Genomic DNA, 288,358 nt, shown 5'->3' with positions numbered 1-288,358 from the left:
TTATAGCTATTTCATTGACTTTGGGCTATATTTATAGCCTAAAACACTTGACAGCATTCTTTTAAAAGGTATTTGGATCAAAAGCATTCTGCATGTTATGCTCAAGCGGGTTGGTATTATTCACTGAACATGTAGAATGTATTTTTTATCTTACAGATGCAAAAGCTCATGAGAGCTGCTAGAGAAGGTACCAAAGATGGACTTGAAAAAACAAAAGCAGCTGTGAAAAAGGGTCGTTCTTTCATTAGAACTAAGTCTTTTATTTCCCAAGGTATGTATGTGTCAGTTATGCTGTGCTAATGTTGTTTTTTTCTAGTCGTTCCTGACAAAGGACACAAATAGCCTAGCAATTTTTTGTACTAGTAGCTGAGTACTGGTTGCATCAAATCATAGAATCACAGAATGGTTTGGGTTGGAAGGGACCCTGAAGATCACCCAGTTCCAACCCCCCTGCCGTGGGCAGGGATGCCACCCACTGGGTCAGGTTGCCAAATCAGCTCTGTCAGCAAATAGTGTAACATTCAGTTCAGATCACGGTGCGGTCAGTGCATCTTGAGTAGTTTTATGTTTGGGGTGCAGGCCTCAGTGACCTAGGGAACCAGAGGACAACACAGAAGAGTCCACTTAAAAATAACAGTGTCAGAGATGCTAGTTAGATACTGGTTTATGGGGATTATAGAAATCATGTTAAGGTACTAAGTCTGTCCACTTCCCTCCATCTAATAACTCCAGAGTGTCTGTTAGTAAGAAATTCTGCTGTTATGATCCGGATTTCAGTGGAGTGATAGCTATTTAAAAAGTCTATAACAACCAAAAAGGATAACAAAAACTGTGCCTGAGAGTGGTAGCAAGGAAAGAGTCTTCTGCTTTATCAGTTTGCTGATTTCTAGCAAAAGCTGGCTTTTGGGTTGGGAACTGTCACAACAGAAGAGGCTCTAAAATAAAAAAGCTGGAGGTATTTGTGTTCTTCTAATTTAAAACAGGCATCAGTCCCATGTCATGACCCTCAGCAGCCACAGTCCACAGCTACTTTTTGCATGTGGTAGTGACTATACACAAATTTGTTCTCCAGGATAAGGCTGAGAGGTAGTCTGTTTTTCTGCTCAAGTTTCTGCCCAACTAATTAAACGGTTGTAACTTCAGAGCTCCTAAAACTACAGTTTTAAGAAGCCAAAACCACAAGACTGGAACAAGATGTTTTTAGCAAGTGAGCTAACATAAAGCTGCATCCTATCTGTAAGGACTAGTGCACATCTCATTATGGTCTCTAATAACTGGTTCTAAATTTAGGTGAGTCACAGCCATAAAATAAAAGATTATTTGCAGAAGGTTTATTGAGCAAAAATGTATCCTCACCCTCTTGCTGTTACACAGTAGAAAATCATCTTCGTTAGTGTTACAATGGGCCCAGTACTCCTCCTCACGGTTGTAGAGGTTAGGTAGAAGGTGCAGGATATCTATGGAAGATCTAATCCTCTAGCCAGTTACCAAATCAGCAGGGAGCATGTGACAAATTTGCTGATTAATCTCATTAATTCCTCTAGCCAACAAAACTGCTTCCCTTAATTCTCTTTGTGTTCTAAGCCACAGTTTCTCACACTGTTCCTTCTCTCTCCTCTGCTGGTGTCGGGCTGTTTGGCTGGCTGTGTACTGCCACCTATCACTGCACTTTGGTGGTGCTTCTCAAATGAAATTAGTGGCATTGAGAAGTCCATAGGGACTAATAGAGAATTTCTTACTCTCATTTCTTTTGAAGGCCAATGTTTTGATACGTTTGGCTACTGATTTTAGTTCAGTCAATGGAAGGTTGTATGAATTTTCTTGCACTGAATCATGTTATGTCTGTGTTTAATTTCATCCCAAAGGTTATTTGTTTAAAAACTGCCGGCCCTGTAGTTGCAGAGCTTTAACCCTAGTTGTCATGTCCTGCAATTTGGACAGCTCTGTGCTCTTAGCTGTAAAGAGGAAGGAGAAATCATGCAAAAGATGCATAGGCTATCTCCTGCTGTGTGGATTTTAGGACTTTGAGATAGCTTTTGAAATATGTTCTGTACTAGAGCACCTATCAGTGCTGGTGTTTTTGTGATTTCACAGGTAATACAGAAATGCTGAGAAAATTACTTTTGTACAGGAAGTGAAAATAAGGCTATGTTGTAAATACTGTGCTTGGGTCTCTCAATCTCTGTGTTGTCAAAGTTGACAGTTTTTTATTCATCTATTTGTAGATCATAGATCATCATGTCTGGAAGAAGAGGAGCTAAACTTATTTATTGATGTGGACTGTATGCATGCAGAAGCAATTATGACCCCTATGCCTGAAGGATTATCACAGCAGCAGGTAAAAGGCTTTTCAAAACCTGGTCTTTTACCTCTTTTTTTTGTTCCCCCTTATTTTCTGCATCAATGGCTGTCAGGTGCCTTCCTCTTCAAACATTCTGGCATATGATATAAAATAAAGGGAGATTAAATTCAGACTAGAATAAGTAGTTTTTTGAAAATTGGTGTGTGTGAAATGTATCAATAAAGAATTCAGCGAGAGGTACAAAACGTTTTGCATTATAAAATTAGGAACTACAGTAATTACTTATTTTTCTGCCTAAACATTTCAAGCTGAATGTGATGATTTTGAGTGAAAAAGAAGAGTTTAAGATTTTTTTGCTGAGTCAGAAGACGCTGGTGCTCTAGGAGTTCTCTTTTAAATGCAGAGAACATTCTGTGTACTCTCTGCATCTTAAGATTTCTCCTGATCTAAAAAAAAACTTGTCCATGGTAAAGTCAAGTCTACAGAACAGTATAGTTTGCTGTTCACCACCTCAGATTTCTATGGTCACTGTGGAAACCACGTCAGTAGACACTGAAATCAGCATAAGTTTGAATTTTTGGCTGGAAATAAATCCTGTTGGTTCATGTTACTGTATTGTTGTGACAAGTTATAATGACAGTGTGAGAGTTTTTAGTATCTTGTGGCGTAAAGTCATGAGTTGGTCAGTACCTTAAAAAAATGAGTGGCGAAGCTAATGGTATTCTTGAAAAATAAGTTAAAGAGTAGTTGAAGAGAGTGGTATGGGCTTTTGTTTTGCTTGGTGAATTCTGTTTTTCTAATATGTTTAGCACAATGCAGTGCTAGATCTTGTAACGATACAACTACCAAATGTATTACATTACTGTAACATCCCAGCATCACTGAATGCTGTATTTTCCTGCTTTCCAAATATGGGTTTGGGAGTTTCACTGTTTTCTGTAGGTAATTAAAAATGGATGTACTTTCTTCAGGAAAGATAGAGAGCTCTTAATTTGGAGTAAGCTGTTAATTGCTGTGTAGGTCATGATATATATTGTGTATCGTGAAGAGAAGCCCAGCTGAGCAGGGATGGAGTTAGGAAAGCCAAAGCTCATCTGGAGCTTGAGAGATGTGAAGGACAACAAGAAGGGTTCCTTATATGTACACTGACAGCAAAAGGAAGGCTAATAAAAATATGGGTCCCCTGCCTGATGGGACGGGGGACCCTAGTGACAAAGCAGGCTGAGAAAAGTGAGGAAGTCAGTGACACCTTTGCCTCAGCTCTTACTGGTAAGGTTTGTTCTCAGGCCTTTGAAGCCCCCAAGCCAGGGGCAGGTTGTGTTAGGGCAAAGCATTACCTGCAGTGGAAGATACAGCTAAGGTGTACTTTGGCTGGATGGACATGTCCATGAAACTGGGTGGCACATATTTAGTGGTTCTGAAGGTATGGCCTTGATCATCTAAGATGACAGTGACTCAAAAAAATTTAGTTATCACACTCATCCTCAAGAAGGAGGGTCTGGGAAACTAGAGTCTGGCTGGCCTTATCACAGTCCCTGGGAGGTTATGCAGCAAATCCTCCTAGTAGCTGTTTGTGAGTTTGGGAGGGACAGAAGGATGATTAGGAACAGTCTTCAGTAAGTCCATTAGTGCCTGACCAGCCTGTGTGCCTTTGGGGTGACTAACTTGTGGATGGGGAAAATGGAGGGTGTCATTCCACTTCTGCTTTAGCAAGGCCTTCAGCGCAATCTCCAGAAGTATCCTTGTAGCTGTATGTGTAATATAATTCCTATAGGCAGACTATAAATTGAGTGGAAAGCAGGTTGAAACCTGCTCAGAGGGGTACAATCAGTGGTACAAAGCCCAGCAAGTGGCCGGTGTTAGTGGTGTCTGTCCTGCAGGAGGTGATACAGGCCCAGTGCTGCTTAATGTCTGTATCAGTTCTCTGGGTGCCAGCTGCAGTGCTCCCATCAGCATGTCTGCAGGAGAAACCAAATTGACATAGGCAGCATGTACAATGCTGGAAGGTAAGGCTGCTGTTCAGGGTGACTTGGATGGCTGAGGAGCTGGGCTGACAGCAAGCTCCAGTGATGCCAACAGTGGCAAACGCAAGTCCTGGCTTTTGGTTCAGAGTATCCCTGTGCCACACACAGCACAGGCAGGGGACAGACTACCCAGCAGCCCTGGGGATCCCAATTGGACTGGAAAGCTCCTTCCAACCTGAGTTACCCTGCAGTGAGTTGTCTTTATGGATGTTCTTGCTTTAAACAGTAGGTGGCATGGTAGCTTTTGTTTAAAAGCAAGCTCCTGTTTGAATACTATGTCCTGCTTCGGGTCTCAATCATGTTAGCTTTCACGTCGTTTTAAGCCTGTGACTAGAATTCTTTCGATTTTTTTCTTTTCAAATTTCTTATTTTAAGTTGTTTATGTTTATATGCTATTCCTACTAGCAACAATGCTAATATAAATGTAAGACTTGCATGCAAGCCTATTGGAAGTTACATATATCATGATGACCAATAGGTGCTGTTAAGCATTTATTTTGTGTATTGTACAGCCTGAAAAAGCATAACTCAAACGTATTTATTCTTTTCAAAAGTGTGAACTGTGACTAAGAGTAGCAATGTTATCTTTTATTAGAGCAACCAATACGTTACACCCAATAAAAAACTTAAATCTTGTCTAAGCACAAATTAGACACAATGAATTTTACCACTTATTTCTTTAAGCAAGGCCTCAGATAATTTTGAAGTCTTCCTTTGAAATGCCAGCACTTGAAAGAAAATCCTTACATGACCTACACATAATTTAATAATATGAAATGCAAGTGTGAAGAATTAAAGGCAGCTGCGGAGAAGAAAGCAGGAGGCTGTGGGGATCAGAAGCAGGGGAGTTTCAAGAGAAGCAAGTCTGAGATGTGAATTTCATGGTCTTAGCCTCTCATTTCAAGGCTAGCTTAAAGTAGTAAAAGAAGCAGTTTTGCCTTTCCTTGTACTTCTGGGTAAGTGGCTTGTCCCTGCCTTCCTACCATCTTCTCCCTCAAGCAGAACATCACTTTTGAAAGTTGGATTAGGAAGTGAGTTTGGGTGAAGACAAACCCTTAAAAATAGCAAGAAATATAATCCATAGCAGTTAGAAGTTTTACTTTTAAATCAGATCAATTTCTTTGTCCTTTCTCTCATGTTATCTGCATGTGTATACAGTATGTTTCAGCTAAATCACAGAATTAGGAAGTAAAGAAGGATATGTGATGAATAGTCTGGAGTTTGTAAACATGAAATATGACAGTATTTCCTGAAGCTTACAATTCTGTTGATTGGTATAAATATAGATAAGATTTTCACTTAGGCATGTTAATATCCCCCCCAAAAAAATCCCAACTAAGATAATTCCTCATAATGAATAAATTCATACATCTAAAAATAAAAGATGTTTCAAAATTAGAGTTTGAAATTGGAAACAATCAGCAAAGATTATATAGGCTTACAATAACTGTTGTTGTCTTAAACTTACTATTACTCTAAAATTATTTTTAATGACTCTTGAAGATGTACGGTGTTTATGGTATGGCAGTGCCAGTATTTAAATTGCCTTGTGTTTCTTGCTTTTTATCAGTGTGGGATTTTTACCACGAGCATTCCCACTTCTGATAAACATGTTTTCCTTGAAATTAATCAGGTAACTTTATTTCTTCAACAGGTTGTGAGAAGATATATTTTGGGCTCTGTAGTTGATAGTGAGAAGAATTACGTGGATGCTCTGAAAAGAATTTTGGAGGTACTGCAATAACTTTTGCATTCTATGGCTTGGGAATTCGAAAATTAATCAAATTCTTAAAGAATCTGTAGCGTGACTCACAGGTTCTGCTACAGATGCTTTATGCCAAATGTTCAGAGAGATTTTGTGCGTATGTGCTGTTAAGTAATTTGTTTGGCTTTTTCTATGTATAGAAGACCCAATTTAAGGCGATTTTAACATATTTATGTATCTTTTTTTTCCCACAGCAATATGAGAAGCCCCTGTCAGAAATGGAACCAAAATTACTGAGTGAAAGAAAACTCAAAATGGTCTTTTACCGTATTAAGGAAATTCTTCAGTGCCATTCAATGTTTCAAATAGCACTGGCGAGTCGTGTATCTGAATGGGATTCTGTTGAAATGATTGGTGATGTCTTTGTTGCTTCAGTAAGCAAATGCATCGAAACGTATTATTTTTATTTTAGAATTGTTATTCAGTCTCTGTATCTTTCTGTTTAATTTGACCATTTTATATCCCGTGTTCTCCAATTCCTGCAGTAACTGTCAGAGTATATGTGTACCATCATGGTAAGGAAGCTGGCACCAACAGGTGTCTTCAGCTTGGTTAGCAGATGAGAAAGCATTGTGGCCAAAATTTTCAGGCCTTGATCAAACTTTGAGATACTTAAGTAAGCAGTTTCTTTTTCGGAGGAAATAGGTTCAAAAACTCACCATAATAAGGGTGAGATCAAAGCTCAGTTTCTCTTAAAAAGCAGGTAGTTTTATGTATGTGGGACTTTACATATTTACTGGGAATAGAAAAAAAAAAAAAAAAAGAAAAAAAGAACAAACGCAGTACTTGATGTCCTGAGTTCCTGAGTTTGAACTGAGCCTGGAGCACACACACAGAGTATTTGTAAATCCCTTAATGGACCTTCATCCAGTGAAGAACTGGACTAGCCACTGGCTTGAATTACAGGAAACAAAAAGTTGCCATGGTTGATAGAAAGATGTTATTCCCACAGCAGGTGTGTGAATGGAAAGGGAAGGCTACCTACTGGCTGGTTTGCGTACTTTGTTTTGTTGCCACCCAGCTGCTGGAAACTACCACCTTTTCATTTCAGCTGAAAGAGAGCAGGGATGTGCATTTTTGGGTGCTTTGACCCCATTTCAGTGAAAATGAAACGTTTACTAAAGAGTCTGTCTTTAAACCAGATGTGTCTTGCTTTGACCGAAGCAAATTAGGGTGTACTTACCAGGCGAGCTCTGCAGAATCTTTACTGAGGAGACAATGGGCAGACAGAGATCTTGCCCTTCATGTGGCTGTTTGCAGGTCACAAAACCTGCTTTCTTGCTAAACATCAGCTAAAGATGGGTTGTGTAGGCTTTGGGAATTCACTTGTTCATTGAATCTGGAAGACAGGCAGCAGTGCATTACCACTGTGAGAAGGTCATGGGATTCCACTAGCTGCTTTGAATCTCAGTGGAGGCTTCTTGATTACACAGAGTCCCCAGGCTTTGCCCTCGGATTGAAGCCAAGGTGAAGCTATTTCTGTAAATCTACATTTTATAATTCATAGCTGCTACATCTGTACATCTCCAAGCTGTGTTTTGCAGAAAAGTTGTTTTGGGTATCTTCGGTATTTCTGTACATCCAGCACTGAGCCAAGCAAAACCCTTTAGCTCCTAACAAAGTGAGTCAGGGCTCTAAATGATACTGTTGGGCATCCTTTGTGCTTATAGTTATGGTCTACCTTTTTATCTTTTTAGTTTTCCAAATCTATGGTATTAGATGCGTACAGTGAATACGTAAACAACTTCAGTACAGCAGTGGGGATTCTTAAGAAAACATGTGCCACCAAACCTGCCTTTCTGGATTTCTTAAAGGTGAGTTCACTCAAGCTTAAAACAGCTGCACATGTGATATGAGTAAGACACTATAAATTAAAAGGGGGAAAATAAGACTATAATACTGTATATTATGTGACTTTGATTTTATGGCTTAGGCATATAAACTCTACAGAGAATTCACTTTCACTACTTTGAGAATGATAACTTGATTCTAGATCCTGGATGTGTTTGGAAGTGCAGAGTGGTGTTTTTTGTTGCTGTTGTTCAGGTCAGTTTATTGGTGTTCACATCGCTGTACTTGGCAAAACATTGGGATTCTTTCATATCAGGTGAGCATGAAATAAGAGGACTCAGATGGTGAACTATTGTTTTGGATTTATTTTACTTCTAAACTCTTCATTCTGTTGTGCAGTCGTATAGCTGTACTTCCATTCCACAATAATTTACTATTATTTTGCAAATATATTTTTATTTTTTTTTTTTTTACAATTTGGAGATAAAATTGATTATTTTTGTGCAGAATGTTTACTGCCCTGATGAATGCAATAGTGTGCATCGTGAGCCTGGCACATGCAGTGGAACTGCTGGGAAGCCTTAGGGGTGATGCCCTACAGAGGGTATGCAAAAACTATTGCAAGGCTTTTAGGCTGTGTGTTACACTGCTAAGAGCCTGGAAGCTCAGTTTGTCCCATTTTCCTGAGAGTCTTGGATTGAGCTGGGCCTCTCAGAGCTGTCACTCTGCCAGGTCTGCCACAGTGGTCCATCAAATGCTGAAGTCGGGTGCCCTTGGCAAGATAAACTGTGAAGCTTTTAGGTTGCTAGAGGATTGGGAAGGGAGGGCCAGGGGAGCTGATTGCTAATCTATCTTCAGATCTTAAAATTAATTCAAAGCATTTTGGAAGTATGGCAGCAGCAGTACACAGGATTGTATTCTGGAAGCCCTAGGCACCACAAAGATGAAACTCTGTAAGGTTACTTCTCACACAGGTATAAGCCCATTGTTCCAGCAGTGGCATCATTTACGCTCTTGACAATCCTTGTCAGTACCAGCACTGGTGCTGCTCCCAGCTAGGGAGTCACAGTTGACTTCTTAGGACAGAGTAAATTTATGTACCACCTGTTTTTTTATTATTATTTTGTCCAACTGCAACTAACAGACTTTGTGCAAGAATTTTCTCCACCAGTGGTCAGGCAAAAAAATGGTTGTGAAAATGTAATCACTGCACACAAGTTTAATATTGTTTGTTTGGTTTTTAATATTGAATATTTCTTCTACTCTTCTTTTTTTTTTTTAAATCTTTTGTGATTCTGATCAAAATATTCAAAAAGTTGAAATATTTTAGACAAACAGGGCTTCTGAACATGCAAATGAAATTTGTATGTTCTTATCCTCCACTCCTAAAAACCAAAGTAATGGATTCTGATATTTTTCTTTCCAAGCATAAATCAGTGATCTTTTCCCTAGTTTCTTCTAATAAAGAAAATGAAAGTCTTTTTGTTTCCACAGTACTGAGATAATGTTTTCTTTAGATTTCCTCTTAAAAACGCATTGGTTTTCACACATTTATGGTCTCTTAGGCCCAATGTACAGATCAGCAATAGTAAATTACAGAGTATAAATTGACAAATCACTTGGATTTACAAATTTAAAAACTGGAACAATTATGTTCATTTTGTTGTACTTGAAGTTAAGCAGATGTTTCATTGCATTGCTTATGTTAAAAAGAAAAGAAAAAAGAAAAGATGTGGTTTATCACTGTATACATAGGTACCACATTGCTGGTGAGGCTTCATCCCAGCTGCAGTTACTTAAGGAGGAGATTTAAGTTTGGTTATGTACCAAATACATCACCATAGTGATTAATAGTGATTCTAAAAAAAAATAAATTACTACTTCTAAATGAAAAGAAGGAATATTTGTAGTAGCATTTTTATAATAAATGAAATGATACAGAATATTTACAAGACATCTTTTAATTTTGTAACTGATGGAAATACACTGAAGGGAGTAAACAATGTGACTTTCTTGCATTGCAGCAGTGCCAGGAGTCAAGCCCTGATCGGATTACACTGTATGGTTTAATGATGAAACCTATCCAGCGCTTTCCACAGTTCATTCTGCTATTGCAGGTAAAGAATATTTACCAAACAGATTTACCCAATAAGTGTTTTTGCTGCATTCTCACATGGCTTGTTTGTGGGATTGCTGGGTAGCTGTCTTCTGCTAAAAGACTATGCTGCAGTGGCAGCGACCACTGGATCCAGGGGAAATATCAAGGAAAAAAATTGCAGTGCATCATCACGTACTGATCTCTGATTGCATGGGCAGGCAATTCACTGTAATTCACAGTTCCCCTCTGTAGACCTGCTCCAGACCAATTTTCAGTGTTTCAAACTCCTTCCAGATCATGTCAAGTCTATCCCAGAGAGAGCTAAAAGTTAGCTGCATTATGCAGGTGTGACACAGGGCAGGCTTCAGGATGAAGGTCCAGGAATTAATGCAGGATAAGGTTTAGAGGAAGTTGTGGTGGGAGGTTGTGGGTAGGTAGCTGTGGCAAGAGCTTTTGAGACAGCACAAGAGATGGTTTATTGTGGCAGGAAGCCATAGCGAATTCGTGGTGATTTTTAAGTGCTGTGAGGAAGGAGCAAAAATTTCAAATTGTTCCAACGTGTGCCTACAAAAGGGAAGGGTTTTTTAGCAGCTGTTGTAACCTCCATAGAGTAAGTATGGTCTCCTACTTTAGTATGATATTGCTGTCAGTGTATTAGTGAGGAATAATAATAGTAATAAAGATAATTGAACATTATTATAATAAGAAGTATCAGAGAAGTTTAAATGATTGTTTAGACACCATATTATAATATTGCTTTTCAAATCGTTTTCTATTGTGTGCAACTTCTGCTAATCTTTTTTTGTTACATTTGGAGGTTTTACATTTATTTTCAGGTTTCTTTTCTGTACTTTCTTCCTATAAATAATGACCCCATTCAATATCTTTTTTTAATATCTATTAAGATATTCAGGAAAATAAGTGATGCACAGTCTGAATATTCATTAGATGTTCATTGGTCTTATTCTTTAGTAGTATTCAGGTAAGGAATGTAGCAGTAACTTCTGCACACAAGTCCGCAGCACATCCTATACTCTTTTGAACTTGAGTTTGGAGTTAATTCTGATTTTTGTTTTCATTTATGATTTCCCTAAAGGATATGTTGAAGAACACTAATAAAGGACATCCTGACAGATTACCTCTACAGATGGCTCTTACCGAACTTGAAACACTGGCAGAGAAGTTAAATGAAAGGAAAAGGGATGCGGATCAACGCTGTGAAATAAAACAGATAGCAAAAGCAATGAACGAACGTTATCTGAATAAGGTTAGGAAGCAGAAATGTGTGATGGAAGAGTCAGTTTATTATTAGTTTCTGGGTCTTGAACAATCTTTAGAATGGACTCTGAAGGGGCACCTGCATTTTTTTCTGTAGTGCTTGACACCATGGGGTTGTTCTGGTGGTAGGTGTGAGAAGTGAGTTACCTTCAAGACAGAATGGGTTCACTGGTTTAAACCACAGTGTGTTGGGGTGGGTAAAATGCTGAAATAGCAGCAGCAGTGCTGGTATTTTGTGGCAGTGTAGAAAATAGCAATGTTTTCTTTTTCTGTATCAAGTTTTCAAGGAAATCTTCTGCTTAAGAAGATTAATGAGAAACTTCAACTTAAATTTATCCTAGAACCAAGGAATTACTCCTGTGTAAAGGAAGGAACCAGTTTCTTACACCACAGTGCTTCCAACTGCAGAGTGGTTGAGAGTGTGCTATTGAACATGTCCAATATCTTTCCTGTCTTGAAGAACACCCCAGTCTGTTTCATTCATATATTTAGATCTTATAATAGAAATGTCTTTGAAGAACTGCGGAAGACATTCAGTTATGGGGAAGGAACAATTTTCTTTGAGTTTGTTAGTAGCTATCTGTATTGTAGATATATGTATGCTTATTTGCATCATAAATGCTTCTGTTTTTCCCAGTGCTTCAATTATTGCTTTCATGAAGTTATAGATGATTGTACTTATTCTGGCATGGAGTAATGGAGGCATGCTAAAGGAGTGCAAGGAGTGCTTTTGTCTGTGATTCATAAAAACCCTGGTAGTTTTAAGAATAGAAAGTAGTCAACCAGAACATACTTCTACTAAGCTCTTTATGAAAAAAGAAATACTGAATTTATTGTCATCCTGGCATATTATTTCCATTCTAAGTGCATTAAAGAATGGGTTCAGGTAATTTACTTTTTCTCGTTCTCATACTCCTGCTTTTTGAATTAGCTACTAATGATTATCTACAAGTGACTGAAAGAGTTAAAGACACAGAGTGTGCCCTTTAGCAGGTGGTCCAGATTTCTTTTTATCAGTTGATAGCAACTGTAAAGTCCCATGTTCTGTACCAGGAGATTTGAGATCTAGCTGCGTAGTCACTTCAAATCATTTAGCGCCTTGTGCAACTTGTGACTTAATGTTTGCTTATACAGATTTCGACAATGCCATTATACAATGCCAGGCAAGGTGAAACAGGTGGTGAAGGAAATGGATAGATAGGAAATGGGTGCGTTGCAGACCATTTTGTTTTCTCTGCCACTATGGAGATGTATTTGACCTGTAAGGAATTGGTTCATGCTTGCACGCAAGGCTGAGCCTCAGCACTTGAAGAAAATTTGCAGGAACAGTTTACATGTCCTGCACCTTTTGTGTGTGTCATGTTCTTGGCAGTCTGTGGAAATATGCCAGCTGCACTCCTTCACTGGTTTTGTAAGCCAATGTAGACAGAGAAGCTGAAAGCATTCTTCTTGCACCCACTCTGACTTGCCCCTTTGTGATGGCTGGAACCAAGTGTAATGTTTAAACGGACTATGAAAGAAGAGGTGAAGGAAGGAAGTAATGGAAACTGTGGAAGCTATGACTTTTTTTTTCATTAGAGGATCTTTATCAATATGGAAGACTTTCAGAGCAATTACATGTTCCATATGAAGAATTAAAACCCCTGCAGGACATATCCTGGGGTTATGTTACTGCTGCAGGAAATGAAAAGCAAATCAGTAAAGACACTTAATTCATTTGGCAAATTCACTTGTGAGCATTTGTAGTCATATGGCAATATTGCATTGTTGTTGTTGTTGTTCTGGATGTTAGATGAATAATGTATAATAGACGATGTTGATTGTTTTTAAAATCTAGTTACTTAGCAGTGGAAACAGATACCTCGTACGGACTAATGATATGGTTGAAACAGTTTACAATGACAAAGGAGAAATTATCAAAACCAAAGAACGGCGACTTTTCATGTTAAATGATGTGCTGATGTGTGCAACGGTAAACATACGGTAAGACTTGACTAATATTTTTTAAATTATCATTCAAGTTTAAGCTGGAAATGATGACAGTGAAAAGAGTTTTTGTTGGTGTTGTTTTTACTATGTCTAATGGTCTCTATCAGTTGTCATAATGAATGGACAGCTGGCTTTTATACACTCTTCTAAATTGCCTGCTGATATTTTGAAGTTCCAGAATAAATTTGTGTGTGTGAGCATATATACGTGTGTGTGTGCGTGTGTGTGTATATATATATATATATATATATATATATATATCTATCTCAGTTGGAAACTGCAGTTAGAAATGTGCTGTAGAATCATCAGTGTGCATTAGGGTAGAGTGGAGTGCAGATATACCACGGTAGGTTTTTTTTCTCTTCTTCCTTAAATTCGTGCTGTCACATATCTGTAACCTGACACGATATGGAAGTTAAAACAAAACTAAAGCTAATGCGTGTAGCTAGAGAAAAGAAAAAAAAAAAAAAAAAGGAACACGCTAATGAAATTCCAGCTGGGGAAGGGTTTTTATCTCTGAGACCAAATGTTGAAGGATTAAAGTTGAGGTGCTTTGAGGAAAGCATTTTTTTTAACATGCCTTCTGTTTTAGTTGGCTGTAGCAATTACTGTTACTATAGCACTGTGTATGCCAAGGTCACACTCACATTCCAATGTTGCTTGTATCATGAATTGCTTTGTGTGTTGGTACATTCTGACAGAGAAAATGTAGACTGTTAAAATCTTCCAAAAACAGCTTTTCTTAAGCATAATATGAGTTGTTACGTTAGTTCATTGGTGAAGTCTGAATGCAGCACACATTTCTGCAGTAGTGTGAATGCTTGGTCTCACATTAGTGAGCAAGAAGTACGTTTTCTGAAGAGCAGTTATTACATAGCAAAAGCTTATATCCAATTATCCCAGGAATCAATTCTGTTCTTTAGTAGCTTTTGACCACTTATTTTCATCATTGTCTTGGATTTTTTGTAGTTGGTCCTGAAGTGGCAATGTGCACTCTGTTTTCACTTGGCGTCTGAAAAGTTCATGATTTTGCCAAGTCTCTGGGTTCCTTGTTAAGTCAACAGTTCCAGTTATCACTAACAGCACTGTTGTTCCTGACATTAACTGTTTTTTTCACTGCAGAAGAAACTACTTTGTCAGGCAAAATATAGTTAGGGAATGAAGGAAATAATATGATAAATTTCATTGATTACACTAGTATACAGTCCAGAATTTTTGGTCCAAATGAGCTGTAGTTTCATTTTAGCTGTGTAGAAGTTAGGCATCTAATCTAAGCTAGGCTTCTGTTATAGCAGTGGTTTTCAAACTCAGCTTTGTGCACGCCTACCTATTGACCGCTGAAGGTGTAAACTTCTTCAGAGAACTTACATGTACAGGTAGCAGAACAGCACGTGTCAGCTCAATTTTCTTAACCACCTTTTATCAGTCTTTACAGAAATAGTCAGACATCCCAGGAGCCTGGCAGGCGTTGGTTCCAGAACAATATTCTGTAGCTGGCAAAAGATGCATTTCTGCAGTCCGTGACCCCCAGAAGGTCCTTCTTCACGTGTAGCCTAGATGTCCGGCTTAAACTGGAGACCTAACTTTTAAGTAGTGGGAGTTGGACAGGGTGGATGCTATCCCTAGCGACTGAACAGCTGTGTCCTGCCCTGTCATGTTTTCTTTCTTTTTAACTAGATCTAGAGTTCATAAATATTTGCTTAAGTTGTGGTAGTTTTGTTTTTTCTGTTCATTCTTGTCTCTCCTTTGAAACAGAAGTGTGACTGTGTGGTGAATAATTAGCTGACTAGCTGAATGTTGGTGTCCAGATACTGTTCTCACTAAACACTCCGGGCCGATTTCTCCAAAGCTTTTATTTTGCTTACTTCAGCCGTGCTTTCTGTGAAGGAAACATTCCTGTTTCCTTTCATATCTCTTTTGTGCTTGATAGTAGATGTTTGTTACATATGCTTGAATGTGTGAATAACAGAATGAAACAAAGGAAAAGGAGCCAGTGAATTCCATTTCTATTTCAAGTAAAGCTTCCTCAGCGTGCTGTTTCCTCTGAAATGCCTGTTGTGATGTACACATCCGTTAGCAGCAGTTCACATGTAGATTCCTCTTAGAAACCACAGCAATTGCAAAAAGTCTGCTGTAAAGAACATCCTGGGCTTTGGGCTTCGCAGAAACGTTGGCTTGTCAGCAATTGAGAGGTTGCATTGACCTTCCTCTTCCTGGTAGTCGTTTCAAGGTCCCGTCATCCAGGCTTTCTTGAATGCAGCAGTTACTGCTTTTTAGCACTGTTTCAAGTACTGTCCTAAAAGACAGTACAAGCAAAAAGAACTAGGAAAAAGTGGAGCCATAGTATTGTCCTATGGGCTCGTGTTTGGATGTCAAGATGCATATTGATTTTAAAAGATCCCACAATCACAGAATGGCTCGGGTTGGAAGGGACCTTGAAGATCACCAAGTTCCAACCCTCCTGCCGTGGGAAGGGACACCTCCCAGTAGATCAGGTTGCCCAGGGCCCCATCTAACCTGGCCTTGAACACCTCCAGGGATGGGGTATCCACAGGTTCTCTGGGCAACCTGTTCCAGTGCCTCACCTCCCTCTGAGTGAAGAATTTCCTCCTGATCTCTAATCTGAATTTCCCCTCTGTTAGATTAAAAACATTCCCCCTTGTCCTGTCATTATCTGATAGAGCAAAGAGTATCTCTCCATCTTTTAAGTTCTGTTTAACTACTGAAAAACTGCAATGATAGAAATGTAGGGTCTGTTGATGGCAGTCCTGTGCTGTCTGTAAACAGGATTATCTGCACCTGCATAGCTATTTTTGTACTCGAACAAAGGTCAGTCACAAAAGTCATCCTGATGCATGTATTTCTTTAAAGTTTTACACAGTACTCAGTCTGCTGAACAGCAGATTTTCTGAATTAATAAATAGAATGCCATAAAACACAGTGACTTGCCACAACAATAATCTGTGTATGTGTATCTTCCAGCTCATCCTACGAAAGCAGTGGCACTGTGACAACTGGCCAGAGGTATTTATTAAAATGGAGCGTACCACTGGGACAAGTGGAAGTCATAGAGTACGGCAGCAGTGAGGGCCAAGGAGAGAACTGCAGGTTTCCACCCCAGCACTCTGCTGAAAATGTCGTCATTAACTCTAAGCCAAGTAAGTGACAGCTGTTACAGATTTACATATTTCATTTTTTTGCTAAAATACATATGTCAATTGCAGTGGGCTACAGAATACAAAGCATTTGGTGCAAGAAGAATTCTATAACATGGACATTAACTTAATCTCTTCCTTTGGAAACTGAGAACTCAAGTGCTAAGACAATCTCTTGCCTTGCAGCGTGAATTAGTTGTGTTTGTCCTATTTCAGAGTTTTATGCATGAATGCATAAACAATTCTAGAAGTTTAAATCCTGAATGTGTATGGACATGCAGTAGATTTTTCTTGGTGTAGTAGGGCAGTTATCCAATGGTAGCTGGTTGTACAAATGTTCTTATCCCAGAGTTACAGTGAGGAATTTCTCTTTGATAAAGTTGACAAGCCACCCTGTTGCTGTGGCATCAGAGTCTGGCCACAAGTGGTTACTGAAGGGCAGAAGTTACTTCTCTGACGTCTATTGATACCGCCCTTCGAGCACGGTATCAAGTTCTTCAAGGAAGAAAACCCAAACACTTTAATATTAATTTTGATGAGTGTTTTAAAAAATATGCCAATAGAGAACTTCCTCCCAGCCTCTCTCCAAAAATGACCTAAGGCTCTGAAGTTTGCAAGTTCTTTCTGTGCTCATTAATCCATCCTACAAGCTTGCCAACTGCCCTCAAGAGATGTATGAATTTCAAGAGTTTACTCAGTAGCTAGTCTTATATTTATATATATATATATATATAAATTCTGTATTTGTAAGCATATTTAATATACCTAGATTGTGAAGCATATTAATGGATTGTAATTTAGATTGGTTTCAGTGCTAGCTCTGGGCATTATTTCACACTACGTTTATTTAATATTGCATGCTTGGCCTTGTGATTTTTTCCACAGTTGTGCTGTAAGGAGGCATAAATATTATACTTCAGAACTGAGGTGTGGCTGCAGCATTTAATACCCCCCTTATTCTTAATGACAGTGTCAGGCCTTTTTGCTCCTCCCTTTTTAAATAGCCTAAGAACATTTTTATAGGTATTTATGACTCTTTTTCAAGGACGACCTCATTCCTAGAACTCCTTTAAAACGTTAATGGTTTATTTAGACAACGAGATTAGAGCTCTTAAACTATAGATTAACAGGTGCTGTATACATGACCCCAAGAGGAGTGAGTACAAGGGACCGTGTAACTTAGAATTGGTTCCCCTCATAAGAGTATGTAGGTGGAACAGCTTATGAATATTGCTAGCGCAACTTTATGCAGCAGCTTCATAACTGATTATATCAAGCCCTTGCCTGTCAGCAAAATCACATAGGAAGTGGAGGATGAAGGGAGAAAGAAAAAACCCTTACCCAAACTATCCTGTAGAACCTACTTGATTTTTTTGGTTTTGAGGTTTCTGTTTCATGATGTGTGGTAACAATAAAAGAAAAAAAAAAAAAAAAGACTTTGTACATCATTTGTAGTCTCAAACTTTAAATTAAATTGTGCTCAACAGATAAAAGGCAAGGTGAATTTGCTGTTCACTTAGTAAGCTCTGATCACTGCATTAATTCAGTCTTCTAATAAAAAGGATTGAAAGGTAATAATTAAAAAGTTTATGAAGGATACTGGTTATACAAATGAATAAATCTTCTCTCAACTTTAATCAAGCATTTCTCTGAAATGATCCAACTAAATCAATTATAATCAGTCATGAAAAAGGATGAGCTTAGCTTTGCTATTTGCATGTAGTGCTGTGTCAGCACTAGCTGTTACTCTGAATGCAGACTTGTCCGAAATGACCTGTATAGACAAGTTTGAAGAGACGCTTAATTGTGTTCGTTTTTCTGTAGAGGTGCTCTCTTAGTTCCAGTTTTCTTAGCTGCAGAAGATTAAAGAAGCTCAGAAAATAGTCTTCTTGCAGAGAGAAGGGATTGGTTAGACAGTAGTGGTTCACTGTTGCTTAGCTGCACCTACCAAGGTACCGTATTTTATATTTGATGATGACACATCATCATTGTAGTCTTGCATTGTCAGTGAAATATTTTGGGTGTTTAACACAAATGACAAAGCATTACTGGCAAAATATTCAATCATTGCTTGGCTGAAAATACATCACTTTATAGTCATATGTTGCGTTTCCCTCTGGTTTTGAAGTATTCCATGGAACTGCTGTGGCTTCATGGAATGTGTTTTTAATCTGTTGAAGAGCAAGACAGCCTAAACATCTAATGATCGAGAGCAATTTGGGGTGCTAGAGGCAAAATCGTGGTTTCCTTGAACTAGAACCATGTGTAGGTCTGTGTTTTCACCTCTCATTTCTCTCAGTGGAAACTGGAGAAGAGCAGAATGATGATGATTCTGTGTAAAAGCAATAGGGGGGTCACCTCTTCCATTTCTGGAGAACCGAGTAAAGAAAGTTTGTATCTGCAGCACACTGGGTTAAATATTTCCCCCATTAAGGCTATTTACTTATATTACTGTTGCGATCAACAAGAATTCTGTATAGTGTCTGGTTGTGTCCTTGTGAGGATTACAAGTTGTGCCATGATGAGAAAAATGTGATTAACTTTTTTTCCCCACCAGAATCCTTGAATTCTATGACAGAAGACAACTGCCATAAGCGTAGTATCTCACTAGTAACAGCTAAATGCAAATGGCACCCTAAGCTTTCTACCACGTTGCAAGAAAAAATATTTTAAAGATGCAAATTTTACTTTGGGTGTTGCAGGAAAAGTAATAGCCGAATTTGAATTAATCCTGTATAGGTTGTAATATGCAACTGCTGAAAGGTTGAAAGGTTTTGTTAGTACCTATAAATCAAGGGTGTACTTTAGTACTGTTTTAAAGAAAAACAAATGTTGCGGGAACATTGTTTTCAGTTAGCAAAATCATAAATTTGCAGTTTTCTACTCAGTTCTGCTTTGTGTACCAGTCGTTTATCTCTGAATTTTAGAGGAGAATCCATTTAGGGGCTGTTCAGTTAAACTTTTTTTTTTCTTAAGGCTTTCTTGTCTCTTGCCAAGAGATACTGTGTGGCCTGAGGGTGTGTGTGGGGAAAGCAGAAAAAAATCTGAGTTTGTTCTGCTATGATCCTTCTGTCTTTGATGTGCTTTTCCCTTATTCCTGTTATTCTCCCCTAGCACCATAAGTAGATTATGAGATCTTTTAATTATGAACATGGAGAAAGATTGAAGTCTCAGCTGTTTGGCAGATTCCTTATATTTGTACTGTACTTAATACTGTTTTGTCATGGGGAACAATTATAACTTGTGTTTGCTTCCTGTAACAATATTTAAAGCACAAAACATTTCATATTCTCAATTTTCAGGAAAAACAGAACAACAAAAAAAAAATCGTGTTTTATGGGATCTCCTTTCTTTGAGCGAATCCAGCAGAGCCTTGTTCCCTGTATGAGTTAATCTTTGAAAGTCTGTGAGTGTAAGCCTCTGGCACCCCAACCAGATGGTTCCTGTAGAAATAGCTACCTTAACTTTGTATGCCAAAGAGGTCTGATGTGTTAATTTTCTTCAGTGGAACCATTTGCAGCAGGATGAAGTTCTTCCCCAGTAAATCCACATACTGTTTGTATCAGCTATACTGATTCTCCTCTACATCCCAATCCTTTTAATGGTGCTGGTTCATGCGAAGAAGCATAGACACATTTATGGTGTTGAAAAATTGAATTAATGGGAAAAAAATTAATGTTGTTATGAACAGGAAATTTTGATTCACTTGTGCTGGAAGAATTGTGTCATATAACGGATTTCAGTAATCGGTATTTGAAGCATGTTTAAGGTGGTTATGAGAGCACTTGATTTGTTTTTACGGTAAGATATGAAAGATGGTATAATGCTAGGTGAGGTTGCAAAGTGCAAGAAACAAGAACTGTGCTTCAGGACTCAAAAGGAACTTGGCAAAGGGATTGTGTTATGTGAGGAGAACCCTAGGTAATAAATGGTTGAAAAGCTCAGAAGAGACACTTACCTTAATTACACATCTTCAATACTTAATGTCAATTAGTGAATTCCATTCTTCCATTCAGTTTTGTTGATACTTGCATCGACTTCACCTCCTCTATCTGCACTACTGACAGTGACAGATTCAACGTTCGCATCTAGACAACTAGTTTCATTCGGTTTGGTTTTCCTTTCTTTTTCTGCTTGCTTTTGCCCCAGACAGGTATGTGCTTATTATGGTCCTGAGGGAATGAATATCAAGTTTAAGGGCTCCTGAATGTTAGTATTTGCTCTGTCTGTTTGTGGGTCAGTCTTACTGTTCTGTGCGTTGGTTTCCTCACCTATAATACGATCTCTAGTCTGGGTGGGAGGCCTTAAGCAGTCAAAGTATCTCAGGCATGTAATGCATCTTGTGGAAATCTAATGGAGACCACAGTTCACTTAAAACCACCCACAGGTAAATCAGTATCTTGGATAATCCTATTATCTCACAGAAGAATTGAAAGAGTAATCCAAGGCTATTCAAGTACCAGGTATTGCTAACCTGAATTTGTCTTTTTTTTTTTTTTTTTTTTTTTTTAATGTAAGCATCTAAAGCAATCAATACATTTGTTTTGTTATCTTTTTCACCATTATATGCTACTTTATTCTGAATGTTCCCTAGTAGTTGAAAGGATTTACCTATTGGCTATTTCCTTGTCTTCATGTTTATTACATTTTTTTTCTGTTGGCTTTTGATGAAGTTTACTGCAGTGTTGCATTGTAATAAATGATAATCATTCAATCAAAAAGGAAAAGCCAAATGAATTTATAGAAAGAGGGTGGCAGGTAAATTAAATGCTACTTATCTTCTTGTGATGAAAAAGAGGGAGGGTGAAAGAGCAGTGAGCACAAATTGTTTTTTAATCCAGTCCTAAATATGTCTCCAAAAGTTATAAAAATAGGGTCAAAGGCAAAATTGTAACTTCTCGTTAAAATGTACTGTGTTCCATTCTAGAAGAATGAGAAGAATGAGATCTTCACTTAAAAATCACCCTTCTGGAAATAGAATCACTGATTAAAAAAATATATATATATATTTCACAGCTCTTTAAAGGGATATGTAGGAACAATAGGTAAATACACTCTCCAGAGTCTGTTTCTTAGACCCCAGCATGTATTTTTATGAGTTTGCAATTTCTGCAGGCTGTTGACAGATGGTGAAATGTGGGTTCTGTGCTGAGATGAATTTCTGTTTGGTGCTGCAGTGACAGCGACCACCCTGAGTTGTCTGTTTACTGATGCTCAGGGCAGCTCAAGAACAAACAGCGTGAGCTGTAAAAGTTTTACACAGTGTTTAATGTAAGAAGACTGCACTGTAAAGGCTCAGAAGCAAAGAGAGTGGCCTAAACATGCTGCCGTCACTGAGTGAGAAGCCCGTGCCTGTCAGCAGCATCTTGGCTTTCTGCTGCTAGTGGTATTCATTAGGAGTGATATGCAGCATAGGCTATTACTTAAGCAAAGAACCATTTAATTTTAACCATATGGCTAAAAGCTGAAAGAGAAAATGAGCAAGACCCATCTGTACAATATATATCATGCAGTGATGAGTGTGGGAGATAACAGTAAAATGAAATAAATGGTTTAGCACGTTTGAGTTTATGGCAGAGTTTTAATGTTATTTTTTTGTTGTTGTTTCACAGATTTTCAGTTCATTGCAAAAATCAAACCTCAGCTTCACTAAATTGTGATTTCTCTGCTTTCCTGATCAGTCTAGGGATAAATTTTACTCCATTTCCGCTTGCTTATGGTCTTGATCTCTGTTGTTTTTGTTTGTTGTCAGGCGTAACACAACACTGAAGTGCAGACGTGATTCTTCTGCGTTTCCTTCTGCTTTGTGCAGTCGGTTCATGTAGGTCTGTGAGTGTTACCAGGGAAACAGGTAGGGGTGTTTGATGGGCTACAGTGTGTGAGCACTTGTGTTTCTGCCACTGTCTTCTTACTCAATGGAAGAACAGTTTTTCTCAAAAACAGAAATAATGCTGCTGCAAAAGCCATTACCACTGAAACTGACTTTTGCTGCTTTGTCCAATGAGAAATGTGGAGTTAGGGAAGGAAAATATGAAGGAAATAAAGCTGCTTTGTCATCACTTTCAGGCTGAACAATTATAATACATCATTTAATACTCAGTCTTGCTTACTACGGACATTACACCAACTCTAGCATTGGTGATAAGGCTTTAAAATTATGATAATGGCATGAATTGCTAGGTGACCTAACTTTCATCGCTGGGATGAATTTACACTGGGATCATCTCTGGGATGATTTACACTGACAGTGTAAATCTTTGTTTCAAAACTAGTGAAAATAATCTGTATACTAAAGTAATGTAACGTGCATAAATGTAAACTATTGTTAATATATGTGAACAAAAGACCAGAGATTTTAAATAAATCTCACTCCAAACACAGCCTGTTCAGCCAAGCAAACCCAGAGACATTATATAGTTCACTGGCTCAGCAGATACGTGTTTTCAACTGGTGGATTATGCATAGATTAAATTAGGTGTTACATTTTTATCTCACCCACTTTAGAAGAGACTCCTTCCTTTGCTTTTCATACCCTTTTTAGTGGTTGTAGGGCTTTGACATTCAGCTCACAGAAACCTTTTTGTGGCTTGGCAGAGGTCTTATTCACATCTTGACACAGAGTAGTAAAATGAGTAGAAACTATGAGCAAACGAGTATGAAAAAGGGAGGTTGAGCTCCCTCACAGTACAATTTCCACATGAGTTGCAGATATTCTAGTCTCAAATTCAGTGGAAACCACTGACAGCCTGGCCAGCGTATGGTCCCTTGCAGACCTATCTCAAGATCGTTCGTTGCAGTACTATGATCATGTAAGTACATTCAGACATGCACTTTCACTGCCTGTTCATGTCATTGTTTATCTTCTCACATCCAGTTGTGGTAGTTTCACCCTGATGGGCAGCTGAGCTTCACCACACTGCTCTCTCGCTCCTAAAAAGTATGAGAAGAGAAAATACAATGAAAAGGGCTCAAGGGCAGGGATAAGGGCAGGGAGATTGCTTGCCAATTACTGTCACTGACAAAACAGACTCAGCACAGGGAGATTCATGTAATTTATTGCCTATTGATAGCAGAGTAGAACAGTGACAAATCAAATAGCAAACCAAAACCACCTTCCCCCTATCTACGCTCTTCTGCTTCCTCCCCCCAAGCAGTGCAGGGGAACAGAGAATGGGGGCTGCGGTCAGTCCCTGACACTTTGTCTCTGCCGCTCCCTCACGATCACTCTCTGCCCCTGCTCGCCTTGGGGTCCCTCCCACGGGATGCCGTCTTTCCTGAACTGATCCTGCAGGGGCTGCCCACAGGCAGCAGCTCTTCAAGAACTGTTCCCACATGGCTCCGTACCACGGGGTCCATCCCCCAGGATCAAACTTCTCCATCACGGGTCCCCCACAGGTGGGCGGCAGCTCCCCCCAAACCCCCTGCTCCTGTGTGGGCTCCTCTCCACAGGCTGCAGCTCTGGCCCGGGGCCTGTTCCCGCGGGGACTCTCCATGGGCCGCAGCCTCCTCCAGGCCACATCCACCTGCTCCACCGGGGGCTCCTCCACGGGCTGCAGCATGGAGATCTGCTCCATGTGGGACCCATGGGCTGCAGGGGGACAGCCTGCTCCACCAGGGGCCTCTCCACAAGCTTCAGGGGAATTTCTGCTGTATGCCTGGAGCACCTCCTGCCCTCCTGCTGCACTGACTTTGGGGGCTGCAGGGCTGCTTCTCTCATTTTCACACTCCTCTCTCTGAGCTGCAGTTGCACAGCAGGTATTTTTTCCCATTTCTTCAATCTGCTCTCCCACAGGCCCACCCAGTGTCGCTCACTGGCTCAGCTCTGGGCAACAGCGGGTCCCTTTTGGAGCCAGCCAGAGCTGGCTCCGATCTGACATGGGGCATCTGCTGGGCTCTGCCCACAGAGGCCACCCCTGCAGCCCCCCTGCTTACAAAACTGCCGTGTAAGCCCAACACACCAGTTCCTCTCATATCCTTTACAGCCATGCAGTCACACTCCAGAGGCTCCTTGCAGCTTCCCTCGCTTCTTATGAGGTGGAGGCTTCTAGGTTCCTTCTGCCCTCCTGTTGGACCCTGCAGGTGGAAAGGGTGAGGAAAGAGCTGTAGCACCTCTCTGCTTTCATTCTACAGTCTCTTTGCTTCCAGGATTTTCTTTCCCCATGGAAACAGAGACAGGAACTTGAGGTGCTCTGACTTGTACCTGCAGTCAGTAGGTGGCCCAGGGAGGCACTTTGTATCTGTCCTCCTGGTGTGCTGCAGAGGAACTGGGCTGTGGGCTGAATTTCATCTATCAGTCATCCTGTTTCCCTCCCTCCTGTTCCCTACTGGTATAGCTGTTTCTGTCACTAGGAAAAATATTTATGGTGTTTCACCTCTAAAATTCCCTGCACTGTCAAGATTAGCTGAAGATTAATGTAATCCCTAAACCATGCTCACAGTGCATGAGCTACTTCTCACCCTCTTAAAAAGCTTTGCTTGTTGTTCTTGCATAATTTTACTCATGAATGGTATAGCATTATAATTGCTTGCATTTAATACCTTGTACAGTATTTGCAGTTGCAAGCTGCTGATTTTATCTGCACATTACTCAAGCTGTGTGAATAAGCAGGTTTGTGGTTGGACAGTAATTCTGTCCAAATTTTTGTGCGACCTATTTCTTTGGTGTTCAGATCTGATAGAATGAGCATGTATTGAGGCAGGTCTCAGCATTCATGCAGTTACCACTTAAGAGCTGGCAGGGAGGCAAAGCATGTTAAAAAATACTTGTCAGGATGAAGACTTGGACGATTTGTTTTCCAGTCTGTTTTATGTGTACTGGGTGGCACTGAGGACTTGGTTCATTATTCAGTGAGAATAAATACATTAAAAGAATTTTAGAAACTCAGATTATCATATTCAGTAATTTAGCTCTGAGAAATTACCTGTAGGTGCTTATATGATTAAAGTGCAATTAAGATTTCTTCCTTTGCAGAGGTTAGCCTGAGTAATGTCTCCTCATGTTTATGATAATGCTCTTCATGTTGGATGATGATGATGGTCTGTCCTGACAGTATTGGTAATTAGGTTTGCTTGCACCATGTCTGGATTTAGCAGTTCATGTTCTACTGATCTCAGGGTGTTTTATTGCTTGTCACTTAATATTCTGTACATGTTTGTGCTGCTTCTTCCCTGTACAAGGCTGTTAATAATATTAATAAACCTTATTTAGGGTTGTGCTGAAAAGCTACATTGAGTACAGCTGCTCACCCTTTTACCGATGGCTGCCAGCTAAGCTTTTGTGTCTTGAGATCATTCCTCATTTCCTATTTACTTCAACTTCCCAACCTAGAGACAAACACTACCCTGTGAATATTTATTTAGTTTGGATCTGAGAATTTTATGAAACCTAGGGTGAACTAGGTTTGAGCAACAGTCAGTGGCTTAGGTTTTTCAGGGGCATGCAACTGCTGAGATCATGAGTTTGATTTGGCATGAAAGAACAAATGGGGCTAAGACAAAAATCTGCTTTTCGTTTATGAACTTTAAATTGATCTATGGGCGTGTTTGTCTTCAGATTCCCTCCATGAAGATGGGTTTTGGTTCCCAAGCCTACTTCTTTGGTATTTTACTGGAATTTCAGTTGGCTATTAAAACACTCTCGTAAAAGAAAAAACAGAAAACAAACCCTACACGCATGCTTTCCTGAGGTGCCTATGGAAACAGGAACAATGTGTGTAAGCAAGTTGAAAGACACAGATAGGAGTGGTGCTGTGTGGGAGCTGTCAAGTACTCTGCTTACATAACAGCATGTGCAGGAAGCTAGTGGTTCAGCATCTAAAAATCAGGTCTCATCTGCTTTGTCACCGGCTTTCACGTTTGTAAAGAATTTTCAGACAGAAGGAGCTAGAGCTAAGGAGGCACTTTCCTTGTGTGCAGCTGCTGAGTTCATTTGTCGTCTTCTGTACAGGGGAAGTTTAGGAGCAGTGGGGCAATTGTCTTCACCTACCTTCCAGTGAAAGTGAAGTGTTTAATTACAAAGGTTTTTACAAAGGGAAGGGGTTTAGTATTTAGCAATGGTCATTACTACCAATCACTAAGTGAAAGACAGTATTCCGAATATTCATAATCTTTTTACCAACTCTGTTGATCAGTTCTTAAACAGATGGCTTGTGTATGTAAATGTCATATGAAAGTCTTCTTTTCTACTTGCATCAAGAAAATTAGTTTCACTAGACCATCTTAGGGGGAATGTTTTTTTCTCTGTTTTTCTTGATCCCTTACCCAGAGCAGCTATAAGGCATTTGTCCTGTGTATTTTGCATTCCAGTGTATCTGTAGGAGCAGGGTCCCAATGTAGAGGAAGAATTCCTGAATTGCAGTACTTGGACCTTATTAATGCTTTCTGGCTTTCCTTCTTTAAATCAGTTCTCAAGATCCTCAGAGAACAGAAAACTATCTTAACTTCTGATATAATTTTCTCTCTCTCTCCATTCTTTTCCGTCTTGAAGGTTGGCCATCAAGAACTGAGCAATGTGATGCTCTCAGTCCACTGTTCCTGTATGAGAAATCAGTGAAAAATTTCCAGGATAGACACGAAATCACATTTAAAACAAAACAGTGAGACAGTTCTGATAGCACTGAAATAGCTTTAAATGTATTATTGCTACATCATCATTGTTAACATGTTCAGGCTAAACTGTCTCAGACATCTGTCCAATTTATTATGAGGTGATCAAGAACTCATCTGTTATCATGATGATTTGCTTTCCAGCCCAGTGCACAAATTTCTCTGTGCTAATGTAGACTTAAATGCTGTGGAAGGGGCCTATCTTTTATTATTTGTTCCGAGAGCATGGTTCTATACGATTACCAGTTTGTTATGCCTTCCTCAGACACAGCAACTTTTAAAGTTACCTCCCACATATATAACTTCTCCCCAGATCCCGGATGATTTTTATGCTCAAGATGAGGATTGAATCTTTTCCAGAGTTCTTTCCTTCACAACACTTGATGTTTCAGTATGCTGCCTGGATACACACAGATGGCTCAGTGGGAGGAAGCAATTTGAGCGCACTCAGCCTCAAACACCAAATCACAAATGGCAAGTCAGATTTGGGATTTATCAGCCTTTCAGCGTAGTCTGCAAATCTGGCACGTTCTGCAAGGGTGCCGTTAACTTTGTGTTGCCCCTCAATAAAGCTGCAACTATAGTCAGGAAAATAGCCTTTCCATGCTTTTATTACATGACTATTTGTGAACTTCCATCCTGTATACTGCACAATCTGACTTCAGGGCTCTGCATCTATCAGTTGAAGTAACCTCTCTGAGGACCTTGAATTTCTCTGATGCATCAGTTCTCAGTTCATGTCAGTATGTTTGTTTTTTTTTTTTTTTTTTCAAAGCACATTGTATTGACGTGTTGTGTTTTTTGAACCATAAAGGGAAAAGGTCATTACTATAATCATACTCAGAGCAGATCATGTCAATATTGGTTACTCTGCAGTAAAAAAGGTACCCAGGAGTTGGACTCAATGATCCTTGTGGGTCCCTTCCAGCTCGGGATGTCCTGTGACTGTGTGTGTGTCTGTTAACCATCTTCGGCTTAATATGACACATGGTTCAGAAATCTTTTCAAGAATACTTGTAATATTGAGACTATACTGGATGAAGTTTTTATTTTATTTACATGCCATTTGGATTTACGTGATATTACTTTCAAAAATCCCCCTAACCAGTAATTAAACAGGAGTTTGGAATTGGAAAGGACCACCTAAACCATTATGCCTGTTTACCCAGTCATTGATGCTTAATATATAGGTGTCTGCATCTACTCTAGGCTTTGTAACACTTTTTTATTTCCCATTTAGCAGCATAAATCTGTCATAAATTAGTAAGTCACAGCTGAGAATCAGAACACAGCCAAAGCTTGTGGAAGAGTTGAGTACAAGTAGCACATCACCACACTAAAATCTGTCCCTGAGTAATTCTTTGAGAGTGAGAATGGGGTGTGCTCCATTTGGGATTAAAATAACCAATATGCTCTTGGTGCCTGTGAGAATTGAAAATTTAGGGGAACCGGATGGACGGTGATCACCGGGGAGCGGCTGCACTGCCGGTACCCATTAAGGCAGCTGCTGCTGTGCTGGCTGTGTGCTGGAAGAGACACAGCTGCTGGCTCTGCTCCCAGGGCAAACAGCGTGTGGCCAGAGCTCTGCTGTGCCGTGCACGGGGGGCAGAGAGGGCTCTTCGCAGGAAGGTCGGCTACTTTGAAAAGGGAAAACCTCCAATGCTGTGAGGGTTGTGAATTCAGCTCCTGTTTCCTCTTGGTCCCAAAGCGTGGCAGAGATCCTCTAAATAAAGATGGTAAGGGATTGTTTCCCCTTCTGCCCACACCCAAGACACATCTATGCGTGTATTTATGCACAACCTTCCAAATCCTAATTTTGCCTGAGCCAAACTGAGCAGACTTTAACCACACCCAGGGAGTTTCCTGCAGGCTTTGTAAATGGCTTGATGTAAATGGGCTAAAATAGTTTCTGCTACGCTTACAAGAATTACTACAGATCAGGCAAAACTAGTGAGTTTAAAGCTGTGGTTCTGAGCATAAGACTGAGAAATGAGCAGGTAGAAGTGTTTAGTATTATATTCAAATCACAGAATATCCCGAGTTGGAAGGGACCCTAAAGGATCATTGAGTCCAACTCCTTGGACTCAATATCTATATATGGGCTATACATGTATCTCAACTAATGATCAGTTGCTTTAATAAAACATTCCTGCCACCCCAGTTTTACTTTTTAGTTTTCACTTTTTTACAGCAAAAATTAAATTAAACGTTAACCTCCTTTCTTCCCTCAAAAATAAGTGGCAGGTTTTTCCCTTAAATCTGTCCTGAATACCTTTCAAAATAATGCTGAGCAAGGAGCAGGAGTTTTTTTGCATGAATTCCTGGTTGTTGGCACTAAACTTGACTGTTGCAGGGAGGCACGAATTCCTCTGGTAAGATCTTAGCAACAAAGGAGTTGATGAAAAAAAATTCCTGCTAACTTGCATGTGGCCAAGATTTCACCCTTGATCTGTAGGCGGAATGCAAAAAGCTTTGCCTCCGAAGCCATACAGAGGGTTATTGGCTACAGCACATGGCATTTTCTCCTAACACCATTCTGCATAACACGTAGGATGTGTAGAGCTGGGAAGAACCTTCTTTAGATTCCTGCTTTTTTTCCACAATGGGAAAAAAAATATGTTTTGGAACTTGATAATTCGCAAGAGTGGCTTAGAAAAGGGAAGGAAATGACTTTATCGTTTGTAAAACTTTTCAAAATACAAAAAGCCACCCCCACACAAGAGTGTATCATCTGCTTTGGAATGAAGCCAAGAGTTTATCTGTGCTCTCTGTGGAGGAAAGAAAGAGCAAACACCCACCCAAACCCGCCAGCAATCTAACGGTCAAGGAACATGTGGAGGCTGAAGTGGGCAAACCTCTGGCTATGAATTGAGAAACACATCTGATGAGCAGACTGCAGTGCTCCCCACCACCGTCGCCACCTACTTCACCCAGGAAAAAACCCTTGGTTAGACAATTCTCAGCTAAATCAACTGATAGTTAACATATTGTTAGCCACCAAGGATCCAAGCAAGCTAATCCTAATTTAAAAGACATTTTGAGTAACCCTTGCAGGACCTGATTCAGAGATGAAATTGCTGTAACTTAGAACTCAGTATTGAGGCACAAATCGAGTGGTAAATTCTGAGAAAATTATTTTCTGAAGTGTATATTGTTATGATCTCAGTTATTTTTCCCCGTTTCAGTTTGTGCCTACTAAGGACCTTCAGGGAGGAATGATGATAGCCACAGCTATTGATTTCTTCCTTGGCTGACCATTACAAATTTTTCTTAATGTGACCATTTGTCACACATGAATATCAGAGATCAGAGGATGGAAGCAGGCTGTCTTTAATTATTGATTGGTTTGGTTTTTGGCTTTCTTCTCTGTGCTAAGAACTTGGTCTTTAATGAATGAGCCTGAATTGACTTCCGTTTGGCTTTTCTAAATCATTTCATATGCCAGGTTAGTTTATTTGTTTTGACAGTCTCATTGCTTCCTTTTTAATCTTGATTTATTAAAATTGTATAAAATATGCATGATGCAAACAAAATAGACTCAGATGACAAATAGTGAAGGGGATTGAAGATTTATGCCTTACTCTTAATGCTGGAACTAGGATATCTATAGAAGCATTTGAAGCTCCAGGAAGAGGAAGGTAGAGAAGAGCTACTTCCAGGTGTGGTGGACGTATATGCTATAATGGGGAATCCAGTCAGTGTAAGTAGTTAAAGCTTGCTTTATGGCCTCAGTTGAAGCCTATGGCACAAAATCCTGCAGTATCTAAGAGCTGCCAGATTGCTTGCTTGCTGCCTGATTTGTTGCAGGTTAGTGTCCTGTCTCTGACCTGCTTTCGGTAATAAAACAAAATCTCAGGGAACTCCATCTTTATGAGGCTGCAAAGAGTGATCCTGGCTTTTAAACTTTAGAAATGGTGTAGCTGAAATTCCCTCGAGTGAAAATATCCATCCTATTACAAATGAATTCTCACAAACTTCCAGCTTTTCACAGCAAGACAGTTTTAAATTTTCTCTTGGATCAGACCCACAAGTATAAATTTTGGAAATATCTGTGGTAGGTTTTTCAGTGCAGCAGTTTGGTTTGTTTGACCGTGGGATTTATAAATGACAGGTAAATGAATGGACTTCTGCCAGAAGCTCAGCTAACTGCCAATTACTTACAATCACTCTAAATCTTGTTTTGCAGAAACTAACTTTTTGTTACAGAAATTTGGGGCAAGAATGGTTTCATTTGTGTTCTTTACAATGACAAGCATGTTATCATGGCTTCCAGCCAGATTTCACCAGACTTCTAACACTGAACAGTCCTTTTCTTTACAAGTAGCCCCACTGAAATCAACAATTTGATGTGTCTAGGAACTAGCAATTCTGGTGCTTAATAATTTATAATTACTGTAGACATCCGTTAGTAAAAGATTTTAAGCTAGCAGAAGAGGGATATAAGGAGAAAAGAGTTTACAGTTTTCAGGTATTGTTTTTATTCAAGTATCTGTACTGGAGAAAGTGAAAATACAGCTCAATGAAAGCACAGTCTGCCATTCCAGAAAAGTATTAAATTTTTGTTTTAAACAAATCATTTCTCAGCTGAAGATAATGTTAAAAACCTAAGAGGAAGCTCTTAGGACTACTTTGGGATTGTTTCTTTTTAATGAATGTAACAATCTTTTCTTACAGACTGATTTGTTTGTGAGGATAAGAAAGACTATATTGTGCCTTTAATTAGCATTCAGAACAGGCAAAGGAGGGTGGATGAAAGTCGAATCTATTCTGTGGTTGGGTAACTAGTAGTAAGTGCAGTAAGCCCTGATAAGTGCTCAAGGGCAATACTCCGAAATCCTTTCTTTTGTTCAATTTACCAAAACACCTAAAGGCAAGGGAATAACTTGCAATTTTCTGGGCATGTATAATATCTCCAGTTTATGTTTTCCTGCAGTGGAGAATTCATAGGTAAAGTAACCTGTAACATCTTCCGTAGGCCTTGTAATTTTACCCTCTAAGAGCATCTTTGTGGTCTGCAGTCCTAGGAATAATATCCATGTAATCCTTGTGAAATGAGTGTTTGGCATTACTTTTAGGCAGAAGCTGCCTATATACTGGGCATACGTAGCCAGAATTATATTTAAATCGTGTTCATGCCAGCTCAGGGTTGAAAACTGCTCAGGGTAGTTTGCTGCCCATAGACTAGCTTCCAAAATTGTGGCTTGGTAAAGGAGCCATAGTTCAGATAGCACACTGCAGGAGCTAAATAATCTGCAGGGGGGTCCTGGGAAAAATAATCCTGCCTGATTCCTGTCATTCAGCCAACGGGAAATGTGCTGGCTCTGTATGAGTCAGGGTGTGAGGTTTTGGGGGAGAGGGAGAGAGTTGTTTCTGCAAGAGCTGCGTAGCCATCCTTCTAACACGTCTGGGAGTCAAGGTGCTAGCAGGGCTTTGAAAACTTTGTGCATATGAATAGGCAGTTTATTCTACTAGTCAGAATATTTTTCTGAGTCACTGTTACTCTGCGAACAAGCATACTTATTGATGGCTAGGGAAAAATATTGCTGCTGCTAAGACTTGGTGCTGTTTTCAGGTCAGCTTCTTTCTTATTTTAGCATTATTGCAGTAATGTTTCAAGTGGTTCAGTGAAATTGCAGATTCGTGTTAGAGTTGGGATGTGGGCATATGATCCTGCATTCTCGTTCTCTCAAGGTAAAACAAGATTTGAGTTTTAAACCATCATAGTGAAAGCTACAAATATATATTTTTTTGCTTCATCACATGACAGAAAGCAATATTTATAAGGGATGTTCAAACTAATGTGTAACAACAAATTTGGTTGTCGGTGCTAAGCAAAAATTCAGTATTACATAGAGGTTTGGAGGCCAGCGAGGCTTTGATATTTGTCACAATTCTCATTCATGCTTTAAAGCTACAGATGATGCTCTTCTTTCTAATAGATGAACAAAGTGAAAAAGACAACTAATGAACTGAAAGGAAATGGCTGTGGTAACACCTGTGTATATGCAAAGCTAGCATACAATAATATATACTACTATCTGTAATTTCCAATGATGCATTTTACAATTATCTGTTGTTAAGAACACTGGAAGCACCTGGAGCAACAAAATGAAATGGCCATGATAAATAAAACAATGAAGAACCTACTTGGACCTTGATGCATTAGTTGTTTTTATGATCCAGAGGGAGCAAAGCCTATTTAGATAAGCCTAATTTTCTCAGTGTTAAGAAATAATTACATATGTTAATAGTGTTATCTTTGCCATGCTTTCATCCTTTAACTGAGAATTACCTCTTTTTATTACATATAACCTTCTGTTCTTATTCATTTTAGACAAGCTGTATATGGGACCAGGGCAACTATACCATGATCTGCAGAACCTTTTACATGACTTGAATGTAGTTGGTCAAATCAGTCAATTAATAAGCAGCCTTAAAGGAAACTATCAGGTAATAAACAAAGCTGGGTTTATTTTTCAAATAAGTTCCTGTTGTAAAGTAGCATAATTGTTTTTCCCTAGGGTCTGTGCAAGACCTTATGTAATTCTCTCTGTAAAGAAATCATGTTTAGCTCCAGTAATTCATTTGCTTTTAAATGTTTAGTGTTATAAGTAGATTACAACTGTCTTTCTAATATTGATCTACTTTGTTGTTTTGCAGTGTAGGTGGATACTACAATTGTCTGCATTTCCTCAGTAGCTGATAAGCTTATATGGAAACAGAATTAGGTTTTGATCTTAATAAATTGGATTCTTACAGTTAGACAATGTAGTAGGAGGGTGTTTTTTTGGAGAAAGCTCTTGATGCTTGTACAAGCTTATAATCCTAGCTTTCAGGATGGAATTGTGCTTAAAACTGAGTGCAAATCACAAAAATATTAATGGACGTTCAGAGGAATTCTGAAAGCAATTTGCTTTGATTTTTTTTGTTTGCATCCCGTTCATTTAGCTTTTATTCTGGCAAGCAGATACAGCACCTTAACACTGAATTTCAGAATGCATTCTCCATTCTCCACATTCTTAAGACTTAATAAATAAAGATTTTAAAACTCTTTTCATTTTAAAACTCTTATTTGACACCATAGTATATAAATGCATGTGAGTATGTATATGAAATCTGAATTTCTTAGGATATCTTACCTTCAGAATCAAGGGCATTAAATAAAACACAAAACTTTGTGAAAACGTGTACTGCAAAGGAAGCTTTAGGAAGCAGTACTTAAGTTTGGACAAAATTTCACCAGGATTTGGAGGTGAATTTCAGCTGCATTATTGGAAGTATGTGTGTATCAAATACTATGGGACTTTCACCCACTAAAATATACAAAACCTCTCTACCTGTGCTGCCCGTCAGAGCCAACTACCTTTTAAAAACTAAAAATGTGATCAATGTTTCCAGGTTGAGACATGTAAAATAATTAGGACAATTTAGATGAGGTCAGCTTCTTTATTTTTAAAAGATACTTGAATTTTCATAAAATTCTAACTATTGGCATTTCATGTGCTCTTGTGTATAAATAGCTTGTTACTACTGATGCTTTCAGTGTCACTCAGATCTGCTTGCCCTCTGTGACTGAACACTGAGGTTGCAGAGGGTGGTTGTTGCAGCATCCTACCCAAGCAGATTGCACCTACACAGAGCTTTTGTGATGGCTACATAAATATTTTTGCCTCAAAGATTTGTACAGAAGCATTGGCAGTATGTTTTATAGAGGTTTTCTTAAGAACAGAAATTTCTTTAGAACCATTTGAATTCTGGGGAGTTCTTTGTAACTATTCATTGAAATGAAGTAAAAGGGTTTTGCTGCAATTGATGCAAATTCACATTTCTTACTCTGACAAATGCTTGGGAGCATAATTTACGTATTGTCAAACTGAACAGTGTGAGAGTAAATCGTCACATAAAATATGTTAACAACCTGTCTACAGATACTTTTGAGATATTTTTACAGATATTTTTGAAACGTTTACAAATCTGGCTAAATTATCCATGACCTAAATGAGATTCATTAGTAACTAAATGAAATTCATTTAGTTCATTATCCAGAACTAAATGAGACCCAGGTGCCAGGAATTTTTTGCTGATATGTGGAGATTACCTTAGTTTACTGGAAATAGGTCAGTAAGTGGCTGTTGAACCTTACCTTTTTTTATTCTTTCAGAACTTAAACCAATCAGTAGCCCATGACTGGACCTCAGGTTTACAAAAACTGATCTTGAAAAAAGAAGATGAAATCAGAGCAGCAGATCGCTGTAGAATTCAGCTGCAGCTTCCAGGAAAACAGGACAAGTCAGTAGTAATCTAATTTGCAAAACTTTCCAAATGGGTAGGGATGTACCAGGGAGGATTTGGGAGTCGTTAGCTCTTTCTGCTCTACTCTCTGTAAGGTTAGCCTCTCACTTCTGCTGTCGTGCCACAGTGTTGGCAACTTACATGTTGCAGGACAGCCCTGTAGTTTTTCTCTTGTTCCTCAGCTTTATGTTCTTGATGCAAGATGAGAGATGGGAGTTAGAGCAATGAGTGTTAACAGGAAATAGCCTTTGTTATTTCAATTCACCAAGGAGGATTGTTCTTTTCATACCATTTCATGTGAAGGGTGGGAACAGGGGCATATGGCATATCATAGCCTGCATAGCCTCTGTTTCTATCATAGCTGTGTCTTTGTCTAAGTATTAGAAAATAATGGAATTTCTTCTTGCTCAACATTTCTAGCGTTGACTGTATCTCTTTGTGCATTTGGAATGGCCTGTTCTGTTTTTTTGTTTGTTTTGTTTTGTTAGTTTGTTTTTAATTTTTTATTATTCATTTATTTATTTGTCTTGCAGGTCTGGGCGGCCTACATTCTTTACAGCTGTATTCAATACATTTACCCCTGCCATCAAACAGTCTTGGATCAACAATTTACAAATGGCTAAACTAGCCCTTGGTAATTCTTAGTTGCTTACATTTCCTGTCAAGTTCTCAATGTACAGTGCAATTTTTTTCTTAGATTTTTTGGACAAAATTCTATCTGCAATAAAGTAGGTAATAGTGATTGTGTATCATTACAAATTAATGAGGATCTAGGCATCAGGGACACATTAGGATCTGGACATCATTGTCAAGGAATATAATTTCTACAGTATTTTAATGAAATCTATGATAATCATTTCTAATTCGAAAATCAAAATTGTAATATCAAAATCAAAATGCACTAGAGGACAGACAAGTGAGAAATTTACTTCATTGTAAATTTATTTTTTCAGATCTTACAAACCTTTCAACCATATGCCTTTCAGTTCAAATTCCTGTGTTTTAGCTCAAGAATGATTTTAGCTAGGAAATAGCAGAAAGGTGTTGGGTTCGTGTTTAGCTTTTTGAGCATGAAATAAACATTTATGCAATTTTAATAAAACATTTCCCTAGTTGGATACATGAAACAAGTTTTTATTTTGAGGATCCTTGTAATTATGATGAATAGTAGATGGCAGTAATGTCACTTAACTGGCAGAGCAGTGGTCATATTTGCAGAAGATAGATTTGCTGGAATCTGAGGAAAGGTTTGGTGGTGTTCAAGCGTTCAAAAGGGAAAAGGCAAATGTACCTTTTCCTCTTTTAATAACCTACTGACAGGATCATTGACTTATGAAAACACCATTAACAATTCACTAGCATTAGGTGTTTTTTTTTTGTTGTTGTTGTTTTTTTTTGTTTTTTTGTTTTGTTTTGTTTTGTTTTTTGCATTAATGATAGTTATGTAATCTATATCAAATTTCTGCTCATAGTTGTAAGTTGTCATTTATACCAACAGAAGTATATATGGCATGAGAAGAGCCTGGTCATTATTAATCAGTTCTAGAATTATTTACTAGTTCTGTAGAGAGGTGTAAGCGATTATTCAGTAAAAGTATCGTGAGATGTTTGTTGCTATTTTCTTTCCATTACAGCGGAGGATAACCTGTTAGGTTGGTTCTGCGTAGAAGATGATGGGAATCAAATCCAAAAGGTGAAACATCCTCTCCTTGTTAGACACATGCCAGTGATGATGGCCAAGCAACAGGAATTCAAGGTGAACAGAAGTGATATGCAAAATTACAATTGCATTTCTTCAGTGATCTCTCTTTTAAGGAATACTGTATTGTGTGTGTGTGTGTATATACATATATTCTCGTGAGTTACAGTTATTCTTGGATGTAAGACCAATAGCAATACAAGGTCCAAGAGGGTCTCAGGAATGAACAATACCTGCAGTATTTAAGACTTCAGAGAACATGGTATTTAGTTTTATATTATATGAATTTTATTTTCAGGTGTAAGCTCATCACTCAATGAAAGCAAAATTAGTAGGAGTTTTGAACTTATCTCGAGGTTTCCAAGTGTTTATTTGAAGCTCCAGAGTAAACCTCAGTTACAATTGGGGCAGAAAATTGATCTCCTGCTCAAATTTCTGATTTGAATTAATGCACAGAGAGCAAATTTTAAAATATTTTTTTTAAATTATGCTTTATGGGGTCATATATCAAATGTAGTCCTGTTCTGAAAGGTGATGCAGAAATTGTGTTAATGGCTCATTTTCCAAAGTAATCTGTTTGAAGTCATATTGACCACTGATTTTAATGATGAAAATAAGTACAGCATGTCAAAGCTAGTAGATGAAAGGAAAGGGTGCTGGATGCTGTTTTTTCCTGTGCATCAGCAGGATTTCTATTGAGTATCAGTTAGTTAGGCTTGTACAAAAAGACTGATGGAAATAAAATTGTATATGTGTGACCAGAATGACAGTGTTTAATGTTATAACATGAGTACTGCTTGAAGCCTGAATAGGTCTGCAGATTCTTGTTGCTTGGACAGTCTAAACAGGAAAGAAGTTTATCTGAGAGCTTCACTGCGAGTATGAGTATACAGGGCTGGATGTTAAGGGGCAAATTGCTAGCTGGACATGCATTTGAAATGTGTAACACTTTTAAATGGGGACATGCCTATTATCCTGTGTTTTGTTTTGTTTTTCCAAGCAGAGCTGCAGTTGCACGCAGTCTGCAGAAAGTCTCTAGTCTCCCATACAGCCATCATCATTCATATCTTACTAAAACCTCAGATTTATCATTAGTGAATACTTTCTAATGTCACCATAGGTAAATAACCAAAAGAATTGATTTTTTGTAAGGGAATGTAAAATACTTACGTTTCCATAGAGCTAGGCATTTGCAAATTCTGTAGGGCCATGCCAGCTGCCTTGAAAGCCCAGATTTAACCCCTATAATCAAGTTACAAGAGGATCTGTTTGTTTTGGAAAGAAGGGGAGGTCAGTTGCCCATACAGGTGTGTAATGGTCTTTGCTATCATCACTTCAGCAGAAGACATTGCATGGCAGAGTTTGCCTGAGCTTCAGGTCTGCTCTGCCAGTTTTACAGCTCCTAAAGAGCTGTGCAAGCCCAACTGTTACTCATGATGCTCTTAAGGCCTTGATGTTAGTGGATGAAATCATCTAAGTATTACTTGTGCTTTTCTGCAGCTTCAGCTGCAGTTTGGATTAGCTGTCTCAGCTAATCAAATCAAATCGTCCTTGTGAGAAGATAGTTGCAGCATGTGTTAAATGAGACAAGCTAAGACTGGCATAGATGCTTTTTTTTTATTTATTCTTTTTCTGATCTTTCTGTCTTACACATGTAGTATATTGCTTTGGTGAATACAAACCATCATTTTTACTACTGCTATTCACTTGGTGATGCCTGCTGACTTCATGGAGAATTGTGTAATTCTTTGCACTTCTGAAAATTCAATAAACTGGGAATTTAGAATTCTAACTTATGCCCATTCTTGTTTCCTTATTTTTTTTTCTAAATTATTCATTGTACAGAGATGATGTTGCAAGGTTCTGTTGAAGTGTGTAAGTTCATACTAACCAAATAGTCTTCAGAGCCATTAGCAATATAATCATAGTGTCATTGGTGTCTTAGACAATAACATTTGCATGAATTGTAGAGGATCTTGTCTAAAAACATAGTATCACACCTCATCAGGAACCTTTTATTCTGTACGTTATTATGAACTGCTTGAATATATTATAAAGTGTTTACATAAACTTTGTGCAGCTCTTCCATGGATATTAGATAAATCAGGGAAAACAGAAATCCGTGACTGCTCATAAAAATGACTTTTTCAGAGCCTACATATTGGTGCTTGAATGATTTTCTGAGATGGGATAGACTTGCATAGATCTTGAGTCTCGTGTAGCTTTCAGGATGTTTTTTTTTTTTCTTTTTTTCTTTTTTCTTTTTTTGTTCTTTTTTTAAGGGGCCTGGATGATAAAATCATGAGTGTGGTCATTACTTTACTGACAGTGATATGATGACATGCAGTTGGGAGTGAGTGAGAGTGCTTTGGAGCATAGCATTGTCATTCAAAATAAGTAAAACACCTGGAGAAATAATCTGGAAAAACAAAAATAATGAGGATGATAGCTACTAGGACAGGCACGTGATAGGTATGCTCAGGCAGAAATAAATAACTTCACAAGTTGAGATTGAGGAAGTGGTTGAGTAGAAAGTCTGTAAAAGGAATTTTTAATAAACAAACAATGCAAAAATTGGTTAAGAATATAATATTGTGACAAAGAGCAAATAACCAATGAGTTTACACAGGGTTCAGAAAAGGTACTCATTATGTACTCTAGATGAACTATAACAGTTCATCTAGAACAGTGTGTTCAGTTCTAGAAAGTTTTGCACTTTCAAATATTCAGAGCTGATGGGGAGATGCCAGTTCTAAAACAGCAATCACAATCAAGAATTTTATAAACTAATTAAATATAGAATAGATTTATTTTATTTTATAAATAATTGAATGATTTAAGCAGTAATGTTCATTTAGCATAAAGAAGAAGAAACTCAGGGAGGTTCATAACATATAGCAGCCTTATTTATAAAAGAGCACTGCTGAGGTGAAGGAAATACCTAGTGGCTAACATGGGAGGTAAAGACTAGCAATTACTAAAAGGGTGGTTTGGGGTTGGATGTTTGGAAAAAAATAACAAAAGTCATGAAGCATTTGAGCACATCAGTTATATGATTTGTAATCTTAATCTTTAATATCTGTAAAAGTAGATAAAGAATGGGTTAGGATTAATGCACATGCAGTTGACCCTACCCACTGGAAGCTGGTTGAGCTAGACTGACTTCTTGCCTTCTCTTCTGTGTTTGTGATATCCTTAAATGCTTTAGTTAATTACACACTAAATTAACTAGAATCAAGCATATATATATATATATTTTTTAACATGTTAACTGTTCTTTTTTCTTTGTTTGAAGATCGAATGTGCTGCTTATAATCCTGAACCATACCTCTCTGGAGAAAATGAGTCAGATTCCTGTTCCATGGAGCATGGTTTTCTTTGGGTAAGCTTAGTCTTACAAAGGGGTTTGTCTCCTCTTTCTTGAATTGTTCATTGTGACTCTTAGTAGCATATGGATCTGAAATTATTATTATTGTTGCCATCATGTTACGATGGAATTCTGTAAAGGATACATAGTAATTTTGTCCACATGATCTCACTGTACTCTGCAGGGTTTCATTTATGTGTATGTGATTTGTTAGCGTGGCACAGAATGAATTCCAAAGCGCTGAGCACAGTTAGACATGAGTTATGTGCTAATTTCTAATGAGGGCTACTTAAACCCATATGAGCTCACACTGTCCTTTTGTCTGTTTCCATATTTTAAAAATGTTTTATCCATAAATAATCTGTTTAAGTTTGTACATAGGAAATAGCTTTATTCTGACTTATTTTATTGCAACCCCAAATATGCTGATATCCCAGCAGACAAAGTGACATTTGCCAAAACTTGTTTTTAAAACAATTTCAGCAGATTTTCTTTTTAATACAATACTGAAATTTTTTAGGGGCAATATTCTGGAACCTTTGAGAGTTAAAAGTTTTTGTTAGCGGTCGTTTTCAGGATGACCTGTGTAATTTCTTTTTGTCTTCGGTCTTCGTAAACAGTCATCACAAATACCTGCCAATAAAGCCTTTTTACTACAATGTAATGTTCTTTCTTCTCGTTTGCCATGTTTTTTTCATTTCGTATAAACATAAAAATGTTCACAACATTTTTAAATGTTATAAATTAAACATAATATATAACATTTTTATAGTATTTTTAAATGTTATAAATTAAGTACACTATATAAATGTGTATTGCTGCCCAGGCAGATAATTTAGTTTTCCACACTTCCCAGCTCCCTAAAATATACCAATTAGTTTCTGTAATTGCATTATTTTCAGTATGTACATATGCATATGAGTTAAACATCCCAGGTCATAATATTTGTCTTCAAAGAAAAAAGTGTTTTTGTAAGTATATGAGGGAATTTTATGTTCTTACGTAATCTTTAAAAACATGTTTGTGCTGAATTATTTTCTTGTTCAACTAGAGATGCACTCTTTTACTTTCCAGTATTCTTTCTTGTTAATGCTGGTCTTGCTGGAGTCAGGCATCAGACTTCATCTTTTATTTTATTTTTTTTTCTCCCAATTCAGATTGGTAGTTGTACTAATCAGATGGGCCAGATTGCAATAGTCTCATTTCAGAGCTCTGGCCCTAAGGTTATTGAGTGCTTCAATGTGGAATCACGGATTCTTTGCATGGTCTACATACCAGAGGAGGAGAAACTAAAAGAACGAAATATGTCTCTAGATTCTGAAAATGTTCCTGCAAAAGCTTCTAATGTGCCTACTATTTGCCTTGGCATGGAAGAAGGAAGGTGATTCTCATTTTCAGTATACTATATATGATTAGCTTTACTACTCTAGCAAAAATGTGTGAGATGCTTTCTAGAACACGTTTTCTTTTTAATAATGTATTCATGAATACCCAATGACATCAACTCATCATTTCCACCTAAATCAAGAAAAAATACGCTCCACATGATTTTGAAATATACTTTGTACTATATAAAATGAAAATAATACCTGTATTTGATGAAAATAATACCTATATTTTGATGAAATTTTATTAATCATACATCATGTCTGAACAATATAAATACTATTTTTGTAATGTTGCAACCTAATTTTTAGGTATTGTAAATTTTTCCCCTGGTATTTTGTTACATACTCTTTCATGCATATTATATTAAGATCTAAATAAAATACAATTTTGCAGTTTTATTTTTTCTTGTTTCTCTTTGTAGCATTTCTGTTTACAAAAGTTGCCAAGGTTCAAAGAAAATTCGACTTCAACACTTCTTCACTCCTGAAAAATCAACTGTTATGAGCTTAACGTATATGTCGCAATACTTGTTTGCTGGCTTGGTAAATGGAAACATTGCAATCTACACAAAAGCAGAAGGTAATGTAGTGATATGATTTGATAACATCCTGAGGAACTTGCATGTCAGTATATTTTGGCACAAGCAGTTTTCCACTACCATATTGTTTCTCCATGTAGAAATGCTGAAGTAAGGTTACTGCAGTTACAGGGGAAAAATATATATGAAAAAAAAAAATCATATTTTCATTTATTACTTTGAAGAATACTTGGTAATTTGATACTGTTCTTTTTATTTGGTACCATAAAATACATATGAAAACTGATCAGTGCTCCGGCTTAAAACCTTAGGTATTCAGTGTCATGACTCCCTATATTTGATAACATTGTTTGCTGTATTTTACATAGCAGTATGCTAATTCCATTCTACTTCTCAATATTAACTTCAACACTTCTTCACTCCTGAAAAATCAATTGTTATGAACTGTTATCTTTATGAAAGACAAAAATTTCCTAATGGTAAAGATTTCTGTATATCTCATTTGAAATAATGAGTCAGCTTTTATTTTTCAGATGAAAGTGATTCCTCTTTGTGCATCTCATATATTTCACAGTAGGACTCATTTTTCATTGCCATTTTGGTCGTTTGTGCTCTATCTAGCTAAATAATTGTTCAAAATAATCTGAGTAAAGGAGAATCCCAGGTACCACTTCTGAACTAGAACTGGCTTCTTCAGAGCTGGCTTGGGTGGAAGTCTGTGCACTTTGAGAATTTTTCATGAACTTTCCTGCAGTACCACATACACGTACAGTTAGTTCAGCTCAAAAAGCAGTGGGGAGCAGCGACACCTGAGTTTTTAAATAGCTCTAAGTGAGATGTTAGCAGAGACACACCTAACCTTGCGAAGTGCAGAGCTGGCACTACTACCTAATATACCTTGTTATCTTGAGGTGCATAAGTGTTGTTGCTGTGCTTCTCTAATATGACAGGTGCTGTGAACAGTACAGCTGTGTTTGTGTGGCACTACACCTTAACTACTGAATCCTGCGAGCCTCTAACTGCAAAGCCAACTTCAGTGACTTAAATTTGTGGAAGAAATGATATGCCACCTGTATTGTCCAGTGTTAGATAATACAAAGAGTTTGGGAAATACCTTTTCAAGCAGCAAAGAATCTCAAAGTGTTGGGAAAGAGATTTTCTTTCACCAAGTGCCATCTTCAACTCAGTGGGTTTCCTTCTTCCTTCTTGAGCTGTCTTCTCTTATCTGAAGCCAGACATTACATTTCAGTGCCCCCCCCCCCTTTTTTTTTTTTTTTCCCACTGAATAGCAAATTTATCCTTGTTTCAGAGGCAGAGAAACCTTGACCCTAGTCTCACAGCATCATTTTTTGACGCTTCAATTTCTGTATTTGCCTGTGTGGGGTAGAAAGTGCAACTGCGATCTTCTCTGAATGCGATGGGTGTGTTTAAGATTGCTGTCACTCAACTTCTTCTGAAAAAGACCATTGAAAAACAAGAGTGGCATCCTTAGCAGTATAGGTAAGAAAGGATGCATGGGTTGCATATCTACAGAGCGAGTTAAGAATGGGGCAGACAGAATTGTGAGCTGGAGGATTGACCAGGATCATAGTGTCCCCTTCCTCTAAGACACCAGTTTTGTGCAGCTGAGTATTCAAGGAGCTTGTTACGTTCTCTTTCAGGATAGCTGAAGCTCAAATGGGAAATGTGTTTTTTTTATTTTTATTTTTTTTATTTTTTTCCTGACTCATCCTGTGGTGCCTTCCTTTGCAGTTTGGTCTATGTTTGTTATTTCAGTTCTCCATGCCTTGTGAAAGTAGTGCAAATCAGCTGCCCCCACATTAGCATTTGGATTCCTTATAGCTCACTGCTGCTGTCATGTGATCCTCCAGCCCTGAAGGGGTGTTTTTATGAGCACTGACCTATTTTACCAAACAAAGGAATCTGAGCAGGGAAATAGAAGGGACAGAGAGTGCAGCCTAATAAGAGCTTTGTGTAATTCGTCCGTGTCGCCTTCTCTTCTGCAGAGGGGGTTACCTTCCAACCATATAGGAATCAACTCTTTTTTTTTGGTCTGTCAGCATAGAGGAGATTAAGGCAAAAATTAAAAGTGAAAGTGAAATATAACCAACTGCATTACCAGACATCCTGATTAGAAGCCTGCATTCAAAGACAAATGTTTTGGGATGCACAGGTAAAATAGTTGTGCAGCCTATTGTGGTACTTCATGAATAAGAAGGAGTAAGTAATCTTCCAGGGTGAAAAATCTATCTGCCTGTTTCTATTAGAATTATGATCCTTGTTTCTTCCGTTATAGGTAGTGTTTTGTGGATCAGTTCAGTCACTGAAGCTCAATGCCTGTACATATGTAGTCATATGTACATATGTAGTCTTATGTAGACTTCTGTCATTTGGTATTCATCACCCAAATAAGTATAATTGCTCCTATTGTTTTCAGATGGCTTAATACATAAAAGCATACAGCTTGTTTAGAAATAGCAAGTACTCTACTCTGACTTTCTTCTCAAGAAAACTCTGTCCATTTGACAGCATCTGCAATGCTCTGGCTGCAGAGAAGTCTTCTCATGGAGTAATTTAAAATGGGAAGTAAAGAGCTGAGGACCACATGGCATGGTAATGGGAGAGTTGGAGGTTCACGGTGTAACTTCCTCCTTCATGGAGGGCAGTCATGTTTACTCAGACACCTCTGTGTTGGTGGGTTTTCACTTTTGGATTAAAAAGTATTTGAACCTGAATGTATTTGAAAATAAATTAAAGGCAATGGGGCACTGTTATCTTGAAATCTACTCAGTTCCAAAATGTGAGCTGGCATGGTCATCTGAGAAGATGTCACAGAAGAGCTAGGAGGTAGGTGAACTAATATTAATCCTAGAAATAGAAGCCTTAATAATTACATCTAGGCATGTGGGTTTTTTTTTTTTGTTTGTTTTGTTTTGTTTTGTTTTTTTTGTGAGTAAGAAAGCTAGTTTGAGAAACCATAAAACAGCTAGCATGTTAAATGTTTATATGGGAATGGTAGTGATGTGGATTGTAGTGTTCATCTGACACTTTGCATGTTGAGAACTTGTATACAGTGCTAGGAAGTTTGCACAGTTATCGTTCTGAAATATTGTGTATTCAGTGTTTGCCCCAGACCAAATTATTAGGAATATTTCCAGGCAAAACACTTTTAGATGAGGTTAAGGAAAAAGTATGTTGCAATGTCTGTGTAAGAAATGTAACAAAAACCTCTTTGTGCTGATTGCAGACAGACCAACAGATGTGTTTTCTGAGTGACGTAATAGCAAAAAAGGTCAGCATATGTTTGACTTCCATTCACAAAAGTATCTTAGGAAAAGGAAATCACAATCTTTATAAAAGGTAGGTGTATTGTCCCTGGTGTACTGTAGTCAGTTCCAGGTACTTCCTTTCTTCAGGACACTTATGCACGTTTCCTTCCCATGAAGTCTATAAAGAGAATGGATAGAAACAGGAAAAGGAAATAAAATCTCAGTATGATTGTGGCAAAGACTAGAACAGTTAATATATTAGTAATTTCAGAAAGGGTTTGGTTCAGATGAGAGAACAGATACACTAAAAAGACTTGCTGCTCTGATTACAGTGCCTGACTTCTGAGCATGCAATTGCAATCTGTAGCCTCTCACTTGCAGTACCTGCAGCGAGCCCTTGCATATTCAGCCCGAAAATGAAGTTCACAGCACTCTGCATGCTCAGAGGTCCTTCTGCTCTGCTCAGCACTGGTGAGGCCACACCTGGAGTACTGCATCTGGTTCTGGGCTCTCCAGTACAAGAGAGACATGAACTTACTGGAGAGAGTCCAGCAGAGAGCCATGAAGATGATGAAGGGATTGGAGCCTCTCTGCTATGAGGAGAGGCTGAGAGAGCTGGGACTCTTCAACCTGGAGAACAGAAGGTTCAGGGGGGATCTAATCAATTTACATAAATACCTGAAGGGAGCGTGCAAAGAGGATGGAGCCAGCGGTGCTCAGGAATAGCAGAAGAGTCAGCAGGCACAGATAAATATCTGAACATCAGGAAACACATTTTTACCGTGTGCGTGACTGAGCACAAGGTTGCCCAGAGGGGCTGTGGAGTCTCCTTGTTGGAGATCTTCAAAAGCTGCCAGGACATGGGCCTAGGCACCCTGCTCTGGGTGGCCCTGCTTGAGCAGGGGTTGGACCAGATGCCTCCAGTGGTCCCTGCCAACCTCAACCATTCTGTGATTCTTTGAGTAATATCCAAGCAAGCTAATAAAGAATTGAAGCAAGGCATTTCTTAATGTCATCCTCCTTCCAGGTGCTGCAGAGCTAGAGAAGTGCCAATCTCCATTTGTGATTCACAGTGGAGAGCTTGCATCTATAATTATTTTTTTAAGCTGAGGATGAATCATTCCTCTTCTCTTTAAACAGGATAGGAGAAAGAGGACATGTAGTCTTTCATATTGTATCCTAATGGCTAAGGCACTAAGCTCTCAAGTGGAGAGATCTCTGTTTTATCCAATGATGATTTAGTACATGAACTGTATTAAACTTCATTTGTTCTGTTGCCCTCTCACCTTTTTTTGAAAAGTGGCTCAGTTTTAACACAAAGAAGAGACTGGGTCTGCTGCCATTTCCATTTTGAGTGGAGCTCACCCAGGTGGCTGGAGGTCTCTCCTGGAATCCAGAAGATGCTGATTTGAATCTTTTGCCATAGCCAGAAATGACCCACACATCTAGAAGTGGAAGCCTCATATATTTTAATGAAAGCAGTGTTTGCCAGTGTTTTTGTTGTTGTTATTGTTGTTGTTTGTTTGTTTTGGTTTGTTTTTTTAGATCCTGTGTAGATGTATGCTGCTAGTTTCTGGCCCTGAGGTTTAAGGAATAACAGAAAGCTCAGGTTTGAGTATTGCAATAGAATGTTGATGTGCTGTGTAAACAAGAACTGGGGCAGTTCTGGCCATGAACAGGGCAGAGTTTTGCATTCTTTACGAAGACTTCACCAGGAAAAATGTTGGCAGCTCTGAAGTTAGTCAAGAGTTTGATGACTTACCTGTCTGAAGAGGCCTCAGGACATGGATTAGTTATTTTCAGAGGATTAATATCAAGGAAAAGGAACAAAATTAAGACGAAATATAAGAGTAGGGGGAAATAGATCAAAAAGTTAAGGGAGAGCAGGTTATTTCATTAGCAAGGTGGATGTCTTGCCAAGCTGATCAAGGCATATGTACTTTGGCAAATCCAGGAAAGGGGGAATATGTGGAATGTAAAGGGTTGATATCAAACCTCAGAGCTTGGGTCTGAAGGACAAGTATCTAAGCACAGTTGCAGTGTGTCTGAAGAGTGTGGTTCTGGTATATGATCAACACTTGAGGTAGAAAGGGATGAGAGGTATTGCTATGAAAAGTAATGAATGGTACCAAGCTGTTAGGGAAAAGCAGTGATACTGAAAAAGAAATAAATACTGTTATCTTGACTGTGTTATCACTGTTAGCAATATTTCCAAATACTTGCTACCAGAAATGTGTTGACATTGCTATCAGTCTTATTTGGATATCACATGCTGGGGCTTCCAGTGCCACCTCTGTCTGTAATTTTAGGTAGGGCTCTGTCAGCTATATAACATTTTTGCATATATATGAAAAATCAACTATATGCATGTGCAGCACAGGACACTCCTATTTACACCTGTTTTTAGAAGAGCAGACCTGGGTCCTTCGGCTTATTTCCATGTGATTAGAAATGTGCTGAACTTTTTAGTTCTGTAGCTACTATCTTACTCCTCAACTGTGTTGGTTTGTGTACCATGTGATGGAAAAATGTTTGTGCTCCACTGCACAAATTAACCAACAAGCACTGTTCCCAGGGCTGTGTTGGCAGCTCTGTCAAAATCATCAATAGTGCTGCTAAGCAAGAGAGGAAGTTACCAACAAAAAAGCGGGTTTAGTTCAGCTCTGCTGAAAGCAGAAAGGAAGGGAAAACTACTACAACCTCTGAAAAGACTTTCTGAGGAAGTAAATTGTATTTATCAGGTTAGATCAAGACTTGAGAACACTCACAAATTATAAAGGTATTAAAAATAAAATGTTTTAAAAATGAATAATGAACTTATTTTTATAATCATCTATAAAGGTAATATCAATGCATTGGGTTTTGTGGAAACAAACCACAGAATCATAAAATAGCCACTACTCAGTCTTATAAAATGAAATTTGTTTTAAAACTTTTCTTCCCTGCTTGATTAAATTTGAATGAGTTGCAGGATAACTGGTTTTATAAAACATAAAAATCAGGAGACATAGCAAAACACACTAATAGAAACAATGTCCTTTTACATAAAGGGCTTAGAAACATTTTCTGAACATAAGATATCTTACTCTGATGCAGCTAAGCAGCCTGATATGAGCATTGCAAGATACTGTTCAACTTTGGGATGTAAACTATGGCACATAACTGTTGGAAAAATATAGTTTACAAAGTGTATTATAAACAGTGGCATAAAATATATTGGTGTGTGGATACAACAGTGCTTAAAAACTGTTCTCATGTTTTAAATATTAATAAAAGATACAAATATCAGAAGTTATAACATCTTATTTCTAGAAGTCCCTATACTAAATTATGTATTTGACCCTGTATTCAGGTTTTGTAGACACATCTCATTCTTGCAAATGAATACCTTGCCTGCAGTCCATACTGATGACTCCTATTCAAGTGATGTCTGTGAAGGCTGTCATGTCTCATGTACTAGCTATTTGATATATCTGTAATAATAGTCGATGCCTGCTTTGATGTGCTCGGTTTAACCTCCGAGTCCACTAAAACTTGCAAATATGCTCATCTTTATGTATTGTTAATACTTTCAGACTTTTCTCACAGAGCAGAAGGAAAACTCCTCTCTCTTCTCCCACTGTTTCCCCTTCCTGTTTCCACAGGTGTCAGGCTCCGATCATGTATTTGCTCAGAGTGCAACAACTGATTTTTCTACATGCAGACCAGCCTCTGGTTATGGGATAATTGTACTGCATATTGTATCTCATGTAGTAACTATATGCTTACCTTGTAGGTTAAAGAAGAATTTATTGTCTGTAGCTTTTTAGCAGTCTAAAGATAAGGATGACCAGGAAATCTTAAAATTAAAACAATGATTATTTAGAGAACAGAGACAAGAACAAATTCTGTTCATTGACAGAACAGAATTTTAAGCCACATTTCTGTGGACACTCTGAAGGGCATTCTCCAGCCAGGTCTCTGTGAGCTGCATTATATACATCTCCATTGCTTATTTTTCTTTTGATCAGTTCCTGCTTTTCATGAAACAATTTGCAAGAAGTCACACTGGGCTCCTTGGTCTGGCTTTGTCCTGGTGTATGCCTTGACTTTTTACCAACAAAAGTTTTACTTCAGCTACTACTTTCCCACCTTTTTTTTTCTTCTTTTCCTTACAAGGAAACCAATATATTAATTGAGTACCTAACCAAGTATTTATAACTTCAAATGAAGCCTCTCCATTTCTTTTGCAAGGGCCGTGCATAGTTTTGAATAGATAGTGCCACTTACTGAGCATGCTTACATAACTGTGTCTTGAATTTGCATCCATTTACACAGGTGGAGATAGTATTTCACTTAGATTTTAGAAGCAATGAACTTTGGATCAGACAGATAACATGAAAAAGCGGACATCAAACATGAAATCTGTGCAGGCTGTATCGAACAGGACCTGGTGAGATCTGGAAGGACAGGCAGAGAGAGCAGTATGTGTTCTCAAAACTGTGATTTTGATGGTCTTGAATCTATTTGTGAACTAGATTCAGACCTGTTAAGTAATTTGGTTGGGGGTTGGGTGGGGAATAGCAGTGCAAATAATCTTGGTCAGCAGAATGAAGCCCTGACCTTGCTTTTAGCCAGGAGTCTGCGGTTAAAGCATTCACAGAAGTGTGTTGGATTACCAAGCTTAATCCCTTGCCTTGCTTGAGAGGATTTGTACCCATGGTTCCAACTCTCAAGAGATTTCAACAGCCGTCACAAAATAAGGAGAAAGAAGCAATGCTTAATTTCTCCTCCTGGTGTCATCCCACTTTGTATAATTAATTAAGCGTTCATTGAGGCAGGGATAAGAATACAGCTTACCCATCATTTAAATCCTGTCCTCATTACCAGGCTAGAGTCTTCCCACTTGCCCTCTTTTTTTTTTTTTTTTTTTTTAAACCTTTTCTGTCTCAGACGTTGGCTGATCTGGAGGACAGTGATTGCAAAAAGAAATAAAAAAGTACTGCAGAATAGCTTTATCTCATATTTAGGTTATCTTTGTAGGGTGATACTGAGCTCCAGATTTTTCCTGGGGTGATGTCAAGTTGGATTGCTGTTTCTTTGCATAAAGTCATGGAAACACAAAAGACATCAGGTCTCTGTTTCACCTTTTTCCAGTCCCCTGAAATCTTAAAAGTAACTGGGTTGATAAAGTGTTTTGCTAAAAGTACCAACAGAAAATGTTTTTGAGAAGTGGGTTTTGATACTCATAATTGTTAAATCAAATATTCATAACATTGCTATTTGTCAGTGACACTGAACTCCACCTCCTTACCCTGTAGTATGTTGTTTTTTTTCTTTCAGAGTTGACATCCATGTGACAGCAGCACTGATTTTCATTTTTATTCAAAAACTGCTACAAATGCTAGATGATGATTTTAAATGAGACTCGATCAAAATTAATGAGGTGGCTTAATGCTAAGCCACCTGAGGAGTTGCACAGAACTTGAGGATGCTCACGATCCTCAACGAAATAAAAATGTTTGAAAAGGAATTTAAACAAAATTTAAATCCCAGAGTCCACAGTTGGGATGCTGAAAATCCCCACTCGTTTGTCCCTTTAGAGTCAACTATGTGTTAGATATAGATTAATGTATATATTGAATGTGTTTAAGAAAAAGAGCTATTGAGTTCATTGAGCAGTTTTGTCTGTACATTAATTGTTCAGTGTGGGCCGTATAACTACAGGGGAAAAAAAATAAAAAGATAACTTGTTGTTTGGCATATCCTTCAGAAGAGACAGTAGTAGAATTATGCTGGGTTTATCCCCAAAAAGGAAAGCTGAGGGTGCTATGTACTAGATGCTGTTACAGCTTCTGCAGTCAGTGTAACAGGCAATGAAAGCCAGGATATGCACACACGTACAGCTCTTTTCTGTGAAGTTCTGTGTGCACTGAACTGCACACAGTGGTTAGAGCATCCACAGGGTATGGGCAGCCTCCAGGTAAGAATTTAATTTGAGGATTGTGTGGTTGCTAGCAAATGCAAACTTTTCCAGAAGTTTCTTTATTGCTAATGGTACACATGAGTCACGAAGAGCACAGTGACTTTGCATTGCTGGGAGAGTGTGCAGGCTAATAATTGGAAACATTCTTACTTGCAAGCTGAAATCATGAAAACGATTTTGACAGTCTGAAACTAAATGCCATTTTTGCAAAGATGCTTTCAGAGCAGAGCCACATCCTGGGAATGACTCAGTGAAGACTGCATAATGCAGATGGCAGAAGCAATTAGAAGCACTCCAAAAGCAGAGGCTTATCATTGTTGCTGTTGTTATTGTACAAGCAGGTAATGCCTAAGCAGATAACGAAAGGTGGACTCATTACAGGAGGAAAAAAAAAAAAAAAAGTGCTCAAGTGCTTGACTAAAGATGTGCTTACCTTGGTCTCATAAATCAAAATTCAAGTGGCTACTGAGTTGAAACCAGTGTAAGTAAAGGAAACAACATTTTTGCAGCTTATGCAGGAAGAAGGCTTTCAAATGAAGAAATGGGGCCTTTTGGATGCATTTTATCTCAACGTTAAAGCAGATACATTATCAGATTGTGATAGTAATACTAAGTAATGGACAGAAAGGTCGTATTCGAGAATATTCAGTGAGTTCTTACAATAGACATAAACTCATAGAAGTATTAAAATGGTAAGGTCAAAATATATGGATAAAAGACAGCTACAAATACTTCAACAGTATAGCTAGCTGTTACATTTTTTAGACAAATGATCTGCTAATCCTCGTTTTGAAGATATGTCAAGTGTAAGTGACCACAGCAGTAAGCGGTGGCATGCAGCTTTTATTAAAAGGTCTCTGAAAAAACGATGCTGCAACATGTACTGCGTATTGTAATTTGGATCTGCTAAATGTGGTCCACAGAAAACACTGTGGGTTATAGCTGGGGATGTTGTGGTTTAACCCAGCAGACAGCTGAACACCATGCGGCTGTTTGTTCACTCCCTCCAGCCCACAGTGGGGTGGGGGAGAAAACTGAAAAATGCAGTGTTGAGATGAGGACAATATAATAAAAAATATAATTAAAAATAATAAAAATAATGTAACATATAATAATAAAATAATATAAAATAATAAATATAAATAATAATAAATAATAAATAGTAATAATAACAATGAATAGTAATAATAAATAAAATAATAATGAATAAAAATGATATGAAAAATAAAAATAATAATAGAATGATAATAAAAATACATAATGATATAATAAAAAATAAAAACAATTAAAAAACGTCTATCCCTGCCAAAACCAGAATAGGGGAATAACAATAAAAGTGAAGATACAGCACAGAATTCAGTTTTAATTAAAAACAACAACCACCATCAACAAAAAACATCCAAATGAAAAAACACCTTCTTACACAAAGCATCTAGTAACAGAAAATCCATTCCCCATCAATATGTTGCTAGAGAGTTATTGGAACTCATTAAAACCTACCACAAAAACCTAACTTCTTGAAATAAGAATCTGTCCTAGTTGGAATTTGGTTTCAGCTGAAACAGCTCACTTGTGAGCTCCTTCTGAGTGGGAGAAAACTGTGTCAGTTGTGGCTTTCTGACTGTACTTCTGGAAAGAAAAGTGTTTATACGAGCAATTAATCCAGATGAAATTTGTTCATTTAACAAATACACAAGCATTGTTTTTTCCTCTTAAAACATTAAGGTAAGGGGATTATTCTTACAAACTTACCTTCAAAGTTAAAATTAAACAGGTGCAAAACAGAGTGCAGCTTTGCAAAGTTTTGCATAGTAGGCTCTATGGTATCACTGTTCCAATTCTTCGTGTATTTACAATTTTTCATGTTAAAGCCTCTGGATTAGTTTGCAGCTCCTTTTGAGGGTGCTGTTTGGTCATTATCAATAAACTAAAACAGCGTTTCCAAAAGTATTTTATAATAATGATTGCAATATGTTGTACAGTCCTTTTTATTCTTTTTTCTTAAAGATGGGATGTGGAACACTGAACCTCAGAAGACAGTTAAGCTGGGGGTTCTGCCTGTCAGAAGTCTGCTTGTGATGGAAGATACCATTTGGGCTGCATGTGGTGGACAAATTTTTATAATCAGCACTGTGACGCATTCCATAGAGGTAAGTGCTTTTGAAATTAATTATTATTCACATGCTATGCTGCAATGTATAAGTGGTAAAATTCAAACATTAAAATCTCTTTAAGAAACGTGAAGATTTAGGAAGCGTTTTGTAAACTGTGGTTTCATTTATTGTGTTAAATCCCACCCCCTACAGCCTGAAATTCTACCGCAATGTTTTTTGCTGATGTTTGATTAGATCAAGGTATGCTGCTTCTTCCCCCCATGTTTCTACATAAAGTGCTTATAGGGTATTTGGGGGAAGAGGTTTGTTTCAAAATGAGATCGAAAGGAAAAGAAAGCAGCAACAAAAGCAGCCTGTAGGAATTGCCCATTCATTCCAGAAGAAGGTTTTGATGCAAAGAGACTGCCTCTGCATAGTTAGATGTGACTTCTACTTTCTGAGGATTTCTTAGCATATTTCGGATCACTTCTGTTTCTCAGTGGTCTACAGAAATGTGCTTTGTGTAAGAACATTTTCAAATGAATAATCATGCAAACGTCAGCTTTTCTGGAAGGACAGAAGAATGTTAAGGATTCAAACTCATATTTACAACCGCATTTTCCAAAAAGCATGAAGCCTTCCATTCTGTTAAAATTGCAGCGCTCCACCAAAAGAATGTCTCAGCGCCTAAAGTTTAAGAGTTGATGAAATGTGAGCGATTAAAGCCTCTCCTTCAACCTACGGTACAATTATACTGAGTGCCATGATGTTTACAGCCATGAAATTCTTTCAGGCTGGAATTTGTGATGAGATCACAGCCTCCTTCTGTGTGTGCTTTGTTGCTGCCTTTTTTTTTTTTCATTGATGATCCTGTTTTCTCCCAACAATTGTCTGTTTGGAACAATTGATTCTGTGAGTCATTGTCATGGGTTTGCAGGGAGAGCGAGTGTCCTAATTTCCTGTTTTTATCTGTGATTTCTGGGTGACTTGCTTCATCGAAGTAAATGCTAGAATCATATATTTTGCTTCTATGTTTTCCTTTCATTTTTCTTTTATCCTTGTTTTGTTCTTGGTTTGGATGTTATGAGGAAGAAAAGATTTTGAAATGGTGGTTTTGAAATAGGTTCTTGTGGATGGACTTCCAATTACCTTAATTGTGGGGTAGCCTCTGGGACACCTGGAGTTACTGACATAGACTTGTGTGATGAATTCTTACTCTGCTCTGCACTGGTGTGATCTCACCTTGAGAACTGCATGCAGTTTAGGGCACCAAAGAAAAGGATATAAAACTATTAGCATCCAAAGGAGGGCAACAAAGATGGTGAAGAGTCTAGAGGGCAAGATGTACAAGGAGCAGCTGAGGTCCCTCGGTTTGTTCAGCTCAGAGCAGAGCAGGCTGAGGGGAGGCCTCATGGCACCTGCAGCTCCCTCATGAAGGGAGCGGAGGGGCAGGCGCTGAGCTCTGCTCTCTGGGGACAGCGACAGGACCCAAGGGAACGGCATGGAGCTGGGACAGGGGAGGGTCAGGCTGGCGGTTAGGAAAAGGTTCTTCACTGAGAGGGTGGCCAGGCACTGGGACAGGCTCCCCAGGGAAGTGGTCACAGCACCGAAACTGACAAAATTCAAGAAGCATTTGGACAATGCTCTCAGACGTAGGGTTTGATTTTGGATGGTCCTGTGTAGAGTCAGTAGTTGGACTCAATGATCCTTGGTGGGCCCCTTCCAGCTTGGGATATTCTTTGATTCTGTGATCTTTCTGATGTCTCTGATTCTCACAAGTTATACGTGGCAGCAGTAGTAGATCACAGTCAGATTGTTCCTGAGATTGGTTTTATACAGCCAGATCACTGTAAATAATTTTGGCAGTTCTGGCCTGATTCAGTCACCAAGTTCTTCCCAGGTCAGGTTGCGTGCCTGCAGGTGGGATTATGGTGTGCTATTTTGGCACAGAACAAATCCAGACAAGCTTGGAGGATTAAAGAACATATTAAGTTTACACTCCTAAAATACAGCGTGGCATTGTCAATTACAGTAGTGAAAACAGAAGTTCAGAGAGAGACAAATAAGATTCTATCAATCTCTCTCAGACACAGTAGTTCCATTTTTTAGCTTTTACTTCAGGTTTTCCTACAAAAACATCACTGGAGGTTTCTTTCAATTTCCCAATGCTTTGTAAACTAACCCATCCGTTGTTTTCAGAGCCTACATTGTTATAGATCCACTGACTTCTATAGCTATAATTAACACACAAGCAATGAATGGTGCAGCAAGCAACATAAAGAAATGCTGCAACTGGAAATGGTGTGTCTGGGTTGAATAATGTTTTTGCAGCACAGATCATTGTATTCAAGACTGTGATGAATTTTTGCATGACTAGCTGATGGTCATGTTTATTTCACAGAAATACTCATACCATAGCATGTTTTCTTCCTCACAGAAGTGCAAACAAATGTTGATTTTTCTGTTGCTTTTTATTGATCCTAAGATATACACAGTTACTGATCCTGTGTTAATCATCTCACCAGACAAAACAGCTCAGTGCTTTTTATTGCTGTCCTCACTTACCTGACTTGTTCTGATAACTTCCTGGTTTTATATTTCTGAAAGTTACCTGCTATGGTGCCCATACCATGTTTATTGGCAGTATTGGTTTAATACACAAGGAAGTTTAGGCACTCTCTGTAGGATATATTTTAACAATATCAGAAACAAAATATATCTGAGCTACCTCTTCCGTACTGTGCAGAGCAGAAGTGTTTCTGTATGGAGGGAAATCAGCAAAGAAATGGTGTATTCTTCCTCTGTGTCCTCTCTTGAGAGGAGATTCAGTTAGTAGTAAAGATTTGACTCTAGAATTTTGGCATCAAGTTCAGTAATATTCATTTTTGCTCTGTCAACAGGAATGCAGGTGTCACACAAGGCTCAACTGTTATTCTTCCCTTTGTGCAAATCCTTTATTTCTCCATATTCCTCAAGTTACTGCTGCTTTTTTCTTGATTGCTTTCTATTATTGTGCATACATTTTATATGCTCTGGGTCATTATAAACTATTTATAAAGGTACCTGACAAGTTTTGAAGACCTTACTCACGCAAGCCCAAGAGCATATTCAAGATCATTTCATAAATGCCTTCCTTGTAAGGCACTCCCAGCTTCATAAGCATTTAATTTAACTGCCTGTGCATTTGCTAAGTGCAAAGTACATTATCCTCTGAACACAATCTCATTGCACACCTCCCTGCTTTTTTAAGACTCTGATTTAAACTTTTTTAAAAAAAAAATGTTACCCAATGAGCAGATTTGGCATCCAATGTATTGATTATGGGTGTTACACACTTTTCCTGCTTTTTTTTTAAAAAAAAAAAAAAAAAAACACCCTTGGATAAGACTTGCAATTCACTTGTTTTAATGATACATTACTGTAGTAGTTGTAGTGTTACAGGAAATCATTTTCATCGGCGCAGTGCCCCACACTGGCACAATGCCTCAAGCTACTTGGCAAAGGACATGTGAGAAATGCATCAATTGTTGTTATGTATTAATTTTATTTTCTGATACTCTTTCTGTGAAGAAGAAACTTGTCCTCAGCCTTGACCCTTGATCTGGCATTTGCATTGCTGTTTAGTATCAGCCTTGATCCTACAGAGTTCTCTGTGCATGTAGAGCCTTAAGCTCTGCAAAGGCAGTCCGTTTAAAAACAACAACAAAAAAGCCAGAGAATGTAACGGAATAAAGTCGAGAATTGAATGGCATTCCATCCTGTTCTGTTTCGTCTTGTTTTTAAAACTTGGCTAACTATTTACAAGCTGCTCTAGTTTTAACAATGTATAAGTAGAATAAACCAAAATATTTAGCTGAATAAACTAAACAAATGAAAATCCCTATACCTGAGTGTGTGTTGCCCAACTACTGTGTCTTCTTTAAAGAAGTAAAAACAATTTCTTTCACCTTGTGGACAATGATACCCATTATGCATCTCTCATTAACCTTGAACTAATGTGGTTCAGTTCTTGGCACAGCTGTATGGTACAAGTGGGCAACCCCTCAAAAGAAACATTTCAGCTATGCCCCGTGCTGTTGAAACAATAGTTAGCTATGTCAGCCTCCACTGCAGGACAGACTCGCTGTGGCATCCAGTGTGTTCTGAAGCTCTGATGTTGCCATAGAGTTAGGAGAAGACTGCCTGAGGGGGGAAAAAAAACCGACTGAATAGAAGTCAGAGACTAATGTATTTATGAAAAGTGAAAAAGTAAAATCGAGTTCGATTATTTTAATAACAAAGGGAATGAGACATTTTTGTCCTCGCATATCTGGATTTCCTGTAATGTGTAAAAAAAGAACTTGAGGAAAAAGGACGGCTCTTGGATTTCAGATAGATGTGTAATTGAAACAGATGTCAACATTATCCTCTATACAAAAACTTGTGCTTTGTAAAAGAATATACAGGTTTGGGTATGTTCCTGCTCCATCTCAGAAGGCCCTTTGAATGAGAAGAATAGTTCTTTTTATATGCTTCTTGTGGTGTTGACAATATTACAGTTTTCCTTTAAATGTGTCTGTTTCAACAGACAGCTGTACCAACTGCAGGGCAGACAAAGTGGGAGTATAATGAGTTAGCTGGTAAAAATGGAATGTGACAAAAATGCCTGTGCAAGTTGTTTACAGTTGCACTCACAGAATTGTCCTCTGTGGTCAGAAAACCAGAGGAAATTAATTTTTACAATCAGCTTCAGTTTTCTTCGTATTTCAAGCTATTCAAATTGCTAAAATTCACTTCAGTGGCCTTGGATCTGTCCCTGAGAAGTTTTTAAGTCAATTGGTTACCGTCAAGGCTGAGAGAACTGGAGTTGTTGAGTCTAGAGAAGAGAAGGCTCCAGGGTAACCTTATAGCAGCCTACTAGTACCTAAGGGGGGCCTACAAGAAACCTGAAGAGAGACTCTTTGTCATGCAGTGATAGGACAAGAGGTAATGGCTTTAAACTAAAAGGGGAGATTCAGGTTGGATGTTAGGAAGAAATTCTTTACTCTGAGGGTAGTGAGACACTGGCATAGGTTGCCCAGAGAAGTTGTGGATGCCCCATCCATGGAAGTGCCAAGGCCAGTCAGGATGGGGCTTTGAGCAGCCTCATCTAGTGGGAGGTGTTCCTGCCCATGTCAGGGGGGTCATAACTAGGTGATCTTTAAGGTCCCTTTCCACCCAAACAATTCTGTGATCAGTGTATGTATGAGTCTATAAACAAAAGTGCATAGAATATCCCAAGTTGTAAGGGGCCTACAAGGATCACTGAGTCCAACTCTTGACTCCACACAGGACCACCCAAAATTCATACTCTGATCTCCAAACACTTGGTGAACTCTTGTAGGTTTGGTGTCGTGACCACTGCCCTGGGGAGCCTGTCCCAGTGCCCAACCACCCTCTTGGTGCAGAATCTTTTCCTCACCCCCAGCCTGACCCTCCCCTGTCCCAGCTCCATGCCGTTCCCTCGGGTCCTGTCATTGTCCCCAGAGAGCAGAGCTCAGCGCCTGCCCCTCCGCTCCCCTCGTGAGGGAGCTGCAGGCCGCCATGAGGCCTCCCCTCAGCCTGCTCTGCTCTGGGCTGAACAAACCAAGGAACCTCAACTGCTCCTCATAAGTCTTGCCCTCTAGACTCTTCACCATCTTTGTTGCCCTTCTTTTGACACTCTCTAATAGTTTTATGTCCTTTCTATACTGTGGTGCCCCAAACTGCACATAGTACTCAAGGTGAGTCCACACCAACACAGAACAGAGCAGGACAGTCACTTCCCTCAACTGGCTGGCAGTACTGTGCCTGATGCACCCCAGGGTATGGAGGTCTTTCTGGCTGCCAGGACACGGTGATGGCTCATATTCAACTTGCCATCAACCAGAATCCCTAGATCCCTTTCCATGGGGCTGCTCTTGAGCCTCTCATCACCCATTATGTATAGCCAGAGTTGCCTGTGTCCAGGTGCAGAAGCTGGCACTTGTGCCTATTAAATTTCATATGGTTGGTGATTGCCCAACCCTCTGATTTGTCAAGATCTTTAAGCAAGGCCTCTCCATCCTCAAAGGAGTCAACAGCTCCTCCTAATTTAGTGTCATCTGCAAACTTTGTGAGCATTTGGCTGTTGTGTCCAGATCATTTTTGAAAACATTAAAGAGAACTGACCCTTAAATGGAACCCTGTAGGATCACACTAGTGACTGGCTTCAAGCCTGGTGTAACCAAACTTACTACAACTCTTTGAGCCTGACCTGTCAGCCAATTGTTTACCCATCACATTATGTTTTTGTCTAGCTGTAAGCTCAGCATTTTGTCCAGAAGGATACTGTGAGAGACAGTACTGAAAGCTTTGCTGAAATACAAAAAGATTACCTCTGCTGGCTTCCCTTGGTCAACTAGATGGGTAAAACTATTTTTACAAAGGGCTGTCTGCAATAAAACATTTACATGCATTATGATATATCATGAAATCTAGTCATAAGATCTGTTTCTGGCTTCAGAAAATGTTGTTCATGGGTAACTTCCGTTGAATCAATTGCATGATCACAGAATGGTTTGGATTGGAAGGGACCTTAAAGATCACCTAGATCCGACCCCCCTGCCATGGGTTGGGCACCTGCCACTAGATCAGGGTGCTCAAAGCTATGTTATGTGATTAAAAAAAAATAAAAAATGAGTGGAGATTGAGGAAAGCGATGAATATAAATGTACCTGTCAGAGGTGCTTACCTTGCATTCTGCAGTGTTGTTATTAGAAGAGTCAAAAAGTAATGTAACAATGCTCTCTAAATCTGAACTACTGCCTAACAGCTGGAGAGAAACTTCTCTATTCATTTTTTTTAAAATTAACATTTAAAGAATAGCATAAACAAATTCAAAAATAAATAAATAATTCCCATTATTTTTAAGCAGCCAATTTCTCAGTGGAAAGTACTAATTTATGGATTTTATTTGTACTGGTAAGTAATAAAATTAAAAAGGGCCTCTAAGTAAAATATCAGAAGTTAGGCTTTGTGAAAGCTTGAAGTTCTATTCTTCATCTGTGGTCTTCATCTATTCATTGAATTTAGATGAAGAAATTGAACTATATAACCCAAATACATTCAAAACATAATCATCTTAAATTTGTAATTTAGATTTGCATGCAAAATGACCAAGATATAACTTTTAATTATAACACAGAGAAAACTGAAGTATGCTTTCATATGGAGTAACAAGGTACTTTTGCATTTTATCTGCAAATATAATATGTACTGTGAATATTAATGAAGATATTTACTTACATATCCTTCAGGTAGGGATTTGTATACAAGGAACAATTTACCATTTATTTAATCACAGAAGTTTTGTTTATCAGACTAGCTCTCTGTATTTGATATAGCTAGTGCAATATTAAAAGGCTCTGTTTAACTTTATAGACAGTTTACTGACAAGACAAAAAAAAAGAAACAAAAAATCTTTACTTCTTGTAAACGATTAAAGATGTTCACTACAACTTTATTTAATGTGTTATACTTTCATGTGTTATACAAACATGTAAAGAGGTGTCAGCCTTCTTGGAGCCACGTAGAAGTCATAACTGTGAAATCACCAGATCAAGGAAAAAATTCAGGCACTAGATCCTGAAAGTCTGGCATTACTACTTTCTTCAGAAGGAGCATTTTAATCTTTCTAACAAGAAGCATCAGTATTTTGAAGGTCAGGGGTACAAAATAGCTAATACTTCTAAATATTATCTTCTTCTACTACTACTAAATTCAGAAATGTCTGAATCAAAAAGATACTTTCTTGGGTATGGTGATTGTGTGATGATACAGTTCTCAGTCCTTGGGGAAGCAAGAAGGGCAGTCAGTAGAACTGCTACTCTGGGTTTCTGTAGAGCTACTTCTGGTCTATTTAGGGACCTGGTTGATGGGATCTCTTGGTAGGCAGTTCTAGAAGATAAATCCAGGACAGCTGGATGTTCTTCAAGAATGAAATCTTGAAGGCACGGGAGCAGGCCATCCCTATGTACTGAAAGACAAGCTAACAGGGAAGATGAACAGCTTGGCTGAACAGAGAACTTCTGGAATTCAGGAATAAAAACAGAGTTTACGACCTTTGGAACAAGGGGCAGGCAGCTCAGGTGGACTACAGCAATGTGAGGTTATGCAGGGAGGAAATTAGAAGGGCCAAAGCCCAGATAGAGTTTAACTTCACCACTGCAGTAAAAAACAGTAAAAAAAAAAATGTTTTTTGAGTGCATAAACAAGAAAAGGAGGACTAAGGAGAATCTGCATCCGTTATTGGATCTGAGGGGAATCATAGTGACAAGATAAGAGGAAAAACCCAAGATACTTAATGACTTTTTTGTCTCAGTCTTTATTACTTCAACTAATTCTTCTCAGGGTATCCAACTTGCTGAGCTAGAAGACAGAGGCATGGAGCAGAATGAAGCCTTTAAAATCCAAAGGGAAATAGTTAGCAACCTACTACACCGCTTGAATATCCATCTAAGTTATGGTGAAGTTACTCTATCTGTAGTTAGAACTTTGGTTCAAAAGCTGAGAATCTTTCCATACCAATGATGATGTATTTTCAAAAAAAAAAAAAAAAAGTAACAGGAAAAATTAATAGATCTTATGCAGAAGATTATATTTATCTTGTTTTTCTTACAGAGCCATTTTGAAGCTCATCAAGAGGAAGGCATGGTAATCTCTCACATGGCTGTTGCTGGAGTGGGAGTCTGGATTGCCTTCACATCTGGATCTACGCTTCGGCTGTTCCACACGGAGACACTGAAACACCTCCAGGATATTAACATTGCCACGCCTGTTCACAACATGTTGCCAGGTAGTTGAATCACACCATATGATAAAACATTTTTGTTTTGTCTCTGTCAGTGTTATTTTCCAGAGTGTTATAGATAAGGCCAGAATCAGAACATCAGTCTCAGGCTTTGATAACTGTCTTGTGACTATTTACTTTAGTCAATCGCAGTCTGTTGCCTTCCCAAAAGAATCATGTGTGCATTGAGCTTGTTGAGTAGCAATTTTCCTCCTTAAAGGCTATAAATTATATAGATAAGCAGGCAGAGTATTCTGTTTTGTCCTTTCTTTTTTTTTTTTTTGTGACTACAAAACATGAGGGCAGTGCAGTCTACCAAGAAAATGTGTTTGCTTTGCAAAATTTAGTATTTGCTTCTGGAACTTGATATCAAAGTACACGATGGAGTCAATTAGCCTAGGATCCAAACCACCAAGGCAATTACTTAATTTTAGTTACATCAGTATTCCCAGTGAAGTCAGCTGAACCACTCACATTCTTCCATTTAAGAGTTTGTTCCATGTTTTGCTGTTTGGAGCTGTAGTTTGCTGAATTAAAAGGTTAGTGTTATAGGCAAAAGTGGAACCTGTTGGTGTTGGGTTGACATTTAGCAGATCTTTAAGTGTTCTAAGACAGAAGCTTTTTAATCATCCCAAAATCATCATTGTCATAGGCAGTTGCATTGGCCTGTATCGAATTTGCACTGGCCTGTATCGAAGTGAGTGGCTCTCTAATAACTAGGGAAGTACTTACGTGAGATAAACCTGTTTCTGGCACTTTTATTTCAATTGCCATGCACACGTGTTATTACAGACTGATGTAGGCTAATATGAATATGGACTGTGTAGTGCTGGAGGGCAAATGCTTTGGGATGTCTTTTGGCTTACTCTGTACTAAGCAGATGCACATCATGTAGGGGATGTTAGAATGTTAGGAGAAGACAGAGACAGAAGAATGATACTGGCATGGCTGACCATGAGTTGTCCGTGAGGGGACAAACATTCCTTCTGTATGTCCCTGTTTATAGACTGTAATGGACTAACCTACTGCAATTTGTATTGGAATGTGTGTGCCAGCTTCATTGCTTTGCTTTTAGTAGACGTCAGTTCTTCCAGCACTGACATTATATTTATATTCTTAGGAGAATGAGGTATAAATCTTGCATCAAAATGTTTTAGTTCTTCAGTCTTAGTCTTACCATGTTTTCTTTAAGAGCATGTTAGCTTTGCAATAAAGCTGTGTTTTAAATTGTGTCCATTTACAGTGTTCTAGCCTGGGTGTTTTTCACATGTGTTGTTTGACTGTAGCACCAACAATGAACAACAGCAAATGTCCTGCCTTTAAATAGTTTTAAATAGGTTGCATAATTTAATTCATCAGCCTTATGCAAAGAAATCAAGATTAGATTTTTAAAAAGATAACTTCCAAGATGTTCTCTTGTTTATAGGGGGGATAAAAAGGAAGTAGGGCCTCCCTTACACATCTTTTCTGCATATAAAAATCTTCAAACAAATTTAGCTTTAATGTTCATTGCCATGGTAATAAAACTGCTGATGTAACATGATTTTTTTTCTTTTTCTGTAAAAGAGTTTTAGCTAATTATATCTCCTTGGTGTCATTCTTACTCATTTTAGATTCTTGGTGTTTTTTCTTTTCCTTTTCTGTCTCTTCACAAAATGTGCTTCGGTGAATGGAAATGGAAATTTATTTCAGGAGTAGAACATTATTACAGCAAGTGTTCCAAGGGAAGACTCCATTCTATAAATGAAATGAATTTCAATTATTTAGCAGCAGCTCTTGGGCCTTTTTATATGATACCAATAATACTGCAACAACAAAGGCTAAAAGATGGAGGAGTAGGAGGTTTACATAATAAACAGCAGTAAAAACTTTTGGAACAAGAAGAAGACAAAGAATAAATCAAACTCTGTATAGTATATGCTGAGATTAAAAAAGAAGAAAAAAACTGAAACAGGAGGAGGAGTGAAGCTGCTTCGTAGTTAGAATTGTGCATTGTGCCTTTTCTGAGAATTTTTAGGGACTGAAAAGTTAGGAACTAACGTTTGGAAGGGTAAGTGTGCTACAGGACATCATTTAGTTTTAAAAGAAACAACTCTTAGTTTTCTGTAATCCAACAGGAGTTCTTTAATATGCAAAAAGAACAGATGAATAAAAATTCAATTTGTATTAAAATGAGACAGAAGAAATTGATGTAAAAATATTTCTAAGGTTCTTAAGAAAAAAGGAGAGTGCAAGATCGTGAAATAACTTCCAAGAACCTGGCCTACATTTGCCAAGTTTGTAGTAGGAGCAATGATATGTAATATTTGCCTAATAGGCTACCTGAAGAAGTTATCTGCATCTTCATTTAAAGCAATGTAAATGAGAGGAGCATAACTACGTTAACTTAATGAAATTATAATTTTTCTGTTATTACACAGTAAAAGTAAAAGAAAAATTTACCGTCACTGTTTTAAGAATGGTCACTGTGAATTACAAGGCTATTTTTAAAGGATAGCTGTAGCAGTCAATTAAGACAGAGGAGTAGGAGGTTCTCGTAACCTCAGTATGCAGTTCTCATAACAGTAGATTTCCCCATTTTGGGGAGAAGACAGCTTTAAACATGACTGCTTTCTCTCCTTGTTTTAAAGGACGTGCCTCTTTTACTTTGAAAAAGATAACTCAGCAGCCAACTGGGTAGGACAGAATAATGAAGTGTATGTGAAATGTAACAGGAAATTATTGTCATTACAATTCGGCCAAGTTGAGTAATGTAGAAAAGCAAACAGACACACACAACATGAACCAAAAGTAATTTTTTTTTCTAAATCAACTGTTTTATCATGGTTCATTTGTGGGGATTTCTTACACCTTTTGTTTACAAAGGTCTGGTTAAGGAAAGACAGCTTGACTGGGAAAATGCTCCCAAGTCAATAGATCAGATTATGATAATGTTCATGTCATACATGTCAGCTAAATGGCTTAAAAAAGACCACAGTGAATCTGCTGAGACATCTGAGCAGGTATTAAACAACTACTGTATCCCAGAACATCCTCTATCAACCATGTCCATAGTAGTCCATATACACCAAGGGATATAAGTAACAACCCTGGTATGAGCTCAAGACAGTGCCTTTCTGGAGTTATAGGAAGCTTGCATGTAGGAACACAGGACTGAAAAGTAAATCTGGGTTGCTGAGGCAGCTATGTTTACTACATAATGCTCCACAGACCCTTTACTTCATACATCATCAAAAATACAAGCCATAAAATACTTCCTAATAGTATGTAACAAGCTTATGTTCTATTAAAACAGCAGCAACAACAACAACAAAAACACACCAGAAAGCACAAATTCATTGTGAAAAACAAACAAACAAAAAACCACAAGATAATTGTTGAGTTGGAGAAGATCATCATCATTATAGGTCACACAACAGTACAGTACAGTGAGGTTGATTTTAAGTGGCACAAGCTGTCTGTTAGCTGGAGAGGAGACATGCTGAGTAAAAGAAACAAATCTATTAACATTTGAAGTCAAATAGAAACACCTTGCTAATGAAATCTGCTTCATCTAGTAGAGCAAGTTTATGCTTAGTATTTATGATCAGTGGTTGAAATCTCAGCAAAGGCAACTTTTCACCCACCTTCCTCACTGTTCACATAGCCTGGTTATTAAATCAATCAATCAATTGTACAGAACATGGGTATGCAGTCCATTTGTTATTAGTAGTCTTGTTTTTCACCCTTGTATAAAATATTTCATTATTCAAAAGTGTCCTCCAGCATGTCTTTTAAAGAGATGGCTGTGACCTTGATAGATGTAATTTCATTGCTCATGGGGATGATGAAGGGTTACCTGTTTAACAAAGAGGTGAATTCTGTTGATGTTGCTGTGTTCTGTATATATCCATATATCCTCTCATGACACATGTTTGTTTCCTGGAAACAGATGGAAAGGGCAAAGAGAAAAATATATCATTTCCTCTCTGCAGAAAACTATACTTTGAGGCTTATAGCTTTATTTTGACCCCATCCCGCCAGGTGCCACACCATAAAACGTGGTTGCTTTATGATTTTACTGCTGAGAAATGTTTAAATGATGGGTGAAAATTTGAGGTCAGCCCATTAGATTTGTGCAGTGTGCTTTTTAGACAATTTTTTTATATAACAGGAAGAGCAAGTTCATGTAAGAGGATAATGCACCATTATGTCCTTGCAAATACCTAGAGCTGAATTCAGATCTCTGTGGAAACCCATGAGGATTTATGTGGTTGTTGAGACTGGGTCAGAAGTTGAGACCTGAGAAAGATTGAACACAGAGCAGAAACATAATAAAACTATTTGTCTGTGTGTTAACTTAATTGTTGGCTTCAGCTCTTGGTAAAGTCAAGATCTTGGTAAGATTATTTCATGAGTTTAACAATTGCATCATTGCACTGGGACGGAGTGAAATAAAAGTTTTCATATAAAGATAACAATACTTGGTTTTGGCATTGCTGTTTATGATTTTCCCGTGTTAACCTGTTGATTTCTGTGCTTACTGCTTAAAAGTTCCTGGAGAATTGGTTTTATATTTTTTTCTCTCAATTTGAAATCTATCAAAGTAAGTCACAAAATAACATTGAAAGATATGAGTTAATCCTTGGGTAACAGTTAAAGTGGTATTTAAAATTAATATCTATTTTAATAGTTTGTTTATATATATATATATATATTTTTTTTTTTTTTGCTGCTATTATGTGCTATTTCAAAGGATTTTTTCAGATGCAGATGTTTCCTGCTCTTCCCAGATTTCAAAGCACATGTTACTCCTTTTGACCTCACTAGAGATGTTTCATGCTTGAGGCTGTGCTCGGTGTTTAAGATTCCAGGTTGCTGGCTGTAATTTGCTCTTTTCACCTATGGAAACAGTAATGCACATTACCGGTTCTCACTGGTAACAATTACTCATTGGAAGTTGCTTCAGGGCTGGTGTATAAAATCATGCATATTGTTTTATATTTTAAACAGTCAAAAAAGCATTAAAGATCGATTGTTAAAAATGTGAGCATCTTGCTTCTGCAAGGGGTCTGACAGGCAAAAGCACACCTGGTGATTTTTACAATTTAAAAATAAAATATAATTGTACTTAATTATTTCTGTCTGTACTTTGTAAAACAAGCTGTAGGCAAAATGCAGTGAGGTTAAGCTAACCTGCAGTTACCTTGCAGTTGCTGTGACACAGGTTGTGGGAGATCTTTGAATATTATATGTAACTTGAGCAGGTTTGAGCTTTAGAGCTTTTGAGCTTTTTTTTTTACAAAACTCGAGGCTTGATTTTTGACAAATCCAATATATGGAGGGTATTTTTTGACCTGTTATAAAGGTAAATGCAAAATTTACATTAGCAAATGATTGAGGACAGCCGAATGGTTATCACCTCTTACATGGACAGCTTTGAAAACAGCACAAGCAGTCTTTTGTTTTTATTGTGGGTCTTTCAGTGTTTTTCTCTCACTCTCAGGGCTGCCATCTGTGTCATCACTCTAGGCTTTGAAGTGGTTTTCGATACTGTGTGGTTGCCTTACTGCCCCTCACCCTCTGACTTGAGAGGTAGAAATCTGTCTCCCCATAGGGCTCTCCATCGAACCAGTGGTGAAGGAATGTTTCTATGTACTTTGTTTTGGAAACTAAATTAATCTCATTCATTAAAAAAAAGGGGGCTTCAAAAGGCTTGTAATTTGTCTATAGACATAACCCGTTTATGCTTACCTACCTGAAGAGGGATGATGCCATCATACCGCATAAATACCTACAGTTTATGGAAAAATACAGGTGTCTCTGCTCTAGTCTGTTATCAGTAAGCAAAAATTACATTAATCTCCCTTACACTGAATCTGGTTTGCCTGTGATGTTACTTGCTGAGGGATCTCCCTGTCCTCACCTCAACCCACGAGCTTTTTTCATCGTATTTTCTTCCCCTGTTCCTTTGAGGATGGAGAGAGAGAGAGTGGTGTGGTGGAGCTGAGCTACTTACCGGTGGGAAGCTGGTCTCTGAAAACCTGCATGAGTAGATGGAGCCTCTTCAACTTCTTCATGCTTGCTACACCTGCCGAGGGTGACCTAATTGCCTGTAGGGTATTTTAGAATGTGTTTTCTAAGCCGAGGTTCCAGATCTGGCCCTGCAGCTGACGCGTGCCTTTGACAACACACCATTGCTGGATAAATATTTTGGTTTTGTAAAGTTCTGTCAGGAAAGACTTGGACTGTGGTCCACCTGCTGCTTTCCAGATGAGTGTTTTAACCTTTGGGCTGCAGTCAAGCTGCTTTTCCCTGCTTTCCTACCAGGTCTGTAATTCGTATGTTCTTGGCTGTAAATTGGGTCAGCTTCAAGGGAAGAGATGGAAAATGCATCAATTTGTGATACACCATAATTAAGGTACTTTTCCAAAGTGTGGAACATGTAGGTTCATCACAGTTATATCAGATGTAGTATCCAAGTTCCTTGCTTACTGATGAAGGTGATTAACAACTTGAGAGCTATCATAGAGATGGGAATGACTGCTTCCCTAGCATGTAAAGTTAATTGTAAATCCAAAAATGTGTAAGCTTTGAACCTTGATGACTTTAGCAGAGTTTGAATACTCCTCAGAGTAAACTTGGGTCATGCCAGAAGTTTGGGCTGGCAGTATTTCCATTTATGTAACTTGTCAAGATCATTTTGAAAATCCATCTACACTGAATCAAACATATTTAGTACTCACTATAAGCAAGAAATGACCTTGTTTTCATAAGAAAAAAATCAATCCACAAGGACTTGTCCAGCCAAATTTTCATAATCTTCAAGGATGGAGGTTCCACAGCCTTTTTGAGTGGCCTGTTCTAGTGTTCGGCCATCTTCATGGTGAAGGAGCTTCTCCCTACATTTAATATCAATATTCCATGTCCCAGATTTGGTCCGTGGTGTCTTTTCCTGTCAGTGTGCACATCTAAATGTCTGACTCTGTCTTCTGTGTACTGTCCCATTAGACAGGTGTTGTTTTTAATCCCTTCATGCTCATTATTTGCTTCAGTTTCCTTATCATCTTGGTGGCTTTCTGTTGGACTTACGCCAGTATGCCCATGTCACTCTTGTATGGGGGAACCCAAATGTGGATAGAGTACTTCTGATAATATTTCACAAAATAAAAGCTAGGAGAAAAAAGTAATTGTGAACAGGTTTGAGTCTCAAGTATGGCGTGTTGTAGTAGTAATACATTATTGAACATTGGGAAGTGGAATGCCTTTCAGTTTTTGTTTGTTTTGGTTTTGTTTGTTTATTTGTTTGTTTTGTTCTAATTGAGAATACACACAGTATATTTTCAAAACCATACTTGGGCCCCTCACTACAAGAAGGGCATCAAGGCCTTGGAGCATGTCCAGAGCAGGGCTGTGAAGCTGGTGAAGGGCCTGGAACACAAGTCCTGTGAGGAGCGGCTGGGGGAGCTGGGGTTGTTTAGTCTGGGGAAGAGGAGGCTCAGGGGAGGCTCATTGCTCTCTACAACTGCCTGAAAGGAAGGTGTGGGGAGCTGGGAGTCGGCCTCTTCTCACAGATGATAGTACTACAGAGTCCTACGGTGATAGGAGTAGAGGGAATGTCCTCAAGTTGCGCCAGGGGAGGTTCAGGTTGGAAATGAGGAGACATTTCTTCTCAGAAAGAGCAGTCAGACATTGGAACAGGTTGCCCAGGGAGGTGGTGGAGTCACCGTCCCTGGGGGTGTTCAAAGAAAGGTTGGACGTGGTGCTTAGGGACATGGGTTAGTGGGTGACATTGGTAGTAGGGTGATGGTTGGACCAGATGATCTTGAAAGTCCTTTCCAACCCTAATGATTCTGTGATTCTGTCTACTTTTAGATACTGTGCTTTAGAGATTTAGGACAGACTATATAAGAAGTTCAATTGTATTTAAATTGCCACGTAGCAACAAAAGTTTAATACCTCAACCCAGCAAAATGTGTGCCTTTTTGATGAGTGCTTTGCTGAATGAGACTGTACAGCTGATTGTGTGTTTGAGGTTACTTTGATCTAGGCAAAGATCATCACCCTGAAATAATGCAGTGCTTCCTACACCTCACAGGGCAGCAGCGTGTTTCTGTGACCAGCCTTCTGGTGTGCCATGGGTTATTACTCGTTGGAACAAATCTGGGTATAATAGTAGCATTGCCAGTGCCACGCCTGCAGGGGATTCCCAAAGTAACTGGTGAGTGAAATTTCTCAAATGGATTGAGTAGAATAGTGTTATACTGAACGTTTATTTTTTCTTTTTATTTTTTTTTTCTGTCAGTAGTTCAAATTACATGTATTGTTCAAATACTTATCAGAGCTTTGTGATGAAATTGTATTTGTCACTCTTCCTCAGCTTCACCATATATACAGATATTCTAGATTTCTCTCAGTTGTTTGAGTCAGGACAACTGTTTTTATTTAGGGAATACGAATGTGATAGGCATTAATCCTGTCAGAGTACAGTAAAAATACAAGAAGAAGAAGAGAGTGCATGCAAACAATCTTTCTTCCAGATTTGGGGAAAGCATTAAGTTTAGAGACATAGGTACTGAAAATGTAGTATGTTGTTCGATTATTCGGTAAATTGGTTTTGTACCCTTTTATTCCAAAACTGGAGACTTGGTATATGTGAGAACATTTTGGTTTTTGGACAATGATCAGTATTTTTGCATTGAGAGATGCTTTCGTGAGTTAGTTTCACATTGCCCTGTTTGAAATATATCTGAATGCTGCTGTATCACTTTGCAAGTATTTAAGCTGCTAGCAGAACCAACATTTGTTTAAGTATGTTGTATTCCAATTAAACACCCCTTTGCCATTCTGCATTTTGGTTTCAGAATTCTGCCAGAGCTGCTGAGCTGTGGAGGGAAGCTGGCAGATTTTATGAAGCAAGCTATTTGTAACTTCCTTCAGAGGAAGAAAAAAAAAAAAAAAAAAAAGCTTATGTAACTTTTCAAAATGAAAACGTAATCCTCTGTGTTCAGCAAGATACGCAGCAATAATCCAGTATGACAACAGATGAATGTTTCTTAAAAGATAGGGAAGCAATATTAGAAATATAAAGAAAAAAAAAAAAAAGCATAGTTGTCAAGTCAAAAAAGCATCTCATTTTATTCTCTCATTTTCTCTTTTGATGTGTTTTATGTCATCTGCATATTCTTGCATTTATTTTGGGTCAAGACTTGTCAGATTTCACAGGTCCAGGCATTACATTTTTGCAGTCTTCGGATACAGTATTTGGAATTTGAACCAAAAATGTCTGACTTTTTCCAGTTGTGCTTCCAGTAGTGATAATTCATCTTAATATCATTGCACTTGCTGTAAAAGCAGATTTTTACATTTTTTAGTTTACATTTTTTTAGTACTTTGTAAAAGCAAAGTACTAGGGAGTTAGGGATGGACAGAGTGATCTGTAGAGTTGTTTTTTACCTTGATGGCCTAATTCTTTTTTATATTTTAGCTGATTTTGTATAATGTGTGTGTATATATATATGTATAAACCGTAAAAGCCACATACACTGATGTTGGTTGAGCTTCTGAATTTAACACTATGCAATTTCTTTTTCATACATTCTAATGATTTGCACAGTGTAAATTCTCTTTGTACTACCAGCATCCCACTGTTTAAATACCTTAAAAAAATAATTGAAATTGTTCAGCCATTTCCTTATGAATCTGCCATGGTAACTAGAAAAGCATTCAGAGGGATGAGCTTTAGTTCCTGCTTTATAGCGTGGAGAGCTCTGTTACAACAAAACAGATGTTCGTATGCTATTCTAGAAAGGTACAGAGTTGCAGTAGATTAATTGAAAACCACATATTTTCTTTGTGGATTACTGGAGAAAACTCACAATGTTATATTTGTGTCAATGCCAAAAAAAAAAAAAGAAAAAAAAAAGAAGTTAGTAGAAAGTTTCTGTACTCGCAATGTTGTGAACGCAGCACAAGTCAATTTGAATTCATACTGTCACATTTCAGCTGGTTTATTAACACAGTCCTAAAACACCCTTATAGCACAACAGATGATTTTTTCTTTCTACATTTTTTCTGTAAATTGTGTACATACAAGGCAACAGACAAGCTACAGACAGACTGGAAGCATATAATAGAATTTTAAGAGTTATGCATTCCTGAGCAAATTTAATGAACTACTTACAGCAGAGTGCTATGTGTTCTATTAATTTATTTATATTTAATCCTTTAATTGTCTTTTTCTTTTGGCTCCAGGAAGAGGAATGGTGTCATATCATGCACACAATGGGCCAGTCAAGTTTCTTGTAATGGCTACGTCTATAAACAAGAAAAACAAAAACAAGTTGAGGAACAGCCTGCCTCCTGGCTCAGAATCTAAAGACGACGACCAAAAGAATGTTCTGCACAATGACAGACCAGGCTCTTCCCTGAGTAACAACCCTGATACTTCAGTTTGGCTGGGAGGTTCAGCAGGATCCATTGCACAAAAAAGTGACTTGTCTTCATCTTCAGGATCCCTTACTTTGTCTCATGGATCAAGTTCCCTAGAGCATAGACCAGAGGACAGTAACATTTATGAGCTTTTGAAGGATCAAAATTTCTCACTTAAAAGTAAAAGACAGAAATCCAAGAAAATGAAAGCAATTTCAGTGTTAGTCATTTCTGGTGGCCAAGGACACAGAAGAGTGAACAAGAAGACCAAGCAGCAACGACAAGATGAATTAGTATCTTCAGTGATGGTCTGGCAGATCCCACTATTAAATATCTGAGCGAACAAAATCTAAAATACTTCCTACTATGAAACAAAGTCTGGTATTTTTTACAGCAAATGCCAGCCTAGGACCCAAACCAATAGACCTTATATACATGAGAGCAGTTTCAGTAGGGCTGGATCACAGATACAAGGCAGAGTCTTCACATATTTAGAACATCCTACAGTGTTAAAGAGTATTGGAAAAAAATTAGCTGTTGATTCTGTCTTTGATACTTAGAACCGAAAGGATTTGTTAGACAATTTTAAAGACTTTAGAACCCTTATTTATATTTGCATTTATAAATATCATTATGTTCTATAGCACTTAGGGAAGGCAAGGAACATGTACTCTGTCGCATGCCGTATTCGGTTATGTAAATCAGTGGTTGTTCCCTTTTCCAAAGTGACATATTGCATGGACTGTAGATTTTAACAAAATAGCAAATATTTTTAAACAATAAATATTCTAATGCAAGCTAATATTAATTTGGTAACTACCATCATAGTTTTTAACATTATTCCATATGCCAGAGTTTGGTCTGAACAAAAGCAGTTATTGTAATTGACACTTGTTTATTTCAACATAAAAAAATAGATATTTTTTATTTCTAATGCTCAGTATTATTAAAAAAAAAGTTGCAGTATAAAAAGTGCATTAATTTTCTCAGTAGGTGCACTGTGTCTGTCACATAGAGAAAGTTCTAAGGATGTTATGGCATAGGGCAAATAGAAAATACAGATGTAGAACAGCTGTGCATTGTAGTGCTGGTAACACATTCCCTCCTGGCAGCTTGGTATCAAAGCTAGACATGTACTGTGCCGTTTTTAATTAGGTGTGCCTAACGAGTATATAAATAATGAGAAACACACTAACATTGCAGTACGTATAGGAAGCGCACGTAATCATTGTGGGCATTTGCCCTGCATCTGTTGATTTTTGCTACATCCTCAGGCAAACACCTATCAAATAGTGTCACTGCACAACTGCAGACAGCTGAGATATGGTCCTATCTTTTCACCCAGAGATTCAGCCAAACACGGTTTTGTAAGTGGATATTGTGGAAACAGTGTTCACCGTTTCTTTGCGTTCATTCACTCAGTGAGGAAAGGTGTTGCTTTGGTGCTGTTAGAGGGCTGAAATCTAAACAGAGACCTAATTAATCATCTTTTCTTCATGAATCAAAATATTTCCAAAGGGAATGTTGAATTTGGGGATTACTACTGACATTGCTTTTTGCACTAGTCTCTGTGCATGTGAAATACAAGACAAAGCCTTCCGCTCAGAAAGACATTGCAAAAAATGGTGACGAGACACGTCATTCAATCCAAATGCATTTAATGTGTGTTGAGTGAAGGAACTGGGAACATCCTTTTCCCTTGTCAATAGACTGAAAGACACAGAGAAATTAGGACTCTCAAGTTTCATTTGGATATGTTGAGAACTCAAATACTGTCCATTGGTTCAATAAAATATAAATTAAATGTGTCCAAAGCAGAAAGTCTGCCAGATGTTTGCATTGACTAAAGTCAAGTGCAAGTTTTGGCTGCTTCAGCACTCTTCTTATCCCAGTAAGGGGATGGATTTCCCTAAAATTATTATTTCTGTTACTTTTAATACAGACTCCTTGATTCCACCACGTTTTGTTTCAGTCTGCATAGTTTTAATCAGCGTTAGCCATAATTAGTGTTTCCTTGCACGTTATATTTCAACGTAAACAGTACCAGAGACTGGATAAGTTTGTTCAATATAAGATAGTTTTGTTTTGTTTTTGTTTTTCTTAAATAGCAGCAGCATTTTAAGCGTTACTGAAATTTCTTTTGCTATTTTTCACCAAATCTGTATCTCTCTAAATTCTCAGTCTGCTCTAAAGAGCAAACCTGTGTCAAGCTGACTCCGAAGTCAGTGGGTGTGCTGACTCACCAAGCCTGATGGAGCACCGCAGTACGAGACCATCGTGTCTTCCTGCCACGTGACACACAGAGGGAATGCTGCTGCGGAGAACCTTTGCCTGTTGGCTGGCACTAAAATAGACATTTCAAAAATCAGATATGCACGCACATTTCAGAGGTTTGGCCCACATCCTACATCCTGATGAGAATGGGCTTCTTAGCCATAATAACATGGACTTGGATAAGTCATGAAGGAAATCTCTTACGGATTGGATTGTAGGTTTAGGTCCTTCCTTACTGTTTTATGCTTTTACACTGTGTCTTTCACCATCTACATCTCACCACTTCGGCTGGGTGTTGTCAGCATTGGTATGGGCTTAGTGTTGGCATGAGTCCTTGTGCAAAACAATTTAGCGTGCCTCTAAGCCATCAGCCAATAACATTTTCCCCAAGTTTTCCTCCTCTTCCTGACCTAGTGCCTGGTCTTGCCTGGCCTGAGAGATCAAGGCCGGTAGCGTTTTCTACACTCTTCCATAGCTATGGCCCTGGGAGTTGCTCTTTGCCCACTGTGTGGAAGTACTAAATTGTACAGTTTCATGTATGTATATTGAAAAAAACATGTTAAAAGATTCTTCTGTGTATAAAGCATATATAACCTAGCGTCCCTTTGCTACGCTACAGCAAAAAGACTAAAGGTGTGATTCTACGTGCCCCTTGGGTGTGGGCTTCCATGTCCGTGCTTTTGGGACTGGAATCATTATTATGCCCACTCTCTCGTGGTTCGTTATCAGTTCGTTATATGGTGAGCTGAGTCCCCCACACATTCAACTGGAAATCCATGCGTGGCACTGTTACAGAATCTGCTGGCAATGATGCATGAGAGTTTTAAAGTGTTAAATGATGTTCATCCTATCTTCCAGCTGAAATGTTGCTTTCTTCAGATAACAGAACAGTAGAAACAGATCCAAATCTGCTCTTCTGAAAGTCCATCAACGTTTTGCCACTGACCTCAGTAAGACCAGCACCGGGTCCCACATTTACATTACACTGTTTTGAAAACGAACGAATCTGTTTGTCTTACTGAGTGGTATAGAGAAAGAGAAGCTGTATGTCTTTTGTTAGAGACACACACTGTCATGAACTGGATTTTCAGTAATGAACTGAGCACAACGTGCAATGCTTATCTTCTGATACACAGCGTACGTAGCAAGGTATTACCTTACTGTGAAAGCAGAGAGGAACCAAAGTTTATTTTACAGCAGGCAAATAACCTTCATAGCCGTTGCAGACTGCTGCTGGGTAGGTTGGATCTTGCTTTCTGATACTGCTTTTCTAGATTAATAGAAGTTATGGAAAACATTAGGGAAAAAGGGGAGCAAGTGTAACCACTACGATATACTCTGTATATGTTTTCTAACACATAGTAGGGTCTTTTATAACATGAGCCATAAAACGTATGTATTTATGTTCAAAGTATAAACTGAAAAAATGTTTAATAAAAAATGTGATAAAAATTAACTTCACAAGTACATTTCTCGGGTCGTCATTTTAACAGGAAGGCTGGAATCCATGACATGCATTAATGAGAAATATATATATATAAATGAAGTCATGAAAGGGAAAATAGGATATGTAATGAGGACAACAGATATATTTTTGAATTTTTATAGTTTCTAGGTTTTAAGCACCATCGAGTGCAATTTCTGCAAGTGATGCAGACTCTCATAATAAGTTTGACCCCTGTATGAATGGACATGAATAGAACTCAAGCAGTAAAATTTCTTCTGTGCTGCCTAGAGGGAGTATGAGTCAGCATTAGGGCAGTGCATATGGTATAGAAAAATGAGATGCATTAATGCTCCAAGTGAGTATGGCAGAGCAAAAGCATTAAAAGAGGAAATTAATTTTCAGTTGGTAACTGGCAATTCACCCTAATTAATCTGCCCTAAAGGATGCATACAGAATCCCCTGATTGTGTTTAAATTCAGAGGCTTGTATTCATCAGGCTCGGCAATAGCCTTTGTGTACCTGCGCTGTTATAACTAAACAAGAAGAGAGTTATTGAAGTAAAACGAATAGCTATTAAAGCCTGCTTTTTTGTTCTTGTTTTTAATACCACATCTATTTTATTTATTGTTCTGGAAAACACCAACTTTTCATTCCCTCTTCTGAAGATCATTGGTATTTTTGTAAGTTTCCTTGCCACTCCTATTCTTGCATTAGCAAAGATACAAAATGAAATTAAATTCCGTGAGTGCAGGATATTGTAAATTCACACACTTCAGGCTGGATTCTGTCCCAACAGGAATTTACAACTCATTTATGGGTGGGATGAGGGTGTTTAAAAAGTGCATGCTGCCCCTTTGAGACACGTACAAGAATATGGGGGAAGATACGAAGTGTGGTGCAGTGCTTAAACTTCATTGTTCCTCTCTCATGTCCAATTTGATTTTTGAAGTGCATAAAGACGAATTACTTTTCATGAAATGCATTTGGGGGTGAGAAAAATCTGCAGTTTGAAAGCTGCAATCAAGGGAGGGCTCTGTAAGAGTTGATCTGTACTTCAATGAGTGACACCATGGGACTGATTCAGTATTTCTGGTTGCTTTGTATATCTTCACAGCAGTAATTCTTCATGTAATAACAGTCCTGTTAAGAAGGTAGATTGATATCTGCAGCTCGGAGTAAGCTGAGTTGAAAAGTGGCTGACTTGAAGCCTCATAATGAGTCTGTACAAGAAAACAGATTAAAGACATTACTGCTGCCTAAACCCATGATTAGCCCTTTAAGCTGTGCCTCCTGCTTGCAGGCATCCTGCGCATGCAGCTCTTGAGCTGTCTGTGCCAGTGAACTGGGCAGGACGGGGACCACAGCCTGAGCACCACTGGCCTCTGGTCATGTCCGTCACGGCAGGCTCTTGGGGGTTAAGGCTTCTTCCATCAGGCAGCACTGACACAGCTAGTTGGGTGGTTTGGGGCCGATTAACTGCATCAATCTCTTTGGTCTCTTGGTACTGGTGAAGCTTAACATATATCCCTGTAGCCTGCTTCATATGGGATGGAGCCTAGCAGCCCGAATCTTGAGACCCTAAGTCTATTACACACGGGGAATAGAAATAGGTGCACTTAGAGGTTGATTCTTCCCACTGCTCTTAAATGTTTATTTTATGCCTTTATGATGGGAGCATAGATATCAGCGTGGACTTTACGCCTACCATGCAGATAGCAGTGGTTGGTACATGGAGACTCATGTGGTGGATCATACGCTTGTGCATGGTGCCAGAGCTCAGAATTCAGCTTACTTCCATTGCCGTTCAGACTGAGGATCTTTATGTGGAACCTACATCCTATTTTTCTTGCAAATGCAGCATGTGCTCTGCTAGATCTCTCTGCTATTTGATTTGAGAAATCTGGATCAAGATCTTCAGAATTAGCTGATTTGCTGCTTCCCCATACTTGTGCTTACTTGATCGTAGCCTTTTCCTGAGAGGCATGCGCAGTAACCAAACTGCCAGAAACACTCATCGCCCCTAAGGCAAAAGAAAATGAAAATAGCAACACTGAAACAGTTCTGAAAGGATCTGAAATTCTCCCAGGCAAAGGAAGATTTACTGTGCAAGCCCATTTAAATGCAACAATGTGGACATATGACCAAAGCACTTCAAGTGCTTTGGCCAAGCTCCATAAACTGCTCCATAAAAGGCGGTTAGTCATTCACAGCACGACCTTCCAAGGTGTTCAAAGGGATTTTTTTTCCTCCAGCAAAACAGGCCTTGACAGCAGAACTGCACATTCTGCTGTTGTGCGTATTGTTATACGCCAGGGATAATCACAGTGATCATTAAAGTGTGTCCCGACCCGGAGGATGAGCCAGAACACTTAAGAGGAAGATGGCACACCTTGGAGGAGATGAAATCTTTGTAAGTAATTGGCTGCTCTGAATGCTTTTTGAAGGTGCTCTTTTGAAAGGGATTTCTTTTGTGGAGAGCTGGGGAGCACAGACTGCGTACTTCAACGGGAAGGATCCTAGTTCAGCCAAGATCTGTACGTGCAACAACCTTTCTACAACACTGCTACAAGCAGCCCATGCTGCTCCTAATCCGGATCAGACACAAGTGACACCATCAGTTAATGTCAGCTGCTTCTGTGCTGCTGGAGACGAGAGCACCTCAATTGTCCCTTGCATGCATCCCGAGGTTTCATCAGGTGGAGTCCTCGTGACGGCCCCTTCCCTGCACGAACCCAGCCGTCCAGGCAAGCAGCTGATTACAGCCTCCACCTCTACCTGAAGACATTTCGTGGGTGGATCAGAATTTGGGGAGAAATGTGCTGATTGTGAGGTGTTTTGCTCACACGCCATAGTGGCAGCCATGGAGCTACATTGGAGAGAGGTGGCGTGACAGTCCTGGGCTGGTTGTGGCTGAGAAGAAACACTGCCTGGATAATCTCCTCCTACTGTAAAGAGCAAGGGTAGGCTTTAATTCTCTTTTTCAAATCCTTTGTTTTTTATTATCTTTTTACTGAACTGGGAGATTATGTGCTTGTTTTCCCAACTGCTCATCTATTTAAGTGCTGAATGTTCCCCATCTTTTAACCCTATCAAATGCTTTCAGCCTAATTAAAAGCTGTTCTACCTGTTCAGAGCATTGTTTCAGGTGACAAAACTCTCAGTAAGACAGTCTGCTTTGTTCTGCCTTTTTTTTTTTTTCTTCCTTTTTTTTTTTTTTTCCTTAAATTAAAAACAATATTGATCTGTCTCTGCTTTTTGCTCTTTAAAAACAAAACCTAAAGAAATCTTTATGATCTATTTTTCCTTATGGTTATTACCACTCTGTCTCCCACAAGCTGATTACCTTTCCAATAAGGGTATCTTGCCCTTTTTCTCATCCTTTTTCTTTACATTCTCCTATTTGGGTGTATTACATACAAGTAATAATAATAATACACAAAGGTAGATCAGTTTGAGTCATCAAACCTACTGTTCTCTCAATACTATATAGCCTGTGCAACATGCCTGCAGCATGTATACTTTTTGTATTCCAGATATACAAGATTTATTTTAGTCATCTTTGGCTGCTCAGCAGAAATATAACGAGCTGTTGCCCTGTGCCAGCAATAGCAACCAAACCAATGCTTGAGGCCTCCGTGTTATAGTACCAAGAAGCATTTCACAGAGGAGTCTTCAGCTGTCAAACACAGGGTGAGCAAAAAGAGTCGTGTTTTCTTTTCTGTTTGTTTGGCTTGCTTACATTTTGGCTTCTGGCTATGAACCGAATCTCTGGATACTGCAGGGACCGCTGATCCCAGCTACTGCCACTACCTGTCGGACACCTGCTCCTGTATGTGCAGGTGCAATGCTGCTGGGTTTTACCCACGCCAGTTCCAGAATTTGGGTGTTGCTACATTTATTTGTTCAAGAGGCTCTTGGAAAAAGCTAGCCTGCATGGGCTATACTCTGAGCCCTATATGTAGGAAGGTTTAAAGCCTCTTGTTCCATAGGATATGCACTCAGTATTTTACCCAGGTGAAATAATGATTTTGTTAAATGATTCCTAACCTCCTTAAATGAGAATGTCAGGAGCTTCATTGGCTAGAAATCAAAGCCCCTGAAAATGAAATGATAAATTTTGTATGTGAACTGCTTGCTAATTTTACCAAAGAAGAGTGCTTTTGCCCATCTACCAGGGTAGCCCAGTGCTGCACAATGGGGTTGGGAATCACAGCAGTGCAGCTGCTATTGCAGACAGTGGGAAAATGAGAAATGTGCCGAGGAAGGTACCTCAGAAAGGGCAGAGCTCTGACTGGCTCTGTGCACATGTACATCTGTCCAGATCTGGATGCTACCAGAAACCTTAGCTAGTTGCTTGCTGCCCAGTTACATCTTCTGAGGCAGCGCATTGCTAACACCCAGCTCTTCCCTTTCTGCCTTCTCTCACCTCTTTGTCTTCACCACTCTCCAGGTGTTGCTCCAGGCTAATCGGCCCTTGCACAACATAGGTTTCTCCTCAAGTCCTGCTGGCCAGCAGCAGCAATAACAAGCTGTCAGCACCCCTGAATTTTTGCTGTGTTGGCTGGGCTCCAGAAATGCATGACAGGTACCAAATGATGCACCAGAAGAGCTGTGTGATACCTGGTTGCCTTTAGGACAGAGCCTTCTCTACCCTGGGACAATGATTCACCTTGTAATCCAGGTGTTTAAAATTAACTGTCTACTACTACACCAGTATGACTTTACAGCTAATGGAGAGAAACAGGCAACACCAAAGGATGATTCACCTCATCCTAAAATACAATGTCTTAGCTAGGTGAGAAATATTGCCTCGCAGACATGTTTATTGCTGTACGTTAATTATAAATGGAACCTCAGTGAATTCAAGTTGCGAGGAAATGAGAGAACCAGAACCAGTGGGTGGACATTAGACTGATGTTCAGGAAGTTTGGGAATTGCAGACAAGGGCAAGTATGACCAATAAATACACGTAAATACACTACTTCCTAGCCACTGATTCTCAATTGTCTCTCAAAACCATACATCAGACACTTCTTTGTAAACCCAGCCTGGAGTGTGATGTGACAGTAAAACCTAAAGAGGAGCTAAACATATTCAGCAGTGCTTAAAATCACCACATAGACAGAAAGCGTGAGTCAGAATGATCTCGGATATGATACTGTTGGCACAGTCACACAGCTCTCATTAATGTAAACAGAAGTCAGGCATCTCAGGGAGAGATAATAGTCCACATAGGAGCAGAACATCAGGGATTCCGAAAGTAATTTCCCAGACCTGTATTAGTTGTCTAGTTTCAGTGTCATCTTGAAATGTACAGTATGTAAAGTAACACAAAATAGCAGGAAGATTAGTTCCTGATGCAGGAGAGGTGAGTTATTTCCAGCAGGCTTTAATGGATCTCCTTGTATCACATGGACACTTCTTCCAGCTAGCCAGGAACAGGACCGTGAACAGAAACCAACGCTCCAGTAACGTAATTGATCCAAATGAGGGAATAGCAGGAAATTCACAATTTTGCTGAAGACACGTGTTGCAGTCACCCCTACAACACTGTGTTGTTGTGGCCCCAGAAAGCATGCTGGCCTCTCTCAGCAGAGATGAGACATGACCTCAGCTTGAAAACTAGCATTCCAGCTAAGCACTCCACTTAAGTAAGCGTGTAACATGAGTGGAGCCAATGATTTCAAGTGGTTACACTTATCCAGCAATGTAGGTAAGTGCTGTAGTGTATTAGGGACTAATTCAACACATAATGCGGTAAGACTTTGAGCAAACCAGAAGGCTTCAGAAGTAGGGCAATAGGACAAAATGGCTGAGATGACACCCAGCCATGCTTAACCACTGTTACTGTGAAGCTGGAAGAACGTACAGCTGCAGTGGTCACACCACCACCAGATGAAATGAGTCAGGTTTGCTGTGAGTGAGGAGAAGGGAGAGGCTTTGCCCGTCTGCTTGGAGTGTCCCTGAGGGCCAGGAGATGGGCTGGTGCTGAAGAACCAGCCTGACAGGACACTGGAGCGAGTGGAAAGAAGGGGAAAAAGAGAAAAGCTACAGAAGAATGATATTTTAAGGATGTGTTGCAGGAAAACTATACATTGTGATGGATATGTGGAATATCTGTGCACAGGTCATGGTTTGTAAAGGTTTGGAAAATACGGTATCGGTGTTTGGGAGGTCTTGGTGGAAGCCTGGCTGGAGCTTGCAGTGGGGTATGAGGGATGGAGGGCTGCCTTCACCAGGAGCAGACCCATAAAGTAAAGGTTGGACGTGGTGCTTAGGGACATGGTTTAGTGGGTGACATTGGTAGTAAGGGGATGATTGGACCAGATGATCTGGGAGGTCTTTGCCAACCTGAATGGTTCTGTGATTCTGCGTAACAATACAGCCAAGGAGCTGCCTGCTGTGGGGACACCTCTCCCTGAAGAGGGACCAGCCGGGGGGCTGCGGCCACAGGGAGCCCCCCCAGTTACCTCAGACCGCGCAGAGGCGAGGCCCCGGCTCCTCCCAGGGGGGAGCCTCCCCTCAGCGCTCCCTCTCCTGCCCGCCCGGCTCAGCAACAGGTCTGTGCCGGGGGCGGAGAAGGGGGCTGTGTGTGTGCGTGTGTGTTTTTGGGGGGGGGGGACCCCGCTTCTCCCCGCGGCGTGCCAGGCCCCCAGGCGGCGTGCCAGGCGAACAAAGGGGCCGAGCGCGGAGCGGGCTCCCGCGTTCAGCCATTTGCAGCGCCCCGCCGCTCCCCACCCCCTTCCTCCCCCTTCCCCGCCGGCGCAGGCTCCGGCTCGCCTCGGAGCCGCCACCACCAGCACCAGCACCGCCAGCACCAGCACCGCCAGCACCACGCCGGGCCCGAGGTGGGGCCGGGCCGGCTGCGGGCTGTGGGCTGCGGGGCGGGGCGGGAGGCGGGCGGGCAGCCCTGCGGGAGCCCTGCCGGGAGCGCCGTGCTGCTCGCCGCCCGTCTCCGCGCTGCCGCAAGGTAAGCCCGGGGCCGGCGGGGAGACGGGAGGAGGAGGAGGAGGAGGAGGAGAAGGGCTCGGAGCCCCGGAGAGGCGCTGGGGAAGGGGCCGGGGAGCAGCCCCCCGGGGGTATTGAGGCGGCGGAGGGCAGAGCCGCCAGGCTGCGGCACGGCGGCGTCCTGGCGCCCCGTCGGGTCCCATCGGCAGCCCCCGGGCACCTCCCGAGCCTCCTGCCCCACAGCACACCTACGCCTTTGCTTTCTATATACGGTCTTTTCTTCCTCCTAACTCCCGCCGACCCATTGCAAATCCCCGTGAGCCAGCCTCCCGGCACTGCTGTGTGGCAGCACGTTTTTTCCCCTATATATATATATATATTTATGCCACTTTCCCCGGGCTTACAGAGAGCACACGGATGGGGCGAGCCCCAGGTGTGCACACACCACAGGGCTTGGCACTGTGGACTGTGGCGATACCCCAGGAAAAGTCCTACAGCGTTTTGTTCCCCTGAAATCTGGAGCTTTTTCTGCCTGGTCCTGCAAAAAGAGGCCTCCCCCCCGAGCCCAAACTTACCCACAGCACAGCACATGACGGGTATTAAATCCTACAGCTGATGTTTTTTCACTCATCGAGGAGAAAAGCCCTCTAGAAATAATATTCTGTAAAGCTTTTTTTTTTTTTTTTCTTCCACAGCAATTAAAGTGAACAATTGAAACTAGAACAAAAAGCTGGGAAATGTAGGACAATAAAAATTAGGAAAGCAATAAACTAGAACAATCCTTTTACACAAGCTGAAAAGCTAAAGAGCTCCTCCATCTTTCACAGATTTAACCGTCTGCCTCCCAAGAAGGAATTAGATGAAATGTTTATAGAAAATACTAATTAATCTGTCGCTCGTGTAGGCAAAACAACATTTTTCCGAAAAATATTGCTCCAGCTCATCACCTCTGCTGCCTGTTCTGTGTGCGCCTCTTCCTGGGGCCCATCACCCACCATCCATTCCCTCTTTAATTAGGACATCTGATGCATGACAGTGGGATCCGCCAGCCACCCCATACTAATGGTGCTGTCTGATCAGGACCTGTCAAGGTGCCAAGGACCAGTCCCTGGTCTGCTCCAGCTCCTCCTGCTCCTCAGGGTCTCACTCCTGGCAGAAGTGGCACTTTTAGGGTTCAACTTTTCAATTTAGGAAGTCTGAAATCTTTAACAGCTTCCTTTCATCTACAAACTCTTTGCTCTCATCGCTTTTCCGTGTAACAAATAGTCCAAATAGGTAGGCAAAATGATGTCTGGAAACATCAATAAATATTAGATCACCGTTGTTTGGCAGGCACATTCAATGAAAGCCATTAAGTGGCTTTACTGTAGTAAAGCGGGATTATAGTATTTAGGGCTGGCCTAGGTTACTTGAGAGACAGGGATGTGGTTAGATGACTGGATCCAGATCCTACTTACTGGGGGTTTCAGCATCCTGTAGTATCCTGTTGCAAGAGGATATTAGGGGCAGCTGGCTGCTAAAGATGGGTATAATAAAACATGAAATTGTGCCGTTTCTTTCGGAGTAGAATTAAACTTTTTGGGGGGTTGTCTTGGTTTTGATCTTGTAAGATCCTGTATGGATTTTGCAGGGATTTTGCTGTTGATGCTTGCTGAGATTCTGCAGCATTGCAGTTAGAAGGCCATTTCTTTCCCATCAGCAGAAGCTGAGAAGTCATTTTCTACTAGTTTAGGTCCTTGGAAATACCTATTTTAAAAATGAGCACATTTTCACTGTGTTTGATCTCATTAGTGTTCTGGGGACAGTAGTTGAGTCTGCTGTTTTACTTTTTAATGGATTATCATCATCTGTTCTTTCTGTTTTGTTCTTGGTCTCGGTGTCGTTTTGGTAGAGAACAGATGTGATTTACTGCCTGTTATTGACAAAGAATTACTTTACAGCAGTTCAGGATTTGGCAGTCAGTTTAACCTGATCCATGACTGAGCATTCATTGAACGAGAAGAGACCTTGCTCCTTCCCTAGCCTGGACCATATATTCCTGCCCTCTGCCTTGTGCCAGCGCCAGTGAGCACGTGACAATACAGTAAATGGGTAGAGATTTTGCCTTCCTCCTGCAATTACTTAGGCAAACAGTTTATACGTACATTTTCACGTTAGTATTATGAGTGGGGCTAGTCCTGTGACTAACATTTAAATCTGCATTTAAATCCCTGCAGGACTGGGACCATAAACGCTGCTGTGCAGTGTTTTTTTTTCTTATTAAGCAGTGTTGGCAATCCTGTAGCCTATTCTCTGTCCTCCTTGGATGCAAACAGGCAGTTTTGGCTTTGGAAGAATAACAAGATTGGGTCAGCATGGTATAAGTTAATACAACTGTGTGGTAATAGAAAAAGTGTTGGCTGGATGCTTTGTTCTACGAAGCACATTTGGTACTTTCCAGTTTCTTATACCTCATCAGTGAGGACAGCAGGAATTCACGATCAGTTTAGTCAGTTTATTTTATGCAAAACAAGCTGAAAAAACCTCCAGTAGTTCTACAGATCTTGCAGCGTGCGTCAGAAGGAGAAGAAAGATGTGTCACGTAAATGCTTTTCAGGTGCAGTGTTTCACGAGCTGCCATTGCCGTGCCTCTGGCTAAAACAGCCCAGTTGACAGCCTTGCTTAATTCACTTGGGAACGGGCCAGAAACCACAACCTTTCCATACAGCTCCACAGAAGTTGGACAAGCAGCTTCCATGCTGTTATGTTGTCTGTCACAACACGATTTGCATTAATTAATAGCATTGAAATTCTTTTGCATACACGCCTCACAGATTAGCAAGAGCTGTTTGCTGTTTCTCTGGACGCTGATTCCCCCAGGAGTATTTAAGGATGAGAGTAAGCTTTGCCTGTGGATCCCTAACTGCCGAAAGGCTCCCGGACTCTTGAATCATTTCAGCCTATCAATGTGTTAACAGATCTGCAATGTTTTTGGTTTTTATTTTTATTTTTTCCCTTGGAAACAGTTCTGCTTTTCTCTCTCCCTCTCGTAAGCAGACTGGAAGAACAGAGCCTGAGCACTGGAGATAAGCTGTGATTTCTGCCACTCGTTTTTTAAAGTGTTAGATGCTAAGAACCTAAACCCAGCCCTTTGCTATGGGAATGGCATGCTAACAATAAATGTTCTGCTTCAGTCAATCAAAGACAAATCTCGTCATGGGAGAGCTTTCCTCTTATCCTGTAGTTTTCTTTCATCTCCTTCACTGCAGCTCCCTCAGAGGCCTCAGTTCAAAAAGAAAAAAAAAAAAAAGCTACTGTACACATTAGTACGTACAGTGGTACAGTGTGGGAAATCCTGATGCTTGTGAAGTTAATGTGTCTGTAGCAGGGATGGGATTTAGAGTGAAGTGAGACCCTGCTCTTAACAAAAAGCACCGTGAAGCAGAGATAAAGTGGGCAGTACTGAGACAACATGTTTCTTGTTTAATAACAAGTGATAATAGAGTGCTGAAGGCTTTTGGTTTCCACAGCAAATGCCGAAGCGGTAAAGTAAATGTCACTTGAGTGTTTTGTTTTGTCAACTTTGGAGTCAGTTGCTTCCCTGTGTCGCAAGATGTTTTACCCTGTGGTACAGGAAGAGGAAGGCAAAGACTGCTCGTGTATGTTCAGATGGTGACATTCACTGGTGCTCCTTCTCCTTGCTCAGGATGAGGTAGGTGGTTCCTCTGCTCTCCTACTGCTGTGGCAGAGAACCAGAAGGCCTTTAGGATGGGCAGCAGAGGTGCAAATATCTATCAGACTGTTGATATGTTAGCCCAATGCCAAGACAACATTGTTACAGCCTTACAGGGAGGGAAATAAGTACTTTTATTACACGCCCAGTATCAGGCAGCTTTTCAGAGTACAGTCGCTGAATCCTTAATATCTGCTTTGAGAAGATATCATTGATACGTATCTAAAATCTCTGCCTAGTCAGCGACAGCAAAACTTTAGACATAGGAGCCAGTGATCAAAACCTCAAAATGGCCACGAACCAGAAATCAGGACCCCAAAGCCTGTGCTTCTTCTCACACCTCCCAAATCCTAGCCATAAAACAAAATACTTCCCCTCACATCCTGATCCAATGGTCTTGGTTCTTACTACACATCCTGACTGTCTTCAGCTCTGCCCAAATTGCTGCTTTACAAATGCAAGAGTAGCACCATGGCTGCTGCATCTGATGCAAGCCTAACCACATTCATCAATGAGCCTTCATCCTATAGCGCACGGAAGAGACACGTTTGAATCACAAGTTACTCAGGCATACTACAGCCTTTACTTTTCCTCTATGTAAGGAACTCAAAAAGCAGACAGGACAATCCTGAGATAGCTGTGATCATCATTGTCCTTCATCACGCTGCTGCCAGTCTGCGTGTCTCTTCAGAAAGAGCATAGATCATTTGGGAAAAACAGAGAGCTAGCAAGTCAGCAGGTATAAAAGTACAGAAGATGAAAAAGCACAGTCTAAAATAAAGCATAGCATGTGTATTTATCCACAGTGATCCATCTGACACCTGATTTTCCAGCAAGGTCATTAGCTGAAACAGAAGCTGTATAGCTGTGAGACGGATGATTTGAACAGAAGAATGCTTTGACCTAATTCAACCAGAAGTTATTGGCTGGGTACAGGAGTAAAATTCTTTGGCCTGTGCTTGCAGGAATAAAATTAGATAACCAGGCAGTCGTTTGAAACCTTTAAATTCAGGCGTCTTAAATGTTAGTTATTTACTGTGCTAAATGAAGAAAATATATTTATCATGAGAAATACTGAGTCGCTCGCAGTAAATTGTAAATGTCAAAGTTGAGTATAGTCAGAGAAACCAGTGCATCCAGAAAGCTTTTACCTCAACACCCAGCCTCAGCTTTTGGAGTTCACATTAAAAAGAATGTTATACATCAAATGCAGAAAGTGTCAGGCTGTGGAAATAAAAGTATTTTACTAGGAACCTATTTTATTTCTGTGTCAGAGTGGCCTGCAACTGTTCCCTGCTAGTAACGTTCGCAGCATGCATTTCACGGACTTTTTATTCTTCACTTGTTCAGTTCTGACGACGATGTGGGGTCGCCTCATACTTTGCTAAGCCCTCAGTTACATCACTGCTGCTAAAAACATCCCCAGTGCCTGGTGGAGTCGCTGCTGACAGCTTGCAGGTATTTCTGACAGGAGAGTCGTGCCGCAGAAGTACCTCTCGCATGTGTTTCTGCTTCCAGATCAGCAAAGCCTGAAGCCTAGCAGGAGCTGGGAAGGACTGTACCCCGGGCAGCCTAACTGAGCCCTGCCCTGCAGGATGCAATGGGAAGAAATAGGGAAAGTTCCCATTCATCAGGGAACAGATCCCCACGCTCTTTTTTCTCTCCCTCAGTAACATTTTGGTTGTTTCTGTGGACAGTACTGCAGCTTTAGTCTGAAGAAGTGTAACCCTCCTCTCATAGTCCATAGCCTGATGGTTTGGGCAGCCCCCCAGTTGGCATTTGGGGGGTTTAAGCTTGTTAGAGAAAGGAAGGAACAGCAGCAAGATTCCTCTGGGGCTAGGTTGGTTCTCTACCCACTGTAGAGAAAGGGGAAGTAGCAGCAAGTGTCAGTATTGGTATCTTTTAAAACACTAAAGGTTTATTTTGGAAACGATTCTGGGCTAAGGCACCTAAAGCAAGAATTAACACCTCCTGGTCATCTGTGTCAAGCATTTCATTGCCATAATCTTTGTTATTTCTCTGCTGGCTAGCCCCCCGTAGCTCTCATATGCTGGTTCTTGAGGATCCCACTCAACGGGCATGCAGCTGTGCCTACACACGGCGTGCAAACGTGTCCGTGTGCCCCAGATTCCAGCACGGGAGCTGGCTGCAGACAGATCAGTACACAGCGCAGTGCAGACACACTAAATCCATTCGCCTCTGCCTCCATGGGAGAACTGGGAGGTGCATCCCACCCACAGATCGGTGCTGTGTGGAAATATGGCCCCAGGCCTGCACCGTCTACCTCTACCTTGGCCTGGTTTCCGCGAAACAATAAATGAAAAATGTCAGACTCCCATGAGTCACCTAAAAATTCACAGTTATAGGTCCAACAGCACATTCTACCAGCAGCACTGCGATGGCAGACGGGAGCCTCTGCAGGCTATTTCCTTGCTTCCTTTCAGATTAGGGAGTCTGGGCTCTGTGCTGTCGTGCTGGGCTCTCATTGCTATCTGATCTGGCTGTCCTAGGTATATCTCTGCTGCATTGCCTCCTGCCATCTGTAACTGCCCTCAAAGTCACCCTTTGCGGAGACAAAGACGTCTCTCCATCTTTGAATCTGGTCCAAGGTCTGCGTAGAGATAATGTCTAGAGAAATCTGAAACTATTTGGTAAATCTAACTAGATGGCCTGTAATTTTTGGCTGTGGCTCGAGTGATTGTAAGCCTTCAGTTGGAAAAAGTACCTGGGTAAAAATAGCAAAGAAACAATGTGTGTTCTCCAGAAATGAGAAGGATGCCTTTCGCTGTGTGTCTGAAGGCTGTCTGCTTTTCAAAGCATCACTTAGATATTTTGCCAAGAAATCAATGAGCCTGTTCAGTCTGGAAAAAGAAGTAGTTTTATTATTCCCTTCTCTAGAAGTTTTCCTTTTACTTTCTTTTCCTAGGCATAAGTCTCAGACAAATGGGATTTTGTTGGATTTCCTTTGAAGTATACTGTTACTTCTCAAGTTCTTTCTTCCTCAAGCACAATGGTGACAGACTTTGACAGATTTCTGGTGCTTTCAGCTCTGTAATCTGTAAGTCCACTCTGTAATGAACTTAAAAACAAAACCCAGTTTTATCTTAAGCAAGGAACTTCATTTTGCCCATATATATGGACCTATTTTCTGTATTAAAGAGCACCACATAGCAGGTGTGTTGCAAAAATGTGGCAGGTTCTTTGAGATCAAATGTTCTGCTGTTATGCCCACCAAAACCCAAATCTTCTTTTATTTTACGAAATGTATTTGTAGAAATCTTCAATCTTTACCTGACTTGGCTTTTTGATGGATATTCTCCCCCTCCTTTATTATATCATCATTACCAAAGTGACTTTGAATGTTTGCAGTTATTTATTTGTTCACAACACTGTTCAATGATGAGAAGCCATCAACGTTAGGGCAGTGAACCACACCAACACCCTGGGTGGGCCTTTAATCATCACAAGCTGATGCCTTGCTTGATGCCAGCACTCCTGGTGTGTGGCAATGTCCAGAATTTAAGTTGGAAAGGATCGCGAGATCAACTGGTTTGATCCTGTCAAACTTCATCCTCCCAAAGAGCCTTCCAGTGAGTCTCCTGGTTGGAGATCACCTAGAGATAAAGAAGCTAGGTCTTCCCTTCCTCATCTGTGTCAGAGGTGAATCTCATCAGAATAAGGGTTGGATCGAACACCCATCATCCCGTCTCCCTCACGGGCCACAGTCCAGTATTAAAAGAAGTGTGCAGCAGGGTAAAAATGTGGTTTTCCTCCTGGGATACTAATTTATTTTTGAATATTAATACTCTGACCATTTTCCAGCTCAGTATCCTCCTAAACTGGATAGATACAGTTGTAGTGTTTAGTGTGTATTCAGTCGTCTTCAGCAGATTTCCCTTCCATAAGCTTGTTCCTCCCTCTCCCCATTGATCCACACAAACTTTCAGCATTCACAATATGCTGTGGTAGTCTCTTGTTGTGTTTTTATTTATTTTTCCCAGTGGTGAAAACATTTTGCTTTGTTTAAGCTTCCACCCCCTGGCTTGTTCAGGCCCCTCTCCACGAGCCATCAGCCTGCAGACCGTTCATGTGTCTACACTTGTTCACAGTCATCAAGTCACAAAATAAACATACCAAGCCCCGGAGAAGTGTCTGCACGGCGTTTCTCAGGCTTGCACTACCAGTTCTCCAAGCTGCTAGCACAAGCCACCTTCTCCAAAGGCTCGGAAGTGTGGCTGCCAGCTGGTGCCGAAGCTCCTATCACCTTTTTGCTTGGGGGTTGGCTCGAGTCTGGCGTAAGCTGTGGGGAGCCAGAGCAAGCCCCTGTCTGGCTGCAGAGCCTCAGTCTCTCCCTGAAATGTTTTTTGATAGCTCTTAAGTCGTTTGATACTCCCAGATTTTTCATTGCTGCTTCCAAAACGTACAGCATGCACGTGTCCATCCATCCATGCATGCATGCACGTGCCATGCATGATCACACACCCCATAAACCTACCGATGCTGTAGATGAGGAGATAACCTTTACCCTACTGTTGCTCCTTACTTCCCAGTTCAAGGACTGCCTTCATCCTTTTAGCTGTAGCACCACACTGGGTGTTACAGCTCAACCCAGTCATTGGCCATGCAATTCTCCACAAAAGAAGTTTTGTTGCAGTCAGTGTGGTGTTGCCATGCCGTTACCTCCTGATCTGTAGCGCGCTAGTGGCAGACACCAGCCCTGGAGTTTTCCCCATGGGTATTGCAGTCATTCAAAGCCTCATTTTTAACCCTTCTGTTTTTGTTAGGCTTTCTTTCTTCCAGGAGATGTTAGAGGTAGCTTGCACTTAACCTTTGCTAACTGTTGCTTTTGTGGGAGTGTTGTTTCCTTCTCCGTGTGAGAACTCCTGAGAGACACTGCGCCTTCCGAATTACTTCTGAAGAGTCCAACCTGGAAGGAACTCAAACAGATATTTCCCTTTCTAGCGAGTGTTATTCTCTGCAGATATCACTGATAGGAAGCCTTTTCTCTGGTTGTGATGACTCTTCAAAACTTCTGTTTATTTTTAGTTTTGATTTGCTAGCCAGAATATCTGTTCCATCAAGATTTTGATAACGTTTTTATTATGACCGATTTCCTCTCCCCCCGACCCTGCCCGATACGCTCACATCCTTTTATTCCTCTGAGCTCCTGATGAGGAACTGCTGCCCACATGTTTCTTGTGTGGTCTGTAATCATAAGCTGCACTTCTTAAATGGTTGTTTTTCATCCTGGTGGTATGAAAATGTTGCAGTTAAGAGATAAAAGCACTCATACCTCCACTGCATGGTGTGAGAAAATCACAGCACCTTACGAGGTCACAAGGAAGCTGTGCAGGCAGCTCCAGTGATACATCCAGGTAGGCACTGGCAGTGCGTTGTAACCTCAGTTTTGAGCACTGCTAATTTTAACAAAGGAAAAGAAAAAAAAATCTACAATTTTCTTGGGGTTGGCCTTTGAAAGACAATCTTTTTTTTTTTCTTAACAAGTAGGAGGTTAGTCAAGATCTAGAGTTTAAATCTATAACAGGATGCAGGGTTTCAGGTGCTGCAAGCAGCTGCTTTCAGAGAATTGGCACCTCTATTTTCCAGATGTCTTCTCCAGTAAGGAAGAGAGCATTTTTGTCCTGAATTTCACAGAGCTGCTCACTGAGCAGGAGTGCAACAGACCATTTTTGTAAGTAAGCAAGCCTCTTCACACTTGACTCAGCCCTCCAGAAGATTTTGCCTTCTCCCAGACTGAGATGGGTATCTTCAGTCTGCATGATAGTACTGGCCAGCTCTACTTTTAACAGCCTTCTTTACCTTTTTTTGTTTGTTTGTTTAATAAATACAAGGGATGTTTCTCTCTTTTGATGATCTTGCCTCTTTGGACTCCTTAATCGTCTCCATCAGATGACTCCTCTCTCCTGAGGGAATTCTCCGCTGGAGCGAAATTTGGCAGAACAAGTTTTTACAAAAGCATTTCCTGGACTAAGGTGGAGCAGCGTGGCACTCTGTCAGTTCTATGCTCTCGCGGGAAGGATCGCCTGCTAATGTAAATTAGAGCTGCTTACGATAGGGAAAGCACGGCTTTAATTTACCCCAAGATTGAGTCAGAGCAGCTTCCACTTGTGAACTGGAGAGCACTAACCCAATTCCTCCCACGTGTGCATATTCCCCAGAGCCAGTGGGTCTTGCTAGAGGACAGGGTTTAGGTCAGAGGTTATTGGCACTGCACTCATAAAAAGAAATAAATAGGGAGGGAACAATGCAAAACAAGCATTTAATTGGTTTGTATCAGAAGAACTGCCAAATGAATGCCGTGCCAGGAAACTCTACCTGCAGGTCTTCCTTACAGTTCCTCTCAGAAAAAGCTTCGCCTTATCTGTTCTCTTCCTAGGGCAACGTCTCACAGCATCTGAGGCTGGGGGCACGCATCCAGGACATTGCGAGCGTGTCACTGCCAAGCCCGTAAATGCAATTCGTGTTTGTTGGCAGTACCTCTGGCCATTAACATGACATCATCCCCAGACCAAACCCATGATAATGAAAACAGCTCCGGCTCATGCAATTTAGCTTCTGGCTTAAAAGTCCCTGGTATAAAAGGTGACATCAGTCCGTGGATGCTATGCACTCTTGCTTCGTATTCCAGCACTTATCCTGTTTGTGAGTGTTGAAGAAGTAGTAAAGCCAGGTTTGTTTTAAGCCAAACTATATCATTCTAACTACAAGCTCTGATCTTTTCAAATCAGCCAAGTTACCAAGTGTCTTCTGTGGTTCTGTAATTATTGAACGCTCTGTGTCAGCAACACAATTCTGATTGCTGTAGATAGGGAGAAAAATAAGAAGGATTTCAGTATTGTATTTCCATCTGTCCCTTCCAGCTTCTTCCTGTTTTACAATAAATCCATGACCTTTTGGCTGAGGACTGGTTGCGTTGTTCAGTAATGGAAAGGTTCCACAGCTTCTGCGCGTTGTTTTTCTCAGCTTTATCTTTGTGTAATCCCTGCAGCTAGACAAAGGTGCTGAGACTAGAAGAGCAGCCATTGGTCTGTAATTTACAAAGTCCTCCAAACCCTCCCTTAGCTTTCCCAGCTCTTCGGCTTCCCCGTGGAGTTCTTTGTTAACTAAATTGCGTGTGATACTTTGATTCCAATCCTCTTTATGCTCAGCATGAATTTCAGCATATTCGTGGTACTTAGCTGTAAATATAACAGAAGGTGTTTTTTTTTTCTTCAGAATTCTGCTGCTGCCATTACCAAGCCGTACTATCAGCCCTCCCTCTTCACTGTGACTGCTCGAGGGGATGGCAAGGCAGGTGTTTGGTAGGACCCTGGTGGGTGTTTTCAGTGGCATGTCAGAGTTCTCGGCCCAGCAGATATCTGTGTATGGGATAAGGGTTGATTACAGTGCTTGAGGAGGACCTCATCCTTTTTCTTTTCATTACTTGAGAAAGTTTAAAAGCTCGCTTTCCCTGGATGCCATTCTTAAAAACTTCAAATAATATTATTGGTGATTTTCCTCGGAGACATGATGCAGGAAATACATTTCATCATACATAGATAATACTGGTGTTACAGATAACTATTTTTGACTTCTCACTTTTATTCATGCTTTGCTTTGGGGAGCATTTTCTTTCAGTCCTCCTTTATTGTTTCATTTGCAAAATCAAGTAGTAGACGGAGAACTTGAAGCTGCCTAAAGCCACTCATTCCTTCTTGTAGAGGGGGAATGTAAAGCCCAAGGAGATTTTGGGAGAAGTGGCCGAAGAAATGAGCTGTCTGGATCTATAAAAGATCATAACGTTGACAGCAGTGGGAGAAAGCATATTAACAACCCTTAAATGTTAACGATTGAGGAGGTCAGGCTGTCCTGAACTGTAGGAAAGTACAGGCAGAATATCAGGGTGCTCAGCCCCCAGAGGAGCAGAGCAGACACAAAATGTTTCACGTACTTACTTATGTGACATTGATGTTATACTGGTAGCAATTTTCTAAATATAACAGTACATCAGAGCTTGATATTCTAGGTGATTTTCAAACCATCTCCATTTGACCTTTGTCATTTCACAAGTGTCACTTACAGTAGCTGCTCTCCACCAAAGCTGAAGGCCTGGGTCAGAAAATAGATTAATCTTAATATCTAAAGTATAATAAACTGAAATAAGTGGTTAGGTAGTGAATTCGATACTGTGGAGACTCACTGAAAAATAAAATCACTTTGAGAGGGATGCTGACCAGTTTTAAGTTATTAATGAAGCAATTTGTCTCACTCACCAAGCGCATGCAGAGGGCACTGCATTTCTACTCATCCAAATAAAGCTGCAGAAAATAAGCCAGTAAAGCCCAACATATAGAGTTAGGGGCTGGACCTTGGAAACTTGCTGCTGAGGCTATATCCAAAGTTCATAAAACTTCTTACAAAGTTCCTAAGTGCCAAATTTTAAAATAGTTAAACGAGAAATAAAAAGTTAGTGAAATCTGATCTTTAGTAAGGAGTTTTCAAACAGTACTGAGGTCTTGTTGCGGTCTCAAAGGCTCAAATGTCCAGAAATCAGACCTCAAAATTGATTTGTCATCTAATTTAATGTACTCAAATGTAATAGAAAGTCCTTTGCAAGGCAAGTGCACTGAACAGAAACCTCTAAGAGAAGTCTGATGAGAGAAGTCTGACTTCATTTAACTGAAGTTTGCTTGTACAAGTTTGGGTTTCTAAATTTTACGTCCATCTCAGGGATTTATGGACAATTCCATCTACCAATTATATTTTCAAGAAAAAAGCTTCAGGAGTTAGACTCTTCTAACACAAATTTAAGAAGATAAATATCTCACCTCTACTGAAAGGAAATCACAAGCTATATCTTACGCAGGATGAAGTGTTCCTTCAGTACTCCAAAAATATGCCAGCAGGGATTGTAATGGAAATTACTGACCTTAAAAATAGAATCAGACCTGCAGGTCCTCATTATGTGAAGATAAGTACATTTGGACCATTTTTTATATGTGATTCATAAAAACTTAAACCACACCTAGGAAATTTATAAAGAAGTAAGTCAAAAAGCATTTTGTTCTGAAAACTACATTTGTGAAATGAAGATAAAGCTCAGCAGTGATTGTGCTGACAGGGACTAACCTACTTACAGCTGTGTCCTGTAGCTTGACATTTTCCCAGAAAAAAAACAAACCCTTCATGTTCGAATTATCTACTGTGATTTTTGCTCTCTTCTGCTTTATATTAGCGGAAATCTTAAACCTTGAATCAGTTCCTATGAAGTTTGATTTACATCGTCATTCTAGCTACATATGCTGTTATATCCATGTCAGATTGCTTTTGTCATAACAAAAAAAAATCCTTTGGTAAGTTTTGTAAATGATTAGAGTTCTATTAGTATAATTTTGGTAACTTCAGGATACTATTGATGTACCATTAATGGAAACATGACTTTAGCATTCCTGAACTTCGGAGTGAACTGAGAATATGTTTTAAAGCTGACTGATTTTTTATACTTTCTTTTTCAACAGTGGGATTGCATATAAGGAGCAGTGAGATGAAGAAACCTCTGTGATGTTCATGCCAAGGAGACTTTGGCTCATGGGGAATCTCCTTCTAGAACAGACTGCAACCACTCTCTTCCCCTGAAATAGCTGCACATGGTGAACAAGCTATGATAGTACTCCTAACTCTCTGACTTCAAAGGACATTTCTTTCTCATTGCCCAGCGCAGTGTGGGACCGGTTGTCACAAAAGGACGCTGCGCGTAAAAACTTCATAAAAATTTTCATATAATAACAGGAAAACCAGAACAGCTTTTCAGGCTGTCGAGGTGCGATACCAACACCGGGAAGAGGTTTAGGCTCTCACCGACAGCATCTGACAGGGGAGAAGGCAGCTGGTGCAGGCTGGGCCACGGAGGCTCAGTGCTCTGCGCTGTTCCCCGCAGGTGATGGGTGTAGCGGTGTGGCCAAGAGCCATCCCCTGCGGCACCACGCAGGGCCGGAGCAGCTAGCCTGGCTGTGGTGGAGGGTGGCTCCATGGAGGGCAGCGGCGCAGTGGAGGAGGAGGAGAGCGGGGCCGGGCCCGGCACCCCACCGCTTACCTTGGCCTCTCCTTGCGGCTTCAGCTCCTCCCTGTGCTTCAGCGCTGCCACCACCGAGTGTGGGGCCCCATCGCCAGCCTCCACTGGTGGCCGCGTGGTGGAGAGCCAGTGGGAGATCAACAGCGCAGCCTCCGAGTCGGAGGAGGAGGAGGCCAACAACGCACAGGGGACACCATCGGGCACGCAGCCCATAGGGCGGCCGGTGGAGGAGCCCGACCTGGTGATCGAGGTGTCGGGGCAACGCATCCGGGCTCACAAGTCGGTGCTGGCAGCCAAGAGCGACTATTTCCGCGCCCGTGCCTCGCGGGACATCCTGCGGGTGAAGGGGGTGAGCTATGGGGCGCTGCGGCTCCTCATTGACTATGTCTACACCGCCCGCATGGGCGAGGTGCGCCACGACAACCTGGCCGAGGTGGTGAGCGGGGCCCGCGTCCTCCAGATGCCCTGCGCCCTGCACTGCGCCGCCGAGGCCATGCGTGCCCAGCTCTGCCTCGACAACTGCTACCAGCTGCTGTGCCTGGCCAAGAAGCAGCGGCTGGCGGAGCTGCGGGAGGCCGCCTACCGCTTCATGAGCGACCACTACCTGGAGGTGCTGCGGGAGCCGGGCGTCTACGGCCGCCTCAGCGGTGCCGAAAGGGACCTCATTCTGCAGCGGCGGCTGGAGGCAGGCCGGCGCTGCCTCTTGGTGGCCGAGGTCAGCGACGCCTTTGAGCGGCCAGGCGGCGGCAGCCGGCCCCAGAGCCGCGAGAGCAGCCGCCCGCAGAGCCCCTCCTCCGTGGTGTCGCTGGAGGACAGCGGCTCCCTCATCCACTGCTACCATGAGGCCAGCCGCGAGTGGAGGGTGCTGACGCGCCTGCCCGAGGAGGCCAACGCCAAGGGCTGCGCCATGTGCGTCCTCCACAACTACCTCTTCCTGGCGGGGGGCATAGCGGCGGGGCCGGCGGGCAGCGAGCCCCGGGCCCGCCTCTCCGACAAGGTCTTCTGCTACAACCCCCTCACCGACACCTGGAGCCAGGTGCGCCCGCTGGCGCAGCCCCGCTCACAGCTCAAGCTGCTGGCTCTGGACGGCTACCTCTATGCTGTGGGGGGCGAGTGCCTCTTCACCGTGGAGAAGTACGACCCGCGGGCTGACCGCTGGAGCCCCGTGGCACCTCTGCCCAAGGGTGCCTTCGCCGTGGCTCACGAGGCCACCACCTGCAACGGGGAGATCTACGTCTCGGGGGGGTCCCTCTTCTACCGCCTGCTCAAGTATGACCCCAAGCGTGACGAGTGGCAGGAGTGCCCTTACAACAGCAGCCGCCGGCGCTCTGCTGACATGGTGGCCTTCAAGAACTTCATCTACCGCTTCGACGTCAGCAGCGGCCGCGGTGGAGAGCAGGGCCCGGGTGGGGGCACCAGCGGCGGCGTGGAAGTTTTCCGGTACAACACGGTGGCCAAACGCTGGAGCCAGTGTGCCAGCCTGCGGCCTAGCGGTGGCCCCGTCCAGCCCTTCCGCTGCGCCGCCTTGGGCAACACCATCTACTGCGTCAACCGGACCGGCACCCTCCGCTTCTGCTTAGCCCAGGATGGCGAGGTGGAGGCGGATGGCGGGCTCAAGGGCACCTTCGACGGAGAGCTTCTCAAAGCTCCCTTTGACGCCAAGGGCGTCCTCCTACCCTTCGTGCTTACCCTGCCGGAGAAGCTGGAGAAAGCAGGGGACCCGGAGGGCTCTCTCCCACTGTGAGGCGGCCAGCCTGGCTCTGGGCTGCCAAGCAGGGAGCTGGATTGCAGCTTCTGGGGGACCCATAAACTCCCTTCCACAGAGGGGACCCCCTCCAGCATGTCTGCAGAGAGAAGGGGCTCCCCTTTCCTCCTCTCCCCTCCCAAGGTGTTGGTCTGGAGCCACTTGGTTGTTACTCGGTTGTACATGTAACTCTTTCACGTTTGCTCTGCTTTGCGCGAAAAGCTGAGCAAACAAAAGGAAAAGCTGCTATAAAGGATAATCTCTGGATTACATTTGTGCCAATTCCTGATGTCAGAAAAGTTCTGTACACCTGGATTCCTAAAAATTCCTGACGACAGTGTCATAATAAGATGTTAGTGTTGGCTGTGTGTGTGCACATAGTTGTAATCGGGGCTGGAGCCTTCTGCCATTTGTTTTCTTTCCTCCCCTGGATGATACCAAGGGACAAACACTGCTGGCAGCATAGCTTAGCTGTATTCGTTTTTGTGTTAAACCAACTGTTTCCTGTGTTAGGGAAGTACAGGAAGATTGTCTCAATCGCAGCCTTTCGTTGGTGGTGCAATAGATTGTTTGCGGAAGACATGGCACTGTGTGGTCCCAGGAATTTCAACCACAGATATTTAACAGATACCAGACTGAAAGGTTTTAAGCGACACAAATGTGTGCCACATGTTCATATTGTGAACATACAAAGATAAAAAAAATAAGGGGGCAAGCTACCTTTTTAAAATGTGGCATGTTATAGCAGAGATGAAATGTCGATATGTTCTTTATTTGAAAAAGGCAATGGTTTCTATATAAAAATACATTGTTTTATTACTTTTTTATCAGAGATTTTAAATTATAACAAAAGTGGACTAAAGCTGTTCGGACTGTAACAGATTGACATGAGCATGTATACCACTAGAGCTGGGGGAAATATTTTGTACTTCAACTGCTCTTTAATTAACTGCAGGTCGAGGAAAATTAACCTAAACCAAATGTAAATGCTTTGAAACCGTCTGTAGACAGCTTAAATGTTTCGCTCTGTGTTCAGTACCCTGTGACAAGAGGCTTTTCCAACTGGGTGCAAGACCATCAAAGGGGGACACGGAAAACAGGAATGTCCTACACATGTTGATTTTGTTGTGCACTGGCATGGTGTTATCTCCCTGTCTTTTGATTGAGAGACTGCTTTATTTATTCTGATTGATTGCTGTAATCGATAAGCCCTTGTCGACTGCAGAACATGCTGATGGCACACGCTGTCATAGGATTACGCTGGTTGTGGAGCAGCATCCTAATGAGACACAGCCCGAGAGGGGTTCCTCCTGCCTGTGGAAAGTCGGAGCGTACCGTTTTTATCATGTTACTCGGAACTGGAAAAGTGTAACCTGTCTACACAGACAAACTATCTTGAAAAGGGCACTTGCATTTATTTTATACACTTTATATATATAAAGCAAATCGATAGGAAGACAAAGCAAATGTTTTAGCTTTACAGTAAACCACTGAGAAACCTTTTCTGAAAAACAGAACCAATGTTTTTCCTATTAGTGATTCCGCCTGGAATTGGCATGGACTATGGAAGGGAATTGTTTATATTCAAAGTTCTAGTAGAGATGCATATTTTAGAGAGACATAGGGACCTTACATCAAAGAGCAGCAGATCTTTTTATGTTTTATTAAGATGTTTCCATTACCAGAACATTAGCATTCTTCTATGTTATTGCTAGTTCCAAAGGAAGGCAGCAGGCTCTGTCCTAAGAGACACCTTCACAGAGGGCAATAGTGAAGCTCATAGATACTTCTTTCTTCCCCTTCCCTTCTCTCCCCTTCCCTTTCTTTTTTCCTTTTTTTTTTTTTTTTTTCCACAGCTGTCCTGCACAGAGGTTTTAACACAGCTGATCCAATTAGCCATCCTTTAGCAAACAGTGATTCGGTCCTAAAAGTTCTTAGCCAAGCGAGCCCATTCCCTAGTGAGCTAATTTAGGCATCACCCAGGTGGGAGCTGCAGGCCTGCTGTGTGATGTTTCTCCTGGCCTTAGTACAGGTTGGTGCAGTGGAATTTAATGCCACAGATGGCATATTCATCAGCCATTCACAAAGAAACTGTTTTTTTGTGTTTTTTTTTTTTTTTTTTTTTTTTCTTTTTTTCACTGAATGATGGACTTAATTGTCAGACAAGAATCCTTGGAAATATTGACTCAATGAAATTACAGCATTGTAGCTTGAAAAGGAAAGAAAAATGATGTATTTGCCTTCACCATCATTTTTTATGTTAGCTGTAGGAAGTATTTCAAGCTGGGTAGTGAAACACTTAGATGGGTTCTTAAAGGCATAAGCACTAGGCCAGATTTTGAATTAGTGGAGTCACCAGAAACACACAAGGAAATGTCAGTTTTATCTAACAGTACAATAAAATTTCCTAGTTAAAAATAATTTGTAGTATAGTTTTTATGCTACAGCATAGTGAGGAAGCAAGACAGCTTTTTCACTCCTATTAACTAATCATTAAGTAAGCATTTTCATTCCTGTTAATGCATGAAAATGCTGCTAAATGACTTTTGGGAGGTCTCCATGATTTGAGCTGCAAAAATATGCCACAGACTCTCAGGAAGGAATGAAATGTGTCCTTCCAAAATTTCTTGCTATATTCCGTGAAGAAATACTTCGGGGAATGATCTTTGCAGTATGAAGCATTCTACAAACCTGCCGTGGTTTGTATTTTTGCTAGTTACATCTTTAGCAGAGGTTGCATCAAGTGCCTACCCACTTCTGCTTGTTTACGCAGCGTGAGAGCAGAGCCTGGCCTCCATCAGGAGCTGTCCATTGAGGCTGTTTCCTCTGCGCCCTCTTTGCACGCTCACAGCCTGGGGACTGACAGCAGCACTGTGTTTGTGGCCACGTTTCCTACTTTCTGGCCTCCGTTTCCTTCCTGGTAAGCCTGAGGCAGGTTTGCTGTGAGTTTGTTTGCTTTTATTTTCCTGCCACTTGCATCTTCAGCGCAGCCAAAAAAAAATAGTACATGTGTACTAAAACCAGAATTTAGGCAGACTTCAGGCACTGAAGACCAAAATTATCATCCCAGAACTCTCCAGTTTAACTTAAACTGAGCAATCCGTCCCTTTGGCTTGCAGAGGTGCCGAGCACGCTCCTCTCCATGCATCCACCACTGCTTGTGTATGAGCAGCTGCGCACCTACCTAGCTGCTGCCTCAACTCCTTGGAAATGAGGTGATGTGATACCCAGGAGCCACCGTTGTAATATGTTTGCTTGTATGGTCCAAACTGAAGTGCTAGGCCACCCTCAAACTGTGTTTGCATATCTTTCGCTTTTAAACCAGTTGTTTTACGTAATTGCCTGAAGGCTACTGCATTTGCATGGGAACATGGAGACAGCGTTTGCTTTCTTAGCCTGCAGTGATTTCATCCACATCTCTAGAGGAGTGCAGGACCTCATGGAGTTCATCTCAGATCTGCAAATATTTACATATTTTGTATTATGCATTAATAGGCTAAAAATCTCGGAAATTATCCAGGTTGGTGAATTCAGCCCTCCATCCTCACTGAATGGTCCGAGACTAGGTGGAGAGACATATTCCTCTCTGCTATTCTCCATTAATCTCACAGACGCCTTCTTTACCTTTACCTTTACCAGGACATGTAGATTTTTTTTTTTTTTGTGCTTCTTCCTCCCTAGGGCACTCCTGTTTTCAAGGTCATCTGCCAAAAGATTTAGTCTTGAATTCCCTGGAGGGAATGCAGGCCTCCCACTTCATGTGTGCATAATCTCAAACCCGGATGACATTATTCTTCCAATACTAGAATATTGGACCGCATCCTATAGCTCTTTTCCAGGGACAAATCGCATACAAATCCTTCAGAAGCATGCACAGGCTCCTGCAGCCTGAGCTGTGGGTATTATGTCTGTATTTTGGTTTGCCATTCTGAAATGAGGGGCTGGATGCCCCGTACCAGCAGACCAAACAGGTAGTTTGGGTTCCTCTCCAGGGTGATGCTGTGGCAAAGAGGCATTGAGCTGCCTGACATGGAAATTCCTAGGGCTTTCGTCGCGTCTAAAACCAAATCCCTGCTTGAATAAAGAGACAAGCCGCCTTAGCAAATGCTAATAACAGATGGAAATGTACTATTTCCATCTATTAACTGGTTCTGTAAAAAGAATGTTAATTGCAGCAAAGCCATTTGTACAAATTCTGTTTACACTTGGAAAGCAAGTCAAAGGAATAATTGGCAAAAGAATGGCCCTATTTGATCAAAACAGGCACTGTTAAGCAACATGGGAAGGATGCTAATCATACCCTACTAAGGAACGAAATTGTGCAGTAGCGGATGTAAATTCTATCCCGAAAAAAAAAAAAAAAATAAAATCTTTGTAAATCAGTACCTGGTAAAATTTAAAGTGATAAAAGAATAAATTATTCATATGAAAGCTGGAACTCTCCTGTGCTGTTTGGTTGCCTCTCAGTGCTGTATCCCGAGTTTTGCTATTCATGAGTGGCCTGTTGCTCTTCTTGCTTTGTGGTAGCCATCCCATTGACTGCTCCACAGATGGGATACCCTTTATTACCACAAAGCTTAACCGTGGTACTGGGGTGATTTGCTTTGTGTCCGACTGACATGTAGTGCTTTCTACTTGAATGAACCCAGAAGATTTAGAATTATCTTTCTCTGAGCTTTTATTTTTTTTTTTTCAGTGGCATTACTCTTGGGAAACCTAAGAAAGCACAAGAAGGGAAATGGTAGTACCATTGAGCAGTTGTAGTAACAAGCATTTAATGATTTATTTCTGTGTGGGTCTGCCATTATTTGGCACCTCAGACTCACCCTGGGCTGAACAAGAGCGTCTCTGTGTAGCTGTTACCAGCATGATCCTAAGCACCACTGCAGCAAAGTGTGTTTTTATTTAAGTATATTTCTGGCTCAACTCCTACCCTGAGATAATTTAATGGAAGTTTGTAATAGTTCCGTAATTTGGTAGATTAATGGGACTATGCTGAATTTACATTACAGCTCCTAAAAGCAGAGATTGACACCCAAATTCAGTAAAATGGTGCGCTCAGAATATATAATGGCAGACTTTTCATTTGTTTTGGCCTAATGAATGCTGTTTTAAGAGCTGCTGGAATAAACCCATGAGTACGAGGAAGCAGCAGGCCATTTTGGAGGCTCTCTGAGCTCCATAAATTACTCAGTGGGAGGAAATGGGAGTGTGGGGCAGAGGGAGAGAGAGGGAGAAAAGATTTGGGAGACAAAACCACCTACTATATATTCAGTAGAAACAAATAAATAGCAGGGAAGGAAACCAGAGTGGTACTTGAGGCAGTGATGACTACATGACCAATCTTTTTCAACTGTTTGTTAAACAACCTGGGTTTTTACCTTTTCCATTATTATTAGTCTTTATCATTTTGCACCTGCAGTACATCTCAAACAACCACAGTGTTTAATAAGCTACTTTTTTTGCAGGAGTCTTGTGCTTTGCTTTTAAGTCTTAGTGGCTAAGCCTTTGATGAATTTGTGAAACTATAAAATAGCAATGCTGATGCTGCCACTTAAAACGGATTAACTAATGCAAATGCTTTAGACACTGCTCACTATTCAGGTGAATTACATGTGTAACTGATGTATTAACAGTTCATTTTTGAAGTATATATAGGTAAGGTCACTGTAAAGCTTTTTATGTACTCCAACTTGTGCTGTAATTAAATAAATCCATACAAAAAGCTGATGCTCCCCCTTAGGGATTTCTGGGTAACTGGTGTTTCTTTGTCATCCATCCGATCAGAAAACAATATTGTATTTGTTCTTATTGTAAACCCAACAAAATTATGTGGGTTATCACAAAGGAAAGAACTTCAGGAAATGTTTCTAAGGCTATGCAAAACAAATTATTTTCATTTTGCCATATCCTGAATATTGCGAATGTGAAATATTCTGGGGTAAAAGCACTTTCTTAAGTTCAAGTTTGCATAAGCTCGAGTGCCGTTAATTTCTATTTCCTTTTCTGTTCTTTTTTTTTTTCCCTGCCAGGATGTTAAACTGTATTATTTATTTATGAACACTATATGTAGGTTTTCGCAGTGTGCTCTCCTGTGTTGTGTCACACATCAGGGTTTTTCCTAGAGCAGATTTACAGCAGTGTAAGTAAAAGCAGAAACAAACACAACCTGAATTCAGCATGTTGCCTCCTACGTGTTTTCTCATCAAATAGCTTGCTGAAATGAAGTCATACAACCTGTTTGAAAACTCCAAGATTCATAGGGAGTCTAGGTGGAGTTTGACCTGGTGTCATTCCCATCATTTCCTTAGCCACCCCTCCATGCCAGCTCCACCTATTGCAGCTTTCTTCCACTTTCTTCATAACAGCCAAATTTTGCTATGGTTAAACCAGGTAAGCCAGGAATTATAACCATTTTTATTTTATTTTATTTTTTTTTTTTAGGTTGCCAGAAAACTTGTTTCATTCAGCCCCAGAGTTTAGTCTGATGTAATTTACTAAGGACCTATATTGTAAAAGAGAAGCTGCTGGTAGATTACGACTCAGGCAATCACTAATTTGAAAATGTCTTTTGTTTGTTTGTTAGTTTGTTTGTTTTAAACCTTCATTGTAACATATATTCATTAACTTGTCATTTTTTATTTTTCTGTGTGCTGTGAACTAGACATTAGGAAGCGTGGTGCCAATGAAATTATATCTTAAGTACTACTCTTCAGTTCATTAAACATTTGGCACCTGCATTCCTCGGGATGGTTAGCTCATGTGCTCTAGCTTTGGTTGTATTCACAGACTGGTAAATGATGTGGTGGGATCCAACAACTTGTGTCACATCACAGGATTAATTTTCCAGTTCTGAGTCACTGAAACCACCAGTTGTGGCACAAATAATTTGAGGTTCAAAGCCATCCTGATTTGGGTGCAGAGCATCCCCTGTTACCATCTGTGTCCAAGTACGATGCATGTTTTTAGCATGACTTGTGTCCATCTATTGTATTTCAAAAATAACAAAGTATGCTTCAAAAATCACAAAACCCTTGTATGAAAACATTCAGAGATGTGCAGTGTTGTATTCACCTGAAGGCAGAGTGGACTTGCTGAAAAGACAAATTGCTTCTGGTCCTAGGCTACGCAAGCGGTAGAGACACGTATACCTGGGAAGTCCTGTGACATACCAAGTAATTATCAAGACATACAAAACAACATCATCAAACGTGAGTTTACAACCTATGGACACTCTGGGTGGGGATAAAGGTAACTAAAAGTAGTGCCTGTTCCTACTGGGAAAATGCCTAGAAATAACCCGTGGTCCTGGTGCGGGGTTGTGTTGTCCAGGCACCTGTAAAGAGAAGAGAAAGAAGTCACAGCCTGCATATAACTGAGTGGCTAAAAGTAGGTCAGGCAGCATTTATTACTCAGATACGACAGTACCTGCAGGTTTGTTTTCGAAATGAGCATGAATAACATCTGCACCTCATAAATATCACCGGGAGCGACTCGGTGAGTGAGCTCTGCTGCCGAGGGAAGGGAGCAAGGCATGACACAACAGTGACACCTGCTTGACAGCTTACTCAGGCAGCAAAGAAGAACAGAAAGGAGCTGATGGAGAGCGAAGAGTATCTGGATGAAAGCTGAGCTGACAAGAAGCCCCCGGAAAGGAGGGAGGAAGTGATATATGCCTGTCAGCCTAACTGCTGGTCCCTCCATCACTGTGCTCTCTGATGGTGCACATGATGGTTCTCCATGAGCAAGGGAGCAGCTCACACATGGGGAGCTTTAAAGGTGATGTCTTCCTCCCTCCTCTGCGTTTTTTTTTTTCTCTTTTTTTTTTTTTTTTTTTATACTTTCTGTTTCATGTTTCTTTCTTCCACCACTTTTTTTCCTCTACTTTTCCCCTCTTTTTTTCCCCCTTCTTTTTGCAGGTTGCTTGCATTTCTGTCTCTGCTTGCATATCCCAATAGGCTATATGGGGGTCTGTGACTGCGGAAAAATTACCTATTGGAAGCCAGTGGAACTCCTTTTCTTCTTCTCAGGAAGAACTTTCCTTCCTTAGCTTGCATTTTTCCCCCTTATTAAAGCTCTACATTTCTAGTTCAGGTGGAGAAGGCTTAATCCACCTGCTCCTGGGCAGAATGGTACAATAAAGCCAAGCTGCTTGCTTCTGAAGGAAAGCGAGTTGTAAGCAATTAAATTAGTCACAGTGCAGACTTAAGGCAGGAGTTTGACTCCTTTTGTTAAGCTCGGCTATTCTTTATTCACTGCAGACTGCAGTTACCGTTGGTTTAGCAGAGAAAAAGTAACTGCAGGATTAAAGTATTAAGCAAGCAGGAGGTCTCCGAGGAGCACAAACTGGTGCAGAATTAAGTTCATTCCCACACCTTCTAGAAACCGTTGTCTCAGTGGTCAGGGCCTAATTTACTGACAACTTGTTTGTGCATTGCAAGAGTAAGTTTACCCCCTCTCTCTCCACGTTTTTTTTTTTTCCCTTCGCAGTTCTTTGCACATGTGAAAAATCATTGCAGAGTTTACAGGTAAAAAATATGCAGTGATTTCTACCCATTTTGCAGGAGTAAGTGAATCTGTCATCTGCAGCGATGGATCATACTTCTCTTCCATATTTTTCTAATTAAATAAGATGCTGGATCTTGATTAGAATCAGAAATAAAAGCTGAGATTGAGAGTTTATTAACTTTACGGAAATGAAATAAGACAATCAGTTTTTTGCCAATGCTGCCTGACTCTTTTTAGATCACAAAGAAATTCTAGGCAGGCAGAGAGTCTTCCTAAAAATATGATTTAAACAATTAGGAAAATCTCTCAGAATTATGCATGTCCATGAGAGATGTCCTGGATGGGAGCAGTGCTGTGCAGGAACTTCTACAGACTAATTAGAAAGGTTTCACTTCTTTCTTTTAACATTTTTTTCCTTTTCTAGTTCTGTGCTCCTGCATATCTTTTGGAAAAAAAAAAAAAAAAAGACTCCAACTTCACAGTCAACTTAAATATGCTTTGTGATTTGATAGCATGCCTTGGAGGCACAGTACTCTATCACTCTCTACTAAAATAAAAATGAAGTGTCAAAATACAAATCGAGAAAAATGAGAGAAGCACCTGAATTCTTTCATATCTCTTTGTTAAGCACTACCTCAATTAACTATGTGTTATTTTAATGCAGATTTTGGCTATGTCCAACTCTGGTTTGCAGGTGTGATGGTTATGCATGTTAATTATCATATGTAATGTCTGGCTGAAAAGCCAGATGAGATTACGCTGTCTCTTACTCAGCTGGCCTTGATGTACTGAAGCCTGGGAGCACAGCCTGACATTCAGCTCAACCTGTGTGCTGGCATTGTTGGGTTCAGCTTCTCAAGCAGGCTGTCAGTGTGTAGGCATGTATCAGTGTAGTTATCAGTATATATGCCTAGAACATGCTTTTATCCCAGTCTAGAAAGAGGTATCGTGGGCAGGAAGGAGCAGAGGTTGCTCACCTGATACTTCCTTTTGTAAGCCATGACTGGAAGGGCACAGGGAACAGAAGTCCTTCTGGCTCCCTCTGCTTTCCTGACCAGACTGCCTGGCTTGATGCCAGCTGAAAGGAGTGAAGCTGTGTATTCCCTCTCCCAAGAACAAGAGAGGAACAGCAGCTCCGTTGTTCCTCGTTTGCAGATCTCCGGGGAGAGCAGAGTTCCAGGCTTCCTCTAACTCAAATTACAAGGTAGCCTCTGATTCCTGAGAGCCAAAAGAAGAGCTCAGATTACATGTGGTAAAAGAGAAGTTCTAAAGGAAGTTATTTTTGAAGGGGCAATGAAAAATCTGTATTTTCACTGGCTGCTTTTGATGTTGCTACTGTGTGTGAACCAGCTGGAATATCCTGTAGGTTTCCTCATCAGTCTCAGGGCTTCTCCTACACAGTTTAAATGTCAAGAGGTTGAGGCAATGTGCAATTCTATTTATTTATTTGAAGTTCACCAGCTCTCTGAAGCCACTAAAGAGGCAAATAGGCTCAGACAGTTGGTACAGGGACTACCTGCATGGTTGTGCCATTGCCAATGGCAATGGAGAAGGAAGGGAGTGCGAGGACTGAAAGGAGGCTTGATAGGAGCATTCTCGGCAAGAAGAAATCGTAGGTACAGATTACCTGGGAAACAGTTCCCTATTAAAGTTTTTTTTTTTTTTTTTTTTTTTTTTTTTTTTTTTTGAAAAAGGCAGAAATCTGTATGAGCAATGACTGAGCAAAGGAGTTGGAGTTACAGTTTATTTCTATAGCTCTTACAATAGGAAATATGTGCAATGGGTTTTATTTCTGGTTCTGCCATGAACTTTCATTTATTGCTGAGGACAAATTTTTCAAGCTTCAGTTTTCCCTGAAAAGTGTGGGGGGGAGGAAAAAGGTGATTCATCCCATCAAGTGTTGGAAATAAATTCATTTTTTGCTTGAGTAAAGCACTATGGGAATATTGGGTACCACCGCAGAGCACATTACTTCATTGTCCCCCCCCCCCTTTTTTTTTTTTACTATGTTTGCTCCATATGAACAGAATATGTTCTTCCTGTGGATCTGAACAAAATAAAAATAGTAGAGTGCAACTGTTCCTGCTTTGGTCCCTATTTGTGACCTTTTACAACATCCTTTGTCTCTGAAGCCAGGACCCCACTGAGCTCTGAAAAGACAATGGGATGCCTGTCTCTGTTCGTGTTTAGATGGCTGTGGTGGAGGAACCAGGTGAGTTAATACATGGGAATAGATGGTTTGGGAATGGTAATACTGCTCCTATTCCTCTACCTTCACCTCTTGTGTATGTGTAGGAGGACACGTAGTCTGGAGAGAAGCGGAAAGAAAGTGAGGTTCTTTCTCTCAGTCTTCTCTCTTCCTCTTTTCTAAAGAGAAGTTCAATATTTCATAGTCTACATATAACTAAAGTTACCAATGTTCAAATCTTAACTTCTTTTTTTTATTATTATTAAGAAAAAACAAAACAACAACAACAACAACAACAACAACAAAAAGCAAAAACACTTTATGTTTTTAACATTTTGGGGCTAATTGTCTTTGTCTTAACTGCAACAGCCAAAACCACTGAGCAGTTCATTAGAGTCCATCATGTGAATTCAGACAGGTGGGACATCCATTTTCATTCTCTTCCAGATGAACTCCTATAATGGTAAAATATTGATGAAGGTTTGAAATGCTTCTTTTTATGGACTGTAGAGAATTCAGAATTCTGTCAGTAAAAATAAATAATAATAAAAAATAAATAAATACCCTAATATTTGGGTGAAAGAAACAACCAAATGCATTTCCTGGAAAGGTCTGCATTTTTATTAGATTTCATAGATCTTGTTAAGGGCTCCAAATCTGAATACTGAAAGTCAGCAGGCCTGTGCTAATTTGTGCTTCCCAAGAATCTGCTTGCTGGGTGACCTTTGCCAGCGTCTTTCCAGGTGCAGATGCAAGGACCTGATGCTGTAAGGATACCTAAAATGCAGTAGCTATCCCTATGCCTGGATTTTAAGAGCTTTTGTTGGGGTAGTTCACTGCATGGTCAGTTCCTGATTCTGCTGGCCAGCTGGTAATTGCCACAGCACTTCTGGCTTAAAATTTCAAAACAAAATATGGAGCAACCCTGGCCAGTTCCCCTCAGCAACACGGGCAACTCTGTCCTCATCCAAGCTGGTTGTCAGGGTGCTTTTTCAAGGGACAACCTGGTAACTTACAGTGCTGCTTCCTGCAGTTCTGCTATAGGTAGCTTCCCCTTCCTTCCTAACTTGGAAACTTTGAGGTCTCTAAGCTGGAAATCCTCTGCAGATGCTGAATTTATCAAGCAGCAAGTAACAGTTACTTCTGGGTGCTAAAGCGCCCTGTGTAGCCTGTGATGTTCACTATTGCAAGCTGGCTGGGAGGAGGGGAAAACCCATGAAAAGGGGTTGTAGAAAGAATCATTATTACCTTTTTCCCCTTATGTCCACTTTCTAGTGTTCTCCTGGGCTGATGGCACAGATAAAAATTAAAGCCAAGTATATTTAAGCTTAGCTATATTCTTTTGACTGTAAAAAGGTATTTTCCTGCAGGATGGGGCTACCAGAGACATGGAAAAGAGCTTGCTGATCCAAGCATGCAATTGTGGACATTACATACTTCAGGCTGATTATGGTTTCAGTAGAAATTCCATTTAAGAAAACACAGAGTGCAGGTAATTGGAAACAGCATCTGGCACAAGGATCTTCCAAAATTTTTCACTGGGCTTTGACTTTGTAAATAGAAAAGGCCTGTGGTTCTGCAGTAAAACTGTGGTTCTCCCAGTAAATTTCATAAAGGAAACAGAGACACTATTGTTTCCTCTCTCCCCATGTAGTTTTCTTTCCCTTTGTTTCTCTCTTTGATCTCAGAAAACTACAGGACAGCTCTTTTAATTAGGGGGCAGTAGGCAGAGATTTGTCTGCAGGGCAGTGTTTGTGTTGACAAACAGAGCTAAGCCCAAAGGTTCTGGTTTTCACCACATTTTTATTCTGTTTGGAAAAGCAGGACGCTTTTCACATGACCTTTTAAAGTTTATAGTTTTCTTTAAAGGATGCCTGCTTGTTTCTCTTTCTCTCTCTCTCTCTCTCATCTATATATACACTATACACAAAAGACACTTTTATTTCTCTTGTATTCCCTTGTGTTTTTATGGGCACAGCACTGATGGCAATAGCTCACACTGTTACACACAAGAGCCATAGATTTCACATCTATGCCTGTTGTTAGGTAACAGGGATCTCATCAATTTCCTCAGACTGTGTTGCTTCTCACTTTACACAGTTCTTCCCTTTTCTCCTTCTACCCAGCTCCTCTTGCTACTATTTATAAAGTGCCAGATGTTAGCACAGTTGTAAGCTACCACATTTTCAGAAGAAATAATTTGTAATGTTTTATTTTACCGTAGTCACATGGACAACTTCCCAACTAAAGACAGGATTATTTGATTCACCCTGCAAAACACAACTTGTCAAAACTCTCTGTGGCTAAACTCCTACTCGCTCAGCATCTCCTAGGTGACTGTGACTACACATACTCCAACATATTTTAAAAAAAAATATCCCGTGGTTACAATTACTGGTTGAATTATGAGGATGATAGTGTGGTTTGCTATCTAGCACAAAGAACTCCAAGAGACTGCTGGGACTACACTTCCTAACCCATCTCAAGAAGACACATGGGAGGCAGAATTTGAAGTGCTGGTTGCAACAGTTTAATTTAGCTTGTGTGTCTGACCAGTGCAAATATCTATGAGAAAAAAAAAAAACAAAAACAAAAACAAAAAAAACATATATATTCAGAAGTATCCTGTGACAAAGAAATACTATTTTGAGTCTGTTGATGCATATTCCTATGACTGTTAAAAAATCAAGTTCTTCCAGAAGTAAATTACTCATTATGGAAGGAACAAAACTATTGCCTTACTACTAGTAGTTGGCATATAAATCTAAATGGAGCGAGCACTAGTAAAGCAAAAGACAGCTGAGACATGCATAAACATATGAACCCGTGGGTTTGATGACAAATAGTGAAGTGACACTGTCAGTGCAGGAGTGCTGCACATGCAGGAGGGATAATGATCTGTCACGGTAGATGAGACATGACTGCAGCATAAGCATTGAGGGAAGATAAGAAATGTGCTCAGACAGAAGGCCTGTTCCTACACCCAGCCTTCAGTTTCCTTTACCAGCACGGCTAACTGCTACTCTGCTACCTAACTCCTAGCACAAACAAAGCAGAGGCTAGAGAGTGACAGATGAAAGCTTTGGAGAGTGTCTGGGAGCGGTGCTCAGCTCCTGCTCAGATGCCTCCCCTGGGTCACATATTTGCCGTTGCTTATTGCACTTCCCTAAAATCACTTGCTGCATCAGAAGAAGATGCACCATTTGTATTTTGTGGCTTCAGATTGGGATGAGGAGGAACAATTGAAATGCTTGCAAAAATTTCTTGTGATGGGATATGAAGGACTTTGGAAGTGGGGATTTTGAAGGGACTGAGAAAGAAAAGGCAAGGTGGTGGGCTACAAAAGTAGGCACAAAATGGCTAAGAACTGAACTTCAAAGAAATGTGCTGAACAGTTGTGAGAAGAAAACAAATGTGTGGTAGGGACCTGCTGGCACAACATTCAAGGTGGAAACTGATTGTGTGGCACCTTTATGGATGGTTTCACTAATGTTTTATTTTTAACCATTTCAAATATCTGAGGTATATATACATATATTTATTTGGATCCCCTGGCAAAACAGAGGTGTGTGACCTGTTTCAAGCTTATTCTAAATTCAGAAGCATTGGTGGCAGGTGGAAGTTGTTCGGGAGGAGGGTGTCAAACCTGTACTGTGTATGCCTCCAGTCTATCCAAAGTACTTAAATCCAGAGCTGAAGTGAATTACCAGACACCGCTCTGTGGCCACAGGCTCTGCTGCCACCAGGGCAATCTCTCCATCAGCCTGCCATGAGCCAGGGCAGGAGCTGCAGCCTGCTCTTGTGTCCCTCTTGTTCCTTATGGCTTCTTCTGAGTGCTTTGGGGTGCTGCTCCCAGCAGCTCCTGTGGCAGCAGCAGAGGGCAGGGAGTGCTGAGGGAAGAGGAAATAGGTTGTGGTGGTGGTGATGTTGGCTGTGGGAGCTTGTTTGGGTGGTTGACAAAAGCAGTACTCATGGTCCTTGTTATGGTTCTGGTCATGCCAACATCCTATTTGCAGGATGATGGTGGTGTCCTTCCTGGAAGAACTCTGATGCTACCTACATGTGTTGCTGAGGGGTGTGAAGGTTGGGTTTTACCTTGGGTGGGCTGGTGCTTCACTTAGATGGATGGCGGATGTGCTGTGGGATCTCAGGAGCTCTGTGGTCTTCAAACTGGAGACAGCTGATTGCAGGAATGGCCTGCTGTGGATGGAGTAAATTAAACTGGCAGAAGGTCGTTCTGCTTGTGTTATCAATTCCAGTCTGGGGAAAAGTTCAGTGCTATAATTAAGAAGAGAATGTTTTCTGCCAGGAAAAGCTGCGTTTCACTCAGGGAAGCTTCATGGTAGAGCTAACTGGGAAAGCAGGTATGGGCAAAATATTACAGCTTAAGGCACCAAAAAGCTTGGAAGTGTCAATACTCCAGATTATTTTTAAGAAATCCTGAAGGAGTCGCTGAGCATTTGACAGGAATGCATGTCCCTTTTCTCCCAGTGACTACTCTCCAAACTAGGCTATATATAGTTATATCCCTGTTACGGCCTATCGGATAGTTCATTATCCAAAGCCATATGCTGCCACTTGCAGAGAAAAGAGTGAGACAGTCATCTAGAAAACCTCTGGGACTGCTCTCTGTACAAAGGCCTTGTGATGATAGGAATTCTCATTTCCCCATGTAGAGAAAAGGGATGAAACTGTTATTCCCTCACTTATATTACAGCTCTGACCACTTGTCTCTGACCCACAAGGCTCCCTCTCTGCATTTTGTGCAAAACATGATCCAAAAAGTAGGTTCTGGGTAAATGAGACCTTACAAGTGTGACAGGAGTATTTGGTGGACTTGGATGGCACATGGTGATCATGTACATTTAGATCTGTGCAATAGTGTTGTTAGGTTTTTGATGGTGCTCAAGGGGGCATTTAGGTTCTCAGGGCACTGATGAATTAGATCCACAATGACAGGTGTGCTACAGAGCAGGCAGTATCTTCCGATGAACACGAAATGTGGGTTTTTCTGAAATCCTGTCTCTCTTTGGAAGAGAAGTGCTCCAGCTTACTGGGATTGACAGTGGGGTTTCACCCCTTGTGTTAGCTGCCTAAAATCACTATTTGCAAATGCGAGACTGGCTCTGTTCTTTTAAAATCTGTGGCAGTTGTGCTCCATGCCCTTCTTTAGCAGTTTCATCACTGAGACCAGTCCTAGCACCTTCTGTATTCACCTCAAACCTGCAGGCTGAAGGCAGTTTCACCCCTCTTCAGGACAGCACCATGATGCTGAGAAATTCAGGACAAGAGAGAGGCGACACGAAAAGGTGCTTGATGTTGCATCCTGCTACAGACAGGTCCAGACTTCTGGTCCCTGCTCTCGGTGTTGTTCAGTGGTTTATGCAGCACAGTTTTAATGCAAAAGGCATGAGTATCCTGGGGTCAGGGATGAAAACCATCTTCCCTTGCCTGGCTGTGGGCCATCAGCACTGCAGGCAGGGATGTCTCTTGCTGTCTCTGATCTCCTGGCACTTGCATTCCTCCCATTAAAGAGCCCAGTTGCTGCTGTGCATCTGTCTTGCTTAACAAGTGAAGTCAAAAGGAACCAATGCAGCATGATGCGCACGCAGGAGAGGAGGATTAGACTTATATTTAACTTTGCTATGCTAGTTTTACTTCAGTTTTAATTCACCCCAGCTTCTCCACTGGCTACCGTGGAGTTCCTCTGACATCTCATATGGGCTCAGCAGTGTGGCGAATCGAGCACATCATTGGGAGCTCAGCACAAGCATTATAGAAGCAGCTGTACTTATTATTTGTTCACACAGATCTCAGCCCTCTCCTCTACTGAGTCCTTTCACAGCACTTTCTCTTGCTGTGTCAGTTTTGTGGTAAATGATATTGCTAATCTTTCAGGCTGGGCCTCTGAATACAAAATGCTTCCTCTTTGCTGACAACTTGCCTGCGAGGGATTTTGTGCTGCAGACCTTGGAAAAAAATAGAAAAAACAGAAGAGATAAGTGTTCATGTCCCCCTTTTGTCTGTGTGTGAAAGTGAGTGTGTGGAGTTCTGCCTGGGCAGTTGCACAAAAAGGCCTTTCTCTTTGCTCGCCCTTGAAGCTGAGTTTCCTCACTGTTCCCACTGTTCTTCTCGCTGGATAACATTCAAGGGACAAATTAGGGTAACCAAAAGTCCTCTGCTGTTCAAAGGGGTCGTTGCAACTTACATAAAATACATGGACTTCTTAAAACCATACCCAATTCCTCAAAGGGATTATTGTTCTGTCACATCATCTTTTTAATTTTTTTCCTGCATTTGAATAGCTTTAATAACTTTAAAGAGTACTGAATAGTAACATATACAAGAATGATTTTTCTTCCTAAATAGGTATAAAATATCATTAAACCTTGACTAGAATAACCTTTGTATCGGCAAGCTATTGTGCTTATGCTTAGGAGTACTAAAATAGTCATATTGGCGAAATGCTGTACCCAGCTGAGTCAATGGAAAGTGCAAATAATTATTTATATATATATTTTTAAAGTAAGGGGATCAGCTTTCACCCAGGGGTTCATTGGGGTTATTTTTTGGGGAAACTAAGCATATGCTCTAGGTGTCCTTTCCTGAGCCAGGGGGATTGGACCAGATGACCTCCAGAGTTTCCCTGCATCCTTAACCGTTCTGTGGTTCTGCCAGGGACACATTGGTGTCATGTTTGCAAACAAACACTGAAAGATAAATACTCCAGGGAGAAAATCTCCTTTCGTGATCAGTAAATATACTTGAATTTCATCTTTTCTGGAGGACTTTGCTTTAACAGGTTAGGCCTAAATAAAATGCCTTGGCTTTACCTTTCATCTCTTTCAGAATGGCTTTGAAAACATGTAGGAAATTGCAGGATAGATTTGGTCAAGCTGACTGCAATTCTGTCAAGAGGAGGGAGCACAAAGAACTTAAACAAAGTAAATGTAAGTATTCCAAGGTGTACCAAGAGAGGACATAAAGTCTCTTAACCAGGGAGCAGCAAATCTAGGATATTAAGAAAAATGATGTGAATATGTTGGTAGATGCAGATGTTGCTTTTGCTGTCCCAGGTTATGACTGAAGTTATGCAGTTTTGGGGGAGATACATCTGAGCTTGCCTTGTACATGAAGTTCCAGGTGAGCAGCAAATAACTCATATGCTCTGAGACTTACAAAAACAAATATTCCACAGCATGAGCTCAGGCTGCTGATCTGATTATACTATTCCCCTGAAGATCTTCAGACTCTGAGTTTTCTTCCTGGAGTTCACCAGAACAATGTTAATCTCCTGGACATAATGAAGGGACATTTTTCTTGCATCCCATTCCCAGACTGTTTAGGCAATGTAGGGTTTATATTTTTTAAGTTGTTGATGTAATATAATGTTTCATGTCAACTTTCTGGACAAGGTCCTGGACACCTTATGTCTGCCTGTTTTAACCATTTGGTCTGTCTCATATTTGTCCCTGTCTTGTAGTAATAAGCATACCAGTTTCCTCCTGTTTCCTTTTCAGATTTTACCTTCTGCATCATCCACACAGAGGGTGTCTGTGGCTTTTTTCCATATGTCGTTGCTGGCAATAAAAATGAGGTTCATGACAGCAAGGAGGAGTCTGCTCTTCACAGCTGTTTTATCACAGAGAATGTAACAGAATGCATTTTCTTTCTGATCTTCTTTTCTGGAGATGGAATCGTGCAGTGAAAAGATATTGTAAAAAGCAAGAGGTCTGAAATCAGATCCAAAAGCCTGTGGACTGTCCCTAAGCAGAGACAAAGCGAGATATTTCCCTCAAAGCTTAAGCAAAAGTAATGAATGGCACAAAATGCTGCTCTTGCAGATGAGAAATTGAATGTGAAATGCCATAAGAAAAATCTGAACAGCAGCATTATTTGTAAAATGGAGATTAATTTAACTCCTCTGCTTGGCAGGGGTGAGGCCAGCTGAAATACTGCACCTACTTTCAGGCATTGTCATTAGCTGGAAATGTGGACCCACCAGAGAGAATCTAGAGGGCAGAAAAATGAGTAAGAGGATTAAGAAATGAGGGAAGTTTCAGAGCACAGGGTATGTTTAGTCTAGAAAATGAAACTTTTAGTCAGGAAAACGAAAAGTTTTCCATTATGTACAAGGTTGCTATTGAAGAAGATAAAGATCAGTTGTTCTCATTGTTTCATTTGGAGGTGCAAAAAGAAATCAGATTTATTTCTGCTTACTCTGCAGCTAAAAAGACTCAGGCTGGATACCGTGGAAAGTATGCTGAAGTATCCTATCAGGATACCTAAGGGTGCATAACATCCTCATTTCTTTATTAGTTCGTTACTATTAATCTCAGTGGCTAAAAGGTGTTTTGGATCCACTAACTCATCATGTCGTAAGTTTTTGAAGTAACTTCAGGCCACACAAGTCTGCAGAGTAGTTCCTGGATAACTTGAACAAAGAAGCCATATTCCTAATGATATGTGCTTCTAATTATCTGGAGAGCATTGTCCAAGTGGCTCACCCTTTCACAGTTAATTCTCATGCTGAGATTTGGAGAAAGCTAGACATGTTATAATCAAGGAAAAAAGAAAAGTTACTTGGAAAATCAAAAACTCCTACGGGAGTTAATAATGCAAACATGGGAAATAATTAATTGATTAAATGGTTAGTGAAAATAATGTCTGAAGATGCTGTGGGGAGAAGAAACAGTTGCAGGCATGTGGCAAAGTGACCTCAGCAAAGCTAGGCATGCAGGTGATGAAGGAAAATCTTCCTGACAGAGATCTCTGAAAGAGATGGATGAAAATGGGAGAGTGGGCAGATTAAAGTAGTGGCAGATGACGTGTAGGAGGCAGCAAAGAAAAGCTGAAAAATACATGGGATGAAGTAATAGTTTTCCTTCCCACTTCTTTAAATTACTGGATAGGAGGTGGGATCCTGGTTTGAAAGAACTGTAAAGAAAACAGTTCTTCAGTCTGGAGGTGCCCTACACAGCTCTGAGGAAGACTTAGTGTCATCAGAAACTACTGCCTCTTTCCATGCATGCCTATTCAGGTGAACTTTCCAATTTTAAACACCACAAATACTCAGTGATATCCGGACCTCATATTCCTTCTCCTGTACCAACCCGTATGGACATAGAAAAGAGGAAAGTCTGGTCTGTTTTGGTTTCTTTGCTCCTGTTGCATCCTGAATTTGCATTGTAATTATTCCATTCCTTCATATTAATTTTGTCAGTTCTGTTACTGAATATGTTTCTCCCTTGCTTACAGGCTTCCAAGTTTATTGGTGACCTTGCCTAAATGTGCACAGGCTACTTGATCATTGTACTACTTCTGAGGTGCGTATCTCTTATCCTAGCCTCACTTGAAATACTAATATTGCTTACAGGTTTTTCATTCTCAGCAAGTGCTACATTTTTTAAATCCACCAGTGTCTGGGCTTACCGTATATATATATATATATATATACACACACTCACTAGCTGTATACACACACACAAATAAAATAAACAGGGTTATGTCTGTCATGGCTGTTCCCTAAAATAGCATGGCCACGTCTGCACTATAAAACTCTCTGCGCTACCAGAAAATGAGGACCACATCCAAACCTGCATGGGCAATGCTTCCTTGCTCATGCTGAAAACCACTTGTACTCAGGAACTGTTTGGGAAAGTAATGTGTCCTAGTCCAAATGGGTGCCAAGGAGCACTCTAACATTGTAAGAGTACTGATGACTGAGTTACCATGCCTGGGAATCTCCTGTTTGCTTCACAAGTAGCCACTGATTTCTGCCTTCAGAAGTTGCTCTTGGGGAAGGCTGGCTCTCCAGGGTCTGGTCCAGACAGACGTAAACAGGATAGCAATTCAGCCAGCCTTGGTCTGGCTGCTGTTCATTTTGGCACAAGCAAGTAGAAGATGTCTGGCCTGCCCAGGTTGTCTTCACCTAAAATGGCTGGTGGCCCCTACCACACATGTTGCTGTGCAGATCTGATATGAAAAATGCATTTTCTCACAAGCTGCTTAATGTCAGAAGCTTGATTTTTCATCAGAACAGAAACAGACAATAGAACATACAAAATTTTGTGTGGGGCAGTTTATGGTATTGTCAAATCATCCTGTGAAAACCTTTTACTTGAAAAATTAGCTTAAGGGTCAAGGTTTATGTTCACTCCTGTATGAGGTTTACTGTGTTAATAATCCCCCACCCCACATTTTCCTAATTTCCAAAAAAAAAAACCTTTGAAGTTTTTGCAGTTAACACTTTCTGACTTTGTAACCCTAGGCTTAAAAGTTTAAGTTAAAAGCTGAAATTCTGTCACTTCAGTGGGAGACTCACAAAAGAGAATCAGATGTTTTCAGATAGACTGTTGTAAAGTTGGCTTGCAAATCTGCTGAACCTGAGGAGAGAAAACCATGTGACTTCAATTAGAACAAAGGCTACTGCATGTGCTTTTAAATAAAAAATTAAGGAAGTGTGTCTCCTCTGAGAAGTAGGTACAAGGGCCCTTTTGCCCACCTGTAAGACCTCTGCAACTTTGATATCTGTGTCTGAACTACTTGCCCTAGACCAACCAATTTTCAACATTTATGTCCAAAGGGGATGAATTGCTTTTGTGAAGTGCCTTTCTGCACTGGCAGTAAAGGTAGCCCATGGTATTGAGTTCAGGTAGGGATTACCTTTATAGTAGTAGTAGGCTATTTTCACATTGTAGGGAAAGGAACTAGCAAGGTGGCAAATCACCACCTGGGATCACCTGTGAATGGACTAAATGAACAACAGTTGTGGGCTAAAGTGAATATGAATCCAAATAATGTCCTGGATCAGTGGTAATGGCACTGGCTGTGCATTTTTGCTTCTTGTCCCCTTCTCTTGTTTTATGTCAAGATCAACATTTTCCACAGGAGTTGATCTATGAAGAAAAGGCTATGCAGGGAAGCTGATGCATTTCTGCAAGAGGCTAGGTGCCTGTAGCTGAAAGGCCTCCAAGGACTATTGCTTGTGGGGAACACATTTTCCCAAGGAATGCTGGCATTGCTGTTGTCAGGACCAACAGGTAGGAATTACATGATACTCCTTGTATTGTGTAATTTTGTTGATGTCCCCCCATGTGGGTGTGTAAAACCTTAGTCCTATGTGGTCAGAAACAGATATATAAACTTTTCTGTATTTTGTTGGCAAAATACAGAAAACTTTTTTTTTTTTTTTTTTTTTTTTTTTTAAGGACTTTGGTTTTTGTAGGTGCTAGTCTCCTTATGAATCGAGTTCCCAACTCAGCTCGAGCTCGGTTTGCAGTCCTGCTATTTCAAACTGCTTTTTGCCTTATTTCTCTGGAAATTCAGCTGCTCAGTGTGGACCCGACGGTGCGAGCTCAGTTCTTGCCTTACGGCACCATCTAGTGGGCATCAGCTTGCACTGAGCAGCAACAAAACCGACTTTATTTCTGTTGCTTTGGGAAACAGAAAACATTAAAGGAGCTGATATGAAGATCCTTACGGAGCTTAATAATCGCAAGCAAAATCATTCTGTTCATTCATCTCCTGCTGATGTTTTGTCATTTGGTTTCTGCCTCTCTTTCTATAGACGTTATTTTGCTTTCTGTGCCAAAGCATTTTCATGACATAGTGGAAGCACATCTCAATCCTACAAAAACAAAACAACAAAAAACAACCAAAATGAAACAAACAAAAATGTCCATTCATTCTGTACTCCTGTATTTCTTTGGTTGTTTTACAGGAATGGCTGCAATATTTCACTGAGTACTCCACAATCCTTGGTAAACGATTCCAGGATGTCAGTATTACTCTGTAAAGTAATCCATACACTAAGAGGCTTATTGGGTAACCTTGAAAATAGGAGGCATTCCAGCACTATTAAAAGGTCTGTCGGAGCCAAACATTTTAAACCTGTATTTTATCTTGAGAGAACTGCTTATATGCCTGATTGTTAAGACAGTAACCACGTTCAGATAGCACTGTAGGCACTGTTATGAACCGTTCATTGTATATTAGGAAAAGAAAATAAAGTGGCTTGAGAAATGGAAAAGGTTTTAGGACTATTGCAAAGTTACTTTTACAAAAGACTTTTTTTTTTTTTTTTTTTTTTTTTTTCCTAGTACATCTGTCAAATGAGTTCAGATAGCCAAATTTGGGTTTCTATTGCACTTTAGCTCAGTGTAACCCGAGGGAGTAAGATGGATAGCTAGACAGAACATATGGCCCTAGCTGTATAAAAAATTGCTTTAAAAAAAAAAATAGAAAGGAAAAGAAAGAAGGAAATAGCTAAACTATCTGGTAAGGATAAAGTTGTTTTCTCTGGCAAATGTATTTTACAGAACTAGCTATTTTCAAGAGAGTGTCTGTAAGTGTCTGTGGCTCCCAGTCTTTCAATTTAAAATAAACCCTGCTGAAAGCAATTTCTGAAGAGTTTCTGTGCTTTTTATACATTCAGAGGGAATCACAAGGGGTGGAGACTGAGTATTCCTGAATTTGTTTAACAGGGTGATTTCACAAAAAGTTATTTTGCAAATGGTGGTTTGATTATTTTCATTAAACTGTATAGCAGGGTTATTTAAACACACTGCATGAAATCCCTAAGGAAGAGATATTGCAAGACAAATGAGTGTCTGACTTAAATAAAAAGAGCATTGTTGGGAAAGAAACCTTTTTTTAAACTTTGACTGTTGAACCATGATCTTGCTATTCTCTTCACTTTTTCCTTTGTGCATTTTTTTTTCTAATTTAGTGGGGGGAAAAAAAGGACAAGTGGTTTAGTGTCTGGAAGTCTTTCCATGCATTAAAAATCTGACTCTTCAGTTTACTGCTTATAAAAGAGAAAGGAGAAACGTCTCCTTATATAAAGGAGAAACATGTGAGTGTGTGTGTGTGTGTAAGAGTGATTGACCGATGACATATCCTTTTTTCTTATTGACACCATATCCATTTATCCATCAGTTTTCAGCCTCTTTTTAGCTTTTTTTTTTTTTTTTTTTTTTTTTTCCTTTTCTCCTTCTACACCAGACATCCCTTTTGCAGAATACTTACATTTCTCTCTTTTGATAGACTGTCATTTTACACTGTCTCAGGAGTCATGTAGAGATTGGGCCAGAACTTTGTGCAAATCCTATGCTCATTGGCGTGAAGTTCTCTCTCTCCCTCTCTCTCTCTCTCTCTCTCTCTCTCTCATATTCTGTGTTTCTCAGTTTGTAAGGGCTAAAAAAGTTTCTGAAATAAATGATCCTGGAAAAAATGACTTTCAGAATAAATGATCTGAAACGCAGTGCTGGAGTTACAGCAGCTGGAATGGTCCCATAAGAGCTATTACACTGTCCAAAAATTGTCCTAGTTCAGCTCCCGAGGAAAGGCGTGAAGGGCTGACAGAGGTGAATGATGATAATGTTTTCAGGGAATAGATCTTACTTGAGAGACAGCCTTTGTACTGCAGATATATTCCATTCTTAGACTAAACAGAAAATATTTTTTTCACTATAGGGTAATTTCTGAGTTTCAGAAAAAGTATTCAAATTGAGACAGTACTGATACTCATGATAAATAGAATTCCTTCAAATGCCCAAGTGGAGGCTCAAGTCCTCGCCTTAATCTTTGTATTCTCTCTCTTATTTGATTGCTGTGTGAATATTCAAATTTTAGAGAAGCTGGGCATGGTGTCAAAAACAGCCATTTGGAGAAGGGAGATTTAGTCTCTTTTTAATTCCATGCAACAGTTAATGTCAAAGAGGAGGAGTGGCAGCAGAGGAGACAGAGATGCGCCCAAACAGCATGGGGCTGAGGGGTAGATGCATGGCAGGGTGCTAAGCCTTGAGACTCGTGGCCAAGTGCCATAGATTTCTCCTCTCACAGCTCAGAGAGGAGACAGCTCGGTTGTCTCAGAAGATACCTTTGCATAAAGGTCTTTTGCTTCTGTCATTCCGACCTTGAACTCAGGCCTGGTGAGCCAGTAGCAGTAACAGCTACAAGGCTGTTGGGAGCAGCTACGCAACCAGCCACCTGGCTGGTATGTGCCTGGTTTCTCACCTCATCCTCCAGCTAGGCAATGCAGGTGGGGCCCTACATCCAGGACTAATCTGCCGTCTTGTGCTTTCCCAGCATGAAAGGGGAGCCAGTGAAGAGTATAACCCAGGTATTTATAAACAATGGAAATATATCTTCAGCATGGCCTGAAACACTTCCTTGGACCTGAGAAGTCTTTTCTAATAATTCCATATCCCTGGAGGTAAAGGTAAGTCAATTCGGTACAGATGTTTTGCAACAGAAAAAAAAACATCTGAAATTTCCCAAGCCAGGTCCTTGAGTGGGCCCATGTCCTGGCTGACCCAGCCTTGGCCTGTCTCTGTCCCAGGGAGTTGCCCAGTGCCCAGAGCTGGAGCTGCACTGGTGCCCCCAGCTGCCATGGAGATGGGGCTTGGTGCCAGGCCCTGCCTGGCTGCCCCAGGGAGCCACATTTCCTGGCAGATAATCATAAATAACAGAATGGTTGAGGTGGGAAAGGATCTCTGGACCACCCTTACCGGAAATAAACTTTTCTTTGTGTATAAACAGGCTGTCATTCATTTCAGTTTGTGTTCATTGCCTCTTGTTCTATCACCAGACACCACCGGAAAGAGCCTGGCTCCATCTTCTTTACACCTTCCCTTCAGGTATTTATACATATTCATATGATCCCCCTGAGATTTCTTTTCTGCAGGCTGAACAGTCCCAGCTCCCTCAGCCTCTCCTCATTTGTCAATTCCTTAATCATCTTCATGGCATTTCACTGGAAATGTTTATGTATGCAAACTTTAATAATGTACATAACAATTAATCCAAGGTTGGCAAATGAAATATTAATCAGTAGTCTTGTAAATGGAGGGAAAGATTATCAAGTCATGAAACTACCTTGAGTGTTTAAAGAAATCTGAGATGATTCTGAATATTATGAAATGTAAACACCTTATATAAGACAGTTACTATTAAAATTCTTTCCTGGAGGGAGTTGTTGATCTTTGGTGTTGATCTTTAACTGTAATGTATCTACCTAGAAAGACGTCATTGTACTTGGCTCCTCTTCTGATATCTTTTATGTGCACTCTGATTTGTCTTACCTTCTTACTTAGTTGTTGTTTCCTAGTCATTTCTTTCAACAGATTACATTCACCAAAAATATTTATTAGCTTCTGGAATACAAACCAATTCTTTGATGTTTTCCTCTTTAAGATTCCTCGGTGCATATTTTACAAATGTTATCTTAACTTAAGAATGACCAAAATTCAGAGGTACATCTACTTTCCTCTCCCTGACTGTAGCAAATAGCAGGTACTTAGGAAGAATTCAAAGACCAAGGCAAACAGATGTGTTGTGCTGCTTGCCAGAAAATTGTTCTTCCTCTTTTTTCCAATTGCAGGTTAAGGGATCCTTGAGAGGATCATGGTACCTCTGCAGCTATGTGTTCAGGAGGGCTGGATGTAGAGGGCTATTTTCAGGACCAGCATCAGCCCACTGTGTTCCAGGTGTCACTGAGGTCCCTCAACAGGACATGTGACTGCCTGTAGATTGAGGGATGGCACAACCAGTTATGCTGGTAAGCCCTGTGTAACCCTGATGATTCTGTGTCTTGGTGAGTGGTGAAAGACAGTAGCATTTTCCTGGTCATCCTCTCATCTCCTTGTCTGGCATCAATAACAGAAGACCTCCTTTTTCTCTTGCTTATTGAAGATTATTAAGGAGGGAGGGAGTTGGGGGTGTGTGGGGGGAAGAGCAAAAAGTGATAATGAGCAAGGCCTACTGTGAGGCAGAAGTCCAAATATTGAAACAGCTGCTCTATATTACTGGGGCTTTAATGGACTATCTCCATGTGTTTCGCATTATGCATAATTATTTTCCAGGGCATGCGACACACTAGGAAATTTCTGCCATACTTCCATTGGAAAAGGTGTGATACTGCACACGTCCTTTCTATTAGAAAGGACATATATGTGCAGTGATTTGCTCTCTTTTCAGTGCCATATTTTTTAAAAAACAGGAATGGAGGCATTATTTCTGTACCAGATTTATTGTGTGTGAGTTTAAAACACAGTAGATCAGAGATCCACAAAAACCCTGGCCTCACTTGTTGCCCATTTAAACTCATGAAGTCCAGAAGACAGTTCTTACTTTCCCTTCCACATACCTTTGTTTGTTGGCTCCTTTCATGATTCCTCTGAAGAAATGACCTTCCAAGCTGTCAGCCAGACTTTCAGCCAGAAGCTGTCACAGTCATTGTTACACTCTTTACACATTTACTCTCACTGCATTAAGATTAAACAGGAAACAAATATCTACAAAGCACAGTATACTGTCTTTCTGTATGCACACAGCTAAAGTTCAAGTTTGGGCTTTTGTATCGCAGTACAGGAATGCAATGCAGTCTTGCTCAGTTAGTATCCCCCAGGAAGCTTCTGAAAAGATCATAACCCTAAGGTGTACTTTTGACATGGTTCCTCTTTCTACAAGTTTCTTCTTTCTTCAGATTTTTTTTTTTCTTTTAATGTGCTACTGCAAACTATTTTTTCCATTGCTTAAAGTTTATCATGACCTATGTCTTTCCCTCATCTCCAATTGATTTTCCAAAGGTCAACATATAATGCAAACTTTTTTGTTATTTCATTGCCTACTTCTAATATTGTCTAATCAATCACTCTATTTCCTCCCTTGTCTGGAAAATGACAATTATAAACATCCTAAAGCAAACCTTTTTCTTCTTCTTCAGTCCTTTCCAACATTTCACAGAATACCTGACTACTGCGTGCTAGTGGGCTGCACCAGCATCATAGTCAGAAACAGATATTCTGTCCAGCAGTTGCAGTGGGAAGGTGAAGTGGTGTTCACACCCTCAGAAAATACCTAGCTGCTGATCAGTACTATGTCTGGTACTCCTTTATCTGCCTCTATCCCTATATTCTCTATTTCACAGAATCACAGAATGATTGAGGCTGGAAGGAACCCCTGCAGGTCATCTGGCTTAACTAAAAGCCCTGCTTAAGCAGGGACATCCAGAGCAGGTTGCCAAGGACCATGTCCAGGTGGCTTATGAAGATCTTTAATGAAGATCTTTAATAACACCACAACCTCTCTGGGCAACCTGTGCCAGTGCTCCATCACCTGCACAGCACAGAAGTGTTGCCTGATGTCCAGATGGAACCTCCTGTGTTCCAGTTTCTGCCCATTGCCTCTTGTCGTAGTGCTGGGCACTACTGAAGAGAGCCCGGCTCTGTCTTCATTGTATCCTCCCTTCAGATATTTATATATATTGATGAGATCCTCACTGAGCCTCCTCTTCTCTAGGCTAAAAAGTCCCAGCTCTCTCAGCCTTTCCTCATAGGAGAGGTGTTCCAATCTCTTGATCATCTCTGTGGCCCTGTGTTGGACTCTTTCCAGTATGTCCATGTCTGTCTTGTACTTGGGGGGTCCAGAACAGGAAACAGTACTCCAGGTGTGGCCTCACCAGTGCTAATAGAGTGGGTTTTATTCTGTAAACACTTTGGTGAATACTTTCTATTATTGAGGCATTCCCAACCCCTAATAAGTGGCCCTAGTATAGGTGCATGAGGACCTTCACAGGAAAAAAAATACTGTTTTTTGTTTTATTTTTTTCCTTTAAAAAAAATTAACTGAGAAGCCAACAAATACTACTGGATGGAAGGCAATACTAGGTAAAATTCCAATTCAAGAAAAAAAGTACAACTTTTTGACAGCAAGTGTGATTAAATGTTGGAGCAATGTACAAGGAACAGGGAAGAATTAATCTCTGTACATATCCAAATGAAGACAGATTTCCTTTTATAGAAAATGTGCTTCAGCCCATTTTATTAATTTCATGATGTCACTGTACCAAAGTAGCAAACATAACTGAATAGACCGTGAGGTATAAATAAGATGGCCATGATGATTCTTCTGGTCTCAAACTTTATCTTTCCACTGAAGAGTTCCCATGCAGTGGAAACTGAACAGCTAATTTGTGTCCCTTTCTCAGGGAGAAGGCAAGTATCTGTCACTCCCTGAGGTGTCCTAAGCAATCCCAGTGGTTGCTGCCATGTTATGATGTTGCTGTTGTTGTTGTCTTCTTGTAAATGCCCAGACATCTTGACGACTGCACTCAGCTTGAGATATTTTCCTCTCCTCCTCTGCTGTAGTATTTGTGTCACTTGGGGAACGCTGCCAGTGGATTGGATCAGGTACAAGCATAACCAGGCAGGCCACTGAGGCAGGGAAGGAGAACAGCTGTCCTGAGCATTCAAAGCTTTACATTCTCTGCAGCTCTGGTGTGATCAGGGCCTCAAGATATTTATTAAGCTGGAAGAAGGCCCTTTTTGGTCTTGCAGATCACAGAATCTGCTTACCTATTATTTAGATACTTTACAGTAGAATCCAGAGTGGTACCTAATGCTGCCTTATTGCAATAGAAATTCAAGAACAAAATAGGTTTTATGCTGCCTGTGGAGAATAAAATATACTGCCATCTCTGTAATACTATTAAGCTATTTGTACATCTGAAGTCTACAATAATGCACAACTGATTTGATTCAGATATCGGTAAGGTAGGAGCCAAAATATATATACATCTATCTGTAAAAGTTCTTTAGTCAGCAATGTAAATATTGCCTTGTAATAAAAATATAGTTGCAGAAGAATACTCAGCAAGCCTAGGACACAAAACAAGACATTGTTTAGATGACCTATGGAGAAAACTAAACATAATAAAATATGAATAACTTGTATAAATTGCATTTGAAAGTGAGGAGTGTTAGTGTGGGAAAACTGACTTACCTTTACTTGGGTAAAAACACTCTTTGAAGTCAAATAATTCTTTAACTTGAGGATGAAGGATGCTGGTGTCAACTACACTGGTTGACTGATTTATTGACAACTGAATGCTAGAGTGTGAGAAGAGTAAATTAACAACTAAATGGCATGGGCAAAGAATTCAGCAAAACCTCCCATCAGGAACACTTTTAGCTGTGTAATGACTGAGGAGTGGTAATAGTAATGGTGAGAGCTGGTAAGTGCCAAATGTATCTTAGTTTGAAGCACTAGCAGGACTGCAGCACTGCTCTTGAAGACCCAGAGATGAAACTGCAGGGTGGTTGGAGAAGGATCAATGAGACTCATTGGCACTTCTTCAAAGCAGGGGCTTCTTCCCTTGTTGTCACTAAAAATGCCAAATTCTCTCTTTAAAAATATTGTAAATTGGGAGCCTTACTTGGACCAACAATCTCAGAGTACTTATTGTTGTACCTATTTGTGTTGAACTCAATCCTTTCATTTATAACTTCCAGAACTCATATAACTTACAAATTCCTTCAGAGAATTCCAGCAGTAGCAAAGAACGGGAATTACAGGGTACAGCTGCTATCATTCCTAAATAAAATTGTTCCCAGGCTGCATTTCCAATAGTTCTTGCCTGTTTACAGTGAAATCCTGTTCAGATTTCCACTGTATCATTCCTTTAAGCAGCTGTGCATGTGAGCAATTTAGTCCTGGAACCAAATAATATCATGTTTTCTAATGAGAATTACCTGCTGCCAGGCATATACTGAAGGCTTACAGCTCTAGAAGGCATTTACATGCATATGTAAGTCAGATAGTGTATCATGTGTGGCAGAGGCCACACACTGCATAGCTACATGCTTTCGGTGACACTAACTGATGGACATGTCACACAAAGTTCAGTAACTCTAAATAGCAGGATATGCCTGAACGCGATACCATTAGATGTGTTCACACGTGCTCTCACATTGGACTCGTCATGCAGGTGACCTGCCGTGTGATCTGTTACGTACTTGGTTCCTTCTCCCATTTTCCCTGTGAAGCAGGAGCAGATAATTTCCATGTTATCTGCGTGAAGGTATGTGGAATGGGAAAATGTTTTTTCTCAGTAAGGTGATGTGACCTTGTCAAATGGGATGAGGAGGAAAAGAGGAGGGCCAAGCAGAGACAAAAAACCTGTCTGACTAACAATGACAAAGTCATTGACCAGTAACAAACCTGGTTTGTGGCACTCCTTAGAGAAGGGTAGTGGGGTGGAGAACATTTATTCCAGCAACACGATCTGATGGAGGAGCTCCTAAAATCAGGATGATGAGAAAAGGTGGTCAATAAACAAACATAGAGACACAGACCTGACAAACAGTGATGGAGACTGTGAGAAGAAACAAAACTTGCCAGTCACACTGACTAAAGGGCTATCCCAGAAAGGCTAACCTGGATTTGCAACTGATAAGATTGTAAACTGGGGAAATATGGGGAATTGTGGGGGGATCCTGAGTGCTGGATGGGAGGGTAGGATCTGGTAGAACTGTGCAAACTGATGAAGGAGTGTTTAGGGGGAAGGGAATGGGGGGGCAACAAAAGAGGAAAGAGACAGATACAGGTGTTAAAGGGGCCTGTTGTGTATAAGCATGCTTGTCTGACTGTGCCCTGTGCCTTATCATGGCTGTCTGTCGTATTTTCTTTATACCCCTTTTAAAATGTCTCTCTGTGCAACCTCACTCTCCATCCTGTGTGTGTGAGTGACCCCCAGCTACTGGGGGGACCAGTGTGAGTGAATTTGGTGCCAGCTGCTGGAGCCAGCAAGGCCCCAGAGCCAGTGACTGGAACCAGTGGGGGTATTTAACCTCCATCCACTAGGCTACAAATGGTGTGTGTCCCCAAACCAGCTACTGGGGGAAACAACTGGGTGCCTGGGGGCAGGGCTGTGGGTGACAGCCTGTGTGCCTGGTGCCAAGTATCTTTATCTTCCCCAAAATGAGTGTGTGTGGGATGTGCATGTGTCATTTGCTGGCAAACTCTAGGATGGACTCAACAGGCCCTGGGTCCAGGCAGGGGTATCAGGTGGGTGGAGGACACTCAGATTAGTTGATAAAGGTTGGGGTTGCTACAGCAGATACCTGGAGAACATTTCACTAGGTGTTGTGTGATACTAGAATAAAGGTACCAGGGTAAGACATAATCACTATCTTATCTCTGTACCTGGTTGAAAAATAGGTTGTAATGGTAAATGGAGAAAGAGCTGCTTACATACTGCTAGTGGGGTCTCCCACGGTTAGTTAGCTTGTCTACCTAACCGCAGTCAGCAAATTGTAGTCAGTGCTGCTGTTTTCATTAAGCTTTATCATAAACTTTCCAAAAGATGTGAATAAATAAATAAATAAATTGCAATTTCTGAAGTAACTTCAAGTCACTGGCAAGAGACTAACTTGCTCAGCTTACCCTAAAATTTTGCAAAACATATTTAGGTAAGCAATCCGACTGTGTGAAACCCTGATTTTGGTTAAAATATTCCTGTCAGCCCGTTACCAGCTTTCAAGTATTTCATGCTGTCCAAAGCAGTGGAAAATATATTTTTGTTGCCAATTCCAGTAACTCACAAAATAAGAAGTTGAAACATTTTGCTGCATGAGGCAACCCTATATTTTCAGTTTGTGTTTGACCTAACCCTCTGTCAACTCTTTATAGAGGCATTAAATCAAGAAGGATATGATTCAGAGCTTTCCTGAGTCAGTAAAACCTTACCGCTGACTCTGATGTGCTCCAGAGTAGGTCCTTGGACAGCAGAGTGACACATTACAGCTTAAATATCTTTCAAAAGGTTGACTCACTGCAACTCATGGGCATGCTTGCCTTAAGTATAAATAAGGATACTTGTCAAGAGGCTCACTTTATCTTATTTTGCAGGGAGAAAATAATGCAACGTTTTGTATATTCAGGTATTTTAGCATTTGTTTGAGGGATCATACTGGCAGTGTCTGATGTTCTGGATGCAGTTAGCCTAGCTCTGTAGAATTGCCTATAGAAAATCCTCATCTGGCTGCTTAAAACTGCCTCTAGCAAGTGCTTTTTGCAGCTGTTGCTGTCCTCTCTCCTAGGAGCTGCACAGCCTTCCCTTGGTTGCAAGTGTCCCCTCCTTCTTCTAACATCCTCACTCTCCCATGGACTCATCTTGACACAGCCTGTCCTCGTTTCTGGGAGGGTTAGTTTGAGCTTTCAGCAGTGTGCAGCTGCATGTAGCCAGCCTTAAAATACATGTGAGTTGGGCACTCATGAAAAAAAAAAAAGGCTCTACTAAAGGAAAAGGAATTGCATCAAGAAAAATGAAAAGAAGCAGAAGGAAGGAGGTAGAGAAAGAATTATGCAAGCTTCTTAGGAGCTGGGATGGGGTTGTCCTCTGCCCACCTGTGAGAGGCAGTCAGGTGTGTTTTCCCCTGGGTATCTGTGCTCAGCTGTAGGAACACATTTACAGGGCTGTCAGCAGTCATGTGCAGCTGTTACTGCTCTCTTGTTAGCTAACCTTGATAAACAAGAGCATCGACCCCCAACATTTTGTGAATTAAATCATTTAGATTCACAAGACAATTTTAGGGTACTGCATATATTCTGCCCTTTTGAATAGTGAACATTATATTTGCCATATACCTGGACCTCATACTGGATAATTTTGAGCTTCTGACTGAAGGTGGTAACTGAGGAAAGAGCCTGATTTCTTTTTTATATGGCTGGATTTTTGTCTGTTGTTTTGTCTTTCATTCATAATGCCAAGGGAGATGCTAAGACCTGGGTAACTATGAAGAAAAATCCAAGAAACGATTGCTAGTGTACAAGATCTATTCTTATGACGAGGCTTTAAAAACCTCACCACAGGGCTTTGTAAATAATTAGGACTGCTGCTGAAATGAGGAATTTCATTTCTAGTTTCCAAGCTCTTAGTTCATATGAAACTATAAATATACTAAAAGCATTTGAAGAAATCAAGAGCTAAAATATTAACAAAGCCAGACTTCAGAAGCTGCCTTACAAAGATGAATAACATTTTCTTGGAAATGGAGAAAGGCAAAAGCACAAGGCCACCATTAAGGCACCCTTGAAGGCAACAAGCATACATTTTTTAATACCATTACATTTCATTTCAATGCTGTTTTGATGTTTCCCCTAGTAGCTACAAAGCTAATGCTGCTTTTTTTTTTTTTTTTTTTTTTTTTTTTCCTAAACTCCATTTCAGATCTTGGACTCCCCCTTAATGGGAATAGCTAAACCATTACTTAAGCTTGTATACATTTAAACATCCCACATCAAGGGATTGGTATAAGGTTGAGGGGTAATTCCAAAAGGCCACATTCACTAAAAGATTTTAGCACATGCTCAGTTTTAAGTGCTTGAATAATCCTTTTGATACCCTGCTTAATCTTGGCTTTAAAAAAGTACCTCTTGGGAAAGAATTTCTGTTTGGGAAGTGCGGGGATCAGGGAAAATGCCTTCAGCATCAGGGAGGAAGACTGTGTGAGGACATAATGTAAATTGTTTTATGATTAAAATGCTGAATAATTTTTGAATGGTAGGTGTTTTGCCACCTAAATTTCATTTCCACTAAATAATACAATATTGCATTTTCCCCTTCCCCTTCCTGTTTTGTGAATGTCTATAATGAAAAGGATAATTCATTTTCTGACTTACCTGGAGACAACCTGGGGCCAGCACCCCTGCATGACTGGGTCCTGCCCCTGGCCTGTTCCCCACAGCCCTTAGGTTGCACTTTCTCATTTTTGACATCCAACCACACCCTGAGGAAACAACTTAAAATAGAAGAGAGCTCAAGTGCAAAGGCAGACAGAGCAGGCTGTACATTTCTCTGTTTCTGTATAGATAATAAATATAGAACAAGAAATTAAAAGCAGGGAGTGTAATGAGAACTTTAAAGTTTTCCTGCAAACCAACCTCTTCCTTCCCAAAGGAAAATGGGAGAGAGGGAGCTATGTAAGTGAAGTAGGTTTGCTCTGGTTTATTACACACTAATCACTTTGACAGCTGCTTCTGAAGTAACATCTACGCTCAGTGCATATGCACTCATTCCACTGCGTCTGTCTCTGCAGTTCTAATTCTGTCAGACTGAGTTATAATTTAAGATCGATGGGAGGAAGGCAGAAGTCTGTGTCAAGCAAATGGTAGTCTCTGATGATAAGAAAGTAGGAAAAATCCTTAACCAGACCTATTTAAGCACCTCGGATGAATATTGTAGATGTGATTAGAATCAGCTGGTTAAAGGTTTTTCCACATCCTTTTCTGCTTCCCTGACATGTATGCATTAGAAAAAAAGTGTGACCTAGAAGTGCACTGTTCATGTACTAAAGTTTCTTATAGCAAGCACTGAAAGATCTTAATTGCCACTTAGTGACTTTGGTCTTGATCCCCTTCTTGTATATGTGAATTGAAAATGGATCTTGTTGTTTTCAATATTTTGGACATTAATTAATTGCTTACTTATTAGGTGTTGCTGACTTACTATTTATGTCATTATGAGCCCAATCATGAGGTGTGATTACGTGTGCCATATATTCCCAGACGTGTTATCCTTATTTCCATACATAATAAGAGGATGTGATTGTTTCTTTATGTTTGTCACAAAGACTTGTCAGAGTTCCCTTCCCTTCCCTTCCCTTCCCTTCCCTTCCCTTCCCTTCCCTTCCCTTCCCTTCCCTTCCCTTCCCTTCCCTTCCCTTCCCTTCCCTTCCCTTCCCTTCCCTTCCCTTCCCTTCCCTTCCCTTCCCTTCCCTTCCCTTCCCTTCCCTTCCCTTCCCTTCCCTTCCCTTCCCTTCCCTTCCCTTCCCTTCCCTTCCCTTCCCTTCCCTCATTCTATATGCAGTCATGTCACCAGACAAAACCCTACAGGGTTGCTCACCACCTGAGCAGGGCACCACCACTGAGCCCATGCTCACCAGCTCTGCAGAGCAATGCTGCTCCTCTACCTCTTCTGGATGTGTCTGAGCACCACCATGGTGCTGTGTGATGATAGCATCCATGCTTCTGCCTTGAAGCTGCCAGATGTAAATCTACGAACCCTACAGGCATTGAACCTCCATTTTAGTTGGTAGTAATCAGGGACCATCAATCTCTCAGAATTGTGAGCTTTGGGTATGTTTTTTTTCTCTGCTTGTATATGCCTCTGATTATTAATTTCTCCTATTTTACCCACAAGAAGCAGAGAAAACTCTCTTGGGTTGACTGGTGACATTACGGAGATGGAAACAGTGAGTAGCAATTGGGCTTTCTTTAAGCCCATGTTAATAGGTTTTTTATATATTTGCTATGTTTTAACATATTGCAGCCGTGTTCTTAAAAATCCAGGGAGTTCTTAAGGAGGCAACAGGGAGGCTCATTTTACAGCCTGAGGCACCAAGGGAATCTCATATCTCTAATACGATTCTGGAGTTTATGGCTCCTCACAGGTCTTCTAAGTTACTAATTATTTTAAAAATTCAACCATTTCTAAACAAAATGTTTAAACTGTTTCCTCACATTAAACAGATTTCCATGTGCTTGGTGTTGCTGGGAAAAGAAACCCCACTTTTAATGAAACTGCTTTATTTAGAAGTAAGGTCTATCTTTTATAAAAATACAGCTCAAAACTGCATATGGGATAGGGCTTTTCTTCCACCCTTATATCATACCCTTATTGCCTATTAGGCTGACTTCAGTTTTGGGAGAATCACTTGGTTAGTGCTAAATATAGCATTGCATCTGCCCTTAAATGGGAGTGAAGGGGCAGTAGCCTTCAGACAGGGGAATTATTTTTATTTTCCTCAGCCAGAGTTTGCTAAGCCGGGAAAGGCTGGTCTTTCTCTCTGCTTTGCAATATTTCCATATCCTTGGTAAGTCCCTTCTTCATCTAGCTTGTTCTTGTTCAGAACAAGTGGGGATTATGGGGAAAGTGTTGGGTGCTTTTCTGTGCAAAATGAATTATTATTCCCCTTCCTTGGGGAGAACCAGCATTAAGAGGGATACAGATTAATTGATGAAAAGACAAACAAAAAGGAAAGTGTTTTATTTTGTGCATGGTCAGTTTGATTTTATTGCATATTACATTTCCTCTTTTTTTTTTTTTTATTTTTTTATTTTTTTCTGCTTTTACAGAACTAAATTATCCCAATCTCCAGTTCTATTGGCCAATGTGCTTTCACAGTTGCATGTATATTGACAGTGCCACATTTTTTTTTTTTTTTTTGTGGGTTTATGCTGTATGAAGAGATAAAGCATGATATTTGTGAAGTCTGTGAACAAATAATTAAGCATAGAATACATTTTATAGTAGCTGGCAAAACTATTTGGTGTGCTGAAGAACAGAATGTAGCTGGGACAGAAAGTTCCACTTTTTGTCTATCCTACTTTTCAATACATCTTCAGAAGACACTTTTCTGGTGTCTGTATTGCTTTAGGCTACGTGATGTGTTCTGTGCCACATGAAGATTCCAGCTAAATACCACTGATAGAGTCCTGTTCATGCTCTTGAATCTTTGCCTGTGGGTTGATAATACCTGCAAGCCAATGAAAATATCATAATGAGAGATAATAAAGCTTGGGATGATGGGAAGTGACTGACTTTCACCATCTCACTGTCTCATACTCCTTGCTGTCCATGTAGTACACTAGCCAAGTGAAGGGGAATCTTAAAACTTTATTGGAACTTGTTGCAACTCTTGTATTTGGAGTGTTAGGATGGCAAAATGTCAGGTCAAATTCAGCCTCATTTAATTCCCAGTGAAATAATATTACGAATTGATAAGAAAGTACCTACATCAGTGGGTTAAATGGATGGTTCTCTTTAAATGGTCGTTCTCTCTAGGTTATATGTTGATTAGATGATGAGGATGGGATCTCAACTCCCTTCCATTGTGAGAGTTGTGGAAAAGCCAAAATTATGTATTTTTTTTAGACTAACAAGCATGCAAGAACTGGTACTCCTCTGCACTGCAGTGACTTCACTGGAGGGAAGGGTACGCAGGGGGACAGAGCCTTGTCTCTGCCTCCTATCTACATGCTGCAGAGAATAGCTGGGGGTTAACTCCATCAGTGGTTACAGCTGTGACCATCAGCATGCACCATATATGCCAAATCATCTCCACACTAACTTAGAAGGTGAAACAAACCATTCAGAGACTATTACAAGGTCAAGGTTCACGTTCTAAGTAATCGTATATGTGTTATATATACCTGTAATATACCTCTATGTCTTTGCAAGCAGGTTTATTTTGTGAGTTGTTAAATGTTTGCTTATTCAAAACATATTAATTTATTAACAAAAAATAGATGTGATGTGAAAGTGTTGCTTTGTTGGACATTCAGTTGTCTAGAAATCAGTGAGAGAATTCTTTTTTTAGGTTTAATGAGGCAAGTAATGTCTAGTTCTGGAGATGACTTGAACCTGTTGCTGTTGTCCACAAGATTTTTGTTTAAAACCAGTTTTTAGGCTAACACTATTCCCAGACAAAGGAGGTGTGATCAGTAAAATATGATGCAATGATGTAGATAAAGATAAGACAAGGAAAGAAAAGACAAGGAGTCTTAGAACTTGATGACTAATGTCTGGAATTCCATATGGTTTAAGCATTGGAAATTTCATATGCTTTTTTAATTTCAAAAGCATTTGTATTCTGTTGTCAAAAAAAAGAAAAAAAAAACAACAAAAAAACCTGAATTTTTATTATGGAGAAACAAAATAACTTCAATGTGAAAGACAAGTGTTTGGAAATGACAGTAGATATTTTTCTTTTTATTTCATCCTTTTTCATACACAGAGCTTAATTTCCTGTATAAGATCTAAAAACACACATACAGAGATAAAAGACTGAACAGAAATATTAGCATTTTAGAAGTTTATTACTGAAATGAGGAAGATGTTACCAGACTCTTTACATACTATTCTGTTTTAGACTGCAGTGTCTAGGAGCCACATAATGATTCATGCAGGCTTTACAAGATTTCCACCAAAGTGAATTTCCTGGGGGAAAATGTTCTTATGTATCTGTTGTAATTTCTACAGGATTGATATAACCATCTGGAAAGGACCATATGTTTTCTGAGGTAGAGTGATAATTCTTTAAAAAAGGTCATTAGAAGCAACTGATGACTGGGAGGTGTTTTTTATTTTATTTTTATTTTTTAATCTTCCGTTGTGACATATAGGTAGTATGGAATTAAATATATTTTATCACATAAATATCATGGACTTTAATGTATGATGGGCATATAAGTTGAAAAAACAGAGCTTCCAAAAAAACTTTGAGTGATGTGGAGAACAGCAAGCAGAACCACAGACAGGTAGAAGGACCAGCTCCTATGTCATGGGGAAAATCAGGACAAACTCTTGATTCAGTGCAAAAGTTCAAAGACATTTAAGAAAGATGAGATGCAGAGGAAGCTCAAGAATGAGGATATGCATTTAGGAGCAGGATGTACTGATCTTTCAGCCAGAATGAGGAAGATAGGCTACGTGAGGGCAGAAGAAACATTTTTGGCACTTGCAGATGGACAAGGACAGAGATCAGCAAAGAAAGTGCAAGTTGCATGGTATAACATTGGCAGGTCAGGCAGAGAAAGTACATGCTGTATAGTGCATCCCTCATGACAGGAGCCTCCTGAGTGTATGAATGCAAGTTTTCTATCTATGGTGAACACAACCATGTTCTCTTTCCCATGGCATTTGTCAATCCCATCCATCAATTTACTTGGTGGTGTGCCTGCTCTCTGAGGCTAGGTGAATGATCATGCTAGAATTTACTGCCTGTCCTTTAAATCTTAAATTAACTCACTTATCAAACTAACAATGTCTCTATATCAGACCCTTGGCTTCCAGCTCAAGAATGTGGCCCCCTGTCACATGGTCCTAGATTATTGCTTTCTATTCAGGTTAGTATTACTATGGCTTGAAACTATGCATATCCTGGCCTGGGAACTCTGCCCTCTACTCGTAAGTTTTACACTTTTATTCATGCACATAAATTGTCATATACATGCTACTAAACGTGAAGAAACGTATATTTGTGTAAACTAGTCTAATTCACTAAAAATTCACTAAATTTAGCGAATTTCTTTAGTGAATTTTTAAGTGAATTTAGTGAATTTTTTAGTGAATTTCTAATTCACTAAAATTGTGTTTTATATCATTAATCTTTAAGGGCATTTTAGTTGGCCTAATATTTTTGTTTGCATTTAATAGTCCTCTGAGTGGTTTATACAGCACACAGATTAGTGCAGTTTAGGTCCTGCTGATGTCAGGATCACCATTTACAATCACAGAAATATATAGGAATTAAAAATAAAAATGTAGGAGTACAACTGTGCTATGTTCCACCAAAAGACTGAAGGTGAGAAACTAAATTTGTGAGGAACATCCTAAAAAATCCTTGGCCTGTAACTCTAGATCTTTTTATTGAAATAAAAATCCAGGGAAGTTAATAGGATCTGCATGGATGGATTCAAAGGTTTTTTTTTTTTTTTTGTGACACAGAGACCATATATTTCAGTTCACTCTTGCAGTCACATACTAGTAGAACTTGGTGACCAAAACTTGATATTTGCTTTTTAATTCATTAGAATTATTCAAACAATTAAATTGTCTTTCTTCTGATTATGATCTTTTCTGTAATGTTTTTATGGAATTTTTAATTTCTCAATGGGAAATTGATTTTTTTCTTTTCCCCTGATGCCTCTATAGAGCATTGCCTCCATCTTGCTATTGGGTCAGTTCCACCAATTGACATGCCAGCATAAGTATGTATCCAGCCACTGCCAGTAATAAAATCTTGATTTACCTAAGTCAGTAACTTCGGTGGGGCTAAGCTGTCATCTGCATATCCTGTTACCTAACTCTGTTACTGACAAGTTGAATAAATATTGTGATATGTTTCAAACATCTCACATAAATGTATATTAACAGAAAACTGGAAAACCAGTCAACATCTTGTTCCTAGGAAGACAATAGACACTTCTCTTATCCCAAACTCAAGATACCCTATGGTATTCGTAGACTCTGCTAAAGCTGTTTTTACAGTGGGTCTGTGATTTTTCTTTTCCAATACTCATTGTTGCAGCTCTGTTAAGTATTAAATACATACTCTGCAAGCATCATTGTAATTAACTGTTGATTATTACATTTGGAACTGTTGCCAGGCAGCTCCCCTCTGTGTTAACAGAAGGCAAAATGAGTCTGGCTGCTAACAAGCTCAGTTAATTGCTTGCATGGAGGCTGGGAGCAAAGGGCTATGCCTGTTTCTATTCTATAGCTGTTTGGGTAAATGCGAGGAACATCTGAACCCAAATTTTAAGAAACCGTGGGTGCTGATTAATAGAAGAAGATACACTAGTTAAAATGTAAGTTTTACATTCAGTGGAAGAGGCTGAACTGTAAATGGCTAAGATATTTTATCAGAAATGAAAATAACCCGGACTGTGATCCATCCAGACACAGGCATTACTCTGCAACCTTTATACATCAGATCTTAGGGGCAGTTATATACACGGCAACGCATAAATTGCATCTTGATAAATTCATAGAATTGTTTAACTGGGCCACACGTAAACATGAGTAGCTCTTAACAGCTGAGTCAGCTGAATCCATGGGTTTGCCATTTGCACCTTCATTTAAGTGAAAGGGCTTATTAAAAATAGAACAGAAGGAACATTATACCATTAACTGTATGGTTAACATACAAACTTAGGGGAAAGTCAAAAGTAATGTACACAATAGTCACACAGTTAGACTGCAGGAAGAAAATAAGTATTAGATCTCTGCAGGCATCATGTCATGTATAGATACCAAAATTAGGAGAAGTCAGAGCTGTGTCTGTGTAACCGTTTACGTAGCCAAGAAAATGTGTTGCTCATATAAGGAGTTAAATAGGATCATGTCAGCTCAGCATTGCACACCTCTGCAAGGTATTGAACCATGATATACTAATTTGGATGATGTTAACTTTCTTATTTCTCTAGAAATGTGGTAATATATTTCTTTAATGCCTTTTTCTAATGTTGTCAACCTGCTTTATTTTTGTCTTGCAGTGCCTGGTAATTTGCCTAAAGTTCTCATTCCTGCACTCGTGACTTGAAGCTCTCATATCTCTTTAAAAAGGATTGAAAAGGTAACTAACTATAGGCTGTGAAGAAGGTGCAGCTGTCAGGTGGTAAATTATAAAACCTCACCTCCAAATCTTATGGCTTTTTTTTTTTTTTTTTTTTTTTTTTCCCTAAGATGTTTCTGCAATTAACTATACCTCCTAAATATACCTGAATATACCTGCAGAGAGATTTTTCTTGGAAAAGTAAGACTAGCTGGTGTGAGAATGTCATGACATGGGGGCATGAGACTCAGGTAGAATATTCAGCTAGAACACCTGAAACAAACTATCAGACACAGCTGGAATTTATAATTGTATATGCTGGAAATAGGGTATTTGCAGATAATTTACCATATTTTAACTTTCAATTTCTTAGACTTAAAAGCGTGTTTGTTTGCTTTTAATTAATTAGGGCGTGATTTTGAAGGGTTCAGGCAAAATTGCCAAATAAACACATAAAAAGGAGGGATTTACTAAACTTATAATCACAGTTTTTCAATGAATCATCTTATGTGCTTCTTCCTAAAAGCATGATACAATATATAAGAAATCTAGCATTCATTTTTCAAGAATAAATTGCTGCAACAAAATGTACAAAATGATTACTCCTGCATGTACAGTCTGGCTAGTAGTAGAATTAGGAGAAATATTTAAAAGTCACATTAATTTTAAATGCAAAATTATTGATGATATCCATGATTTCTAACAATTTTATATTTGCTTTCATATTCTTAGATGGAGATTTTGCAAATGATTTTTCAAAACCTGAGATAATTTCTGTTACCTGACAGAAAATATCACTGCTTTCAGCATAAGTAATAAACATTTAAAATACTACTTGCAGCAGTATTTTACTGAACTAAATTGATTGCATGTACTTTTTATGTAGTAAAAAGATAAATAAAACAAACAAAAAAAATGCTTGAAATTTGAAAGTTGACAATCAAGTGGTGACTGAGTTTCTTTAATTTTGAATTAGATCTCATTTTACCAGAAACATGTTTTCCTGAAATAGTTATTCCTCTAGTTTTAAACTGTGTACTACTCATTTTTCTCCCTAAAGCATGTGTATCTATCCAGGTATACAATAGGAAATAGAACACAGATTTGAATTGGTCAGTATCAGAACCTTTGAAATTGATTAAGGGGGGTTCACATTGTATTACAATGAGTTTATAGGATTTCTGTTCAAATTCTATTGAGCTTTCATTTTATATGTCATAAAGCCGCCTACTTCTGGGGCTTTTTATGACAAATGCAGACATTTGGTGTGGTTCTGAGGCTTTCACTCAGGCCAGTTCCTCTCAGCAGGGCACATGGCCAGGCAGGGAAGTGCTGTGGGGAACTGGGGCAGGGGCTGAGGCCTGGGGGCTGACATCCAGGGCCATGGAGAAGGCCTTGGGAGGGCTAAGCAGGGTCAATCAGGTCCATTACTGCCCCTGGGCCTTGGAACCCTCTTAATGTGTCCTTTGGGTGAACTAGTGGTGCTTTACTTTTGAGGTGGGTCCCAGGCTCCCCTCTGTCTGTGCCCCAGCAGAGTTGCCTGGCAAAAACCCACATAACAGCTGGGGCATTTCCCTTATGTTTCAGGAAGAAATCAGATGTTTTGTGAATCTGCCTAACTAAAAACTTTAGGATTTGGTGCAAGCTGCTTTATAGACTTTATGAATGGAAATCGCTTCTGTTGTCACCAAAGTGGAGCCATCTCTTGGGGAAAGTGTTGGCTGTTCATTTGCCTATTGGAGTCACTCACAGCCATTTAGGCCAAGTGGCCCCATATCCAAACGATTATGCAAACAGGACTGACGGAAGCAGATCGTAGTTACACAAGCTGGCATCTACTCAGGACATGGCTGGTAGCATTCCCAATTTTTGTGAAAAGTTATCATCATATTCCTAATGAGTGTAAAGGGATGTGGACACCTCTGCCTTCTAACACTGTAGTAGGGAATTTGCTTCTCTCTGACAGTGGGAGAAATTATGAATGAGGACAACCAGATTGATTGGAGGTCTAGAAAAATCATGAGAAACAATTGAAAAACCTAGCTTTGTTTAGTTTAAATAAGAAAGCTGAAAGATGTTAAAAAAAAAATCTTCAAACCTTCAACAGGCTGCTACAAAAGTGAGTGGATATAGTCTATTTTGTGTTGTCATGGTGAACTGGACTAGAAACAGTGAGTGCAAATTGCAGCAAGGACAAAGCAAAACGTTTGAAGAGCAGAGAGATGAAATATCTAGAAAATACCCCTCAAACTGTCAAATTTCTGTCCCTGGAAACTTCTAAAGAGGTGTTAAATGACAACGTGAAGGGAAAAATGATCCAACAATTTACCTTCTAGCTCTATCATCTGTAATTCCTTGACTTACTGTGTGGCTAATAAGATACAGTCTGAGATGTGCATATATATAATTGGTTTCTCTATTTGTCACAAAGTGATGAAATTTTATACATTTGTTCCTGTACACACGTATATGTATGTATGTGAAAATATCAAACCTAAATGTCTGAAACTTATGGATAAATGTGATTTCCCTGCAGGAACTGCTGATTGTAACGAACTGAAGCATGTCATCACTAGCAGTGCCATTTTACCAGAGAAGGCACAAACACTTTGATCAGTCCTATCGCAATATTCAGACAAGATATGTACTTGAGGAATATGCAGCAAGAAAGTGAGTACTGTGTATTTCACATATGTAGCATAGAGATGCTTCTATTTTGGATAAATAGTTCTTAGAATCAAGATATTTACATCCTCCTCTCCCCAGTTTGTGGCATACTCAGAATGGTAGCCTTCCAAGTCCTTCCACAGGGATGCTACTTATCAGTATTCTTCTACCAGCACAGCTAGACTTTCTAGCTATGCAGCAACTAATCTACACAGATCCTTGGATCTGAGATGGATCTGAGAATCCATTCTGTTTACTACCTCCAACTTGGAATTTCCTTTTTTTAGGCTCTGACTGAAGCTCAATCTGACTTAAGAAAAATTGCCATGAAATTAATTGGAAATCACAGCAGCACAATACCCCTTATTCCATATGGCATGAGGATATTCCTTCTCCTAAATTTGGCTATTCCTACTCATGAATTTAGCTATTTCTAATTATGGTGGCTTTTTTTTTTTTTTTTTTTTTCTCTCTCCTTTTTCCCCTCCAAAACAAAACAACAAAACATTTTCAATTCCTGTTATGTGAAATCTCAGAGTTTTAGTAACAAGATACAGGTTCTTTTTTATCTTGAAGCCTGGAATATTGAATCTTGGTTGCTTAAAAATCACTGTGCTCCCTCCTCAGTAATTAAGATGCCTAGCTAACTGTACAGCTTGTCCAGATTCCCTTCTGAAAGAAGGGAGTTTGAGGAAGGTTATATGAAGTGTAGAGAGGCAGGAATATTTAGAAATAGACAGTATTATAAGGATTCTGCCTTGTTTCTTAGATGACCTGGTCCCTCATGATTCACTGTACAGTGAATAGCACTTGAAAGATTGGAGACTAAGTATAAATTTAATAGAACTGAATGAAGTAAAATGCCTAACGATCCCCAACGACAAACGATAGGCATTAGGCCTCTGAAGGACAAGTGAGAATCAGAGCTACTAGGGCACTAGCATAAACTAGCATTCTTACTGAACAGTGCTCAGTCATGGAATTCAGCTCATTTAAAATAATTTCTTTGACTTTAGTGAGTTCATGTTTTACCAGATTTGCTGGGTTATAACAGTGTCTTTTATATTTGAAGGGCTGCTTCTAGACAGGCTGCTTATTATGAATCATCTGGCTTGGGAAAAACAACATGTAGACTCTGTGCCAGGAGGGCACGCACCTTGGCTCATGAAACAATGCAAGAATCCAGGAAAAGGTAAAGCTTTGACCTGTGTAGTGGTTCTGGTCCCATTTAGGATCTCTCTTTTGCCAGGGCTCTTTTCAAAGTCGGCAAGACTGCAGTCTTCTCTGTCACTGTTCTTCACTAATCTATTTTGGCTGGAATACTAAATGACTGAGTGTCACTTTCAGTCTTATATTTCAGCCCAGAGTTGTTCCCTCTAATCCCCAGCCTGACCCTTGAAAACAGCTTTAATACCAAAAGAAATTAGTATCTGCCTAGGATCCCAAACATTTTCAAACAGATCTACTACACTATTACTGCATTTCTGGATTGGGTCAATTTAAACATTGAGTTCTTTCCATAATACCAAGAGGACTTATCACCATGTCTCAATTACAGACTTGATATGAAGTCTTAGAGTAAATGTGCTGACAGCAATATTAGAGTTAGTGAATTTGACTGTTTCTGCTCTGCCATGCTTTACAGTGACTTTAACAAAGACAGAGAATATGTGTTGCAAGAATAAATTCTACCATCTTTATAGAAAATATGTCAAGGGAATCATACAGATACATAGGGTTCTAGTACTTTGACTGTTTTGAAGGATATACCCTGGAAGTGGAATGTTCCAGGAAAATCAAACTCATTCGCGTAATATATTATTTTAAAAATTGTCTTAAATTTTATCAATATAAAATTATACATGGCAGAATAAGGCTGGTGTTCAAAGTACATTGAAATGGCAAAAATAAATACTTAAAAAAATGCCAGAGAAATCACAGCTTGATCGCTGAAGTTCATGTAAGTCTTCTCATTTGCTTTGCTACATGTCGGGTTATAATTTAAGAGTCTATAATGACAGTCGTATTAGAAATTTCTGGTAGTCAGCTCCTTACTTTCTTGCTGTTGCCAAGGCAGAGTACCATAGGTTGCTTATAGAGTCATCCAGAATGAAGGAGCCTGAGCTAGTTCCTCCTAAAAATGTTGAGTAACTTTTTATAAGAATTCAGAAAAATCTGTAGTCATTGCTTCCTCACAGTTTCCTGAAGTGGCTCACGAAGCCTTTTACAACCCAGAGATTGCTCAAAAGGTTGTCTTGGCCTACCAGTTTTTGCATCACTTTCCATTCACTCCTGTCCCAGGACAGCTTTTGCTAACTCCTTAGTCTGTATCTTTCAGGTGAGGTCAACTGATGCAGCCCATGGAGCTAGCAGTGTTTCCCATGTGCTAGAGCCAAAGGCATATCAAAACCAAGGCCCAACACATATCACAGTGTGACATAGGCACATAACATGCCTTCACTCCACTGCCTTGTTGCATGGGGAGGAAAGTTAGGGGCCAGAAGGAAGCCAACTAGGTTCTTGATCTCGATTACCAAAGGACAAAGACTATGGGGTGCCAAGTCAGTGTGACCATGCTAGTTTCCAAGAGCTATGGGGCTATGGCACCATATACACGGGGGGGAAGACTGTGAAGGAAAATTCATGTTTATCTGATATGCTTATTAGGATAGGCAGATAGACTCCAAGAATAATTCCTAAACTAGATTTTATATTCTGATGATATTGTTTCAGAACCCTCAGCTGCCTAATGTGTATGAGTGATAATCTTAAAGCTTCATGTTGATTACTCTTATCTGATATTTTTTCATGTTCTACAGGACTCATGAACAAAAGTCTCATGCTAGTGAAGAGAAAAGGATCCGGTTTGCCAGTGAGTTGTCAGCTTTGGAAAAAGAGATTCACACAGCCAGGCACCGTGCTAGGGAACAACTGGATAGACTTGCTATACAAAGGATGGTACGGTACTCAAGTTTTTTTGTTCCTCTGCGAGCACAATTATAAGATATACTAAAATGACTGTGTTTCAAATGTTGTTAGGGATTTAGCATCTTTTAATCTTGTGGATTTAAAATTAAATCTTCTATCCCCTTTGAGTCTGGTGCTAAATGCTTCCTTTCTACATATGCTTTTGTTGTTTTGCCTTTTTTAATAGGTAGAAGAAAATATGGCTATGGAAAGACATGCTGTTGAGGAAAAAATAAGTCGAGCTCCTGAAATCCTAGTGCGCCTGAGGTCTCACACTGTCTGGGAGAAGATGTCTGTGAGTCTTTGCTTCACTGTACAAGGATTTCCTACCCCTGTTGTACAATGGTAAGAGACTGGCCTTATCCAGGCCTCTAAAAATGTTGTTAATCTTTTTCCATTTGGAAGCTATGGCATAACTGATAAGTGTTGCATACATAATGGCTATGTTAAAACCCCTTTTTAATCCTCATATATGTGCTGGATTGTAGCACTCGATACCACAGTGGAAGGAGTGGGAGGAAAGCTTGATGAATGACCCTGTGCACTATGAGAAGCAGAGCTGAGTATTTCAGAAAGCAGTCTGTGGAAGGCATTCCAGTCTTTTTGGACATTCATTTTCCTGAAAATGAAGTAGCAAAAATCCCAATACACAAAGCTCACAGGCTACTTGCTAAGCCTGGGTAAACTTGCACAGCACCATTGCTGTCATAGACAATTGTTTTCACAGACTGTTTGTGTGTTCACTTTGTGTCAGCCCCTGTTGAGGTGGAAAGTCACGTAATAGCCATGAAGCTGTGTAAGCACCATCCTATATATATATGGGATGTCCACAGTGCAGACTGTGAATAACTAACCTGAGGCACTATTCTGTTGCTGTTTCCTTTTTTGAGCTGAAGTGCTTTATTGTGATCAAAGTTTATTTCCCATCTTATGTCATGGCTAGTGGACTGGAAAGTTCAAAGTCACGTCCTGCCTTCTCTCTACTACCAGCTTTTCTGGTTTGGGTGCATATCTCTTTCCACTGCAGTGGTGACTCTCCTTCACTTTCATGGCCCAATGTATATCTATCCATACATACTGGAAAGTACACAGGTAGAGAAAATTTATAAATATGTAACTCAGATGGTAATAAATTATACCTCTGAGTAAAAATCAACTGAATTATTACAGTGAATAGAAGCTGCTTATTAGTTCATTTTTTTTTCTTGATTGTCAGGTATAAAAATGAGGAATTGATTACACCTGCAAGTGATCCAGCAAAGTACAGAGTTGAAAGCAAATATGGAGTACACGTGTTGCATATAAATAGGTAGGTTATTCTGATGAATTCAACAGGTTTTTGTACTCTACACAAAATATTTTATATCAACTACAATAAAACAACCATACAAATGCTGCAAGAGAGTTGTTAAATTCAACACACTTCTCTGTTGTTCTCACACTTAAGCTATAGAAGGTTCACTAAGTAGGTGGATATTAGATCAGGAAAATGAAATGAAAATGAAAAATTAGGTGTTTCTATTATTTAGCTCCAGCAATATACAAGAAGACAGTAAGATAGAAGTAAGTAGCTGACATAAGTAGTTCCTTTTTCATTAGAATTTTATTTTCTTTTTCAAAGTGGAAAGTTGTCTGTGTATTTTATGATCTTGTCATGATGAAACTATTTAAGGTAATCAGAAATTTAGCTGTTCATGGCAAAGATACCCAATCATCAATTTTTGTTTTATTACATGGTAGGTTCAGTTTCCTTTTGATCTAGATTTGTTTTTTCTCCAAAAATTAACGAAGTTTTTAGTTAAAGAAAAGAAAATATATCATTTAATTGATTTTATTTTTCACAATTATGTTAATCTTGCAGTATAGAAAATACCTGTGTTGCAGTATAGAAAATGCCAGCTTCCTAAAACTAATACTAGATTTTCTTAAACGCTGAAATATCACTTGTTACCTATGACTAGATTTAAAAAAATAAACTATAAACATCCAAATTAAAATGAGGACATAACAGTGGTATTCAAAAAGAAAAATTAACATCTAGAGAAGAGATGCACAAAAAAGATGTTTTTAGTTTCTCCAGAACATGAGTATCAGCTGTATTCACATAGCTAGAATCTTTGTGGCTAACACTTGTCTAGCCAAACATTCCTCTTCTACCTTGTCTTCACGTGTCAGTAGTGGAAGCAGCCCTGAGCACAACCCTGTAGCATTAGTACAGAAAAGAAAGAGTAGCATTCTGTCTGCTTTTGGGAAGCACTACATGGCTTTGTTATCCTGAAATGAAGTCCGTCTTGACTAGCATCCCATTTGCTAGCATTACACTGGAACAGGCTGCCCATAGAGGTTGTGGAGTCTCCTTCTCTGGAGGTATTTGAGGCCCGTCTGGACGCCTACCTGGGAAGCCTGCTGTAGGGAACCCACTTTGGCAGGGGGGTTGGACCCAATGATCTCTTGAGGTCCCTTCCAACCCCTACAATTCTGGTTCTGTGATTCACCTTTCCATAGCTCAGGATGGGAGAAGCGTATTCCTGTACAGAAGTTCTCAGCCAGAAACACTCTGTTATTGCTTCCTAAGGGATACTTCTCAGAGACTAGTAGTACTTACAGGTACCTCTGAGATAAGTACTGAGTACTTATGAGTACTTACAGGTACCTCAAAGTCTTCAACTTCCAGGACATGAGTAACTTGCTGACTGCTCTTTGTATCTGTGAGATATCTCAGCACAGCTGTTTTTATCCCACTAGCATTACTTTTGTAATACTCTTCTTCCTTGCAGCAGGGAAAAAGGAAAATGATGTATGGATGTGAGTGACTGAGGAGATGGATGAAATTTAGGTTATTTCTTGCCAATCAATGATTGTTCTTGTGTTTATCTTCCTTGGTTAGTGTTCTAAAGTGGCTGCTTGGTGAGTCTTGGTGCTTGATACATAACATAGTTCCCTTTTGTGACATTCTGGGAGTAAATGGCTTTTTGAAGAAATGAGGATTAGTGTGGATGGTGCTTTCTGAGCATCAGTAATCATCAGGCTGAAGGGTGCTATTGTCTTATAACATCTTGGAGCTTTTTTCTTTCTTTTGCTGGTTATCAGTCATGTAGATGCCATTCACAATCAGCTTTGGGATTATTCAGACATACCTTAGAGTCATTTATTGGCACCCACTCTGGTTCCCACATACACTTACCATCATCCACTGTTTACTAGGTGCAGGTCTGTATGTATTCGTACATGGTCCCTTATGTTCAACCAAGCTGGCCTCTTCAGATACTGTTGCTGTGTTTCTCTTTCATTCTATCTGGTAGTGTGGTCTTTTTGCCTGCTAGTTGCTTCTCTCTGACAGGTCTCCCTCCTCCACTTGGAGAATTGGACATTGGAGAATTATAGACCCAGAGCTATGATAAATTTACCATAGATTTATACAGTTTATTAAATTAAAACAAACAAACAAAAATATAAGCTTGAATATAGATCTTTTTTACTAACCTATTTTATTTCAAAATTTGACCATCAACTGTATTGTGCTTCCCAAAAGATGGAAAATCAGCTTGCAGGACATGGAAGAATGGTTTGATAGTGTTTTACATTACTAGTATCAGTGGTATTAGTATTAGGCAATGAAATGATATGTATTTGCTTAATACATATATATTATTAATGTTTTAAGGATAAACGTATATCAATTAACTCTGGATCCTCCATAAATATCTCTATGCATGCATATTTGAAGTATTATTTTTTTCCTAGAAGTAGAACAGTTAGGGTTTTCTACCTATCCACTTCTGTGCTCTTCTCAGCTGTTCATACCAAAGTGCTGAGCTGCATGTCATCTGATCCACAGCCACTCAGAACGGCCTTGGAATTTCTTGGCTACCTTTTTAGTGCTTCAGTGAAGCTTAGGGAGTGAACTTTTCCTTCTGATGCAAGTGTGATATTTATTCCTATGAGTATTCCTTGATCCCAGTGGAAAAATTCTTGAGGCACCAAAACTAGAACGTCATTTTGTCATCTTAAAGTAGTAACTGGACACAATTTCATCCATCCCGTTTGCTGTCTTCCAGGGCCAATAAGCCTATACAGTAACCAGATCATTTTCGTTTCACTGTCTCATATTTTTATGATGCTTTGTGCTCAATTTACCACATTTTCTGCATTAATTCAGTGCTATCAATATTGTATAGTGCCACTCTCTTGCTCCTTTTAGGCTCCCTCATCTGGGAGCCTGGGCTCAAGATCTCCATTGTGCAGTAAAAAAGAAGAGGATTTGAAGCTTTTATTATGATTTTTGCACATCTCACAGTTATAGGAGCCTGCACTGAGGTAGTGGTTCATTTCATCTTTCATCTCACTTCTGATAGGTGATTTGGAGGAGACTAAAAGGAATTCTCTCAGGGAAAGCTACTGGTAGCTGAAGCGATTGATACATGCTTGAAAATGTGTGGGTTTGGTCAATACGTTTTCTTTATCCCACCTAATTTAAACTAGAAATAGGCACATAATCCAAGAAAAGATTGCTGTATTGGAGGTAGTCGAGTATGCCTTGTTTCTCTATAGCATGGCTGAAAAATGTTTTATATGTTAGTGTATATTGCAGTACTTGAAATCCTAACATGCTGAACTTCTTAGTTGGTGCTACTTCTTTAGCCATGGGTTTGTTTTTTTGTTTCTGTTTGTTTGCTTGTTTGTTTTTCTATGATGCATAGGCAAGTTCTTTCACTGGTATGACAGTTAAGTTGTTCCTTAACTGAATCGTTAGGCTTTATGCAACTATGAAGGGCTATATTATGTTTCCTGATATGTTGACTGGGGCATAGAGGGGGCAGCAGTATGCTCCAGTTGTTCCTGACTCCCTGCAATGAGCAGGCAGGTGAGCTGGTGGGAGTTGGATGGTAGAATAAGCAGAGAAGGAAGCTTGATTTTTCCAGAGCTCTGTCAGTGAGATGTGGCTGCACACTGCCACTTGTATGAGGCTCAAAGATTGGCAGTGTTTTATCTTTTATTAGGGCCCTCTCCCTTTCCTGTTTCAGTAAGTCATTGCTTAAATGTTCTAATTGCGGCAAGAAAGGGTTTGTGGCTGCATCAGCAAAAATGTATGGCAAAGCCAGCAGAGTGCAGTGTAATACCTGCTGCCAGAAGGCAGAGCTAGCCCCCTAATCAGGCGCTCAGCTCCTAAGCACTGTCAGCATTGCTTAAAAAAAAAAAAAAAAAAAAAAAAAAGCTTAAAATGGAATGAGCCTTCTTTTCTAACTATTGTAATTTAACAAATGACACAATACAGTAAGTACAGTGCTATTTTAGTTTGATTAGGAACAAAAGGCTAAAAATGATTTAAAATGGAAATACAGAGAGTGAGGGCTGCCCTTTCTCCTGCTGTGGGTTGAAGCAGGATGGTGTGCAGGCACTGCGGCAAAGGCAGTCCTCCAGTTCAGGAGGCAAAGCCTGGGAGCTGTGTAGGGTTGATTGTGTGGTGATAAACTGCAGGTCCCAGGGCTTTGCAGATATGCAGTGCCAGTGTGTGCATAGTCAGCATGTATGGTGTCCTTCTCTTCTTTCCTTGTTGAAACGCAGACAACATCCCCCACATTAAAAGGTCTATGATGTTCTGGCTTATCAGTCACTGTCCCCTATCATCTGCAATAACTGGGAGCCACTGAGATGGGCTTGAGGAAGATGCAGCCCCAAAACAGAGCTCCCCTATTCAATAAAAAAAAAAAAAGCCAACTAAACAAAAAGAACAAGTCAGGTTCAGTCTGACTGGAGAATTGGTCTATGAGATGGTGTTCCAGCAGAGTATTTCCACATTTTGGTGTCATTTAAACGTAACACTGAAAATTTTGTCATTTGAATTCAAAGGAGGCAATTTTAACTCTGTGTAATTTACTACGTTGTGCTTCCTGTTCTTGACATGCACCAAATTGTGTTCTAATTCAGGAAAAATGTTATTTCACTCTTAACTCCTGTGTTTAAATCTACACAAGGCAGATGGATGAATACATGCATTTTAAACAGATGTATCTGCCTGGGGAATATTCCCCGCACAAACATTAGCACTTCAGAACCTCATGTGGATTCAGGGCAATTTAATTTTCACAAGAAGTATTAGTACCTTGGGACAGATACAGCTCTGCTCTCACACTTCATGCTATCTAAATGTACTCTATGCATATTTTATCTGACCTTTGTAAAGGTTGGAAAACACGTTCTCCATCAAGATGCAAGAATAACAGTTGGAGACACCACACCTTTCCTCCTGGGTACTTCAAATATGATTTCTAAGTTGTCTTGACTCAATGGACTTTGTCATGCTGTTAGGAAACTTTATTTATCTATTTTCAGCATAAAGGGAAGCAAACAGTTACTAGGATAATCCTCAATCGAAGTATTATCTGGCACAAAAAAAAAAAAAATAGGACTTGAAGTAACTTGTCGTCCTGTTCAAATTTTTTTTTTCAGAGTGTGTATTAAACCAATGTGCTGTGTAGCTCTTACCCACTAATACCATACATTTCCAATACCAGGTTTGAAGGCAGACCACTGAGTATTAGGCTGTCTAAGATGATTTGATTTATCCCCTGGTGAGCTAGGCTAGAGATCATAGGAAGGAACTATAAAATGCTTTCAAAGCAGTGACCTCCAGAAAATAGGTAGAATTGTTAGGAACTCTTAAGTAGAAGAAAGTGCCTGGACTTAGGAGATATTTTTATGTTCGTAATAACTATAAGGACCTTGTTTTTCATCATAAACCAAAAATGTTGTTAAAAAAAACAAAACAAAACAAAACAAAAACACATGTGGTCAGTCAGTAGATCAGTAATTTCTTTTTTCTTTTGTACCCTCTGATAAAATTAATTCTTATTCCATCACAAATCCAGACAACCTCTGTCAAATAGTTGCTTTCAGGCATTGAGCTGGTTGGGCTAAAAAAAATCCTTTTGTGAATCTCCTGTCTGGAGACTTTAATGATTATTTTTTGTTTCCTCTACTTTGGAGACCCTCACAATCAGGGAAATCATGAGAGGCATTTTGCTGTTCCTTATGAGAGGGCAAGACTATGGGGAGGGGACTGAGAGTAGTACAGCTATATATCCATTTGAAAAGTTAATCAGATATTTGGCATTTTGCTTCCTCATTTTAGGGAGAGAGCTTTGCAATTCTTACACCTCTACGTTTCTGATGTTTTGAGTGGTCAAGCAGACTGTGGCCTCACATTTTTTCAGAATATGCTTCTAGAGTTTCTGGGTTATTTTTATGCCATCTGGTGCTAAATAATAAATCATGTTTCAGATCCCGAATCCTGTGTAATTCTTAAGGCAATTATTTCCTATTGACTGTTTTAGCTGCTGTTTTGCTAGAAAATTAAGCCAACACTGAGAGCAAAAGATAACTATTTTAAAGTGATAGTTAATCAGGATTAACCTCAGTTCGGACACACTGTTATTTTATCCTTGTGCCAATGCTCTGTAACAACAAAATGTTAAAGAGCAATTAAGTTGTATTTGATGCAGCAGAGCAGCCTGAAGTAATGCTTTGTTTATGTAAGGAAGCAGCCCAGTACGGCAATGGTTGGGCAGTCATCCACCACTCACATATAGTTTGGGGGCTGTAAGCTGCCAAACTTGTGTACAGTCAGGGATGGATCAACACTGCACCCACAGCCTGGCTCCCCCAGCACACATGCTGCTGAAGGAAACTGTGCACTGTGCTCCTGGAGGGTATGGCTTCTCCAGGAGAAACCTGGGCACCTAGGCTGGAGGAAGACCTTGTGCACCTCCATAGTCTCCAGGTAGGTTGGTGAATGGGCTGGCCAGTGGGCAGGAGGACAGGAATCCTTTATAGGACATGCATCTGGGGGCATGCAGTGTATGCTATACCTCCCTCCAGTGACTAGGAATTGCTGTCCTAGACTTTGCCTGCCATGGTAACCTAAAAACATCCTCTGACACAGTGGCCCCCTGGCATGGGATGCACTATATCCATGCTGCTCATCTTATCTTTCAGGACAGGGCAGCTACATCCAGAATGTTTTCTGGGAAATGACTCTTGCTGTCTCCTGAGCTGTGCCCAGGAATCTTTTTGGGGAGCTGTCACACACCAGAGCATGCCTAGAGCTGTTCTAGCACATCAGCACCAGAGTAATCAAAATAAAATTTCAGGGGACAATCCCTAACACTGTTTAATATATATTTTATTATATACACAGTATAGTGTGTAATATATACTATATATACCTCCTTTAAAGTAGGGATGTAGTGCCGAGTAACTACAGAGAACCTTATTGTTCCACTACAGTCAATTCTGTAATGCCTCTTTAAAAACAATTTTGAGATGCCACATTTGATGTTAGCTTGTTTCATTATAGCAAGGAACTGTATTTGGCTATGAAAAGTGTATGAATTATATAAATTTCAATATAGAGACATTACAACATGACTTAGGAAAAAATCCTGTACAACTGTTTTACCTTGCTTTTGGCATATTATAGCACAAACAATAATGCGAAACTGGGATAGGAAAAAACTGTTCTTTAAGTTAGTGTTACCAACTCTAACAGTTTTCAAGCAAGTCCAGAAATTAGTTAAGCTTTGTGTAGATTTGTGAACAGGTATTGTCATTTTTAAAATCCTTCCTGAAAACCCCAAGATATTGAATAGTACTTAGCTTAGTATTGCAGTTTTTCTATAGTGTTTTTCAGACTTTGCCTATATAGACTGTAGTGGAGCACTCACAGGCTTCATATTCTACACCAGGCTTTCTGGTTAAGTGGGTTAATCTTAAGAGTTCTCTGGCTTTTATAATTAATTGTATGATAGACTTGGTATTTTGCTGCTTTATTTTGTGAAAATTGTGGCCGGAGATTTACCTCTAGGAGGAGCTGTTACTCCTGTATGTTTAGGGAGATAACTCAATTTAAGAGAGCTTTTATCAAGTTGTGTTTTAGGCATCACAGTACAGATAGTATCATTTTTGTGATATGACACTGTCCAGAATATATGCAAGAGCTGAAAAACAGGTGTCTGATGTGACTGTCACAAGTGCTACATGGCCCAAATTGGCATCCTGTTATACAATTTACATCTAATATTCTTTCTTCTTTCGCACCTGGGATACATGACCTCTTAGAAGACAAGTACAACCATAATTTCATCCCTTTCATCTGGCAGTTACCACGAAGATACAAATTTCTTCTTTTCAGAGGAAACTAAGTATATGCAGACATCAACAGAAATTCCTGAGAGTGTCTTTATTAAATGCACTGGAACTACACAGAAACAGGATTTAATTGTATGTATTTCAGCATTCTGATTAACTGATGGCTAGACCTAATAGAAATTCCAAGAAATAGAAAAAAAATCAATAACCTTGTTTGACACAGACATAGTTTTTAGTACTTGGCTAAAGAAAAAAAGTTCAAGAAAAGGTATCAAATAGGGCCAGACAAAACACTTAGTTTATTTAAAGCAAAAATATTGGAGTATTTCATATTAGAGTGTTTAGTATGTTTCTGAAAATAAAGGAGAAGTAAATTCTGAATTTTTTTTTGAATTGAAATGTTCATTGTGAAATATCCAAATGAAATATTCCAACTTTTTCACAATTATTTTTTTCCTCCAGACTAAGTTCTTTCTTTTTTTTTTTTTTTTTTTTTTTTTTTTTTTTTTTTTTTTGGGGGGGGGAGGGGGAAGGGGTCTATATCACTCTACTTAAATCTGTGTTTTATATCACTCTACCTAAATCTACCTAAATCTATATCACTCTACCTAAATCTGTATTTAGAACAGTCTGAAGTATTTTTAATGTTTCTAGCCAATAGGGAGTTATATTTATATTTATTAGACACAGCACATAAGTTTATTTAACTTTAGTTTCATGTAATTGCACCAAAAATATAAGGACATAAGGAATTAGTTTCCTTTCCTTTACCTCAATTTTATGTCACATTCATGGATGTAATACTTCTCCCGACTTCCTGACTGAACCAATTTTAAATAAGTAAAGAATTGGGACACCAAGGTATGGACTCGTATCTTAACTAGCCATATATCTGCTGACATAAATTATCCTTCAAGAAAAGATAGAGTAAATAAGACATTCCATTACTGGGCCTTACGTTACGTGAATTAACTATTTTATTTTATTTTTATTTTTATTTTTATTTTTATTTTTATTTTTATTTTTATTTTTATTTTTATTTTTATTTTATTTTATTTTAATTTTGTTTTATTTTTATTTTTATTTTATTTTATTTTATTTTTATTTTTGTTTTATTTTTATTTTATTTTATTTTATTGTCCTTACATAATAAATATATTTTCTCACTAAAAATAAATCAAACCAAAATTTTTGTGCCCATAAAGAATTTAGGTCATATTCCATAGTTTTTCCAGCATTACGCTTGTATTGCCTAAAAAGAAGTATAAGAGAGGCAAAAAATGCCAGTATCTACGTGCTAGGGCTAGCCACAGAGGGACAAATTTTCTGCAAGCATCATGTCTTTTTCTTCCATGTCTCTTTCTTAAAATATGTAGCAAAAGAGCAAGACAGATTAAGAAGGTTACACAGAGAAAGGAAAGAGCCAGACTGTCATATTCCAGCTATCTCCTTTTGATCATTCTCTAAAGGTTGTTTTCAGTTTGCTTAAGTTAATGCAGCCTGCACACTAATCTGTGATAAAATTATAGCAAAACCAGTACCAGCTTTCTGATTGTCTTTCATCAACTTCTTGTACAGTGTGATATAAGCAAAGAGCTTTATACACTTTACCAAGGGCTGACACAGCTTGATTTGTAATATTGATCATTAGGAGCATTTGTATTTGCATAGTCATTTATTTTCTGATTTTCCCTTTTCAGAGCCGATTTTGATGATTCTGCTACTTATTCTGCAGTTGCAACAAATGTCCATGGGCAGGCATCAACTAATTGTGCTGTAGTTGTACGAAGTAAGTCCTACTTCATGATTAAAATAAGAAATAAATATGTTCTCGTCAATGAACCTTTATTGTCTGTATTTTACAGGGTTCCGAGAGGGTGAAGAGCCTCACCCAGCTGGGATAATGCCCTTCCACTGTAAGCAAATATATTTTTTTGCTTTGATAGTTTGTATACCCTTATTGTTAATGAAAGCCAGAATAATGTTTTACAGATGAGAAGATAAAATATAATTTGTTTCTTCTGATTTTGTTCTCTAAGCACTCAGTAGCAATCTGAGCCGTCCAGATGCTTTTTCTTTCCCATTTGCATCTCTAGATCAGCGTATAGTATACTAGAGAGTTCATCAGATTTAACTTCAGATTTAACAGTAATCAGCTTGTGATATCAAAAAGTTACTTAAGAATGTTTTTATTTTCTCATGCATAGTGCCCCTGTCGTATGATGTTTGCTTCACACACTTTGACGTCCAGTTTTTGGAGAAATTTGGAGTCACCTTTGCAACTGAAGGTGAAACACTGACCCTTAAGTGTTCTGTGTTGGTCACCCCAGAGCTGAAAAGACTACGGCCCTGTGCTGAGTGGTATAGAGATGGTAAGTTAGTACATTGAATAGAAGCTATCTGGAAAATGCCGGAGAAAACACTGACCAGGCTTGGAACATGAGATTCTCAGAACGAATTTCAGAATAGAGCAGATAAATATCTCTAGTTAGAATTTACAGGCTTGATCTCTCTTTAAATTACATTACTTGGTCCACATTTACAGCAAAGGAGGTAATCTCATATTAACTAATAACACAGTGGTTAGAACATTTACTGAGTAGGTGGAGAACCAAAGTCAATTCCTAGGTTTGAGCATAATCTATAATTGAATGCTGTGACCACTGAACTGGAGGGTACTTACAAAGCAGTAAATTAGTGTTTGAAGCACTGAGGTGTAGGTGTGGTTCTCTTCTTCCATCTTGCTCCACTATTGTGAATTTTACGTTAACACATATTTAATTTATAGTTCAGAAATACTTAGAGGAATCAGGCCTGAAATACAGGCTTTTGCTCTGCTGTGTAAGTACCACGTTTGTAGGCCTTTGTCTCTTTTGTCAGTGAAAAATGATGCTATGCTAAGTAAAGAAGTCTTTAATGGAAGTACTGAAAAAAAAAAAAGCATCCCTGAAGCACATTGCAGTGTTTGGTTAATAGTATACTAACCCTGTATGAGTAGTATTAGTTCTCCACCCTCACCCCCCCCCACCCCCCCAAAAAAAAAACAAAAAAAAACTAGAAACAAAAAAACACCTACTTAAATTTTAGCAGACATTAGGCTATCATAGATATTCAGCTTACAACTTTTCACCAACTACAGTTTCAGTGTAGGATCCTAAAGTACATATTCTGAGGATTCAAGTGAATGCTGAAACATTGAAACCTTTCCCCAAAGGAACCACATATGGGAACAGCAGACTCCCAGTGCTGGTATTTGGACTGTTCATAGACAAGGTGGTAAAATTCTATAGCTAACAAAATGTGGTGCATAAACAAAGAAATGTTAATAACATTGATAAGGAAGTGAAGAAAAATTGAGATTAGGAAAATCAAAAAAGAGACTATTTTATTGCTGATAGTTATACCTTTTGTTTCATGCACATCATTATTTTACATAAATTTGATATTCAGTGAAAATATGAAATAATAAAAATGGCTGTTTTGTTTGGTGAATAACTTAAAATACAAGGCTCATCCTTGAACCCAGATTCTCTTCCCACTGAAGTGTACAGGGGTTTGTAAGTTGCTATCAATAGACTCTGAGGAGAGCCATTATTTTCAATGGTACTTTAACTTTGTCTCCTACTGGGCCCAGATTCTCAAGGTGCCAAGTCTCTGAACTTTTGTTTTGGGAACTACAGCCATGAGGAGCTACTAATTTTCAAGTGTTGCACCATGTTGTTCAAATTTTCATCCACTATGAAATGTTCTTGCACTATGGATAGTTGAACAACAATTTATCCGTTCAGATTAATTATGATGCCAAGATAATTCCTTCCTGATATATAACAAAGTCATGCTCTATTTTTCCCCTTATTTGCCATAGGGTTACATTCCAAATGAAAACCTGAGATAAAAACACGGTCTCTTTGAAGGCAATGGGGTTTTGCTAGTGAGTCAGATAGACTTTCATCCCATTATTCTATTTACGTTACAGGGAAATACGATGATATGAACAAGCTTAAGATTGTCTTTCCTTGTGATCCTACATGGATCACAATATTTTGAAGATGTATCAACTGGCAGAACTTGTTTCCAAATACAGCAGGAATTCTTGAGCTATGAACCTTTGCTGTGTGCTACAATTACCTGTATTGAGTCTCTTGAGAGCTGTAGGCAATGCATAAATATAAATGACGAGAAGGTTAATAATTTGTTCAGCATTATGTGCTTTCAATGTTCTTTTTTTTTTTTTTTTTTTTTCCTTTGGAGAGGTAATATTTAATTCTACTCTTGTATTAAGACAATCTGTATTTTTCCTAAGATTTTTCAGTTTTTATTAATCAAATAATAACAACTAAAGCCCTGGCATAGATCTGTATAGATCTGTAATTTTAGTAATTATACACAAGAGAAATACGTTTTTATCCAGTATTAATAAGCTTCACATGAGTGAAGCTTATTGAGGTTGTCTACTAGACTCCTAGGGGCATATAAGTCAACTGAATCAAATCCTCTAAAGTGTTTTGGGATTTGACAAACATGAGTATGATGTCTACAATTCATGGCCCACTTATAACAGTTTAAGATACTGAAAGAACTAAATCAAAATAATAGTTAAGGGATATATATCCAATCTTGATGTGAGTTCAGCTGGTAACTGGAGCTTTCTGTTATTGGTCTCTAGTGTAATATAAACATTATAAAGCTATACACACCAGCATTCTGCAGTTATTTATACTGTAATCTAGAATTTATAAATAAATAAATAAATAATTCAGAGGAAAAATTCACAGAGTGCAGAATTGAGTGTATATTTCAGCAGACCAAAATACATGATAAAGAGAAACTTCAATTTATAGTAATTCCCCACTCTATATCTGATTTTTCAGCAGAATGTTCTTCAGCAGAATAATGTTTTAGAAAAAATATCTCATGTACTGAAGTCAGCAAGTGAAGGTTGAGTCACACTGACTCTGAGTGTTAGTCTCTTCCAGGTTAGTTCCTTGGTAAGTTCTGATAGGAATGACAGAGCACAGCATGTGAGTAGACTGGGGATTTGATCACAACAGTGACGCCCTCATATTGTAAAATTATTGTGATCACAAGTACATAAATACCTGCCCTATTAAAACTTGTGAATATCTTTACTTCTTGGCTTCTCTTGTCATCCATCCAGACTGCATTAACAAATAGTCCTCTTACTTGAGGGGTTTGGTGCTTCTTTGACCTTGTGTGAAGGAAAGAAGTTTTTCTGCTCTTAGAAAACATAACTGCCTCCATAGTTTCTGGTTTAAGGTGCACATAAACAGTGGGAATGGATGATTCTGGCATTGATAGACAATATGACAGGTTTTTCTGCCATTTCTATATATTCAATTTAGAGTGTCTATGATTCCACTCAAGCTTGGAACCTAAATAAGTGACCTGCTATTCAAAGGTACTGGTTGTTCAACTTCATTTTTTCTTCAGGATTTTCCACAGAAATCACACTTAGTTAAAGTTTCTAGGTGGAGACATTTTCTGATTTCATCTAAAGTACTTCATGTCTCTCTCCACAAAGTGTCAGTACCATTGTGACATGACAGAAAGGGGACATACAAGGATCTCATGATAAAGGATCTCCTGTGAACAAATGTGACTGAATTTACTTTGTACTCTTTTCACTAAACACCTGTATGCTTAGGTGATCATGTAATTTACTGCTGTAAGTTTTAGTAGTGTCTGAATGTGTTTCATTTTTTATACCTTCTTATGCAATTCAGCTGGTAGCTGAGAAACCTGATTCCTTTACAATCATTCAAGAGCCTGTTCCAAAGTATATTTAAGCAATAGAGTAATAAACATTTATAGGTATTCAGCTTCTTTAAATATAATTCTGCTGTATCAATTAGAATAAATTAGTATGCAATAGGTCTCAGGGAGTTAAGAATTAAAAATAATCCAATCAATTATTAAAAAGGTGATATGAAGAAAGTCCCTTGGCTAGCATAAAATATCCTGCTCATTCTTTTGCTCAGGTTTCACTAGGCAATCAGATTAATTTGCATTAATCATGTGTCACCACCTCTCACCTGTGAGAAATTCAAATTTAATTTCATTCACTGCTCAACAGGCATGCCTTGAGGACTTAAATTTAGTCTATATTTATTGCGGTCCAGATTAAACTGAAATCTCGTCTCTTAAACTTGAGAAATAAATTGAGTAATCTGACATTTGACCTGAACAGGTAGCAAAACTTATTAATAATGAAATGAAGTTCCACCCTGCATTCATTACAAGGTATGACAGATTTTCATATAATTGTTTCAAAATGTGGATAATATTTTTCTCCGTCAGCATATGCAAAGTGACAGTGATGGAAATTCTGCTGTTGGCATTACACAGGGTATTCTGAGACTTCATATTCTCTAAAATTCACTGAGGCAATGAGTTTAGAGAGACCCGGCTTGGGTTTTCATAGTATCAAAGCGCTGTCACTCTGAATAAAGCTACCATAAAGCTGGTGTAGTGGGTACCTCTGATTAGCACAGAGCTGCACAGCTGCACTAGGATATATGCAGTTCTGGCCAGCGTGGTGATGTGTCTGATGGGTCTTCTGTTCCAGATGTGCTGATAAAGGACTCCAAGTGGACAAAGCTGTATTTTGGAGAAGGCCAGGCAGCTCTGTCCTTTACTCATCTGAACAAGGATGATGAAGGTTTATACACCCTGCGTATGATTACAAAAGGTGGAGTGAATGAATGCAGTGCATACCTGTTTGTCAGAGGTAAGGTTTTCATTCCTTTCTTGTGAGAAATTAAAAAAAGAGCAGTAGAAAGAGCTATTTTATTAAAAAGTCACATGTAAGGAATGAAGCAGAAAAGAAAGTTGGCATTGTGGTATTCCATAGTCGTTAGATGTATACTGTAGTCTGTGCTAGAAACAGCATAGTCACTTTACATGAGTGGGTAGCTTCATAAGAACATATTTCTGAGGTTATTTTCCTTCCTGGGGAACCAGGTAAATCATTCTTATGAAGAAAGCACCTGTTCCTTTGTTTTTCTCCTTTTCTGATAGGGACTAAACATCTTCACATGGCACCATTACTCACTGTTTTATTTATTTATAGAGATTGCCAAGTGGGAATGAGTCTTGCTGGGCATTCTCACACTCTGTGCCACTGGGCCTTAGGAGAAGGCACAGGACGAAGGAACATAAATATTCCCACCAATGTACCAATCACAGTCAGCTCAATAATCAGAGAAAAGAAGCAAAGTAAGAAATTAGCTCATTGAAGAAATACAGTTTTCACAAGAGACATAGCTGAAAGGAAGATAAATGTATTAAAATAGAATAAAGGTCATAATTTGCCCTTGCATTTGCATGTACAACTCTCAGTGAAGGGAGAATGAGCTCCCACGTGTACCTCCGGGCAAAACTTGGTTTTTCTTTTAAGTTCTTTTATTGAAGGATGAAAATAACTCTAGCTGAGCAATGCTTTCACTCTCTTAAATACATTGGACAACATGTTCAGCAGTGGCAAGCTGGAGCAACCCCACTGAAGCCATTAGAGCTGTACTAATTTTAAACCTACAGAGATCTGGGATGTTTTTGGAAATGTATTGTAAAATGCTTGTCTTGCAGAAGAGTTTTCCAGACAGTTTGCATGGAGCAATGAATGTTTTTTTGAATGGTTAAGATACATCTTCCACACAGGACTCGCACATGGGCTTCATCAGCTTTGCAATATATCCTAAGCAAGCCACCCTGATCTCACTGGAAACAATTTGCTAAAGATTTCTAGTTCCCAATTACCTTCAAGGAAATGAACTACTCAAGTGAAAAATGCTCACTAATGTATACTAACTTTCCTAGAAGATTATTGCATACTGGTGGGTCAATTTTAGGTATCTCTATGGTCCATTTTGTACTTTGTCTAATGCATTCACATGCACAGAACCCAGGACTTGAGCTATGTCCTCCAGAGTCTGTAGTGTCCTCTGTTGGTCTTTCTCTCATCTTTTTTTAATGTAGGTTGTGATCTGATGCTACAAAGTCATTGTAATGTGTAGAGTCAGGACCATAGAAAATAAATATTTTAAGGGATTACAGGCCACCTCAAAACTGATTGTCTTTGCATTATGGCAAATGATTTTCCCAGTCCTTAGGTTTCCTCCTCTGAGATACCTCAAATTTATCTGCAAGAAATGTGCATAAAGAACAGCAAAGTCTGGGGTAGCCTTGCAGGAGGTAGATTGTTATAGGGTCTCAGTGGTTCTTTGCTAATATTTTAGGAAAATCTGGGAAAACATCAAATTAAGGTTCAAATTAAACTTGCAGCTTTTGCTTTATTTCAGAAAAAAAAAAAATCCATACAAGGATAAATTTGCCCTTTATACAGTATGTTTTTGTATTATAGAAAACATTTTTTGAAGGGAGAGAACCTGTTAGGAGGCTCCACTAGGAGTCATGGGTCTATACCAATCAATACCTCATAAATGAAACCACAAAAAAGTATCTTAATGAAAGTACATTCATTACTTCTAAGACTTTAAATAAAAAGTAGCCTTAGAAATGTACCAGGAGTTTGAAAACTTTTCATTTCCTAAGAGATTTATTTTTCTCAGCTACATAGCTGTTACTGAGTACCTTGGTCTGGTCAGTAACCCACTGAGTTACAGCTTTCAGTGGGAAAGATCAAAAACATGTGGGGCAGTAGGGCTTTTAATTTCTGTGAGAAGTAATGGGGGCTTAATGCTTAAACTGTTTCCATACCTTAAAAATATCCCTGAAAACTTTTAACCATGTGGAGAGATATACATGAGTCCGATTCATTAGTGCAGTGAATTAGTGTATAATGAAATCTTCGGGCTCCCATTCACGTAAAAGGCTAGTGGAGCAAACTGAAAATATTCCATTTAGTCTTTGTTGTAGATTTCAGAGGAGTCACAGTCAAAACTGATTTATTTTTATTTGTAATCCAGATGCTGATGCGTTGATTGCGGGAGCACCCGGGGCACCGATGGATGTGAAGTGCCATGATGCTAACAGAGACTATGTTATTGTTACCTGGAAGCCACCAAATACGACCTCCCAGAGCCCAGTCATTGGATATTTTGTTGACAAGTATGTAAACATTGGTATTTATTTAATTTTATTGCCCAAAGCATGCATATACTTAACTACAAAAATTCCATCATATGTCCTGGACCACTTAGGTTCTTTAGCTATATTTTCACAGACCCCAGGCGCTGTAGGTTGCCTGCTTTGTTAAATAACTGTACTGTTTTCTGGCACACTTTTAGTTCTAGTAATCTAGTTCTTTCTCAGGCAATTCCGAGTACAGTCTGGGAGTTAGTAAGGACCAGGGGCCATTTCCAGTAATCATTTGCAAGCAGCCATACTTTATCAGACCATTAAAATGTTCAATACTATGGATGTGGCCAAGTCAGAGAATGAGCCCTGGCATCATTTAATCTATAGAAGCCAGAATCCATAGATACCTTGAATTAGATTTAGTCTCTTTAATCTGTATACTGTAAACACTGGAATCTAGGATTTATTATATAATTGTATTTTTCTTTCATCCATAACTGTGGTATAGCAGGGGCTCAAGGCACAGGCTTTTGGGAGCTGGTAGTTTAAATCAGAATGGCAGTTCTCTCCCTCTTCTAGTCTGCTTTGCACTTTGCTAAGGTTTCAGCTCAGTGCAGGCAGCCCAGGATCAGGGTCCCAAGTGTTGTTTTGCATCTCTTCCACTGAAGTGTAGGCTTGCCCCTTGCAGCCAGAGCAGAACAGCTGATCTTTAGTATTTGAAACTGACAGTCAGCAAAAACATTACTGAAGTGATTTCACAGTGTATAATGCTCTGCACTCAAAAGCAACATTTGTAGCTCATTGCTATTTGCTACCCCGTAATTTGGTCTAGTTCAGAGACAACTGTCTGGGAATTGCTGGAAAATGTTGGTTTATGAATAGCAGTCAGCATGAGGAAATTAACTTAAGCCCTAGGGACTCTACCAGTTATATCCAATTTGTGCAGTGCATAGATCACAGGAGAATTTCACCTATTTTGTATATAATCTAGCCAGCTGTTCTTTTGACATTTTACTTGGATTGCTGCAGCACCAAGTAGCCTTTGATCACAACCCTATTTTTCCCAGTACTGTTAGGGCAAAAGGCAGTCTTCTCCATGAAAGTTTACAGTAATAGGAGACAAAACATATGTGTACACACAAAGGAGTCAGTATGAGGACATCATTGTGCTTCATGATGACTCGGTGGTCGAACCATTGTCAGAGGAAAAGGCACGATGCTTCCTTAAAAATATGACATGAAAGAGATGGAAAAAAATAGATGAAAGCTCCAATTTCAGCATCTTCTGGAGAGATGCGTATTAAAAATAAAAGTGAATAACTTTTGTCATATGACAAGTTGGAGAACTAAGTGGAAGGAAGGCAGAGAGAGTTGACAAGGACAAAAAAAAAAAACATGCATGAAAAATAACCTTTGCAACTGTATTATGAATAAATATGAACAAGGTGAGAATTGGTTGTCTGATCAGAGGAAAGAGTGTATAAAGAGTGTTTCATTGATGAGTGACATAGTTTAGTCCTTCAACTTAATGAGGGTGGTTTCTGTGATGCTGACTCATCACAGAATATGTAGGATGGCGTATTTTTATTGTGGGATGACACTGATAAAAGCTGTCTTCTGCTACTCCAAGATGTGAAGTAGGCTTGGAAAACTGGGTCCAGTGCAACGATGCTCCTGTAAAAATCTGCAAGTACCCTGTGACTGGTCTTTACGAGGGACGGTCCTACATATTCCGTGTGAGAGCAGTGAACAACGCTGGCATTAGCAGGCCTTCTCGAGTCTCTGAACCGGTTGCAGCTCTTGACCCTGTTGACCTGGAAAGAACGCAAAGTAGGTTCTGTGAGGCTGGAACAGATGATGAATACATGATCTTACATTTTTTTCAGATTCTATTTGCTTAGTTAACCTAAGCAGCAGTGCTTATTTCTTCCTTTCAATGAATATCTCACTAATTTCAATGGGAGGGTGCGGGGTGGGGTGGAGGGTGTATAGCTGGAATGGCAAGGTCCTCATGGACAATCTTTCAGGACCTGGAGATTCCATCTCAGTTATAGCTGTTTTTACTTAGCTTTAAATACAAACAATATAAATTACTACAAGGAACAATGTTTTCAAGCTTTCAGTATGCCCTGGAAGCTTGTAACATTTGCAATGTGAGACAGGCACTAAGGTCCCATAAACTTCTATGTTTGCTGGCAGAAACATTCGAAAAAGTAATTGAAATGTCTATCTTAGAAAAAAAAAAAATCACCATCCTACAGATGGTTGCACTTATCTGAATTATCTGCATCTTTATTTATTTATTTATTTATTTTCTTTCTCCTCAGTTAAGTGCCATTAGTGGCACAAAGCTCCCCTGCTACAGGTTGGGGGTATCTGGTATTGTAACTTTTCTGGCAGATGGAAAAAGTCAATCTAATAAACAAACTCCTTCTGAGGTCTTGTGCTAAAGGCCACTGCAGTCTGCAAAGGAGCCTTGTGAGAGCTCCTCCATGAGTGCAGTAAGCTGTCTTGCTCTGGGGAGTACTTTTATTCCATATACTGTATACTTGTGCACTTTCTGTTTTGTGTGTTGCTTTTATACATAAGGGAATTAAACACATTATGAAGACTGCCCCAATGTTACTTGTAAAACCTGAGCTGAATATGCTGTTTCCATTGGCTTTATGGCCAATGCCTATGGCAAAAGTCAATATACAATATACAATTGTTTGCCGATCTGCCAGACAATTGAATAAATCTATTGTGGCTGTGATCCTTACTTTTTAGCACATCTTTAAATAGTACTGTCTTGTTTGGTTTTCCTATGGAAGTTAAAGAAGCAATGTATGACTCTGAGCTGATTGCATCTGTGGAAAGATTTAAAGCAGTTTTATAGAAATAGAGGCATACAGGGTTTTTGATAGATGATGAACAGTAATTTGAAAAAAAAATGTAAATATAGTAATCTGGTTCAAGAAACTAACTGAATGCTTTGCTTAACAGCTATTCATGTGGATGAAGGTAGAAAGATTGTAATCAGTAAAGATGACCTTGAAGGTATGTTGTATTTCTATTATTTCAGTCCATTTGCTTGTATCCCAGGATTTCAGCAATTTATTTTGAAACATAGCTTTAAAAGACATCCTCCTACTGAGTAAACTCTTTATAGTAACATATATAGTCAGATATTTTGGCTTGCAAGCCTGAGAGAACACAAGTGGAAGATAAAGGTCTGAAAGGATAGACAGTACCATATTAGTTTCATTATGTTCTGACAGTCTCCTCACCTTTTAGCTTTGGCCAGTGCTAGGCTCAGTTTGAACAGCTGAACATATCTGATCACCCAAATTTTCTTTTCAACTAGCCTTCTGGGAGCTAAATATAGTTTTTCTTTACACTGAATTTGGTGATCTGAGCAAGTTGTTTCTGCTTTCTCTCTCTCTCTCTCTCACACACACACACCACACCACACCACAACAAAACAACACAAAAACACCTTATGCAAATCTATCCCAATTCTTTAATTAATCTCTCTCTCCCTGAATAGAGAGGTTGTTAAGGCTATAGATTAAACATTGTTTTTCCTCAGAAGAACTGGAAAGATCATTTCCAAATTTTGAGTAAAGCCCGAATGTCTTCCATCTTTGTTTCTATATGTGATGATTTTTTTTTTTTTGGGGGGGTTGCATAATGATTTTCTTTTCACTTAACCTGTCAAAAATGTTAACTATAATGGCATAGTATATTAACAAAATATGTATTTATACTGTCTTCAACAAAGTAAGCTTATAAAGCTGTAACTCCAATAATAACATAATATAGGAAAATCCACTGGAGAACAGGTGCAATTGAATGGTGAATTAGTTGTTAAATAGTTTCTCCAGTGCATGGGTGGGACAGATGAAATTTCTCCATTTTGATTATGGTATCCTAATTAACTGTTAGGGATGTTATAGTATCAGAATCACAACATAGGCTCAGAACAAGTTTGTCTAACTTGTCTGGCTTCAAAGGGTATGTTCCTCTTCTCAGGATTGCCTGAGAATGATCAGGAGGTTAAACAGCCAATCTGGTGTGAGTATAAATAGTGACATTGGGATTCATGTTTTATTTATTCATATTTAATAGAAGAATATGAATCTCCACATACTATTGCCTGTATAGATCATTATTTTCATCCACAAGATTGGATACCACTTTTGAAAAAGTGATCTCATAGATCAGAAATGTATTTCCTTTTTAGTGCCAGGTGACATTTCATTCTGAGCAAGTGGGCTGTACTATCATGTCATATCATTAGAAACTATGTTCGCTTCAAGTTTTTCAATAATGAGATGTTTATAAAATGTTAAAACATTGCTTCCATCATTTAGAGATTATTTGTAGAATCCTTTTTGTCTTTTTTGATGTCAAATTCTGACCATTTAGAGGACATAAGCTCCCTATTAACATGAGGAAGTGACAAAATTTGCCTTGAAAGAATGAAACTTTTTGCTTTCTCCATTGTAAACAAACAAACAAACAAAAAATTGAAGGTATCTGCTGAATTGCTATTTCTGAACTATTACCAAGAATAAGCTTCTTCAGAGCTGTGTAGCTCTACCTGAAGCTGTTTCTCACTGTCCCGAGCCATTCCTATGTAGTGCTGCTTTACACCATTGTAATCCCACTGGTAGGGAAACTGGCTTCTTCTCATGCTTCTGTGGGTGACTGTGGATATGAACAGCCGTGCTGACTGCCTCCAGACTGGCATGCAGGTCCTGCCTCACCTTGTTGGTAGCACTGTAGGGCAAGTAAGGAGTGGGGGGAGGTTGATTAGGCCACTCCAATTGGTGGAGTCACCAAAGGGCTGGTGACATTTGTCTGCCTCCTATCCATGTTTTTTAGAAGTGCTTTAGACTGTGCTAGCTGTCTACATTATATTATCATATAATCACATCACATTATATTGTTAATAGATTCTGTTTCCTTTTCTGCTGTTCTTCTCCTTACTGTACTTCCCTTGCAGGTATCTTCTAGCCTAAGTTTTTGTAATGCCACATTGGAATTCTGTCTTTGATCAAAAAATATATCTTATTTGCATATAGTGGAGAGTTTTTTTCAAAGGCTTTCTACCCAGCAGATAAAAGTAATTCAAACGTGATCAAAGGAAAAAATGTGTGACAAATGCACAGCTTTTCAGGGGCATATTTAACTTTAACTGAAAAAGTAAATAACTAACTTTTAATGCTGATACTTCATTCCTCAAAATGGAGCTGAAGTGAGCAAGTGGACTGCATGGATGATGTCCTAGCTGAGCACTGTGCTGCAGAGTGGGCTGTAGCGTAAAAGCTGACCCTGAGGTTAATCTGCTGTTTAACACTCGCTACATTTATTACTCTTCCAGGCGATATTCAGATTCCAGGCCCTCCCACCAATGTACATGCTTCAGAAATCAGCAAAACATATGTTGTACTCAGCTGGGATCCACCTGTTCCCCGTGGCAGGGAGCCATTGACGTACTTCATTGAGAAGGTACATTGTACTGCACAAAGGCATTCAGCTATGAGGGGTTTCATTGCCACATGCAATTATATTCAACTCATTTTTAGAACTGCAGAATGAGCAATAAAACTAACACTTTCTGAGGTCTCACAGGATCTGGTAATGAGATGTTAGATAGGCATGGACAATCAAATGTCATATTACATGATTTAATGAATATTGAAATTCAAGGTCCAGGGAAAAGGATACCCCTGTGCAATTTGCTTGCTGCTGGCTAAAATGAGAGCAAACTATGTGTGTAAGGTAGCAGTTTAATGGAAAATAAATAAATAAATAAATAAATAAAAAGTCTTTGATTTCACATCCCTACAGGCAAGACTTCCAGTTTGCTGTTTACCTGTATTACAAGGAATGTTATGGTAGTCCTGCAGTAGAGCAAGGAATAAGCAGTGACTCATAGCTTGATTCTCAGTGTTCTTTTTGCAGGCTTACTGCACCCTGTGCTATAACCTCATATTTCCAGTTTATTCCCTAAAAGGCTAGTAGAGAGGCAGATGTCTGTCTCAGGTTCACTGCTCCCCGGTAGTCTTCCTGGCAGCCTTCTTCATCCCCTAGACTTGATAGGGAACTTGGATGATGACAGTAGGAGAGGCTTGTTCTTCTCCCATCTAGGCTACTAAGATTTAGATAAATCTGTCCCTGTGCCAGGTGCGTAAATTAAATATGTTGAATTGCAGCCAGAGGTCGTAATCTTTCCGCCTTGCTCCAAAGTTTGCCCATCACTTCAGTAAGTAAAATGGGCCTCATACCTGACCTCTAAAACTCTTACATGCCAAGCTATACTTAGTTTTTATGAATGATGAATCTAGCATATGCCCTCTCTTAATGATCCATGGACAGTGAAACCGTCCATAAAACTGCCACACATTCAGTTTCCATGTTGAATATTGTGTCAGCAGATCCTTACTACACTTTTTTTTTCTTCTCACAACTGTTCAACACATTCCTTTGAAGTTCATTTCTTAGCTAACCATTTTGTGCACATCACCCCACTTTTTGCAGCTCACCATCTTGCCTTTTTCTTCTCAGTCACATCAAAATCCCCAATTCCAAAACCCCTCATATCCTATCTCTACTGTATTCAGCATCCATTACCTGCTGGGTGTTGAAATATTAAGGGTAAAGTGAAGTCCACTCACCAGTTAGATTTTCCACTAGGCACATTTATGATTTCTCCCACTCTGTCTTTCATATTCAGGAAAACTAATGGTAAGAAATTATTCCATTTAAATAAGTATCTTATTTTCTCTCTATGCCACACAATATCATATCATTGTTTCTTTGTATTTATTCCTACTTGTATACATCTGCTCTTATCTATAAATTTCATGCCAACTAAATTAAGCATTTTGAACCAGCTCTTTGTCTTGTATTTATGCATCAACCAAAAGGGAAGTTTTGGTCACTGACTCTAGAAAAAAAAAAAAAAAAAAGACAATAAAAGTAACATGCCCTTCATCAGGAGCATGCTTTCAATCACAATCTGACAGCAAGTACAAGATTTATTCTAACTTTATCTGCCTATAATTTAGAATTGTACATCTGAGCTAGTTACCTACACTTTCCTACGGAGATGAAACAGAAACTGGAACTTTCTGTAATGATTCAGCTATCCTGTGTTAGAAGACTACTGTTGGATGAAATGTGGCCTGAAAATACCTACTTGTTTTCAGAATCAGATTTCATCAAAATGAAAAGCTCAGATGTAAATGTCTACTGAGGATACTTATATGTAGCTGAATTTCAGTCTATGTATGAATTAGAAAATTTATGTATCTGCATGTTTTACAGGAATAGCTTTACATAGCTTCAGAAACACCATACTGAAATGGCAATGAGGAACAAATGAATCTTAATTAAATGCCAAACTTACTGAGGGAAACTGAGAATGAGGAGTAAAAAGCTATTATTAGGAAAAAAAGGTTCATTATACTAATTAATACCTGACTCTAAAATCCTTTGACATATAAATAGCTTATATATATGAATAACCCGATCAGTTCATAGGTGAATTTTTTGGGGGTTGTTTTATTTTTTTTTATTTTTTTTATTATTTTTTGCTTTTCACAGTCATTTGTTAATTTAGGAAATCATGATTTGTAATTAATATATTTCAAAAAGAAGTCTCAGTGTTGAGGAACAAAAAGAGTTTTTAAAGGCCTCAAGAAACATAAATTGAAACTGAGTTCTCCATGCTGAATAGCAATGTTACTTTAAAGCATTCTTTAACAGATAAATCAAATCAAACTACAGAGTAAAATGTGATATTGATTCATGTCTCTGTGAAACTGAAATGCAAAAATTAATGTTTTTTATACTAGAAAGTAAAATATATGGCAAAATGATGTTTTCATATATTCCATCTTCTGTTTAATGAAGAAAATGAAAGTTACATTTCCTTTTTGCTATTGAGAACAGTAGGTGAGTTCAGTATCTATGGAAAAGATCTTGATATATGGGCTCCAGCTGTTTACCTTTTCATTATTTATCTATAGTAGGCCTCATTATATACAGGGTAGTTTCACAGGTGCCATGAAACATTGCTCCTTCTGTAAGAAGTTTACAGTCTATCAGACTTTGTTCATGGACTCTCTGTTCCAAAACTTATGAAAATTTAATTTTTATGCACCTTTCTGTGTCAGAAGGTAATTTTATTTAAGCTATTTAGTGGGCACTTGAGTTTTACTAAAATCTCTGAAATACACCATGACTAATTTTTGTTTTGGGCCAACAGATTATCCAGGGGATCTAATGGACAACATAATTTTCCCAGAGTGCTGATTTGCTGGCTCTCTTCTATGTACAGTTATGATGCTAATTAGCTCAGCTACTATACCAAAAGCAGTACAACAGAGAATATTCAAAAGTAATTATTTCATTTGATGAATGCTTTAGAGACACAATTTTACATAACAGAGTACATAAAGATATGTCAGTGAGTAAAGTACATGTAACATGCCCCTCCCTACCTTTTTGCTAAATCTGGATTAGGACTTGCTTTATACTGAATCTTTGAGTATTCAAGTAAATTTTGCAGGACATGAGAGTAACTCTTGGAACCAGTCATGGGTAACAGTCATGGTCCTAGCTGAAGGTTAGCTATATGTACAAGAATACATATACCAAAGTCTAGGCAAACAGGGAGACAGTGAAGCCCTCAGACCTTTATTGTAGAGAATTTGAATGCATGAGCTATGAAAATTTGCATATGCTAAAGTGAGGCATTTGAGAATGATCCTTCTCCTTTAGCTCATGAGTAAATTCATGACAGTATGCAATATAGCGATATGTTCACTTTTTGACAGTTTCCAGAAGTGATTTTCAGCTTTTTTTTTTTTTTTTTTTTTTTTTTTTCTTCTGTAGTCCATGGTTGGCAGTGGAAGCTGGCAAAGAGTCAATGCACAGGTTGCTGTAAAATCTCCTCGCTATGCAGTGTTTGACCTTGCAGAAGGAAAACCATATGTCTTTCGAGTTGTGTCAGCAAACAAGCATGGCATCAGTGATCCATCTGAAATCACAGAACCTATTCAACCACAAGATACTGTTGGTAAGGCATTAATCATAAGGCATTAATATTAAATACAATTGATATTGTACAAAATGTAAATAGACAACTCTCATTATAATTAGATTAGTATAATTACAATAATAGTAATCAAATTCATTTTGAATTTCAAAAATACCAAGATGTTAAATTTTAGAAACATTCAAAAATTTTCATAATGATCATAAGTCTCCATTCTAAGATCAGTAATTGTTAAAAAGTTAAATTAATTTTAGTTAGTCATTCCTCAGAGTGCTCTACTAATATGACATGTCAAAAAATAAGATAATATGTGTTAATTGCTAACTTACGTAATTGTATTGTCTGGCTCAGGTAATTATATAGTACCTAATTCCCCACACTTTTAGCTAGTTAAGGTAGCCTTTCCTTTCTTCCTTAGTATTCTAAGTTGAAAGTTACTGTTGGTGCAGAATTCCTGTGGCATGCAGATGAGTAGATTTCAGTGATGGGGGAAGATACATCTTCATATTCAGTGGTAAAATTCTAAATGAAAATGAAGTGTTTATTTCAGGGCCACATTCAAGTATGCAAATGAAAATGTAGGGAATGATTATTCAATGTGTATCTCAAATATTTGGTGTACTTTTGCAATTTAGCAAAGGTCACAGACAACAGCCCCACATATTGACATCTATCATCTTCAGAGCATGTCTTAGTGCACTTGCTAGAAATGTAAGAAATGAATACAGTATCTGATATACCCATAGTGCACTAAATATTGCTAGATGTAAACTTCTTAATATTTATCATAATTAAAAAAAAAATGTAGCACATTGCCTTTAGCTTTTGATCTGTAACAATGCAAAATGAAACAAAATTATGTTTTGCTTTTATGTATTCTTGATTTGATGTTTCATTATTGCGTATAAATTATTTAAACTGTTCAACATTCCCCAAGGTAGGGAAGAAAAATACTGTATTTATTTAACTTAGTACAGAAAATAGACTATCTCTTAGGGGTTAACACAAAAAAACATTTTGAATAAATAGTAGTCATACTTGAAAGCAGAAAGAGAAGGTTGTATTTTAAAGAGAAACTGTAGGAGTACTTTCAGAGATGGAGTTAACCACCTGAGCTAAAATGCATCAGACACACATGGCTTCATTTAGTAGCTGGCACACAGTGCCATTTGACATTCCTGAGGGTAGCTGAGACAACTTCATGGGGCTGCCAAACATAACACATGAGTTATGGGTGGCTCTCTCTTTTGAGAAGAAAATAGAGGGCAGAAAGGTTATGCTAGGCCATCCAAAATGACACTTAGTACTAGACAATTGACTTGAGTGGTAAAAGTGGATGTGATTTGAGATTGACATCCGGATTTAAGTATCTCCATGTAGGCATCTTCAGGTGCTTGGGATGTCTCTCCTTTCACTGTGGTGAGTGGAGCCTGGAGGATAAATTGGCTGACCAGCTACGGGGTATTTACATCAGGATGAGATGAATCCTTTCAAGCGCTCTGCCAACCACTGATCTGAGGCTCAGTTTAATTGCCCAAGCAGACATCTTTTGAAATGGTTTCAGCCTGCCATTTCAGAGGGGTGCAGGTGTTCAGTATCTCCTGAGTCATATTGCCAACTCCATGAAGAAGGCTCAGATGCTCTAAAATGGTAGTAAATGAATTTAAGTAACTGAATTAAGCCCTAGAACTTTGACTATAATGCCTGCTTAAGAACATGTGCTTGTAGACACACATAAACTCCTAAACGTAGGTACCTTTATCTCAAGCTGAACCCACTTCCCACTTGATATTACAGCCTTACTGCTGTACTGTGTATTTATACATTATAATATTATGTAAGTATTCTTTTGGGACTGAAAAACTAAGAGTTCCAATGGATAGCAACCAAGATGGCCAGGGTCCCAGAGGTTGTGACCTGCAGAGAGGTCAAGGTAGCTGGGTTTGTTTAGAGTGGTCACTTAAAAAGATGGTGGTACCACACTGATCTCAGCAGTGCCAGATGATGAAATACAAGGCAACAGCCATAAACTGTAGTTTAGAAGATTAAGGTTTGAAAGTACTTTCCTGGTGAAAAAGGTGCAATAGCGCAGTGCTGGAACAGGTTATGCAGGAAAGCTGTGAAATCTCCATTGTCGTAAGTTTGTGAGACTCAGACAAAGCCATGACTTATCTGGCTTAGTGCTGGTGATAGTTTCACCTGGTGACAGGGTGGGCTAGATGACCCCCTAAGATCCCTTCTAACCAACATTCCAATGCTTCTGTGAAATCCATCTTGCTAACTTTAGCTAACCACTTAGCATTCAAACATACACTTAAAGTTGTCCTGAAAAGTTGGCCTTTTCTGAATTGCCATCATCATTAGTTGGCTGACAGGTGGTATTTCCTAACTCTCATGATATTTGTACCTTTACAGTTTAAGTGCATTTTTTACTGATGCAGTAGTGCTACAGGAACTATATATAAACTTCATATTTGAGAAAGAATATTTAGAGAGCATTTTCATACCTGTATGCCTTTATCCACACTGATATTTGAAAATATGTTCCATTATAATTCACGCTTCAAAAAAATCTGTATAAAATCAGACTTGTAGGAAGCCTAGCAGCTTAGACTAAGTTTACTGTAAGTAAACAAATGGAAAATAAATACATTTATAAGCACTCATACAGAAGTATCCAGACAAGTGACTTAGCAAAACAAATACACTAGAATATAATTAATGTAGAAATGTTGACATGGTAGGATAAATCATAGTTAAAGTGGTTAAGCATAGTAACAGTATACAGCATTGTATATACTTAACTTATTTTTATTTTGATGTGTTCCATAACAGTACATGTCTTTCTCTTTTTCTTAGTTGTCCCATCTGCACCTGGTCGGGTAGTAGCCACAAGGAATACCAAAACATCAGTTGTAGTTCAATGGGATAAACCAAAACATGAAGAGGATTTGTATGGCTACTATATTGACTATTCTGTGGTGGGATCAAATCACTGGGAACCTAGTAACCATAAACCTATTAAATATAACAGGTATTGACAATACTTCTGTATTTTGGGGAGGTTTGAAAACTGTAGTTAATTTTAATCCAGTTTATGTGTTAAGCAATGGTGTTATGATGGGAGGTGGATGTTGAATGAATGTGATGAAAAATAGTCTGCAGTTTCTTGGAGCTAGACTTTTCAGATTGCTGGGCAGACTTCCCCCTGGGGTGAACAAACCTGATGCACTTGAGAAAGCATGAGAGAAGGAGAGGGGACTGCTGTGGTTTAACCCAGCAGACAGCTAAGCATCTTCCCCCCCTGTGTGGGATGGGGGAGAGAATCATGAGGAAAAAAAAAATAAAAGCTCGTGGGTTGGGATACATAAAGTTTAATGGGACAGAAAAGGAAGAGAAATTATAATGATGATGATAATAATAATAATAGAACGTGCAAAGCAAGTGATGAATAATGCAGTTGCTCAGCACCTGCTGACCAATGTCCAGCCTGTCCCAAAGCAATGGCAGCCTCTCTGGCCAACACTCCCAGCTTTTATTGCTCACCATGATGCTACATGGTGTGAGACATCCCTTTGGTAAGCCTTGGCCAGCAGTCCTGGCTGTTTCCCCTCCAAGCTCCTTGTGCACCCTCAGCCCCCTCGCTGGCAGGGCAGCATGAGAAGCAGAAAAGTCCTTGGCCAAAGGGATTGGGACAGCATAAAAATAAGAAAAAACATTTAATTTATTCATAGGTAAACACATCCTACAATAGGATAGTTCTGACTATTCCAATGTGACAGTGATCGCCCAGAACCTCAGAATATAACTGAAAGCTATTTTGGGTAGTTGATATGAAAAGAAAGTGAAAAAAGAATAGATTGGAGTTTGTCAAGCCAAAGTTCAGATGAAACGTACTATAGTTTACATGATGCTACCCAGTAGATCAGCACTATCCATTTAATATGAGTTCTATGAATTTTGTTCCAGTGCCCCATCCAATTATATTGCACTAACTCATATAATTGTATTACAGTTTTCCTGCTGGAAAAAATTTCCTTTGTGAAGCATTCATGAAGTCGAGCTTATTGTTGCCAAGATCTCATGTTATAGCAGACTATATCTTATCAGAACCATGTTAATATGCGATGCATTTCTTTTTTTGTTTTTAACCCAGGTTTGTTGTTCATGGTTTAGAAACTGGTGAACAGTACATCTTCCGTGTGAAAGCTGTGAATGCTGTAGGATTCAGTGAAAACTCACAGGAGTCAGAGGCTATAAAAGTACAGGCAGCCCTCAGTAAGTATGATTCTATGCAACTCAGTCTCATGTTTCTTTGATGAGTGACCTATTTTCAGCAACCAGCACCTTTGGTCTTATTTTGCAGCCTTGGAGCACATCTCCTCAGTGAAGTTTATGCTCTGGCATGTAACTGTTCCACAAAGAAAAGATGATGTAAAAAAAAAAAAAAGCTATTCATAAAGTCTATTAGAAGTATTGGGTCAGATTCACTCTAATGCTCAGGCTGCCTTTGGCTCCTCAGCTGTAAGAAATAAACTTGATTAAGACAGTAGATTCTGGGTGACTTGGAGCGGTGAAAATCAATTTAGTATGGAATTTGCTCCATTTGGAAGAGTTTTAGGAGACTTTATTACTGTGTGGCTGGACCAAACAGAAAATTGCATTGGGCTGCTCTAGATCAGAGAACAGTCTACCTGCACTTGTACCCTGCAAACAAAATTTCAGTGTATGAACAATCCACTATTCTACCTTCAGTGGGAATGATATGTTCTGAGGGAAAGGCTGAAAAATACTTAGAACACAGATCTGGGCTTCTATTGTCCAATTTTCATTTCTGCAGTTTCAGTTTCTTACTGAATAACTTAACGTGGAACAACACACCCTCTGAATAGCCTCCATATCTTAGAGAAGATAACCAACAAGCATCCTTGTCAGAAATACCTCTAAAAGTTTTATAATTCAGAAGAGCTCTTAGAGAGTGCCTTAATAACTCCGATTGAGATGTTACTGACAAACCTACTCTTCAATTTTTTTTAGGACGAAGTGTGTCTCATATGGGTAGGTGGGACACAAACACTTTTATTTCTGTCACTCAGTCATAAATGCATTCACACCTTTTGATTTGTCACTGTGTGTTTTGAAAATGAGAGTTGCATGGGGTATGTCACCAAACACAAAGCACATGGATCTTATAAACACTTATGGGATGTGAATGGCTTTAATCTGTTTCAGTAGCCTTAACAGGAATTTAGCACAACTATTTATAAGTGACTTACATTTGCATGGAAAGAATATTTCTGCAGTATTGTTTTAAGGATGTTTATGGACTTTGCTGTGTTCCTTCTTAGTTGCAAAGAAGTGCTAATAATTGCAAAGGCCATGTTGTATGGCCTCTGAGAATCACCACATTTGAAAAAAGAAGAACAAAAAGATTATTTCTGCTGATTACTATCTGTTCTCATGCTGATCCCTAGTACAGCTACAGGACCAGGGTCTGTGTTAAGGTCTTTATTAACATACCCTTTATATTCTTTATGAGGAAAGTCACATTGTCTCAAGTTATACTGGCAATTTAAGTGAAAAGATCAGATGAGCTTTAAGTGCAGGACCTTAGGTTGTACTGACTGTAGCACAACAGGGCAAGAAAGGCATGTCTTCTGGCAAACTGTCATACACAGATGGCAAATACAAAATGGCGTTTGCTAGAAAGGGTGTTTGTGAGTTCAATAGGTCTAAAAACCAGCTCAGGAATAACTTCTCTTCATAGGAAGCTGCCTACATGGAATTTATGCTTCTGCTACAGGTAGGAGTAGACTCAAGAAAAAAATGTCTTTTCTGTCTAAGATAGGTTAAGCCAATGAAAGCCTAAATATTTTCTATTCCTTAAAAGGCAGATAGAACTCTTAGTCTATAGTAGGCTTGTAGTACGGGGATAGGAGGGAAAAAACATGAAGGCCATAGACAGTCATATGACTTCACTTCATTTAAACTCATAGGCATTTTTTATTGATTAATTCTTAATGTATTCCAAAATTTGATTAGTTTATTTGCTTCTTAGCAGGAAGATGTCTTCTGAGCCATTTCAATCTTCCAGCATAAAATCTGGTCTGGAGACGCTTTTGCTGGCATTACCATTTCCAGTACCAAAGGTCTTCACTAGTTCCTTCTTACTGTCTCCTGAGAGGACAGCACATTAGGCAGATGTTTCATACAGGAGCTTCCACATTTATGCCTGGAGACAAAATTAATGTTTGTTAGCAACTTTACAACTACACTGCAGTGTTTTAGACTGTCCTAACTCTCAGGATGCTTATTTCCTTATAGCTTGCCCATCATATCCTCATGGTATTACGCTTCTGAACTGTGATGGTCATTCAATGACCCTTGGCTGGAAAGCACCGAAGTACAGTGGAGGTTCCCCAATCCTTGGTTATTATATGGATAAACGGGAAGCTAACCATCAAAACTGGCATGAAGTCAATTCTTCCCTTATTACCCGGACAATTTATACGGTTGGTACTTTTTAATCCTTAACTTTCTGGACTTGTACTATTTCTTCACTTTTGGCAGAGTTCTGCTTTCTTACAGATAAATTATTTAAAGTTTATTTACTGCAATACAAACAGGCCCTCCCACAGTGTATTTTGGAGTGCAAAAAGCCTAAAAACTGGGCTGGAGATATCATAAATCTGTGACATCTGTTGCTATGAAATTCAAAGACCAGTATTTCCATCTAGATGAGGAAACTGTTGAAGAAATAGTTGTGAAGCACATTTCTTACAAAGGACAAGATAAGCTATGGAATGCTTAATTAACTGTATTCATTAATGAATACTATGTGTATCACCACTGTAATAACTTGCAGAGAAAAGATGGAAGAAAAATTTATCAGGACAGATTACCATGTTGTCTGTAGAACTAGAGATGTGAAAATGAAATGGAGATGGGCTGGAATGTAATGGGCTCTGCTCTTTCTCTCAACTTTTGCTTGCAAATGGAAAGAGTGTATATTGATAAACTTACCGTTATGTCTACTATCCTCCTTTCCAGAGTACTAGATCAATAATTTTAGTTTTGAAATAAATTATTTCTGGTAGCTCTTATGTGCCGAATGTTTTTTAACAGAGGAAATTTCCGATGTTAACCTGCAAGAAGAAAGATTAATAAGATAGGATATAGGAAGTAATTAATATCAATATGATACTGATTATCAATATGATAATATGATGCTTGTTAAGTTAAACAATCAGATTTTATTATTTTTTTCCAAAAAATGCTTCTTAAAATTATCTTTGCAAGCCATTAACTTTTCCATAAATGCCAGGGCAGAAGCAGGTCTTTAGCAGAAATTTGATGCTAAAGTAGAAAATGCTTCAGGTGAGCTCAGGAGGAATATTTCATGCATAGAAGGCAGTTGGCAATACTCAGGTGTATGAGTGCTTTTGACTGAGTTTATAACTAGCATCTCTGACATAGCAGATGGAGCATGGATCGTGAGAAACAAAAAAAGAATGGATAGGATAGGCTCAAAAGGGCAATGCTACGCAATGCTTTCCAAATATTTTCACTGTTTAATGCATTTGTAAACAAATGAGTAATGTAAATTAAGGGAAACCATTCAGAGTTTAATTAATATGATATGTAAATCTCAGTCCTGCTAGTAGCTGTATTTGTGCCTGAAGGTGCATCTTCATACATTATTTTGATGGACTGGAATCTGAAATACTGAAGGGAAATAAAAGGAAGATAGTTTTTAGTAGCACAGCATATTTATGATACTGCAAGCAGAGAAAACCCTCAGATACACAGTACAGCACCAGGAAATCACTAAAGTGTAATCTTCTCTGATTAAATAATTCTGTGGGAACCCACAGACATTCTTTCTGTAATAATCTGGGTTTTCAAAACCATATTTACAAGCTGAGTTGTTGTTGTCTCTTGTAATTTATACTATATAGCTCTCTATTGTCAGGAAATTCTATCTAAATTGTATCACTGCCTGGCTTTTCCTAGCTTATTTTGTTTGCTTTGGTCTTGCCTCACATAACTATCCCATCATATGTTTGTTCCCATAAAAAATATCACACTAAAATCCTTTCTCTTTTATTTTCCCTGAGAATACAGACATAGTTTATTTATTCATGAAAATTTAAACCAGTCCAGTTTCACTACTACTAGATGTACTGACCACAGATGCATCTTTCTCTTGAGATACATGATTAAGTAAAACTCTGGGAAAATTACCCAGAGGACTGAATCGGAGAGGACTTGCTTATTGTGGTCTGGTAAAGGAAGGAGGTGCTCAGGGTGGCAAAAATCTCATGCCTTATAGCTTGCATAGCTTGACCTCAAAATCTGAGATGGTGATGTGGTGATAGACTCATTGGGAAAGTCCAGGTTCATTTACTAGGGACGTTGGCAGAGACATAACATGGATTCCATACCTACTTCCTCATCTTGTAATGGGAGGTAATGTAAAGAAAAAGACACATAAGCCTGAAAAAAAACGGCAAGAGAGACTCCCAGTGTTATACCAGCACACTGCTGAACTAAATGGATTGGCTTTTCCTTTAGTTTCCTGTTTTCTTCTCTTTCCTGGTCAGTCCACTATAACCTCTATAGACCAAAACACCATTTGAACTCTTCCTGAAGTGAATGGCTTATGAACAATCATTCATAAGTAGTGAAAGAAGGTATTTCATCTTAGAACACTCTTCCCTAATTACCTGCAGCTGGCCATTGTGGGTCTCCCTGGACCTTTGTTCTAATCTTTTACAACCTCTCATGCCCACACATTGAGTGCTGTTGGGGCAGAAATATGGATGATGGGGCAGAAATATGGAAGTACAGCCTAGACTGCTATAGCATGTTTGGTTTAAGAGTAAAACTCTCTAGATTAGAGCCTGTCAGTACTCCAAGCACAGCAGTAAATCCCGATAATGAATTATACAATGGCAAAATGTTTATTTTTAAGTGTTTCATTTATTTAAACACAGTAAAACATAGCTTTTGATAATATCGATTTGTTTTCTCCAAAAAGGTAGAAGATTTGACAGAAGATGCCTTCTATGAATTCAAAATTGCTGCTGCAAATATAGTTGGAATAGGTCAACCTTCAGACCCTAGTGAGCATTTTAAGTGTAAAGCTTGGACTATGCCAGAACCTGGTAAGTTAATTAGTTTCTCATGGATTTAAATTTAATATAAAGACCTTAAAACACGGACATTGTAATGCTCCAGCCAAACTGCTGGATGTCTTTTGGTTCATTCTTGCCATACTTACCTGTTGAATTTACCACTGCTTCTAAGATCTCCTGTTAAAAGCTGCCTCCATATCTCCACTGATGACATTGGATGTTCTGAGAAGTGGGTGATCCTTACTTAGCTTGCTGAGCATCACCTTCTTTCACTGCCCATATCAGAACAGAAAGTCTTCAGCCTTTACTGTGTGTTTTAATTTCTGTCAGGTTTTTATCCCCAGACCTATAAGGTCCATCTTACCCTCTTCACCAGTACAACATATTTTGTTTTTGTGTTATACCCAGGATAATAACTTCAGTATATTAAGACTATTTCAGGAGCTTCATACCCCCAAACTATGTTTTTGTTCATAAATAAGACACAGCAGGGGCCTATTTCATGGCCTATAGGCAAGTAGCACAACATACCTCACAACTCACAACTAAATTCTCACAGCCTCAGCTACTGTGCTCCCTTATTTATGTGATTACCTCAGATTGTACCCAGGTGTTACCTGACAGATTGTTATTAGCTAAGTGTTAGAACAAATGTGCTAACAACCGCATAGTAGGAACAATTCTGTGCTGGTACTCAAAACTGTGTTTAGGTTGCTTGTAGTTTAACAGTACAGATATAGCTCAAATCTGGTGATTGCAATGCTAACTCCTTAAAACAAAAAAACAAACAACAACAACAAAAAAAGGAAATATTGTGAATTCAAGACCACTAGCAGATAAAAAGTTGATCTTTAGGTATTTCATGAGCATATACATTTGTTCCTAAATTTTAGACATCTAGGGAATTGATTTCCCTCAGTAGTGCTTGAGTTATGTTAATAATCTGTGAAAGGGTTTTTGGGGGCCACTATGCTTATTTCATAACACTCTCACTAGTGCTGAACATCACTTTTGCTGAAACTAGTTCTGATGTCTGGTACTGATTTCCCAAAAAAAAGGATGTCACAATATATATAGTGATATATGCCCATAATGAAACACAGGCACCTACTGCTTTTACGTATTTCTACCTTCTTTTCCCCAAAATGCTGTAAAACACAGCTGTGTTGTTAAAATGTATCCTATTTATGACACTGAGGTACAGAATACAATTAAGGATCCATTCTAATACCCATTTAAGTAGTCAGGATCTGTCTGACACCTATACACATCTGCTTCATGCCTAAATGTTCATGCAGTTTTTTTCTCTATAAAACAGAAACAAATGCCTCAAATTATTTTAGTAAAACTACTAGAATTTTTAGTTATTTCAAAAAGGCATAATTAGCTTAAGAAGGTGAGAAAATTTCATTTTCCCTTTCTATTATATGTAAAATGTATTTCTTGCCTAGAACCAGAAACAAGAAATAATTCAGTGAGATAATAGAATCATTTACTATGGAAGAGCCTCAGATGTCATCCAGTTTGACTCCTTGCCCCCATGCAGGATCAGCTATACTTATCTAGCTGTTGACAGAGGCTTGCTTAATCCATCCTTAAAGACTTCCACCCACGAAGGAAGTCCAGGATCTCTGGGCAGGATCTATTTCTAATCTTACTGTGCTTACAATTCAAAAGTTTTTCTGATATTCCTGAATCTTTCTTCTTGCAATTTAATCCTTTTTATTCCTCATCCAGTCCATGGAGGATGTGAAGAAGATACTGTGCCTTTCCTTTTTGCAACAGACTTCCTGTGTTTAAAACTTTATCAGACCCCCAGTTTTCCCCTTCAGTTAACAAAAAACAGTTTGTGCAGTGTTTCCCAAAGGGTAATGTATTCCCCATCTCTAATAAATGTGTTGGTTCATGTCTTTCTTGAATGGCAGCACACAAACTGGAGACCTTATTTCAAATAAAGATTTATCAGTACTGAGCAGAGAAAGAGTAATTCCACACATGCTAAAATGACTTCCTGTTTATAAATTCCTATTTGTCTTTTAAAAAAATCTTGCACTGTTATACTAAGTTTAGGGTTTACTTCTTTTTAATATCCAGATTCTTTTCTGCAAAACCACATGTCAGAGAGTTGTTCTCCATGTTTTCTAACTAAATTCTTCTCTGGGTTTGTAAATCTTACCTTCTGGATTTAATGATATGACAAAGCTGTCAATAACAAAATGTTTAATCTTTTGACTTTAACTCTCATTGTGTTAATTACATTTTCTTATCATTCTGTAATATTTAGTATAAATACATCATCAGAGGAACAATTATTTTCCTTAAACAAAGGATCTGTGATTTATAGTGTTTTGAAAATGTCAGTGAAATTGCCTAGTGTAAACCAATGAAGATTATCCTTCATCCTTCATTTTAAATGATATATAAAGAAGTAAAATAAAAGGTACTTTTAGAAAATGAAGAGAATGAAATTTTCATTTTCATAATGAACAATCTGACCTTTGTGCTCCTTAGCTGATTACATTGTTCTCATTATGAAACAGCTGAGCAGAGTATTGCATCCTTCCTGCTTAAAACACACCACAAGGAAACAACCCTCTTGTCTCCCCAAATCCAAACCTGTTAAAATATTTCCCAAGCCTTTTTTAAACAGTGGCTTAGCAACAGCAAAAAGAAATATTTGAGATTTAAGACTGGAAGAAAGAGGCTGATCCTTTTCCCTGGCTGACTAAAGATATCGAAGACTAATGTAATGTGACTGCAATATACTCCCAGTGTCAACAAAATATTCTTCCACATTTTGATATGGAAGAGAGGCTTCCTTCGAATGACCAAAACTCCTTGCAAGACTTCCAGTGTGAGTGATGGATTCCTTGCCCAGAGCCCATTATTATTTCATCATTCTACAGAACTTTAGTCTTAGGTGTATCTGTGAGCCTCTGTGAGCTAGCGATGATATCTAATGAATTATTTTACATGACTTTTAAAAAAAAAAAAAAAAAAAAAGGAACATCTGTGGTCTCAGACTCCTCAGAATAGAACATACTTCATTACACTTTTTCTTCTGCTGTCTAGATTTCTAGCAGATGCATCTGCTAGTGGAAATTTAAGTATCTTTGGCTATAGGTTGGCATTTAGGTTGGGATTTTCCCAGAGCCCTGAGAGAAGACTTTAGGTTCCCTGAAAATTGCAGTCTTTCCGTGAGAAATCTAACGTTTAACCTCATAAGACCTGCAGCAGGTACTCATATGTTTGTTTGTTTGTTTGTTTTTTTGAAATGTGTTTATCCACTATGGAGAAACTCCTGCTGTTTTTGCTGTAATGTGCTGCATTTCTACCTTTAGAAATCTCATATTAATTCCTCACAAATTAACATCATATAAGCTGCAATTGCAATCATGTTTATTTGTAAAGTTTTTCTACTTTGTTTTACATGATGAGACATTTACTACGGAAAAGTATTATCTTTATTTAGGCCTAACTGACAACACCGGCATATCCTTAAGTCTCAGGTACTTTCATCTTTCCTCACTCTAAATTTAAATTACCAGCAGGCAAGCTCCCATCTACAGTCTTCAGCTGAATAGCAGTATTGTGTCACAGGTGATGTCAGTATGGTAGTAAATGGATATGATTATGCCTTTATAGCCTACAGCTATAAATAAATAACAAGACTGTGGTAAAAAAAAAAAAAAAAAAAAAAAAAGTAATACTTTAATACTTCAGGTTAAACTGAATGGAACCAAAACAGTAAAACAGTTAAGGGATGAGAGAAAAATATCGTAGTGAGAACATTAATTGATAGCTTCAAAAGTAAGAATGCTCACTTGTTCCTACAGCATCATAATGCTTTTGATGTAAATAAGTCTCCTAGCAGATACTCTTTTCAAAAGTTCTTCTTGGCTAACATTATTCAGCTCACAATTAAAAATGCTTTTCTGCCAGGGCACATAAAGTCTGATCCCAAGTCCACTGTACTGGTGGGTTCTGGACCACTATGAAGGATCATGTTTCCTGTATACCAAGAAAAAAAAAATCCTGATGCTAAATTATGAACCTGAGTCTAAGCTCAGTGAAGCAACTTTGATTCGGGACTAGATAATTAAATAATACACAAGAAACCTCTGTTCCTTGTTGGAAAGTTTTAAACTTCATGGATTTTCCAGATGAATTACTTTCCCTTAGAATGGAGTTACTGAGATCCAGCTAAGAATGCATGCTTTCAAATACTAATGTCACTCATCGTATAAAGCAGCTATTACTGTGTGCCTCAATATCACATATACAAAGTCTATTCTATGGGAGGAGATATTTGAAAGCAAACATAGTAAAAACAAAACTAAAATTGTATATTTCCATCTCTACTTTTTAAAAGTTTATTATATTGAAGTGAAATTCCAATATTTGAAATATTTTAGGCCCTGCCTATGATCTCACAGTTTGTGAAGTGAGAAACACATCACTGGTTCTTCTGTGGAAAGCTCCTGTGTATGAAGGCAAAAGCCCCATTACTGGGTATTTAGTGGACTATAAGGAAGTAGATAAAGAGGACTGGATCACTGCTAATGAAAAACCTACTGCACAGCGCTATTTTAAGGTAACATTTACATTGTAGTTAGTGTTAATTCAAAACTGAGTTTTAAGAACACATGGTTCAGTACAACAAAGATATATATGTATATACGCTTCTGCTAACATCTTCATATAGTTAAACAAAAGAGTTTAGACTGTTTTATTATATTGACCAACATCTTTATCCTGTTCAAGGTCACAGATTTACATGAGGGTCATACCTATGTGTTCAAAGTTCGTGCAGTGAATGATGCTGGGGTAGGCAAGTCGTCTGAGGTATCTGAACCAGTGCTTGTTGAGGCAAAGCCAGGTAATGAACTGTTTTATCTCCTCTACTTCTAAAATACTGAAATACTTAGAGGTGGATTTGATAAATCTGATTTGATATTTTAGTGCAGATAAGTAGTTTGAGAGTTCAGGAGCTCTTAGCCTTAAAACTTGAAAAACTTCTGTGGGTACAGAGATGCTGCCAAGCCTTGTTTTATTTACTGCAGGAAATATTTTGATAATTAGTTATTTTAGTTTTTCTTTTCATAAACAGAGGTGCTACTTGCTCTGGATGAAAAGAAGGATAACATTACATGTCTATTTAAACTTCAAGACTGATAATAAAATTATTTTGTTTACATATTCTCATATTCAGTTTCATTTTATAGCTTTGTTTCTCAGTAAGCCTTTAATATTTTAGCATGCTTTTTTTTGTGTGTTTGCAGAGTAAGAATGTTGGTAGAATGTGATGTTGAATCAGAATATGACAAACATTCTTCTATATATGCAAGTAAAACAATATACATTAGTGGAGAAGGACAGAATCTGCATAGGCTTTCATCATTTCTGAATTACAACCCTAAAAAGAAATGTACCTTTGACATTTGATTTGATTCCCATTTTGCAGGAACGAAAGAAATCTTTTCAGGTGTGGATGATGAGGGTAATATTTACCTGGCTTTTGAGTGCAAAGAAGCTACAGACGCATCTCATTTTGCATGGGGTAAATCATATGAGGAGATTGAAGATTCTGATAAATATAAGATTGAAACAGAAGGAGATCAGTAAGTCATGCAAGTTTGTATCAAAGTACCAGAAGCCTGTACTGTTAAAAATCTCAATAACCTGAGAAAACCCACTAATTATATCCTTCATTATTGATTATTTTAGTTCTAAGCTGTACTTCAAGAATCCCGATAAATCAGACTTGGGAACTTATTCTATCTCAGTTAGTGATACTGATGGAGTTTCATCCAGCTTTGTTATGGATGATGAAGGTAAGGTTCTTACTATCTCAAATGATTCTTCATTTTATCACCTTGACTGAACTGAAAATTGTCCAAGAAAGAATTGTCCAAACAATCAAACCATACATTCTCTCCTGTGCATAAGGGAAAAACAAAAGACAACTTAACTGACTTCATGTGATTAGTTATTTTTCTGATTATCACAATAATGAAAATTGGGATAAGTTAAGGCAATAAAAAAAAAATCCAATTAGATTTGTTTTCTTTATGCTGGGACTATAGTCCCAGCACATGCAAACAGCATGCTGTTTGCAAAGATCTGTTTCACTTTCACTAGAAAATGTTTCTTTTTTCATTGTTTTGTGAACCTCTTCATCTTGTGTGTCACTTATGCTGTGCTTTGACTTTCTAGCCTTTTACACCTTATAATTGGTTCTTCATGAGCAGCCTAACAAGGAGTCTTATCTAATATGACAGAAGCAGAATTTGAGGCTTTACATATGATATAATAAACCTACTCTATATCACTGGAGTTACAATGAATTTGCTTCAGTCTGACTTTGGTTTACTAAGGAGGGGTACTGAGATGGAAGGTGAAGGGGAGAACTTTGCTGTTTTTTCACAAAAATGACTGTTGCTTTCCCAGTTCACAGGCTGTAGTTGTTATGCCCAGTTCCCAAACTAAGCATGATTATCCTTCCACTTACATTCTTTCTGACGTTCAAGAAGAAGCAATGAGACTGTGTGCAAGTCTGACAGTAGACAGGACTTCTGTCACAGTGTAAAATGCATCAATCCCATTCAAAGTACGTGTTGAGAATAAACTATTGTGCAGCTACCAAAAGAATAGTTCTCCAGGACATGGACCATTTGTGTATATTCTTAGAATTACCAATATCTGCTGTGGCTAGGGAAGGTAAACTTGCAATATTTTTGATTAATGTTTTTGCTATTGATGATCAGGCCTGCATTTGATTATGAGAACTTCCCTTTGGTTTAGTTTTGAAGTATCACTCCAATAACCATTTATAGGCCTTGTTGCCTTCAGTTTATATTTCCAGGTTTTTCTATTCAAGATAAGATGTTTCATGACCCACTTTTAGCATGTCTTCTCTGGTCATATCTGTCACTCAAAATTACACTTGTATTTGTACTGTGTCCCTGAATGAGTGTCAGTTTTTGTCTTAGCACTGAAAACCATTATATCACAGCCAACTTCTTTAAATGCTATGAATTCTCCTGTAATTTTGCTAAATCCTCAACTATGTCACAAATGCTAATTTCTATCGGTCTTTACATTATCTGGAAATATGGAATTGACAGTGATGTTCATATTCCAGATCTATACTAGCAATGAATATGATAAATAGGGTTAGTATGAAAACCTAAGAATATGATTTCTAGACTCACACAGCCTTCATGAGGATTTAATGTATTAAGTAGAACTTTCTGCACCTTTTTCAGACAAATCTGCACTCAATGTTGTTTCCTGCCACAGTAAAACAAGATTTTCAGGTACTTTGTCAGAAAGGAGGTCAGCATATAAAAGAACCTTATGCACTGGTTAGAATCTATTGTCTCCCATCCTTAGTTTCAGTCCCACGGGAAGTTTAAAATAGGTTTCATCCCCGGTTTAGATTTTCTCACATAAGAGAGTATGCTTGAAATGGGAACATTCACTAAATCCATGCATCAGAAATTACATTTCTTAAATCTTATTTTTAAGACATTGTCTTCTAAAGAAAGTTGAGTATTTCACATATAAGACGTAAGGAGATTAATTATATAAGTTGAAAATAGTGATGTAAGTTCTTATCTACCTTCTTTGATATTCGTATTCCGACTATTTTTTCAGAATAAATGAAAACACGCATGTTTTTCTTAATTTCAGAGTTGGAACGTTTGATGGCAATAAGCAATGAAATAAAAAATCCAAGTAAGTTGAAAATCTGAATTTATTCTATATTTCTAGAAGAAATATAATTATGTGGTTATGACCAGAGTTCCCAAAAGGTTCTTCCTGAGACAATGGAAGCTTTATTTCTCACGGAATAACTTGCTTTCCTTGTCGTTCCATTCATTTAGAAGAATGGAAAGTTTGCATTTAGTTTGCATTGAATAAATATTGTCATTACTTATAAGTCTTTCAGAGTTTAACTTTACTTTGACAATGTTATAGTCTGCTACTAGCAGATTCCTTAAATATCGTGCAAACAATAAATTATAAACCCTGTTCTTTCTTTGAGAACGTAATTTAAAAATGAACATTAAATGTATTTTCCCTGCATAAACTTTACTCCATATTTAGCATTCCAAAAATAATGGGGAGGTACTAATGTTTTACTACAATTGTCCCTTTCCTAAGAAGGGTTCATGCATTATTGATTTTTTTTTTTTTTTTTTTTTTTTTTTTTTTTTTTTTTTTTTCCCCTGCAGCAATACCTCTGAAATCAGAATTAGCTTATGAGGTTCTTGAGAAAGGTGAAGTTCGTTTCTGGATTCAAGCTGAGAGTTTATCACCAGATTCTACCTTCAGATTTGTTATTAATGATAAAGAAGTTGAAAATAGTGATGTAAGTGCATATTGAGTATTATATATTTGTGAATTTGCTTAATAACAGTTTATGCACTGAGTTGTTTTTTTTTTCTATTTTTATAGCTGCTTAAAATTACTTAGTATGAGTCTGATAATACTTGAAAGCAGTGTCAATCTTTAGCCCTAATCTTTTTCACAATGTAGAATTCATGTTGCAGAGTGATCTTATTCTAGATGACCAACAGTCAAAGAGACCCTTAATAAATGCATCTGATTAAAAGTAGCATTGAAATACTTTAGGAGAAGAATTCAAGTCAGAAAAGCTGCTTGCTTCAAGTACAGATTTTGACTGCAAAACAGCAAGATGCTGTTCCCTGAGGCACTCTGAGGCCACTGCTAGTAGTTCTATATATAATGTGCGAGGCACTTGACAATGCAACAATAATCATGGATACAAAAGTTTTACATGGTGTCGGTTGCCTTTATTTTTATTATTATTTTTAATTTTGGCCTTGACAGTAAATAGGCACTGAATGGCTACATGAAAACGAAAGAACAGATGGAATGCATCTTCTTGTATTCTTGTGGTCTAGCAAGACCATTCATGCTAAGGGACACTAAAAGACTGGGTTGAGAAGAAAGCAAGGGCATATCCTTGCCAAGCTGGAGTAAGGTTCATATAAAGGGCATAAAGTACAGTACTAGAAATATCTTTTCCTGTGAGGAATCCACCTACAGTGCAGCTGTTTGAAAGTTTCAGTTTATTCCTGAGGTTGCAAAGCCTGTTTTTGGCTGGAGAAGCTTGTCAGCATTCTTACACCATAGAAAAGCAAGGAGCATTTCCTTTAATTACATATTGACAGGTGGAAGAGGAAGTGTTCCTCAGCAAAATACTTCTCTTCTCTGCATTTCTTAATTTAAGAAGTAATAAACTCTAGCACTGAAAGCCTGAATATTAGTGACTAGGATGTATTGAAATTGCAATATTCTGTCCTGGCAGTCTCGGTGGAACAGAATAAGCTATTTTTAGTTCACATATGTTTTGAAAGTGTTGACATCAGAGAGAGAGAGTGCCTTGAAGTGGATCTGCATTATTTCACCTCTTTAATTAGTAACCCACAGGTGACATTTACTTTTGGAGATTGATGATATTTTTGTGGAAAGTCACATAAAAGCCTGGTATTTATTGTGCCAATAAAATCATTGAACTTCATCTTGCTGCATAATGGCAATAGTTAGAAGCCTAATTACACTCTAAAACCTGCTTGGAGACTGGACTACAGTCACTGAACATGTTCAATAGACCATTATGCTGGTGAATAGTAGCCTGTTTCTTGACACTGGCTAAAGTGATAAATGTTTCCTTCTAGGTGCTACAAAGGGAACAGTTTCTGTAATATTTTGAAATAATCTGAGAATGGAATGAACTGAACCCCACTTACTCAGCTGTAATTTTAATATTTTAATGATTTTTCTTTACTCAAAAGCAAGAAATACAAACGTTTTAGGAAGTGTGTTAAAGAATCAGATTGAAACATACAGCTTGCTTTTCTTGTTCTGCTTCTGGAAAATCTCAATTTAACCTTCTCTCTGAGAACTCATTAAATTAATGCAAGTGTTGTCCTTGACTTCTGTGGGCAAGAAATTAAAAGTGAGAATTTGAATTTGTGCTGTTTGACAATTTGCCGCAACTATACCCTCTCTTTTAAATCTACCTGGCCTATCTTCTCCACTCATATATATAATCTCTTATATAAGTAATTATACTTATTTTTGGTTATATTAATTTTTTGGAACTGTTCGCTTTTCACAAATTCCTATACAAGAGAATAAATAATTTCTGAAGCTTACACATTTCCTTCTTTTCTAATTGATTGCCATGTCTTCCTAACACCTTTCTGAATTTCAGGTGCCCGTTATTTCCATAGGAATTGCACTGAAGTCTTTTCATTCCCAAAGCCTCAGTATTCCTTATTCTGATTTTCTAGGAGAGGGCAGGCACCACCGCTATTCAATTCAAAACAGGGTCAAGGTCATCTGGTCCTACTGTCTTCATCCATTTTAAGATATATTTTGTCATTTCACAATTCCATAATACATGTTCTTTTAATGATCTTTTAGTTTTAAGATGAAGGGGAATGAAAAGACATTTCATTAAAGGATTTATGTCTCATTTTTAGTGCCTATGTATTTTTTTTTCTCTGTTACATTGAACCATGGCTTTATATTTTCATTTATTTACAGCATTTACAATATTTTTCATGTTTTCAGTTCTGTCTTCTCCTCGGTACTTTTGACTCTTTCTTTTTCAGGTGTTCTGTTTTATCATACAGTTTATAATGTGCATTGGATGCATTTTTTTGTTGTTGTTGTTGTTGACATTATTATAAACTTGACAGAACTTTACAAATTCATACCCTAATTTACACTTGTACTGTTGGTACATTTGAAAGCACCAGTAATGAATGCTAACAACCTTGAATATGTCAATGCTATTCTTAGATAGGCACCTCAGGTAGCTGCAAGCGTGGCAGATTTCCCTACCCTTATAACTGTCCTTCAGTTGACTACTTTTGCAGGTTTTCGCCAGCTGGTAGTTTTGGTGTACTGAACATTAAGTGAGTATACATTGCATAAAGTCCTGCATCTGTGTGGGAGCTATTCTACCAGGCTTGCTGTCCATATAACAGTGAATCTGTTCTTGAAGCTGGCTGGGAGGCGTCCCTCAAAGGTGAAGAAATATATGTGGGGTCATTCTTTCTAATTTTAGACAAGTACTTAAAGTTCCTTCCACTTAAGGAATTGGTCCCAGAGAGTTCAACAAGTGTTATTTTTACCCCATCTCCCCCCGCCCCCCCTTTTTTTTTTCCTTTCCTTTTTCTTATTCTTTCCTAAACACACAGATAAAGCTCGTGGCTTTATCTGTTTCAGGTTTTGGACTCCAAGAAGAAGGTTAATAAAAATATTCTGTTTATAAGGCCTCCTGTCTCCTTATAACAACTACAGGCTCTATAATAACTTACTGCATCACTTAAAAGTGATACTTTTGTCCCCTCATGAATGGAACGGTTGTCATGTAACATCCTTAGCTGTTTAGTTACCCAAACACATTGACCAAGTAACTTGTGTAATTATTTTTTGCTTTACTTCAGGAATTTTTTAGTTGAGATTCAAACAATGTCACTGTTAGTGGGACACATGGTCCTCATAGTTTACTAACTGAATGAAAGAGATATTATTTAGGATAATGTGGTTGTATCTAAAATAGTACCTGCAAATTCTAAACACATTTTGCACTTATTGTCCAATATTTGCTTATAATTTTCTATTTTCTCGAAGGTTCCTGCTTATAATTTATCTTTCTGGAATAATTATTAGAAAGCAAACACAAAAAGGACACAAACAGTGAAAAGCATATTTATTTTAGAAGTCAAGTCAATATTTGGTATTTTGGGTATTCTCCAAGGACTTTAGTAGGTAGCTAGATTTTTTGACAGAATCTTAATTCTCTTTTGTTGGACTTTGTTAATCTTCTTAGTTCCCAGAATCTCTGTTGGGTTTGAATGGGGAAGCCACAAGTTACTGTTCTCTGTCATGGTCTTACACTTTAGTGTTCCCCAAAAATAATAGGTAGTAGAAGATGAGCAAATCATTATATCCTTCCTAAATATATTTTTTTAGTGAGGAAAAAAATCCTGTATCAAGCTGCCACTTATGTCTTAGAGGTATTTAGTAGTTATGATGGTTTGAATTTGTTATGATGGATTTATTTACAAGGTACATGTTTGAAGATCTGTGTCTACAAACTTAACACTTGCAGCTGTCTTTATACTCTGCTAGGAACAGTGTTTCAAACTAGCAAAACCCTTTGTTGAGCTGGAAGCTGTACTGCAACTAAAGGCTGGATGTGGAACCTCTTCTTCCGATGTGCATAGTACAATAAACTATTATTTTTAAATCTAAAACACCTGTATTATGATGATTTGAGTATTCCAAATGCACACTTACTGCCACCTCTGGGACCTTGTTGTACAATAGCAAAGGAAATCACAGCCCTCTTCCTATAGTTTATGATTAAAAAGAATGAAAACATGAAAAAGATCAAGTGTGGAGTTGGGGGATCCAAAATATGCATACTTTGATAGTGATTCATAAGTAATTAACACTATACTAAAGTTATTGCTTATTTATTTCAGAGGCATAAAATAAATTGCGACCGTCCAAATGGTATTATAGAAATGGTGATGGACCGATTTACAATTGACAATGAAGGTACCTACACAGTACAGATTCAAGATGGAAAGGCCAAGAACCAGTCTTCATTGGTTCTCATTGGAGATGGTAAGTTCATTAAACATGGAAAATTTCAGTGAGACAGGTGAAGAAATAAACTTCAATTATTTCTTGACTACTTTTGTGACTAACTGATCTTTTGTTTACCTCTTCTGAAATTTAGCATTTAAGGCAGTATTGGCTGAATCTGAGCTCCAACGAAAGGAATTTCTCAGGAAGCAAGGTAAGAGAACAGATTAGTGATTTTTGGCCCATTTTGCAGTGCACAATGCATTCCTGGTGAATACTAGGTGCTTCTAACTTCCATTGACTTCATTAGAAGATAAGTATATCATGCAGTTGGAGGGGGTATTGAACCCTTGCTGGATGTGGATATTATTTTCTAACATTGTTGTATAATACTTGCAAATTTTGACAGAACTTTAATTAAGTAGAGAAATAAAGTGGGAATCCTTACAAGAGGTTATATTTGCTGAATATTCATGAGAAGTATGCTTACTGTGGGCTTCAAACCAGCAAAACACTTCAGCATGTTTAGTTTTAAACAAACAAGTTGTCCATTCATTATAATTGACAGAAGAACTGACAGCAAAACGTCAGTAAAGGAAGATTAAAATCTTGAGCCTGTGGTTTCTGTCCAGGCAAAATTTTAGGTACTAAATGTACATACATTTGTTTTATAGTCTAAGATAAAAATAGATTTAGGGAAGAAATTATACTGTATATATACTCACAATCAATGATTTAAGTGAAAGTCTAGGAGTTTGCTACCTCCCATCTGTGGGTATTGCAATCTGATCCTCCAGACATTAAAACATACTCAAAAATTTACTGATATGAGTAACCACAATAACTTCAAAGAGTATGTATATCAGTAAATTTACTGAAGGACATGCATAATTGACTTCAGAACATAAATAGGGAAGAGGGATATTTCCTGTTCTGCTGGAATGATTAATATATATTTTTAACTTCAATTAATTTGGACAAAAACTGTCAGGCATGGGTTTTTTGCTTTGAAATTGTAATTTGGTGAGCATTTGAATACAGTATTTTATTCTTAAGTTCCACATGCATTAAACACATCATATTGTTTGTAACTATTCTATTTCTTTCCTATGCTTGCTTAGAAATTGGGCATAAACTTATTTAATAAACATACTTGTTTTTCTCACTGTTTTACATTTTGGAATACTACATGATTTACCCTACAAACTAACAGATAAGTGCCTCAGGTTTCTAATCTATACTTTAGACACCTGTGTTAATACAATTAATACTTACTGCACGATTTTCCTTCTTGTTCATGGGTAGTTCAGGAGTGCTCTCTGATAATTCTGGTGTAGGGATGTGAGAATGTAATTATTAGCCTTTTTGTTTCTTTCACAAAGGATAACTCTGTTATCCTTTCCTTCATTTTATAACATATGCTTTAAGGCTATTTTCTTTCTTAGGTCCTCACTTCTCAGAGTTTTTGTATTGGGAAGTTACAGAAGAATGTGAAGTTCTACTTGCTTGCAAGGTGAGGAAATATACTTAAAATATTTTTAGAATGTGTTGCTTAGTAGCTGAGGTAGGAAAATATGTGGAAAGATTTTGATGTTTTTACAATGGAAAAATTCCTACTGAAATATTTTTATTTGGAAGAATTTTAAATCAAACTTCCTGACTTGTTCTTCAGCAGTAGTTCTCATTTAAACAAACAAACAAAAAGCAAGATTAAATCCTTAATTTAGAACAGGAGTAGTCTTAAAAATTAAAAAAGGAAAAACAATTTTTGGAAATATGTAGATAATCTAATCTTTTATAATAACTGTGAGTCATAAAAATTATTTAAATAAAATAATCAGCCCTAAGTGGTCCTTCTTCCTTCCTCAACAAGTAGCCACAGTTCAAACTCTTTCCCTACAGTTTTCTGATTTGGAGCTTCCTCTAACAAATTGTCCATTATTTAATCAACTGTAACCAAACATGCAATAAAAGTTTTTAGAATTGAAGTTATAGAACAGGATTTTTATTATATTTAGCTAATGACTTTGGAATCATAACTAATGCATATGTGCATAGAATTCAGAGTAAATTCTGCTATTAAGGTCTTTATATGCCATTCTGAACTGATATATTTTCATTTTTGTTGCTCTTTTCTAGAATGACTAATTAGAGGTCTCAATAACAAAGTTAATTGAATTTAACAAGCATTGAACTCTTCTTCATTGCCTTTTCCTATTGTACAGACTTAACTGTATTCATTTTCTTCATTCTTTTGAATAAGTTTTTGACTTTTAATTAGATTAACTTGAATCATTCATTATGAGTAATATGAGTAATATACATGCACTTTTTTCTTCCTTTTTTTTTTTTTTTTCCCCTCTGCTCACTAATTAGGAGGCCTTTAACCTCAATTTATTCCCAGCAGAACTGACCTAGGGGGTGAAGCTGCCATTCTGCGTGCCCCCATTTTAGTGCTCAAGACTCATTAGCTAACATGGTACCTTTGCTGATACTGAGCTGCGTAGTTGCTGCATTTTATAATCTCATAGTGCATTTGCCTCAGGCATGAACTCTGCTTATCCTTTCATTAATTAAGTGTTGCTGAACCAGTTATACTAGTGTTAATTCTCTACAAATTAATCTGAAATTATCCTCTTGTCTTTGACAGTAGAGCCTATTTATACCACAGAAATTGTGAAAGGCTGATTATATGCTTTTTACCAGTGTACTTTTCATTTGTTTGGTCAGAACATTTTGTGTAAATACAATATAGGGTGTGGGCAGTCTGCAAATTCATCCTTTTAACTATGCCTTTGACCTTATAATGTTCGTTATTGTTAGTGTGTGACTGGCTGTTACATTCAGACCATTGTTGTTTATGGCCGTTTAACTGGTATTTATACATAGGAAGAAGTTGAACAATAACACCTGGATTTGTCTGACTAATTTCAGGTACTTGACATTCCAGTCAGAGGTGTGGCTGACCTGGGCTGTATCTTCAGTAATAAAATTATCCAAGGAGCAATTGTTGCCTTCCTAGGCCATATCATTTCCTTCAGAGTGGCTCATATTCACACTGCTTAGTTGGCTTCTTGTAGAGAAGACTGGGCTTGCTTAGATCCGGGTCTCTTCTAACGTCTTTGTAGTGCCCTTGTGTAAAAATAATTTTTGTGGGTGTCCTTATCTCTTGAAAGAGCCTGGGATAATGTGAAGGATGTGATGTGACATGCAAGAGAGGACTTTTGAACAGGAATTTCTCAAAGACTATGGCATGAAATAGAAGACTTTAAGAACTGGTAGCTTGTATAAGACATAACTGATGGTGTGATCCAGATTTATAACAGTAATCATATGGTTCTACATATGAAAAACATGTCAAATATGTAAGGTATGGTTCTACATACAATGGTTTGCACTGGAAGGGACCTTAAAGGTCATCTACTTCCAACCCCCATGCCATGGGCAGGGACACCTCCCACCAGACCATGTTGCTCAAAGCCCCACCTAACCTGGCCTTGAACACCTCCAGGGATGGGACATCCACAGCTTATCTGGGCAACCTGTTCCAGTGCTTCACCACCCTCACAGTAAAAAAATTATTTTCCTTTTATCTAATCTAAATCTACCCTCTTTTTGTTTAAAGACATTACTCTGTGTCCTATTGCTACACTCCCTTACAAAGAGTCCCTCCCCAGCTTTACCTTTAGTCACCTTTAGGTACTGGAAGGCCATTCCCAGAGCCTTCTCTTTTCCAGGCTGAACAACTCCAACTCTTCCAGCCTGTCCTCACAGGAGAGGTGCTCCAGCCTTCTGTGGCCCTCCTCTGGACTTGTTCTAATAGGTCCATATCCTTCCTGTGCTGTCAATTAATAATGAACAAAGATTGTGCTATGTAACAGAACACAAAATGTAGCATTCAGGTACCACTTCCATTCTATGGGATTTGACCTGATTGACTTTTGTTTGACTTAATCATTAATTCCATAATAGCTGAAGTTGATGAACTGTATTGATGAACTTTTTAGACCCTCAATGAGAGGGGGACATATTTGTCCATCTCAATAACAATTTGCTGGTGTTTTCTTTTCATTGCATGTTTATTTTTCTTTACATGCCAGCATCTACCATCATTTTTCTTCAAGTAGTTCTAAATTTCAGAACATTCAGAAGCTACCCACTCTTGCATCGCCTTGACCTTTATTTGTACTGTATTTGTTAAAAGCAAGATTTTTGGTGTGCAGTTAAACAGTAAAAAAGGTAACTTTTCATAGTAAATGTCAACATGAAATAACTTCGGCGCTGCAAACTGCATGTGTCTGAATCTCAGTCTATTTATTGTCAGATTGAGTGCTAACAGTCTTTGATGAAAAATTGTTGAAAAGCATTAAAGGCTTGTTCCTTCAGGCTTTGTTCAAATAAAATTGCCACTCATGTCATATGACTGTAGGAACAGCCGCTTTGTAGTTACTGGTAAATGTAAAATGCTGCTCTTTTTTTTTTTTTTTTTTTTTTTTCAGGCGAGACATTGCTTTGGGCCAGGTTGTGATCCCAAATACTCTGTCAGAGATACATAGCAACCACGCTAGTTATTAAACAGCAATATATATGATTAATGTGAACAGGATTTAGAGAGCTTCCAGGAATCAGTACAGGAGAAAGGTGGTGGTGGTGGTGGTGAAATTCCTCCTATTTGTCTGGTCATCTCTACAGAGAGCTTTCATAGAGCAGTTCATCTATAGAATAAGACTCCTCTAATGTGAAAGGGTTAGAAATTGGTGCATGTATTTCCCTCCTAGCAATCCACTTGAAAACTATTGCAGAACTCAGAAATAAATTAACCTCTGGGCTGCCCAATATCCATTTGTTCAGTTCTTTAAGGATTTTTTTTTTTTTTAAGCGACTGCCTGGGGATTAAACATCTTGCCAGCTCTTTCCTTCTACCAAAGCCATGTTGATGGGGATTCAGGATAGACACAGAAATACGATTGTATTTCTGTGATTTCTGGAAGGGTATAAGGTTAGTGATGTCAAACAAACCATAGTGCTTCTGAAAGGAAGAAAAATAAAACCCTTCGAGACCATTCATCCAGCAATATTTTAAGTGTCACTATTAGACAATTTATATTTCAAAATTATAGCAATACTTGAGGTATAGCTGTAGTTTATTTATGCATTGCTCAGACTAGCTGCTACTATTACAGCAAAATTTGGTCTTTTAAGAACCTTCTCTGTATCTGAAACACTTTTTAAAGCTCCTTTGTATTGAAAGAGACTTCAATTTATAGGATTCCTCAAGTCTTCGTATTTCCTGTAGGATACAGTGTAATGTAAAAAAAGAATTTCTAGTGCAGCTCACAATTCTGAAGTCTTTTTGAAGGGAAGTAAAATGCTTTCAGAATAGTAATTTCAGTTGCTTTTTGTGGTTTGGCCCTGAAAGGCATTGCTTAGGTAGCCAGGATGAATCTGCAAATTGGCTGAATGTTCTCCAAGATAGGGCCTAGAATGTGTTGCAGGTCTCTGGAGACACATGGCAAACATAAAACGATAAAAGAGAGTTCAGCATCTGTAATTTCAAAGATACTTCTCACAGGTATCTCTAGACAAACTACAACCTTATAACAAGGATGCAAAATCCTTTAAGGAAGGACGTAGACAGGATTGCCTTTAAGGATTTGACAGTGCTCTTAAGCACTGAGCTGCCTACTTCTGACCAGTTCTGTGCTGCAAATACTAAGAATTTGCTGAATCAGAATTGTTTTTTTCTGCTTAGCTATTTGATGTACATTATATATATATATATAAAAAAAAAAAGGCTTCTTATGCTGAAAGTAGTATGTAACTATGTATGTATGTATGTAACAGTATGTATGCTGAAAGTGTATGTAACTACATACACTATAATGTATTTCATCAAGATAAAGCCATGCTTATGTGCATTTTTTATTGTACAGGTTGCAAACACAAAGAAGGAGACTGTTTTCAAGTGGTATAAGGATGGTTCTGGGATTGATGTCGATGAGATGCCTGATCTGCAGAAGGGAGAATGTCACCTAAGTATTCCCAGGGTACAGTATCACCTTCTGATTAGAAATGACAGTGATGTGTTAGAGATTTGCCAGGCAGATCACTAAAACAGCTATCATGATTTCTACGAACCATTTTAAAGAAAAGGTGTATTTGCTACCTTTCAATTAGCTAGTGAGTTGTTACTGCTAGAAAAAGAGTATATGTTTTTGTTATCAGCTCAGCCAGGTTATGCTTAAGTTGCTTCAGCATCCTTTGTTGAACTCTTTTTTTTTTTCTTATTGAAAATAAGAAAACTTCTTCTCAGTTTTTCAATTTGTTCAAGCACCTCATATTTGACAGTTGCCTCAGTGTTATTTACTAAAATAAATAGGTTTGAGGTATATCGCTTCTTAAGGTTTACGTTTATGTAAACAAAATAGCCTAACTTGTGTCTGAAGCTTTACCTTGAAAAGTTACTTTCTTTCTCAAGTGCCCAAACCTCCCCTTGATCAAGTCTTTCTGCTTTCAGAATAATATGCATTCCATTTAATTAGTTTATTTAATTCAATTATTGTCTTCATATTCTTATTATTTACTCACTTCGTTTCACTTGCAATAGGCTACTGAATTTCTAGTCACTTCATTTTTCTTGAGTAGACTTTTCTGGGGGAGAGTAGTTTCAGCTTGTCTTGAATTGCTGTCATTACTTATCATTTAAATATATGACACTTTTTCCATTATTTACTTGTTTGTGGGCTTGTATAAACCTAAGATTAAATTAAACAACCTCTAACCTGAATGTAAGTATTTAGATATTTCCCTTCATGTTTTTAAATAAAATAAAATAAGATCACCCAAACAGAAACTACTGCCTTTAAAGCAGTATCACTGTGATAGATTTTAGAGTGTAAGCCCTCAATGCATTATTTACTTAGCGTACATATAATCTGACTACAGCTGCTGCTTGAATGAAAACCACTTAGTTGATACTTGGACAGTTAAAGGATATAGATCAATTGTCATGCTCTACACATAATGACTCCAAAAAGTAATAGTTTCAGTTGAAGAAAAATTGCATTTCTAAAATTTGGGTGGGTTGAAGTTACCCTCTATTACATCTTACTAAGCTACTTATAATTTCTAGCGACCAGAATCAATCCTATTTGTCTCTATGGAACAAGAGAAAAGAGAGAAAGGAAAAAAAAAGTTTCTCGAGACAATTTAACTGAAATCAGATTATATTTTAGTCTTAAGGACCAACTATAGCTTCATAAAAAAGCATATACAAGCCATTTATAGTTTAGAAAGATTATTTATCCAGAACACAGTACAATGTGTATTGTTTAACTTGTGAATGTGTGCAATGGTTAAGCAAATATATTCTTGTTCAATAAACATCCTGTGCTTTCCTTGTAGTTGTCTCGCAAAGATGAAGGTGTTTATAAAGCAACACTATCAGATGATAGAGGTCATGATGTATCTACTCTTGAATTATCAGGAAAAGGTAACATTACATTTACGACATTGAAGTAATTCTCTGCACATTCTCTGAAGAGGTGTTCAAGATCTATCTTTGCAAATGGCAAGTCAGAAAGCATATTTGGGGTCCTTTATCAGGTCTTTTCATATGTTATAGGGGCCTGATCTGCAGATGATCAGTTTAGTAGGGGTGACATTGGGCTTTGTAATGGTTACTCTTTAATACCTTCACAGGCAAGAAGTAAGTTTTAATCAGACACTCCCCTTTATGTGGGATTATTTATTTATTTATTTATTTATGTATTTTTGTAAAGAGCTCTTTCCCTCTGTAAGCTTTGGTAAGTTTTAATGTCTACAAAAAAACTAACAGCACCAGGACCTTCGAAGTACCAAATATGTTGAAGTGGGAGTCTCAGTGACTGTTATTTCAATTGTAAAATAGTAAAGCTGTAATTTTGAATGTGTGAAAGAACAGACCCACTTGTAAATGTAGAGAAATAAAAATCATACACAACTGAATTTGCAACTCATCAGAGTAGGATTTTCAAGTAACATTTATCTTGATCACTGGAATGAACAGAAGATACTGTAGTTCTCCATCTTACGACTGGGGTCCCTTCCTACTTCTGCAGTTACAGAAAAACTAGCCTGTGCTGGAAATGTAGACAATGAAATGCCTGTTTTGATAAAACACCATGTCTAACTTGTGGAACCAGGAGGCTTTGCAAATGTTAACCAGCAAAACCACAGGAACTACAGTATTAAACCAACCAGTGGATCCCCTAAATGTTTGATTTGACCCTGATAAACAGAGAAGTTTAGTAAGAACTGTGCTCTTGAAACTGCATATTCTATGAGGCAAGTTAGTTTGAGCTCAGTGTTCATTGTAATTCAAATGAAAATAAATGCAAACAAAGGTAAGAGGATTTGGTTGAAAATGCACTGATGATAGGCATCTACACAAGGTTTTATGTGTTACCAGATGTTCTCTGCCTTTTTCATTCTACGCAGTGACACTGAATGTCACTTGTGTGCTTGTTACTTGTGCTACAGAAAGTGCTCTAGTCTTCTGCCCGTTTGACTGAGGTTCTCCCCTTCCACAAACCCAACAAGCTTTTGAAAGATGATGGAGCTGTTATGATACCTGTTTTTTTCCTGCTGCCGAGAAGTTTACATTTGCCAAATGCCATCTTACAGGGAGCAGGTGAAAACTGTTTTCTCCAGAAATGCAGTAATTTTTCTTTCTCCTGAACTCTTCTTCATATGTGAACTATCAAGCTTTTATGACCTTCTGTTGTTTCTGGCATGAAGGATACAAAGAGAAAAAAATGACAGCATATCTGACTCCGCATACAGCGGAGATACTCATTAACACAGCACAGAATTCATTTAATGTATGCAGACAGTCTCCAATTTGTCCTGTACACCTGTTGCAATTTTAATGGTTTTCTTTGCCTAAGGATGTGAAGATTTCCTATATCATTTTAATTAAACTAAACATAACAAAGCTATATTCTGATTGAGTTTTGATTGTATGCTTTCTTTTTATTTTTTTTTTCTCCTCAGTGTATGATGATATAATTCTGGCATTGAGCAGAGTCAGTGGTAAGTAAAGTCTCTCTTGGATTTTCATGTCGTTTTTTATTTATTTATTTATTTTTATATTAAAGTCAGCTGAGCCTGAGGCAGACAATTTTTATTGTAAGTGGAAAATCTATGGGAGTCATGATGCTTATATCTTTATGGGCACATTATTAAGGTTCTGAACAGGCATTCAACCTTGCTAATTGACACTATTAAAAGGGAACAAAGAATTGTTCCACCTGGCTTATTTGGTTTAGATACTGTGACGATGATATAGCAGTCATTTTCTTCATACTTCCCATTAGTAAATGAGCCTTATGATACAGAGAGAACTAGATTCTGATCCTATTTTCAGTAAGAAACTGGGAATAATTCCAGTGAAAGAACGGGGGATGTACAAGAATAAAATTTTTATGCAAATAAAATCACAATACTATTATTTCATGGCAATTACATAAGTAGCTTATTACTTCACAAAGCAGTCATAATGCTTGTATATGATAATAAAACCATAAACTCATGCTAAACTTTTACCTGATATAAATCAGCAGATCTTTGAGAAGCATGAATCACTGTCTTTTTGTTGTACTCAAGAACAGTGGATCAGATCTTGAATTTCCCTTTGTCCTGGTGTTGTAAACAGTCCATTTGACTGTTTTCTGTTTATTCCATTATCCTGTTTGATTTGCATGTATTCTATTTTATGTAGGTAAGACAGCTTCTCCACTGAAGATACTCTGCACTGAAGAAGGAATAAGGCTTCAGTGTTTCTTGAAGTACTACAATGAAGAAATGAAAATCAGCTGGTCTCATAGGTAGGTGAGAATATTTTTTCAAGTTCATGTGTACATTCAGATTTGTTTGAGAAAAATATAGTCTTAAAGATTTACTATATACTATGCTGTGGCATTCATTTAGGAAGTGGAACGCTTTAGTGAATTTCTTTCCAGCATCTTATGTTCCCTTTTCACATAGTACATATGGTAAAAGAAATATTAATAGACTTGTCCAATACCTGGTTTTAATGTCCAGAAAAGAAGAATAAACAGTATTTCAATTTCTTATTCAACTCCAGACTGTTTGTCTTCCATTGTATCTAGTTGGTTCAAAGATAGTAAAATATTGGAGCATAGTTTTCTGCTCAGAGTTGCCCTTTTCTATAAATGAATGAAATTTCTCCTCCAGGAGTAGGTGAATACCAAACATCTGCTCTCACCAGCCTGTACCAAGAAAGCAAATCCAAAACCAAACAACAACCCTCTCCCCCCTCCAAAAAAAAAAAAAAAAGGAAACAGCAAACAACACAACAATTTTCAATATATAGTCTTACATAAGCCCAAATATTTTAATTCTATTCATTTTCTTTGAAAATATATCCAGTGACACAGGGAGGAGGGGCAAGAAGTACTGAATATTGTGAGAATAGCCCTCAGAGCTGAGAATCATTTCTGTAACTAGAAATGAGTTGGAAATTTCCAGATACTTTTCCAATATCTTCTGTTACATTAAGGTAACAAAGGTAACATTCTGTTACCTTTGGAGGTACTCTTTATATATCTGTGTATTTACAGTTCAGTATTTAAAGTATTAAAGTATTTAAAGTATGTTCAAATACTTTGCTATGTTAGGCCTTCATTTTTTTGAAACTGCAGGTAGGGCTTTGAATGATTTTAAAACTCTTCAAGTTTTTTCAACTTTCACATTCCTTGATGACCTCCAAAGATGACACACAGTGAAGTGTTCTGACCAGGACAGGAAGAGGCTGGTTTGGCTGCACATTGTCTTAGTCAATTAGGAATGTAAGAAACGTGTCAGTGATCATCAGGTTCAGGGAGCTCAAGCAGACTTCCACAAGGGTACTCAGCTGTACTCATAATTCAAGTTTTGTATTCAGCAGGTTCTGCTCTTTCTTTCAGTAAATGTGATACTTGTATGAAGAAAAGGTGAAGAAAAATATCTTTTTGCCTTTGCCTTCTACCGTATCTGCTTAGTTTTAAAGGTGATGTTCCATTCCACCATCCACTTCCTAGCAATGCAAAACTATAGAATGTTCCATGGCAAATAAGGAAACAATCAGCATACGTATTTGTATTTGCTGTCTCTCTCCCTCCCCCACATACTAATATTCCAGATTTTATGGTAAACCTTACATGTCATCATCATGAAGATCATTAAACACAAATTTTGAACAAATAAAATAACATTTCAATTATTTCATTAAATGCTATGATTAGAAGCTAGAGTTGTTATTAAAAACTAAAACAAAAACAAAGACTGAAACCAACCAACCAACCAGCATCCTCCAGACTCACCAAACCTTCTCGCTTTTTCAAATGGAATTTTAAAGAATTACTCCTGGAGAAAAGAAAGGTTATATCACTCCTTTATTTATTTATTTATTTATTTATTTATTTATTTATTTATAGTGTTGTCTGCATATCCTAAAACACACCAATCAAATTTACAGCTAACTTTGAATTGTCCACTATCCTGCTTTGCAGGAAATGTAAATCCTAAAGCCAGTATGCATTATCCACTCATGGCATGGTGGGGAATGTAGTATTTTGTAATAAATAGCAGTTTGCATCTATCTATCTATCTATCTATCTATCTATCTATTCTGGTACATTGAACTCAATGAAGTTCTCTTACAGTAAGGGAAATAGTAAAAATTCCTTTTCCTCATCGAACAAGCTATGAAGCCACATCAGCCCTGTCTATGCAAATAAATTAACTCATCAAAAAGAAGCAACTGCTTACTTTCATCTCAAACATATGTATATATATATATGCTCATATGTACATATTTATAATATAAATATATACCTAAAGATGCTTGGGAGGAAGATACTAGAGAAAAAATTGTTTAGTTTATGAGGGAAAGAAGAAACTTCTTTGCAAACCATTCAAAATAGCGTGGTTTGCATGCTCTCCCTAAATAGCTTCATCTATTTCCATTATTCAGGACAGACCAGAAGAACCACTAATCTGAATCAACAGAGCATTTCTTATATTCTTAATTTAGGAAGTAATGATAAGTTAATTGAATGTTACTATGTGTTTTTTTTTTGTTGTTTTTTTTTTTGGTAGTGGTGGTGTTTTTTTTTTTTTTTAAAGACATATTTATTAATTATCTGCAGTTAGAACATTTGCTGCTTTCCTTGTTCTTAACAACAAATGAACAAACAAACAAAGGTATATTTTGACTTGATGTGAGACTAATAAATTATATGCAAGTCTTCCGTGGATTTCTTAATTAGTTTTTGAAGTTAGTGGAAGGTAAAGATTTTTTGTTCCTGTTCTATTTCATACCCATGCTAGAAAGAAAAGAATCTCCTATGAAATTGCTCTCATTAGTTGCATTTTATTTGTAATTTAGAAATAGTGTGTTATCCTCTGAAATTTTTCATAGATGGTCTCCTACAGAGAATATACATGAAAATAATGTTCAAACCCATTTCTATTCATTCAAGGGAATCTAAGATTTCTTCTGGTGAAAAGATGAAGATTGGAGGTGGAGAGAATATTGCCTGGCTGCAGATAACTGAACCCACTGAAAAGGATAAAGGGAACTATACCTTTGAAATCTTCGGTGACAAGGAATCCTTCAAACGAACACTTGATCTGTCTGGGCAAGGTATAAATATAAGACCATAATCTTTGGATTAAATCCACTTCATGGATTAAATAGAATTAATCAGGAGTAAACAGAGGAATGCAGTAAAAATTGAAAACTTTTGGTCAAAACCAGATGCAATTTAGTTGCGTAACTGGTATAATCTTTTTAGTCTCTTATCTGTTTTTACCACTAGCACCGTTGGGTTCCAGAGGTTTGGTTTTCCATTTTGGTACTGTATAACAATGTTTTTAAAACAGCTTTAGTATGGGTATGTGTTTAAATGTTTATACTGAGCCCCATATGCAAGTGATCATGTACAGTAACTCTCTCAACTGTTTTGTTACAGCTTTTGATGATGCTTATGCAGAATTCCAGAGACTCAAGTAAGTGCTACAATTTTTGCATTTTAATGCTGTAGCAACAATCTTAATTTACTGAAAATGTATTTATTAATAATGTTATTAATAACGTTATGTATGTCTCTTCCTCTCCTCAACAATTTCAGGGCAGCTGCTTTTGCTGAGAAGAGTAAGTTTATTTTACATTTTATCAAAGATGTTCTGCAATCTAGTCTAGTATTCTCTTTAAGGCATCTATCATTATAAGTTGGCATAGCTTTCAGAGTTCTGAAGTTGCAGAAACCTCCTGTTACTGAGGAATAGTGCAATAATAGTAATAATTTATGGGTTTGCACTTGATGTGCATTTTACGCATTTTGCAATGCTCCTCTGTCTGTTTTTGTCTGCAGAGTTTAGGTGAGGTGTGAGTTTCTGGGTGTCACACAAGGAGGTGTTGACTCTGAAAGCAAATAATATATTGGGATCTACCTACTGAGCAAAAAATAACATGCTAATGAATGTGGAGTACAATGGAGAGACAAAGTGGGGAAGCTTGTTACTGTTAGGGGCTGCATGAATTCTGTACATTGATATCAAGTTCCGTGATAATGAAAAGATGTTTCTACTCAGAAACAAAGTGGCAAAATAGACTTTTTTCTAATCTTAGATACCACCAAGTTGCTAAAAGCATCCTCTTTGTTTTGGTGCTCAAAGCTCCAGCTGTCAAGCTTAGAAGCATCTTCAAGGATGTAAAGTGTATCAGTTTAGAACTCCATAGCACAACCTTTGCTAAAAATCTGAGAGGATTATAAAATACATTAATAGGAAATAACACAAAATATTGCAAAAATTGTATTATTTTACATTTCATTAATCAAGCATTACAGATGTTTTTTTGGTTCTTAAGATAAGCCCAAACTAAAGCTGTAATTGATAGGTCACCAAGTTATAAAATTATGAAGAAATAAGTAATTTTGAGTTGTAAAGGTCACATAATCCACATATTTTTTCTTTAACTCCTAGATCGTGGTAAAGTCATTGGTGGCTTGCCTGATGTTGTTACTATAATGGATGGGAAGGTAAGGACTGTTTTCGTCAATTAGCCAAGTTGACTGATGAGATATTTGCTTTAATGGTGGAAAGGGGAGGGATTCGGATGATTTTGCAGAAGCTGAGAGAAAAAGGAGGAGAATTTAAACAACCTAATGGTGGTTATTTGATTGAGGAACATGCAAGTCATAAGTGAGAATGTGCACCATAAACTGTCTATACAGTCAGGGGAGGCACAGCCTGGTTCAGTTCTCAGGCTGGCAAGGTCAGCCTCCTGGTGCTGGTCTTTTGTGATGATTGTGTAGAGACTCTGAGTTAACTGAATACTCCAGTCTGGGCTGGATTTCAGCTCTGTGTACTGATCAGAACAGTTCAAGGGCCCACTCCATCCCTGCAGTAGAACCTGGAGGAGGAGACAGCCACTGTCTGAGACCCAATGTAAAACGAAGAAAACCTAGGTCCCATTCTCCAGCAGGCCAGTCATAGAGTCTTTGTGGTAAGAGCAAAGCAGGGTAAAGAACCTACCTGGCCCAATGGATTAAACTCTTTCCTCTGTATAAATGTTGGCAGATAGTCCCACTTCAATGTATAATTACAAGAGAACGGGGGGAAAGGACAAAAATCTGCAGCATTGTGCATGGTGCAGAGGAGGTACTTGGAAATGATTATCCAGCACTTCTCATGGCACAAGAACTAGGGTGTGCCTAATTAAATGGTCACTGCAATCGAAGGGAAGTAGTTTTTCAAGTGTTTCATAATTAATTTTTTCCTTAGTACCTTAGGCCAAAATAGCTTTGGGTCCAAAAAGAAAACAGGCAATGTCATGAAGAGAAGTCTAGCAGGGGCTATTAAACACATTTGTCTCAATACAGCTAACGCTTATAACTAGTTTCCACCAAATTGTGGAAAGTAGGAAGGGAGCAGGATCACAGTATTCATTCTCATTTTTCTATGCTTTCTTAAGTAGTTGCTTTTGACTTCTAAAAGAGCTAGATGGAGTTTTATTCTAACTGATGGTAGTAGTTTAGCTTGTGAGCCAATGTGACTCATACCATCTGCCGGCTATCGAGAACATATTGATCAGGGTGTTTATGTCTCTTGTGTGATGTGCATCTTCAGAGGCTACGGCTGTGTTGTTCTATGTGGAAATTGTCCTTATGCCAGAGAAAGTGGTTGGAGGCTCCAGTGAGCCTTGCACTGGATACTGAAAGCTACCCAGCTTTGGACAAAACTGACATGATTTCCTTCTTGGCCCATTCCTTTCTTTGTCTCTATTGAGTATTCACATGAGGTGCCTTCTTACTGTAGTAGACAAAAGCACTTCACAGTAAGAAAGCTAATCTGTTAGGAGGTTAGGTATAAGCCACTTCATGACCAACATCTTCAAACAGACAGGAAAAAACCTGGCAATGACATCCCACCCCAACTGCATGTACATGCTAGCTGCAGTTTCTTCATACAAAATCATGCCCTAAAAAGCATGACCTGAAATCAAGGGAAAGCCACATAGCAAGTTTCCAGAAGTAGAAGGGTTCAAAGGAGGCCTAACCATGTGAGGATTAAATAACTGAGTGAATGAAGGGAAAACCTCTGATTCCTGAAATCAAGCAAAACAAAATGGTTCAGAAGGAAGTGAAATTTTAAAATCATCTCTAAATTAAATATGAACAGCTACCATGCAAGATTCATGTAAGTACAAGAGAGAAGTAGTAGCACACGTGCATGCATGCATACACACACACAGAATAGAGAAGTTTCCCCATACAATGGAATGGTCTTTCTGTGCAAATGTATGAACACAAGACAAAGCTTTACCGGCGCTTCTTAAGAGGGTATAAATGATTTTAGGTCACATCTATAATTTAGTAAATTAGAACAGGCCCAAATGATTTAAAAGGACTGTGGAAAATATCTGGTCTCTGGCAAGCTTTTAATATTAACATATTAAGACTTGATTAATGAATTAATTATTAATTGTTCTTAAATGAGGTCACTTTTGAAGGCAATAGTTGTGAAATGCTGCCTGAGTTACAGAAAGGACAGTAAGATTTAAACTTGCTGTTTGCCATCAGATTTAGTTTGATTTCCCAACATTTTATTTTCATCTTTGCATCATTACTCCTTTAAATATTTTATAGAAGAGCTAGTTCCCATAGTCATTAGTTAGCTTTAGATCCTACATGAAGGGTAGGATCATGTACCCCTTCATATAAGGGGTACTCGCACACTTAGGTTGTCACCAGGTTGCACCCAGAGCATGTAAATCTTCCCTCAATGGTCCTCTCTGAGTTTGGAGGCAAATAGTATGCAGAATTGCTTCTACTTGGGAATGTATAGTACTTTTGATCACTTAAAATTTCTGCCTTTTTTTTTTTTCTTTTTCCCCACTGAGTTATATCATAAATAAGAATTCAAGAAAAATAATGCACAGAAACATGCACATGTGAGCACAGATGGGCTTTCTCTCCTCCCTCTAGATTAGAATTCTGTGGAACCTGAAGGGTAATACTGAAGGGAGGGAATATAAAGAAGCATTCTGGTACATTTTTTTACATTTATTTTTTAACACATACGGGAAATTATCATGCTGATTTAAATTACATAGGCCAGAGTTTTGGGCGGAACGAGATTCAAGCAAAAGTGAACAAAGCAGATAGTTATCAACGCATGTTCTCAAATGATTATTAAGCCTCTTGCATCATCATTTTACCTAAATACATAAGATTTATATACATATAGATACAGTGATAAAAGTAAGATTAGCAGTAACTCCGTATAAATTCGGAAGAATGATCATCAGAATTTTGTAGGCTTCTTCAGTCTTTGTTCAGTCCTTGGAAAATACGTGAACTGCCAGGATGACCTACTAGGTCTTTTCAGCTATTCTATTAATACACTGTACATGCATGCAACACTTTTACAACCTTTATGAATTATTTAGTCTTCATAAAATATTTCCATTTTAGGAGTCAGCAGCATTTGGAATCAACGACCAATGATTCATGTTATGTACTACTATTTAAGTGATTTATTTATTTTTTTTATCATCTCAAGAAATAACCTCAGGAGGCCTAGGTCAAAAAAGATTTGCTCAGTTCTCCTTGGTGTGTACAAGGAACCTTCAAGGATGTTTTTAAACCTATCATTGCCTGAACATCATGTCAAACTAATGGGTTGCCAGGAGTTTCCTGCAGGCAGGACTGCATTGACAGTCCAACTTACCATCTTCAGGCTCTGTTACCCTGGGGCTATTACTGCTTCACAATCACTGGTAAGATGGTAGAAAGACTGAAAGAAAGAAAGAAAAAATAAACAAACAAACTAGGAACTCTACTTTTCAGTCCCCAGGAGCATGATAACTGTCTTTAATTAACTAGGAATAAGAAGTGCCTGAAAGCAATACTGAGAATACTGTTAATCAAATATGCCAAATCCTTAATAATATTTCTTTCCTTTCTTTCTTTCTATTTTTTTTTTCCTCCCTCAGACTCTGAATCTGACCTGTACTGTGTTTGGAAACCCTGACCCAGAAGTGGTTTGGTTCAAGAATGACAAGGCCCTTGAACTTAATGAGCACTATGTGGTTTCACTGGAACAAGGAAAATATGCCAGTTTAACAATCAAGGGAGTGACCTCAGAAGACTCAGGCAAATTTAGCATTCATGTCAAGAACAAATATGGTGGGGAAACAGTGGATGTCACTGTAAGTGTGTACAGACATGGTGAAAAAGTGCCTGAAGTTAAACCCGGCCAGCTTGCAAAACCTAGACCAATACCACCATCAGAAGGTAGTTCTTAGAACCTGAGGGCAAGACAAAATCCAATAAATAATGCACATAACTACATTTGACAACCAAAATAGTATACACGAGCTGTAGCTGAGGTATTCCCACACATAACTAATTGGTATTCTCCAAAGGCAAACAGCTTTTAGGAGTTTTGCTTTAGGGAGGTAGTTGTGCTACAGGGGTGTGCAATGTGCAATGATCTTATTATAAATACATATAATAGGGTGGGACTAGCAAGTAACAAAAAGCCAAATGCCTGCCAGAAGCTTCCATGTGCATATAAGTTGCATAAACCTACAGTAAAACTCCATTTCCACTCCCCCAGCCCCTACTTGTCTGAAAAGTAAACAAACCACCCCCTCCCCCCAAAAAAAAGAGAGAGAAAAACAATCCAGCACTCTCTTGAAAACATTGAGAACAAATATCCCATCAATAAATATAGTGAACTGCAGTTAGACACATGTTCAGAAATGATTCCTGCTTTGCCTCACACACAGTCCCCTTGGCTTTGAAGTCTCTGATTACGTAAGTTTAGTGGATAGTCCCTATTTAGTAATGATATTGTTATTTTATAGTGTGAATTTATCTTTAGTGGAGTTTAATAGAGTTTTACAGATGTTCACTGTTTATGCCTTGAAGCATAGGTTACATGTTTGTATTTTGTTTTTCTTGCATTGTGCTAATAAAACTTTCGAAGTCACCTTTGCTACTCATTGCTCCAAATCATAGCTAACTAGTTTTGTTTACTCTTTCATTGTTTAATTATTGCTTATTGCACAATTTCACAGCTGATAGCATGCAGACAATCGACTTTCAATAAAGAATGCAAATTATGGTTAATCACAGTCACTGGGTGGCACTTACAATATTAATTTCACTCTTTACAATACAGGTCAAGATGCAAGATCAAATTGTCAAAAGACATGTATACAACTCAGTCACTTAGGATAATCATGTCTTTGATTCTCCTCTATACAAAATGAACAAAACTCTTCCATTGGTGGAGTAATGTTCTGCTAGGCAAAGCTTTAAATATGTGCTCTTGAAATCTTCAAATAGAATGGGCTTCAGTGAGATTGCTTGCATATCTTTCATACACAGCAGATGACTACAGCACTGTTTTTTGTTTTTAGAACAGGTTCTCTATTAAGTACAAGTGTGTTTATCTGCTTAGATGTACCTTTGTAATTTGCTAAACAGCTTCCAGCAAATTCCCCAGTGGCACTGGAGAGCCTGGATGAAAGTGTTTGGTGCAAATATCAGGTCTGTAAATTTTATTTGGGGTCATGCCTGAATGCCAGAGCTTAGGTCTGAAAATATGGAAATAATTGTCTCGGGTTTGTTTGTTTAATTTTTGTTTGTTTACTCCAGCAGACAAGCTGAAAACCAAAACCAAACCAAACCAAACCAAAACAAAAAACCCACAAACAATTCCATAGTAAATTTAACTTCAGGGATTATTTTTTTCCCCCACTTTTTTTCTCATCTGAGTGACATAGAAATTCAATTTTTTGTCTGGCAAAGAAATACTTCACTTGATTCAAATATATTTTATTGTTGAAGCAGATTGAACAGCAGAGGAAATGAGAAGCCAATTTTCAAACTGTCAGAGCTAGTAGGTTGGAGCACTCATATGGAAGACACAAGAGGAACATTTAGTCATTCTCCTGCCACCTTGTCTCAATCCATGGGGATTTGAACTTCTCTCTCTGACCATCAAGGGTGGTGCTTGGATCCCCACTCTTCACTGTATTTGGAAGTGCTGCTTCTCCCACTTATTCATCCTTTTTCACTTTGTATAACTAGGTAAACAGGAATTACATTAAACATTGATATATGTCTATTTTCGGTGAAAAAAACAAAAAACACTGTGCTTATGGAACCAACATGTCCAGTTGCACAATCATGGTTTGGGTTGGAAAGGACCTTAAAGATCATCTAATTCCAACTCCCCTGCCATGGCCAGGGACACCTTCCACTTGACCAGCATTTATTCGGACAAGTATCTGACAGGGTTAAACACTCAAGAGCATGGCATTACTGAAAGGTATTTTAATTAAGAGATCTTAGAACACAAAGCAAAATGATGATTTATCTTCCAAATATCTATCAAAACAAGAAAATATTTTTTGTATGAATCTGCTCTCATAAGAACTTCAGCAAATATTCCAATAAAATAATTTCAAATTCGTTTTCTTTTCTAGTCTAATTTAGTAGTTAAGGCCTTTAAGGTTTTCAAAATCTTTCTGTGGCAGGCTCACAAAGCATCAGAGTCAGTCTCCGTAGCATACAAAGTGAGTATCAGCAAGAATTTAATATTATTTTTATCTCCTTCTACAGTACACAGGTTAATTTTAGCTGAGACTATCAAATTATTGCATGTTATGGCAGATTTTCAGAGGTATCCTTGGACACAGGAGACAAGGTTAGCCTCATCTCAGTTATACCTTTAGCTGGCCTTCCTAGTTAAGCAAGCCTCACTTATTTCCCTTCAGGCAAAAAGAAATAATTTATTATGACACTTAATCCTCTGCTGAAGTACAGGAATTATCATTCACAGGAACAGTGTATTCAAAAGGCTAAGGACTTATAAACTGTGCAACATTTTCCAGTGTTCAGTGTAGCTTTGATTTTCTTGTACACATTTAAAAACCTTGTTATCGGTGCTAGGAAATTAATCAGGTTAACTCTGTTAAAAAAGGGACTATCTTTTCAGAGTGACTGTGCATCTAGATGCCCAGTGGAGCTATACAACCAGATGGATATACGAGGGACAAAGAGGATGCTCTAGTAATTTAGCATTAGCATTTACACACACCGTCACAGACTTGGTGTCAGCATTAGTTTAGTTAATAAAAACTTTGAAATGGGAAGAGAAGCAAGTAAAATTTGCTGGGAAGGGTCTGATGTCAATGGGCCTACCCTCACCTAGGCCAGTGGAGATCTCATTTTTACTCAGTGTGAATCTATCCTGTTATTTTTACAAATTCAGGGGCCCATTACAGTGAAATAGCTATTTGTTACCCTTAAGAAGAAATGCTTCTGTTAGAATGATTTTCTGTCACACTGGTGAGTTTTGTGTTGTCTGAGTTTCATGTTGCACTCTTCTAGGCAGTGCTAGCGTGGAGCATCGCAGGCTTGTCACGGGAGGCAGATAAGATGTCAGCCAGTTGTCTTGATGGGCCCAAAGCCATGGCTGTGTCTGTCATGTTGGCATTCTTCTACAAGGCTGGCAAGGCTGCCTTTTCTCTAAGCACCTGCTTCCTTTGAATCAGCTTTGATATGTTACTGTTTATTTGCTTGAAAACAAATTCTGTGCAAATTCCTCCCAAGGCCAATTTACAGGTACTTTTTATGAGAAAAAAGTTTTTGGTTTTTTTTTTTTTTTTTTTTAATATGACAGTATTTGCCTCCAGTGTAAATCTTTCCCCAGCCCATAATGTTCACTTGCATCCCACAGTTCAAAAACTTATGCATACTACATTAATCTGCTCTTGTATGGAGACAGAGGTTCAATGATAATAGCACCCTAAGTGCTGTTAACGCACACACAGTTTCTAAAGGAAACTTTTGAAATATAATAAAGCACTTTTTTTTTCAGTTTAGTAGAAATGAGAATCAAACCTCTAGATGGCACCAGAAGAACAAGATAAAAATGAACAGGTCTTAAAAAATTCTGCCAGCTATAGCATATCCATCTTTTTGATGCAAACACATTACTTAGGGAATGGGAGATTATTAAAAGCATTACACTTATGCCAGTGACAAGGACAGGTCCAGCAAATGACTATTTCCCGGAAACAGCAGGTGATTCTGCAAGCAATAATGCTCCCTCTTAATCTGCACATGATACACATTAAGAGGGTAAGCACACCTCTGTAAAATGCAAGATATTGCAGTATTACAGCAAGTTTCTTCTTAAGATGTGAAAATTATAGCATATCAACTGTATTGACATGGGGAGATATGAATTCAAGCTCTAAAGGTAAACCTCTTGGACAAAACACCCTCCCCTGTTTCTAATATTGTGAGACCCTTGCCCTACAATTTTATTCAGTCTTTATAGAGGGATGATTCCGTTTGAAATTAACAGGAGAACTGGGAGCAGACAGTGCAGGATCTGGCGCCTAGCACTGCCACTGCAAGATTCAGTGATGTTAGGACCTGTAAGAAACTACTAGTAGCCTTCCATAATAATATTTCATCCCTCATTGGAATGTGCAGTAACTCAGTACTGGCTTTGTCCTTGGATATTAGCTCAAGGTTTATCAGATTGTTACATTTTAAAAATAGTGCACTTCACCTCACCTCATTTCCTTTACGAACATTTGAACTTTGTGTGGGTGCATTAAAGGCCTGTTAAATTGTAATAAACTTGTCTAATTTTTTAAGTTAATGTAACTTCACTTTCTGTTATTGTTGCTCCTATCTTCCATTAATATCGTACATCTGAACACCTGGTAGAAAAAAGACATTTAGACAGCCCACTGCAGTCAGTAGTAATATGGTTAATAGATGCAACTGAAACATTTCCCATGGTATCCTAAACTATCCAGCGGGGTTGTCCCATGCAGATTTCACCTAGCACCAGTGTCCCCCAACAGGGAATTTGCTCTCCACCCAGCCAAGAGCCTCTGTGGGAAGCCATTATCTATCCGATGACGGTGGTGCACTCAGCATGTAGAAGAGAGGCAGATGGAAAGAGCTACAGCTTCTGTTAAACACAGGGCCAATGTCACTCTTTAACACGTTAAGTCATGGTAAAAATGATGACCAAAATTTTAGTCTGCTGACTTAGTGACTTCTGATGGACCATTTTGAATGAAATGCACTTAAAAGCCAGTCCAACAATCATAAATCAACCCAAAGCTAGCCCTCCTGATTGCAAGATAATGTGTGAAAAAGAACCCCACATAGTCGTGTGCCACTTTTGCTGTCTGGGAAAAAATGACTTCCATATATGAAAATGGCAATCAGCCTCCTGCATGGTGCTTAATGGGAGGTAAAACACAAGACAACTCCCTGGCTGGGAGTTATGAGGCCACATGCAGATGTCTCCATCTGAGCTAATCACTGAAACTCCCTTCTTAGAAAATGGAGAGAAACAAGTACTAGTAGGGCACAAGTCATGCCATTCTAAAGTAGGTGTCTCAAATAATTGAGATGAATCATGTCTATTATTTCCACTGGCTGCAAAGGGAGATTACTATAACCAGCTTGGATGGGAGACATCTACATGGCTGATGTTTGAATTTAGGTGTGATAAATTCTGCACCATATTTCTCTAATTGAATTGGCTCTTTAGTCGAAAAATCTATTTACAGAGATGCTTCATAATAGCTGGAATTTTTGCCATGTGTTTACAGGCTGGCTTCCTCCAGAGGACTCTTGTATCTTGCAGTCTTTGCTCCCTTCTCTGATTTTCATGTTATTTTGAAATCTCTGGGCAAGTCTTTGCAGACTTCCAGCTGCCACTCGGTCCCAATTCATAGTCAGCTCTCATGATTTGGCCTTTATCAAGACATTGTGTCAGGCCTTCTATTCTTTTAAATATGTGAGTCTTTGACCCAGGTTCAGAGTGACTGTGCTCTTGCTGTTAGTGTGGGACTTGTTTCTGCCCTTGTTCCTCTCAGTGCCATCACTCTGTAGCAACACCTCAATCAGCAGAGGCTGTCAGCCCTTCATGGTCAATTAGAGCCCTTCTGCTAAGCCCGTAAGATGTGCCTCGCACAGTTTCTCTGTCAAGCTGGCCAGGCACATCCTCTGGCTGGAGAAGCATGATTCCATGGGGCTCATGTGCCAAACTTCTTTCCCTGTGCCGAAGGCAGCTAAGCAACTGGCCAAAGCTCTGAATCCTCCTGGTCCTGGCTTTGACCTGGTATGCTCTTGTCTTGTGTTTGTCTCTAGTTAGTTTCCCGTTATCTTTCTTTTAAACTCTTACTCTCTGGACTTCATGGTTACTGTATATGATCTGCATTCCTCTGTAATTCAGTCTGCTGTCTTCTGATACTGCTTTAATGGCAGCATCTGATTCAGTAAATAAAACAGCGCCAAGCTGATTATCTAGTTCTTAGGCCAACTCCTGTGCACATTAACTTCTTCTAGCATCCTCCTCAAAGTCTGACTTCATCAGAACTGCCCAACAGGGATAGTCCTTACCCACCCTAAGTCCAAAACTTTGCTAAGGTCAGTCTGAACAAATAGCAGTACTAGTTAAATAAGCTCAGTGCTGATGTCTTAGTACTGGTTAATTTACTGGCATAGTTTCTAACTGAAGTGTCCAAGTACCAGCAGCTGTATTAAAATTTTGGGTGATAGCATCGAGTCTTAGTGTCCTGTTAGTAAGTATGTAATTGAGCCAATGTGGTCTGATGTTCTCAACCACTTTCAGCAAGAAAGCCCACCTTAATGAAATGTTTGGTTCAGTCGCCTTTGTGTTTCTGTACTGCCCTGAACCCAGCATTTCTGGATGCTGAACCTTTCCTGTTCATGATGTATTTTTATCATCATCTACTGGTTGTTGTACACTAATTTTGGCATAACCGGAGGGAAAAAAAAGGTTATGATAAATTGGCATATTAGTACCTGAACTCCTCTGTAATGCTGTACGCAGCACTTTGCAGGCCTAGATCCTAAAAGATTCCTAATTTTTGTATAATTTGGATAGACCTCCAACTTACATTCAGTGAACACTGGTAGCAGCTTTTGTTGCTAAAGGTTATGTTCTGACCTTTCAGGAGCAGGCTGGGCTCTCAAGAGACATTTCTCCTTATCTTGATGCTTACCTGAGCTGCTCCTGTCTGGTTGGCATTTATGGCTGGTAAACAGTCTCCCAGGTTCCCTCAGACAGGCCTTCATTCTCCAAGCATGACATGTGGAGCCTTTTTAGGTTGCCATCAGGTTTTAAACCTGCTTTTGTGTTCTCTTTAAATACAATCCTGTTTTACATGCACAGCTCCCCTTTTAATTGTTTCAGGTGGGTAAATTCCCATGGGTCTTACTCCTTTCAGGCTGAATTGTCTGAAGTGTGTGCTCCATCCTGTTGTGACTACCTCAAGTGTCCCATCGCACATCAGAGAGTGTATCTTGCAGACCTTGGTGTCCTGTAACATCAAGTCACCTGCACTGGAGCCCATTTAATTAACCAAGATTTCTATTGTCAGTACCTTCTCCTTACCTCACAGGACTAAATGCTCAGAAACATAATTTAAATCAGTTTGAGAGCTCAGCTGCCTCTCCTCCATGGTGTTTCCTGGTGGGTTGCGGTTGGCACTCACGTCCATCCTGTGCCAAAATGTGAACTGATAGGACAGTTCCATTCTGAGGAGCACAGCTAGCAATTCCTCTTCCATCTGAGCACTGTCCCTTTGGGCCTGACAGGCTTTAATTGAAAATGCCATGGGCCAATGACTTTGTAGCAACTGTGCTCCCAAGTCTACTCCTGAGGCCTCAGGCTGTAATTACAGATACTCCACAGGCATTATAGGATTGGCAGCTTATTCATATTCATCTCTCTTCTTTCAGACGATCTTATATCCTGATGGTCTGCTTCTTACATTATGGCTTCTTACATATTCCTAAGCTTCACGAATGCCTGATACAAATGTGCAAAATGTAGAAAAAAATGTTAGCTTCACCTGTACTTTTCTAGACATTTCCTGAAGGCTCTCAGTTCCTCATGATCTATTCAGAGATGTAGTAGAGCTGGTAAGTGCTGACAGTGGGAAGAACATTTGCTCTCAACACCTTCTTTGGAATTACTTTATACTAGGAGTCTTTTTTTTTTTTTTTTTTTTTTTTTTTTTTTTTTTTTTCAGCATAGTGTATCAAAATGATTAAGGGCAGCAAAAAACCCTGGCACAAGGGCGTTGTTTTGTGTTTATTCCCTTTATGCTCGCTGTGTCCAGATAACTGAAAAAAGGGAAAACAAGGAATAGAAAGACTACATGGCTTCACTGACAATTAAAAAATTGGGTACTTGTGGGAGGGATTTGATTCCTCTTACATGTTTAACTTGAATTTGCCTACATCACGCTAGCAACACCTAAGCTTTGAAAGCTTTTACAATACATTGCCAAGCTTCAGTTGACTATTCAATTTATTTACTGCTACTCAGGAAAACAAAATTACTGGTCTGCTGTGGACTGAAAACTAACTTATTTTCTCATTTTCTGTTTTTTTTTTTTTTTTTTTTTTTTTTTTTTTTCTTCCCCTGGAATAATTCCCCAATTATTGTGCTATATGCAAAATATATATACAATATATATATATATATATTTACAATATATACAATATTTAATGCACAGAACTCTTGCCCTTCTCCTTGATTATTTAAGGAGATGGAAATATGGGGTAGTAGAGGGAGTGGCTGCATTCATGTCCTAAACATCTCTGTGCTATTAACATTCAGGGCATGCTATTGTGTATAAACAGCTGTCAAAGAGAAAATTCACATGCTGAATATTTTTATTTCAAAGTCCTAATCAAAAAAATACTGGAAATGAAAACTAAGTCTAAAACAGCATTGAATAAATTCCAAGTCTGTCCTATGAAATATGCTTGAAATATGAGTTTTATAGTGTTTTTAGAAAATCTGCAAAAGCTAAGACTACTAGTAGCATTCTTATTCTTTGAACATTCCCAATCCACTCAAGTATTTTGGATCAACAGAAAAACAGATCTCTGCAGTGTTTGCAACTGAAGTAGTGCAACACTGGGTTTGTGCCAAAGAAACTAAAATTCAGTAAAACCACAGACAATCAGGATATCAGTTATTTGGTCTATATTCATTGCTTGAACTGAGAGAAAAGAAAAAAAAAAAAAAAAAAAAAGACAAATCTGTTTTTTAAAGTATTCGTGTACAATAATCAATGGTGTTATGACAATATATGCAAAGGCAAATTAAAAAATCCCCCAAACCCTGATATTTTTATTGTGAGTTCTTTAACTTTGTTAATTTAAAATGCATTCCTTCTTAAAGCACTTTCATGCAAATTTTATTTTTTATTTCCCACTAAAGATATGATTTTATTAAGGACAGTCAGCTAGAAAACATGTGGAAGCACACAAACACAAAAGCATACAGTATGTTCAGACTTTGTACTAACTGATAATAGTATTGTTACTCATTGTTTAAACACTGCCAGCCCAATCCTATCTGCAGTGCAAGAAAATGCACTCTAAAAGCCAAGTTTAACAATCCTAACACTTTTTGAAGTGGTTTTAAGTAGCAACACTGTGCAAGAGAACATTTCTTTTTCTCTGGTTTACTTATGTGAATAAACTGAATCATATCTATTTCTCTTTGAAATCAACATTCCCATGAACTGAAGATGGCATGTAAGAAATCTCTCAAGTGATTCTTTTTTAAAAATTCTGTTTACATTTGCTTTTATGTGTGACTCACTATTATGTTTTTTTTTTTTTGTTGTTGTTTGTTTGTTTGTTTGTTTTGTAGTTCTTTATGACAAGTCTCTGCCTCAAGTTGTTTTTATTTTACCATTATTTTATTTTAGGCATATATATATATATGTATGTATATATATGTATATATATTTGTAAATGTAGCTGTTATTAGCTGTTTCTGTGACAGAATTCAAGAGGAATTATGTTAAGTTTATTACTTATACACATACATGCATATATGTTACATACTATAAAAAATCTACAAAATTATGTCTGCAAATTGTTCATTACCCATTTTATGAAAATTAAAGCCCTCAAAACTCTTTATTTTCTACCTCCTAGACATTTGGACATGATCTTGAAATCTGGCTTGAGGTAATTGAATAGAGAGAAGTGGGAAAGAGGGTTTGCAGAAGAAATGTGCCTCTTGCTGTCCTCCTGAAAACCTGGCTAAATTTGGCCATGCTAGTAAATTGTAATTAGCACATGTGTAGAGATTTTCTAGAGGTAAAAGTATGTGATGGCTCTGTGTGCACAGGTCAGGCTCCAGCTGACAGGCAGCTTGCCCTTTCCCTGAGATGACTCCTCTGGGATGCTGGAGGCAACTCTAACTGGATGCTACAGTGAGGAGCAGCTCTTTCTTCCTCCTGCTTTCCCGTGGGATTCAGACAGGGTGGAAAAGGGAGCTGGCTGCTGCCAGTGAGGGGCAGAAGAAGGGAGATGGCTGTGGGAAGGCTGGCACTGGCTTGAGCTCAGGGAGGAGAGGGGAAGAGGGCCCATGGCAAGGCAAATGACTGGTAGAATGAGGGAATGGGGCAGCTTCAGGGAGAGAGGAGAGCTTTGAAACCATGATGGGGAATGCTAACTAGAGGGGAGGGAGGCTGCAGTGAAGGGAAGGGCAATCAGGCTGAGATATGTGTGTGGAAGAGGCAATTGTGGAGCAGAAAGCAGATGGATAGGAAGGTGCAAAAGCAGCAAGGACTGGAGCTTATCCAGCACAGAAGCAGGGACTGGGTGACATGTATTTCTCTGCAGAGCCTGAGATCATAGAGATCTCTGTGTATCTGAAATTAGTACATTTGATAAAAACTGCTGTTGACTCCCCAGTACTATCACCAGTGGCAGCTTCTAGGGGTGCAGAGTACAGTGGGTGAGTGGGGTAAGAAGTCTGAAATTTAGGTGAATTGAAAGATCTAAGCAGTAAAAGTCTTATAAGAAGAGAGATGTGAGAATGGTGAGAGCCTGGCAGAAAGATGCTGCTGTGACTGGAGAAGACCATGTCAGACCACAAGCCAGTGATAAGGAAAAGAACTAACTCTGAGGTCCTATAGCAAGACTTGCAATAAAACCAGCCAGAGTATGCAGGGAAGAAAAAAAGAAATGAAACAAACAAGCTTACAAGCTGAGGAGATTGATAATGGATATACTCGTGGCTATATCATGGTGTTTGCAATGGGATGTTCTCTTCTTCCTAAGGAAATGCTGATAGGGAATTGTTTATTTTGAGGAGTTTCTTCTTCTCACCAGCTGTCCAAATACTAACAACAGAACTACCAACAAAAGAAAGTTCATGTCTGGGCTACACAACCTGATTAAATGTTCTTTTCTGGTTGACTGGCAATAGGATGGATCTCAGATAGGGCAGAGAAGGAATTGAACATCTATTTTCTCTGCAGTGATTTCATCTGTCAAGCTGCATACAGCTTTCTGCTTTGGTTTTATAAAGACAATACCTTTAAGAGAAAACATAATAAGCGATACAGTGGCTGCTAGTTTCACTGGTGTGTTCCAGGTTCTCTGTACCCAGCTCCAGTGATGCATTGTGACCATAGCATTAATGTTATGACTCTCTTGTATGTAATGTTTCTCTTGCTCTTATGGCATGGTACAAAACAACTGCCAAGAACCTAGCATATATTTTTCTTATCTGTAGAAGCACTTTGTTTTCAAGGTATAGTTGCTGCATTGCATTTGCAGGAATCCAATTTTATATATTTTATCAGCAAACTTCTGATTTTTAAGCGCCTGTTAGATTTCTTTATTTTCCTGAATAATAATAAACTGCCACAATGATGAACCTAAACCTAATTTGGAAGAGAAATTGGAAGCTCCTTCAGTAAGTCTAATTTTCCTTTTTATTTTATTTTGGTGGCTAATCCCAGATGGTGGGGCATGAGTATCACTTTTTTTTTTTTTTTTTTTTTTTTTTTCCTTTTTCCCAAGGATTTGATTGAGTGTGTTAACTCTTCTGCAGTATGAATCATATTTGAGAGGCTTGACAACAACTGCTGCAACATTTGTATTCAAGCCAAAATGGGAACTTCCTAGCTATCATTTACTGAAAGAATATTTTAAAGTGAAATGCTTAAAATTGTCAGAGAAAACCAAAATTAAGTGGACAGGATAACAGAGAAAAGGTAGTATGCTTCAAGCATAAGAAATCTCATGAAAGTGGGCAAGCAAGATTTCTTGAAAAATTGAAGTTGTGAGCTGGAGTAAGATTAACAAGTGGGAATGTAGGATATTCTGACAACACAATTGTAAACAACCTGGTAGATATTTCATAGATGGTACCAGCTGTTACAAAATAAAGAAGAAATTAAAAGAAAAAAAACTGTCCTGTATTCATTCCTCCTCCTCCAGTGCCCTGACACAGAAGACTGCATTAGGAGTCCTTGCTGGACTTTTCTCCAAAGGTATTCTTCCCTCTCCATTTTCTATGTTCTTCACAGGAGCCACTGAACATAACTCTGGAAACAAATAGATGATTCTGTGTCTTGTATGATGAAAAAGCACATTCGTATTCATGAAAGCTTCTCACATTCACAGAAGCATGTGAAAAAAGTGCTTTGTGAAAATTAGCAGTACTAAAGTCCAGTCCTCATTCTTTTGCTTGCAGTATGACTGATAAACATTCAAAATCAGATATTAGGAGGAAATAACTCTACTTGCAGCTAGCAGAATTCACATTGGAGAAAGTTGCTCACTTTCAACAGTGAGGATCAGTCAACATATGGGGCATAGATTTTAATAGCAACGGAGACAGAGGGTCTCTCTGAATAGCTCCACATTAGTTAAATCACAAGTTATTTAATAATTTCCTGTCAATTTAAGGTTTTTTGTTTGTTTGTTTGTCCCCCTCCCCCCCCCTTTTTTTTTCCAGGCAGTTATTTTCTTCCTGCCTTAAAAATCTATACAGCAATTGCAGTAGTCCCAGATGATCTTAAGGTATTAAGTGAAACCCTAATTCTTTTCTTCAGCTCGTGGATTTAGGGACAAGTACTGAACAAAAGAATCAGTGACACCGTCATCATGAAAGATATATAACTCAATAGCAGTGAGAAGTAACCGAAAAGGGAAGTTTGACTTGATGTTCCTGTGAGAGATTTCCCCTACAGGGGAGGAGAAGTGAAGCTTTTCTATGTCAAAGATATATAATGAGATACAGCTGTATTTGCATCAAGAGATGGGGATCATTAACAATCATGAGTTGGGTGCAACTCCTCATATATCTTCAGGCTAAAATTCTGAGTCACAGGCTTGCCATATTATTAAAATAAATGGGGTCATACAAAGTGACATGTTCTTGGGCACAGGGAAGGTTTGGCCCCCAAGGACTTCACTCACCCGTGCTAATTCTGCTAATCAATCAACTGGTTGTTCACATTTAATCCTGGCACTAAAACATTCTTGCAGGAGAATCTTAATTTGTGAGCTCTTTGTGTTCTCTTGTGAGTCAAGAAGTTAAACTAATTTGATATTGTGCTCCCCTGATAATGAAAAAGGCTGATGAGAGTAAGAGAGAGTTTACAATAGTGTGTCTTATTAAATCATTTTGCATTTCAGTAGCCTAATGATTTACCTTTCAAGTGGTGTTCGTGATACAGGGCAGATTAAAAAACTGTTCAAAAATCATACTAAAAATATAAGTTCATTATTTTTATTATAATATTCACATTTCTCGGAAAGTTCACACCTGAATGGTGCTAGAAGCTGTACAAATATAAACCAGACCAATCAATGAGATGCAGTGTTGTCAACGGGTGCAATTTCTACTGTACCGCCTCATAATTTAGACTCCAGGTCCCAAGATGCTATGATAATCTGAGTTTTAATTTGAAATATAGGTATGAATTTTAACCTTGTTGTGGTGCAGAAAAGCTTGAGAACATGAACTAGAAAATGTTAGAAAAATGAGAAGGCAGCAAATAGAAGACTATGTAATCTTCAGAAAAAAAAAAATAAATGCATTTTTCAACTCCCAGGAGAATTGGTTTCATTCTGTCTGTTCTAACCACATTGAGCGTCCTCCCCTAAGCAAAAGCATCAAGGATCCAGGAGAGGACTGGTGCCACCAGAGCATGTTGCAGAACTGGCTGTTATGGAGCCTCTTTCCTTGGAGGTCACATGAGGTGGGGAAAGCTCTCCTCAGACTACATAAAATGCATTTGTTACAAAGCAACCTGCTCCCCATCACCATTTTACTTGTAATCCTTTCTTCATGACATGACAACAAGCTTATCAATTTATTAGACTTAAACCACTCTTTGTCGGCAATTGAACTGCCTGATGAGAGATGGATGCTGGAAATAGTGGTACACCAAATGAGTTGTTCTAACGAGCCATGTGTAGCCCCACAGGCTGTGGGCTGTGAGCATTCCTGGTTTACAACATCACCATGAACTTGAAGGCATTTGGCTGATAGCTAATGATATATAAACACAATGAAATTAATTTTACCTTCACCTGAAATTAAAGTTGTGTGAGGATCAAGACTTATCAGAAAAGAACCTGCTTAAAACCTAAACCCAAAGCTTAACTTATGGATGGGTTTGATTTCCAGGTAAAACAATGTGCAAAAAGTCTTCTTGGTCATATTTATGTTGCAGCATACTCACTGCAATATAAAATAATATGATGTACAGCTTTAATGACAGACTGTTATCTTTAGCCATAAAGTCATAAATGAGCATCTTTATCCAATGAAATGTTCTGCCCTTTTCAATGTTGCAACATTTTCTTGTTCTCATCTAAAGCAAATTTTATATGTTTATGCTTATTAACATAACTGTCTCTGCTCCTTAAAAGAAAAATGCACGCCCTTATTTTTCACACTTTTAAAATAAATAACTTCTATGATTCTTTCTGTAAAAAGGTTAGTCTGAACCCAATTCACATTAAAGCAGGAGTTAAAGACCTTTAGTATTTACAGTGTAGAGGGGAAAATTAAGGTCTAGGAGATACCTAGTACCTGATGGGCTCATTAAAAGGAGCATAATTCAACCATCTTACCTCCCATTCTTTGGTAAAATAAACAGTTTGCTAATATTTAAAATGACTACCTACACTTTATGAAACAAATGTCACTTTAGATTACGGGTGAAGGCAAAGATGAGGAAGAGGAGCTGATTTCGTTTTAGAATACTAGTTGAAACACTCTCATGATGCCAAAAAGACACAATAAAGTTTCCTGATTATGCTGAAAAGGAGGCCGTGCACATGAGTGCATAAGTACAAGTTAATGAATATTCGGCCATGTGTAGTCTCTATGCACTGCTGCAGTGTTCATGAATCAGGGTGGCAGCATCTCTGCAGACTGCTGAGTCCTGGAAATGTTAATGAAGCAGTACACAGAAGTCATAACTGTTGCCACTGTCAAGTGGCCATGGAAATGATTATCTGGTAAGATGTTGGAGGCAGAGCTTCTATCGCCTAAATTCTCATGGAATTCATCTGATTTACTAACTTCTCACTGCATCAAGACTTTTAGTTTGTCATGGCAACCTAGAAGCGGATCGAAGTGTAGGATGCCATTAGGCAGCACTCATAATGCAAGCATAAGTTAAATGACTCTAAAGTTAATGATCCAGATTCTTCACTGCAGCCATGAGGCACACCACATAACTTGGGGGAGATGCACAGATGCAGTAAATTACTTTGGATACCATTACCATGATCCTGGGCCAGCTGTGTATCAGACCAGACTGGTGGCATAAGTTACAATACTCAAACTGCTGCTGTGAGTGGTCCTGAATGGCCATTATGGCAGCTCTGCAATGCCAGTACAGTGTTGAGTCCCTGCAAGGATGCTTTTCCCTCCCCTCCCCTCCCCTCCCCTCCCCTCCCCTCCCCTTCCCTTCCCGTAGAGTTGAAGGCAACATGGGAGCTGCTATGTTTTTTTCTGCCCCACTAGAGGATTGCTGCACTCTGAATAATCTTTCCATCGCTGCTGCCCTCTATTAATTCAGTAAAATGCTGTAAATCATCTTGAGCACAGGGTAAAAGCTAAGGCAATCTACTTTCCCTTGATTTGCACAGGTTTCTGTTTTACGTCCTATTTTATCATAATAGCATGGACACTAATTTTGCTTTAATTGTAAAGCCTAGATCCAAGGAAATGCTTTTAGTAGTATCAAAAGGCTATTAATCTGTGTAAGAGACAGTAACTGAAAAGTGATGTTATTGACAAAATGTAACAGCATCTTCTCTATAGTTTTCACAGTGTGATCACATTAATGCATGTTAAAGCTGCCTGCCTGCCTGCTCTGCTGCCTGCTTTTTGGTGATAAGTGTTATCTATTATATTGCAGGGGCTTTTGGTCAGAGCCTGGTATATTTTTCAGTTTTCTGAATTTATTTCAAGATCTTAATTTCAGGTTTTATCACCTGCTGATAATTGTTACAGACAAACTAACAGAAATTAATCTAGTTGAAGAACAGGGAGCAACATCTGCAGCCAGGGATGCCAACAAACAGAAGTTTGGAGGTAACAGCTGAATCATGTGAAAGTAGGACAGACCTAGCAGGGAACAGCCACTGTTCATCTGTGCAAGAACATCCATCCAGTTTTAGTCACAGCTGTAAAATTAGTTGGGTTTGGTGAACTGCCACTCCCTAGAGATAATGTTCAGCCTACAAAGCAAACAAACAAACAAAACAAAACAAACAAACAAACAAACAAACATACCATGCAGAAAGCAGCCTAGAGGGATGTCCAGAACAGTAGGTTTGTGTTGAATTAGCACCTCAGCATGACCAGGCAGCACTGGACTTCCATTTGGGATTTACAGCCTGGAAACTTCCTAGACTGTTTCTTCCCCAACTCACTCCCCAAAAAAGAAAGAAGAAATAACTGCTTTCTTTCAGAGTACCGATTTTTGTAGGAGGAGAGGCCTGTACATGCTTTGTAGGTCAAAGACCAAGGTTTACCTCCCTGCAAACACTAGCTCAGGATGCAGGAGGAAGAGGCAGATCCAGACAGATAAAACTAGTTCCAGGGGCATCTCAGCCACATCACACCTGTAATTTTAATGCTCTGCACTAGGTATTTAGCAAATGTAAATGGTGAAGATTTATTTATTTATTTATTTATTTATTTATTTATTTATTTATTTACTTTTTGTGGATCTAGCTGTCCTGTATCAAGGTGCCCAAAGGTTAGGCACGGCACTGCCTAGCACTTTGATACCTGAATTCACATGGGTCCTTATAATTTGTTGATGTTGCTGTGTGAATGGGGCATGTTTGGGGAGCTACATTTAAAAAAATCTATTTAATGAATTTGTCAAATTGTCAGTTTGTTAAATTTGAAAAAGCATGCTAAGAGCAAGAGCTTAATTTTCTTGAATTTACTTATATACACAAACTTTATTTTTTATTTAAACCAAACAACAACACAAGGAAGGCAGCAGTGGCAGATGCTAATAGACCTTTCATGCTTTTACCGATTACATATTGCAATAGAACAAAGATATTGATTCCATGACATTTTTTTTAAATATTATCTGAAGTTTTCACAATAACCATGACTGATTATTTAGACAACTAGAGAAAAATCACTCATATGATGAGTAATCATTGGCAATGACTTCCTTTCCTTGGATAATTATTCTGTTGGAGATTATTTCACAAACTAAAATTTTCTAAAGCTGTTTTTTTGGGGGGGGTTGTGTGGGAGGGAGAAGCCAACACTTTTTAGAAGGGCTCCACATATTAGAACTGCTGTTTGCTGGGGCAGACTGCTGATCACTGCCTTTAATCTTCTGACCATTATCAGAACATCTAATTTCTATTCTGCTTTAGGGTTATGCTAAATTAGCGATTTAAAACAGTTGCTGTGATGTTGACAGTTTTAATTTGTTCCGTCTTATATTCTAGAAGGCCTATTGTCTGTTCAAAGTAGATTCTGTGGTTCTGAAAGAGACAGTTTCTGTATTTTCTGAATGCAATGCAATTTGTACTCATATTGCAGCTTCAGACATCTCCTTGGGGCAAGTCTAATTGAAGTTGCCTGATTTCTGTTACCAATCACAGCTATTTCAAACTGCATTTCTTTTCATCTCTAATGCTTTAAGCTCCTGCAGTATTAGCAGGCCCACTCAGGTGTAACATTTTCTCTGAATCTGTCTGCTTGACCACAGCCCTCTGGTTTGCTTCAGTCTCCCGGCTAACATTTAAAAGTGCCTGATGAGCTCTGAGACCTTCTGATACTTATGTGAACTTGTTTATCCTTTCTTAAAATGGTTGCATGGAAATTAAACTGTAAATCTGGCTCTGACTCATCTTTCAATAAGTTGTACCTTAGATACCAGCAGTCAGCTTCAGCGCAACTCCCAACAGTCTGGGGCAGGAGTCAGCATGAATATGAGGATCAAAATCCATCCCTTTGCCTTTCTGTACACATTTAAAGGCCTAGTATTTCAACGGTACTGAAGCAAATTATGTTACTGGATCACCACACAGAACTGTATGTGTTTTTTTATTGGCAAGAAAAAAGTTTTGTTGTTGTTGTTGTTGTCAGTACACAATGGGTTATGAAGAGCTAAGCATAAGCTTGCATGCACTTGTGTTGTAATTAATAGAATTTATATAAGAGAGGGTGAAGTTGGAAATTTCCCTGAGAATACATTCTCTGTGGTAAAAATACACAGATGTAACAAGCACTGCTTTAGGTTTTAGGAGAAGCATGTGAGGGCTTTACTTACTCTTTTGATTTCAGAAAGATGGCAAATGCTTGACATTTGTGGATCTCTTCTGTCTCAAAGCCATAAACAGAACTCTGTTAAGTGTAATTATCTCATCATTAATTATTTCCTTTTTTGTTTTTGTTTTTGACCTTAGTGTAAATTGCATTTTAAATATCTTTGATTTGTTGAATATTGTGCCTCATGTTAGTCTCAGTTTGTAGGGATATATCAAAACACTTTTTTTTTTTTTTTTCTTTCTTTCTAAGCAAATAACTAATCATGCAGAGCTTTCTTCTCAGCAGTTCATGAACTAGCTTTTTCCATTTGGTTTTCCATCCACACAGTTGTTTTTTTTTTTTTTTCTCTCTCCATCTATTCTTTCAACATCTAAGCTTTTTTTTTTTTTTTTTTTTTTTTTTTTTTTTTTTAAAAACAAATGTTTGAACTCAGATGTGCCTCTTAATTAATAGCTATCAGGAAGAAAGCCAATGAAGACAAAGAAGCAAGAAGCACTAACAGGTGAACCAGGACCTGTTTTGTTTGAGTGTCTTCCCTCCCCTCAATGCCTGCTTTTTCCCCACTAGGAAGGGCATTTAACGGAGCATGGAGGCAGGTAATTTGGCTCTTGGGACAAAGAGGGGAGGATGGAGTTTAAGACAGGAGATGATCAGGGTGTTCAGCAGGAGAGTTTTTTCTTGCAGCATCTTAGCATGGTGCTATGTTCTAGCTGTGAAATAATACAAGGGCAAAATAATGCTTACCTGAGACTCCAGGCTTTCAGTGGAGTAGACAGGAGATTTACAGATTCTCTCTGCCATGTAACCTCCATATGGTGAAATATTGGCCTGGCTATAGAATAAATAAGGAGTCAATTGCATGTTTCCTTCCAAGTGTACAAGATATGTTTTATCATCTTTAATTTGGAGATGGGGAAATAGGGCACCAAAAATTAAGTGATTTACTGGTGGGAATAAAGACAACCAAAGCTAGGAACAGCAGCAGAATTAAAGCTTGTCCAGTTTTACCTCTGTTTACATTTTGTCATGAGGCTACATACAGACTTTAAAAATTAATCTCATTTGTGAAATAACTTAAGACACTAATCAGACCTTCACTAGCTTAGTGTACTGCAAAACCTTCACAGATATTTTCAGATGGCACAGTAGTAGCTAGGCAATTGATTGTGAATTAATTCTGATGCTGCTTTGAAAAAATCTAGAGCCAGATCCAGAGCTAACACAGACCAATACATTTCCATCGAAATCACACTTCTTGACCAAGTTCAGCATTGCAATATTTCTCTTAGCAATAATACACACAAAGTGGAGTTGTGGTGGTTTTACCGTGCTGGGCAGCTAAACCCCACAACCGCTCTCTCACTCCCCCTCCTTTAGATGAGGAGGGGGAGAAGTAAAGCAAAGAACAACTCACGGGTTGAGATAAGGATAATTTAATTAAAGGGAAATAATTATAATAATTAAATAAAGACTACCATGAACTAAACAATTTAACTAAGGGGAAGTAAAAGGGAAAAGGGGAAAAAGGGAGGAAAACAAACAAACAAAATAAATGAAAGCTATATGGAAGTGCAGAGGAAAGAAATTACTCTCTACTTCCCACAAATGAGCGATGATTGACCACGTCCTTGAAGCAAGGCCTCAACGCACGCAGCCGGTGTTCGAGAGGAGGACCGACGTCTTCTCAACGAGAGCCCACCCCTCCCCTCTTCTTCCTGTTTCCACCTTTTATTGCTGAGTGTGACACCACATGGTATGGAATATCCCTTTGGTTGGTTTAGGTCAGCTGCCCTAGTGATGTTTCTCTCCTCACTTTTTGCCCACCCCCTAGGAGGGTTAGAGAAAGGCCCAATGCTGTGCCACTGCTGCTCAGCAGTAGACACAACACTGGTGTGATAACACTGCTGTTCCAGCTACAAGTACAGAGTACGGCACTGTATGGGCTGCTGCCGGGAAAGTTAACATTCCAGCCAGACCCAGTACAGGAGTATTTCAGAAATTACAAAATGGAAATTATGGACAAAACTACCATGCAAAGAATCATCATTATCGTAAATCCCTAATAACATATTATATGCACATGGGTCCCATTGTAGAATAGTAAGCATTTTTTATTTCAAAAGTCTTTTTTAATGTGCAGCACTTTCATCCCATATGTAACTTTATCAAATTTTCCAATTAAATAAAAAGGTGTAAGGAAAATCTTATTTTTATACAAAATCCAGACATATAATACTAAAAAGACACAGATTGAGAAAAGCCCTGATTTTTGTTGTTTGTATATATAAATGTGTGCAAGAAAACCTTTCCCCCACAGGGTTGGTAACCTCTGAATGAATTATGATGGGAAAGTGAATTCCTCAGTGTTCCTCAGTGGAACATCAACATTCAGGCTAAGGTCTTGAGGATATAGTTGGATCCCTGTAAATCTTTGCCAATAATGTTCTATCTATCACATTGTTGTCTAAAATAATGATGCTTCATTTTCAAGTTAAATCATAGTGCAATAGAAATGCATGGAACTAGTGGAGTCTACTGAACCATGACATGAAAAATTATCATCATTCTGCATAAGTCTCCAGAGACTTGAGGTCATCCATGAAGCTTTTGTTAAACTTTTTTCTCTTGAACTTGTCATGTTATCAACTGAAAAAATAGGTGTACCAACAGACTTCTAGCAACATTAGAACCTAGTAAATCCAGCAAGATCTGAGAGAGAAATCTTGTATACTTATTTCATTGATATAAAAGTTTTCAGCGTGCTCAGCCTTCTAATTTAAATAACCTAGCAAAGAAGAATAATTTCCAAAAAATGTTTTATACTTTCAACACATGGTGGCTATATCATTCATCAAATCTCAGCCACTGGAAAGAGTGGATTTTTTTTCTTACATTCAGCAGATCCTGATAAACTGTATCTAGGAAGGTTATTTGCCATTAATATATAGTTTACATACAACACATCTTTTTCAATCCACTGAAACTATTCACTATATATGTATTCATTACTGTGTGGTAATCAGTGTGGCTTTCTTGGATCAGCACACCAAATCAAGAGGTATATTAATTTGTTTGCTTTTAAGAGGGATTGCAGTGGAGATGCTATAGTCAGAGGTACTAATTATAATATAATATGTTAGAGTTTACAGCAGCTGTTGACATTTTAAATCCATAGTCCAAATTTATTAATTGATCTCAACAGCAGAACATCATATTAAGCTTGCTGTTGACTCCTACGTACATTTCATTGAAAAATGATATTGCTTCACCTTATGTATCAGAATCAGTTTGCAGAAAGCTTTTCTGCTGCAGAGATATCTATACTAAATTTGTATCACAGATTAAAAGAGAAGGAAATGTTTAAAGTGACATTAAAATTGAGCAGTAAATCTTTCACTTTAAAAAAAGAGGGGAAAAAGATATCTCATTTCTCATTTCTCATCAAAGGTAGACAACTAATTAGTCTCACTCCAATTAATACTTGTGTTATACAGAAGATGATTGATTCTGTCTAGATTTTTGTCCTTTGAACATATGGCAACAAGGAACATTGAAAGTTTTCATCTTTCATTTTTGTGCTGGTACCTTAAAGTGTGAATATATGGGTTATGCTCAGACAGTGGTGTATTATTTTGGCTGCAGAAATAAGTACATGATATTTAATCACTTTATTTCCATGCTTTTCCTGCTAAACAACAGGTCTTGGCCATGCAGAAAGAATATCGACCACATATACAGTCTACAGATGGCTTTTGAAAGCATATCCAGACTGGTGATTCCAGTGTGGAGAAGAAGACATAACAATAATGTGCACACATCAAATACAGGTTTAATGTAAGATGCAGACTAGACCTTTTGCAAGATAGTTGTTTAAAATAACACACACACAACTAGCCTTTCTTAATTTCCTGCAGCCTGTCCCATTAGGCTGCCCTCTCCCCCAGCTCCTGCTCTCTTCCCATTCTAACAAGCCTCCTGCCCAAATCCCCACTCTGATGCACAGGCAGATCCTGACGTAGGCTTGACCAAGGAAGCTACAACCTCTTTCCTCAAATAACTTACGTGTGTTCTGCAGAAACTGCTTGCACACAGGCATGCACAGCAATGCAAGGTTGCCTGCAGTTGTATGAAAGCAAACCCACAGTGAAACATATGGAGCAAAATTGCTTGCAGAATATGGTTTGCAGTATGATGGAGTAAGGGCAATGGGTCAAGCTCTGGGAGCCCAGGTCCTACCAATGGAAGGAGGGGTGCTGGAGAAGCAGCTGTGGAGAAAAGTTGCAGCTTGTGGTTTTTAGAACATAGATCAGTTGCTAGTCTCTCCTTTCAAATGTTAACACCCTTTCAGCCTTCGCAACCCACACATTTGAGGGATGGTGATCTAGGAAAAGAGTTTGCTAAACTGTGTGATAATTTACCTTGGGAAAAGTTAAATATGATTAGCTTGAACAGGTGCATATTTTAAACTCTGTTGTCTTCATTGTGGGCTAGATTTTGTCAAGCCCACCGTGGAGCCTTTGCCAGCAATAAAGTGCAGATTTCTGACAAGAAGGATACACAACCAAGTTTGCTAAGTGAATGAATGCTGATCTTAATCTACCATCCTCTCTTATTTTCAGTTGATTTCTATAAGCTCTCTGCCTATGGCTGTCTACATTTTGTGAGTGTCCTCTATGCCATTTCTTTCTCTCTTAAAAAAAAAAAAAAAAAAAAAAAAAAGAGGGAGAGTAGAGTTTTCTGAAGAACCGTGTAGAAATCAATTGCAAATTCATACACACAGATATCCTACAAGGTGAGGGGAAGCAGGCAAAGACAGATCTCCCAGTGTGACTGAACACTAGTCCACTGCAGATTTCTACAAGCACTGGGCCACCTACCTCGGTGGCTTTCTTCATTTCTGTGATTCAGAAGTGTTCCCTGGAACAAGTCACAGCAGTGCTCTTCACTGACTGCTACTCTGCTGGCCTACTATGAAGGGAGAGGACTGATGAGAAGTGGATTTACCACAGCCAGAGTACTTTCTCATTTTGTATGCTTTCCTTTTCCACATGTACATGACATGTAGAAGGAGCACAGAGGCAGGCTGGTACTTAAATGTAGCTTCTCTTTGAGACAACAAATCTGTTGTCCCCTGTTCAGTGGCATCTTTACAAAATCTAACCTCAGCCTTCTCTGTAGAATGAATTAGGCCCATGATATGTGAAAGTGCTCAGAAAGGCAAGAGAAATCCACTCATCCTGAGAAGCAATAAACAACATAATTTGAACAGTATGTAATTGAACGATGCTACTACTGTAAGCATTTTCTGGCCTTAGCTTGTAAATTAAATCAATTCCTGATAAATAAATACAAGAAAATCCAATATCATTACTTTACTTGCTCATATACCTTGATAGAGGAATATTTTTCTGTAACAAAGCACATTTTCTGCACTGCTGAACTACATTCATCTGAACAGGATCTGCCTGTTAGATTTATACATTTACTTGAGTGGGTGGCTTGCCTGCTTGAAAAAGGGAGTTTTGTGAATCATTAAAACAAGATAATCTCATAACCACAAACCACTGTCTAGGATTTTTATGGAACAATATGCATGTTAACAGAAGAGTCACTAATTTTCAAACATGATCATCAGTAAGTATTCAGGTTTTTGCTTCATCAGTGGTTTATGGACCACTTATAGTGTTTTTGTGATTCACCTGAATCTGACAGGAGAGTACTTCAGTGACAGTAAGAGTGAACTGGATAGAAAACCAATATCCTTTCATTTTTCCAGTATTTCCAAAGTACTTTTGTAAACCGCATCTTGAATGGCTCCAACTGTGAACAGTTTGTTGCACTGTGATGAGGCACTTTGCTTCCCTGGAATGAAAAGGAGCTTCAGGAGCCAGATCCTCAGCTGGTGTGAATATATGAATAGTGCTGAAGTAAATACACTGCCATTTAGGCTGCCTCCTGATGTTCCCTTTCATTCCCAGAGAGTGATGCGTGTCATCACACTCACACAAACCTTGCTTGGCTGACGTTACTCAAGATGCTATTTGCAAAGGAGGAGGGCTTTGCTCCCTGTAAGGTGAAAGGGGCAGTGGTTCTCTATCCAGTTTGTTCTCTCCACAACTGAAAAACTGTTCAGAAGCAACTGGCCCAAGCAAATCACTACAACATACTTTTACTTCCAAAGCAGAAAGCAATAAGCAGTTATTCAAAGGTACATCAGTAAAGTGAGGAGAATGGAACTCCAGCCATTTACTCTGGTTGAAAGTCTGCCATAGCTTTTAAGAGTATGTTTTTTATATCTGACCAGTTCTTCATTTTCCACACACTGACTTCTATTGCAAATAAGTTATTTTCCTGGTGCCCACCAATGAAGGTCAGGGATCACCATGTACCATACATAACAAACACCGTACAGTGATTCTGTTATACTGAATCTAGGGACTGGAGTAGAGATAGCATTACATAAGGAGCTGGAAGGAGGAAAAAAGAGGGGTCACTGAATTATATGCAGCAAAAAAATACTGAAAGAGACCCCAAGGGAGCTCCTCAAAAAAAAAACAACCAACCAACCAACCAAACAAAAAACTAGACTAAGAAGATAATAACATAATGAGAAATGAAATAATGAAAGATGAGGAGAAGAAATGTGTTTACAGGTTTCTTTAGCAATAACTCTAGGAAGGCAAACATCTTTGTTGTTTTGTTGGTTTTTTTTTTTGGTGTGTGTGGTCAGCAGTACCAGTATCTCTAGCAAGAATGTTTTAAGTAAGGTAATGAGAATGTCCAGCAACGTTTTGCAAAATTAAAATTAAAAGACTACTAGGATCCAATCTAGTTTAAGAAAACTTTCCTCTATTTTTTAAACACTCTTGCAAATATGTATTTCTTTTAATTATGACTAACTCTGATTTAGTAAGTAGTCATACTACAAGTATCATTTTACTGTGATGTGTTAATCATAAACTTTTTTCATTGCTTTTAAAGGCATTAAATGACTTGTACATAAAACAAAACACAACAAAACAGAACACCACCAATTTCTTTACTTTGACTATAAAGTCAAGCTGATGACCACTCTCTGAAGGAAGAAGGTGTCTTGTGTCCTTGAAAGTAATGTATACATCAACACCTGAGGCTAGATGAAAGGAACACCATGAAGTATTCCACTACCTTTGAGAATCTAGGATCTCTTGGCTAATCTCTCCCATCTCCTATAGGTCTTCTGAGTATGAATTTGCACATAAAGCATGAGGATGTATCAAAATTGTTGAAGAAGCCTATATGTAAGCTTGGACTGGGCAATGGCACAGGTTGTCCAGAGAGGTTGTGGAGTCTCCATGCTTAGAGATATTCAAAAGCCATCTGGACAAGGTCCTGGACAACTGGCTTCTAGGTGACTTTGCATGTGCACAGGAAGACCTCCACTATCCCCTTCAAATCTCAGTCATTCTGTGTGATTCTCTATGTGCACATTACATATTCAATTACTAGAAACGTGTAAGTGTGTGACAGAAGTCACACCACCTCAGTATCTTCTTGCTGCTATGGTTTGAGAAAAGTTCAAAAGACTGAAGTGCCAAAAGACATGACATGCATTTCTATCACAGCTACAAATTCCACAGCTACAGAAATAAGTATATACAATTAATTACTTTTGCCTGGCTGAAGGACAAATTAAAAGAATATCCTATATTATGAAGAGTCTTGGGTTACAGCTGGCGATCACACATAAATGTGGTAAAAATAAAACTGGCTTTTTCACTTCATTTTTTCTTTCAGTCTTTGAATCATCTAGCTAATAACACATTCAAAAACTATTAAAAGTTTAATGGAATTTACCATAAGTTACATGCAGACTTCTTTATTCCTAAAGGATGATTACAATCATTTGAATTCTTCACTTCATTAAAGATGTCTAAAATAAAGCCAAAGAAAGTGTGTGAACATTCTTCGATTTCTCAATTCAGATGTGAATACAACTTTGATTCTTCAGGAAAAAAAATGTTTAGTGAAGGAGAACTTGCTTTTAAAATAAAACTGATTCCTCTTTTCTTTACTAGATTATGCATTTTTGTTGGTTGAATGGATATGGATAGGGTAATTCATTGCTGGGGATTACTTCTTCAAACTGATTTGGTAGGTTTTCTGCATCTTTATAAATTGCTCAGAGACTACCACTTAATTAGAAGAGGTAAAGTAAACGTACAAGCAGCTTGGTTCCATCTCAACTGTTAATATGGGGGTTGGATTCTGGTACAAAGACTGATAAATTTAGTTCCACAGTAAAAGTAGATGGTGGTAAACCAGAGTTTAATTATGACAATATCAAGTGTAATTTTGTTGATTTGTAATGGTATAGGAAATACGTATGTTGACAATAAAACAAGTTATAGCAATGTCTAACTTTTGTGAATCTTTTTACAAAATCTTTGCAATATGCTATGTCATAAAAAGCAATACTTTTGTACTGTAATATACTTACATAGTAATATAAAGGAATCAAATGACTGAAACAGGAGCTATGTGCAAATATGACGCAGGATAATAGTCCTTACCCTAAAAAATCAGTTCAGAGTCTGCAGAGGAACAAGAAAAGATGTGTAGAAGAAGGCAGTGAGAAGTGTGCTAACCCTGCATGCCAACAGATACCACGTGGTCTATGTTCTTGTTGCCATTGTAGCAAAGGAAAACTTTAAAGAGTACTTGAATGAAGAAAATAAAGCAATGAGGAAGACTTCAGCATCTTTTTCTGTATTGATTCTAACTAGTCATTACAAGCTAAACTCTTGGTACTGTACTTTCCATTCTCCTAGGGCTGTGATCTCTTATCATGGCTAAACACTGTGTTTTCCTCAGGATTTGATGCCATTGGACCAAAATCACAATTGCCAGGCGTATCCAGAGTACTGATTTTCTTGGGGTTTTAATTTCTGAAATAGGGATCTTTCCGATGTATCTATGTGTTTATACACTTGTACATAGAGCACATTCTTGTTTCTGGAGCTTATCCTTCACAGAATCAGGCAGATTTGCTTAAAAGTCCCAAGCCCCAAATTTCTGACTTGTACAAATCTGTTGTTCTTGAACATCCCTGTGTATGACTATTGATATTCTTGTGACCCAAATGGGTTCCATTAACTCCTTTTCCTCAGTCTCATTGTTGTGCTGTGTAGGTTCTGATTTAATCTTCATAGCACTTTGGTTTTATGATCCAGTTACCCTACAGCCTGGGGCCAGTGCTCACTGTGGCTGCTGCGTGGGTGTCTGTCATCAAACAAATCTGTTCATGATCTATCTGTAGTACAACCACAAAACAAGAAGACTGCCAAAAGGATTATAGGAAAACTACTCTTTAATTTTGATGGCAGAAATGATGTGCCGGTCCAGACATAAGAAATACACCACCTGTTTATTTTATCCAATACCTAGAAATGACCTCTGGCATACGGTCTGAGCCTTCCAGAATGCCCTTTCCTAAATGTGCCTTCTCTTTCAGTCATAAACTCATAGAGCACCACTCCCTCTCTTTTTTCTGTTTCTCCATTTATGATCATTCATGTCTCTACCAGAAGAGCATGTTTCTACAGTTCCTTCCCCAAATCTGTGATTTTAAAGACTGCACTCATATTTAGTTTCTATGGAATGTCTAAATTGCAGGATTAAGTAGAGATAAAACAAACTGCTTGGAATCAACTTGGCAGCATAACACATAGCTAAATGAAGGCTAATTTACTCAAATGAGAAATGGAGTATGTTAGTACACAGATGCTGTATGTGCAATGAATGATATCTAAGCTTCATTCTACCACATCTTATCTACTTTTAATCTTTTCATCAGTTGCTTTGTTTATCTTGCATACCTTTGTTTTACACAGGTAGATAGTTCAAAAGTTTGTAAATTCTCACAGTCTGGTTAGTCTAAACAGGTATGATGAAATGCACAGGACGTGCGTTAATATTGGCCACTTAAATTTGCAGGGAATGCCTGTTAAAACAAATCATTTTTTTACGTTAGGGTTTAATGACTGTGTTGGGTCTGTCTGAGCTTGAGTCACCTTTTCCCTGCAGCAGCCCATACAGTGCTGTGCTCTGCACTCGTAGCTGGAACAGCACTGATATCACTCAAGTGTTGTGTCTATTGCTGCATAGTGCTGTCATGGCATCAAGACTCCTTCCAAGCCCCCAAGAGCCAGCAGGCTGGGGGTGGGCAAGTGATGTGGAGGGGACATTGCCAGGGCAGCTGACCTAAACCAACCAAAGGGATATTCCATAACACCTGATGTCACACTCAGCAATAAAAAGGGATCTCGTGGGGAAGGGGGCTGTTCCTCCTGAACAACCACTACGCGTTTTGAGGCCCTGCTTCCCAGGACGTGGCTGAACATCACTTGTTGATGGGAAGTAGAAAATAATTTTTTCCCTCTCTCTGTGCTTCCAAGTGGACTTATTGTTTCTTTTGTTTCTTTTTTCTCTCCATTCCCTTTCCCTTTAATTAAACCTTTCTCATCTCAAACCTCGAGTTCTCCGTGTTGTATTTTCTCCTCCTTTCTCTTTGAGGAGAGGGGGAATGAGAGAGTGGTTGTGGTGGAGCTCGGCTGCCCACCTGAGTAAAATCACCACAATCACTTCCCCTTGCAGAAGATTAAACAGGTAAACCAAGTCACTATTGTTATAAATGAAGTCTCAACTCAATCTGAATTTTGTAATATTTATACTTATAAAAGATATAAAAGCTATAAAAGGTATAAAAGGCAAGTAACAGCGCTGGGTGTGCGGGGAGTCTATGCTCCACCAACACGCACACATGAACATCAGACATTCTAAATATATAGAACATTGCTTTACATACTAATCGCGAGTATGCCTATACATACATACAATCAGGAAAGGTAACAATCCTTTAAATTCCATGACTTACTAAACTCGAGTACACTTATGCATATGTATGATCAGAAAAGGTAACAAGCAATCCTCTAAGTTCCATGACTTAACAGTCTCCATTTTCCATTCCTTTTCTTGACTACAAACAAGTCTCCATTTTCCATTCCCTTTGAACAATATGTCTCGCTTTAAGTTCTCAAGCATCTCGGTCTTCAGGCCTTATGTATCCCATTCTTCCTGGGTCGAAGAAAAGCACATCCATCTCCTTTTCAAGGCCAATAGGCCTGGGTCAAAAGGCACATCCAGGTCAGCAGGGGGTGTAACAGCAAAAGCCCTCGATGGCTGTAGCAGCAGAGAGGCCCATGGTGTAGCAGTTGGATCAGTAAAGGAGCCCGCAGCTCCCTCACCATCTGGCAAACCACACGTTTGTGATTGTGGCTCCACAGGGCTCTTCAAGGCCTCAGAGATTGCTCGCCAGGTGCTGAGCAATTCCACTGCAACCTTGTCACTTTTAGTTGCAGAGTCCCACACCTTCACCTCGGTTTGGTCCCATACTTCAGGCTCATAAACTGTCCAATTGTTAATAAGGAGAATAAGCTGTAAGGTTACCAGGACAGTCCTTGTTCCTAAGGACTTATGATTCCCCATAATGTGCAACTGCTTACCAGCGAGGGGCAGTTGTGTGCACAGGTCCGCTTCTCTCAGCTCAAGCTTCTCTCCAGCTCCAGTGTGCCTATTTCCAGCGACTTTCTGTACGAGCTTCTCTGAGCAGTTTGCTGAGTTTGGCCGAACCTATCTTCATGAGGCAATCAAAGTGCCTGTTCCCGTCCTGGTCTCCATTCTGCCAGCCTGTTCCTTTTCATTCCTTCTTTCTGCTTCTTTATTGATGACATAACTTCATCACATGGTGTTACTTTTTTTTTTTTTTTTTTTTTTTTAATCTTGAGGGCAGGCTCCCCTCTTATACCCTTCTCCCCACAGCAGTTCTTTTCAAAACAACTTTTCATTGGTCAAACAACTTTGCAAATAACAGCAACAGTAAACACCCAGAAACTTCCATGCCTTAATGGCTGGAGAACAAGAAACTGGAGACTGCATGGAGTCTCCTGAATCACCCTTCTTTGTTCCGTCTAAACTCTTTTACATACCTGATGGCCTCATCGTTAAGAGTCTAATGTTATCTCAACCATGGGGCTTTCCAACGCCCATGGCCACACTCCGAAATCTCCCCCTTCTTTATTAATATCAACCATTTTTTCGACATGAATTACCACTCCATATATAACACTATACATCACAGAAGCAAAAAGAAATACATAGTATTGTCACAAAGCTTTCAAATATATGAAAATGTTTTATGTTTCAAATTGTCTGCTCTTAGCAATGTCATAAATAGTGTTATTTTTGTGGTAAGATGTCCTGTTCTTATAGAAGCCTTTTGGATAAAGACATGCATCTGTCTTTTTAGGTTTCCTAAGAATGTTGGGCAGTTTTGATTATCAAAAATTTATTCTCAGTTGAGATTGTAGCACTTTTAGTTGATGATCATTACTTCGGTTATATATTACGTTCTTAATGGACTATACTGCTTGTGTGCTTTTGCTTTGTGATAAAGCCCTCTGAAATACTTTCTTTGACATTAATTACAGAACGAGCTGAGTAAGTTTGGATTCTTATGATAAAATATTCAGAAGACAATGGGAACTTGGCCCTAAGTGTTGCAGATTTTACTCCACATTTTCAGATGATCGGATGTTCTTATTCCTAATGGAGTGTTCATTATTTGTTATTGCCACTTTCTCAAGTTGCCTGTCTGTTTTACTGAATGTGTTTCTGAACCAGCAGCTATCAATAAGGCTTGAAATAAATGTTTCTGTGCAAGGAGTCTTAGCATTTCTGGAGACAATAAGTCTTGGGACCTTTGAGACCTTTCTGGTTTTGCAGTAATATTTCTGTCCCTTAGGAACACTGTGTAAAATTGAGGACTTGATTATTTCACTTCTGCAAATCAATGAAACACAGTCAAAGAACAGTAACAACAATGACTTCCCTGGAAATGCACTGCAAAACAAAGAAGGCTAATTGCTATTTTTTCCATTCATGTAGACTATATTTCAATTAATCTCTTCAGAGAATCCTTGAATATTAGTGAAGCTTCAATGTACACTCATTTTTGAACTCAAAGTAAAGTTCATCTTTAATTCCAGACCCACTGGCAATTGCCAGTAAGAACTTCTAAGCTTGGCCCATGCCTGCAGTTAAAGGACCTGAAAGGAATCTTTGCAGAATCAGGTGCTTGGTGATCTTTTGCAAAACAAGCTCACCTCTGACTTGAACCACCACTATTTTTACACAGCTAACTTGTGAAACTACCTGGCTGCTTCTGATATGTTGTTTTAGCTTGCCCAGCTTAACTCTGTTGAGCATACACATGCACATTACAGAGGACCAGTGGGAGGGGAGGAGGAAAGGGGAGAAGGATGCAGCACTAAATCACATATTTCCATACATTTGCATTTTGATGCACGTTTTTTCATATGTTAATGGACCTTAATGAGCAAAAGGTTACCACGTCAGTCGGGAATCTTCCTTCAGCTGTTTTTTTCCTTTGTGTTTTCTAGCTTTCATCCCTTATCTCCCTTGCTTCTGCTAGCTCAAGGCTACCAGTCTCCCTGTTTTCTTCAAGGTTTCCTCGTTTTCTTCAGTTTAAGCACATAAGCACTACAGCACTAAGTGACAAGCAGATGATCTTTTTCCTGGCTTCCTTCCCATGACTGTCTGCTTAGCTGAAAGCAGAAGGAAGACTGACCCTGAGAATGCTATTGCGGGAAGAAGCCATTTGCTTATAGATCAAATATAAACACAATTTAAGATGTAACTTGGGGATGCTGTTTCAAGTACACTGGGAACACTGAGTACTCCACCACTGTGCCTACTTTTAGGGGAAGCTAGATATGTACCACCAATCCTTTCCCATATGCTAATGCGCAGTCTGCTGCCAAAAGGCAACATCAGCTGGAATTGTTACATTTTCTAGAGTTAATTTTCTATGCTGAAAACAAACAAAATTAACTCACCCTAAAATGCGAGTCTTTCCTAAAAGTATAACTGATACTAGCATCCAAACACTCTGATTCCAGTGGCTACACAAATTCAAATAGCTGATCAAGGGTGCCTTTATTGCACCTCTTGGAGACTGGAGGTTTCAAGTATTCTAGTTGTGTGTCAGAAGTCTCTCAGTTTGTGGTGTGTTGGCCCTGGCTGGCAGCCAAGGACCCGCCATTTTTCTCTTCCCTCTCTGTGGGACAGGGGATAAAATAGCAGGGAAAAAACAAAAACAAAAAACAGAATGAGAAAACACATGAATCAAGATAATGACAGGGAGATTATTTACCAATTACTCTTGAGAACAAAACAGACTTCATTTGGAGAAATTAACTTTTTTTTTTTTTTTTTTTTTTTTTTTTTTTTTTTTTTGGCCAGTTAGTAGAAATATTTACTTACTACTTGTGGTGGTTTTACCCTGCTTGATGACTTAGGCTTCATCTGCCAAAGTTGTCACTCAGGACTGCTGAAGCAGGATTTCTGGATGCCAGCATCAGCTTAGCTCAAGTCATTGCTGTACTTGCCCACTTCTTGTGAAGTTGACCTGTTGTTTGTTCTGAAATGTCTTCATACAACACACAGCTTTGATCTCCCTGAGGCATGCACCTGATATCCCCTTTCTTTGCATGTTATATATGGAGTGGCACTTTGTGTCAGAAAAATGGTTGATATTAATAAAGAAGGGGGAGATTTGGGAATGTGGCAATGGGAATCGGAAAGCCTCGTGGTTGGTGATAACATCAGACTCTTAACGATGAGGTCATCAAGAATATAAAAAGTTTAGAGGAAATAAAGAAGGGTGATTGAGGCGACGCCCTGCCATCTGGGGTTGCTTGTTTTCCCCTCTGTTAAGGCACGGAAGTTGCTGGGGGGGCTGCTGGTTAGTACTGTTAACATTTATTGTTTAATGTTATAAGATAATAGTATTATTAGTATGGTTTCAAGGGTTAATGAAACGTGGGAAAAGCAATCATGTTTTGTTGCTTTTGGGAACCTTGTGGTGGGCAGAGCATGTGCAGAAGAAGAGGGAGACATTCAAAGCCGCTCCTGCAGTCTGGAACAAAAGGTTGCCAATGGTAATGGGGAAACTGTGAGCCTTTCACCCACAACGACCACCACAAAGAAAATTATAATATGAAGCGGGGATAGGATATACGTATGTATAGGCATACTGGGGTTTCTTGTAAATATGTAACAGCAATGTCCTATATATATTTAGAAAGTTCGATGGTTGGGTGTGCATGTTGGTAGAGCATAGACTCCCAGCGCACCCAGCGCTGTTTACTTGCCTTTTATAAATATTCTTTTATGTTACTAAATTCAGAGTGAGTTGAGACTTCATTTATAACAGCATTACCTACCAGGTGTATCCCGGTCTCTGGGCGAAGACAATCCCATGAGTGGGTTTACCTTTTCCCAAGGCAGGAACAAACCACACTGCCTTCCCCGGCTTCTTCCCTACACACATCAAGGAGATTTAACTCAGAACAGAATCACAGAATCACAGAATTTTCTAGGTTGGAAGAGACCTCAAGGTCATCGAGTCCAACCTCCAACCTAACGCTAACAGCCCTCCACTAAACCATATCCCTAAGCTGTACATCTAAGCGTCTTTTGAAGACTTCCAGGGATGGTGACTCCACCACTTCCCTGGGCAGCCTGTTCCAATGCCTCACAACCCTTTCTGTAAAGAAGTTCTTCCTAACATCTAACCTAAAACTCCCCTGGCTCAACTTAAGCCCATTCCCCCTCGTCCTGTCACCAGGCACGTGGGAGAACAGGCCAACCCCCACCTCTCTACAGCCTCCTTTAAGGTATCTGTAAAGAGCAATAAGGTCACCCCTGAGCCTCCTCTTCTCCAGGCTGAACAAGCCCAGCTCCCTCAGCCGCTCCTCGTAGGACTTGTTCTCCAGGCCCCTCACCAGCTTCGTCGCCCTTCTCTGCACCCGCTCAAGCACCTCGATGTCCTTCTTGTAGCGAGGGGCCCAAAACTGAACACAGTACTCGAGGTGCGGCCTCACCAGAGCTGAGTACAGGGGGACGATCACCTCCCTAGCCCTGCTGGTCACGCTGTTCCTAATACAAGCCAGGATGCCGTTGGCCTTCTTGGCCACCTGAGCACACTGCTGGCTCATATTCAGCCGACTGTCCACCATCACTCCCAGGTCCTTCTCTGCCTGGCAGCTTTCCAACCATTCCTCTCCCAGCCTGTAGCTCTGCTTGGGGTTATTGCGCCCCAGGTGCAGGACCCGGCACTTGGCCTTGTTAAACTTCATGCAGTTGACCTCAGCCCATCGGTCCAGCCTATCCAGATCCTCCTGCAGAGCTTTCCTACCCTCAAGCAGATCGACACACGCACCTAACTTGGTGTCATCTGCGAACTTACTGAGGGTGCACTCGATGCCCTCGTCCAGATCATCGATGAAGATATTAAAGAGGACCGGCCCCAGCACCGAGCCCTGGGGGACGCCACTAGTGACTGGCCTCCAACTGGACTTGGCTCCATTCACCACGACTCTTTGGGCCCGGCTATCCAGCCAGTTTCTAACCCAACGAAGCGTGCGCCAGTCCAAGCCAAGAGCAGCCAGTTTCTTGAGGAGAATGCTGTGGGAGACGGTGTCAAAAGCCTTGCTGAAGTCAAGGTAGACCACATCCACAGCCTTTCCCTCATCCACCCAGCGCGTCACTCTGTCATAGAAGGAGATCAGGTTCGTCAGGCATGACCTGCCTTTCATAAAGCCATGCTGACTGGGCCTGATCGCCTGCTTCCCCTTCAAGTGCTGCATGATGACTCTCAGGAGGATCTGCTCCATGAGCTTTCCTGGCACTGAGGTCAAACTGACAGGCCTGTAGTTTCCTGGGTCTGCCCTCCGGCCCTTCTTGTAGATGGGCGTCACGTTTGCTAGCCGCCAGTCGATTGGGACCTCCCCCGATAGCCAGGACTGTTGATAAATGATGGACAGTGGCTTGGCCAGCTCCTCTGCCAGTTCCCTCAGTACCCTTGGGTGGATCCCATCCGGCCCCATCGACTTGTGCACATCTAAGTGCCGTAGTAGGTCACCAACCAGTTCTTCATGGATAATGAGGGCCACATCCTGCTCCCCATCCCCTTCCACCAGCTCAGGGTACTGGGTATCCAGAGAACATCCGGTATTGCCGCTAAAGACTGAGGCAAAGAAGGCATTGAGCACCTCCGCCTTTTCCTCATCTCTTGTAACTAAGTTTCCCCCCGCATCCAGTAAAGGATGAAGATTCTCCTTAGTCCTCCTTTTTGTGTTGATGTATTTATAGAAACGTTTTTTGTTATCTTTAACGGCAGTAGCCAGATTGAGCTCCAGATGAGCTTTGGCCTTCCTAATTTTGTCCCTGCACAGCCTCGCTACTTCTTTAAAGTCCTCCTTAGTGGCCTGCCCACTTTTCCAAAGCTTATAAACCCTCTTTTTCCTCCTAAGATCAAGCCACAATTCTCTGTTGAGCCAGGCCGGTCTTCTTCCACGCCAGCTCGTCTTTGGGCACGTGGGAACAGACCGTTCCTGCGCCATTAAGACTTCCCTCTTGAAGAGCGCCCAGCCTTCCTGGACCCCTCTGCCCTTCAGAACCGCCTCCCAAGGGACTCCACCAACCAATGTCCTGAGCAGCTCAAAGTCAGCCCTCCGAAAGTCCAATACAGCGGTTTTACTGGTCCCCTTCCTGGCCTCGCCAAGAATAGTGAACTCCACCATTGCGTGGTCACTCTGCCCTAGACAGCTCCCGACGATCACGTCCTCCACCAGTCCTTCTCTGTTTGTGAAGAGAAGGTCTAGCGGGGCACCTCCCCTGGTAGGCTCACTAACCAGCTGCGTCAGGAAGCTATCTTCCACGCTCTCCAGAAACCTCCTAGACTGCTTTCTCAGGGCTGTGTTGTGCTTCCAGGATATGTCAGGGAAGTTGAAGTCCCCCACGAGTACAAGAGCTGATGATTTTGCAACCTCTGTCAGCTGCCTGTAGAATTCCTCATCCGTCTCCTCATCCTGGTTCGGCGGTCTATAGCAGACCCCGACCAGGACACTAGCCTTGTTGTCCCTGCCGATCCTAACCCAAAGGGACTCGACCTTGTCATTCCCAACCTCGAGTTCTACAGCCTCGAAAGACTCTCTAATATAGAGAGCCACACCACCACCCCTTCTATGCTGCCTGTCCCTTCTATAGAGCTTATAGCCAGGCATTGCAGCACTCCAGTCATGAGACTGGTCCCACCACGTCTCCGTGATGGCAACCAAGTCGTAGCCTGCCTGCCGCACGATGGCTTCCAGCTCCTCCTGTTTGTTACCCATGCTGCATGCATTGGTGTAGATGCACTTCAGCTGGGCCATTGCCTTATCCTCCGGCCTTGCCATTGTTCCCCCTGGCACAGCCCCAACAATCCTAGCCTCAGCCCCATCCCCCTTCCTACCTAGTTTAAAGCCCTCTCAATGAGCCCTGCCAGTTCCTGGCCCAGGATCCTTTTTCCCCTAAAAGATAGGGACCCGTCTGCGGCCATCAGGCCAGGTGCTGAGTAAAGTGCCCCATGATCAAAAAACCCAAGATTTCTGCGTTGGCACCAGCCCCGGAGCCACGTGTTTAACAGGTGGGCTTTCCGTGTCCTCTCTGAACTCCTCCCTGCCACCATAGGGATGGACGAAAACACCACCTGCACTCCCGCTCCATCCACTAACCGACCCAGCCCCCTAAAGTCCCTTTTGATAGCCTTGAGGCTTCTCTCTTCGATGTTATCACTGCCCGCCTGGACTATCAAAAGGGGGTAATAGTCAGAGGGGCGTACCAGGTTAGGAAGCTTCCTGGCAACGTCCCTGACCCTGGCCCCAGGGAGACAGCAGACTTCCCTACGGGTAGGGTCCGGCCGACAAATAGGGCCCTCTGTTCCCCTAAGAATCGAGTCACCAACAACAATAACCCTCCTGTCTTTTTTGGTGGAGGCAGTCCTGAGGCGCGGAGTCGACCTCCTCGCTCCAGGCATCCTCCTGGGAACATTTGCTACCTCTTCCTCACACACCGGCCTCTCAATCTCTAGGGCCTCAAACCTGTTGTGTAAGGGCACCTGGGAAGGTGGGGCCGGAAGGGGAGAGCATCGCCTGCGATGTCGAGCAGGGACCTGTTTCCATTCCTCCTCAGCTCCCAGATCCCCTCCCTCTGCCCGACGGGGACAGGGCAGGGGGTCCGCCCCCATTTGGGGAGTCTCACCTCGGCACCTCCCCTTGAGGCCCTGCAGGGAGTTACTCCAGAAGTCTATCTCCCGCTCACACTCCCTGATGGCCCTCAACCTCTCCACCTCCTCCTTGAGCTCCGCCACCATGCGGACCAGGTCATCTACCTGCTCGCACCTCACGCACGCAGTTTCTCTGCCTCCCGCCGATGGCAGCAACAGGCTCAGACACTCCTTGCATCCGGTGACCTGAACTGCGGCATTTTTTAACGGGTAGTCGGTCTGCGTGTGCACCGACTTTCTGGAGAGCGCGCCGTGCCTGGTGGCCACCATTATCGCCTAGTTACGGCTGTTGTTAACGAGGTGTTGTTTGTGTGTAGGGGGAGCGCTCTGCCCTTCCTGCACGCCCTGCCTGCGCGAACTGCCGCGCTAACTGCCGCGCCACTCCCTCTGACGCGCCACGCCCTGTTTGCCCGCCCTGGTCGCCGCGCTCCTGGTCGCTCGCGCTCCCTAGGGGCTGCTTTTGAAGGGCTGGGGAGGGGGCGCTGCTGGCTCCGCCTTCGCCTCGTCAGCCTCCCTCACGAGGGCTGCCGGGTCCTGGCGGCTCCCTCTAGTAGGCTCGATGCCGGACAAAATTAGCCCTGCCTGGCCCGATCCCCCGCTCCGCTGCAGAACGCGTCTGCCCCGGAGCCGATCGCCTCGGCAAATGGCAGTGAAATGGCGGTGGGTCCCGATTTAAATAGCCCGCCGCTGACGCTGCTGGCTCCGCCTTCGCCTCGTCAGCCTCCCTCACGAGGGCTGCCGGGTCCTGGCGGCTCCCTCTAGTAGGCTCGATGCCGGACAAAATTAGCCCTGCCTGGCCCGATCCCCCGCTCCGCTGCAGAACGCGTCTGCCCCGGAGCCGATCGCCTCGGCAAATGGCAGTGAAATGGCGGTGGGTCCCGATTTAAATAGCCCGCCGCTGACGCTGCTGGCTCCGCCTTCGCCTCGTCAGCCTCCCTCACGAGGGCTGCCGGGTCCTGGCGGCTCCCTCTAGTAGGCTCGATGCCGGACAAAATTAGCCCTGCCTGGCCCGATCCCCCGCTCCGCTGCAGAACGCGTCTGCCCCGGAGCCGATCGCCTCGGCAAATGGCAGTGAAATGGCGGTGGGTCCCGATTTAAATAGCCCGCCGCTGACGCTGCTGGCTCCGCCTTCGCCTCGTCAGCCTCCCTCACGAGGGCTGCCGGGTCCTGGCGGCTCCCTCTAGTAGGCTCGATGCCGGACAAAATTAGCCCTGCCTGGCCCGATCCCCCGCTCCGCTGCAGAACGCGTCTGCCCCGGAGCCGATCGCCTCGGCAAAAAAACTCCTCCCACATTGTGTAGGGGTTTTGTTTCAGTAGGACCAGGATGATTTCCAGATCCTCTAGTATTAACTAGCCAAGTGGCTTCTGGTAAATTCTGGTGAAGTCCCAGTGTTTCCATGTCCCAGTGCCCAGTCTTTAACCTTTGTACCATAGTACCATTAGTTTAACATTTAACCATTGTACCTCTCAACTTTTCCAGAGACCTGTGGACGATAGGGGATGTGATGGAGATATGATAATACCCATTCAGTGCTGTGCTTCTTGGCCCAGGAGGTTACAAGATTATTTTGGAAGTGACTCCCATTGTCAGATTCAATTCTTTCTGGTGTACTGTGATGCCACAGCACTTACCTTTCCAGACCCAAGATTGTGTTTTGACAGTGGCATGGTTTACTGGGTATGTTTCTAGCCACCCAGTAGTTGGTTCTACCATGGTGATTATCTGGCACTTGCCTTGGTGGGTTTGTGGGAGTGGTCCAGTGTAGTCAATTTGCCAGGCCTCAGCATATCAAAATCCTGTGGTGGGGTCATTGGCGCTGGCTAGAACCGTCTGTGTCTGGCATGGGGCAGCCCTGGCCTCTCCATCGTGCTATGGACACACAATACACAGTTAAATTAAAACTAGTGTAAAATAATCCTGTTTGCATTTCATTTGAGAATATTGGGATACTGGGTACAGGATGAATGAACTTCTGCTCCAGTTTTAAAAACAAAAATGCATGAATGTTGCATAATGATGTTTGGCAGTCATCTTGAAACCATCATAGTACAACTATGGGTGAAAGTACATAGGGGTGCAGTGAGATTGGAGCTGTTCTTCAGAATGAATGCATCAAAAGGCATCAGTGTTTTCCACGCTTGAAATCAGTGCTTTAAAAGCATGATTAACTGGAACAAGAAAAAAATTAAACAAGGGGAAAATCAGATATGATGGACAACCCTGATTAAATAAAAAGCGTGAAAACTTATGTCTCTTACCCATTGTGTCTTTTCTTGTCAGATTGAGTCCTTTAGTTGTCTCTCCAGTCTAGTTATTATCAGTGGGTTTCTTAAAAAGAATCACAATCAGTGTCCTGTGGATTTTTAAGGAAATATTCTTTCCATTACTTCAGAGTCTTGGTTGTTGCACCCTGCTGCTGTCAGGCCCCTCCTCCTGTCAGTATTCAGTCAGTCTGCATGAATGTGTCAGGTTCTGCAAAAAATAGAGTGGGTAGCAATTCAAGTGAGTTTTGTATTATTGTGTCAATGGCTCAAAAGAAAAGCTGAAAGACTTAATGGAATATTAAGGTTTGGTAGAATAAAAATGACAGCTTGACATGTTCATGGAATCAGTTAAGATTGGAAGGGACCTCTGGAGATCATCTGGTCCAACTACCTTGCTCAAGCAGGGTCAGCTAGAGCAGGTAATCCAGGACCATATCCAGTTAGGTTCTGAGTATCAGTCCACATCGCTGTTTACTTGTCTATACCATACTTTGGAAGCTTGTCTATGACAATATTATAGGAGATAGCATCAATAGCTTTCCTAAAGTCAAGGTAAACAACACTCACTGCTCTCCTCCATCAAGCTAATCACCTCATTGTTAAAGACTATTAGGTTGGCTACACATGATTTCCTGTTTGCAAGTCCTTGCTTACTACTCCTAATCACCTACTTGTCCTTATCGTGGCTGAAATGGTTTCCAGGAGCAGCTCTACCCTAATCTTCCAAGAGACAGAGGTGAAGCTGACTGACCTGTGGTTCACAAGATCTTTCTTCTTTTCCTTCTTGAAGACAGGAGTGACATTTGCTCTCTTCCAGTCTTCAGGAACCATAGTTGTCCAAAGATAATCGAGAGTGGCCTTGCAATGGCAACAGCCATCTCCCTCAGCACTAGTGGGTGCAACCTGTCAGACCCCATGGACTCAACATTTCTGCAGTCTATTTGTCCAGGTGGGCCTTCTCCTTCCCCACAATCACATAGCATCTTTACAGTCTTCCTTGGTCAGCTGTCTCTTCTTCCCTGTCCTTTATGCACCCTTTTTACATCAGAATTTAGTCAGGAGCATCTTGTTCATCTATGCAAGTCTCCTGCTGCCTCTGCTTGATTTTCTCTTTGTTGGGATGGACCATTCTTGAGCTTGTAGAAAAGTGATCCTTGAATATCAACTGATATTAGATACATTTGAGGAATAATCTTCCTCAAACTGATGCAGAAAAAGGTTATCAGTTTTATATATTTAGAATGTTTTGTATTAACATGAGTTAAAATGGTTTAGTCTGGTATAGACAACCCTGATTAAATAAAAAGTGTCAAAGTGACATGGTTGACATCGTACCTTGGGAAGAAATCCTGAAGCACAAAGGAGTCCAGGAAGGCTGGACACTCCTTAAGAAGGTGATCTTAAAGGTGTAGGAGCAAGCTGTTCCCATGTGATGAAAGATGAGCTGGTGGGGAAGGAGTCTGGCCTGGCTAAACAGAGAGCTGTGACTAGAGATCAAGGTAAAAAAGGGCATTTATGACCTTTGGAAGAGGCAGGCCACTCAGTACTACAAAGATGTTGCAAGGCTATACAGGGAGCAAATCAGAAGTGCCAAAGTCCAACTGGAAGTTAATCTGGCTACTGCTATTAAAGACAGTAAAATGTACTTCCGTAAATGTATTAGCAACAAAAGGAGGAAGAGATGGTAAAATTTTGTAACAACAAAAATATATTATCATTTATTTTCAAGAGATTAATAGGGATAGATATTACATGTGAGAATATTAAAAGTACTATTTAAGGAGATGTCTTTAGCTAATTAAGTAAAATACTCATTTATTAATATTTGAACTTCAGAAAAAATGGATAGCTGTGACTGTGATTTTGGGAGTTAAAAGAATTTAAGCTGTGAACTGGCTTCTGGACATTAATCCTCAGAAAAATGATTGGGATTTAGAGCTTACTGAAGAATTTTAGTGCCTAAAATATAATTATAGACACATAGTAAGAACTGCTTTTGGATGGATTATGTATATTTATGTTGAAAATTGTGGTATCAAATATGATATCCAATGACATACTAGTTAAGAAGTTTGACCTATAAAACGAACAAGAAATGTATTAGATGAATTAAAGCTAGTCTACTGCAACTGTCTAAATTTACTTGTTATTTGTTCCAAGTTACAGAAGAGTCTCCTTGGACTACCATTTCAGTTTGTATTTATATAGCAATTTTCATGATGACGATAGTGAAGCAATTTAACAGAAAATATTATCAATGGCATGACTATTGATGGAAGAATAAGTAATGAGAACTGCATGTTCTCATACAGGAATATAAATTGTCAAGTTAAGTGTTCAAATGCCAACAAAAGACACTTCAATGCTGAAAAATATGTTATTTTAGGTAAAATGCAGATGGTCTAAAGGAGGTGAATATAAATCTTGGAAAACAGGGCGAGGGGGAATGGGCTTAAGTTGAGCCAGGGGAGTTTTAGGTTAGATGTTAGGAAGAACTTCTTCACTGAAAGGGTTGTGAGGCACTGGAACAGGCTGCCCAGGGAAGTGGTGGAGTCACCATCCCTGGAAGTCTTCAAAAGACGCTTAGATGTAGAGCTTAGGGATATGGTTTAGTGGAGGGCTGTTAGCGTTAGGTTGGAGGTTGGACTCGATGACCTTGAGGTCTCTTCCAACCTAGAAAATTCTGTGATTCTGTGATTCTGTGAAATAGCCAGCTCCTCATGTTCTCCACAGTATAATGTTGGGTTCAAGAAGAGCTAATGTGGTCCTTTTCTAAGGAGTAGGTAAGGAGTAGAAATAGAGTCATGAGTTTGCCTCTGGCTGCAGCACTGCTAAGGCTGAAATGACAATCTGCCTCTGTAATATAAGGGGGATGCATGGAGACCATTTGAAGGAGAATACTCAAAATGAACTATCAATTGGAAAACAATGTGGAACTTAAGGCACTCAGCCTATTGTACTTATTGGAAAGCAGGCAGAAAGATCACTTCACACAAATGACTTTGATGTTTGGAAACTTTCTAACTTTCCTAGAAAAATCAAAACAGGACTCAATGTCTGAAAGTAAAATTTAGACACAATTTTGGGTCTTCAGGTAAGATTAATTTTATCTGTGGTGTGGGTAATTAATCAATGGGGAGATGATGGAATCACTATTTTTCAGAGAAATATAACAAGTTTGGATAGTTAAAAATAATGATAAATAAAAGATTATATATATATATATATATATATATATATATATTCATTTTATGAGAGCATTCATATTTCCCAAAGAATTTCAATTCAGCATTAGGGCAAACTGGATAAGAAAATATTGTTTCTAATATTTTCTTTTGAAGGAAGGCTTTCCTCTAGGCACAAGCAAGCAGGTATTTTGTTTATATGTTTTATTTGATTTTGTTTTCCTCTCTCTCACCTCAGAAGTAACAAAGACAGTGTAAGGCAGTGCCCTGAGGTGGATTGGGTTGCCTGTCTGGGGAATAAACCAATCATTCGTATTCAGAAAAATACAGCCTGAGCAACTGTCATTGTTGGAATCGGGAAGAAATATTCTTGCCATTCAGATTCACAGAGCTGTAGAGTTCCTCCTTTTTTATTCTCCTTGGCAACATGAAGCAAAGAGCACCTGCAGGATTACCAAGATGTATGCCATTTATTTAGTTCTCTTCTATTTTGGGGTCCTGAAGTTCTGCTGCTGTACCCTAAGGTTCCCTGCCTCCCTACTTGTGCTATATAGCAGTTCCAGCTTCTGAGGATGAAAGGCTTCAACATAAAGCATCTTTTTTTTTTTTTTTTCTTTTCTTTTCTACTAATAAGAGTGTTGCTGGATGAAAATAAATGGCCTGTGATATCCAGGAAATCAAGCTAGATGATCTGAAGATCCCTGAAGCCTCAAATTCTATGAAGTGATGGAAGTAGTACATAAAAGTACAATAAGGCCCATTTCTTTAAAAGGCGTATGAACCACAGGATCCAAACTCTTCTCCTACCCTCCCACTTCTCTCCAAAGCCCTAACAATTAGAGGGCAGTGTAAGCAAAACTTCTATTTAAGTCATCATCATCTATTTGCATATGTATTCACAAGGCTAAAACATTAGTGGATAGCTTATTAAGCTTAACCATCAACCCATGTCTGATCAATGGCTTTTCAAATGGCATTGAAATAAAGGAGTTTGCAGAAGAAAATGCTATCAGTGATCTCAGTAACAATTTTTCCTGCATCAGTAGGATGCAATTGTTTAGAAAGTTCCCTGTTTGGGTGTTCATCTGTGAACAGGGAGATCACTATAAGGCATCAACATCTATAAGTTTAGAAACTGAGGTTTCTAATTAAATGTTAACTTTGTTTGCCTTGGGCTTGGAAAAGAGATAAGAAGCTGCTTCATGCCGATAAACAAATATGCATGCAACACAATGGGACCATGAGATCACTAACTTTGCTTTGCAATATGTGAAATTATTACTTTTTCACTTCATTTAAATAAGAATCATAATACCTAATAGAATGTCTGTTTACACAGGTCTAGGGTGTGCTTGAGGTTACAGTGACGAAAATGAAAAACAAACTTTGTAAGGTAGTCTGCTTGTTTCTTGGTAAGTAGTGACAGATAATCATTACCATACTATCAGTGGGTGACCTGTAAATTAACTGTAAATCCCTGTCTTTCATGAGCACTAGAGATGATGTACATGTATAGGTAATGTAAAGATCTTAGCTGAGAAGTCTCTCCTCCCAAAAGATTGCTCCCTCCTCACCAGTACTGCCCTTGCATCTGAATCTCTCTGTTTACTGCAGTTCTGTGCAGGTTTTCTAAGGATATGTCAGTCTTCAAGACTTATTTACAAAGGTGCTAACTCAGATTTGTATTTCCTTTACAGAAGAATTCAAATTGGAAACTTCTGTGTAAGTGGCTGCTCCGTTAGTTTGTGTTTTCTGTTGGGTTTGGAATGGATTTTTGAGAACTAAAGCTTGCAGTCCCCAGGTGAAATTATATAAGTGCAAACATTCAGTGTCTTTTTCATTGAGAAGAGTGGTTCAGCAATGGAAAAGAAAACAAGAACAAAAATCAAACACTGAATAAAGAAGCATCACTTTGTTCTTTTATTTATGTTGCTTTAGGCAGTCACGAATGCTTTTTCAACTTAGTTTGATCCAAGAAACTATTTCACTTGAATGGTTTTGCACATTACAAAAGCCGTAAAGAAAAAAAGAAAATGTAAGTAGAGGAAATTATTTTGTATCCTGTCCTTCTCTGAACATATATACAACCCCTTTTGGGAAAGGAGAGGAGTTTTAAAGCATAGGCACCTAGAAAGTGAATTTATCTGTAAGGCTGGTAATTGGACTTAAGAAAAAAGAATCACTTCTTTTCATTTGTTTCCTTTCTTTTTCCAGCCAAAGGTTATGGTGTCAAGCCATGATGAAAGCATGTATAAAAGAAAGTGTGGCACATACAGGACAAACATATGATCAGGCCCAGTTGGCATGGGTTTATGAAAGACAAGTCCTGACCTTGCCTCTCAAATACTAGATCTGCTTCTAAGACAAGATGATGTGCTTACTATGAAGGAAAGGCTGTTAATGCTGTCTACCTAGGCTTTAGTAAAACTTGTGACACTGTTTCCCACAGCATTTCTGCAGAAATGACTGCTTATGGCTTGGACAGGTGTACACTTCACTGCATAAAAATTGGCTAGGTGTCAGAGCCTAAAGAGCTGTGGTGAATGGAGATAAATCCAGTTGGTGGCCAGTCAGAAGTGGTAACCCCAGGGGCAGATGTAGATGTCTACAATAGACATCTAACCAAAGCTGAATTGTGGCCTACAAGTCCGACATCTTTTTCCCACATTGACTAGTTAATGAGATAAAGCCAAGGAAAATTTCTGCATGCTGAAAGCAGATTGTATGAGTTGTCAGAGCAGGCATGTGTTTGACTTGAATTAGCTCGATCATTCTCAAATCACTTCTCAAATTATTTATTGGCATGGTTCAGGGGTTAACATGGGCCATGGGCCATTCTCGGTAGAGAACTTGCAGTCAGCTATCTTATATCGGACAATAGGATGATTTTGTAGAATGGATGAAAGCTGTTATGCCTAGACAGGCCTCTATACTTACAGTACTTCTGTACTAGTAAAATCAGGGTTTAAGTGTGGTCTATGAATTGAGCTCTGTTGTCTACAAACACTACTCATATTCAGGAAAATTTCCAAGATCCAATATTCATCTTAGAATCATAGAATCACATAATGGTTGGGTTGGAAGGGACCTTAAAAATCATCTAATCTTCTAAGATTAATTCTGATTCAGAGAAAGAGACTGATAGGCAATTAGCAACTGTTTAGAAGGTCCAAATTACAATATCCAAATTACAGCAGACTCCTGTAAGCATATTAAATTGGATTGTTGATCTTTACACTACCTTCCTCTAGAATAGACTCAAGGCACTTCATTGCCTCTCTGTCGGCCTTTTTGTTGCTCAGTTCAGCTGATATGAGGTCAGGTTTCTGTTTTATCCTATAAATATATTCACAGGGGATTTTTAATGGATTCCTCCATATTTCAGTTCCTTGTTGTAGACATACATCTGGTGCTAAGACAACTGTAGAATATTTGTATCTAAAAATAATTCAACTTAGTTTACAGATAAATGTGGATTTCCTACAGAGATGATCAGAGATGATCCTTTATTGTCCCAGGACTTTTCTTGTCAAATATCAAGGGTTTATTGCAAGCCACAGGTATTAAATTTATTCTAATATGTTTAAATAATGGCAACAGAGTATTCATTTTGCTCACTGTACTAAAAAATTGCTGAACTGCTTTCACCCAAGTCATACAAAAATGCCTCAGGCAAAAAGCAGAGGTAGAAAATGCCATAATGAAGGTTAAAAATTCAGTAAATTTTAGTGCAAGTATAAACAAATAATTTTCAAACATAAAATCATACAGTCTTAGCTGTTGAGTTTGCAACATAAAGCTTTTTCAGTAATAGGTAAATTTACCACAGAGATTTTCTTTTGTTGCACTTGAAGCTAATCTTAACCCAGATGGGTCCTAAACAATAGGGGCTTATATCTGTTTCATGCCACTGAAAACACAGTAAGAGAAAGGTGAATTTATAAATAGCAGGATGACTAGAAGCAATCATTGTGATGTAGCTGAAAAAAATAAATGTGATCATGGGTGCTGTCAGTTGATGTGTTTTTCCAGGAAAGATAAAGTATTGTTAGCTAAGATAATGGTAAAATCTGTTTGTTCTGGTTATATGTATTTAGTAAGGATGGTCCAAGGATTCTGAGATGGTAAAAGGGATGCAAAAATATTTCATAAGGAGGTAAAAGAGCAAATGTGTGTGTGTTTAGACAATATTGATATAGGAACAAAGAGGTGTTAAAGGGCTATGAATAAATTTATGCTATAAATTGGAGAGTCTTGTCATCACAGGACTGAGATTCTGGGAAGCTCCATTACAAATAGTATGGGAAATCTGAGTTAGCTCAAAGGTGGATTTTGGTCAATTTATCAGTGGGGTTATCTCTGATAGTAGGAGACTAGATTTTATCTAGAAGATCTCTTCCAGTCCTGTGGATTTTTAACCCGGCGTAACTTCAGTACTCAGGGGAAATATTCCTTGCAGACTGCCAATATGTACAAACTAGGAAACAAAAACACGCTGTAGAAAGTGTTCTATTTTCTTTCAGGTATTTCCTGTAGCAACCCCTTTCATCACAGCCAACATGTTGACTGCAATAGCAATATTGAATGCAATAGCAAAAGCATCAATTAATTGAAAGTGTTCTTAAACAACTGGACTTTTTTCCTCCAGCCTCCTAAGAGGCTGCAGCAATCCAGCTCAGTCAGTATCATTAGGGTTTCAACATCTTTGAAAGAAGGTTGAAAGGACTTATGAGGAATTTACCAGACAACTCTTCTTACACGTGCTGGCTTCTAACTATAGGCTTTCTAACATGAGAAAGGTTATTGCAGCAAATGTTAAATTAGAAATCACAGCTCATAAATAGTATATATACATATTAAAGAAATTGATAGCTATGGGAACCATGCTATTATCAGTGGTGCCCAGTGCCAGGGCAAGAGAGAATGGGCACAATCTGGAACACAAGAAGTTCTGACTAATTCTCAAGAAGAACTTCATTACTGTGTAGGGGTGGAACACTGACACGGATTGCCCAGAGAGTCTGTGGAGTCTCCCTCCTTAGAGATCTTCAAAAGACAATTGGACATGTTCCTGGGCAACCTTCTCTGGGTGGCCCTGCTTGAGCAGAGGAGTTGGATCAGATGCCTCCAGAGGTCCCTTACCTTAAACATTCTGTGATTCATGGAAACTGGGAAATGCAAAATATTCAGAACTGAGGGATGTCCTTAGTGAATTTTTCCTTTCCCCTACATGTATACTCAGAGGAATGTGAGTGAGCAGTTTAAACCCTGTGAGGATGAAAATAGGAAGTTGTGGAACAGGGAGGAATGGATGTAGAAAAGTTCAGAAAGAGCAAAATTGCCAGAAGGGTAGAGATAATCAGCTGCATAAGAATTTATAAGGCTTGGTGCTTTTCTCCCTGTGTCTCCACTTCCTGCAGCCTCCAGGTGCATTGCCTGGTGTGTTAATTGTGAGTACTCAAGAGAAGAACCTGTTTTTCAGCATGTTTCATGGGGATGTCAGGTGTCTTTTCACTGAGAGCTAATTTAAACATCCACAAATGCTTCCCTACAAGCCAACAGTATAAAATATCGTATACGTATTGTATACATATACATATACAATACGGTATACATCTCCTAGAATACTTGGCTATTTCTATTAAATTAAATAGTGCCAGACTCTTGAACTAAATTTCTTTCACCACTAAATTGTTGGAACAATACTTGGCACAGTTTTGGCCTGGACCATCTGGTACTGTCCCAGTCAGCTGGGTATGCCATAGACTTAGCACAGGCCAGAGGCTATGCCCAGTAAATAATCTGGATATGGCCATTTTGTTTTAAGGAAATTTGCCAGCATACAAATTGCCTGACTGTGTGGCCTGGCAACACTTACTTTACAAACATAGTTGTAATCCCAGAGGTCCTGGCCAGGCTGGCAGTGTTGCCATGAGGGTGGCTGATACCTATCCCTGTGCAGAAATGGTAGAACAGCAAGCTCCTAATGCTTTCAGGAGCACCAGCCTTTGGCGTAGTCCCCAGTGGGTCCAGCAGGGTTGTCCTTGGTGGCTTACTTGGTTTTGCATGCTGCTCACTACAAAAGAGAGAGAGATGCACAGCACAGAGCCAGTGGTAAAGTCATGTTCCTCCTCTTCCACCTGCAGGTACTGCAGATGACTCCTGATGGCCTCTGTGCTTGGGAATCCCAAAGAGAGCCACCTAGCTGACTTCCATCCTCATTTGATGGAGAGCCAGGGAGTGGCTTGAAAACAGGTGGGAGAAGGTTGAGAAAGTACCATCCTATCCTCTCCAAAGCTGTGAGCATCCTCTCTCAAGATGAGGCAAAATGAGGCAAATGAGGCAAAATGTTAATGGAGAGTGCAGAGTACAGAAAAAGGCAGAGAGAAGCTGGCAAACCCTCTGTTGTACACAGGGAAAAGATACAATGGAGCAGGCATCAGACATGGTCAGGTGCAGTAGAAGCTGCAAGTCAAAAAGGACTCTAGCATGCATACGGTACTTGCAGCACAATTTGTTCTCTACTTGTGGCTTCCAGGAGTTTCATTGCTAGAGGGATTTGTTTTGTGCAGCAAACTCAGAGCAGACATTTAAACTTTTACATTAAATAAAATATTAAATATTATATTATATTATATTATATTATATTATATTATATTATATTGTATTATATTATATTATATTATATATTTTTTGAGCTGTGCAGTTTCCTTTCTGACAAGACAGAACAGATGTGAACAGATGGGCCAGGACTGAGCATCTTATACATGAAGGCAAGTAAACACTGGTGCACAGATCTGCAGACATACAAAGTGTTGTTTTTTTTTTTTTTTTTTTTTTTTTTTTTCCTACAATACCTCATTAATATTGGCCAGTTCCTGCTTAAGAAGGTATGCAGTATGCAAGTATATGCAAGTATAAGGCTAGGTGTTGCTGAGTTTGACTCTCCTGCAGAAGAAACACTACCATGCTAGAGCAGGCAAGTACCATGGCAGTCAGGGAATTAGAATCCTAGAGCACAGCAGAGGCTGTCCTTACTGGGGAGTCCAGCTGCAGCCTGCAAGATCGATGAACACTTTTGCAAAGCTGCAGAATATGCCAGCAGGAATCTACATCTCCTCCGCATTGCTTTGCAACTCTCCCTCAGCCAAGGTCATGTGCTGGAATATAAAGCATGTACACTTTATATAGACTGCTGCTTTCATTCCTCCAACAAAATGATGAACATCTAAAAGTGATTATAGGTAAAGCCAAGAATTTAATCTGAACCAAAATAAAAACTGTTTTACACTATTTTTAGGGTTTTGTAAAATGTAATTAGGTATAGGTGAATTTTGTTGTTAAAACCTTTTTTTCAAACAAAAATTGAAAACATATATTTTTCACCAAGAAAAACGGTTTCATTTGCTGCTTTTTCTATGCATTTTTAAAAAATTCATTTTCCTAAATATGGCATATGTTTATAACTATTAGAAACCAATTTCTGAATTTTGTCCGAAGCTTTAGTAAAGATCTACCAAAGTAATACAAATCCCTGCAGACATTGAGAATGTAAACAATCTGATTTCATAAGAAAATATATTGCTTCTGAAATCTTTCTCCTCACTTCATCAGTTCATTAAATCCATGAGTATATTCAGTTCCCATCCCAGACTGTAGGAACAGCTAATATTTGATATTTCAGTGTTTGCTATACTAACTAGCTGTTCAAGTTCTATGTGATGTTTACAGTTAGAAGCAGAAATAGTAGTACTAGCTCAGGTACAACTCTAGAGGAACTGCAGATACATATTTATTTTAATTATAATTACTGAAAGATTACTGTAATGGCAGGAAATTAACGTATGTGTTTATACCATACACAAATTAAAATTTATCACAAGGTACTGAATGTTGACATTTGTCACTCTCTGGAAATAGATTTTTTTTTTTTTTGAGCAAAAAGCATAAATTACAGAGTGAGCTGGTATGCTCAGTATGATGTAGTAGCATATGACCATTTCATCAATAATTTCTATATCACTTATTCAATAAGGAGAGAAGAGAAAGAAATGAATCATCTACAGATTTGATAGATTGGGACTTTACTAATTCAGCAGCATTTCAATTCAAAACTTGCTATCAAAGCTATCTGAGAGAGAAGTGGAAATTTCCTCCAAGTCAATGTACAGCCTGTAGCCCATACCCCCACTGCAGAATTCTGCTGGAGACTGTACTGAAACACACTGCAGTAGAATAGCAACTGACTAAAGCTCATTATATGAGATTTGTGAATCAGTTTGATTATTATTTTTTAATTTTGAAAAGGATCTGTCATCTAGCATAATTTCTGCCTACTCACTATAATTAAGTCCAAACCCAACAACCAAAAAAACCCATCAGAACAATACAACCAAATCTGTTAAAACATGTTAAGAGCAAAAATTCCTGGCTATGTAATTCAGTTAAAGCTGTGGCACTTTATTGTGCACTTGGGAGAGATTTTTATTAGCTCATGTAGTCAGAGACAATGGTGATTACTGATTATCACCTAATTAGAATATAAAAGTTGAATTTTGATTAGGTTACACTTAAAAAAAATCCTTAATGAACTATAAGACTAGTTTCAAATTTTAATATTCTTTTGCAACCAGATGATTCCTTTATTCTTTGTCCACCTCTATCAGTGTGATAGAAGAAAATAGATTAATATGAGAGAAAATATATTATTTTTACAATTGCATTCATTTTCCCCTTAAGGTGTTTCTATTGGTAAGTTATGAAGACTGTTTTTAAGTACCAAGCACTTTGCATATGAGTTATTTTAACTGTTATATTATTGTATAACATGTGCATACTACATTTTTTTCCCCAGAATCTAAGGATGCTTAGAAAGATAAAAAAGGCTTTTTATACTGTACTTATGGTTACTTCCTACTTACTGCTCTATTATTTTACCTTAAATTTTGCTTCTCCTTTTTTTTTTTTTCTTTTTTTCTTTTTCTCAGACATGATGCTTTGACAGAGATTTCACACATTAGAGATTTTCACACATAATAGATGTTCACCATCCTACTGCTACTGCTGAATTTGCTTATATCAACTATGTCTATTATAAGATCTTTTTTTTTTTTTCTCTCTCTCTTTTTTTTTTTTTTTTCTTAACAATAAGGTCTTTTATTGTGACATACTATGAGAGGGTAAAATGGAAGGCTTAAAAACTTTATCATGTGTTCCTTGTGGTCCTTCATGGATTGGATTCTCCTGGTTAGAACTCAGAAAGATAACAGTTGAGCAAACACTTCTAAAAGGGAAAAACTTACTTTTATTATAGTCTTGGTTTGGGCATACTTACTTGCAAATATTGAGCCAGTACATCAAAACCAACACTCCTACATGTGTGGGGATGGAGTTCTTTGTCCTGCCAGTCAGGCACCTTCACCCATTGTGAGGGTGTTTAACAGTCTGGCAGAGTATATGCAGCAGACAACCTTCATGTCACCAAGAGGTTGAGATCTGTGGATTACCAAAACAGAGAACAGGTTAGTGTGAAAGACCCCAATAATGGCCACAACTTTTGACAAATGTCTTTGATTAAGGTTAAAAGATTAGATAACATATGAAACCTAATGAAGCTACAGTGCAGAACTAAAACAATCAAACAAAAAAGCCTAAATAAATATTTATTTTATTCAAAGTAGACTGAGAAGAAATGCAAAATATTTTATTTCATAGAGCATATATTTAACAACAAATTCTTCTATAACAGCTGGCATGCTGGTACTCATTGATACCTACGATGATGGAAATAATGTTCTTAAATTTTTAAATTGAAGCCTTCAGATTTTTCTTTCAGCTATTCAACTGAAGTTTATAGTACAGTTTATAGTATAGCTTAACATGTTTATAGTAACTTTTGAATTACAGTATCTGTTTATAGTACTTGAGAGCTTTCATTCTAGATCAGATACTTTTTCATCAGAGTCAATTTTTCATCAAGATTGCTTCTCCTAAATTTCAATTCTGCTCTCATCATTTCATGAGGGAAACATTTCCCTTTGCATGACTTTAATATCTTTTCCTATATTGTGGCATCAAAGACTTATTTTATATTACCATAAAACACCCAGTTTGTTTTTTTGACAATCAGTTTATGATGTTTCCATTTGCAGAAGTACTTCTTTAGTCACTATAGGAAGCTTACGTTTAAACTATCATCTAATTTTAAAGGCTATTAAAATTTGACTTTCAATGTTTTGCTCCTTTGAGGTCTCACATAGGATATAAAACAATAGGAAAGTTTCTGGCTGGACTTATAACTGGCTGAATAAACAAACAGTAATAACTAAAATGTAAAGAAACCTTTACAAGTTAAACAAACAAACAAACAAACAAAAACCTTTACCTTAAAAAGTCTAGCACTGTAGAATTCACCCTAATACCATGTGGCACAATCAGATATAGCAAACAGGAAAAAAAAACAAAAAACACAACTTCAGAACATTGCAGTTTCCTTTCTTCAAGATTTTTTAAAACTTTGGCCCTGATTATTCAGTTACATAACTCTTGAGATATCAGTTGATATTAATACTGTTTTGACTGCTAATCAGGATTTTTTGGCGTTAAGTACAAAAGGTAAAGAACAGTCATAATAAGTGTATGTACTGACATAGTACATACATGATATAAAATTCTGTGCCGTTTTATCCAAGATTTTCTAATGCAATCTTTGAGCTTGCTACTACATTGAAATGATTCCCTTCCCTTCCCTGCCCTGCCCTGCCCTGCTCTCTCCTCTCCTCTCCTCTCCTCTCCTCTCCTCTCCTCTCCTCTCCTCTCCTCTCCTCTCCTCTCCTCTCCTCTCCTCTCCTCTCCTCTCCTCTCCTCTCCTCTCCTCTCCTCTCCTCTCCTCTCCTCTCCTCTCCTCTCCTCTCCTCTCCTCTCCTCTCCTCTCCTCTCCTCTCCTCTCCTCTCCTCTCCTCTCCTCTCCTCTCCTCTCCTCTCCTCTCTTCTTTCTCTCTTTTTTCTTCTTTCCTTTTTTTTTTTTTTTTTTTTTTTTTTTTTTTTTTTTTTCAGTTAATGGTAGAACTAGAAACATAATGAAGCAGTATAATGTACTGTTTGCGATGAATATACCTGGGTTGATTTTAATACTTTGCATCAACTGTACATATCTGACATTCCTATGCTTTTTAATCTTTTACATCACTCCTGCACAATCAGGTAGTCTTAGGTACCTGTTGATTTAAGAATTTTTTTTTTTAATGCCTTCATGATCAGTTGATGTCAACCATTTTGTAACTTTCTGTCAACCTTCTGTCTTGCACTAGGAGCATATTGTGGAAGGAGTATATGTATTTTTTCATCGTAAAAAAACTTGACTCTTTCCATCAGAGAAATGGTGATGCAACCAAAACATAATTTTCTTTCTTATCTGACCTTCTGTTGCATTAAGTTATGTGTTCTCCTTTTATTTTATTTAAGATCATTCCACGGGATAATATCTATTACCTCGTAGTTTCTGAAAGTGTTTATAAATGTCTCCTTAAAATACTGTCTCTTTCATCCACAAGTGTGTTGGTTTTACCCAGCTGGGCAGCTGAACTCCATATTTTCTCACTCCTGTCTCCCAGCTGCTGTAGCACATTTTTTCCCTTCAGTCTGCTCTCTCAGAGGCCCACCCAGCATCACTCCCTGGCTTGGCTCTGGCCAGTGGTGGGACCCTTTTGAAGCCAGCTGGAGCTGGCTCTGATCTGACACAGGGCAGCTGCTGGTCTCTGCTCACAGAGGCCACTCTTGCAGCCCTTTGCTACCAAAAGCTTGCTATATAAGTACAATACAACAAGTGATAAGGTGATCATATTTCTGGAACGATTAATGTGCTTTTTTGTAAGTCATGTACATGGGCATTGACAACTGTTTAATCATGTTCCATTGCGTTCACTGAAGATACTGTGTTAATGTCTAGGAACTAAAGAGAAATAAGCATAGTTAAAAATGCGGGAGGAAATCACAACCCACAGGATTATTTCAGACAGAGGATATAGTTTTATAGAGGCATGTTAAACTGCAGCTAAGAATTTACCTGGGATAATATTCCCCCCATGACCTACACATACATTAGCAAATATAAAAGAAAATAGCACAATTAATTGTCTCCCAGCTGGGATAAACACTTCAATAAATTTCACTATATCTTAAGATCCCCCCCAAATCTGGAGCATACGCCTGTGGTTGCCAAAACAATACATGTTCTTACTCTCTGAATATAGCCCTCATGCTGATCTGTTCAGCTATAACTTTTCTCAAATATTTTTAGCTAAAGAATACACAAGAGATATATCAGCAAAATCAAAATTTACGTACATATATATTACAGTTACAATGCCCCCTCTGTCTTAAATGCCTGAGCAACATTAAACTGGCTTTTCATTCTAAAAACAATTGATGTCCCATGATACGAACATATTTTTATTGTTATCTTGTAGTAAAGTTCCAGTTAGGTTCATAATATCACACCTTTATCTGTGTGCAGATAGCTGAAGATTTCCTCATTTCTTTTCTGTGTTCCTTGTACTTGGACATATTGACTTTAATAATCCTCTGTTAATGATCTTATGTCCATCTTTACTCGTCTTCCTAAATGTAATCTATTAAAATGTATCTCCCTAAATGTAATCTATTTAGTACATTTGTACCTTCAGTGCACAATTTAGTATTATCTTTGTTTCTATCAACCTCTCTTTACATCTTTCTTCCTCTGCTTTACATTCCTTTGTTTGCCTTTCTGTGCTCTGTTCTACTTTTAAAACATTTTTTAAACAGTCCACTAACAGTCATCCTCTGTTCAAATTGTTTCAGTATATGACCTGTTCAATTCAATATCATACCTTGTGGCTTATATTAAAGTTGTTATTCTCTTGTCTTTGTACCAAGATTTATAAACTAAATGTGTGCCAAATTATTTATTTCCCAATCTTTTCTTATTTTCCCCATATTTGACACTGGCATTTTCTCCTTCTCTACTTTTATGTGGAAGAACAGATCAGAATAGAACAGAACAGTACAGAACAGAACAGAACATAATAATTCATTTGAAAGGGAGATGCCTACAGGCTTCTCTGTTAGAATGAGCTGACCAAGGTTATCCTGTGGTGAAAGGATTTGAATAGAATGGAATAGTTTGGTTTGGGATCTGCAAAGGGACCTACAAAGATCATCAAGTCTGACTGCCTGACCACTTCTGGGCTAACCAAAAGCTAAAGGGCATTTATTGAGGGCATTATTCAAAAGCCCTTTGAACACTGACAGGCCTGGGGCGTCAGCCACCTCTCTAGGAATTCTGTTCCAGTGTTTGATCATCTAGGAAGGAGTAAAGCAAGAAGCAAGATCATAGCAGTGGACTTCAGGAGGGCAGACTTTGGCCTCCTCAGGCATCTGCTTGGTAGAGTCACATGGAAGAAAGCCCTGGGTGGGGTGGGGTGGGGGTGAGATGGGGTGGGGTGGGGAAAGAGGGCCCAGTAAACCTGATTGATATTCAAGGATCATGTCCTCCAAGTTCAAGAGTGGTCCATCCCAATGAGGGAAAATCAGGAAATCACACAAAAATGCTATGGGGATTGCTTGAATAAACAAGGAGCTCCTGCCAAAACTCAAACATAAAAAGTTTACAAATGTTGGAAGCAACAACTGGTAACCTGGAAGAAATATATACTCTGTCTGAACATGCAGAGACAGTTATGAAAGCCATAGCCCACATGGAGTTAAATTTAGCAAGGGATGTCAACAAACAGAAGGACTTCTGCAAGTACAGAAGTGGCAAAAAGAAGACTAGAGAAAATGTGGGCCCATTGCTGGATGGGACAGGGCTCTGACAGCACTGGACATGGAAAAGGCTGTATGACTTCTTTGACCCAGTGTTTACTAGCAAGACTGGCCTCCAGGTCCCAGAAACCAGAGGGAAAGTCTGGAGCAAGGAAGCTGTACTCTTGCTGGAAGAGGTTCAGGTCAGGCAATACTTTTGCAAGCTGGACAGTCTATGGGCCCTGATGGGATGCACCCACAAGTGCTGATGGAGCTGGCTTATGTAATTGTGAGGCCACTCTCTATTATTTTTGATCAATCATGTCATTTGGGAGATGTGCCTGAAGACCAAAGGAAAGCAAACTTGCTTCTATTTTCCAGAAAGACAAGAAGGGGTCAACCACAACTAGTCAACCACAACTCCATCTCTGGGAGTGTGATGGAGCAGCTAATCTTGGAAACCATTTCTAGGCATACGAAGGACATCAAGGTGATAGGGAGTAGTCAGCATAGTTTCAAAAAGGGGAAGCAATGTTTGACTAGTCTGGTAACCTTCTATGATGAAATGACTTGCCTAGTAGTTGAGGGGTGAGCCATGGGTATTGCCTCCTTGGACTTCACTATTTTGACACTGTCTGCCATAAGACCTGCTTAGAGAATGTGATTAATCATTGGCTAGATGAGCAGAAGGTGAAGTGGATTGAAAATTGCCTGAATGGCCAGGCTCAGAGAGTATCTATCAGTGGAACAAAGTCTAGTTGGAGGTTGGTAACTAGCAATGGACCTCAGGGGTCAATACTGGGTCCATTCCTTTCTAACATCTTCAGTAACTATCTGTTCAACAGAATGGAATGAACTATGAGCAAGTTTGTGACTGATACAAAACTGGGAGGTGTGGCTGATAGATTAGGTGGTTGTACTGCTTTTTACCTGGATGGGCTAGATAACTGGGCTGACAGGAAGCTCATAAAGTTCAACATGGAGAAATGCAAACTCCTGCACCTGAGAAGGAATAAAACCTGTGCCATCCAGCTGGAAAGCAGCTTTTCAGGGGAGGACCTGGAAAGTCCTGGCAAACACCAAATAGGACATGAGCCAGCAATGTGCCTTTGTGGCAAAGAAGACTAAGAGTATCCTGGGCTGCATTAGGAGAAGTGTTGCCAGCCGGTCAAGGGAGGTGATCTTTCCCCTCTACTCAGGACTGGCAAAGTCACACTTGGAGTACTGTGTCCAGGTCTGTCCTCCCCAGTACAAGAGAGACATATTGCTCATGGAGAGATTACGTTGCAGGCCTGCTAAAATGATTAAAGGAGTGGAGCACCTCTCGTATGAGGAAAGGCTGAGAGAGTTGGGACTGTTGAGCCTACAGAAGAAAATGCTCAGAGGGAATCTTATCAATGTACATAAATAGCTGAAGGGAGAATGTAAAGGTAATGGAGCTAGGCCCTTTTCAGTGTTGCCCACCGGCTGGACAAGAGGCAATTGGCAGAAACTGCAAAACAAAAGGTTCCCTCTGAACGTTATGCAACACTTTTTTTTTTTTTTTTTAATTTTTATTTTTTAACTGTGTGTGTGGACTAGAATAGATTTCCTGGAGAGATTCTGGAGTCTTCATTCTCTGAGTTATTCAACAATGTGGTGTGACACAGCCCTGAGCAACCTGCTCTGGCTGACACTGTTTTGAGAAGAGGCATTGGACTAGATGATCTGCAGAGGCCCCTTCCAACATTAACCACAATGTGATTTTGTGATAATCGCGGACCAGTGATCAAGCCCGTACCCTTGTCATATTAATTTACTAGCACAGAGGTAAGCACAGGTTCTCACTGAGTTGTCTAAAAGCATTTATTTAGGTTGCCTTACCTCAGGCGATGTCACCTTCCCCATTGTTGTTATTTTAAAAGGTGCATTATAATTTAATGAAAGTCAGGGAACAAAATAAGGCTAGATTGTACTTGGCATATTTTTAAAAATACAACCAGATTTTGAATATTTATCCATTAGATTTAGATGTCCTATGCTTTTTCTTTTGATTCTCCTTTTTGTTTTTTGATTACCTTTGAGTCTTTGTTTCTCTAATTGACTCCTTCCCTGATGACTGGAGATTATAACTAATTAACTCTTCAGGCTCAAAATCTAATTTCAGTTATTTGAGCTGTATTAAAATTCATGAAGATATGTTTCTCAGCCATATTGTCACTGTCAACCAAGTTCCATATGTTAGAAACAACAGCTGGCTGTTCATCTGATTAACATTTTAAAATAATTTAATAAAAATTATATTAGTAATAAACACAACAGAGCTTTATTAATACAAGCAATCTTGTTCCACATACTCCAAATTTTATTTCACCTGTCCACTTATTAAGAGTAATGGGAATATTTTTAAAATCAGAATCTACAGCATTAAATACAATCTTTATTTCATCAAGTGCAACAGCAGACTTCATTGTTCCTCAAGCTCGTTGTATTACTTATGAAGGGAAGCAGTAGTTAAAATAAGGACAAAAAAGCAAACAAAACTGGTCCTCTCAAAGGAAACATTTTCCATAACTTATCTTTGCTGGAAAAATAAACAGGCTTTTAAGTCTGTTAGCATATTAGCTAAACAGTCTGAAAAACTGAGTTAAAACCAATTTCTGTCATTGTCAAAAGAGTCCTGATGCTCAGTTCTCCCAAGCTTTGCAAAAAATCCCAAAATCACACTAGCAGTCTCTCTTCTAAATGGCAAGAACTTTAAAAGAGACTGATCCAACATTACTGGCCGTTAGCTAGGCAATCCCAACGCCTGGCCGTTAGCTAGGCGATAATGGTCTCCACCAGGTACAGTGCGCTCTCCAGAAAGTCGGTACACACCCAGACCGACTACCCGTTAAAAATGCAGCAGTTCAGGTCACCGGATGCAGGGAGTGTCTGAGCCTGTTGCTGCCATCGGCGGGAGGCAGAGAAACTGCGTGCGTGAGGTGCGAGCAGGTGGATGACCTGGTCCGCATGGTGGCGGAGCTCAAGGAGGAGGTGGAGAGGTTGAGGGCCATCAGGGAGTGTGAGCGAGAGATAGACTTCTGGAGTAACTCCCTGAAGGGCCTCAAGGAGAGGTACCGAGGTGAGACTCCTCAAATGGGGGTGGACCCCCTGCCCTGTAGCCGTCAGGCAGAGGGAGGGGATTTGGGAATTGAGGAGGAATGGAAACAGGTCCCTGATCGACATCGCAGGCGATGCCCTCCCCTTCCGGCCCCTCCTTCCCAGGTGCCCTTACACAACAGGTTTGAGGCCCTGGAGCTCGACAGACCAGTAGCTGAGGAAGAGGTAGCAAGTGCTCCCAGGAGGATGCCTAGGGTGAGGAGATCGACTCCACGCCTCAGGACTGCCTCCACCAAGAAAGACAGAAGGGTTATTGTTGTGGGAGACTCTCTTCTCAGAGGAACAGAGGGCCCTATTTGTCGGCCTGACCCTACCCGTAGGGAAGTCTGCTGCCTCCCTGGGACCAAGGTCAGGGATGTTGCCAGGATGCTTCCCAACCTAGTTCACCCCTCTGACTATTATCCTCTTTTGATAGTCCAGGCAGGCAGTGATTACATTGAAGAGAGAAGCCTCAAGGCTATCAAAAGAGACTTTAGGGGACTGGGTCGGTTAGTGGATGGAGTGGGAGTGCAGGTGGTGTTTTCGTCCATCCCTACGGTGGCAGAGAGGGGTACAGAGAGGACACGGAAAGCCCACCTGATAAACTGGCTCAGGGGCTGGTGCCAGCACAGAAATCTTGTTTTTTTTGACCATGGGGCACTTTGCTCGGCACCCGGCCTGATGGCCTCAGACAGGTCCCTATCTTTTAGGGGAAAACGGATCCTGGGCCAGGAGCTGGCAGGGCTCATTGAGAGGGCTTTAAACTAGGTAAGAAGGGGGATGGGGCTGAAACAAGGCTTGTTGGAGCTGTGCCAGGGGGAACAATGGCAAGGCCAGAGGATAAGGCAATGGCCCAGCTGAAGTGCATCTACACCAATGCAGGCAGCATGGGTAACGAACAGGAGGAGCTGGAAGCCATCGTGCGGCAGGCAGGCTACGACTTGGTTGCCATCACGGAGATGTGGTGGGACCACTCTCATGACTGGAATGCTGCAATGACTGGCTATAAGCTCTTCAGAAGGGACAGGCAGCACAGAAGGGGTGGTGGTGTGGCTCTCTATATTAGAGAATCTTTCGATGTTGTAGAACTTGAGGCTGGGAATGTCAAGGTTGAGTCCCTTTGGGTTAGGATCGGCGGGAAGGCCAACAAGGCTAGCGTCCTGGTGGGGTCTGTTATAGACCGCCGAACCAGGATGAGGAGACGGATGAGGAATTCTACAGGCAGCTGACAGAAGTTGCGAAATCGTCAGCGCTTGTTCTCGTGGGGGACTTCAGCTTCCCTGACATATCCTGGAAGCACAACACAGCCCTGAGAAAGCAGTCTAGGAGGTTTCTGGAGAGCGTGGAAGATAGCTTCCTGACGCATCTGGTTAGTGAACCTACCAGGGGTGGCGCCCTGCTAGACCTTCTCTTCACAAACAGAGAAGGACTGGTGGAGGATGTGATTGTCAGGAGCTGTCTTGGGCAGAGTGACCACGAAATGGTGGAGTTCTCTATTCTTGATGAGGCCAGGACCAGTAAAACCGCTGTATTGGACTTCCAGAGGGCTGACTTTGTGCTGCTGAGGACACTGGTTGGTAGAGTCCCTTAGGAGGTGGTTCTGAAGGGCAGAGGAGTCCAGGAAGGCTGGGCACTCTTCAAGAGGGAAATCTTAATGGCACAGGAACGGTCTGTCCCCACGTGCCCAAAGACGAGCTGGCGGGGAGGAAGACCAGCCTGGCTCAACAGAGAATTATGGCTTGAGCTTAGGAAAAAAAAGAGGGTTTATAATCTTTGGAAAGGAGGGCAGGCCACTAGGGAGGACTATAAGGATGTTACGAGGCTGTGCAGGGACAAAATTAGAAAGGCCAAAGCTCATCTGGAGCTCAATCTGGCTACTGCCGTTAAAGATAACAAAAAATGTTTTTACAAATATATCAATGCAAAATGGAGGACTAAGGAGAATCTCCAGCTTTTACTGGATGTGGGGGGGAACTTAGTTACAAAAGATGAGGAAAAGGCGGAGGTGCTCAATGCCTTCTTCACCTCAGTCTTTAGCAGCAATACCGGTTGTTCTCTGGATATCCAGTACCCTGAACTGGTGGAAGGGGATGGGGAGCAGGATGTGGCCCTCACTATCCATGAGGAAATGGTTGGTGACCTGCTACGACACTTGGATGTGTGCAAGTCGATGGGGCTGGATGGGATCCACTCGAGGGTACTGAGAGAACTGGCAGAAGAGCTGGCCAAGCTGCTTACCATCATTTATCAACAGTCCTGGCTATCGGGGGAGGTCACAGTTGACTGGTGGCTAGCAAACGTGATGCCTATCTACAAGAAGGGCCGGAGGGTGGACCTGGGGAACTATAGGCCTGTCAGTTTGACCTCAGTGCCAGGGAAGCTCATGGAGCAGATTATCTTGAGAGTCATCAAGCGGCACTTGCAGGGCAAGCAGATGATCAGGCCCAGTCAGCATGGGTTTATGAAAGGCAGGTCCTGCTTGATGAACCTGATCTCCTCCTATGACAAAGTGACGCGCTGGGTGGATGAGGGAAAGGCTGTGATGTGGTCTACCTTGACTTCAGCAAGTCTTTTGACACCCTCTCCCACAGCATTCTCCTCAAGAAACTGGCTGCTCTTGGCTTGGACTGGCACACGCTTCGTTGGGTTAGAAACTGGCTGGATAGCCGGGCCCAAAGAGTCGTGGTGAATGGAGTCAAGTCCAGTTGGAGGCCAGTCACTAGTGGCGTTCCCCAGGACTCAGTGCTGGGGCCGGTCCTCTTTAATATCTTCATCGATGATCTGGACGAGGGCATTGAGTGCACCCTCAGTAAGTTTGCAGATGACACCAAGTTAGGTGCGTGTGTCGATCTGCTCGAGGGTAGGAAGGCTCTGCAGGAGGATCTGGATAGGCTGCACCGATGGGCTGAGGTCAACTGCATGAAGTTCAACAAGGCCAAGTGCCGGGTCCTCCACCTGGGGTGCAATAACCCCAAGCAGAGCTACAGGCTGGGAGATGAGTGGTTGGAGAGCTGCCAGGCAGAGAAGGACCTGGGAGTGATGGTGGATAGTCGGCTGAATATGAGCCAGCAGTGTGCTCAGGTGGCCAAGAAGGCCAACAGCATCCTGGCTTGCATAAGAAACTGTGTGACCAGCAGGGCTAGGGAGGTGATCGTCCCCCTGTACTCGGCTCTGGTGAGGCCGCACCTCGAGTACTGTGTTCAGTTTTGGGCCCCTTGCTACAAGAAGGACATCGAGGTGCTTGAGCGGGTGCAGAGAAGGGCGACGAAGCTGGTGAGGGGTCTGGAGAACAAGTCCTACGAGGAGCGGCTGAGGGAGCTGGGCTTGTTCAGCCTGGAGAAGAGGAGGCTCAGGGGCGACCTTATCGCTCTCTATGGGTACCTCAAGGGAGGCTGTAGCGAGGTGGGGGTTGGCCTGTTCTCCCACGTGCCTGGTGACAGGACGAGGGGGAATGGGCTAAAGTTGCGCCAGGAGAGTTTTAGGTTGGATCTTAGGAAGAACTTCTTTACCGAAAGGGTTGTTAGACATTGGAACAGGCTGCCCAGGGAAGTGGTTGAGTCACCATCCCTGGAAGTCTTTAAAAGACGTTTAGATGTAGAGTTTACGGATATGGTTTAATGGGGACTGTTAGTGTTAGGTCAGAGGTTGGACTCGATGATCTTGAGGTCTCTTCCAACCTAGAAATTCTGTGATTCTGTGATTCTGTGATTACCTGAATATGACTTCATTGAAAGAAAATGTTCAAGTACTAGATTGGGCTTTTGCCTTTCCTCCAGGGAAAGGCAAAAAACAGGGAAGTTGCCTCCGCCATGATACAATCTACACGTTTATCTTTCAAACAAACACAAACAGCACAAGACTATATCAGAGTAGTGCCAATCAAATAATACTTCAAGTGTCCCTTTATTGGCATAGGAGAGAGTGTCATTATTATTATTTTTTTTTTTACTAGACTTTATACTTTTTCTTTTTTTTTGTTTCCCCACAGAATAATCCTGAAGCTATTTTCAAAGCCAAGTCTGCCAATGGCCTGTTTCATTTACTTTCAAAAGTCCACTTGAGGCTGATGCAGAGGTAATCCAGTTTGTATTCTTTCTTAGGGAAGAATAACAAGAAGAAAGTTTCACGTATACTTTCAGCACTAAAGCATACTGATTTTTATACTTTATTAATGCATTAGTATTAATTCATTGTATTTGTTACATTAATTTATTAGTTTTAATGAGTTGAAGGAGCAAACTGCATTGGGACTGCTGTCTTCCTTTTGCATGCCACCTGAGTTGATGTTGGGTTGGCTGATTTTGGGTAGAATAGATGGCCTTGTCACTGTCTGCTGCAAAGACAGGTGGAGCCTAAGCTGCTCACATATATGGTGAAGATGTGTGAAACTGGGCTCTGCTAACCTTCAGAAAGCACTGTGATCTCCCAGCAAAGTTGTAATGTAGATCCAGGGGATCTAGAGAATGGGATGTTTGTCCCACCTATTTCTCTCAGCAGGATATGATATCACCTTGGCTCCACTGCAAACTGAGTTCAGAGATCTGAGCATGAATCAGAGTGGCAAAAACCCAGCTCCTATGCATGGGTATTCAGATACTGTGCATTAATACTCCTCTGATTTCTATGAGAAAGCAACCAAACCTTTTTAAGGTAGTGTATATGCTTATACTTGTGGCCTATGATCTGGGGCTGGCTTTGAAGCTAACTTGGAGTGTAGCGTACTTAAAATGTGGCACATAAAACATGCTAAACTTTTTCAGTATACTTAATGGCTGATACAACAATCCAAACAGAAAGGTATAAAAATGGATTTCTTATCCATATCAAGAATTTTCATGATTATGAATTAAGTATTGTTAATAATAATCTTTCTTAAAATACTTTTAGCTCCTCCCCCAATGGCAAAACATGTGCATAATTTTGGTTGGTGATTATTTTAGCAAGACATTCGTAAATGCATCCTAAACTGTTTGCAATTGAAATATATATGTGATGTGATTAATAGTTTTGCATGGTAATTTGGTCACATTTTGCTGCTTGATGAAAATGATGATTTAATTATGATAACTTGATGAGGTATGCATTTAAAAACCTCTCAACTTTTTTTTTTTTTTCCCTCAATCTTGATTAGGAGCAAGGTCACTGCTGAAATGCAAGGTTATGTCTGAGAAATTCATAGTGTAGTTATTCTTGTTTGAATATTTAGATTTCCCCTAATTTTGATCTGTTTTCAGATGTTCAGATATTAGATTTACAGTGATTTTGCTTAATTTTACAGCCTGTGAATCTGTTATTTAGAATATATTACACTTTTTGAAAATTAGTCATATCAATACAATGGAAATTACTTTTCTCTGCCATTTTGAAAACATATGTTGTCCCTGTGGCACTAACCAATCCTTCTTCCATTAAAGAGGTAAAGATTCTGTTAAATCAATATGTGGTTAGGGTGAAACACAAGGTAAAAAGAAAAGTAAAAAGGCATTATTTATTGGTGTACCAACTTTGTGTTTCCCCATGGGTAAATGGCTGCACAGCAGGTGACAGTGGATATTCTGAGTGTCTCAGTTGAAATCAAAGATTAATGAAAAACTTGTCATTTGGTATTTTAAAAAATAAGTAGGGAGAAAACTATCAGTGCTTTTCCAAAGGGGGAAAAATATAAAATAAAATAAAAGCTAATTATAGTGCTATGACATGACCCTTTCTAGAAATAGCTAATAAATTGGATAAGGAATTTGAATAGGAAGGAAAGCTAAATATTGCAAAATAACTTGGAGGGATTCAAGTATCTGCACAGATAGAACAATGACATAGAAGAGTTTACAGCAACAAGGAACTGAGAGGCAGCATGTAGTCATCTTCATAGAATCACGGACTTATGCAATGGTTTGGGTTGTAACGGACCTTAAAGATCACCTGGTTCCAATCCCCCTGCCATGGGCAGGGACACCTCCCACTAGACTAGGTTATTCAAAGCCCCATCCAACCTGGTCTTCCAGGGATGGGGCATCCAGAGTTTCTCTGGGCAACCTGTTCCAGTGCCTCACCACCCTCTAAGTAAAAAATTCTTCCCAATATCTAACCTAAGTCTACCCTTTCTTAATTTAAGGCTATCACATCTTGTCCTATCATTATATTCCCTCATAAAGAGACTCTAGCTTTCCTGTAGACCTCTGCTAGGAAGTTGCTATAAGGACTCCCTAGAGCCTTCTCTTCTCTGCTACAGCTCCTTGACCATCTTTATGTCCCTCTCGTGGACTTGTTCTAATACATCCATGTCCTTCTTGTGCTGGGGGCCCCAGAGCTGAACGGAGTACTCTAGGTGAAATCTCATGAGAGCAGAGGGGAAGAATCAGCTGCCTTGACTGGCTGGCCACACTGCTTTTGATGCAGCCCAGGATACGGTTGGCTTTCTGGGCTGCAAACACACATTGCCAGCTCATGTTCAGGTTTTCATCTACCAACACCCCCAGGTCCTTCTCCTCAGGGCTGCTCTCAATCCATTCTCTGCCCAGCCTATATTTCTGCTTGGGATTGCCCAGGCCCAGATACAGGACCTTGCACTTGGCCTTATTGAACCTCATGACCCACCTCTCAAGTCTGTCCAGGTCCGTCTGGATGGCATGCCTTGCCTCCATTGTGCTGACTGCGCCACACAGCTTGGTGTCACTGGCAAAATTTCTCTTGGGTTGAGCTCTCATAAGCTTGAAGCATTACCTTAAAAAAAGGTAATGCTTCATTTTGAAGAAAATGAAAGGTATTGAAGGTATTTGAAGGTAAATCAAGGTATTTTGAAGAAAATTAAAGAGATATTCACACTTTCTTTTTTTCCTTTTTGTCTCTCCCCCTATTTTTTAGGAAAATATGCAGGTCCTCCAGAATTTTTGAGGACATTTAAAAAAATGTGTATTTTGTGTAGAAGTTTCTAGAAGTTTCCGCAGGAGGATCAATGTACCAGGAAGATAAAGGTTCCAGACATGATACATTAGCAACTATTCTGTTTTAAAAGTTCATGAATACCCACAGTTCAATCACACTGTCCTCCCTCTGGCTTGTGGGTGTCACTGAGAACTGGAAAAATGTCTCTTTTTTTTTTTTTTAATTATTTTTTTTTCTCTTTTATAGAATCTCCTTCTCTCAAAAACTTCACAGAATCACAGAATCACAGAATTTTCTAGGTTGGAAGAGACCTCAAGATCATCGAGTCCAACCTCTGACCTAACGCTAACAGTCCCCACTAAACCATTTCCCTAAGCTCTACATCTAAACGTCTTTTGAAGACTTCCAGGGATGGTGACTCCACCACTTCCCTGGGCAGCCTGTTCCAGTGCCTCACAACTCTTTCAGTGAAGAAGTTCTTCCTAACATCTAACCTAAAACTCCCCTGGCTCAACTTAAGCCCATTCCCCCTCGTCCTGTCACCAGGCACGTGGGAGAACAGACCAACCCCCACCTCGCTACAGCCTCCCTTGAGGTACCCATAGAGAGCGATAAGGTCGCCCCTGAGCCTCCTCTTCTCCAGGCTGAACAAGCCCAGCTCCCTCAGCCGCTCCTCGTAGGACTTGTTCTCCAGACCCCTCACCAGCTTCGTCGCCCTTCTCTGGACCCGCTCAAGCACCTCCATGTCCTTCTTGTAGCGAGGGGCCCAAAACTGAACACAGTACTCGAGGTGCAGCCTCACCAGAGCTGAGTACAGGGGGACGATCACCTCCCTAGCCCTGCTGGTCACACCGTTCCTGATACAAGCCAGGATGCTGTTGGCCTTCTTGGCCACCTGAGCACACTGCTGGCTCTTATTCAGCCGACTATCCACCATCACTCCCAGGTCCTTCTCTACCTGGCAGCTCTCCAACCATTCCTCTCCCAGCCTGTAGCTCTGCTTGGGGTTATTGCGCCCCAGGTGCAGGACCCGGCACTTGGCCTTGTTGAACTTCATGCAGTTCACTGAGTTTTGATCTTGCATTTGATTTAACATCTTCCTCTTCTCCTTTATTTTCTCTTCTGCTTTCACATTTGTTCCTGATCAGGATCTCCACGATTTCATTCAACCACTACCATGTATTTATTTCTTTGAATCTGCACATTTCACACTTTCCTCCACACAGTGGAATATTTTGTGAAATATTTGTGAAGCTAGTCTCTCTTCAGTACAAACCTGCTCTTTCCATTCATTTCGGCCATCTGTCTAGCTAAATAACTATTTTCCCAACTAATTTAAATCTCCTTAGTACCATCTGCTTTTCCTCACCATTGCCTCAGACTTCAAACCCTCCTCTTGCCTTCGACTTCTTGCCTTACTCTTCTGAGATTATATTGTTGAAGTGAAACATGACTTTCTTCTCACTCTCTCTTTCCTCCATTTTCCTCCTGAAACTCAATTGCCCTTCTTTCTTGCTGCCGATCTGCATATTTTCTCCAAGTTCTCTCCCAGTTTTCCTCTTGTTCTTATGACTTTCAAATCCAAAACTCTTCTACACTACTCTTACTGTTGCCTGTATTCTCAATGTAATCTCTAACTACCTTCTGGATCTTTTACTTCACAGTGCTAACATGGCAGACTTTGCACCTTTATAAATATGTCACTTGTAATATAAATTTTCTCCTCATTTATTGCCCAATCTTGTCTCTTCCTTTTACTTCAAGATCATTAAACACAGAATTGCCCACTGCAGACTGGATTTTCCCACCTATTTATATTCTATTTCTCTCTTGCATTCCAAGGAAACTGCTTTTGCCAAAATCTTTAGTGACATTTTAGCAAAATCTGAAACTTCTCAAATACATCTTCATCTTCTTTGACCTCTGCACTGCTTTTTGTCTTGTTTGAATCCTTTTTTCTGTCTTTGCCCCTTTGACCACTCTCACCTGTGTCTCTCTTTCTGCCTGTCTAATCATTCATTTGACATATCTTTTGGAAGACTTTCCATATCTCTGTTTCCTGTGTGTGCCCATAAGGTCATGTCCTCCATTCCCTTCCTTTATTTAAACTTTATCTCTAAATAACCTTATTTGTGTATCTATCATCTTTGTTCATCTCTGATCTTTGTGCCGGCCTTTAGATTTAGGTTTCCATGTCAGCATAACTTTCCTTCTGTGAAAACTAAATAAAATTATGACCTCAGTCGAAAGGCTAAGAGTATTTCAGTGAACTTCTTGTTTACAGATGCACTCACTCTGGAACAAAAGATATCCCTTGACATACAAAGATGTTTTGGCAGAGTAAATTAAATACATAATCACTTGAGTAAAAACTGTAGGAAATAGAGCTTGTTTTATGTAGGTTTTCAAATACTGGTATTTGTAAGAAGCTTAATTTAGCCTTTGCAGTGCATTGTAAGTTGTCAAAATAATGAAAAGGAGGAAGTTTCCACAGTAGTTGCCAGTTGGCATGATGAGATACTTTTGATAGACTATTTTAAAAAAATGCTTAAATTCTCATATAAATACATGGAGAGGAGGGATTTCCTGGGCTCTTATTCAGAGGTATTCATGGATATGAGTGAATAGGATTAGTGTCAGTCATGTCACAGTTGTGAGACCACATTCAGATGGCTGTTCAGACTTTACAGATATTCTGGTTGCTTCTTTAAGTCTGTACTTATATAAAATAAGCAGGACATTTAACTGATAACCAATTTTACTTATTGAAGAAAACTTGCCATTTCTATTCTTTCTGCTTCTATGTAGAACAGTAGAAATTGATGAATCTAAAGGGCAATAGAGAGCTTGGAAGGAAAGAGGAGGAAGGAGGAAAATAAAGGCAAGAATGAAAAAAACACACTCAACAACAATAATAATAAATATAAATAAATAAATAAATAAATAAATAAACAGAATCCAGAATTGCCCCAAACAGAAGTAAAAGATACTCAGAGAAAACATTTCCAAAGTAAACTAAATGGTTATTAAAAAGAATCTGAAAAAACGAACAGCCTAGAAGAGAAAAAAGCATTATGCAGCATGATGGGATTAAAATTTTGCTCTGAAGTTAGAAGAGTAAACCTAGACTCTCTCCCAAAGAATCCAGCATCAAGGTAATAAAGTAAGTGAAATGCTACTATGTTTTTTTTTTTTTTTTTTTTTTTTTTTTTTTTTTTGAGTTAAGAACCATGAACCACGGAATTTGAATCAGGAACTCACAAGTCAGGAAACATAAACATCACAGCTGTGTCATATATTTTATTTAGTTATGAAAGGAGATTATGATGTAATTTTTAGGCTTCACATTTGGAATTATTATCAGAGATGGAAAAGTTTTAGTAGTCTCTTTTTCATGGGTTATAAACTATTAATTTCTTAGTAGTCCCAGCTGCAAAACTCATTGGAGCTCTTTTGCTCAATTTAAGTGTGATAACTGATATTTCAGTATCCAAAGATAAGCTGGATACTTCAGAGAAGGCTCTGAAACATATGGCTCCTCCACAAAAAATTGTCAGAGCACAGAGCAGATGGGAGGCAAATATATACAGCAACAGAGTGGCATGGCACGTTAGCTTAGGCACGTGAATATGTTTGCTGGTTCATGAATTTTCTTACTCTTTTTCTCTGCTGATAAAAAAGATGAAAGAATGATAGTAATGGAAAAATGATACTTGTTCTCATAGCAAGTGTTTGCCAAAGAGGTTAGAGATGTAATAAGATTTCTCTGAAGATTTCAAAACAATGTTTGTTTTCAGAAAATGACACACTAACTACATCTTTTAATATTTTCCCCCTTAAATCACAATACTCTGATGACATTTTCAGTGAGATAGTCTCAGGGCTGCTGAGAGAGATTACCAAATTTTTAGTAGGTACAGTATTGTGTATATTCAGTTAGCTATTACTGACTAAGGGAGGTTCTGACTAAAATGTTTAAATCAAACCCCACAAGGTTAGTCAGAATGCAGAGAAAAACACACAGCAATTTCTAGCTCAAGAATTAAAACTATGATATCTGTCCTGCCTACTTTTTGAAGCATGTGACCACGAAGTGCACTTAATTGTGGCATCTTCAAATTTAATACTTTTAAGGTCAGAGAAAAAACAAAAACAAACACAAACAAACAAACAAGCTTTAAAGTTTAAATACACCCTAGAATATAGTTTAAAGCATGCAGAATTTCAGAATGGCAAACGCAGTACTTAATAGAGGTTCCATAAAAAGATTGGTTCAGCAAACACCAGCTGTTCAGAATAAAATGCTAATATTAGTTTAGCTACTTTAACATCAGGTCCTTGCTAATTGTGTCCTCAGCTTGTCCTCAATTCACAAAGACCTGAGGACCTTCCAAAATGACTTCTAATACTGGGGCATTTCCTTCTTAATGCTTTTTGTCCAACAAGAAAGGAAAGAAATAGCATTAATTTAAACTCTTAATTGCAATTGCACATCATCTATATTTTTAAATTGCATTGCAGCGTTATTATAACATTATTTTTTTGGCCCCAAGCTTTTATTCTGTGTCCCCAAAATTTTATTACTCTATGGGTTTTAAATTGTCTTCTGAAAGAACGAACTGTAAGTTATGGTGGTCATCCAGTAGCACCATTAACCTCTTCCTACAAGGAGCATTTAAATATTTATGACGGACTTCAGTGGAAACCCATGCTCAAAAGGCAGTTATGTCTTAATGTAAATTGGTTCATACCTTTACTGAAACACTGTTTTTGAGAATTGTCCCCATTTGGCAATATTAGAACATGGGTGACAAGCTTATAATAGAATGATATGCTATGCTTGCCTATAACAGAAGCTGATCAAGTGAACTGCTGAGAAGCAGATTTGTTACTCATCTGTGTGAATACAATATGTGAAGGTGAACATATTTCTGAACATTTAGGTGCGTGCCTCAGACACACAAATACTGAAACACGAGTTCAAATGGTGTATTGTTCGTTTCCTTATAAAGCTTTTTTTTTATTTATTTATTTATTTATTTTCCTGATCTCTGATTGCAAACTGGGAAAGGTAACTGAAAGAGCAGTATTTTTTTTTTTTTTTTTTTTTCTGAGAAAAGACAGAAGAATGCTGTTTCAGCTTTTTTTGTGTGCATTCAGGATTTTTTTTTGTGTGTGTGTGTTGAGCACATTTGGAAAATCAATATGAATACTATCTATTTTTCTTTGTATCTGGTGTAACCTAAATGAACACTCAGTTCAATGTAATTAATCAAAGCATGTTCTTTCCCAGCTGTACAAAATCTTAAAATAATCACCATATTAAATGTCATACAATGTTGCTTGTATTACAATATAATAAAGAGAGAAAGTACAATCCTCTTAATTCTGTCTCTTTTATGTTCTAGTACTTATACTTGGGAACTTTACAAGAAATGAACCCCAAACCAGTGAACCAGTTACAGTTCCTGTTGTTATTCCTATTGTTTGCTTTTTACTGAGTTTGCTGTCCCATCTCAGAGAGAAGAAATCATAGACCAGGGAAGCACAACAGAGAGAAAGGCTATGCATCTGCTTTATTGTACAGCTGCAGTCTGCAACCTGGACAAACTGTCTGGAGAGAGAATACAAAACCCTAGGGCATTTCCAAACTTGGACAGACAAGTTAAAAAAAACAAAAACAACAAAACAAAACAAAACAAAACAAAACAAAACAAAACAAAAAAGAGAAAGGCCTGATACAGAAAACAATACATACTTCAATGAAGCAAAGATCAGGTAACAGATTCCCTTTCAACTTTAATGTTTTGATCTAAATTGCCTACTAATTCCGATCTTCCCTGCTCAAAGAGCTGTTCTTCCAGTAGTTGTTTAGAGTTAGAACTCTAAATGAAACATTGCCCTTATGGCTCAAAATCTGTACCTTCTCATTATTTACTCAACAAAATTTATGTGAAGAAGTTGGCTTTGGCCAATTTTTAGTCCTATTGTGTCACTTTTAACCAAGCCTGTTCAGATACACATTTATTCTTAAGCATGCCTGAAGACTTTGGCAGTCAGAGATGGAGTACCCTGTGGCATCGGCTATCTGAGCTCCACTCCATTCCTGCAAGATCTTAGTGACTGCTCACATTTAACAAGGCATAGAAATACCTACTTTGTGCCAGGATCCAATCATTCACCTTGCAAAGGATTGCTCAGTTATAATAGTTTATGTGTGATATGTAATTAAAGTAGTAAAAAGGAGTATTTACAATTGCAGTGAAGAGGCAAGTAAAATAGACAAAAGGATTTAGTAAGCAGATGTACTGGGCTTACATGGCAAGGTTTTGGAAGTGGGAGGACTGCAGGGGTGGCCTCTGTGATCAGAGCCCAGCAGCTGCCCCATGTCAGATCAGAGCCAGCTCCAGCTGGCTCCAAAAGGGACCTGCTGCTGGACAGAGCTGAGCCAGGGAGCGATGCTGATTGAAGGAAGGGAAAAACAAACAAGCAAGCAAACAAACAAACCAAAAACCTGCTGTGCGACTGCAGCGTGGAGAGAGGAGAGAGAAACGGGAGAGAAGCAGGCCTGCAGACCCCAAGGTCAGTGCAGCAGGAGAGTAGGAGGTGCTCCAGGCACGCAGCAGCAGTTCCCCTGCGGCCTGTGGAGAGGCCCCTGGTGGAGCAGGCTGTCCCCCTGCAGCCCATGGGTTCCACATGGAGCAGATCTCCACGCTGCTGCAGCTTATAGAGAGGAGCCACCAGTGGAGCAGGTGGATGTGGCCTGGAGGAGGCTGCGGCCCATGGAGAGCCCCCGCAGGAGCAGGCCCCAGGCCGGAGCTGCAGCCCGTGGAGAGGAGCCCACGCAGGAGCAGGGGGCTGAGGGGAGCTGCCACCCGTGGGGGACGTGTGCTGGAGCAGTTTGCTCCTGGGGGATGGACCCCGTGGTACGGAGCCATGTGGGAGCAGTTCTTGAAGAGCTGCTGCCTGTGGGCAGCCCCCACAGGCTCAGTTTGGGAAGGATGGCATCCCGTGGGAGGGACCCCACGTGGAGCAGGGGCAAAGAGGGACCGTCAAGAAACAGTGGAGATGAAGCATCAGGGACTTACTGCAGCCCCCTTTCCCTGTTCTCTTGTGTTGCTTTGGGGAAGGAGGTAGAAGACAGTGGATGGGGAGAAGATGTTTTTAGTTTGCTTCTAGTTCTCACTAGTTCTCACTGCTGTAGTCTGTTATCAATTGGCAATAAATTACATTAATGCCGATTTTGTTTTGCCCATGATGATAATTGTTGAATGATCTCCCTGTCCTAATCTTAACCTATGACCCTTTTTTCAACATATTTTCTTCTCCTGTTCTTTTGAGGAGGAGGAGTGAGAAAGTATTGTGGTGGAGTTTAGCCATTAATGTGAAACCACTACAGCAGGTAAACATTTGCACCCCTTAATGCAAGAGTCCTGAGCGAGATCCTTAAAAGTATCAACTGAAAAAATGGAATAGTAAGAAATAGGGACAGCATCCCAGTTACTGATGGGCTTCACTGATGCTCATTACAGACACAACTCACTGTGTCTATTGGGTCAAGGGGTGATGGCTTTAAACTAAATGAAGGTATATTTAGATTAGATATTGGGAAGGAATTATTTAATATTTGGTGAGGTTGGTGAGGCACTGGAACAGGCTGCCCAGTGAAGCTGTGGATACCCCATCCCTGGAAGTGTTTAAGCCCAGGCTGATGGGGGCTTTGAGCAACCTGGTCTAGTGGGAGGTGTCCCTGCCATGGTCAGGGGCTTAGAGCTGGGTGATCTTTAAGGTCCCTTCCAACCCAAACCATTCTGTGATTCAAGGTGAGTCAGAAACAAGAATAACTTTCCACTGGACTTTAAAAAAGAGCCAGATAGTTTTCCCACAGAAATACAAATCTTTCTTATGGTTTTGAATTTTTCAGCTGTTATGCATTTTATTTTTTTATGATTTTGCTTTGGATTAACATCTTTTTTGTATTTTTTTTTTTCATATTATGAGTGTCGTTCTTCTTACTGATATTTATGATTTTCTTTGCTGCGACAACAGAATCTCTTCATGCTCTGACAAGAAGTCATTGTGCAGATGGAATTGCAGACAGGCTAATTATAATTCCAGTAGCAAAGCCCTGTATCCAGACAATTTGCTGTGTGTGCTACATGGCTTTAGAGCCTAAATATGTGGCATTACAGAGATCTATTCATTAAAAATCAGCCATCTATCTTACCACGTATTTTATATTAAATACCATGACAACTATGGTGTCCTTTTTTTTGTTCTGTTGACAGATGTTATTAAAAGTGACTCACTGTCATTATTGAGTCCTTAATTCTTCTGTTGCA

The 288,358-nt window shown here is 39.3% G+C and overlaps 3 protein-coding genes and 3 long non-coding RNA genes across 14 annotated transcripts in view; 3 read left to right on the top strand and 3 right to left on the bottom strand.

Moving 5' to 3' along the window:
• The window catches only part of ARHGEF10 (Rho guanine nucleotide exchange factor 10), a 120,522-nt gene extending 43,362 nt beyond the window's left edge, over positions 1-77,160 (top strand). For 4 of the 5 annotated variants that reach the window (XM_084515976.1, XM_084515978.1, XM_084515974.1 and 1 more), the window contains 20 exons: positions 157-271; positions 2,226-2,338; positions 5,981-6,058; positions 6,286-6,465; positions 7,789-7,905; positions 9,907-9,999; positions 11,077-11,247; positions 13,096-13,241; positions 16,230-16,405; positions 33,342-33,457; positions 35,169-35,296; positions 35,833-35,933; positions 36,934-37,055; positions 40,294-40,380; positions 41,523-41,746; positions 42,176-42,333; positions 53,534-53,676; positions 62,278-62,452; positions 70,524-70,646; positions 72,680-77,160. In XM_084515976.1, the coding sequence (XP_084372102.1) occupies positions 157-271; positions 2,226-2,338; positions 5,981-6,058; positions 6,286-6,465; positions 7,789-7,905; positions 9,907-9,999; positions 11,077-11,247; positions 13,096-13,241; positions 16,230-16,405; positions 33,342-33,457; positions 35,169-35,296; positions 35,833-35,933; positions 36,934-37,055; positions 40,294-40,380; positions 41,523-41,746; positions 42,176-42,333; positions 53,534-53,676; positions 62,278-62,452; positions 70,524-70,646; positions 72,680-73,194 (3,081 nt within the window). In that variant the 3' untranslated portion in view covers positions 73,195-77,160. The remainder of the gene's footprint in view (positions 1-156; positions 272-2,225; positions 2,339-5,980; positions 6,059-6,285; positions 6,466-7,788; positions 7,906-9,906; positions 10,000-11,076; positions 11,248-13,095; positions 13,242-16,229; positions 16,406-33,341; positions 33,458-35,168; positions 35,297-35,832; positions 35,934-36,933; positions 37,056-40,293; positions 40,381-41,522; positions 41,747-42,175; positions 42,334-53,533; positions 53,677-62,277; positions 62,453-70,523; positions 70,647-72,679) is intronic. The other variant, XM_084515977.1, reaches the window with a different exon arrangement.
• A 1,763-nt stretch (positions 77,161-78,923) lies between these two features.
• KBTBD11 (kelch repeat and BTB domain containing 11) lies at positions 78,924-104,783 on the top strand. Of its 3 annotated transcripts, XM_084513614.1 has the most exons (3): positions 78,924-79,537; positions 80,111-80,267; positions 96,756-104,783. In XM_084513614.1, exon 3 carries the CDS (start codon positions 97,266-97,268, stop codon positions 99,051-99,053), a length of 1,788 nt encoding a protein of 595 aa, XP_084369740.1. In that variant the 5' UTR covers positions 78,924-79,537; positions 80,111-80,267; positions 96,756-97,265; the 3' UTR covers positions 99,054-104,783. The 3 variants fall into 3 exon arrangements, 2 of the variants coding, with proteins under 2 accessions (XP_084369740.1, XP_084369739.1); XR_014691055.1 differs by lacking the exons at positions 78,924-79,537; positions 96,756-104,783 and adding an exon at positions 81,028-81,127 and having other exon boundaries at positions 80,119-80,267; XM_084513613.1 differs by lacking the exons at positions 78,924-79,537; positions 80,111-80,267 and adding an exon at positions 83,384-83,547.
• Positions 104,784-120,244: 15,461 nt separating this feature from the next.
• Positions 120,245-213,875, top strand: MYOM2 (myomesin 2). Of its 3 annotated transcripts, XM_084514407.1 has the most exons (40): positions 120,245-120,403; positions 120,640-120,791; positions 140,593-140,672; positions 143,188-143,321; positions 144,391-144,510; positions 146,138-146,276; positions 146,473-146,630; positions 147,502-147,594; positions 157,133-157,221; positions 157,298-157,348; positions 157,640-157,804; positions 162,019-162,180; positions 164,378-164,519; positions 166,120-166,319; positions 167,475-167,528; positions 169,858-169,985; positions 173,379-173,562; positions 176,401-176,575; positions 177,698-177,819; positions 178,579-178,599; positions 179,866-180,053; positions 182,582-182,708; positions 187,094-187,272; positions 187,443-187,557; positions 188,143-188,299; positions 188,406-188,512; positions 190,374-190,418; positions 190,919-191,055; positions 195,215-195,359; positions 195,475-195,534; positions 196,766-196,833; positions 201,254-201,367; positions 202,725-202,812; positions 204,354-204,392; positions 205,081-205,186; positions 207,845-208,008; positions 208,337-208,373; positions 208,496-208,518; positions 209,352-209,407; positions 212,866-213,875. In XM_084514407.1, exons 4-40 carry the CDS (start codon positions 143,215-143,217, stop codon positions 213,175-213,177), a joined length of 4,377 nt encoding a protein of 1,458 aa, XP_084370533.1. In that variant the 5' UTR covers positions 120,245-120,403; positions 120,640-120,791; positions 140,593-140,672; positions 143,188-143,214; the 3' UTR covers positions 213,178-213,875. The 3 variants fall into 3 exon arrangements, with proteins under 3 accessions (XP_084370533.1, XP_084370532.1, XP_084370534.1); XM_084514406.1 differs by lacking the exons at positions 120,245-120,403; positions 120,640-120,791 and adding an exon at positions 135,346-135,407; XM_084514408.1 differs by lacking the exons at positions 120,245-120,403; positions 120,640-120,791; positions 178,579-178,599 and adding an exon at positions 135,346-135,407.
• On the bottom strand, positions 127,626-133,267 carry LOC311434874. Its single transcript, XR_014691792.1, has 3 exons — positions 133,216-133,267; positions 129,754-129,832; positions 127,626-127,967 (listed from the first exon to the last, which is right to left on the bottom strand). It is a non-coding gene; the product is annotated as an uncharacterized lncRNA (long non-coding RNA).
• Positions 179,680-183,182, bottom strand: LOC311434302. Its single transcript, XR_014691363.1, has 3 exons — positions 182,825-183,182; positions 180,565-180,686; positions 179,680-179,773 (listed from the first exon to the last, which is right to left on the bottom strand). It is a non-coding gene; the product is annotated as an uncharacterized lncRNA (long non-coding RNA).
• An 11,287-nt stretch (positions 213,876-225,162) lies between the features above and the next one.
• LOC311434301 lies at positions 225,163-253,193 on the bottom strand. The gene is made up of 4 exons (XR_014691362.1): positions 253,042-253,193; positions 252,513-252,652; positions 232,299-232,382; positions 225,163-225,321 (listed from the first exon to the last, which is right to left on the bottom strand). It is a non-coding gene; the product is annotated as an uncharacterized lncRNA (long non-coding RNA).
• Positions 253,194-288,358: the final 35,165 nt, after the last annotated feature.

This window comes from Aythya ferina (genome assembly GCF_964211825.1).
Source record: "Aythya ferina genome assembly, chromosome: 3".
NCBI lineage: Eukaryota > Metazoa > Chordata > Aves > Anseriformes > Anatidae > Aythya > Aythya ferina.
This window is presented reverse-complemented; position numbering and strand designations above follow the sequence as displayed.

What these genes read in the sequence shown, in the direction of transcription:
- KBTBD11 (XM_084513614.1), top strand. Translation starts at nt 97,266, where the DNA reads ATGGAGGGCAGCGGCGCAGTGGAGGAGGAGGAGAGCGGGGCCGGGCCC.
- MYOM2 (XM_084514407.1), top strand. Translation starts at nt 143,215, where the DNA reads ATGTCATCACTAGCAGTGCCATTTTACCAGAGAAGGCACAAACACTTT. An exon ending in TTGTGCTGTAGTTGTACGAA is followed by an intron (nt 157,222 to 157,297) that starts GTAAGTCCTACT and finishes TGTATTTTACAG; the next exon opens with GGTTCCGAGAGGGTGAAGAG. An exon ending in TGGGATAATGCCCTTCCACT is followed by an intron (nt 157,349 to 157,639) that starts GTAAGCAAATAT and finishes TCTCATGCATAG; the next exon opens with TGCCCCTGTCGTATGATGTT.